This window comes from Rhinopithecus roxellana, chromosome 10, assembly GCF_007565055.1.
Source record: "Rhinopithecus roxellana isolate Shanxi Qingling chromosome 10, ASM756505v1, whole genome shotgun sequence".
NCBI classification, from domain to species: domain Eukaryota; kingdom Metazoa; phylum Chordata; class Mammalia; order Primates; family Cercopithecidae; genus Rhinopithecus; species Rhinopithecus roxellana.
In genome coordinates this window covers 38,644,837-38,907,198 of record NC_044558.1, presented here as the reverse complement: position 1 = coordinate 38,907,198, position 262,362 = coordinate 38,644,837, and the positions used below count along the sequence as shown (strand labels likewise).

Below are 262,362 nucleotides of genomic sequence, written 5' to 3'. Positions count from 1 at the left end.
AAAGTTAATAATTAAGGCAAACTATGCATTATGCCAAATATTAAGAACATTTTGAAAATGGATTGTGATACTGTTTGTTTATTTTATTATATAATTTTTGCAATTTTCTATGTTATAAGTGCTATCAGGATTCTAGGTCGTTGACCTTACATATTCAGATAATACAGTTTACTCTTATATTACCTCTAAAAGTAGTTTGATCTGTGCCTTTAACTTTTAGAAATTATCTTTTGACTTGTTTGCCATTGTAGGGTTTTCAGTTTTCTCTGTAGATTCAATGTGACAAAGAGGGAATACATAATTTGTGACCATTTAAGATGGTGAGATTTTCTGGAAAAGGATATAGATAGTAGTAGTGACCAGCAGGAGCCTCACGATAATGTCTGAAGATATAAAGACTGAGTAGATACCTAAGTACTCTTCTCTAAATTACAAAATGCATTACCTAGGCTTTAATAGTTACAAGCTGGGATTCATTGAACCGCATCTACTTGATTTCATCATATGCATTGATTTTAGTATGTTGCTGTTCTGTTATCTGTAATCAACTATAACAGTAATTTATCTGGTATTCTGGACCAAAATTCGTGCTACACACATGTCTGACTTTGATGGCCTTTATCTTTTCAAGAAAACAGTTGCAATTTTGAGCAAAATTTTCCTAGTTGTAATATTTTAATAGTGTCATGTAATGGAAAAAATTTAGAAATATACTCCTAAGAGAGTTTTCAATTTCAAGCAGAAATGCTTCTCTTCTAAATAAATGCCACTTAATTGATAGACCTTTAGCAGTTCTTGTGCTATCTAGGGTTTATACATTTTTGCTTTTCTGGAAAACTGCTTTTGCGTGTTAACCCTTCTACTGCAACATTTTCTCTTCAGTAGATAACGTGAGTAAATGAGATGCGTTAATGTTACACAGCATACCCAGTTAGGACTCTTCTTCTAACTCTCTTTAGAAGTCTGCACGTATTTTAAAATGCATCACATTAAAGCCACAAGTCAAGAGGAGGTGGGGTTGCCTACTTCAATGGCCTTTATTCTCACTATACTAGATCTCACTCTTGATTTTGATACTTCTTGGCAAATTGTCATCTCTTCACTATTAAGTATTTAAGAAAAAACTAAGGTGATTTCCTTAAATTTGAACATGTGTAGATCAATGAGAGAGGTGAGGGATAGCAAGGATAAAGTATGTTGAAAAGTAGAAAGCAGTGGTATCTGCTGAACTCTAGCTTATAGTAGCAAGCTATTTTAAGGAAATCATCATATGTAGTACTTCCTAGAAATGTAAAAGTTCCTCATTTTGTATTTAATTATGTAAGAAACTGTTCTAGGAAAAGAATAAAAAATATATATCGTCAAAGTGCCCTTTGGTAGTGCTCCCAAATGGTAGTAACTGTTGGTCTTTAGTATATACTCAAGTATCTTTTTGCTATGTATTAATGTATCTATGTGTTTACATATAGAAATACATAGTATTGTGGGTTTTAAGTTTTCACATAAATTGGGTCTTATCCATATGTTTTGCCGTTTGCCTTTTCTCTTGCCAACATGTCTAGGAGCTCTTTGGTAATACAGACTTTTTCGTTTTATTTCCTCCCGCATTTCTATGGATGTGTCTTGGGTTTTTTGTTTTTTTGTTGTTGTTGTTTGTTTGTTTGTTTTGTTTTTTAATAGCCTCTGACTCCATGAAACCTAAAAAGGAATCTGGTCTGTTAGGTGGATTTCATTAGTATCCAAATTTATTTATTTATTTATTTTTTCTTTTTTTGAGACAGTCTTGCTCTGTCACTCAGGCTGGAGTGTGGTGGCTCAATGATAGTTCACTGCATCCTTGAAATGGCCTCAAGTGATCCTCTTGCCTCAGCCTTCTGAGTAGCTGGGACTACATGTGTAAGCCACCATGCCTGGCTAATTTTTATATTTTTAATTTTTGTAGAGATGGGAAGTCTTGCTATGTTGCCCAGGCTGGTCTTGAACTCCTGGCCTCACCAGTCCTCCCACTTCAACCTCCCAAAGTATTGAGATTACAGATGTGAGCCACCATGCCCAGTCAGTATCATAGAATTCAAATGCAAGGCAATGCTTAGACTCAGGGTCTGCTTTAAGCTTGTGAATGAGGAAACTAGAAGGCATCTTATAATTCATTTGAAGTTCATTACTTTTGGCTGACAGTTGACTGCTTAGTATATAAAGTCTAGCAGTTAACTAGCAGATTCTTTTCTCAGAATATGTTTTTATTGGAGGGAAGAAGGCAAAAGAGGAAAGGTATAATTGATGGGGAAAAGTACAAGATAAACAAGTCTTTATACAACTCTGACAGCAACTCCCATAACACAGGGCATGATGCTACCAAAAATTCAAAACTTGTGTTTGATCTGTGCCTTTAATACAGAGTAAAAACAAAAGTCCCTTTTTAGATCTCCCTTCCGTCATCATCCCACATCCCTTTTTAGAGGTAACCAGTGTTAACAGTTTGGTTTGTGTCTTTATTACGCAGTTTTACATTTATATTTGGCCTTTGTAAATTTTCCGTTCCCTGAATGGAACTTCTACCTTATATCAAATTCCACCCTCAACTGACCAATTTACCAAGGCAAGCTAGAATCATACTTATTTTTCTAGAAGTTTTTTTTGAGACAGGATCTTGCTTTGCCACACAGACTAGAATGCAGTAGCATGATCATAGCTCATTGCAGTCTCAAACTCCTGGGCTTAACCAATCCTCTCGCCTCAGACTTCAAAGTAGCTGGGATTACAGGTGCATACCACCACCACCCACACCTGGCCAACTCTTGTTTTTTTATGGAGATGCTCTCGCTTTGTTGCCCAGGCTGGTTTTTGAACTAGTTACAAAGCGATCCTCCTGCCTTGGCCTCTCAAAAGTGCTAGGATTACAGTCATGAACTACCATGCCCACCCTAGAATCATATATTTTTAAAGCAAGTTAAATCAGCAATGATAGTTCTGGAACTAGAAGTTAACTACTTACTGGACTTTTAAGATGTAAGTTTATCATACATCAAGCTTAAAAACTGTAGCGTTCTGGGAAAGTAAGTCAAACTCTTGAATGCTATCCTCTGTGGAAATAGGGTTGGGAAAGAGCAATGTGCAAGTCCAGGCTCCTTAATACACATGTAACTCTGGGTTAGGCTCATCATCTTGGTGTATTTTCCTACTTGGGGAGCATTGCAGTGTCCAACAATTTATAGGATCTTCTCTGCACTGTCAAGACTATAGCATATGTGTGCTATGACACAAGGTAAAACGTGTGCCCCAGAACAAACGCATTTATTCATGTTTGACTTTAAATGAAAATTCAGAAAGCAGGTTAAGCACATATATGAGTTTAATAATTGTTTCTGTATTGTCTTTTTAAAAATTTAAAACATTCAGCTTTTTATGACTTTGGTCAGTTTCACTCATTTGTTGAGTGCCTTCTGTATATGCACAGTGCACAAACTGCTGTGTGCCCAGTGTACGTACATGGGAGAACCAGATAGCCAAAGTGCCTTCCTTTATCGTTGGAACCTAGAGATGAGGAGCTGATACCTGTTGCCCATCGTCCGAGATATAAGTAAGTTATATGGGGATATAAGGTCACCCATGCACACATGTTCACATTCTGTATTTGATCAGATATGTACCTGCCAAACTTGGAGTGAGGTAATTAGAATGACAATCGTTGAAGTTTACAGTGAATTTGAGGTAAAGCTGGAAAGAATGTTTTTGAATTTTGCAAATAATACATTTTTTCAAGCCAGATTAAAATTGAATAACTTACTTTGTAGCTTCAAGGGTGTAAGTAAGTGATCCTCTAACCCAAATTGCTTTTCCAAATTTTGTGGTAGCAGTGAATAAACTGATGCCTTCTGCTTATTTAGACAGCTACCATTTTTGTTTGGTTTGGTTTGGTTTTGTGGTAATTTTTTTTTAACCTAGAAAAAATACAATTTAAAAAGCAGTCATATTGTTTGCTTTGCTTTTGACAGATGTGGCCTTGTCACCACACAGTAAGCCAGAACACAATCCATTCCTGAGTCATAGTAGGATAGTTTGTGTAATTCTAAATGCACTCTCCAGTTTGAGAGTGTGGGTCCCTTTTTTCCTATCTGAAGTTGAAGATATAAGTCAGAAAGATAGTTTAATGAATATGAATTTTGTAAACATCTTTTCAGTGTCTTTTAAGGATGTTTTTGATATTATAATATAAAAAGTTAAATCATCTATTCCTCCTGGCCCTTTCTGAGGAGAAAATAGAGTGAAATTATCTGTTAAAACACACACGCACACACACACACACACACACACACACAAACTATCCCATTAGTTGGTTATAGACAAGTAACTTTGCATTCTTACTAGTTCACAAAAGTTGAGTAAATTTAGTGATTTAATGAGTTCTTCAAAACATAAAAGTCCTGTAAAGGAAAAGCTAGAGGGTTTATCAGGAGTAATTCCTCCCCATCAAAAGATTTTAGCCAATAGTAGTGGCATAAGAAATTTATTTATGTGAAAGACATAATTTTGGGTGAACTTTCTTGATGGTCAGGGCATTGTTAAGGAGATGGTAGATTTTGGGTTCTAGGTTCTAGGCTAATAATTTACTAAATACTTACCTTTGGTATGTTGCCTTGAGGCTGACATTTGACAGTTCCTATTCTTCAACATTTGGTTTGCTGCTCTGCTAAGACTAAAGCTGGCCCTTTCCAATCAAAAATGTTAAAAGCTGGCCAGGAGCCATGGCTCATGCCTGTAATCCCAGCACTTTGGGAGGCTGAGGTGGGTGGATGGATCCCTTAAACCCAGGAATTCAAGACCAATGTGGACAACATGGCAAAACCCCATCTCTATCTGAAAATATACAAAAATTAGCCAGATGTGGTGGTGTGTGCCTCTAGTCTCAACTGCTCAGGAGGCTGAGATGGGAGGATTGCTTTAGCCTGGGAGTTAGAAGATGCAATGAGCTGAGGTCGCACCACTGCACTACAGCCTGGACGACAGAGTGAGGCCCTGTCTCAAAAAAAAAAGAAAAAAAAAGTTAAAAGTTGTGACTGGGCACGGGGTCTCACACCTGTAATTCCAGCACTTTGGGAGGCTGACGCGGTTGGATCACCTGAGGTCAGGAGTTCGAGACCAGCCTGGCCAACACGGTGAAACCCCGTCTACTAAAAAAAAAAAAAAAAAAATCCATATATATATTTAGCTGGGCATGGTGGTGAGCGCCTGTAATCCCAGCTACTTGGAAGGCTGAGGCAGGAGAATTGCTTGAGCCCAGGAGATGGAGGTTGCAGTGAGTGCACATGGTGCCACTGGACTCCACCCTGGGTGACAGAGTGAGACTCCATCTCAAAAAAAAAAAAGTTGTTAACTGGATGTGGAATTATTTGCATAGTAATCACCATGTGTAAGCAATTCTCATCTGTGGAATGTTTGACAGGGATAAGATTATTAAAAATTGGGAATTTTCTTAAATATGTAACTAAGAGCTAAAGCTTAAGAGTTCAGTGTTGATTGAGACCACTAATCTGGCAAGTGACTTTTATTTGTCCTTTTCTATTGATAATGAATTCTAGGAATATGGATGGATTTCATTAGAGAAATAAAAATGGGCAAGATTTGTGATTCAGAATATTAAAAGTTAAGAATCCATAAATAGCCACTTAAAAATATTGTCAAAGCATCATGGTATTTGTAGTGTTGCTTAAAAAAGAAGCAGCAGCAGCTCTTCTAAGCCAAGCGCTGCTTCAAAACAAAACAAAACAAAACCTTATATTTAATAAAATGGAGAAATTTGGGGATGTCCCTAGCGTAATAATGCCTTCTACTGACATTATTTAAAGTCAGCTTAAACATCATTAGGGAAGACTAAGACTGTTTCTTTTTTCTATGACCTGTAGTCACTAATTTAACTAATTTAAGGTTAATACCTCTTTCAGAGTTGGCCAAAAGAAAAAAAAAAGCCTTTATTTGTGATCAGTAAATTATAAATTACACAGACGCTTCCAGCTACCTGGTATTTGCATGAAGAATTCTAAATTTTTTATATGCCATAATTTTTAGTAATGCTGTCCTTGAATTCACTTACATCTCTGCTCTGGTTTTTTGAAGCTCATTAGGATGATGCCTGTTATCTCTTGGAAACACTGGAACTAGAGAACTGAAGCTGTTCACCATTTTTTGCTACACTGTTGGAAACTGAGTAGAATTTCGTGTCCAAAAATCCTTAGTCTGTGATGGAATTTTTATATGTGAAGTTTTTTTACTTCTTCAGTTTTTCAAGATAATTTTGCTGTTTTTGCTTTTTATTTCTTTGCAACTAGAAATTGCATGTGCCAGTTACTTAATTTAATACATCTAATGGGAGATTCAAAGCAAACCATTAAAACTACCATATAAACTCAAATGAAATTTTATGACATTTTAATGTACATACTTACCAAGAAATGCTACAAGGAGCCTCTCTGCAAATGCCTGATGGGGCACTCTGAGAATTAAACAGGAAATGGACAGGAAAAGAGGCAAAGCATAGAATAGCCTCTGTGGTATACACACAGACAATATAAAATCCAAGAAATATAAGGTCCAAGGAAGAATTGGTTATCGAAGTAGAGAAAGAACCTCATCATAAGATTTGAGAATAGCTTTAGAGTTACTCTTGGGATAGTGTCTTATGGCCCTGTGAGGGAACTCTACAAATTTTATCCATTTTGCTGGGCAGTTTTAAGAGCTACTTTTTGTCTGCACTTCCTTAATTATCATCTTATTTCTAGCTTTTACTTCATCTTATGAAAGATTAACTTAGAGGTTAGAATGCTTACATTTGCAAATAGCCTGAGGAATAAACACATGCTCTATCAAAGTGGATTTTCTGTAATATTAAGATGGACGTGTGACTGGCTTATCGTTCCTATCTAGGAAACTGGTGTCATTTGGAAATATGTTCACATAAGATCCTTGACTATAAAGTAAGACTTACTATCTTATATGGTTTGTAGCATTTAGTCTTCTATTTCAGTGGTTGGTTTGGATCTATTTAATTTTAAGCTTTCCCGGTCATTTGTCCCCCTCGTGTTGTACGTAATATGTGTGTAGTTTTTAAGTGAAATCATACATAATTTCAAGGAAACTGCTAGAGACAATGTATGAGTATCACCAAGAACGTTTAAGCAAACCTGTTGACTAAAAACTTAGTTTGGCTTACAATTTCATATGTAAATCCAAGAAGAAAGACTTGTAAGGTAACAGGCCTGTTTTGTTTGGAAAAAAAGTATGTAACATTTTAAAGATTTGTGAGACGAAAAAGGTATTAGATGGGATAGAATCGATTAATCTCTTTTTAGAAGTAAATTAGTTTTGGTTTCATTTGCCGGTGGTGTTGACAAAAGTGGTATAAATAGGGGCGGAGCAAGATGGCCGAATAGGAACAACTCCAGTCTCCAACTCCCAGCGCGAGCGACACAGAAGACCGGTGATTTCTGCATTTTCAACTGAGGTACTGGGGTCATCTCACTAGGGAGTGCCGGACAATCGGTGCTGGTCAGCTGCTGCAGCCTGACCAGCGAGAGCTGAAGCAGGGCGAGGCATCGCCTCACCTGGAAGCGCAAGGGGGAAGGGGGATCCGTTTTCCTAGCCAGGGGAACTGAGACACACAACACCTGGAAAATCGGGTAACTCCCACCCCAATACTGCGCTGTAAGCATACAGGCATTCCAGGAGAATATATCCCACACCTGGCCGGGAGGGTCCCACGCCCACGAAGCCTCCCTCACTGCTAACACAGCAGTCTGCCGCGATCTATCCGCAAGGCAGCAGCGAGGCTGGGGGAGGGGCGCCCGCCATTGCTGAGGCTTAAGTAGGTAAACAAAGCCGCTGGGAAGCTCGAACTGGGTGGAGCTCACAGCAGCTCAAGGAAGCCTGCCTGTCTCTGTAGTCTCCACCTCTGGGGACAGCGCACAGCTGAAGACCAACAGGGGAAGTAGCGGGAGCCGGTGCAGACGCGAACGACTCTGTCTGACAGCTTTGGGGAGAGCCGCGGATCTCCCAACGCGGAGGTTGAGATCTGAGAACGGACAGACTGCCTGCTCAGGTGTGTCCCTGACCCCTGAGTAGCCTAGCTGGGAGAAATCCCCCACTAGGGGCAGTCTGACACCCCACACCTCACAGGGTGGAGTACACCCCTGAGAGGACACTTCCAAAGGAAGAATCAGACAGGTACACTCGCTGTTCAGCAATATTCTATCTTCGGCAACCTCTGCTGCTGATACCCAGGCAAACAGGGTCTGGAGTGGACCTCAAGCAATCTCCAACAGACCAACAGAGAGTCCTTCTGACTGTCAGAAGGAAAACTATCAAACAGGAAGGACACCTATACCAAAACCCCATCAGTTCGTCACCACCATCAAAGACCAGAGACAGATAAAACCACAAAGATGGGGAAGAAGCAGGGCAGAAAAGCTGGAAATTCAAAAAATAAGAGCGCATCTCCCCCTGCAAAGGAGCGCAGCCCATCACCAGCAACGGATCAAAGCTGGTCAGAGAATGACTTGGACGAGAGGAGAGAAGAAGGCTTCAGTCCATCAAACTTATCAGAGCTAAAGGAGGAATTACGTACCCAGCGCAAAGAAACTAAAAATCTTGAAAAAAGAGTGGAAGAATTGACAGCTAGACTCATTAATGCAGAGAAGATCATAAACGAAATGACAGAGATGAAAACCATGACACGAGAAATACGTGACAAATGCACAAGCTTCAGTAACCGACTCGATCAACTGGAAGAAAGAGTATCAGCGATTGAAGATCAAATGAATGAAATGAAGCGAGAAGAGAAACCAAAAGAAAAAAGAAGAAAAAGAAATGAGCAAAGCCTGCAAGAAGTATGGGATTACGTAAAAAGACCAAATCTACGTCTGATTGGGGTGCCTGAAAGTGAGGGGGAAAATGGAACCAAGTTGGAAAACACTCTTCAGGATATCATCCAGGAGAACTTCCCCAACCTAGTAGGGCAGGCCAACATTCAAATTCAGGAAATACAGAGAACGCCACAAAGATACTCCTCCAGAAGAGCAACTCCAAGACACATAATTGCCAGATTCACCAAAGTTGAAATGAAGGAAAAAATCTTAAGGGCAGCCAGAGAGAAAGGTCGGGTCACCCACAAAGGGAAGCCCATCAGACTAACAGCAGATCTCTCGGCAGAAACTCTACAAGCCAGAAGAGAGTGGGGGCCAATATTCAACGTTCTTAAAGAAAAGAATTTTCAACCCAGAATTTCATATCCAGCCAAACTAAGTTTCATAAGTGAAGGAGAAATAAAATCCTTTACAGATAAGCAAATGCTTAGAGATTTTGTCACCACCAGGCCTGCCTTACAAGAGACCCTGAAGGAAGCCCTAAACATGGAAAGGAACAACCGGTACCAGCCATCGCAAAAACTTGGCAAAATGTAAAGACCATCGAGGCTAGGAAGAAACTGCATCAACTAACGAGCAAAATAACCAGTTAATATCATAATGGCAGGATCAAGTTCACACATAACAATATTAACCTTAAATGTTAATGGACTAAATGCTCCAATTAAAAGACACAGACTGGCAAACTGGATAAAGAGTCAAGACCCATCAGTCTGCTGTATTCAGGAGACCCATCTCACATGCAGAGACATACATAGGCTCAAAATAAAGGGATGGAGGAAGATCTACCAAGCAAATGGAGAACAAAAAAAAGCAGGGGTTGCAATCCTAGTCTCTGATAAAACAGACTTTAAACCATCAAAGATCAAAAGAGACAAAGAAGGCCATTACATAATGGTAAAGGGATCAATTCAACAGGAAGAGCTAACTCTCCTAAATATATATGCACCCAATACAGGAGCACCCAGATTCATAAAGCAAGTCCTTAGAGACTTACAAAGAGACTTAGACTCCCATACAATAATAATGGGGGACTTCAACACTCCGCTGTCAACATTAGACAGATCAACGAGACAGAAAGTTAACAAGGATATCCAGGAATTGAACTCATCTCTGCACCAAGCGGACCTAATAGACATCTATAGAACTCTCCACCCCAAATCAACAGAATATACATTCTTCTCAGCACCACATCGCACTTATTCCAAAATTGACCACATAATTGGAAGTAAAGCACTCCTCAGCAAATGTAAAAGAACAGAAATTATAACAAACTGTCTCTCAGACCACAGTGCAATCAAACTAGAACTCAGGACTAAGAAACTCAATCAAAACCGCTCAACTACATGGAAACTGAACAACCTGCTCCTGAATGACTATTGGGTACATAACGAAATGAAAGCGGAAATAAAGATGTTCTTTGATACCAATGAGAACAAAGATACAACATACCAGAATCTCTGGGACACATTTAAAGCAGTGTGTAGAGGGAAATTTATAGCACTAAATGCCCACAAGAGAAAGCAGGAAAGATCTAAAATTGACACTCTAACATCACAATTAAAAGAACTAGAGAGGCAAGAGCAATCACATTCAAAAGCTAGCAGAAGGCAAGAAATAACTAAGATCAGAGCAGAACTGAAGGAGATAGAGACACAAAAAACCCTCCAAAAAATCAATGAATCCAGGAGTTGGTTTTTTGAAAAGATCAACAAAATTGACAGACCGCTAGCAAGGCTAATAAAGAAAAAAAGAGAGAGGAATCAAATAGATGCAACAAAAAATGATAAAGGGGATATCACCACTGACCCCACAGAAATACAAACTACCATCAGAGAATACTATAAACACCTCTACGCAAATCAACTAGAAAATCTAGAAGAAATGGATAATTTCCTGGACACTTACACTCTCCCAAGGCTAAACCAGGAAGAAGTTGAATCCCTGAATAGACCAATAGCAGGCTCTGAAATTGAGGCAACAATTAATAGCCTACCCACCAAAAAAAGTCCAGGACCAGATGGATTCACAGCTGAATTCTACCAGAGGTACAAGGAGGAGCTGGTACCATTCCTTCTGAAACTATTCCAATCAATAGAAAAAGAGGGAATCCTCCCTAACTCATTTTATGAGGCCAACATCATCCTGATACCAAAGCCTGGCAGAGACACAACAAAAAAAGAGAATTTTAGACCAATATCCCTGATGAACATTGATGCAAAAATCCTCAATAAAATACTGGCAAACCGGATTCAGCAGCACATCAAAAAGCTTATCCACCATGATCAAGTGGGCTTCATCCCTGGGATGCAAGGCTGGTTCAACATTCGCAAATCAATAAACGTAATCCAGCATATAAACAGAACCAAAGACAAGAACCACATGATTGTCTCAATAGATGCAGAAAAGGCTTTTGACAAAATTCAACAGCCCTTCATGCTAAAAACGCTCAATAAATTCGGTATTGATGGAACGTACCTCAAAATAATAAGAGCTATTTATGACAAACCCACAGCTAATATCATACTGAATGGGCAAAAACTGGAAAAATTCCCTTTGAAAACTGGCACAAGACAGGGATGCCCTCTCTCACCACTCCTATTCAACATAGTGTTGGAAGTTCTGGCTAGGGCAATCAGGCAAGAGAAAGAAATCAAGGGTATCCAGTTAGGAAAAGAAGAAGTCAAATTGTCCCTGTTTGCAGATGACATGATTGTATATTTAGAAAACCCCATCGTCTCAGCCCAAAATCTCCTTAAGCTGATAAGCAACTTCAGCAAAGTCTCAGGATACAAAATTAATGTGCAAAAATCACAAGCATTCTTATACACCAGCAACAGACAAGCAGAGAGCCAAATCAGGAATGAACTTCCATTCACAATTGCTTCAAAGAGAATAAAATACCTAGGAATCCAGCTTACAAGGGATGTAAAGGACCTCTTCAAGGAGAACTACAAACCACTGCTCAGTGAAATAAAAGAGGACACAAACAAATGGAAGAACATACCATGCTCATGGATAGGAAGAATCAATATCGTGAAAATGGCCATACTCCCCAAGGTTATTTATAGATTCAATGCCATCCCCATCAAGCTACCAATGAGTTTCTTCACAGAATTGGAAAAAACTGCTTTAAAGTTCATATGGAACGAAAAAAGAGCCCGCATTGCCAAGACAATCCTAAGTCAAAAGGACAAAGCTGGAGGCGTCACGCTACCTGACTTCAAACTATACTACAAGGCTACAGTAACCAAAACAGCATGGTACTGGTACCAAAACAGAGATATAGACCAATGGAACAGAACAGAGTCCTCAGAAATAATACCGCACATCTACAGCCATCTGATCTTTGACAAACCTGAGAGAAACAAGAAATGGGGAAAGGATTCCCTATTTAATAAATGGTGCTGGGAAAATTGGCTAGCCATAAGTAGAAAGCTGAAACTGGATCCTTTCCTTACCCCTTATACGAAGATTAATTCAAGATGGATTAGAGACTTAAATGTTAGACCTAATACCATAAAAACCCTAGAAGAAAATCTAGGTAGTACCATTCAGGACATAGGCATGGGCAAGGACTTCATGTCTAAAACACCAAAAGCAACGGCAGCAAAAGCCATAATTGACAAATGGGATCTAATTAAACTAAAGAGCTTTTGCACAGCAAAAGAAACTACCATCAGAGTGAACAGGCAACCTACAGAATGGGAGAAAATTTTTGCAACCTACTCATCTGACAAAGGGCTAATTTCCAGAATCTACAAAGAACTCAAACAAATATACGAGAAAAAAACAAACAACCCCATCAAAAAGTGGGGAAAGGATATGAACAGACATTTCTCAAAAGAAGATATTCATACAGCCAACAGACACATGAAAAAATGCTCATCATCACTGGCCATCAGAGAAATGCAAATCAAAACCACAATGAGATACCATCTCACGCCAGTTAGAATGGCAATCATTAAGAAGTCAGGAAACAACAGGTGTTGGAGAGGATGTGGAGAAATAGGAACACTTTTACACTGTTGGTGGGATTGTAAACTAGTTCAACCATTATGGAAAACAGTATGGCAATTCCTCAAGGATCTAGAACTAGATGTACCATATGACCCAGCCATCCCACTACTGGGTATATACCCAAAGGATTATAAATTAGTCTACTACAAAGACACATGTACACGTATGTTTATTGCGGCACTATTCACAATAGCAAAGACTTGGAATCAACCCAAATGTCCATCTGTGACAGACTGGATTAAGAAAATGTGGCACATATACACCATGGAATACTATGCAGCCATAAAAAAGGATGAGTTTGCGTCCTTTGTAGGGACATGGATGCAGCTGGAAACCATCATTCTTAGCAAACTATCACAAGAAGAGAAAACCAAACACCGCATGTTCTCACTCATAGGTGGGAACTGAACAATGAGATCACTTGGACTCGGGAAGGGGAACATCACACACTGGGGTCTATCATGGGGAGGGGGGAGGGGGGAGGAGGGAGGGATTGCATTGGGGAGTTATACATGATATAAATGATGAATTGATGGGTGCTGACGAGTTGATGGGTGCAGCACACCAACATGGCATAAGTATACATATGTAACAAACCTGCACGTTATGCACATGTACCCTAGAACTTAAAGTATAATAAAAAAAAAAAAAAAAAAAAAGTGGTATAAATAAATTAAACAGATTCAGAATTTAATAGGCACTTCGTGTTTCCATTTTCATAATGGAGGTTAGTCATAAACCATTTCACAGGGGCTCTGAAAGGTATACAAAATGTACTACTATAATTAATGTCCTCAAGGAACTTAAAAACCTAGGGAAGATTTATTTAACAGAGGTGAGAGAATTTAGATCCATTAAAAATGGAGGAAAAGGTAAAGTTAATATTTGTAGATGATAATGCAAAGCTTAAAAGAGTCAACTGAAAGTCTCTTAAAACTAATACAGTCACTGGGTATAAAATTCATCACAGAAATAAAAAGTTTTCATTTATAAAAACAACAGCCAGTTGGAAGATATAATAGAAGAAAAGGCCCCATTTAAAGTAAGACCAAAGGAGAGAAGATACCTAGGCATAAACAAGTTATATGCGAGACCACAAAAACAAAACTTTATTTCACCGGAAAAGAAATTCAAACACATGGAGATGCATATCATATTCTTGGATAGGAAGACAACATACACATTCCAGTTCTCTAAATTGAACGCAATCCCAATAAAGATATAAGGATAAAAAAAAAAAACAAACTAGATCACTGATTCCAAATTTTCTTTGAAAGAAAAAAAAAAAGCAAGGCTACCCAGGAAAACTGAAAATCAATGAGGAAAGACTGGCCTTATGAAATATTTAAACAAGAGAGCTCCAATAATTAAAACAGTTTGGAACTGGCATATGACTAGACAGATCATTTCCTTCAAACAAAAGGAAAATGAACCCAGATATGGGAATTTAGTGGAGGAGAAAGTTGACATTTCAACTCAGTGGGGAAAATTTGGCTTATTCATTAAAGGTAGTAGGACACCTGGGTAGCTATAGCGAACAAAGCTGGATTCATACCTCATACACCAAAATGAATTCCAGTTTAAATACGACAACTGAAATGTTGAAAGTACCCGAAGAGGTTGTCAGAGAATTTTTAAAGATTTTAGTGTGGTAAAGGCTTTCCTGAGTTTGATATAAAATTTGGAATAAAATTTACAATAAGAAATGATAATGTTTTCACTATAAATTTGTAACAATAAATTATTATTATTATTATTATTATTATTGAGATGGAGTGTCACTCTATTGCCCAGGCTGGAGGGCAGCGGCACGATCTCGGCTCACTGCAACCTCTGCCTCCCAGGTTCAAGCAATTATTCCTACCTTAGCCTCCCAAATAGCTGGGACTACAGGTGCACACCACCACACCTGGCTAATTTTTGTATTTTTAGTAGAGACAAGGTTTCACAATGTTGACCAGACTGGTCTCGAACTCCTGACCTCAAGTGATCTGCCCACCTCAGCCTGCCAAAGTGCTGGGATTATAGGTGTGAGGCACCATGCCCAACATACAAAAATAAATTATATCACTATATAAAATAAATTCCTCATGGCAAAAAACCACCATAAGCATAGTCTAAAGAAAAATGACAAATTTGGAAAAAATATTTTCAAATCATATCATACATTGTTTGATTTATAAAGAACACCTAGAAATGAAAAAGTCTGACAATCCAAAAAGAAAAAGGTGCAAAATTGTAAACAGTTTTCACAGAAAAGTATAAAATGATTCAAGCCAGAAAAAAAGTTCAACTTTACTATTAAGATAAGATAAAACTGGCCGGGCGCGGTGGCTCAAGCCTGTAATCCCAGCACTTTGGGAGGCCGAGATGGGCGGATCACGAGGTCAGGAGATCGAGACCATCCTGGCTAACACGGTGAAACCCCGTCTCTACTAAAAATACAAAAACTAGCTGGGCGAGGTGGCGGGCGCCTGTAGTCCCAGCTACTCGGGAGGCTGAGGCGGGAGAATGGCGTAAACCCGGGGAGGCGGAGCTTGCAGTGAGCTGAGATCCGGCCACTGCACTCCAGTCCGGGCGACAGAGCGAGACTCCGCCTCAAAAAAAAAAAAAAAAAAAAAAAAAAAAAAAAAGATAAGATAAAACTATACTGAGATACCAGCTTTTTAACCTATTAAGATTTTTTAGTTTTATAAAACATTGTAATATTCTAGATATTATTGGTAAGAACGGAGGGAACAAGTATTTTTGCTGATAGAGGGGTAAACTGGAACAACCACTAAGGATGACAGTGAATTCTGGATTTTTTCACCCAATGTACTCTTCAAGTTGTAGAGGCTGAGAAATTATTAAACAGTTACCCCGAAGATTTTATGCAGATGGGGACAGTCTGAATGCTAATTAAGTTTTCCCAGCTATATGCTCTCTCCTCATGATTTGAAAGGCGAAAGTGAGGCAGAGGCCAAGTTTTGAAGTTCTTGAATGTTACAGATAGTGAAAAAAGTTTCCACGCAGCAGTGACCAAGTGTCTATTGTTCAGCTTCCTGACTATGGAGAGGCTGTGGTGGTGGCAGCAGCTTCTTCTTTTTTTTTTTTTTTTTTTTGAGACGGAGTCTCGCTCTGTCGCCCGGGCTGGAGTGCAGTGGCCGGATCTCAGCTCACTGCAAGTTCCGCCTCCCAGGTTTCCGCCATTCTTCTGCCTCAGCCTCCCAAGTAGCTGGAACCACAGGGGCCCGCCACCGCGCCAGGCTAGTTTTTTGTATGTTTTTAGTAGAGACGGGGTTTCACCGTGTTAGCCAGGATGGTCTCGATCTCCTGACCTCGTGATCTGCCTGTCTCAGCCTCCCAAAGTGCTGGGATTACAGGCGTGAGCCCCCGCGCCCGGCCTGGCAGCAGCTTCTTAATCTGACATTCTAACCCCTAGATTGTGGTGTTACATCTTCTTTCTCCAGCTTCCCAGGAGTGAGAGGTTGTAGTGGCTGGCCTCTGGCTCCCAGCAGGGCTCCATGGTGACCCCAGAGGTTGTAGTTCCCCCAGTGAATCATGTTTGTGTCACTGTGGGATTCATTCCCATAGGCTCAACTTAGATTCTTAAACCCTGCTCCTTCAACCCTTCCAGTAACTTTATAAGCACCAAATTCCATTTAAAAAGTGCCTTCCTGTTTAAAATATCTATAATGGCCTCTGTTTCCTGCACTGAAAACTGACTAATCTGGAGGGCAATTTGGCAACAGCAATCAAAATTGTCTTTTCTTTTGACCTAGCAGTTTCACTTCTTGGAATATATCCTGTAAATATGCTTATGTATGAAGGAAATGAGTTTGTACAACATTTTTCGGTGCAGTATTGTTTGTAAGTTGACATCAGTAGGGGAATAGTAAAATCAATTATTATGCATGTATATAATAGAATTTTAGGTAGCTATAAAAAAGAGAATGAGAAAGCTTTGTATATTTAAAAGAAATCATCAACAGGAATATCAAGTTTAAAAAAAAAAGCCAGGGCAGAACAGTCTGTATACCGTGTATTTTAAAATGTAATAGGTATAGTAGACAAAAATTAATTGAAGTATAGTAAAGATAAAATTAACTGCACAGGCCGGGCACAGTGGTTCACACCTGTAATCCCCGCACTTTGGGAGGCCAAGATGGGCGAATCATTTGAGGTCAGGAGTTCAAGACCAGCCTGGCAAACATGGTGAAATCCCATCTCTACTAAAAATACAAAAATTAGCCAGGCATGGTGGCAAGCAACTGTAATCCCAACTACTTGGGAGGCTGAGGCAGGAGAATTGTTTGAACCCGGGAGGCAGAGGTTGCAGTGAGCTGAGATCGTGCCCCTGTACTCCAGCCTCAGCAACAGAGTGAGACTCTGTCTCAAAAAAAAAAAAAATTAATTGCACATAAGGTGTACAAGTTTGATCTGTGAAACCACCATCCCAGTGAAGATAATTAACACATCCATCATCCCACAAAATTTCCTTACACTTTCATGTAATCCCTTCTCCCTCCCATTGCTGCTTTCTTTAAACTATAGATTAGTTTGAATTTTCTATAATTTTGTATAAATAAAATCATATGTATACTTTTGAGTCTGACATCTTTCATTCTGCATGACTACATTAAGGTTCACCCATGTTGTTTGTATCGATAGTTCATTCCTTTTCACTGGCAAGTAGTATGCCTTTCTATAGATTAACTACATTTTGTGTGTTTATTCACTTGTTGATAGACATTTGTATTGTTTCCCATTTGGGGCTATTACAAATAAAGCTACTGTAAACTTTTGTGTGCCCACATCTTTATAAGACAGATGCTTTTATTTCTCTTTATTAATCAGGTGAATGGCTGGATTATTTGGTAGGTATGTGTTTAACTTTTTGACAAACAGCCAGACTGTTTTCCAAAGTAGTTGTACCATTTCACATTTCCACCAGCAGTATATGAGTGTTTCAGTTCCTCCACGTTCTCATCAGCACTTAATATGATCAGTATTTTCAATTACAATCATTCTAATAGGTGCGTTCATCATTGTGGTTTTAATTTGCATTTTCCTAATGATATATTACATTAAGCATTTTTTAATGTGCTTCTTTGACTTCTATATATCTTCTCAGTGACATGTCTGTTGAAATATTTGTGCATTTTTTAGGCTTTTTAAAATTTAGTTTGGAGAGTTCTTTGTATATTTTAGGTATAAATCCTTTATCACATATACGATTTGCAAATAGTTCTTTCTTGTCCGACTTGTCTTTTTACTCTCTCTGTGTCTTTCTTTCTTTTTGTGAGACAGAGTTTTGCCCATGGAGTGCAGTGGCCACTATCGCGGCTCACTGGAACTTCCGCCTCCTGGCTTCAAGCGATTCTCCTGCCTCAGCCTCCTGAGTAGCTGGGATTACAGGCACCTGCCACTACGCCCAACTAATTTATGTATTTTTACTAAAGATGGGGTTTCACCATATTGGCCAGGCTGGTCTCGAACTCCCGGGCTCAAATGATCCACCCACCTTGGCCTCCCAAAGTGTTGGGATTACAGGCGTGAGCCACAGCAACTGGCTCTCAAGTGTCTTTTGAAGAACAAAAGTTTTTAATTTAGTTGAAGTCCAACTAAATCTTTTTCTTTCTGAATTGTGTTTTAGTGATGTTTCTAAGAAATTTCTGCTTAGCTCATGGTCACAAAGATTTTCTCCTATGTGTTCTAAAAGTTTTATTGTTTTAGGTTTTAGGTTTAGGTTTATGATTCATTTGGAATTACTTTTTGTATATGGTACAAGGTAAGAATTGCAGTCCGTTTTTTTTGTTCCAGCACTATTTGTTGAAAAGACTATCCTTTCTCCACTGCGTTGCTTTGCACTTGTTTTTTTGTTTTTTTGTTTTTTTGAGACAGAGGCTTGCTCTGTCGCCCAGGTTGGAATGCAGTCATGGGATCTTGGCTCACTGCAGCCTACCTCTGCCTCCTGGGTTCAAGCGATCCTGCCTCCTCAGCCTCCTGAGTAGCTGGGACTACAAGCATGCACCACCAGTCCTGGCTAACTTTTTGAATTTTTTGTAGAGACAAGGTTTCTCTAGGTTGTCCAGACTGGTCTCAAACTCCTGGGTTCAAGTGGTTCACCTGCCTCAACCTCCCAAAGCAGTGGTATTACGGGTGTGAACCACTGTGCCAGGCCTGCTTTTACACCTTTAAAAACAATGATTTGTTTATCTTTGAGTGGTTATATTTTGAACACTATTCTGTTCCACTGATTTGTCCGTTTTGATGCCAATACCACACTGTGCTGATTCTTGTAGCTTTTTATAGTCTTAACATCAAATTGTGTTAACCCTCCACCTTTGTTCTTTTCTAAATTGTTTTTTATTATTATTGTAGGTTCTTTGCATTTTCCTATGAATTTTAGCCTCAGCTTGTTAATTTTTATAAAATAATAAAAATGCCAGGTATCATGGGAAGCAAACTTCTATTAACAACTGGATACCTGTTTGTATTTTTTTCTTTTTTTCTTTTTTGAGATGGAGTCTCACTCTGTTGCCCAGGCTGGAGTGCAGTGATGCAATCTCGGTTCACTGCAACTCACTTGAACTCCCAGATTCAAATGATACTCTTGCCTCAGTCTCCTAAGTAGCTGAGATTACAGGCACCCACCACCATGCATGGCTAATTTTTGTATTTTTAGTAGAGACGGAGTTTCACCATGTTGGTCAGGCTGGTCTCAAACTCCTGACCTCATGATCCGCCTGCCTCGACCTCCCAAAGTGCTGGGATTACAGGCGTGAGCCACCACGCCCAGCCCTGTTTGTATTTTTTTTTTAAGTAGAAGCCATGCCTATTGCCTATTCCACAAAAATAAATAAATAAAAATAAAACTTAAAGAAAGATTAAACAGCGTATACTGAAAAACTGAGTATTTTTGCAAAGAAAACAAGAAAAATGGGACAAAGGAAATAACAAAGTAATAAATTAACAAAGATAAATTTAATCATTTAATAATACTTGGTACTTGCAATGGACTTTGAAAGAAGAGAGACGTGGATCAAGGGTAACATTTTAAGAGGAGTAACATTTTAAGAGGAAGATATATGCAAAGACATAGAAATGGGAAACAGCAAATTTTAACTAGCAAATTAATTTGGCTGGGGCACTGGGCTTGGTAAGGGAAATAAAAAGGAAAGGTGAGTGGGCGCCTTGCAGGAGAATCAAGACTAACCTAAACGGCAATTTCATATGGTTCAACCCAATACCTCAGGCACATATTTACCTTCAACTTTCTTGATTTGGCCAACAGATATTTAATAAGGACGAGTGCTAGGTGCTGCATGTGTTACAGTGGTAAACTAAATGGTCACGATCCCTGTTCTAATAGAGCTTTTAGTCTAGTGGGCATTTCTGGGCCTCAGGAAAATGAGCAACATTTATGTTCCTTTTTGTTCCAAAATTCTGGCTGTATATTCAGCCTGACATTCTCTGAAAATCCCTAACCCTTTGTCTATTCTTACCTTCATCTATGTAAAACTCAATGTGTTCTTTAAACTCTTTGAGCGCCCTCTTCCTCATCTTTCTCTCCTATCAATATACAGTAGGGATTGAGACTGCAGACTTAGAGGCCAGATGCCTGGGTCTGAAATATGGTATTTTTCTGTGTGATGTGGACAATTAACTTGCTGTGTCTGTTTCTTCACTTACAAAATGGGGATAATAATGTACCTCATAAGATTTCTGAGAATAATAAATGAGTTATTACATATAAAGTGCTTAGAATACTGACACATGGTAAATTTTAAAATAAATATTAGCAATTATTTCTATTAGCAGAAGATCTTGCTTATACCATTATGTCCCTCCAGGGCTAACACTCTCCACTACCTGTATCCCACCCCTTTCTACCTGGTGGTCTTTTTATAGATTATCCCATTTTCCCCACAGTATATTGAACAAACAGTCTCTTTACTGGCCCTTTTTATAGAATTATAAACATGATCAAGTTCCTCCCACAAAATTGTGAACCTCTCTTTTTCTTTCCTGCGAATGTTCACACTAGTTTCCATGTTCTCCTGTTCTCTTCTCAACCTACCACAATTTTTGACTTGATCCCATAACTCTACTAAATTGCTTTTACCTAGGTCGATTACAACGTTCTACATAACTCTTGTGTTATCCCATTGAACCCCATAGCTTCCTGTTCACCCTTCTTAAAATGATAATTTCTTCAACACTTCCTATTCCCTGTAACATAGTGTACTTTTTAGTCATTCTTTTATGTCTGTCTTCCCTGGTTGGAAGATAAAATCAGGAAGTGATATGTACAGGAGTCAGGGAGATACTGGGTAGAAGGGGGCAAAGACCCCACCCTCAAGTCTGGAAACCCATGACCCTGAATGTGAACAGGGATTTCTGTTTTCAGGCCCAAATGTTTCCTTTTGGTCTGCCACAACCCCCTCTCCTGTACCCAAATAAACCCTAAACCCCAGGCTCTGTGAGCAGAAGAACAGAGGAGTTAGAAGAATAGTGCAGCAAAGAAGGAGAGATGAGAAGGAGTGTCTGAACATTGAGAGGAGTTCGGCTGGGGATGGTTGGAGAGATTGGTGACGGGATGGCCAAACTCTAGGGGAAGATCATCTTCCCATTCCATTGCCTTTCCAGCTCCCCATTTATCCTGCTGAGAGCCACCTCCATCCAACAATAAAATCCCCTGCATTTACCATCCTTCCATTTGTCTATATGACCTGATTCTTCCTGGATGCTGGACAAGAACCCATGTATCAAGAGGGCACTGAGCTGGTTAACACTTAAGCTGTCTGTGGAGAGCAGAGCTAAAAGAGCACCTTAACATGCCCACTGAGGCTTCGGGAATTGCAGGTACTCACCCCTAGATGCTACCATGGGGCCAAAAGCACTCGCATTGGCTCCTGCACCTGCTCATCTACATGCTCCCCCTTCTTGCAAGGGGTTTGAGCATGACAAGCCACACATCTCTGTCGCACATCCTGTGAAGGGGGCCAGGGAACTCTCCTGTTTCAGAAGGACGGTGATTTTGTCCACGTTGTTCACTGCTGTATCTTAAGCATCTAGAATAATGTCTGGCACGTCCTAGACTGTCACAAAATATTTTCTGAATAAATATTGAATTGTGATGATCTGTTTTCTTGTCTTCTAAATTAGAGCAGGAACTCCTTTGAAGACTGGAACCATTGTTCTTATCTCTTTATTAGTCCTGTTGGCTCAGTGCCTGGCTACAGGTGAATGTGACTGTGATGAGTGCATGGGGAGTCATTATGGTACCAATATTTTTTATTTCAATAGTCTTTGGGGTACAGGTGGTTTTTGGGTACAGGGATAAGTTCTTTAGTGGTGAATTCTGATATTTTAGTGCACCTGTCACCTGAGCAGTGTACACTGTACTCAATATGTAGTCTTTTATCCCTCACCCCTCTTCCAACCTCCCACCTGGAGTCCTCAAAGTCTATCATATCACTCTGTATGTGTTTGCATCCTCATAGTTTAGCTCACACTTATAAATGAGAACATACAGTATTTGGCTTTTCATTCCTGAGTTACTTCACTTGGTACCAGCATTTTTGTAAATGCTTCTGGATGATACTCAAAGGCCTGAGAAAGTCGTTAAATTCTACTCTACTTTGTAGATCTCCAAAGAGGTGATATTAGGATTTTGCAAACAATGGTGATTTAAGTTGCCTAAATAAACTGTTTATCCCTTTAAATTCTATTATTTATTGAGATTTCTTTGAAATAATTCTATGCTAAAGTAAGTTTGAAATTATAGGTTTAAATTAAAGACAGGGGAAGAAAGAAGTACAAAGAAAGAACAGAAGGCATAGTTCTCAACACTGAGTGCATATTAGAATCATTTAGGGGAGTTTCTATACTGATATCAGGACTGCATTCCCCCAGTATTATTTAGGGCTACGGGCTGAGCATGGACATATATATATATACACACAATATATATATATTTAACTCTTTAGATGATTTTAATGCGCAACCAGGGTTGAGAACCACTGGAATAGGTAATCCTTGAGGAATAGGATGGGCTACAAGGGAAAATGAAAGCAAATGCAGTGAGAGGCAGACTGTCCCCAACAATTGCTTAAGGTCCTCTTTAGTAATACAGGACCATAGACAGTCCCTGTTATTGTTATTTTGTAGTCGTGACCAGTAATTGGATCCAGACACTTGAGGGGACATAAGAGCGAGACCAAGTACTTAATGGTTAGTTTATGGGACACTAATAACAACTAAAAAAGTAAAAAAAAAAAAATTCTTCCTTGAAGCTTTCTAAAAGGTTAATTATCAACCAGTTCTTTCAACCCTTAAATTGCTTTCTGAGAGTAAATTGGAAAGAGGGGCATGAATTCTATTAGGAGATTGTGGTACCACTGTAGATTAATTCTTCTTATTAAACGGTATCCTGTTGTTCATTTTCCACCACAAAGAGGCTAACTTAATCCTTATTCTGAGCTTGGATATTGAGCAATTCTGGATAATTGCATGTAGAATGATAACCCTTATAACAGGCACAATTCAATACAAAGAAAAATTTGTTCTTGGAATGCAATTTAAAATTCATAAAGCAAAACTTAATATCTTAGAAAGAGAGTATATGAGTTTCATGGTATAGCATTATTATTCCTAAGGGAAATTTCCAATATTCTGTGATTCAACATAGCCTCAGGATAAGTATATTCTACTGGCACTACCTCAGGCATGTTAACAACTTAGCCACATTTGACCCATTTGAAGATAAGTATGATTAATCAAAGGTTATATAATTTTGGTCACAGGCACCTTGTTTTGTTAATATTCTCTTTATGAAGAATACATTTCAATTGCAAAAACTCCTCATATAAAAAGAACATGTTATAATCCAATTCTTTGTAAAGAGTAAGGCTATTTTCATGGGATATACTGGAAGTATTTTTTTTTTTCCTGCAAATTAACTGGTTTTGGTGAGTAAATATGATGAAATGGTTTATACAAGAATTGTCTTTTAAATTCCAAAACAAAAGCATTAAACACAAGTTGACTTTAACAGAAATGGATGTTGCATTATTTCTTCTGCAAGTGCCTGTACGTTTTATTTTGTAATGATTTATGTTCCCTGATATGCTTTATCTCATGCTTGACTGATTACAAGTGTGAAGGAGGGTTAAATGTATTTGCTGCTGGCAATTTAGCATTAATTGTAATACGCTGTAATCCAAATTACAATCTGTCATTTCCAGTCAAATTGTGAAACACTGTAATTGTATTTTAGAGTTCTACTGCCATTGATTATAGCTACCTCATTTGTGTTTTAATATACCATGACGAATTTGTGAATGGAAATACAATCTTGTAACAAGCCAGGAAACAAGTATTGTTCTGTCTTCCTATTATAACGGCAATAGAATTATTTCTTAACAAATGAAAAGAGAAGGCAATGATAAAACAGTAAAGAGAATTCATTTAAAAATGAAAAAGATACAAAAAGATTTCAATTTTTGAGCAATGCATAAACATAAGCCATGGATTTTCTGAAAACATTTTAAAACAAAATATTACAAAACTATTTTTAAAATTAACTATTTTTGAAATCTATTCATACTCATACAAATTGCTCTAGTTCATTCATTTGACAGCCATGTAATATTCTGCAGCTTATTTAGTTCCATTCTTTGCTTGATGGTCATTCAGATTGTTTATAAGATTTTACTATTACCAATAATGCTTCAGTGTATATTCTTGTACATTACTCTTCATGCATATAGAAGATTCACTAGGGAATATACTTAGAAGTGGTAATTCTGGGTTGTAGAGTATGCACATCCTCTGTTTTACTTGATGTTGCCAATTGGATCCTCAAAATTGTTATACCAATGTATACTTCTGCTATAGATAGGCATGAGCAGAGCAGGAGAGGGCTCGCCCCCCACTCACTAGAAATGCTGGGTGATGGTTTGGCAATTATCATATTGCCTTTCTAAAAATGACAATTCGGCAGCCAGGGAGAGACAATCCTCTGATGGTCCACACCTGTTAACATTAAAATTGTTAATTGAATGCAGGTCCCAGGAAGAAACAGCTTCTTGGGCATGCGAGTTAAGAGACAAAATCGTAAAGTATGACGTTCCAGGGACACCTGCCACCTGAAAAAGGAAAAAAGCCTCAGATGGGCATGCGTATAACTCCCTAAACACATTGCAGCATGCTCAATTCCAAAGGGTAAGGAAAGTACTGCATGTGAGAAGCCCACCGGAGGGGAAGAATTTTGGGGAAGAGGCAAGGCTAGAAAGTCCTAGGATCAAAGTTAAAGGCCCTTTTTTCCTGCGTCTTCTCCTCTCTCTTGAACCTTCAGGCACCCGCGTGGGTCTCTTCCAAGCAAATTTTCCTTTCTTTCCTGTTCTAAAGCCTTTTAAAATAAACTTCCACTCCTGCTCTGAAACTTGCCTGGGTCTCTTTTTCTGCTTTATGTCCTTCAGTTGAATTCTTTCTTCTGAGGAGGGAAGGACCGAAGTTGCTATGGACCGGTAGCACCAGTAACTGGAGGTCTCTCGGATCTCTTCCACGGCTAACACTTCAATCAGAAGTATAATTCACTTCTCTACATCATTGTTTTAGTCGGATTAAAAAATTTGCCTATTTGATGGATGCAAATGACATCTAATTTGTTTTTTTTTTTTTTTTTTGCCTAGTTACTAATGAGTATGAACATATTTTTATACATGTATTGACCATTTGGATCTCCTGTGAATTGCTTATTTATATTTTTTCCATTTTTTCTGTTAAATTGTTTATCTTTTTAATTAGTGAGAGTCTGTTATACATTCTAGGTACAAATTCTTTGTTGGTTATGTGTATTTCAACTGTATATCCATTCATTCAAATCATTTATTGTGCTTACTACTGTCTGCCAGGCACCGATTTAGATGCTGGGGACACAGCAATTACAGAAAACAAACAATCTGTCATTTCCAGTCAAATTGTGAAACACTGTAATTGTATTTTAGAGTTCTACTGCCATTGATTATAGCTACCTCATTTGTGTTTTAATATACCATGACGAAAACCTCTGTCCATATGCAGTCTTTAATTTTATTGAAGTGACAAACTGTAAGCAAATAGAAATACAATATGTCAGATAAATGGTATGAAGAAAAATCAACCAGATTAAAGGCAATTCCAAGTGGTAAAGTTTCCCCTGAATACAGTAAGAGAATTAGCTATTCTATCTGAGGGAAGAAGCTTATAGGCAGAAGGAACAGCAAGTTTCAAGGCAAGAGTTGGGACCATACTTGACATATTTGAGGCACAATGTGGTTCTCAACTAGAAAATGAGAGGAAGAGTGATAGGAGATGAATTTGGAGAGAGAGATCATTTAAGGCCATAGTAAGAATTTAGGGCCTTATTTAAGTGCAATGGGAAGTCTTTGGAGATTTTTGAGCAAAGGAATTACAATATTTGTCAAACATCTTAAAGGACCACTCTGGCCATATGTGGAAAACAGACTTTAGGTAGGCAAACCTGAAAACAAAGCAGCAACAGCTATAGTACAGGTGAGAGATCATGGTGCCTTGGATTAGGATGGTGGTGATAGAAGTGGTGATTCCGAATATATTTGGTAGTAGAGATGAGATTTTCTGATTAGAACATGAGAGAAACAGAAATTTAGGATGACTACAAGGTTTTTGGCCTGAGCAACTGAATGTTAGTTCTGAAAATAAACTTATTTCATCAATTCAAAGACATACTTATGTTCTTAGCAGTTAGGAGGCATCTTACGAATGATGGTGATTTATAATCTAATCATTGAGATAGTAATGTAATTTCATTGACTATTTATAAATTGATCATAGTTGCTATATTGTCATCATTTCAACTGAATTGTGTATATTATTGATATTACACGTGTTGATATTAATTGCCACTAAGTAGCTTTTTAAAAGTACACTATGATTTATCAGTGAAACTAAAATTCATTTGCTATTTAGAAAGGCTCAAACAAATCAATATCATTGAATATTTACTTAGAGGATCAATCATAATTCCATATTTTTCCACAAAGCAACAACTAGGGACTTTACAGAGATCTCAGAGATCAAGATACCCACAAGTGGATGAAGCTGTGCGCTGAAATAGATGCACTGAGATACGTGCACAATTGCCTATCACATGCCAAGTCATACAACTAAAAGTGGGAAAAATTAACAAATTCCCTGGAGTAGATGAGGGAAATGTCAAAATAACGTAAGGGTCATGTAACTGATTTATTCATCATGCATAATTATCATTAAGGCATTAAGTTATTAATTGGCAGCATTTTTTCCTTTCCTAGTTTTAAGTAAAGTAGTGGTGAGGCTTAACAACTAATGACTTCTTACATTTGATAAGATGCAGTGCACTTAGGAAATTTCAGAATGTACAGATAGTCAAGTCATAGGACTAGATGAGATTCTCTTACAAAGGAATGTAGTTAGAAAAGAGCTCTAGAGATTCACTGGGAAACTCCAGCATTTGGACATCAGGAAAAGGAGTGCATCCGGTGAAGATACTAAAGGAATGGGTAGTTGGGTGGGAAGAAAAATGGGAGAGTGGGGTGCTCTGGGAAGCCAAGAGAAGACAGTGTTTCAAGGAGAAAGGAATAATCAGTGGAACCAAATGTTACTGATAGGTTGAGTAACATGAGAATTGAGAACTGGCCACTTAATTTGGCAATATGGAAGTTATTGATGAATTTGACAAAAGTGTAACTAAGGCTGGGTTGGGAGAGAGCATGGCAAATTCAAGGTTTCTGTATCTGAGAAACCAGATCTTCTGTACTTACCACTTTCAAATTTTACTAATCAAGATCTCTCAGGGTCGAAAAAGACCCCAGAGATCATAACCCTTAATAGTCTATCTCTGAATTGTCTGGAATCTTTGATTTGCTCTGCATCTAACCACTCCAGAGTTTTCCTGGGTCCACTGCTGCTCATGTTCTGTTACAACAGCTATTTAGTAGAACTTTTCTGGAAATGGGGCATTCATACTATTAATATGGACATCAGGAAAATATGTCCTGGTTAATTAATTTTAATGTTTAGGGCACATTCAAGGATATTATTAATAAATAAAAGGAAACACCAAGTAAATGAAACACTGTACCTAAAAGAGCCTTGTTCTTCTTTATATTCAGAGTACATAAGCTGTAGGGGTGAAAACAGAGGAGCATGTTGCTCTGCATAAAACTGAGGATCATCTTTCAAAAGCCATGGCAAGTCTTTTCCTCTTCTTAAAAAAGCCAAAAATATAGGTAAAGAGGTTTTAACATTTTGAGGCTTCGTAATCCTGTTATATTATCTTAGTGATTGTCCCAATGAGTCACTTTCATTAAGACAAGTTTATCAAGCTAGATCATGGTGCTAGAATATTATGCCTAGGATCTGGGCAAGGTACAGAAGGAAATGAAAGGATATAATTCTTCAAATAGCATATGAGCTGAATTGCAGAGCTTCCTTTTGGCAGATAAATGATACATAAAAATGATATCACACGAAGGTTACCCTCTAATGTTGTGTGCAAAGGCTCCAGTTTCCTGATTCATAATTATGACTAGAATTATGAAAACATTCAGATCATGTTTTACTTAACCAAGTTTTTAATCAGTCCTATGAAAAATGTGACTATGACTACAGAAACAAGAAAAATTGTTGAAGATTAATAGATTATGTGTTTTAACATTAGTATTATTTATTCAAAACCTAACACAAGACAGATAATGTTTGTGGAAAACCCCTTTTTGTGAGTAACAACAGGTCAGTTAGTAAAATAATAACAGCAACAAAAATTTGTTATTTAGGATTCATTATAAGAAGACAAATTTAGAAAACTTCCTTATGTATTAGAGTTGTAATAAACAAAAATAAATTAATAAAAATATATTCAGTTTACTGAAGGTCCCAGTGGAAGAAGTATTCATAATTTCATGATCAACATTAATTGAATGCTATGTAAACACAATGCTAGGCATTAGTGGTATTAAAAGTTGGCTCACGCCTGTAATCTCAGCACTTTGGGAGGCCGAGGTGGGTGGATTGGGCTAGGAGTTGGAGACCAGCCTGGGCAACATGATGAAACCCCATCTCTACTAAAATTACAAAAATTAGCCTGACATGGTGGGCATGCCTGTAATCCCAGCTACCCGGGAGGATGAGGCAGGAGAATTGCTTGAACCAAGGAGATAAAGTTTGCAGTGAGCCAAGATCTTGACACTGTATTCTAACCTAGGCGACAGAGCAAGACTCTGTCTTAAAAAAAAAAAAAAGAAAAGAAAAAAGAAAAAAAAATTCTACTGTTTGAATGGTTTACAAACTGAATAAAATTTAAAGATTTTAGACATGTATCTCATTTGGCGAGTGCTATAAAACTCGAAGTTTGAAATAGGTGATTCTATCTTTTTCCACTTAGTGATCAAGGTATTTATGAGCTTTGAAACCAACTTATGAGAGGTGATAATTGTTGCTCTCCTTATGATACTGAAACAGCAACCTAACAAGATTGCTCATGTCCACTGACAGGAAAAAAAAAAAGAAAAGATTTCCACCTCAATCTATAAGAATTGATAATACTCAGTAGAATTTCTATGAGAACGATCTTTACCTACTGCTATGGAGTGATCTCCAGGATATATTATTAAGTGAAAAACAAGCAAGTTTCAGAATTGTACATATAGCATGTTTTATTTTCTCACTTTCTCATTTTATTTATTTATTTATTTATTTATTTATTTATTTATTTATTTTTGAGACGGAGTTTCACTCTTGTTGCCCAGGCTGGAGTGCAACGGTGCGACCTCAGCTCACTGCAACCTCCGCCTCCTGGGTTCAGGTGATTCTCCTGCCTCAGTCTCCCAAGTAGCTGGGATTACAGGCACCCACCATCACGCCTGGCTAATTTTTGTATTTTCAGTAGAGACGAGTTTCACCATGTTGACCAGACTGATAATTGAACTCCTGACCTCAAGTGATCTGCCTGCCTCAGCCTCCCAAAGTGCTGGGATTACAGGCATGAGCCACTGTGCCCAGCCTATTTTCTTATTGTTTTTTTAAGACAGAGTGTTGCTCTGTTGCCTGAGCTGGAGTGTAATGGCATGACCTCAACTCACTGCAGCCTCTGCCTTCCAGGTTCAAGTGATTCTCCTGCCTCAGCCTCCCGAGTAGGTGGGATTACAGGCTCGCCCCACCACTCCCTGGCTACTTTTTGTATTTTTAGTGGAGACTGGGTTTCACTATGTTGGCCAGGTTGGTTTCAAACTCCTGACCTCAAGTGATCTGCCTGCCTTGGCCTCCCAAAGTACTGGGATTACAGGCTTGAGTCACTGTGCCCAGCCTATTTTCTCATTTAAAAAAAGGAGCCAAAATCGAACATTTAAAAATGTTTATCTATAAAAGAAAGAAGAGAACAGGAATAGAAGTTAGAATTTTTTTAGTATGTCCTGATTTGTAAATAGTAATTTAAAATTATATCAATCATTTACATAATTATTAAACAAAAATACAGATGAAATAATACCCACATTGAAAGGAAAATGAAATAAATGAAGAGAAGACATAAACATGGTAATTTGACTGTATTTCCCTCGTGGAATAATTCAAAAAAGACTTACTGTTTTTAGAGGTGGTGATGCTATTCTCTGAAACTAGTATATATTTTAGAGGACATATAAGAATATAAGTAATTATGGTAATGATGTTAGGAGCCAAGATTTTTATTAGTAAGTTCAGTAGAAACTTTGCAATCCTAAATTTAAATGGGAAATGTCAGTGTGAACTTATAATGTTCTTTTCAAAAATTAGCCAGGCATGGTGGCGCATGCCTGTATTCCCAGTTACTTGGGAGGCTGAGGTAGAAGAATCGCTTGAACCCGAGAGGTGGAAGTTGCCGTGAGCCAAGATCACACCACTGTACTCCAGACTGGGAGACAGAGACTTTGTCTCAAAAAAAAAAAAAAAAAAAGAAAAGAAAAAAGAATTCCTACCTCTGTCTGTTTAAGAGGCCTGGAAATTATCTTGTCCAACTAAACAGCAGTGCATACTTACAGCACCCAGCTATGATCTTTAAATATTATTCTACTCTGAAATGAACCCAGGGTCCTTGGGGAAAAAAAGCTGATCCCAGGTTTAGGTTAGGGGTGAGCCTCGAACATCTTGACATCCAGAAAGGAAGGAAGCTACCAATAACCAGTTAAGGTTGTGTCAGAAGGTCAACTTGAAGGGAACTCATTAGCCAAGATGGGGCAATCCGAGCTTTGAAAGAATAACTGCAATGGATTTGAACGCACCTAATGTGTTAAAGTTACTGAGTTAATAATAACAGAAAATAGGAAAAAACAAAACAAAACAAAAAAACCTCACTGTCATCTTTTTAAGATAGTAGGGAAATAACTCATTATTCTGAAAATTGGTTAATAGAGTAAAAGAGTCAAGCTTTTCTTCAACAAGCTATACTTCAAAGGATCTAAATAGTTGATGAGGGAAATTTTCTGGCTCACTGCAACCTCTGCCTCCCAGGTTCAAGTGATTCTCCTGCCTTAGCCTCCTGAGTAGCTGGGACTACAGGCACATGAGGAAAAGTGTTTTTATTGAAGAATTTCAGCTATTAAATGATGAAGGAATGACAGAGTAGCACCAATTTGTAACTGTTAATGAAATAATAGCTTTAGACAGTTATCATCAATGGCTGCCAGAGCTGTTAGACGAAAGGTGATGGAGAACGTTATAATAAATAGATAAGGGCAACAACAACTGAACCCAGCAGTCAATCTTAATTTCACACAAAAAGAGACAAATAGACATATATGCGTTTTGATAGCTGTATAGAAAAAATAGGTATGGCGTATCCTCGCCAAAAATTCAAACCTAAATCTGAACAAGCCTCTCTATGTATTCACCAGTTACACAAAGTTTAGGGGATAGATAACACATTATAAGTAGGCAAATAGTAAAATCCAGATGCTGAAGACTCTACTAGGTTAATGTCTTGGTTTTTTTCAACAAATAAACAGTAAGAAAAAAAATAAAGAGAGAGCAGGAACCTACAGATTGAAAGAGATTTAAGAGACATAAACAAATGCAAAATATGGACCAAATGATGATCATGGGGAATTTGAAAGTTGACTGGATATTATTATGAAGGATTGATTATTGTTTAGGTATGATAATGTTTTAGTTACATGAATAACAATAATTCTTAAATGTTTTGCATTGCTCAAAGAACAACAACAACAATAAAAATCTAGTAATTAACGGGTCATAGAAGAAACGGCATCCCATTTGGGTCTGATCAAAGTGGTAGTTATAAATTAAAGCTCTGCAACATGCAGCAGGCAGTACCCGTGCAAATTTCACAAGAATGTAAAATCCGCCATTAGTATTCAAAGTCCAAAATAATAAGTATCACTAATATGTTGGCTACGTTTGCTCACTGTATAGTTATGGCAGAGACAATTTTTTTTTTTTGAGACAGAGTCTTGCTGTTGCCCAAGGCTGGAGTGCAGCGGCACGATCTCCGCTCACTGCAAACTCTGCCTCCCAGATTCAAACAATTCTCATGCCTGAGCCTCCCAAGTAGTTGGGATTACAGGCACCTGCTACCACACTCGGCTAATTTTTGTATTTGCAGTAGAGATGGGGTTTCACCGTGTTAGCCAAGCTGGTCTTGAACTTCTGACCTCAGGTGATCCACCCACCTTGCCTCCCAAAGTGCTGGAATTACAGACATGAGCCACTGTGCCCAGCCCCTGGCAGAGACAATTTTTATAGTTCAACTTTTACAAACAAGAAGAATCTCAGACTGAAGCATCACCTTGGAATAGAATAACATGAATTTTATGTAATGCCTGTCCATCTCAAACTCTTCTCTTTTCCATGATGTATGTTACCCTGGTACATGATCCTTGATCACTGATTTGCTGTAATATTTCTGGTACCATTCTTCCACTCTCATGCTGCAGTGGCAATTCTAGTTTTCAAAATGCAATTATCTTTTGGATTCTCTCTCTGCTTCTCATATTTGTTTCCACGCATCATTTTTTGTTTTGTTTTGTTTTGTTTCTGTCACCCAGGCTGAAGTGCAGTGGCACAATCATAGCTCATTGCAGCCTTGACCTCCTGGGCCCAGCTGATCCTCCCACCTCAGCCTCCCCAGTAGCTGGGAGTACAGGAACAAGCCTCCACGCTGGGCTATTTGTGTGTGAAGAGCCCAGACTGGTCTTCCTCTCCTGGCCTCAAGTGATCCTCCTGCCTCAGCCCCTCAAAGTGCTGGCATTATAGGTGTGAGCCACCATGCCTGACCTATTCATCATTTTTTGTGTGTGATATTTCTAGGTAAATTTAGCTACTTTTATTCATTCAATCATTCTGTAAATATTTACTGAGTGCCTTTATTGGTTTAGACATTGCAGATTCAGTGATGAGAAAGACAAAGTTTTTGCCCTTTGAAAGCATACAATTCTAATGTGGAAAGACAGAAATTAACAAATCAATAAACAAGGTAATCTAAGAGTATGATAAGTGCTAGGAAGTATAGGAAGAAGGTGTTAGCAAGTGCAAAATTTGTGGTGGGGGGCAGTTGTTTTTTAAGTAGAGTGGTCAAGAAAGACTTCTCTGAGGGCATTAGCATTTAAGCTGAAGCTTTAATAATGAGAGAGAGCCTGTCATGAGATGAGCCAAAGAAGGAAAACTCCAGGTAGTACAAACATCAAGTACAAAGACTTCAAGGTGAGAACAAATAACTGAAAGAATAACAGAGCAATGGTAGGAAATTTTAATTTATTCTAAATGCAATACATAGCCACTGGAGGGTTTTAAAGGAAGATAATAATCTTGTTTATATTTTTAAAAGACCAGCTTTGCAGCTGTGTACAGAGTGGATTGGATGGGAGCGAAAATACATTTTGGAGACAGGAAACGATTGCAGGCTTTCAGGCAACAGATGTGAATGACTTCAACTGGGATGGTAGCTTCAACTGGGATGGAGATGGGGAGAAGCGAATAGAAACAAGACATATATTAGGGACATATGTGACTTGATAATGGATTTGATTGGGGAAGGGGAGGGAAATGGGTCCTCTATTTCCTAGAGAACTTCTAGGCTTTATTAAGTTGATGCATGGAAATATCCCTGTAGATGGAATTTTGTAACTTAGGCCTTCGTGGTACTCTAGGTTTGTGTTTACAGAATACGTTGTTGTAAAGGTTATTTCATAAAAAGGAAATTTTATTTTAATGATAAATTTGACTTATCCTAAAGTTGATTTGCCCTACCAACATATAGCAAGTGCTACAAAGAAGTTCTAGGACACTGAAACTCCTTCCAATAAAGGCAAAATGAATTATGAAGAGAAAAAGGAAAGGACCTATCCCGGCTCCTCATCTGCCCTTTTCCTCTTACCACTTCATGTTTGACATTCACTGCAGATGTTTCACAATAATCACTCTCAAAGCTGTTGGCAAAACCTGCAGTATTCCTTCAAGAAACCCAGAACACACTCCTTAGAAGGGAAAGCTTTGCAGTCTTGTGGGGAAAAATCTTTTTCTTTTTCCTTTTATTTAAAAAACCTTGTATTCTATATGGATGAACTTGGAGGAATTATGTTAAGTGTAATAAGCAAGGCACAGAAAAACAGGTTGGGCATGGTGGCTCACGCCTGTAATCCTGGCACTTTGTGAGGCTGAGGTGGTTGCATCACCTGAAGTCAGGAGTTCAAGACTAGCCTGGCCAACATGGCAAAACTTCATCTCTACTAAAAATACAAAAATTTTCTGGGTATCGTCGTGGGCACCTGTTGTCCCAGCTACTGAGGAGGCTGAGGCAGATCACCTGAGCCCGGGAGGCGGAGGTTGCAGTGAGCTGAGATTGTATCCCAGCATTCCAGCCTGAATGAAAGTGACCCTGTCTCAAAAAGAAAAAAGAAAAAGAAAAAGAAAAGGCCCAGCGCAGTGGCTCACACCTGTAATTCCAGCACTTTGGGAGGCTGAGGTAGGCAGATCATGAGGTCAGGAGTTCGAGACCTGCCTGACCAATATGTTGAAACCCCGTCTCTATTAAAAATACAAAAATTAGCCAGGCGTGGTGGCGGGCGCCTATAATCCCAGCTACTTGGAAGGCCGAGGCAGAAGAATTGCCTTAACCCAGGAGGTGGAGGTTGCAGTGAGCTGAGATCGTGCCACTGCACTCCAGCCTGAGTGACAAAAGCAAGACTCTGTCTCAAAAAAAAAAAGGGAAAAACAAAATATTGTGTGATCTCACTCACGTGTAGAATCTAAAAACGTTGAATTCATACAAGTAGAGAGAAGAATGGTAGTTACTAGGGTTGAGGGAAAGGGTACTGTGGAGGTATTGGTCAAAGGGTACAAAATTCCAGTTAGATAGGAGGAATAAGTTCATGTGATCTATTGCACAACATCTTGACTATAATTAATAATGTAAGGTATTTCAAAAATCCCTGAGAGTAGATTTTAAGTGTTCTTATCGCAAAAAAGATAAGTATGTGAGATAATATGTACGTTAATTAACTCAACTGAACCATTCCACAATGTACATGTATTTCAAAACATCATGTTGTACACCATGAATATATACAACTATTTGTTTCTCAATTAAAAATAAACTAATTTCCTAAAGAATTTTTTTAAAAACTTTTATTCTTACTCCCTTAGTTCACCCACGTCCTGTCTTACTTTCCTTTATATCGTCTTGACTTTCAGAGATCAGAGAGAGGGAGTGTTCTAGTTGCCTGCAAGCCTAAGGAGGACAAGAAAACTGATAGAAGGAAGAAGATTGACTACATTTCTCAGCAACTTTTCACATCAGGGAAAGCTAGTAGAGCTCTATTAAACCAGCAAGGCTGTTAAACAGGGACTTGAAAGTTTACAAGGTCCACTGGTGTGTAAAGGATGCACAAACTGCCATAAAGTGGCTAAGGCATACATTACTGTCACTCTGGGCATCTGACAGATCCAAATCTAAGATTGCCGCAATCATTTCTGTTCTGTAAAACTGGCATTTTAGTTCAAATGCCATGCTATAAAGTGAGATTTTGCTATGAATTTTATGAGAAAAGCTTAAAGATACTAAGTGTTCCAAGTAGCAAAACTTTTAGAGCACTTGGCAAGTGAATAACTGTCCCTTTATTTCTGTTCAGTTGTCACCAAACTCTGGACATCAAAAAGATGATCAGGAAAAGAAATCCATGGGCACAGTGGCTCACGCCTGTAATCCCAGCACTTTGGGAAGCCGAGGTGGGTGGATCATGAGGTCAGGAGATCGAGACCTTCCTGGCCAACATGGTGAAACCCGGTCTCTACTAAAAACACAAAAAATTAGCGGGGCGTGGTGGCAGGTGTTTGTAATCCCAGCTACTCGGGAAGCTGAGGCAGGAGAATCACTTGAACCAGGGAGTCAGAGGCTTCAGTGAGCTGAGATCATGCCACTGCACTCCAGCCTGGAGACAGAGCGGGACTCCGTCTAAAAACAAACAAACAAACAAACGAAAAACAACAACAAAAAAATGAATTTATGAAGAAAATCACAGAACAATGTAGTTCAGTGTTCTTATTTTACAAAATAAAAAACAAAGACCTAGAGAAATTAAGCTCTTTGGTCAAGCCTTCTTGGCTTTGATTCTCCATTCAAACTTTTTTGAAGTAGCACGTAAAAACCTGTTAATAGCCACTCTGCTAGGAGGTGGCAGAACAGAACCTGGAACTGAAACAAGGATTCAGGTTTCCTTGTTTCAAGAATAAGACTCTTCATATAACTTCATAGAAAACCACTGTGGCTGTTAAAGCTCCCATGCCCTAAAGGTGAAGAACTACACATCAATAATGAAATCTTCTGTAGACGCTCCTGGTGTATTACACCAACAAATGAGTAGACAAATTCCATGGCCAAGAAATAACACGGCTGAAGCAAATGTAATTTGAGTTGTTTTATAATTTCCTTGCTGTATTACATAGGATTCTTTGGTTCCAGTTGGAAAAAAAATCTCAAACTCACTTAAAACGTATATAATTTGGCTGGGTGCGGTGGCTCACGCCTGTAATCCCACCACTTTGGGAGGCCAAGGTGGGCGGATCACAAGGTCAGGAGATCAAGACCATCCTGTCTAATACAGTGAAACCCTGTCTCTACTAAAAATAGAAAAAAAATTAGCCTGGCGCGGTGGCAGGCGCCAGTAATCCCAACTACTCAGAAGGCTGAGGCAGGAGAATGGAGTGAACCCGGGAGGCGGAGCTTGCAGTGAGACGAGATCGCGCCACTGCACGCCAGCCTGGGCGGCAGAGCCAGACTCCGTCTCAAACAAACAAACAAACAAACTATACATATATATAATATATATATTATATAATTTATAGGTTTATATAACTGAGAAGTCCAATGTCCCCAGGACCTTGCTGTATCTGCCAAGTCTACCCACCATTTTACTTTCTTCTTGAACTCAGTAACGAGTTAGTGGGTAGCGGTTCTGACCCAATATTCCAACAGACTCAAATCCAGCAGAGAAGGTGACGGGTTTTCCCGGTTTCTGTTACATCAAGTCCCAGTTTTGCCTCTGATTGGGCAAAATTGGTTATGACGTGTCATTCCTCTATTCAAAATCCTCCAATAATAGCTCCTTATCTTCCTGAGAATGAAAGCCAAAACCCCTATAGTGGCCTACAAGCTCCTACACAGTCTGGTGCCCAATATTCTCTGAACACACCTCCTTCTGTCCACCCCTTGCTCATTCTATTCAGTCACATTTGACCCCTTGCTATCACTTGGACACACCACACATAACCCCACTTTAGGCCTTTGCATTGACTTCCCTCTGTGTGGCATATTCTTTTTTTTTTTTTAAGTCCAAGGAAACATTTTATTCTGGAAATAAAGAATTTCCACATGCATAAAAGAACAGAAAACATTCACTAGGACAAGGTAGATCTAATGCATTCTTACCAGGTGTTCTGGGAAGGCTTTTAATTTTGCACCTCCCTGCCCACACCAAAGCTTTATTAAGGTGTATCTGACAAATAAAAACAGTATATAATCAAGGTGTGCAAGGTAATGATTTGATACATGTATACATTGAGAAATGATTACCACAATCAAGTGAATTAACATATCCTTCACCTGACATAGTTACTATCTGTGTGTGTGTGTGTGATCTGTGTGTGTGTGTGTGTGTGTGTGTGTGTGTGGTGAGGACACTTCATATCTACTCAGCAAAGTTCAAGAATACAATGGAGTACTATTGACTATAGTCACTATGCTGTACATTAGATCCCTAGAACTTATTCCTCTTATAACTGAAAGTTTGTACCCTTTGGCCAATATCTCTCCAACCCCACCCCCGACCCCTAGCTCCTAAAAGTCACCATTCTACTCTTGGCTTCTATGAGTTTAACTTTTTTAGATTCCACAGGTATGCAAACCATATAGCATTTGTCTCTCTGTGTTTGTCTTATTTCACTTAGCATAATGTCCTGCAGGTCCATTCATGTTGTTGCAAATGGCACGATTTCCTCCTTTTTTTAAGGCTGAATAACATTTCATTGTGGGTGTGTGTGTATGTGCGTGTGTATCTATCTATCTATCTATCTATCTATCTATCTATCTATCTATCTATCTAACATCTGTATAGATGAATAGATATAACATTTTCATTATTCATTCATCTGTTGACAGAACTCTTAGGTTACTTTCATCTCCGGTTATTGTGAATAATATTGTGCTGCAGTGGACATGGGAGAGCAGACATCTCTTTGAGATACCGATTTCATTTTCTTTGATTATATTCCCAGAAGAGGGACTGCAAATTATATGGTAGTTTTATTTTTAATTTTTTGAGGAACCCATACTGTTTTCCATAATGGCTGTGCCAATTTACTTTCCCACCAACAGTTTACGAAGGTTCTTTTCCATTTTGTCATACCCTTGCCAACACTTGTTATCTCTGGGGTCTTTTGTGTCATAGCCATCCTAATAGGTTTCAGGGTATACTCTTCTTCTAAATATTCATGTGACTGTATCTCACCTCCTTCAAGTCACTGCCCTAGGCACTTGGCCATAAAATAGACATCTTTTCTCTTTTCTTTATTGTCTTAGTCTTTCTTCCAGGCTCCTGTGTTCAATCCTCCAGACCCCATGCACGTCAGATAGATTCTTGAATTTTGGTGAGTAGGTCAAGGAGGTTTTTTTTCCTATATGTGTGTGTAATAGGCATGTTCATGAGGCACTGCCTAGCCTAGGGTCTTGAATTTGCTCAGTTCAAGGCCCCCTATACTCCTCATGACCTTGTTAGGTATCTGGGTCATAAGGGAGGTCCTCGTATGGGATGGACTAAGAGCAGGACAAAATCGAATCATCTGACTCGGCAATCAGCCAGTGCTTCTCTATGTGGAGCGTAATTCTCTACAAGGCTTAGACTGAAGACTAACTCCCCTAGGCTCTGGATGCAGCAATGAGAGACTTCTACTCATCCACAGGCCAGGATTTCAACAAAATAGCACACTTTACCTGGCACATTTTAGGCAATGTAAGCCCTTTGTCTTGGGCAATTCTGTAGGATCTGTTTCCACATCTCACTATGTCCACCCATGTGTCCACTCACCCATACATCAGGTTTTCACCTGAGTTCTTGCCACATAACTTCCATATTTCTATCCTACGTCACAAAATTCGTATTTTATTTTATTTTATTTATTTATTTATTTATTTATTTGAGACAGAGTCTCGCTGTCACCCAGGCTGCAGTGCAGTGGCATGATCTCGGCTCACGGCAATCTCCATCTCCCAGGTTCAAGTGATTCTCCTACTTCAGCTTCCCGAGTAGCTGGGATTACAGGCACCTGCCACCACGCCTGGCTAATTTTTTGCGTTTTTAGTAGAGACCGGGTTTCACCATGTTGGCCAGGCTGACTCTCGAACTCCTGACCTCAGGGTGATCCACCTGCCTCAGCCTCCCGAAGTGCTGGGATTATAGGCGTGAGCCACTGTGCCCGGCATGTGCAATATTTTTAAGTGTTTAGTTTTTAATCTGTATTCTACAAATGGAAGGTAACATACCTTGTGAGATTTTTAAGTGTTCTTGGGCCGGGTGCAGTGGCTCATGCCAGCACTTTGGAAGGCCAAGGCAGATGGATCACTTGAGGTCAAGAGTTCGAGACCAGCCCGGCCAACATGGTGAAACGCCATTTCTACTAAAAATACAAAAATTAGCCGGGTGTGGTGGGGCAGCCCTGTAATCCCAGCTATTCAGGAGGCTTAGGCAGGAGAATTGCTTGAACCAGGGAGGTGGAGGTGGAGGTTGTAGTGAGCCAAGATTGGGCTACTGCACTCCAGCCTGGGTGATAGAGTGAGACTCTGTCTAAAAGAAAAAAAAAGAACCAGATGGTTAAAAGATCTTTAGGGTCCTTTAAAGGCAGCACTCTCATTTGTCTTATTAGTGGTATTTACCCCATATAGAAGAGTTGTCAAGAAATATCAACTTCCTTACACATCAGACTGGGAGTAACGCATTTTATCAGCAACATAATATATATTTTTCATTATTCTTTTACACTGGCATTTGCCAAAATGCATTTATGGGACTCCTGTCCTATGGGACACTGAGAGATCTAAAGGCTAGTCCATGAAGGAAAGGTTTTATAGTAGGATTTCTCAGGACAATAATGTGCTAATTTTCATAGTAAATCTCTGGGAGAGTAATAGTATAATAAGAATTTCCCAAATGTGTTTGACTACCAAACACTAGTGTTAGTGAAATACATTATGGGAATATGTGTTTTCTCCAGATAAAGGCTCAATTTTTAGGTAAAGTGCTTTGTACTTAACACTTAATGCTCAATATAATCCTGTTTATACAATAACTGTTTCTGTCACTTGAGCTAATTCAATCTTGGCCATCATTACAAGTATGGATATTGAAGGGAAAAATGAAGGATTCAGAAGGGCTAGAATTAGGCCTGGAATTACCAGGTGCAATAAATGGTCATCCAGATTTAGTTCTAAAAAATAAACTAAGGCTATCAATAGTTTTACTTATCATCAGGTTTTCCTAGACACATAGTTTTCCTAGACAGCACAGTTATGCTCAAGCAACGAATAGCAAGGTACTTTTAGGACACAAAGGAATACTAGAAATTTCATTATACTTACACTTTAAAATAAAATTTGAAATATTTTATAAACGTTTTACAAAAATTATGTATTATTTATTTGGACTTAATCCTATTTCTCTCAAGCTCTTAAAATGGATTAACTTCCAGATTTATTTGTACTTCATTGGTTATTCTTTAGAAATAACTGGGAAATTTCACTCATCATGTCAAGAAAGATTAGGGATCCTTGCACTTCACAACTGGACACTGACTAAACCATACAATTTGAGGCATTGCCAATCACATAGAGGTTACTTGAGTTCTCCAGAAGCATCCACCCTCACAGACTAACAAACACACCTGAGTTGTGTTTACAGTAGCCAAGATAGGCTGGGTCTGGGGAATCAGGACTGCAGAAAAGGAAATGAAGATGCAGCAGCAGCAAGTCTGACCAGCAGGTAATCTACCTAAAAGAGCAAAAAGTTAAGGGCCATGGTTGCTGTGTCCATATACCAACATTGCTGTGGAGTACTGAATTTGGGAATGCTGAATCACAGACTTTAGCACCAGCCCAAAATGTCAAGAACAGCCTGTAGGGGTCCTGACTGGTGCACTCTAACTATAGGAAAAATTAACTTCCTGGAAGGAAGCTTTCTAAAGTTTCTTGTGAGATTACTAGGTATTTACTGTGGTCTAACTCTGCCCTCCAAAATTAATATATTGGAATATATATATATATGTGTGTGTGTATATATATATATACGCACATTTTTTTTTTTTTTTTTCTGAGACAGAGTCTTGCTCTGTTGCCCAGGCTGGAGTGCAAAGGCATGATCTTGGCTGACTGCAACCTCTGCCTCCCAGGTTCAAACAATTCTTCTGCCTCAGCCTCCTGAGTAGCTGGGATTGCAGGTGCGCACCACCATGCCTGGCTAATTTTTTTGTATTTTTAGTAAAGAAGGGGTTTGACCCTGTTGGTCAGGCTGGTCTCAAACTCCTGACTTCATGATCTGCCTGCCTTGGCCTCACAAAGTATTGAGATTATAGGCGTGAGCCACTGTGTCGGTCCCAACATGTTGGAATACTAACCCCCAAGGTGATGGTGTTAGGAGGTGGGGCCTTTGGGAGGTGACCATATCATGAAGGTGGAGCCCTCATGAATTCGGGATTAATGTTTTTATAAAAGAGGTGTGAGGGAACTTGTTTGCACCTTTTGCCATGTGAGATGCAGTGAAAAGGCACCATTTATGAGAAACAGTCCCTCAGTGGACACCGACTCTCCCCGCCACCTTGATACTGGGTTTTCCGGGTCCCAGAGCTGTGAAAAATAAATGTTTTCTGTTTATAATCTCCCAGGTTATGATATTTTTGTTATAGCAGCCAGAACAGACTAAGACAACATTTAAACAAACAATAAGTTCACAGACAGAAGATACAGAATACACTAAAAGTCAATCCATCTTGAGATAGAGAAATAACAGATTTAGACTCATAGATTTTTGATGTTGGAACTGTCAGATACAGATTGTTGATTATTAGTTAACAAATGTTTAAAAAATATAGAATGCAGTGACAATGATGAATGTCCATAAGAAATTATCTTATAAAAATATAAAAAATTTTTAAATTAATATATATACACCATTACAAACAAATGAAATATACATGAAAAATACATAATTGTTGAAATCAAAATCACAATGTATGACTCTTTTTAAAAGTAGGTGAGACACATTGAAGACAAGCTTAGTGAGCCATTAGTAGAGCCACATAGAAGCCAAAAGAAAGAGAGAAATGAAAAATATGGATAAGCGACTGGGAGACATGAAGATTAAAATGAGGTAACATAGACAATGGTCATAAATTTTCCAGAACTGAACAACAATACGAATTCACAAATCCCTGAGGCACAACATATCCCTAATAGGATAAATAAGACACTTACTTCTGGACAAATATTTTTGAATGTTGTTGTTTTATTTTTCTCTTCTCTTTTTTCAAATAACAGCTTTATTGAAGCATAATTTACATACGATACAATTCATTTATTTAAAATGTACAATTCAATGGTTTTAGTATGTGGATTTTTTAAAAATTAGAGTTTGTTTTTTAAGTATTGAAAGAAAACAAACTTTTAATTGAGACTTATGTACTCTACAAAAATACCATGCAAGAATGAAACCAAAATGCCAAATCAAGCCATAAAACTCCCAAATAACAACAAAGAAATTACAAGCAAAATAAAAGAACAGATTAGAAAAATGCTTGCAACTGTTATCACGGACTAAGATTTAATATGTATATGCTATTGTAAAAATTCTAACAACAAAGGCGAGCCCTACTTTAAAAAGTCGACAGAAAGGTTGAATAGGAAGATCACAGAAAAAGAAATACAAATGGCTCTTAAACATATTAAAAGATGTTAAATCTCATTCATCACAGAGGAAGTACAAATTGTGATAAACTGAAGTACTAGTTCTTATATATCTTCTTATATATCAGATTGGCAAAAACCCAAGGTTGACAAGTATATTAGATAAGGTTCCACCAGAAAAACAGACAAGTAGGGTATAAATATAAACAGAAATAGAAACAATACACACATTCCATAGACATACATAGATAGATAGATTTATTGCAAGGAATAGGTTTCTGTGATTGTGGGGACTAGCTGGGTAAATTCAAAATCTATTTTGGTAGGTCATCAGGAAAAGCAAGCTGGAAACTTTGGGGCAGGAGCTGACACTGCAGTTCACAGATAGAATATCTTCTTTCTAGAGAAAACATCAATTCTGGTCTTAAGATCTTTCAAGAGGTAGATCAGACCCACCCAGATTATCCAGGATGATGTTATTTACATAAAGTCAAGTGATTGTAGATATTAATCATATCTACAAAATACCTTGAAAGCAACATCTAGATTGACGTTTGATTGCATAACTGAGTACTATAGCCTCGCCAAATTGACACAAAAAACAAGCCATCACAATACACTCTGTTGGCAAAGTTATGGGAAAATAGACACTCATATATTATTGGTAGAAACACAAAATGCTAATATCCTTATGAAGGGGAATTTGGCTATATCTAGCAAAATTACACAATATTTACCCTTCAATCTAATATTCCCATTTCTAAGGTTATATATCAAAACATGCTGAAGAAAATGTAAAAAGATGTGAGCACAAGCCTATTTATTGCAAAGCTATATTAAATAGCAAAAGACAAATCAACTCAAATATACATCAATAGAAGACTGGCTGAATAAATAATGACAAATAATGGTAACTACAATATAAATTATAAAATGATGATAACGATGTTTTCTTAGGGTTAAAACAATGTCTTATGGATTAAAAAAAGAAACAGAACTGAAATATTGGTGAGAAATATGTAAATTGGGTGTGGGGAGGCTGAAATGAAATTTTTCTGAAATTACTGTAATGTTTCATTGTTCCGTCAAATTAAGTATGCATGGTACCATTTTAAGGATAATCAATAAAAAAGTAAAACATAAATCTCAAACCAGTAGAGACAGAAAAGCAAGAAAGAAAAGCAAGAAAGAAAGGCAAAAAAGAGAGAGAAAAAGAAATGCAGAACAAATAGAATTAAGAAAGTGAAGCAGTAGAAAAACAGACAAACCTTGCCAGTTAAAAGACAAAGACTGCCAAATTAATTTTTTCTTTTCTTTTTTTTTTTTTTTTGAGACGGAGTCTCGCTCTGTCGCCCAGGCTGGAGTGCAGTGGCCGGATCTCAGCTCACTGCAAGCTCCGCCTCCCGGGTTTACGCCATTCTCCTGCCTCAGCCTTCCGAGTAGCTGGGACTACAGGCGCCCGCCACCTCGCCCTGCTAGTTTTTTTGTATTTTTTAGTAGAGACGGGGTTTCACCATGTTAGCCAGGATGGTCTCGATCTCCTGACCTCGTGATCCGCCCGTCTCGGCCTCCCAAAGTGCTGGGATTACAGGCTTGAGCCACCGCGAAAAGCCGTATTTCAATAACAAGATACACATCTAAAGCATAACACAAAAAAAGTCAAAAGTAAAAGAATGGGAAAATACATATTTAGCAAACACTGACCAAAATAAAACTGTTATCAGTATGCTATTATTATAACAAACACATTTTAACATGAAGCACTTTATACAGAAGATCATTACATATTGGTAAAATAGTTAATTAATCAAGAATATATAGGCTGGGCATGGTGGCTCATGCCTGTAATCCCAGCACTATGGGAGGTTGAGGCAGGAGGATCACTGGAGCTCAGGAGTTCGAGACCAGCCTGTGCAACACAGGGAAACCCATCTCTACAAAAAAATTTAAAAATTAGCTGGGTGTGGTAGTGCTTTTAGTCCCTGCTACTCAGAAGGCTGAAGTGGGAGAACCGCTTGAACCCCAGTGGTTGAGGCCACAGTAAGTAAGCCATGGTTGTGCTACTGCACTCCAGCCTGTGCAACAAAGTGAGACTCTGTCTCAAATAATAATAATAATAATAAAGTTAACACTTTTAAACCTGGGTTCATATCTATTAAGATAATCTCAAGATATATAAATAAAAATATTTTTAGAACTATAAAGTTAAATTGACAAACTTACTACCACAAGGTGATACTTAAATTATTGATATGTCAAGCAGACATAAAAATATAAACAAAGATTACACAATTAATATATTAGATCTAATGAAATTCTGCATAATTAGATAATACACATTTACCTCAAACATACAAAGAACATTTACAAAAATTGATTATGTACTAGTTAACCAATTTCAACGAATATATTTCAAGGACACCATATTTTTTACTATAACACAATTCAATTAAATTAGATATTATTAGATATTTAAAAATGTTTCAAAATATGAAAAATTTAAAAACACACAAAATAACTCATGGGTCAAAAAAGAAATCATAATAAACTAAAAAATACTTAGAACTGGATAATAAATGAAAACACTATGATACTAAAACTTGTGAGATGCAGCAAAAGTGGACTTTTTGGGAATTTATAGATTTAAAGTTTGTATTAGAAAAGAAGAAAGGAAGAATATTAATGAGTTTAACTTAAAAAAATTAGAAAAAGAACACCAGAATAAACCCCCAACAAAGTACAAGGAAGCAGATAGTGAAAATAAAAGCAGAAATCAATGAAAGAGAATATCTTAAGAAACAATAGAGAAAAGTAAGTTCAGAGATTGGTCCTATAAAAATACTAGCAAAATAAATTTTAAAAAAATTTCCAAGGGGAAAAAAGCACAAATAAGCAATATAACAAATGAGAAAGAAAACATAACTACAGTTACCTTAGATATGAAAAAGATAATTAAAACAACTTTTCAACAACTATTATGCCCATACAGTTGGAAAAAGATTAAGAACTGAGAATAACTTCAATAAGGCTGTAGATTACCTACATCAACTTGACTTAGCTATTTGTTCAAGAAAATTTTACCTGGAAAGCATTATGTTGTAAACAATAAATTGTTTACACTGCTTCAGAAAATTCCCACAGATCAATTATTTCTGAGACAATAGACTGCTCACTTTGGCAATTGGTTTGCAGGTGTCATCAACAGTTTACTTATCAAGAGTCACTCCAAGACCCTCTCTTCTCTGTGTGCATCAATCCTAAATGATTATATATCAAATTTGCACAATCCTAATCAGTTCCCTGCCTTGACAGACTTTGACTCAAAAACTGTATCAATATTCCACTTCTGACTTCCCCTTCTGAGACAGTGCTGAAATTCTGTCAAGGTAGTGTTCTCTTTTATTGCAGTAAGTTCTAGCAACAGCTTTGCTATGTTTATATATAAACATAAATACATATATATAAAATGGAGTTTTGCTCTTTTTGCACCGGCTGTAGTGCAATGGCTCAATCTCAGCTCACTGCAACCTCTGCTCCCAGGTTCAAGTGATTCTCCTGCTTCAGTCTCCTAAGTAGCTGTTACTACAGGCACCCACCACCATGCCCAGTTAATTTTTGTATTTTTAGTAGAGATTGGGTTTCGCCATGTTGACCAGACTGGTTTTGAACTCCTGACCTCAAGTGATCCGCCTCAACCTCCCAAAGTGCTGGGATTACAGGCGTGAGCCACCATGCCTGGCCCAGCTTTGCTCTTTAGTGACAGGTTTGGTGATGTTTGGGGAGTTCAAAAGGATATATTTCCTCTTTTTGTGAAACTCTTGGTATAAAAAATAAAGACCTTAAAGGCTTTCAAATTTCCCCACATATTTACCTTTTCTAGTGCTCTTCATTCTTTCTGATGCATTCTATATGGCAAAGCAAGTCACAAGGACTGCCTGGTTCAAGGAGTAAGGAAATATTAATAAATGTCACCTCTTGATTCAGGAAGCTGTAAAGTCAGTTTGCAAAGAGTCATGCATGTAGGAAGGCATGAAGAAGTGGTGGTATTTTTGCAATCTACTACAGGGATGAGAAGATCATCTAACTCAATCCCTGGCTTTCAGTGGTGAGGAAACCAACATACCTAGCTTAGAGATTAGTTGATTTGCCAAAGGTTACACAACAGTTAAGTGGTAGCACTTTCCTTGAATCTGTTTCTAGATGTTCCTCTTCAGGGCCTCTCTCAGGTGTTTCTGATTCTCACAGTGTGTAGTGCAGTATATTGATATAGTAGATATTTAGCAAATACAGCATTAATGGATATCTACGTTTTAAAGGGAAGAGCTAAACCAATTTTTTAGAATATTTTACTCTGATATTCCACTCCTCAAGTGAAATATTCAGATTTATTTATATAGAACAAATGGTGTGAGGGTTTGGGGGCTTGAATCCCTTGATTCTCCTCATAAAAGAAGATACAGAAAGAATCACCAAGTATAATGTCTTCAAAATATTCTGATTATTTTATGATTTGAAAGTAATACAGAGGCACTGCCATAGGAGTCTTTCTCCAGATTGTTCTTTGTTTTTCGGGTTTTTTTTTGAGACGGAGTCTCGCTCTGTCACCCAGGCTGGAGTGCAGTGGCGCGATCTCGGCTCACTGCAACCTCCGCCTCCCGGGTTCACGCCATTCTCCTGCCTCAGCCTCCTGAGTAGCTGGGACTATAGTGGCCCGCCACCATGCCCAGCTAATTTTTTGTATTTTTAGTAAGGATGGGGTTTCACCGTGTTAGCCAGGAAGGTCTCGATCTCCTGACCTTGTGATCCGCCTTCCTCAGCCTCCCAAAGTGCTGGGATCACAGGCGTGAGCCACTGCTCCAGCCTCTCCAGATTCTTCTTAACCTCTGACCCTATGGGGGAGCCTCGTGGGTTTCCTAGAGGAAAGCCCAGGGTGGAGCCGGTAGGGCGAGACCTCCCTTTATCGGACCCTCCAGCAGCTTCACACTCTGGAACTGGCCTCTGGTTGGCCTCCAGGAATTCATCAACATTTCTGGTTTGAACTTCCTGGTGGCTGTGCCCCTGTTAAGATGCTGGCCTCCTGACTCCTAAGAATATAAGTTCAGGAGCGTATAAACCATCACATTTGAAGGCGAAGCTTCTGATAGACTGAGGAAACAAATGTCAGAAGATCAAGTTTCTTGCCCAGCATCATATTATCACAGCCCAGTGGGTTCTTGTTGCCTGCTGCCCTGAAAAAAACCGGTAAGAACAGCAGGTGTTGCAGCAAAGAAAGAGTTTGATAATCGCAGGGCCAGCCAAGCGAAGAAAACAAGAGAAACCTCTGAAACTGGTATCTCCAAGAATTCAGAGGCGAGGTTTTTTTTTTTTTTTTTTTTTTTTTTTTTTTAACTACTTTGGTGGGCAGGGGCCTGGGGAACTGAAACAATTGATTGGCTGGGTATGAAATCACAGGGTTGTCTAAAACTGTCTTTGTGTAGCTGAGTCAGTTCCTGGAAGGGGATCTCAGAACCAGGTGGTGTCTCTTGGTCTGCTCAAATGCTAAGTCTGAAAAATATCGCACAGACTGGTTTCTTAGGTTTCACAATAATAATGTTATGTATATGAGTAGTTGGGGAAGTTATAAATCTTGAGACCCCCGATTACGTGACTCTGGGGCAGTAAGCGACTTAGAGAAAAATAAATTAAGCAATGGCAGGTCATTGTTTAGCTATGCCTATTCTTTAGCAAAGTTCCAGCCCCTGCCATAATTCTAACCTTGTCTTATGAATGCAACTTCAGTCTCTGAACAAGGAAAGGGTTAAGTTTTACTTGTCTCAAAGTTTAATTATAAACTAAATTATTCTCATAGTTACCTTGGCCTCTGCTCCAGACTAAGAAAAAAAAGAAATTTAGCCTATAAGTTTAGAAGCAAGATGGAGTCCGTTATGTTAGATTTTTCTCATTACTTAAAATTCTGCAAAGGTGGTTTCAATATTGCTGGTAAGGATTCACACAAGATTGTCTCCAGATACCACCCTCCACTGCCAAGAAGGAATCTGACTTCAGTATAATACAATGAAAAATTGTCTCACAATAGAAAAGCAATATAGACCGATGGTTAAAGTTTCACACAATATAAACTGCCGACAGAGTGGAATTCCTCAGTTCTAGGAGCTTGGTGTTTGGTATAGAATCTACTACACTGCAAATCCTTATGGCTTTTTATTTTTTCTCTTTTATCATATTATGCCCCTAACTTGTAAGGAAATAAAATAGTTTACTTAAGTCATTGCTCCTGTGCATTCTTAAATTCCAATAACAGGCTTAGATGGCGGAATTCTCAAATCTTATCAACTAATTGAATCAGGTTCCTTGTTTACTGTATGTCTTCTCTTAATGTTTAATATTAACTCAACGTTGGGGATGTGGAATAGGGGAAACTACACAAATTATGAACGCATATGCTGTTATGTAGGGAACATTCATACAATGCTTAAATAGCCTTTTTCAGGAAATATAACCCCTTAAACTTTGTATGGAGTAATTGGACTGTAACAGCTATTATTTTCAAGGGTTCAGCTTACGCAAATATTTGAATTCGTTAGTTTTGTCTTCTCTTAGCATTATTGGAGGACAAAATGCTGTAGATTCATGCCAATATAAATTTAAATGATTACATCGATATTCTGTTTTGTCCTAAAATAGCTTTTAATTTTCCCTTTTCCTTTTTTTCTTTCTTCATCATATACAAAGTTTAAAATAAGCTTTTAACGTAAGGCTTCATAACATACTAAAGGAGAGAAAGACGTGAGCAGGTAAGCAATAAAGTTGAAAAGAACAAATTTCATACTGGAGAATATGTGCTTGATAAAGAAAACAAGAATACCTTCTCAGGCTTGAAGAATAACTCCATTTCTCAATAGTTAGCTATGGTATGATTCAGTGATAGTCAAGTGAAACAGTTCATATATAATCAGCAGTTTTGGAAGCTATTTTTTTAAAACTATTTGTCTAATAGGTCTTTAATTTCCAAAACATCATAGCATCAGACAAAAAAACATGGTATGTATAGGCCGTCACTGAGATACAACTGACATTCAAAAATTCACTACTTTTAATCATGCCTTGGGTTTGAAGTTTTTGTTACTTTTTTAATAAGTCTTTATTGCTTCTGTAGCTAACTCCTACCATTCTGTCAGTGGAGATTCTTTTGCTAGTTACTACTGTGATGAAATAATTGTGTAGGATGGAATTTCTTTCTTCTTTTGAAAAGGAGAGTGAAGATAATGGAGGGATTTTTTTTTCCCCCTTAAAAATCACATTTCCAGGTTGGGTACAGTGGCTCACGCCTGTAATCTCAGCACTTTGGGAGGCCAAGGCAGGTGGATCACGAGGTCAGGAGTTCAAGACCATCCTGGCCAAGATGGTGAAACCCCGTCTCCACCAAAAATACAAAAATTAGCCGGGGGCAGTGGCAGGCGCCTGTAATCCCAGCAACTCAAGAGGCTGAGGCAGGAGAATCGCTCGGACCCCAGGCGGCAGAGGTTGCAGTGAGCCAAGATCACGACACTGCACTCCAGCCTGGGTGACAGAGTGAGACTCCATCTCAAAAAAATAATAATAATAATAACAATAATAAATAAAAATAAATAAATAAAAATCACATTTCCTGTTTTTACATCTTATTCCAGTCTTCCACCTATTGTTTAAAATAGCTATTGAATACTTACTGTGTGGTTGATATTAGGATCAGAAATCACCACCCTCAAGGACATCAATGTCTATATAGCAGAGATATAGAGACAGATTTTCAGATTAATTGAAAATATCCAGCCCTAGTTAGAAATGTGGACATTTGCATTTATATATTCAATTCTTCAATAATTGGTATTTATTTTTCAATTTGAAAGTTTTATAACTTAACTTTTAAGGGACAGTGATTTTACTTCAGAGTTTTTTTGGAATGTTGAGAAACTTGAATATTTGCACTCTATGATGTTTGTTTACTGGAGAGACCACAAATATTGGGTGTATTCCCTTCCTTATTGGACACCTGACAACCCTAAAAGAAATAGGTACAGGCACGGTGGTGGTTGTGAGGAGGAGCACCTGATACTTTCTGGGGACTATGTCACCAGAAGCTTTGCAGGAGAAAGATTAATGTCCAGGCTGATTCGTAAAGAATGAGGAACCGTTTCCTAGTTGAAAAGGGTAGGCTTGGGAGTGGAAAGCAAGGGCATGCTAGGCTGAAGGAACCTCATAAGCAAAGAAACAAAGAGCACAGAAATCCAAGAACCATAAACAGTTTAGGGTCATTAGAGTATAAAGTCCTGCAGAGGATGGTGGAAAATAGACTGAAGAGTTAGGCTGAGGGAGCCTGGACTTCATCAGTCAGTGTTGACAGAGAAGTAGAAAATGATATTAAGGGGTTAACAGTCATATTTGTGATTTAGATAATTTTGTTAAAAAGCATAAAAAGACCACTGTGCTTCATTGTGGAGAAAGAATTAGAAAGGAACAATATTTTAGCCAGGAATTACAAGGAAGCTGCTGCCGTCATTCATGGGAGAGATGATAGTGACCTTAGATATGATGGATAACTGTAGAGCTATTATTTTTCAGTTGCATTAAGGGTTAAACAAACTTTTGAATCCCAGCTGTTTATATTGTGTTGAAGACGTATAGATTGTTTACCCAGTAATCACTCTTCACTCTTTTTTTTTTTTCTAAGTATTCCCTGGTATTAAGTGACCATCTGCTTCAGGAGAGACTGGACATTCTTGCCAGCCACAGGGGGGCAGGGGTAAATCTTGATTAGTTGAAGCAAATAATGGTATTTCCATTCCCAGAAGTGTACTAAATTTGAGTATGAGAATGAGATGTAATTCTGGCCAATAAAGATTTGAGGAAAAGACTCCTGAGGTCTTTTCATTAGTCTTAAAAGGGAACTGTCTCTTCTGGATTTTGAACAGTTTTGTAGATGTGATGAATGGGGATGCTGCAACTATTTTGACAACAAGAGTGGACAATTTTAGGACAAAAGCCAGCATTCTGGAAATGAAAGAGTGGAAATATAGTGTGAAGCTGGGTCTTTGATTACTATGTTGAAGTGGTGAATTATTCAACCCTAAAACTGCCCTATCTCTTGAATTGTTATGTGACACAAAAACATCTACTTATTATTTAATTCATTTTATTTGGATTGTCTGCAACCTTTAGCCAGAGGCATTCTAACTGATACAAATGTGAAAAGATGTAGCTGAATTTCAAACATATCCAACATATAAGTAAACATTGGAAAGCTGCAAAAAAAAAAAAAAAAAAAAAAAAAAAAAAAAAAAAAAGTACAGGGAGATCCCATGTAGCTTCAACCAGTTTTTCCCAGTGATAGCATGTTAGATAGTGATAGTACAATATCAAAACCAAGAAATTAACATTGGTACAATCCACAGAATTTAATCAGATTTTAAGTTTTATACGCACTTACTTGTGTGTGTTTGTGTGTGTGTATAGTGTGTAGAGTATGCAATTTTGGCACATATGTAGATTCATGTCACTACAAGGCTCCTTTGTGCTCTCTCTTTATGGCCACACCCACCCTCTTTTCCTTGATCCCCAATCCCTAACTCTTGGAACCACAAATCTGTTTGCTATGTCTATAATTTTGCTATTTTGAGAATATTATACAAATAGAATTATATAGCTTGTAACCTTTGGGATTTTTTTTTTCACTCAGGATCTTTCCCTTGAGATCTGTCCAAGTTGTTGCATGTATCAACAGTTCATTCCTTTTCATTGCTATGTGATATTCTATGGTATGGATATACCACAGATTATATTAAGCACATACCTCTGTTAGAGGATGTTTGGGTTGTTTCAAGTTTTGGCTACAATAAGTAAGGTTTCTGTGAGTATTCATGATTAGTTTTTGTGTGAACATAGTTTTCACTTCTCTGAATAAACGCCCAAGGGTACAATTGCTGGTTCATGTTCATGTTTAGTTCAGCAAGACACTGCAAACTATTTTCCAGAGAGGCTGTACCATGTTTCATTCTCACCACAATGTATTATTGATTCAATTTCTTATGTCCTTGCCAGCTTTTGGGGTTATCATTGCTATTTTTGATTTCAGACATTCTGATAGTGTACAATTCAGTGTCGTTAAGTGCAGTCACATTGTTGTGTAACCATCGACCCCTATTCGTCTCCAGAACTTTTAAATTATCTCTAGAACTGTTATCAATTTCTAGACTTTTTTTATCTCAAACTGAAATGGTAGAGTTAAACAACAACTCTCCATGCACTCAGACCCTGGTAACCACTATTCTTTCTGTCTCTATGAATTTGACTTTCCTATGTACCTCAGATAAGGAGTCATATAATATTTTTACTTTCATGTTTGGCTTCACTTAGCTTTATTTATTTATTTATTTATTTATTTATTTATTTATTTATTTATTTATTTTTGAGACAGAACCTCGCCCTGTCACCCAGGCTAGAGGGCAGTGGCACGATTTTGGCTCACTCCAACCTCCACCTCCTGGGTTCAAGCAATTCTCCTGCCTCAGCCTCCCGAGTAGCTGGGATTACAGGCACCTGCCACCACGCCCAGCTAAAATTTTTTGTATCTTTAGTAGAGACAGGGTTTCACCATGTTGGCCCGGCTGGTCTCCAACTCCTGACCTCGTGACACACCCACCTCAGCCTCCCAAAGTGCTGGGATTACAGGCGTGAGCCACTGCGCCTGGCCAGCATAATGTTTTTAAGGTTCATCCATCTTGTAGATTGTATAAAATTTCATTCCTTTTAAAAGCTAAATAATATTCTGTTGTATGTGCATACTATATTTTGCTTATCCATCTGTCAGTGGTCACTTAGCTTACTTGCACATTTTAGCTATTGGAAATAGTGCTGCTATGAGCATGGGTATACGAATATCCTGCTTTCAGTTATTTTAGGTATATATTTCAGAAGTGGAATTGCTGAATTTTGTGATAATTCTAGTTTTAATTTTTGAGGAATCACCATACTGCTTTCCACAGTGGCCATACCACTATTCTACATTCCCAGCAACACTGCCCAAGTGTTCCCATTTCTTCACATCCTCACCAACACTTGATATTTTCTTTCTTTCTTCTATTTTTTGGTAGTAGCCATTCTAATGGGTGATATCTCTAATGAGATAATCTTTTGTTGAGGTTTTGATTTATATTTCCTTAATGATCAGTAATGCTGACCATCTTTTATATGCTTTTGGCCATTTGTATATTTTCTTTGGAGAAACATATATTCAGATCCTTTGCCCGTTTTTGAATGTTTGCTTGTTGTTGTTGTTGTTGTTGAGTTTTAGGAGTTCTTTATAGATAATTTATAGATATTAATTCCTTATCAAATATATGGTTGCAAATATTTTATCTCATTCTTTAGGGTGGCTTTTAACTCTGTTGATAGTGTCTTTTGATGCACAAAAATTTAAAATTTTTATGATATCCAATTTGTGTATTTTTGCTTTTGTTGTCTGTGCCTTTGGTGTTATATCTAAGAAATCATTGCAAAATTCAGTGTTGTGAAGATTTTGCCCTATGTTTTCTTCTAAGAACTTTATACTTTTAGCTCCTATGTTTAGATTTTTGATCCATTTTGAGTTAATTTTTTTTTTTTTTTTTTATGAAACGGAATCTCACTCTGTCGCCAGGCTGGAGTGCAGTGGTGGGATCTTGGCTCACCACAACCCGCACCTCCCGGGTTCAAGCGATTCTCCTGCCTCAGCCTCCTGAGCAGCTGGGACTACAGGCACGCGCCACCATGCCCGGCTAATTTTTGTATTTTTAGTAGAGATGGGGTTTCACTGTGTTGGCCAGGCTGGTCTCAAACTCATGACCTCGTGATCTGCCCACCTCGGCCTCCCAAAGTGCTGAGATTCCAGGTGTGAGCCACTGTGCCTGGCCCATTTTGAGTTAATTTTTATATTATATAAGTTAAGGGCCCAATTTCATTCTTCGCATGTGGATACCCAGTTTTTCCAGCATCATTTGTTGAAAAGATTGTTCTTTTCCCACTGAATGGTATTGGCACCCTTGTCAAAAATCACTTGATCATATATGCAAAGGTTTATTTCTAGGCTCTCTACTGTATTCCGTTGGTCTATATGTCTGTCTTTATGCCAATACTACGCTGATTTGATTATTGTAGATTTGCACTGTGTTTTGAAATCAGAAAATGTGAGTCTTCCAACTTTGTTCTTCTTTTTCAAGATTGTATTGGTCATCTGGGGTCCGTTGAGATGCCATATGAATTGTAGAATGGGTTTTTCTATTTCTGCCAAAACATCATTGAGATTTTGATATGGAGTTGCATTGCATTAAATCTGTAGCTTGTTTTGGGTGGTATTGACACCTTAACAAATATTAAGTCTTCCAATCCATGAACATAGGATATCTTTCCATTTATTTACATCTTTAATTTCTTTCAGCAACATTTTATAATTTCCAGTGTACAACTCTTTTAAGTCTATTTTTAAGTATTTTATTTTTTGATGCTATTGTAAATTGAATTAGATTGTTCATTGGTAGTGTATAGAAATGCAATTGATTTTTGAATGTTTTATATCCTCAACCTTGCCAAATTTGTTTATTCTTTCTAACAGTTTGTGTGTGTGTGTATATGTGTGTGCAGTTAGGATTTTCTAAATATAAAATCATGTAATGTTAAAACAGAGATAATTTTACTTCTTCCTTTTAAATTTGGATATACTTTATTTCATTTTCTTGACTAATTCCTCTGACTAGAACTCACAATACTATGTTGAATAGAAGTGACAAAAGTGGGCATCCTTGTTTTGTTCTTGATATTGGGGAAAAGCTTTCAGACTTTTACTATCGAGTGTGATATTAGCTATGCGTGTTTTCGGATGTGGTCTTCATCATATTGAGGTAGTTTTCATCTAGTTCTAGTTTGTTCAGTGTTTCTCTAAATCATAAAAGGATGTTTAAATTTGTCAACTGCTTTTCTTTATCAATTAAAATGATAACGTGGTTTATTCATTTATTCTGTTAAAGTGGTGTCTTACACTGATTGATTTTTGTAGGCTGAAACATTTTTGCATTTTTCCAAGAATAAATCCCACTTGGTCATGGTGTATAATCCTTTTAATATGCTGCTGAATTCGGTTTGCTAGCATTTTTTGCAAATACTACGATTTTTGCATCAATATTCATAAGTGATATTGATCCACAATTTTCTTGTAGTGTTTTTGGCTATGTGTATTAGGGTAATGCTGGCTTCATAGAATGAGTTTGGAGGTATTCCTTCCTTTTTTATTATTGGAAGTGTTTGAAAAGAATCGATATTAGTGCTTCTTTAAATGTTTGGTAGCATTCTTCATCTGGTCCTGGGCTTCTATTTGTTGGGAGGGTTTTGATCACTGATTCAATCTCCTTACTAATTATAGGTCTATTCAGATTTTCCAGTTCTTCATGATTCAGTATTAGTAGCTTGTATGTTTCTAGGAATTTGTCCATTTCATCCAGGTTATCCAATTTTTTGGCATACAATTGTTTAAAGTGCTCTCTTACCCTTTTCATTTCTGTAAAATCAGTAGTTTTTATGACATTTATGACATAACATTTTTATGTCTGATTTTAGTAATCTGAGCCTTCTCTATTTTTTTCTTAGTTAAGTTTTGTCAATGTTATTATTTTTAAAGTACTAACCCTTTGTTTCATTGATTTTCTCTATTGTTTTTCTATTTTCTATCTCTCCTCTGATCTTTATTATTCCTTTTCTTCTGCTAGCTTTGGGTTTAGTTTGCTCTTCTTTTTCTAGTTCCTTAAGGTGTAAAATTAAATTGTTGAAATCGCTTATCTTTAAATTGATGTTGATTTTTATCAAGAGTTGTGTATGTTTTGGTGTGTGTATTTCATAGATTCTAAGATACTTTTTCATGTTATAATCTTTGAAGTCTGGATGTATTTTACAATTGAAGTGAAAGAATTTTTATTTCTTAGAATATCATTAAAATGGTAATATAATAAAATAATAATATACCTTTCAACTGTGGCATCTTTGATTTGATAAATACAACAGCTATATGAAGCTTATCATGAAAAATATCAGTCACAAACTTTTCCCTTTCCACTCTGGTTTCTGCTTATCAGGGGCAACCACTTAGAAGTTGTTTTGCTGCTAATTCTACTTATCTCCAGACTTCCAAATGACATCATCATATTGTTATTTCTTGATCTCTCAATTATCCATTGACAGCAGAAGATTATTTAGGTCATTTATTTTCACAACCCTACTATATAGATGCATTATCCCCTTTCAGTATATTTACTATACATTTTTATTAGACCAATATTTGGTGTTTATGTCATTACGACTATGGCAATATTGTTCACAGCTGAGACTTGTTACATACTACAAAAACATTCTTTTCTCTTTTGTTTTCCCTGTAGTTAAAGTTGTCTTGGTTTTGTTTTGCTCAGTTTTTGGTGAGCAAAATCACCAAATTCATCTATAGACTCCACCAAAAGTCTAAGTATCTCAGTATACTCAAATTAAGTAATCTATCTCTATTTTCCCCCTTGGTGACATCCTTCTTGGAACCCCACATTTCTATTCCAATTTGAACTAGCTTCTCTCTATTCCTGCCACACAGCTGTCACCCAGGGATTTCCCTCTGCTATTGTCTTTGGTGCCAAGTCAAGTCAAAATTTAATTCACCAATTTTCTTAACTTTTCTCCCTTATTTCTGTAACTTTGTCTTCTTGCTCTAATTTATGGAAAAATTTCTGTTTATCTTCCAATCCATTTAGGAATTTTTCACATATATTATCTTCTTTGTTTGTTTGTTTTTTGAGGCAGAGTCTTGCTCTGTTGCCCGGACTACAGTGCAGTGGAGCAATCATGGCTCACTGCAATCTCTGTCTCCCGAGTTCAAGTGATTCTCCTGCCTCAGTCACCTGAGGACCTGGGATTACATGTGCGTGCCACCACACCTGGCTAGTTTTTGTAGTTTTAGTAGAGTTGGGGTTTCGCCATGTTGGCCAGGCTGGTGTCAAATTCCTGACCTCAAGTGATCCGCCCACCTTGGCCTCTGAAAGTGCTAGAATTACAGGCATGAACCACTGCACCCGGCCTATTATCATTTTTTTTCAAGAGTCAAAGCAGAAGTTTATTAAAATTCATTTAGGGGTGGAGTAAGATGGCCGAATAGGAACAGCTCCAGTCTCCAACTCCCAGCGCGAGCAACACAGAAGACCGGTGATTTCTGCATTTTCAACTGAGGTACTGGGGTCATCTCACTAGGGAGTGCCAGACAATCGGTGCTGGTCAGCTGCTGCAGCCCGACCAGTGAGAGCTGAAGCAGGGCGAGGCATCGCCTCACCTGGGAAGTGCAAGGGGGAAGGGAATCCCTTTTCCTAGCCAGGGGAACTGAGACACACAACACCTGGAAAATTGGGTAACTCCCACCCCAATACTGTGCTTTAAGCAAACGGGCACACCAGGAGATTATACCCACACCTGGCCGGGAGGGTCCCACGGCCATGGAGCCTCCCTCATTGCTAGCACAGCAGTCTGCGATGTAACCGCAAGGCAGCAGCGAGGCTGGGGGAGGGGCGCCCGCCATTGCTGAGACTTAAGTAGGTAAAAAAAGCCGCTGGGAAGCTCGAACTGGGTGGAGCTCACAGCAGCTCAAGGAAACCTGCCTGTCTCTGTAGAATCCACCTCTGGGGACAGGGCACAGCTAAAAAACAACAACAAAAAAAGCAGCAGAACCCTGTGCAGACGCAAACGACTCTGTCTGACAGCCTTGAAGAGAGCAGTGGATCTCCCCACACGGAGGTTGAGATCTGAGAAGGGACAGACTGCCTGCTCAAGTGGGTCCCTGACCCCTGAGTAGCCAAACTGGGAGACAATCCCCCACTAGGGGCAGTCTGACACCCCACACTTCACAGGGTGGAGTACACCCCTGAGAGGAAGCTTCCAAAGTAAGAATCAGACAGGTACACTCGCTGTTCAGCAATATTCTATCTTCTGCAACCTCTGCTGCTGATACCCAGGCAAACAGGGTCTGGAGTGGACCTCAAGCAATCTCCAACAGACCTACAGCTGAGGGTCCTGACTATTAGAAGGAAAACTATCAAACAGGAAGAACACCTATACCAAAACCCCATCAGTACGTCACCATCATCAAAGACCAGAGACAGATAAAACCACAAAGATGGGGAAAAAGCAGGGCAGAAAAGCTGGAAATTTAAAAAATAAGAGCACATCTCCCCCTGCAAAGGAGCGCAGCTCATCGCCAGCAACGGATCAAAGCTGGTCAGAGAATGACTTTGACGAGATGAGAGAAGAAGGCTTCAGTCCATCAAACTTCTCAGAGCTAAAGGAGGAATTACGTACCCAGCACAAAGAAACTAAAAATCTTGAAAAAAGAGTGGAAGAATTGATAGCTAGACTAATTAATGCAGAGAAGGTCATAAACGAAATGACAGAGATGAATACCATGACACGAGAAATACATGACAAATGCACAAGCTTCAGTAACCGACTCGATCAACTGGAAAAAAGAGTATCAGCGATTGAGGATCAAATGAATGAAATGAAGTGAGAAGAGAAACCAAAAGAAAAAAGAAGAAAAAGAAATGAACAAAGCCTGCAAGAAGTATGGGATGATGTAAAAAGACCAAATCTACATCTGATTGGGGTGCCTGAAAGTGAGGCGGAAAATGGAACCAAGTTGGAAAACACTCTTCAGGATATCATCCAGGAGAACTTCCCCAACCTAGTAGGGCAGGCCAACATTCAAATTCAGGAAATACAGAGAATACCACAAAGATACTCCTCGAGAAGAGCAACTCCAAGACACATAATTGTCAGATTCACCAAAGTTGAAATGAAGGAAAAAATGTTAAGGGCAGCCACAGAGAAAGGTCGGGTTACCCACAAAGGGAAGCCCATCAGACTAACAGGAGACCTCTCAGCAGAAACTCTACAAGCCAGAAGAGAGTGGGGGCCAATATTCAACATTCTTAAAGAAAAGAATTTTAAACCCAGAATTTCATATCCAGCCAAACTAAGTTTCATAAGTGAAGGAGAAATAAAATCCTTTACAGATAAGCAAATGCTTAGAGATTTTGTCACCACCAGGCCTGCCTTACAAGAGGCCCTGTAGGAAGCCCTAAACATGGAAAGGAACAACTGGTACCAGCCATTGCAAAAACATGCCAAAATGTAAAGACCATCGAGGCTAGGAAGAAACTGCATCAACTAACGAGCAAAATAACCAGTTAATATCATAATGGCAGGTTCAAGTTCACACATAACAATATTAACCTTAAATGTAAATGGACAAAATGCTCCAATTAAAAGACACAGACTGGCAAACTGGATAAAGAGTCAAGACCCATCAGTCTGCTGTATTCAGGAGACCCATCTCACATGCAGAGACATACATAGGCTCAAAATAAAGGGATGGAGGAAGATCTACCAAGCAAATGGAGAACAAAAAAAAGCAGGGGTTGCAATCCTTGTCTCTGATAAAATAGACTTTAAACCATCAAAGATCAAAAGAGACAAAGAAGGCCATTACATAATGGTAAAGGGATCAATTCAACAGGAAGAGCTAACTATCCTAAATATATATGCACCCAATACAGGAGCACCCAGATTCATAAAGCAAGTCCTTAGAGACTTACAAAGAGACTTAGACTCCCATACAATAATAATGGGAGACTTCAACACCCCACTGTCAACATTAGACAGATCAACGAGATAGAAATTAACAAAGATATCTAGGAATTGAACTCATCTCTGCAGCAAGCAGACCTAATAGACATCTACAGAACTCTCCACCCCAAATCAACAGAATACACATTCTTCTCAGCACCACATCGCATTTATTCCAAAACTGACCACATAGTTGGAAGTAAAGCACTCCTCAGCAAATGTATAAGAACAGAAATTATAACAAACTGTCTCTCAGACCACAATGCAATCAAACTAGAACTCAGGTCTAAGAAACTCAATCAAAACCGCTCAACTACATGGAAACTGAATAACCTGCTCCTGAATGACTACTGGGTACATAACGAAATGAAGGCAGAAATAAAGATGTTCTTTGAAACCAATGAGAACAAAGATACAACATACCAGAATCTCTGGGACACATTTAAAGCAGTGTGTACAGGGAAATTTATAGCACTAAATGCCCACAAGAGAAAGCTGGAAAGATCTAAAATTGACACTCTAACATCACAATTAAAAGAACTGGAGAAGCAAGAGCAAACACACTCAAAAGCTAGCAGAAGGCAAGAAATAACTAAGATCAGAGCAGAACTGAAGGAGATAGAGACACAAAAAACCCTCCAAAAAATCAATGAATCCAGGAGTTGGTTTTTTGAAAAAATCAACAAAATTGACAGACCGCTAGCAAGCCTAATAAAGAAGAAAAGAGAGAAGAATCAAATAGACACAATAAAAAATGATAAAGGGGATATCACCACCGACCCCACAGAAATACAAACTACCATCAGAGAATACTATAAACACCTCTACGCAAATAAACTAGAAAATCTAGAAGAAATGGATAAATTCCTGGACACTTACACTCTTCCAAGACTAAACCAGGAAGAAGTTGAATCCCTGAATAGACCAATAGCAGGCTCTGAAATTGAGGCAATAATTAATAGCCTACCAACCAAAAAAAAGTTCAGGACCAGATGGATTCACAGCTGAATTCTACCAGAGGTACAAGGAGGAGCTGGTACCATTCCTTCTGAAACTATTCCAATCAATAGAAAAGAGGGAATCCTCCCTAACTCATTTTATGAGGCCAACATCATCCTGATACCAAAGCCTGGCAGAGACACAACAAAAAAAGAAAATTTTAGCCCAATATCCCTGATGAATATCGATGCAGAAATCCTCAATAAAATACTGGCAAACCGAATCCAGCAGCACATCGAAAAGCTTATCCACCATGATCAAGTGGGCTTCATCCCTGGGATGCAAGGCTGGTTCAACATTCACAAATCAATAAACGTAATCCAGCATATAAACAGAACCAAAGACAAGAACCACATGATTATCTCAATAGATGCAGAAAAGGCTTTTGACAAAATTCAACAGTCCTTCATGCTAAAAACGCTCAATAAATTCGGTATTGATGGAACGTACCTCAAAATAATAAGAGCTATTTATGACAAACCCACAGCCAATATCATACTGAATGGGCAAAAACTGGAAAAATTCCCTTTGAAAACTGGCACAAGACAGGGATGCCCTCTCTCACCACTCCTATTCAACATAGTGTTGGAAGTTCTGGCTAGGGCAATCAGGCAAGAGAAAGAAATCAAGGGTATCCAGTTAGGAAAAGAAGAAGTCAAATTGTCCCTGTTTGCAGATGACATGATTGTATATTTAGAAAACCCCATTGTCTCAGCCCAAAATCTCCTTAAGCTGATAAGCAACTTCAGCAAAGTCTCAGGATACAAAATTAATGTGCAAAAATCACAAGCATTCTTATACACCAGTAACAGACAAACAGAGAGCCAAATCATGAATGAACTTCCATTCACAATTGCTTCAAAGAGAATAAAATACCTAGGAATCCAACTTACAAGGGATGTAAAGGACCTCTTCAAGGAGAACTACAAACCACTGCTCAGTGAAATAAAAGAGGACACAAACAAATGGAAGAACATACCATGCTCATGGAGAGGAAGAATCAATATCGTGAAAATGGCCATACTGCCCAAGGCTATTTATAGATTCAATGCCATCCCCATCAAGCTACCAATGAGTTTCTTCACAGAATTGGAAAAAACTGCTTTAAAGTTCATATGGAACCAAAAAAGAGCCCGCATTGCCAAGACAATCCTAAGTCAAAAGAACAAAGCTGGAGGCATCACGCTACCTGACTTCAGACTATACTACAAGGCTACAGTAACCAAAACAGCATGGTACTGGTACCAAAGCAGAGAATAGACCAATGGAACAGAACAGAGTCCTCAGAAATAATACCACACATCTACAGCCATCTGATCTTTGACAAACCTGAGAAGAACAAGAAATGGGGAAAGGATTCCCTATTTAATAAATGGTGCTGGGAAAATTGGCTAGCCATAAGTAGAAAGCTGAAACTGGATCCTTTCCTTTCTCCTTGTACGAAAATTAATTCAAGATGGATTAGAGACTTAAATGTTAGACCTAATACCATAAAAACCCTAGAAGAAAACCTAGGTAATACCATTCAGGACATAGGCATGGGCAAGGACTTCATGTCTAAAACACCAAAAGCAACGGCAGCAAAAGCCAAAATTGACAAATGGGATCTCATTAAACTAAAGAGCTTCTGCACAGCAAAAGAAACTACCATCAGAGTGAACAGGCAACCTACAGAATGGGAGAAAATTTTTGCAATCTACTCATCTAACAAAGGGCTAATATCCAGAACCTACAAAGAACTCAAACAAATTTACAAGAAAAAAACAAACAACCCCATCAAAAAGTGGGCAAAGGATATGAACAGACATTTCTCAAAAGAAGACATTCATACAGTCAACAGACACATGAAAAAATGCTCATCATCACTGGTCATCAGAGAAATGCAAATCAAAACCACAATGAGATACCATCTCACACCAGTTAGAATGGCAATCATTAAAAAGTCAGGAAACAACAGGTGCTGGAGAGGATGTGGAGAAATAGGAACACTTTTACACTGTTGGTGGGATTGTAAACTAGTTCAACCATTATGGAAAACAGTATGGCAATTCCTCAAGGATCTAGAACTAGATGTACCATACGACCCAGCCATCCCACTACTGGGTATATACCCAAAGGATTATAAATCATGCTGCTATAAAGACACATGCACACGTGTGTTTACTGCAGCACTATTCACAATAGCAAAGACTTGGAATCAACCCAAATGTCCATCTGTGACAGACTGGATTAAGAAAATGTGGCACATATACACCATGGAATATTATGCAGCCATAAAAAAGGATGAGTTTGCGTCCTTTGTAGGGACATGGATGCAGCTGGAAACCATCATTCTTAGCAAACTATCACAAGAACAGAAAACCAAACACCACATGTTCTCACTCATAGGTGGGAACTGAACAATGAGATCACTTGGACTCGGGAAGGGGAACATCACACATCGGGGCCTCTCATGGGGACGGGGGAGAGGGGAGGGATTGCATTGGGAGTTATACCTGATATAAATGACGAATTGATGGGTGCTGACGAGTTGATGGGTGCAGCACACCAACATGGCACAAGTATACATATGTAACAAACCTGCACGTTATGCACATGTACCCTAGAACTTAAAGTATAATAATAAAAAAAAAATTCATTATACAGTGTTTTACAGAAAAAAGTTGTCTTCAACATTCAGGCAATGACCTGTATTTTCAGAAGCACTTCATGAGAAGATGAATTTCTCTGCCTTCCCCACAGTAAGAGATTTCTGTTTATACTCCTAAAAATGATGCATTTAATTACACCACCTGCATAAGAAAAATCCCTTTGTGATCCCAAAATCTTTTCAGAGAGTGAAAAGAGACAAACAGAACCTTTTCTAAAATGCAAGTCCTTGTGACAGAGATGTAATGCAAGAGATTTATAAAACGGCAGCTCTTCAGGGGAGTGTGTGGGCACCCAGCAGGTAGGTCACTGGGCAACCCTTAGCTGCAGAGTGTGGCCAGCCAGGACTGCATGGCCTCCAGAGCCTCTTCTTCCTCCTTGTCCTCTGAGGTGGCCATCGCTCTTGAAGATTCTGGCTCCAGAATGACATCAGTCGCTTTGCTTTGCCCAAGGCTCCTGCTGTAATTTCAGACGAAATCAGGTGCATTCAGGGTGGTATGGCCGTAGACCCCTGTAATTTCAAACAGCATTTTGTCAATTTCTATTTCTGTTTCTTCCTCTATTTCTTCCTGATTGTCCATGCTTTCAAAAGTGCCTTCTAACATCTCCTCTATGATCCCAGCCTTCACCATTTCTTTGGACAGCTCCTGCATGGTGCCTGGACTTCTTTAATCTTCACAAGACTTAGCATCATATTTTTAAGTTTCTAAAAGCTTACTTTTGTTCTCTGAATATTCTTGTTTCATGGAAGCAAAATCTCCTCTTATGTCTCTAAAGACATTTATTCTAATTAAAAAGCTTTCTTCTCTTCTCTGCATTGTTTGCTTTGAATCACTTTTTTTGTTTGTTTTGGTCCCTGATTTTCAAATTAAGATTTTCTTAAATGTGGAATGATCTATGGTTAGATGTTCATGTTTAATAGTTGGGTATCTCAACTTCTTCTGGTCTGAAAAAAAAAGTTGGGTACTGGAAGCTGATTGGAAGTTTTGGATATAAAGGTGGGAACTTTGATCTTCACTGTAGCATGATGTGGTTGTGTCATTTCTGTCTCTCTCTTTTTTTTTTTTTTCTTTTTTTTTGAGACCGAATCTTGCTCTGTCACCCAGGTTGGAGCGCAGTGGTGTGATCTTGGCTCACTGCAACCTCTGCCTCCCAGGTTCAAGCAATTCTCCTGCCTCAGCCTCCTGAGTAGCTGGGATTACAGGCACATGCCACCACGCCTGGATAATTTTTTTATTTTTAGTAGAGAGGGGTTTCATCAGGTTGGTCAGGTGGGTCTCGAACTCCTGACCTCATGATTCGCCCATCTCAGCCTCCCAAAGTGCTGGGATTAGAGGTGTCTGCTACCACGGCTGGCTGGTTGTGTCATTTCAATGAGGACCCCCAACTGTAACTAAAGGTCTGATTTCCTACTGGGGGAACCAGCTCCCAATATTTCAACATAGGTCCTTTCTATTTTCCCTAAGTGTCGGCCGGTCTGAGAAATAAAGAGAAAAAGTACAAAGAGAGAAATTTTACAGCTGGGCCTCTGGGGGTGTCATCACATATTGGTAGGAACATGAACGTGATGGTGATGCTGAGCCGTAAAACCAGCAAGTTTTTATTAGGGATTTTAGAAGGGGAGGGGTGTACGAACAGGGAGTAAGTCACAAAAATCAGATGCTTCAAAGGGCAATAAAGATCACAAGGCAAGGCAAAATTAGAATTACTGATGACGGTCTATGTCCTGCTATGCATGCATTGTCTTGATTAACATCTTAACAATCTTAACAGGAAACAGGGTTTGAGAGCAGACAACTGGTCTGACTAGAATTTACCAGGCAGGAATTTCCCAATCCTAGTAAGCCTGAGGGTACTGCAGGAGACCAGGGCGTATTTCAGTCCTTATCTCAACCGCATAAGACAGACACTTCCAGAGCTGCCATCTATAGACCTACCCCAGGAATGCATTCCTTTCCCAGGGTCTCAATTATTAATATTCCTTGCTGGGAAAAGAATGCAGCAATGTTTCTCCTGCTTGCACGTCCGTTTATAGGCTCCCTGTAAGAAGAAAAATATGGCTCTATTTTGCCTGATCCCGCAGGGAGTCAGACCTTATGGTTATCTTCCCTCGTTCCCTGAAAATCGCTGTTATTCTGTTCTTTTTCAAGGTGCATTGATTTCATATTTTTCAAACACACATATTTTACAATCAATTTGTACAATAGTGGTCCTGAGGTGATGTACATTCTCAGCTCATGAAGATAACACGATTAAAAGATTAAAGACAAGCAGAAGAAATTATAAGAGTATTGATTGGGGAAGTGATAAATGTCTATGAAATCTTCACAATTTATGTTCTTCTGCCTCGGCTCCAGCTGGTCCCTCCATCTGGGGTCCCTGACCTCCAGCAACAATTTCCTCAGCTAATCAACTTCTCCAGAAACGAATCTTGTAATCTCTTGGCTGTCACTGAAATCCATGCTCTCTCCATGGTACTATCTTGATAAATTAAAGCACTAAAAGTCTGTAGTCTAACTGCTTTAAGAATTCAAGAGTGGTAGAGATCAATTAGTGGAAACGCTGGGGAAAACTTAATAGATGAAGTGGGACATGGGATAAGCTCAAAAGACAAATAGGCCAGCCAGAAACTGAGGTGAGAGAGAATCAAAGAGAACAGTAATTAAATGCTGTAGTTCAGAAATAGGAATGATCACATTTAGCTGATAATGTAGCATAGCTAAATAAGACATGTATATGGAATGAAGTCTCTATTCAGCCTTCAAGCAGCTTGTGACTTCAGCAAGGTATTATTCTAAGACACTCAATTTCTTCACTTGAAAAACTTGGGAAGATTATCTTCAGAGTCCTTTCTAGGCCTAAGGTTTCTTTATGGCATTTACTATTAAGATTCTTTTGCATTATATGACTTTTCCAGTAATAAATTATAATTAGTGAGTGACTATAGTTTATGGGAGTGAATCTAGGAGCTTTGAAATTACTGTCATGATAACATTAATTTATAGGGAACTTAAGGACTTTATTTACATTAAATCTCTTATGCTTTAAATCTCATATCTCATACTGCTTTAAAACAATCTGTCCACTTGCTATATGTAAGTGTACTCTGATTATTCCCTCTAATAAAGTAAAAAATTAAAACCTGAAACTAACCCTTCTGAAATCCTGACCTTGTTTCTTCCCTTTGCATGTAGACAGAGGATATCATTGAAGAAGGAAAATAGGTCTCTTTCCTCTATTAATGTATAACTGTTCCATTCCTAAATGGGAGAATTGATTCAAATTAATTTGTAACAAATGATAGCTCACACTTCTTTGACAAATTGAGTTCTAGCTACATCTCTTGTTCAGCAAAGTGTACTAATTTTCAGAGAACAAAAGCAAAACAAAATTTCACTTAAGACTATGTATCTCAAAGTTTAATATAACACAAATCAGGGATCTTGTTAAAATGCAGATTTTTCTGTAGTTCTGGGGTGGGATCTGAGATTCTGAATTTTTTTTTTTTTTTTTTTTTTTTTTTTTTTTAGACAGAGTCTAGGCTCTGTTGCCCAGGCTGGAGTGCAGTGTCATGACCTTGGCTCACTGCAACCTCCACCTCTGTCTCCTGGGTTCAAGCGATTCTCCTGGCTCAGCCTCCTGAGTAGCTGGGACTACAGGCATGCACCAACACTCCAGGCTAATTTTTGTATTTTTAGAAGAGACAGGGTTTTACAATGTTGGCCAGGCTGGTCTTGAACTCCTGGCCTCAAGTAATCTGCCTGCCTTGGCCTCCCAAAGTGCTGGGATTACAGACATGAGCCACTGCACCCAGCCAGATTCTGCATTTCTAACAAGCTTCCAACTGATGCTGGTGCTGCTAGTCAGTACACGTACACTTTGAGTAGTAAAGGCTTATACTTTTTTGATGCATGATTAGGTCATTCAAGTCAGGAGTCCAGTGGCAGTGGACACAGGGACTAGAGTTTAGGAAGGAGAGACTTGGGCTGGGAATACTTGGGAGTCATCAGCACATAGGAGATTTTGATGCCAGAATATGAAGATAATGGCCCAGGAATAGTTTTTGGAGAAAAAGGAAGAGAGGCCCAAGGCTAGCCCATGGGTAGTGCGATTATTTAGGCGCACTTGGAGGATGAAGCGTAAGAAGGTAAAGAAGTAGCAGATGAACCTGAGAGGCCAATGAGGCTTAATATATTAAAATATAAGTAATAACTACCACTTACTGAGCATTTTATTCCTGGCATTGTGCTAAGGGCTTCAACTTTTCTCTAAAACACAGGGTGTAAGAAATGTGACGTCACACTTAAAATTTTTCTCTAACCACATCCCAATGCTCTCATCTGGTGGAAAATGTAATTTGGGTCATTAGTAGAATTTTCTCCTCCATACCCAAGATTATATGAAGATTCTAGGGGTTTTAGTCTCAGTCCAGTACATGTGGAAAAGACCCTCTAGTCTTCACTCAGTGCTGATTACTGCTAATATTCTCATTTTCTCACCTCATTCATCCCTTGTAGGTAAGCTGCTTTCTTGATTCAATGCCAAGCTTGGGCATAAGGGTCTCAGTCATGGTTGGAATCTCAGATACCTAGGACGCAATCTCCCTAATATGCTACACATTCATTCCCACCTAAGGTTCCACCACTTCCCTCACCTACTAGGTTCCTGACATTCACATAGCCAGCAACTCTCCTTTTCTGTCGTTCAGCTTGTTGCCACCTACCTCAACCAAACTCAAAAGCCTCTAACCTCTCCCTACTGTGTCAAAACGTAAGTACCTCAATGGGCACAAGTATTTTCGGTGAAAGGGACTTTTTATTCTGCCCTGGAGCCAGGGAAATCCCAGATCTGTGCCAGAGTTATCAAGGGGGTAGTATACAATCATTCTCTGCATTCTTTTACAGCACTGAGAACAAGTAAAATTCTTACCTTATTATCTTTACAAATCATTTTACCACACATGTATTGTCCTATGAAATCCCTACAACCACTTCAGGCAGGAATAATTCCCAGTTTACATCCTGAAGCTTTGATAAATTTAGAAACCTGCTTTAAGTCACAGAGCCATGAAGTAATGTGTAGGTGCTATAAACTATGTGCCTTGGACTCTGCAGCTATGAGGGCATGGTATTATCACACTTCCCATTGAAATACCTTGCTGGAGGTCATGTGTGAGTGGCAGTGACCAGACAAACAGAGAAACCTCATATACAGAGGGGAAAAGTCTCCATGTTAGTTCCTGGAATATCTCCTTGTTAGTGCTGGGCTTTCTTGGATCTTCACCGCAATGCTACTATCTTGATTTTACTATAAGAAACTGAGGTTTCGAGCGTGTTGGTCATTTGCCTACTGCCACAAAACCAGGCCAATGGGTCGGGCGCGATGACTCAAGCCTGTAATCCCAGCACTTTGGGAGGCTGAGGCGGGCGAATAACTTTAAGTCAGGGGTTCGAGACCAGCCTGGGCAACACTGGTGAAACCCCCTAATAAAAATTTAAAATTAATTAGCTGGGCGTGGTGACGCGAGACTGTAATCCCAGCTACTAGGGAGGCTGAGGATCGAGAATCGTTTGACTAGGGAGGCGGAGGCTGCAGTAAGGCGAGATCGCGCCACTGCACTCCAGCCTGAGCGACAGAGCAAGACTCCGTTTCTACAACAAAAAAACCAGGACAACGCTTGCGCACTTCCAGTATGGTATTCTTTTCATCTCACCAAACTGACGTGGCCTGCGCTAGCTTCAGAGTCTCGACAAACTCCAATACAAATAAGGTACACATTATTTTAGGAACCTTCCTTGGGAGGACGTGGGGCAAGCATGAGCGTAGCGTTGCGCCTGAGACTCGACCCTACCCGCTTCTGAGCCCAGCTCAGCACGCCTGCGACAGGCGGCTTTTTCCGCCCGGCCCCGTTCCTCCACTCCCTTCCCGCCACTACCCGCCCCTTTCCGCCCGGATGTTATTCTAGTTTTGCCGGATGTTGTTGTAAGTCCGAGAGACACGTGAGGTTCTGCTACGTCATTACCAGGCACGCGCAGGAAACATGGCGGCGGCGGGTGTTGTGAGCGGGAAGGTAGGTAACGGCCTCCAGGAAGTCCTCGGCTTTTCTTTGGGACGGGGATGCTTTTGCTTTTTGGCAGTTGGCTGGGGGAGGGACACGAGGGAATTTCTATGTCCGGACAACCCGTGGCGTCTGTAGGAGAAGATTGGGTGGTACCAGCTGGTTTCCCGAGAATGCCAGTTCAGCCGCGGAGTTACAGAGCCGGCTCCTGCTCCAAGGCCAGCTAGGCCTCGGCGCTCTTCTGCCCCAGAGCAGAGAGGCTTTTATTCGTATTACCTGTACTAACGGACAGGTGGCTCTCTAGTTCCTTTTTTTCCCCCCCGATTCACTTTTTCTTGACTCTAGTTCTTTATGTCTACTCTTCTGACTCCAGTGTCTTTTCAGTCTTTGAAGCGTTAACCCGACTTGCCTCTGTCTTCCTTGCTACACTCTGTTGAAGATGTTTATGCTTCCTTCGGGAGGACCTGAATAGGTGCTAGGCAGCTAGCAGTGCTTTTAGAAGAAACGAGTGTATTGGGTCTGTTTTTACCAAGCCGCTGAGTTGGTTGGTGGTGTGAGCAGGACTGTTTCCTGAGAGAAATGGAGATTAACACCGTCCTGTGCTTGTCTAGGAAGGCGTCTATTCAAATATTTCCTAGGCATTTCAGTGGGAGTATTGGTCATGCTGGTTTACGGAGGTGGTCAGTGACACTCCTAATTTCGTTGGAAACTAGGATTATATGCGGAGATTTCGTCGAATAGTGCCTTTTCGCGTTCTGAGGGCACATCTTATGCATAGTTAGGGCTATCAGCTTTATGATACGCCACCGGTAGTATTTCCCAGTGCAGGAGTATTTCATCAACAGCTGGAATCAACTGAAGTGACTCATCGAACACTAAGGGTTGTTTACTCATTGCAGATAGCGTCCTCTGTTCCTTGAGTTTCACTCATGTCTCCCTGTTGCCTTCCCTACCCCATTTTTAATTGTTTGACAGCGTTTGTGATTTGGTGTTTGGAGTATTAGACTAGGCAGCTGAATAACAAATATGGGATTGGTTTTGCTGTTAATCTGAAGTATGACCTTGGAAAATTGGGCAGGTGTGACTTCTTTGTCTTTCACATTCTTTATCTGCAGAATTGAGGAGATGGCAATCATTATTTCTTGTGTTGGAGTTGTTAGGGTTATATGACATTTTTTTTTAAAACATAAAATTACATACTTGTACGTGCTGGCTCTTTTAAAGGATAGGTGGGCATCCTTTTTTGGATTATTTGTGCTCTTGGTTGTCTTGTCACTTTTTTACTTTTTATATTCAGGGTGGATGCTGATATTCTGCTTGATTTACTGCATATTTGAAGGTTATCCGGTTATCCTGTTTGATTTTCCATATAAACTGATCCAGGCTGGGACTTTTCAAGAGGGGATCCCTTCCATGTAAACATCTCCCTCTTTCAGGTTTGGATTGATTTTGAAAGAATCCTTGTGGCAATGAAGCAGAGTTGTGAAATGAAAAACATTTTTCACTCTTTGCAGCCACTACCTTTCATAGTCTGACTTCTTAAAACGAGACTTATATTTAATAATTCGACTTCATAACCTCATTTATTCTCATTCACTGCAAATTCACACCTATTGCCATCACTCCACTGAAAGTAGTTTTCCATGTGAAAAGCTACTCCTCTCCCAAGTAATACTATCATGACCAACAAAACCCACGGTTCTTCTCTCAGTATGTTCAGATCTGGTTTAATGGCGTCATCTTTCACCTGGTTTATGTTAAACATACTTGGAGACATTCATTCCTGTAACACTCTCTAATCAATAACCATGTCCTACCAGTTTTACCTTAAGAGGTTTCTTAAATTTGCTGCATCTTCTTTACTATCAGTGCATAGGTCAGGCCTTTAGTCTGCTTCTATTCTTGATTTCTTGGCTGATTTTACTCCTTTTCTGCAGTCTCTGCGCTTAATCTTCTCTACACCACCACTGGAGTTATTTTTCTAATGCGCAAACCTGATAATCACTTGATTTAAAAAGCAAATGAAAACTCTATACTTTTTTTTACCGTCGGCATTATAATAATAATAATGAAAGCTGGTTAATGTAACATAAAAAGACATGTTACCTTTATGCTTCCCTACTTCCTAATCTTTTTTCTTTAGGAAAGGGGGTGGGGAGAAAATGTGTGTGTGTGTTTATTCATCTCCCCTCTCCCTTTACCAAGTTTTAGCTAAGAGTTCTAGTTTAGAAATACAGGGGAGTGAATGCTAACCAAGGCGCACAAAAATCACTTGTGATACTTTTTAATAAAAGTACAGATGCTGGGCTACCAGCTCTGTTGAATTAGAATCTCTCAGTGTCTCCACCTAGGATGTAACTTTTCTTACAACTCTACTTGCTTTGAACTTGGAGTTTCAGAAAGTGATGGAGGAAGTTAATTTCCGTCTTGTAGGGAAGCAGCAAAAGGTAATGGTTAAGAGCTTGGTCTTTGAAGCCAAACTAGTTTCAGAAATTATTTTCACACATTTACAAGCAACTTCAGTAAAATTACTTAACCTCTCTGTGCTTCAGTCATCTGTGATATAACAGTACCTACTTTATGCTTGGTATGAGGATTAATGAGTAAATATATTAGAAACTGTAGACTGAACTAATCATCATAAGGTCAGATCCTGAAATGTTTCATCTGCACCTAACATAGATTCTGGCACATAATAGCTATTCAGTGAAGAGGAAGAAGCGAGAAGGTACGAGAAAATGAGGAACCAGGTGCAGTGGCTCACGCCTGTAATCTCAGTGCTTTGGGAGACTGAGGCGGGAGGATCACTTGAGCTCAGGAGTTCAAAACCAGCTTGGGCAACATAACTAGACCCCGTCTCTATGAAAAAAAAAATTAGCTGGTTGTGGTGACATGTGCCTGTTGTCCCAGCTACTTGGGAGGCTGAGGTGGGAGGATTGCTTGAGCCTGGGACTTGGAGGCTGCAGTGAGCTATGATGGTGCTACTGCATTCCAGCTTGGGTGACAGACCAAGACCCTGTCTCAAAAAAAAAAAAAAAAAAAAAAAAGAAAAGAAAGAGAAAATGAGGAGGGATTAGAGTGGGAGAAATGGGTCCATTAATAGCTCTTTTGTTTCAGAGTTGTAAAATCCTATTGTAGTACACTTCCATTCACTCTAGGTTTTTCTATTAATGTATTAGAATTTTTTTTCTATTGAAAATTACTGGCCGGGCACGGTGGCTCACACCTGTAATCCTATCACTTTGGGTGGATTACTTGAGGTCAGGAGTTTGAGACCATCCTGGCCAGCGTGGTGAAACCCTATCTTTACTAAAAATATAAAAGCCAGGCATGGTGGTACACGCCCGTAGTCGCAGCTATTCAGGAGGCTAAGACGGGAGAATTGCTTGAACCCAATGCAGCGAGCTGAGATTGTATCACTTGTTCAGACTGGGCCACAGGCAGACTCTGTCTCAAAAAATAAAAATGAAAATTACTTGAAACAATAGGGAAATCAGCTGTTTTTTTCTTAATTAGAATTTGTGATGTCATTTTTAATAATAATTTATTTTGTAGCTTAACATTGGCCCTAACCAATTCTTTTTAAATATGCTCATAGTCCTGTGAAGTTTTTGTGCTTTGGAAAGATGAGTATTCTTATTATCTACATCTTCCTGGAGACTTGTTTTCCTAGACTAGATTTTTTAACGTAGTAGTTACCCATGGTATAGTGGGAGTATGTCTTATTTTTTAATTTTTCTGCCATTCTTTAGTTCAACAAACGTTTTAATACCTGCTATGTGCTGAGTTCTTTGGACACAAGGGTGGTTAAACACAGACTTGTATTGTTATTATTAGTGTTAATTTATTTTGGAGACAGTCTTGCTCTGTCACCCAGGCTGGAGCGCAGTGGTGTGGTCATGGTTCATTGCAGCCCTGACTGTGTATCTCCTCCAGCACCTAAATTATTCCTGTCTCCTATTTGACTTCGCTTGGCACACCAATATCGTTGAGAAGCAATAATAGTTATGCCAGTTGCCCTTCTTGAGAGTTGTACCATTCTCTAGATCTCAAAGGCTCACTCTTCACTTCAGACTATCCATGATGTATTGCCCTTACAGCCACCTGTATTCTGCGTTTTTTTTTTAGTTCAACAGTCATTACTCATTAACACATCCCAAATAAAACTCAGTTTGCTTTCTTCTTTCTGTTCTCCCTATCTCAGTAAAAAACCTCATCTACACAGTTTTGTCCTTGACTGTTCTTCCCTTCACCTCTCACATCTAATCAGTCATGAAGGCTTGTCATTTTTATCTTCTAAATATCTTTCTAAGCTACCTGCCTTTCCTCATCCTCACTACCATTGCCTTAGTTCAAGCAACCGTGAGTTTCTCCCTCTCTGGATTACTGCAGCTGTTCGTTCTTGGCTCTGCAGCCACTTTATTGGCTTAGAAAAGGCAAGTTTCTAGTTGCTTTTGTCGGTCTTCAGGATAAATTTCAAACTCCTAAATTCTTTAGCATGGCTTATGCAGCCCTTTATGATCTGATCTGGTCTCTGTTTTTGCTTCTAAACTATTTAGACTCTACTCTCTGGTATTTGGGTTTCAGTCGTGCACTGAACTGCTGCTTTGTATAGAACATACCCTCTGCTAAGAACATACATCCTCTGCTTCCCTATGTTCTCTACTACTTAAAATTGCCTTTATTCAGATCTGAGTTTATATGTTGCTCCAAGTAAGTTTTCCTGATTCTCACTCTACCTGAGCCTCCTAAATCTAGGTAAGATAGCCTTTATTAGGGCTTGCTGTGGCGGCCTGTTAGTACTTACATGTTGTAATTGTCTGTTTTCTTGTCATCCCCAGTTAGATTGTAACTGCTGTGGAGGCAGTGACTGAATCTTACTTATTTACACCTAGTAACTTGCTCTGTACCTGGCACATGGTAGGCATTTACTGTGTATTTATTGAAGAAGTAACTGAAAATGGTATCTCATTCAGGATTCTCTGCATTCCTCTATCACACTCTACTATATACATTGATTTACTGGTTTACATGATACTGCTAGTTTAGTCAGACACTTTTCATTCTGTGTGTTTTTTCCACTGACACCTTTTATTTCCAGCATCTGGTTGGGGCTCATAAATGTGCTGAGTGTATGAGTAAAGAAACTTCTAAATCAGATTAAGTGGAATGGGAAGTAGTTCAAAGAGTTTGGGCAGGCTATTGCTATGTTCTTTTTTGAAGGGTTTAGTAGAAGTTATTTGCAGAGAGAAAGGACAAAAGGGTGTTCCAGGTAGATGGAACAGAATACACCTGAAAAAGGCACAAAGCTTTTGGGTAACAAGAGTTCACAATGGCCCAAGGCAGAAATGTTTTATGTGTTAGGAGTATCAGGAAGTATAGCCTCACTATAGAGGTAAAGGGTGAAGTCAGAAGATTTTTAAGCCCCTGTGTGGTGTAACCAGATGGACATTTTGTAAAGGTTAGTTTGGGCAGTGGTTATATGCACCTTAGATTATTGGAAGGTAAATAGATCGGGAGAAGAGAGATCAGAATGTGATTTTAGTGACTTAGGCTAGAAATGATGAGGGGCCAGTGTCAGAGGAAAAGGTTTGAGGGACTTAGGATATAGGATCTGGATGATGAAAGAAGCATTTAGGATAACTGGGTGGATGAGATATCTTTGACAGAATTGGGAATATCGAAGAAGAGCCGCTTTAGATAGAACACATTGAGTTCAAGATGCCTTATTGAAATAGAGATATCAAGTAGGTGCATAGATATTTGAATGTGGAACCTGTTAGGATGCTCAGTCTCACATTTCCTGGAGATGCTTTCTGAAACCATACGCTCAAATTATCATCTGTATGCCAAATAGTTTTTAAAGAAACTGAACTTTTGAAACTTTTTTGGTTGTTTTATTAGCCTATAAGTTCACATAATTGCTAAAGTTAAGAATGTATGTTGTGTATGGTAGGTAAAAGGTTTCCAAGTTTGGAGAACGATTTAGGGCAATAATTTTACCCTAAAGTTACGGGTACATTTAAAATATTTGGGTTGAATTTTTCCTTTATCTTCCATTTTTGGAAATAAAGATTATAATAATCATAATGTAAGTAAAAATTCAGTCTTAAGTGAAGGCACAGTATAAAAGTTACTATTGTGAAACTTCCTTAGTTTTTCCAGCTCTTTGTGTCAGGAAGGATGTTCTTGAGTTGGATTGTGCGAAAGTTCATTCTGTCTAAAAGTTGAATTTATCTGTTTTTCTGCCTTAGTTTTGCTTTTTAATTAAATTGCTAAATTAGAGGTGAGAAAATTTATTCTAAAATGTTTGCTGTGGTCACCAGAACTCTTTTAATAAGTTATATCTGATACAGCTCCTTTGCTGGAGGAGAAAAACAAAATGCAGTTTCTGTTTCTTTTAGCAGGCCATCATTGGAAGTTTTATAAATGTACTTACCTGCTTGGACATCTTAGCAAATATTTAAGAATAGATAAGAGCCTGGAGGGCATGAGACATTTTTATCCCAAAAGGAAAACTTTCCTCCTTTTTTTGTAGTACTTTTACACTTAGCATATTCCCTCTTGTGTAAATATTTTACCTTTTTAATAATTTTGCCAGGTACAGACAAGCAAGGAACTGTAATACCTTTTAATCTCTTTGTTCTTTATGATGTCTGGCACATAATTGCTTCATAAAAGTTTGTTGAATTGAGTTTTATACATTCAGTTTAGCACCACCAAGTGGCAAGTCTTTGAATGCTCTTGATATATTTTGCTTCCTATGGACATCTGATTCCCAATTGAGTGGGGGTGTGATTGTTAGTTTTTTTTTGAGGCAGGACTAATTTCTATTTTAGTTCTTTATTTTCTTTTTAGTGAGAATGTCCTCATATATGTATGTAATTATTTTTAGTTAGGTTTTTACTGTTTACAACAAGAGACTTTCCATGTAAATTATTTTTTATACAACTTGTTTCCCTCCCCCGCCAGACATGGCCTTGGTGTGCGGCCCAGGCTGGAGTGCAGTGTGTGATCTTGGCTTACTGCAGCCTCCACCTCCTGGGCTCCAGTGATCCTCCCACTCCAGCCTCCTGAGTAGCTGGGACTAAAGGCATGCACGGTCACACCCAGCTACTTTTTGTATTTTTTGTAGAGATGGGGGTTGCCATGTTGCTCCATCTGGTTTGAACTCTTGGCCTTAAGTGATCCGCTCACCTAGGCCTCCTAAAGTGCTGGGATTATAGGTGAACCACAGTACCTGGCCTATACAGCTATTTTTGAGATACAATTGATGTGATAGGCCACATGTATTTAGAGTACACAACTTTTGACTTTTATGTATACCATGAACCCATGAACACAGTTAAGATAATGATGTTTTCACCACCTCTGTTAGTTTTCGCATGACTCACTGTACTCCATCACTCCATGTGTCCTCAGGCAACCACTGAGCATTTTTTTTGGTCACTATAAATTAGTTTTAATTTTCTAGAACTTTATATAAATTCAGTTATATAGTATATACTCTGTTTTTGTGTGGCTTTCTTTAGGATAATTATTTTGAAATTCGTTCATGTTGTTGTATGTATCATTAGTTTTTTTTTTTTATTTCCAAATAATATCCAAATATGGGCTGGGCGTGGTGGCTCACGCCTGTAATCCCAGCACTTTGAGAGGCTAATGCGGGTGCATCACGAGGTAAGGAGTTCGAGACTAGCCTGACCAACATGGTGAAACCTTGTCTCTACTAAAAATACAAACATTAGCTGGGCGTGGTGGTATGTGCCTGTAATCCCAGCTGCTCGGGAGGCTGAGGCAGGAGAATTGCTTGAATATGGGAGGCAGAGGTTGCAGTGAGCCGAGATCGTGCCATTGCACTCCAGCCTGGGTGACAGAGCAAGACTGTCTCGAAAAAAACCCCACAGATAATATTCATTGTATGAGTATATCACATTTTGTTTATCTGGTCTTGTGTTTGATAGACATTTGGGTTATTTCCACTTTAACTGTTACAAATTAAGCTGCTCTTAGGCCAGGTGCGGTGGCTCACACCTGTAATCCCAGCACTTTGGAAGGCCGAGGTGGGTGGATCACCTGAGGCCAGGAGTTCAAGACCAGCCTGACCAACATGGAGAAACCCTGTCTCTACTAAAAATACAAAAGTAACTGAGTATGGTGGTACATGCCTGTAATCCCAGCTACTTAGGAGGCTGAGGCAGGAGAATCGCTTGAATCCGGGAGGTGGAGGTTGCGGTGAGCCGATATCTTGCCACTGCACACCAGCCTGAGCAACAAGAAAGAAACTCTTGTCTCAAAAAATAAATAAATAAATAATAAATAAAATAAAGCTGCTCTGAGCATTGGTGTATGTCTTTTATGAAAATATACTTTAATTTTTCTTGATTGGATACCTGGGAATGGAGTGGCTGGATCATATATATTAGTTGTATGTGTAGCATTCTAACACAGTGCCCAATTATTTTCCAAAGTAGATACAGTGTTTTATGTTTCCACTGGCAGTGTATGAAAGTTCCAGTTGCTTCATATTTTTGCCCATATTTAATGTCAGTCATTTTAATTATAGCCATTCTAATAGGTGTGTAATAGTGTTTCATTATGGTTTCAGTTTACATTTCTGTAATGACTAATGGTGTTGAGTGTTTTCCATGTGCTTATTTGCTGTCCTTGTATCTTCTTCTCTGTTTAAATCTTCTGCTTATTTTTTTCAAACTGTTTTTTTTTTGTTGTTGTTGTTACTGAGCTTTTAGTGTTCTTTTTATGTCCTGCATTTTATGTTCTGGATACAAATCCTTTTAATACAAGTTCAGTTGGGTCTTTTTAAAAAAATTATTTCTTTTTATTCATCTTATATAAAAGGGGGGGCAAATATAAGAAAATAATGTTATGTCAAAGTTTGATTTTTAAAGCACAAACTTCCAGAATTTGTTTTAAGGTTAATACATAGAATGGTAGCTTTTAGTCACCTGAGAATCAGAAATTCACATTAACGTAATTCCTTGTAGTGACAAAGAACTATGGCTTCCTATGGTTTTGTCAAGCTCCTAGGCTTCATTCAGCCTGAAATTGTACTTGTTATGTATAAATTAAATAAAACTTATACAACTCTCTGTTCTTGTGTTGCCTCACATCATGTCTAAAAACAGCATTTAAAGTTTGCAGGAAATAGAATTTTAGCCTGTTACAAAGCAAACACTTTGTTTCTTTAACTCAGAATTCTGGAAATGCAATCAAGTTCTAGTATTGTGACTTCCAAAATATTTTGTCATCAGATATTAATTTTTTTCAAGTGTCTGACTCCATACAAGAAAATAATGAAAGTATCAGAAGTTACCTGTGACTATAAAAAAAAAAAAAAAAAACTTCAGTGTCCACAGGGTTGTTCCTCATTGTTAGGATACTCCTGCCTGATCCAAGTCCATCGGGTCTGAGGCTGTTTTTTGTTCCACGCTTCTATCTGCTAGAAGAGTCTTTTTAGGTAAGGAGGCCATCATGCGAGGCAGTGGAGCTTCTAGCTGTTGTCCAAGGAATGAAAGCAGGTGCCTCCAGATGAGGCCACTTCCCATGAACATAATTCCTGTAATCAGCCAAAACACTCATTGGGCCTCTTTAAGGGAAGATTCCAAACTCATTCCAAAAACAACTCCCATTACTCCAAAGAGCAAAAGAGAGAAGGTTCTTATGGTCAGCTGTAGGTTCAACTTCATTATCAAGTTATGGTAACTTGATAATGTTACCATATTATGGTGGCTGTCAGGATTGATGAAAATAATACTTTGTGAATCATCAATCAGTACCCTAGGCTCCTAAGCTGCATTGGAGAGATCGTCAGCCAGTTGGTAGTAGTTTTCCATCAGCAACTCCATCTCCTCTGCATGGTCAGTCCCAGTACTGCTCTTTTCAAAGAGTTGTGGGTCACTCCATTTTGATAGAACTCTTCTAGCAACTCTTCCTCATCCAAGATCTCCAAGATTGACTCTTTGAAAATTTTAGTATCTGTTTCTAACTCTAGTAAATTTTAGTATCTGTTTCTAACTCTAGTAGGCTTTTGCCGTTCTGTAGTAAAATGTGGAGTTTGCTTCTGTCTACAGAAGAATGTTTGGGGTCCACCAAAGCTTCCAGCGTCTCGAGGATCAGTGGCTGGAAAATGCTAAGTTTCACCTGAAGGGTGTTGATCAAGTATTGCAGGAACACTTCTATAGCTCTAAACTCAAAAAGTTAAAGGGTTTGTAACAAGTTGACCCTCTCCAGACAATTGTGAAGAGAGAGTTCTTGGAACAGCCATTGCTGTGAGTTTAAATTATGATAATCTAAAATCAGAAGACACTCTCGAGTTATCCCAGCTTTCAGATACTCCATTCTCATGATAATCCTATTATTTCTGGCTGTGATACTCATTACATGGTGAAATCTCAAATCTCTAGCTTGAAGATCTAACTCTTAGTATAACTCAGTTTTCTTCCCTTCAAAAGAAGTAACATTTCTCTGTCAAATTTTGTCATGGTAAATACTGGGGCTACACTGGCTAGAGTGGTTTGAAAGACATCAGAAGTTCTAAACCAGTGCATTTCACCTGCCATGTGGAGCCGGCGGGTTTTGCACAGTGGCGCGACCCAGCTCCTTCTAAGCAGGTTGGCTGCACAGCCACAGGCAGCAACGGGAGAAGCCACAGAGTTTTTGTGCTGTGCCCGGGCTGAAGTGCAGTGATATGATCATGACTCACTATAACCTTTAATTCCTGGGCTCAAGTGATTCTTTCACCTCAGCCTCCCAAGTAGCTAGGACTACAGGCATGTGCCACCATGCCTGGCTAATTTTTTTGTTTTGTAGAAATGGGGTCTAGCTGTGTTGCCCAGACTGGTCTTGAACTCCTGCCCTCAAGGCGATCCTCCTACTTGGGCCTCTGTATTAATCAGTTTTCACACTGCTATAAAGAAATACCTGAGGCTGGGTGCAGTGGCTCATGCCTGTAATCCTAGCACTTTGGGAGAGCAAGGTGCAGTGGATCATGAGGTCAGGAGATCAGGACCATCCTGGCCAGCATGGTGAAATCCTGTCTCTACTAAAAATACAAAAATTAGCCAGGTGTTGTGGCACGTGCCTGTAGTCCCAGCTACTTGGGAAGCTAAGGCAGGAGAATCGCTTGAACCTGGGAGGCAGAGCTTGCAGCGAGCCGAGATTGTGCTGCTGCACTCTAGCCTGGCGACAGAGTAACGCTCCATCTCAAAAAAAAAAAAAAAAAAAAAAAAAGGAAATACCTGAGACTCAGTAATTTATAGAGAAAAGAGGTTTAATTGACTCATGGTTCTACAGACTGTACAGGAAGCATGGTGCTGGCATCTGCTCAGCTTCTGGGAGGCCTCAGGAAACTTAGAGTCATGGTGGAAGACAACAAGCTAACAGGTCACATAGAGCAGGAGGAAGGGGGAGGGGGAGATGCCACACACGTTTAAACCAGATCTCATGAAAACTCACTGTTGTGATGACAGCATCAAGAGTGGATGGTGTGAAACCATGAGAAACCACCACCACCATTACCTCCCTCCAGGCCCCCCCACCAACAATGGGTATTGCAGTTCAACATGAGATTTGGGCGGGGACACAGATCCAAACCGTATCATTTCTCTTCTGGCCCCTCCCAAATCTCCATGTCCTTATCACATTTTAAAATATAATCATACTTTCCAGTAGTCCCTCAAAGTCTTAACTCATTTCTAGTATTAACTCAGAAGTCCAGAGTCTCATCTGAGACAAGGTTAGTCCTTTCTACCTATGAGGCTGTAAAATGAAAAACAAGTGAGTTACTCCCAAGATCCTAGTTACAGGCATTGGGTAAATACTCCCATTCCAAAAGGGAAAAATCTGCCCAAAGAAAGGGGCTACAGGCCCATGCAAGCCTGAAACCCAGTAGGGCACTCATTAAATCTTAAAGCTCCAAAATAATCTCTTTTGACTTAATGTCCCACAGTTAGGGCACACTGATACAAGGGGTGGGCACCCAAGGCCTTGGACAGCTCTGCCCTGTGGCGTTGCAGGGCTCAGCCCCCATGGCTGCTCTCAAGGGCTGGCATTGTGTGCCTGTGGCTTTTCCAGGGTGAGAGTGCAATCTCTTGGTGGATTTATCATTCTGGGATCTGAAGGACAGTGGCCCTCTTCTCACAGCTCCACTAGGCAGTGCCTTTGTGGAGGCACCAATCCTACATTTCTCCTCCTCGCTGCCCTAGTAGAGGTTCTTCATGAGGACTCTGCCCCTGCATCAGGGTTCTGCTTAGCTTCTCCATACATCCTCTGAATTCTAGGCAGAGACTCTCAAGCTTCAGCTGTTGCGTTCTGTGCACCTGCAGGCTTAACATAGTGTGGAAACTGCTAGGGCTTATAGCTTGCGCCTTGTGAAGCAGCAGCCTGAGCTTTACCTGGACCCTTTTGAGTCACAGCTGGAGCTGGAGCATCTGGGATGCAGGGGGCAGTGTCCTGAGGTTGTGCAGGGCAGCAGGATCCTCGGCCTGGCCAAGAAAATCATTTCTCTCTTATGCCTTGGTCCTGTGATGGGAATGGCTGCTGCAAAGGTCTCTGAAATGCCTTCAAGGCCTTTTCCCCATTGTCTTGGCTATCAGCACTTGCCTTTCTGGTAGTTATGCAAATTTCTGCTGTGGGCTTGAATTGCTCTCCTGAAAATGTGCTTTTCTTTATTGCCACATGGCAAGGCTGCAAATTTTCTAAACTTCTATGTCCTGCTTACCTTTTAAATATAAGTTCCAGTTTTAGGTCATTTCTTTGCATATGCATATGAGCATAGGTTGTTAGAAGCAGCCAGGCCACATCTTGAATGCTTTGCTGCTTAGAAATTTCTTCCATTAGATACCCTAAGTCATCCCTCTCAAGTTCAAAGTTCCACAGATCCCTAGAGCAGGGGCATAGTACAGCCAGGTTGTTTGCTAAGACATAGCAAAAGTGACTTTTACTCCAGTTCCCAGTAGTTCCTCATTTCCATCTGAGACCTCGTCAGCCTGGCCTTCACTCTCATATCACTACCAGTATTTTGGTCACAACCGTTCAACCAGTCTCTAGGAAATTCCAAACTTTCCCTCATCTTCCTATCTTTGAGCCCTCCACACTCTTCTAACCTCTTTGTCTGTTACCCAGATCCAAAGCTGCGCCCACATTTTAAGATGTCTTTATAGCAGTGCCCATTCCTGGTACCAATTTTCTGTATCAGTCAATTCTCACTCACTGCTATAAAGAAATACCTGAGACTGGGCAAGTTATAAAGAAAAGAGGTTTAATTGGCTCATGGTTCTTCAGGCTGTACAGGAAGGGTGATGCTGGCATCTGCTCAGCTTCTAGGGAGGCCTCAGGAAACTTACAATCATGGCGGAAGGCAAAGAGTGAGCCAACACTTCACATAGAGCAGGAGGAATAGAGAGAGGATATGTGCCACATACTTTTAAACAACCATCTCATGAGAACTCACTACTGCCAAGACAGCACCAAGGGGAATGGTGCTAAACCATGAGAAACTGTCCCCATAATCCCATTACCTCCCACCAGGCCCTACCTCCAACATTGGAAATTACAATTTAACATGAAATTTGGGCAGGGACACAGATCCAAACCATACCACCCTCCCAGAGTGCTGGGATTACAGGCATGAGCCACTGCACCTGGCCGAGTTGTGACTTTAGTGTCTTGAACATATGGGATAGACTTAAAATAATACTTTAATATTCTTCACTACTGATTATTTGTTTTGTTTTGTGGTCAGTGGTAATGGATTACTTTTTCTTGTTATAGGTCATATTTTCCTGGCTCTTAGCATTCCTTAGTGGTAAATTTTTTAGTGGAAAATGTCAGATATGTTGAATTCTCTTTTTGGATGCTAGATATTTTTGTGTTCTGTAAAATATTGAGCTTTGTGTTAGAAGGCACTTAAGTTGCTTGGAGTCAGTTTGGTGCTTTTGGGTCTTGCCTTTAAACTTTGCTAACTGGTATCAGCACAGTGTTTAGTATAGAACTAATTTTGCCTCACTGATGAGGCAAGGGAGTGCTTTGTGAATTATGAAATTTTCTACTCTGACTGGTGCAAACAGCTATGTGAGTCTGCAGATAGTTTCTTCTAATAGTTTCCCTCTTGCCTTAAGGAGTTTACTGACAAACATGCACTGTTCCATACTCTGCTGAATACTCGAGGAAGACTGCAGATTTCTTGAGTTCCCTGTATGTTCTTCTCTTTTCTCTGGTATTTTCTCCTGTGAACTCTAGCTGTATTGGCATCCCCTATTTCCCAATCCCTCTCCTCACTGGACGCCTTCTGAGTTTTCTCTCCCTTTCCCATAGCTGGGAACTCACAATACTAAGCTAGACAATTGTATTGCTAACTTCATTTGGTTCCTTTCTCTCAGTAGTCACTATCCTTCATTGTTTGATGGGAGTATTGTGAAAACCATTGTTTTGTAGGTTGGTCAGTATTTTTGGTTTATTATTATTATTGTTATTTTCCTGGTGGGAGGTTAAATCCAGCCTGTCATTCCATCTTGGCCAGAAGTGGAAGTTTTTATATAGGATTTCTTTTTCCTTTCTGTTTTTGGTGGAATTAATACTGATCTCTTCTGTACATCTTTTTTCCCCTTCAATCGTAGGCTGAATGTTTGTTTTCCAAATTTGTTCTCTTTGTTGTTACGAACTCTTAAGATGGCTTTTTTTCTCCCAAGATATTACCATTTCCTTCTTGTTGGTCTGCATTAATTCTCTTTTCTGTTCTGTACCTTCTGACAGGCAACATTATCAGCAAGATATTCAAGAATTTTAACAGATGGTATGTGTTTAGAGAATGTGCCAGTAGATGTTTGAGTAGCTGAAGGTCATCATCATATACATAGAGTGGTTTTATACCAGTTTGTAATTTGTATTAAAGTGTCTTTTTTTCTCCCATCTCATTGATAGTCTGTATGATTTTCCAAAACAATAGCATTCTTCTCCCCCTAACCTTTTCTTTTGCAGATTAACTTGGTGACAGGTGGTGCTACTTCCTCAAATCTCTGCTTGATCTGTTCTTCCCTTTCTTTTTCTCAAGGTATATTTTTTCATTGTTGAATTTTTGTCATGTTTTCCATCAGACAAAATTCCTTCAGTACCCTTGAGGTTGATTTAGATCCTATTTAAGACTTTACATTTTGTGTATTAGTTTGTTTTCACACTGCTATAAAGAAATACCTGAGACTAGGTAATTTATAAAGGAAAGAGGTTTTAATTAACTCACAGTTTCGAATGGCTGGGGAGGACTCAGGAAACTTCATGGCAGAAGGGGAAGCAAGGCATGTCTTACATGGCGGCAGGAGAAAGAAAGTGCTCAGGGGAAACTGTCACTTTTAAACCATAAGATCTTGTGAGAACTCCCTCACTATCATGAGAACAGCATGGGGGAAACTGTCCTTATGATCCAATCACCTCCCACTGGATTCCTCCCTCGATATGTGGGACTTACAATTTGAGATGAGATTTGGGTAGGGATGCAGTCAAACCATATCATTTTGTGTTTATCATCAGTAATTTTTAGCATTTTTGTTGTAAAACAAAATTCAGATACTGAAAATCACACTTACCGTATAGCTGAACAAGTCATAAGGCAAACCTTCTTGTAATCACCACTTAGATTGAAAAATAGACCTTTGCCAGGAGATTGAGACTATCCTGGCTAACATGGTGAAACTCCGTCTCTACTAAAAATACAAAAAAATTAGCCAGGCGTGGTGGCGGGGGCCTGTAGTCCCAGCTACTCAGGAGGCTGAGGCAGGAGAATGGCGTGAACCCTGGAGGCGGAGCTTGCAGTGAGCCAAGATCACGACACTACACTCCAGTGTGGGCGACACAGCAAGACTCTGTCTCAAAAAAAAAAAAAAAAAAAATAGACCTTTGCCAGTAACTCCAGATGACCTTCCATGTACCACCCCTTGTCTCCTAAGAAACTGTTATCCTAACTTTTATCATAATCACTTTCTTGCATTTCTTTATTAGTAGTAGTATTAAAACATAGCTATTGTGTCTTTTTTTAAAAAAAGATCTTCCATATCTTTTACTTAGTGTTACCAGGTGCTTAAGAGTTTTATTTTTCTTCGCCGGGTGCGATAGCTCATGTCTGTAATCCCATCACTTTGGGAGGCGGAGGCGGGTGGATCACGAGGTCAGGAGTTTGAGACCATCCTGGCTAACATGGTGAAACCCCGTCCCTACTAAAAATACAAAAAAATTAGCCAGTCGTGGTGGCGGGTGCCTGTGGTCCCAGCTGCTTGGGAGGCTGAGGCAGGAGAATGGCATGAACCCAGGAGGCAGAGCTTGCAGTGAGCCAAGATCACGCCACTGCACTCCAGCCTGGGCGATAGAGCGAGACTCGTCTCAAAAAAAAAAAGTTTTGGTTTTCTTAATCAGCAGCACCTTTTGCCTTTTTATTGTATGTGATTTTTTGAGGGGTTATCTTGTTATTCTCTTCAAATTTCAATTTAAATTCATTTACCCACATACATTATTTCTTGATTTTAAAAGATTGGACCATGTAGAAATTATGTTTCACCCCACCCCCATACTGCCAAACCAACCAAATCTTGATTTTGACACTATGTATCCTTCGAGCAGTTTTCATATTCAGTATTCTTTGCCAGGTGAACTGGAAGATGAAATAAAAACATCATTTATATCCCCATTAGAGATGTATTTTAGATAAGTTTTTGCCATATAATTTGTTCCCTTGTAAAATATCTCAAATTAGTAAGTTGTTAGGTTTGGGGAGTAATATCTCAGATATGGTCTGGGAAACTGATTAGGCTGTTCTGTTTTTACATATTGATGCCTCTGTATCCCTAAGGTAACAGTCATGAGAATGTATTGCCTATACATTCTTTTGCTATTTGAGATGCATGGTGCTGATTCTTTGTAGAATTTGGCTTCTTATGGAAGGAGTCTCAAACATGTTGCACATCTCTGGTAGTGTAGACTTTTGTTTTGGTCTTTTTCTTCTTTTAGGCTTCAGTTTGCCAGATTCCTGATTGTAGTTTCCATTGACCTTTACCTTCTTGGGATATATATTTTTTCTTTTTTTTCCTGACTTGTTTTTTTCTACTGTTCCTATGAGCTCTTCATTTTCTCTCAAATCTTAGGTAGTAGAAAGGAAGAAAGGGACTGCTGATGTTCTTTCTTTGCTTCCTGTAGTACAGAGGACCTACTCATGTTCACAGCACTGGTAGTTGGTGAATACTATAGATTGGGATGCAAACAGCACGTAGGATATTGGAACAGTTTTGTCAGTGTCCATATATGCTGAGCCTTAAGTTGATAGCCTTTTTCATTATGTACTCTTTGGACAAATAAAACTTGTAGAGTAGACCTTTCAGTCTCAGCCCCAGAGTAGTGGAAGAACCTTGAGCAAATCACTTGATTTTCTTGCAGTTTTTTCAGTTACAAGATGGGAATGATAATATCTATCTAACTGAATTTTGAGGGTCAGATTTGATAATGTAGAAATGTTTTCGTAAAGTAATGCGTAATAAAAATGTTACATAGCAGATAAAAGCATTTGAAGCTTTCTTTAAAAATTTAATTTAATTTTTTTTTCTTAAAAGATGGGGGTCGGGGGGCATCTTGCTTTACTGCCCAGGATGGTCTTGAACTGCTGGCCTCAAGCAGTCCTCCTGCGTTGGCCTCCCAGTGTCCTGGGACTACAGGTGTGAGACACTGCGTCTGCCCAGAACCTTTTAATTTTGCATTAGAGATCATGAATAAAACCAGAGTGAAGAAATTGAAAGCTTATTCTACTAACAAATGTTATCTGAGGTGAAATTATTCACATCATAATTGTTCCCTGTAGCAAAATAATTTTTTGTAACAAATAATGCCTGGAGATAGCTTTTCAAATGTCAGTTATTACAGTTGATAAACATAAGAAGCAGAATGTTCTATGGCAGGATACTACTCAAGAATCAATTCATGATAGAGTCTAAGAAATATCTTCATTATTATATGTTATTGAAGTTTTAATTGGACTTTAAAAAATCTAGATTTTGCTTTTATTTTTTAATTGGCACATAATAATTGTATATATTTATGTGGTACAGTGTGATAATTTGATATATGTATATAATGTGTAATCAAATCTTAGCCTATCTATTGCTTAGAACATTTATTATTTCTTTGTGTTAGAAGCATTCACAATCTCTTCTATTTGAAAATATACAATAAAATGTTAATTATATCATGTAATAATGCTGTAGAACATTAGAATTTATTCTTCCTGTCTAGCTGTACTTTAGTATTCATTAACCAACCTTTGTCTCCTTCCCTTCCCCCAACCCTTCCCTGCCTGTAGTAATTGCTGTTCTGCTTTCTACTTCGATGAAGCCAACTGTTTTAGCTTCTACATATGAGTTAGAACATGTGGTATTTATCTTTCTGTGGCTGGCTTATTTTACTTAACATATATCCTTGATGCTCATCCATGTTACTGTAAATGACAGGATTTTTTTCATTTTTATGGCTTAATAGTATACCCTTGTGCATATATACCATATTTTCTTTCTTTTTTTGTTTTTTGAGACAGAGTTTCACTCTTCTTGCCCAGGCTGGAGTGCAATGGTGTGACCTCGGCTCACCGCAGCCTCTGCCTCCTGGGTTCAAGTGATTCTCCTGTCTCAGCCTCCTGAGTAGCTGGAATTACAGGCATGTGCCACCACGCCCGGCTACTTTTGTATTTTTAGTAGAGACAGGGTTTCTCCCTGTTGGTCAGGCTGGTCTCGAACTCCCGACCTCAGGTGATGTGCCCACTTCGGCCTCCCAAAGTGGTGGGATTACAGGTGTGAGCCACTGTGCCTGGCCACCACATTTTCTTTATCACAGTCATCTGTTGATGGACTCTTAGATTGACTCCGTATCTTGGCTATTGTGAATAGTGCTGCAGTAAACTTGGGAGTGCTTCTTTGACATACTGATTTTCTTTTTTTGGGATATATAGTCAAAAGTGGGATTACTGGATCATACGGTAATTTTTTTTTTTTTTTTCATTTTTTTTGAGATAGAGTCTCACTTTGTTGCTCAGGCTGGAGTGCAGTGATGTAATCTTGCCTCACTGCAACCTCCCAATTTCTGGGTTCAGGCAATCCTCTCACCTCAGCCTCCTGAACAGCTGGGACTACAAGCATGTGCCACCATGTCCGGCTAATTATTTTTATATTTTTGTAGAGATAACGTTTCACCATGTTGCCCAGGCTGGTCTTGAACTCCTGAGTTCAAGCCATCTGCCCGCTTTGGCCTCCCAAAGTGTTGGGATTACAAGCATGAGCCATCACACCTGGCCACTGTTTTTAGTTTTTTGAAGAACCTTCGTACTGTTTTCTGTAGTGGTTGTACCAATTTACATTCCTACCAGCAGTATATAGAGTTATCTTTTCTCCATATCCTCACCAGCATTTTTTTTGTTGCTGTTGTTGTTTTGATGACAAAAAATTAGTCATCAGTTAATTAGCCTTTCTGGGATGAGATGGTATCTCTTTGAGGTTTTGATTTGCATTTTCTTGCTAATTAGTGATGTTGAACATTTTTTTCATATACTTGTTAGCCATTTGTATGTTTTTTTGTCATTGTCATTTTTAAATGTAGATACAGAGTTTTATCGGGGGAACCAGCCCCCAGTATTTCAACGTAGGTTCTTTTCTATTTTCGCTAAGTGTTGGCTGGTCTGAGAAATAAAGAGAAAGAGTACAAAAGAAAGAAATTTTACAGCTCGGTGTCTGGGGGTGACATCACATGTCGGCAGGTTCCGTGATGCACCTTGAGCTGCAAAACCAAGTTTTTATTAGGGGTTTCAAAAGGGGAGGGGTGTACGAATAGGGAATGGGTCACAGAGATCACATGCTTCAAAGGCAATAAAATATCACAAGGGCAGAGAGGCAGAGTGAGATCACAAGGTCAGGGCAAAACAAGAATTACTGGTGAAGGTCCATGTCTGTTGGGCACACATTGTCATTGATAAACATCTTAACAGGAACAGGGTTCGAGAGCAGGCAACCGGTCTGACTAGAATTTGCCAGGCTGGAATTTCCTAATCCTAGCAAGCCTGAGGGCACTGCAGGAGACCAGGGCATATTTCAACCTTTATCTACAACTGCATAAGACAGACACTCCCAGAGCGGCCATGTTAGAGACCTCCCCCGTGGGAATGCATTCGTTTTCCCAGGGTTATTCCTTGAAGATAAAAGAATTCAGCGGTATTTCTCCTATTTGCTTTCTGAAAGAAGAGAAATATGACTGTTCTGCCTGGCCCTGCAGGCAGTCAGACTTTATGGTTATCTCCCTTGTTCCCTAAAAATCGTTGTTATCCTGTTCTTTTCAAGGTGCCCAGATTTCATATTGTTCAAACACACATGCTTTACAAACAATTTGTGCAGATAACGCAATCATCACAGGGTCCTGAGGTGACATACATCCTTAGCTTACAAAGATGATGGGATTAGGAGATTAAAGACAGGAATAGGAAATTTATTATAAGATTATTGATTGGGGAAGTAATAGATGTCCATGAAATCTTCCCAATTTATGTTCAGAGACTGCAGTAAAGACAGGTGTAAGAAATTATAAAAAGTATTAATTTGGGGAATAACAAATGTCCATGAAATCTTCACAATTTATGTTCTTCTGCCATGGCTTCAGCTGGTTCCTCCATTCAGGTTCCCTGACTTCCTGCACCGGAGTTTATTTGTGCCAAGATGGAGGATTGCAGTCCGGGAGCATAGATTCAAGTTGCCCTGAATATAAACTTCTTGTATGTCTTCTTTTGAGAGATACCTATTTAGCTTATTTGCCCTTTTTAAAATTGGAGTTTTTTTTTTTTTCTTTTCTGTTGAGGCTTTTGACTTTCTTGTATCTTCTGGATATTAAACCCTTGTTGGATGTATACTTTGCAGGTATTTTTTCCCCATTCTACAGGTTGTATCTTCATTCTGTTGTTTCCTATGGTATGCAGAAGTTGTTATTTTGATGTAATCCTGTTTGTCTGTTTTTGCTCTTGTTGCCAGTGCTTTTGCAATCTTCTCTATAAAATCTTTGTCCTGACCAGTGCCCTGAATAATTTCCTCTAGTAGTTTTTGAAGCATTTTCTTACAGTACTTTCATAGTTTTGGATCTTACATTTAAGTCTTCAATCCATTTTTTTTTTTTAAATGGAGTCTCGCTATGTTGCCCAGGCTGGAGTGCAGTGGTGCGATCTCACTGCACCCTCTGTTTCCCAGGTTCAAGCGATTCTTCTGCCTCACTCTCCCAAGTAGCTGGGATTACAGGCACCTGCCACCATGCCCTGCTGATTTTTGTTTTTGTATTTTTAGTAGAAACGGGGTTTCACCATATTGGCAGGATGGTCTTGAACTCCCAACCTCAGGTGATCTGCCTGACTCGGCCTCCCAAAGTGCTGGGATTACAAGCATGAGCCACCACGCGTAGCCCTTCAATCCATTTTGAGTTGATTTTTGTATATGGTGAGAGATAGGGTTCTAGTTTCATTTTTTCTGCATATACATATTTAGTTTTCCCAGCACCATTTATAGAAGAGGCTGTTTCTTCCTCAGTGAATGTTCTTGGTTGACTTTGTCAAAAATCAGTTGGCTCTAAATTTATTTCTGGGTTCCTTATTCTCTTTAATTGGTCTGTGTATGTTTTTATGTCAGCACCACACTGTTTTGGTTACTATAGGTTTGTAGTATATTTTGAAGTCTGGTAGTGTGAGGCATCCAGCTTTGTTCTTTTTGTTCAGGATTGCTTTGGCTATTTGGGATCTTTTGTGGTTCCATATCAATTTTAGGATTGTTTTTCAATTTCTGGGAAGATTGTCATTGGTATTTTGATAGAGATTGCATTGAATGTGTAGATTGCTTTTGGTATTGTGGTCATTTTCACAATATTAATTCTTCCAGTCAATGAACATGGATGCCTTTCCATTATTTTATGTCCTCAAGTTTTCATCAGTGTTTGTAGTTACTCTTGTAGAGATCTTTCACCTTGGTTAAATTGATTCCTACATTATTTCGTTTTTGTTTGTTTGTAGCTATTGTGAATGGAATTGCTTTCTTGGCTTCTTTTTCTGCTAGTTCATTAGTGGTGTATAGAAATGCTACTGATTTTTGTACATTGATTTTGCGTCCTGTAACTTTATGTAATTTATCAGTGTTAGGAGTTTTTCGGTAGAGCTTTTAGGGTTTTCTGTAAGATTATATCTGCAAACAAGGATTCCTTACAGTTTGGATATCCTTTCTTTTTTTCTCTTGTCTAATTGCTCTGGCTGGGACTTCTAGTACTGTGTTGACTAAAAGTGATGAAAGTGGCCATCCTTGTCTTGTACCAGATCTTAGAGAAAAACTTTGAACTTTTCCCTGTTAAGTATAATGTTGGCCGTAAAGTTCATTGTGTTCAAGTATGTTTCTTCTACCAACTTGCTGAGAGTTTTTATCATGAGGGATGTTTAATATTATAAAATGCTTTTTTTTTCCGGTCTATTGAGATGATCATATGATTTTTATCCTTCATTCTAATGATGTGATATATCACATTTATTGATTTGCATATGTTGAACCATCCGTGCATCCTGGGATAAATTGCATTTGATCATGGTCAGTGATCTTTTTAATGTGCTGCTGGATTCTGCTTATTAGTATTTTGTTGAGAATTTTTGCAACTATGTTCATCAGGGATATTGGCCTATGGTGTTCTTTTTTTGTTGTGTCTTTGTCTAGTTTTGGCATCAGAGTAATGCTGGCCTTATACAATGAGTTTGGAAAAATTCTTTCCTCTTCAGTTTTCTGGAACAGTTTGGGAAGAATTGACATTTGTTCTTCTCCAAATGTTTGGTAGAATTCCACAGTGAAGCCATTGGGTTTTGGGCTTTTCTTTAATGGGAGACTTTTCATTACTGATTCAAACTTACTGTAATTGTTTTGTTCAGGTTTTTGCTCTCTTCTTGATTCAGTCTTGATAAGTGTGTCCAGGACTTTATCCATACTCCAGTGTATTGGAGTATGGTTGGTTGTCCTAGTCTCTCTAGTGATCCTTTGTATTTCTGTGGTATATTTTAATGTATAGTTTTTAAATTTCTGATTTTATTTGGGTCTTCTCACTTTTTTCTTGCTTTGTCTAACTAATGGTTTGTCAGTTTTGTCTGCCTTTACAAATAAATTAACTTTGTTCTGTTTTTTCTTTTTTGGTCTCAATTTTATTTCTATTCTGATCTTTATTGTTTCTTTTCTTCTATTCATTTGTGTTTGGTTTGTTACTGTTGTGTTTCTATTTTTGTTTATTTCAAGAAGCTTAAGAAATTTACTTACTAATTTCTTCTTTGACCCATTGGTCATTCAGAAACATGTTTAATTTTCATGTATTTGTACAAATTTGCAAGTTCTTGTTTCTCATTTCTAGTTTTATTCCGTTAGAGTCAGAAAAGATACTTCATATGATTTCCGTTCTTTTAAACTTGTTTAGATTTGTTTGCTGCCTAACATGTTCTCTCCTAGGGTATTGGTCATGTATTGATGAAAAGAATGTATATTATGTTGGATACATTTTTTTTTGTCGCCCAGGCTGGAGTGCAGTGACCGGATCTTGGCTCACTGCAAGCTCCGCCTCCCGGGTTTACGCCATTCTCCTGCCTCAGCCTCCCCAGTAGCTGGGACTACAGGCGCCCGCCACCTCACCCGGCTAGTTTTTTTTGTATTTTTTAGTAGAGACGGGGTTTCACCGTGTTAGCCAGGATGGTCTCGATCTCCTGACCTCGTGATCTGCCCGTCTCGGCCTCCCAAAGTGCTGGGATTACAGGCTTGAGCCACCGCGCCCAGCGGATAAAATGTTTTTAAATGTCTGTTAGGTTCATTTGGTCTAAAGTGCAGCTTAAATCCATTTTTTTCTTGTTGATTTTCTGTCTAGATGATCTGTCCGTTGCTGAGAGTGGGGTGTTGGGTCCCCAACTGTTACGTATTGGAGTATAGCTCTCCCTTTAGAGCTAGTATTTTGCTTTATGTATCTGGGTGCTTTGGTGTTGAGTGCATATATATTTGTAGTTGTTATATCTTCTTGCTGAATTGATCCCTTTTTCATTATATAATAACCTTGTCTCTTTTTACAGTTTTTGATTTTTAAGTCTCTTTCATCTGATACACATAAAGCTACACCTGCTCTCTTTTGGTTTCAGTCTGTATGTGTCTTTACAGATGAAGTGAGTTTGCTGTTGGCAGCATATAGTTGAGTCATTTAAAAAATTCCATTTATCCAGTCTATATCTTTTATGTGGGCAATTTGTTTACATTCAAGTTTGTTATTGATAGGTGAGTATTTATTCCTCTCATTTTGTTAATTGTTTCTGGTGGTTTTGTATATCCTTTGTTCCTTTTTTGCTCTCATAGTTTATCATTGAAGTTTGGTGGTTTTCTGTAATGGTAAGGTTTGATTCTGTTTGCTTTATCCTTTGTGTATCTGCTCTAGCAATGAGTTTTATACTTTTGTATGATTTCATTATAGTAATTTTCATCTTTTTTTCCTTCCAGATATAGGACTCCTTTGGGCAGTTCTTGTAAGGCCAGTCTAGTAGTGATAAATTCCCTCAGTTTTCACTTGTCTGGAGAAGACTTTTATTTCTCCCTGATTTCTGAAAGACAGCTTTACTGGATACAGTATTCTTAGCTAGAAGTATTTTTCTTCCATCACATTGAGTATATCATCCCATACTGTCCTGGCCTGTAAGGTTTCTAAGGAAAAATCTACTTTTAGGCTGGGTGCGGTGGCTCATGCCTATAATCCCAGCACTTTGGGAGGCCAAGGCGGGTGGATCATGAGGTCAGGAGATCGAGACCATCCTGGCTAACATGGTGAAACCCCGTTTCTACTAAAAATACAAAAAATTAGCCGGGTGTAGTGGCAGGCGCCTGTAGTCCCAGCTACTCGGGAGGCTGAGGCAGGAGAATGGTGTGAAATTGAGAGGCTGAGCTTACAGTGAGCCAAGATCATGCCACTGCACTCCAGCCTGGGTGAGAGAGTGAGACTCCTCCATCTCAAAAAAAAAAAAAAAAAGAAAAGAAAAGAAAAGAAAAGAAAGAAATCTGCTTTTAATCTAACAGGGCCTTCCTTGTATGTGACTTGACTTTTTTTCCTGCTGTTCTTAGAATTCTCTTTTGACAGTTGGACTATAAGGTACCTTAGGGAAGACCTTTTTAGGTTGAATCTATTTGGGGACTTGTGAGGTTTTTGAATCTGGATGATTTTTATATCTCTCTCCAGACTTGGGAAGTTTTCGGTTATTTTATTAAATAGGCTTTCTACACCTTTTCTTGTCTCTTATCCCTTTGAAAGTGCCATAATAGGAATATTTGCTTGCTTAATGGTGTCCCATAAGCTTATAGGCTTTTGTCAGTCTTTTTTTTTTCCCCACTGAATGGGTAATGTTAGACTACTTACTTTTAAATTCAGAGATTCTTTTGCTTGATCAAGTCTGCTATTGAAGCTCTCCATTGTATTTTTTTATTTTATCATTGAATTCCTCAGCTGCAGAATTTCTGTTTGTTTTTTTTTTATTATTTCTATTTCTTTATGGAATTTCTCATTCATGTCATGAATTATTTTTCTGGTTTTATTGAATTATCTGTATTTTTTTTTTGTATTTCATTGTGTTTCCTTAAGGTTATTATTTTGAATTCCTTTTGTTGATTTCTTTTTCACTGGGGTCTGCTACTAGAGAATTGTAGTGTTCCCTTGGTAGTTTCCTATTTCCTTGCCTTTTTTTTTTTTTGAGATGGAATTTCACTCTTGTTGCCCAGGCTGAAGTGCAATGACACCATCTCGACTCACTGCAACCTCTACCTCCTGGGTTCAAGCTATTTTCTTGCCTCAGCCTCCCGAGTAGCTGGGACTACAGGCGTGCGCCACCATGCCCAGCTAATTTTTGTATTTTTAGTAGAGATGGGGTTTCACCATGTTGACCAGGATGGTCTTGATCTCTTGATCTCATGATCTGCCTGCCTCAGCCTCCCAAAGTGCTGGGGTTACAGGTGTGAGCTACTGCACCTGGCCGCTTTTTGTTTTCGTTTCATGCGTGCCTCTGTTGATGTCCATGCATCTAGTGGAACAATTCCCTTTTCTAAACTCTGTAGAGTGGCTTTTATAGAGAATAACTTTCACCTGCAGTTGAGTGTTTTCTTGTTTTTTTGTTTTGTTTTGTTTTGTTTGAGACGGAGTCGCACTCTATTGCCCAGGCTGGAGTGCAAGTGGCGTGATCTCGGCTGACTGCAATCTCTGCCTCCTGGGTTCAAGCAGTCCTCTGCCTCAGCCTCCTGAGTAGCTGGGATTACAGGCGCTCACCACCATGCCTGCCTAATTTTTGTATTTTTAGTAGAGACAGGGTTTCACCATCTTGGCCAGGCTGGTCTTGAACTCCTGACCTTGTGATCCACCTGCCTTGGCCTCCCAAACTGCTGGGATTACAGGCATGAGCCACCGTGCCTGGCCCACTTGCAGTTGAGTTTTAATTTATTGGTTGAGAAGGGTGTAGTGATTGTTTCCAAATAGGTGCAGTGGTATAGTATCCATGTAACTTCTTTAGCTGCTTTCAGTATCAGCAATAATTGTGGCACCTCAGTGGCATAGGTTGTAGAAGTTTGTGGCAGCAGTGGTAATGTTCTTGCTGTCGAGGGCTTTTGGGGTCCTCCTCGTCTTGTTTTCCTCACAACAGGAGACTTAGCTGAGGGTGTCTAAGTCATTTTTGGTGTCAGATTTGTTATGGCCCATAAGCAGCTGCAGTGGCACTGTATTCTATGTAGGTGCTTGGAGCAGCTGTGGGTTTCAATGTCTAGGCTCCGCATCTCATAAACCTATTTTGTCACCTGGTTCTTGGGGTGCAGGTTTGCTTGCTCTGGCTGTGTTGGATATAGGTTGCCCACAGAGCCAGGATCTATGACACTGAGGCACCCTCTAGCAGCCCGGGCCCAGGGGAATGGGTTGTAGCTATGATTCTCTTCCTGGAGGGCAGGGCACAACACTGGCCTGACTCCTGGGAAGAGGGGGTACTTTGAAGGTTTTGACCTGGGGAGCAGGGTGTGGCTACAATTCAGGAATTTAAGCCAATAGGGTTCTCATTTGGATCTCACTTGAGATCTCACTTGGATCTCAGGGGATGAGGTCCTGGGTAGTAGTGACTCTAGACCTTGGGATGGTGGGGCTTGGCAGTATTCAGACTCTGTGAATCCAGGTGCAATAGCAGCAAGTACCCCAGAATGGCAGAACACAGCTGTGATTTGGGCCCCAGGAGAGGGGGTAGGGAATAGCACAGTGATGACTTTATTCCCCAGGGAGAGGAGTATCTCAACAGCTTAGACGCTGGAGGGCTAATCCAGTTCCAGAGAAGCAAGGTACTAGAGTTGTTTGTCCTGTAGGGTGAGCTATCTAGGTCAGCCACAGGTGTTTGTCTCGGATATGGGGTACCTCAGCCTGGGGATGTGTAGCTGCTCAGCTCAGGCAGGGCATCGATTTCCCAGGGAGTGATATGCGCTTCCAGCTTTGGCCTGGTGGGGCGTGACTGTTCTGTGCAGCTCAGGCACATTTCCCCGCGATGGAGGGTGCCACTTCAGCTTGGGTACTGGGGTGTGTGACTGCTCTGGGTGGCCAAGGCACTGTTTCAACTTGGGAACTGGGGATATGGGACTGCTCTGAGTGGCCAAAGTCCTATTTTCCCAGAAGGCAAGATGCCACTTTTAGCTCTGGCCTGAGGGTGTGAGGACAAGTGTAGGTGGACTGACTCTGTTTCCACTTGGCCCCACAGGGAAGGGTGTACCAACTGTTCACAGCTGGCTTGGGGATGGGCCAGTGGACTGGGGTGGTTCGGTGGTGGCTTAGTCTCAGTGATGAAGGGAATCTGTGGCTACTTTCCCCCAGAGCAATACACATTCTGCCACAGTTCCAGTTCCAAGGTGGCATAGTGCAGTAGTCTTTTGGGCCACAAGGGTGGACATAGTATCTTCTTTCTTGGGGGAGCACAGCTATTTGGACTCCAGGTAGCTCCCTCAGCTGGTGTTAGTGCCTGTGAGGACTGCAGGGACCCCACTGGTGAGGTCTGTAGGTGTCCAAGTTGTTGGTGGAGGCTGCTGGTATTCTCTCGTTCACATCCTTGCTTTAGGAAGAAGTTCCTCCTGGTTCCCAGATGATCTCAACTCTGGGATGGAGTGATGAGATCCCAATATTTCCTTCTTTCTCTGTGGCCATCCTGAGTTTCTGTGTGCTTACAAGGGTTTCTGTTATTCCTCTGATGTACTCTAGTGCTCTCCCTCAGTTATTACTTATTATTTTTAGAGACAGAGTCTTGCTGTGTTGCCCAGGCTAGTTTTGAACTCCTAGGCTCAACGAATCCTCCTGCCTCGACCTCTCAAAGTGCTGGGATTACAGGCGTGAGCCACTTCGCCTGGCCTGCCTCCTCAGTTTTTTTGTTAAAATATAGTTGTTGGTTCATTGTTTTGGTTGCTTGTTGGGGGTTGGGGAGAGATGAGTACTAGGGCCTTCTAGACGACCATCTTGTTGACATCAGTCTCTGGACTTCTGTTTTTGTATTTTGGGCTGTTTAAAATAGTTGGTATTTGAGAGTTGTGATTTTTGTATTTTAATAAACACATGTGCTTAGAGATTGGGGTGATGAACAGGTATGTCATATGAATATAAAATAAGATCACACCCTTAAAAAATAGATTGAAGGACTACAATATTAAACCAAGATGATATTGAAAAGGGTTAAGCTTCTTGTGTAGAATATTTAGGAGTTCAGATGAGAGTAAGGGTTTTTGTTTAAAGGCCAAATGCTCCTGCATTGGTTTATAAATTTAGACATTTAAAAATTGGTTTTCAGTTCTGAAGCAGCATTGTTTTCTGCATTTAAGCCATTTCAGGAACTGTTGTCCTCTAGGGAAGCCATGTGGAAATTTTCTGGTAGTTTTTTTAGTCAATAACAGTTATGATTTAATGGATGAATGTTTCAGCAAATCTGTGATTGGTGACTATACTAAAGACCACATATTCATCCAAGGAAAGACTGGATTACAGATTTCCTGACAACTCTTTCCTCAATTCATTCTTTTCATAAAATAGAGATGTGGATAACAATATCGGTTTTGACTCATTCGGGGTGGCTGTGAGGATTTATGTGAGAGCAGGGTACTTTGGAAACAGGGTGCTACAGGTTGATTATCCCTTATTCAAAATACTGGGGACCCAAAAGTGTTTTGGATTTTGGATTGTTTTGGATTTTGGAATATTTGCAGTATACTGGTTGAGCATCCCCACTGTAAATACCTGAAATCCACAAAGTGTTCATTTAAAAAAAAAATTATTTATTTATTTTTTAGAGACAGGATCTTACTTTGTTGTCCAGGCTGGTCTCGAACTCCTGGGTTCAAGCAGTCCTCTCATTTTGGCCTTTCAAAGTGCTGGGATTACAGGCCTGAGCCACCGTACTCAGCCAAGGAAGCGTTACAAGGTCCATTTCATTTGAGCTTGAAGCTGGTGCACAAATTTTGGAGCATTTCAGATTTAATATTTTTGAATTAGGGTTGCTCAAACTATGTTTAAGTTAAAACAGTTATTACTAAGTGATTTTATATTTGAAGTAAATTATGTACCAATGCAACTATTTTTTTCCTGTGCCCTTAAGTCTTGTAAAATATAATACTTTGTAAGATTTAGTAGCTATTACAAATTAATAAATTTATTAATTTTATTAATCTGCCATTTCTGGCAGAACTATTACTTTGTATCAGTTAACATCATACCCTTGAAAATTAGAAAGCTAAACATGACTGCTTTCTGAAGACAGTATAAATGTGGTTTGAAATTTGGAGTTTTGGGGTGTATAATTTGTTCCTCAAAAGGGGCTGAAGAGTTGAGGAACACAGAATACAGAATGAGTGCAGCTTTGACTTTTTTTTTTTTTTTGAGACGGAGTTTTGCTCTGTTGCCCACGCTGGAGTGCAGTGGCACGATCTCAGCTCACTGCAAACTCCGTCTCCCGGGTTCACGCTGTTCTCCTGCCTCAGCCTCCTGAATAGCTGGGACTACAGGCGCCCACCACCACACCCGGCTAATTTTTTCTATTTTTCAGTAGAGACGGGGTTTCACCCGTGTTACCCAACATGTTCTCAATCTCCTGACCTCATGATCCACCCACCTTGGCCTCCCAAAGTGCTAGGATTACAGTTGTGAGCCACCGCGCCCGGCCAGCTTTGACTTTTTTGTAAGGTGTCTGTCACTTTAATTATTTTCCCAGCTGAACTACTTAGGAAACTCTTTCAACTTTTCCTTAAGTGAAAAAAATTAGGCAACACTTACCCAACAAATGTAAGAGAAAGAGTTGCTTAATGTGCCTAAATAAGGTAAAATGTTTTATTTGGTTGTATAGGGTTCACCTCATTAAGGTTCCAGAATCTCTTTAGTGTTAATGGTATCATAGAACTTCAGATTGCATTGTTAATGATAGCAAGCTTTTCTTGCCAAATGAGTGTCTCTTTTTCCAAGTGTCCGACTATTCTACTAGCTGAGTCTTATGTGAAAATATGCTAAAGTATTATTTCTGAGTCTCTGATCCATGTGTCACAAAGGCTTGAGAATATTTTTCTCAATATCTTTTTTAAAATAAATTTTATTATGTACATTTAAGGTTTACAACATATTATGGGATACATATAGATAGTAAAATGGTTACTGTAGTGAATTAGATTAACATATTTGTCATCTCACATAGTTACTTTTTTGTGACAACAGCAGCTAAAATCTTATTTAACTGGAGGATAGCATTATGCCACGTGAAATAAGCAGATACGGAAAGAAAAATAATTGTGGGATTTCACTTATATGTGGAATATGCTTAATTAAAAAAACAACTCAGGGCTGGGTGCAGCGGCTCACACCTGTAATCCGAGCACTTTGGGAGGCCAAGGCGGGCAGATTACCTGAGGTCAGGAGTTCGAGACCAGCCTGGCTAACATGGTGAAACCCACAAAAATTAGTCGGGCATGGTGGTACGTGCTTGTAATCCCAGCTACTCAGGAGGCTGAGGCAGAAGAATCACTTGAACCTGGGAGGCAGAGGTTGCAGTGAGCTGAGATCGTGTCACTGCACTCCAGCCTGGGCGACGGAGCAAAACTGTCTCAAAAAAAAAAAAAAAAAAAACCTCAAATACAGAGAATTAAACAGTGGTTACCACTAGTCAGGGTTGCTAGGAAATGGAGAGATATAGGTGAAAGGTTAGAAGATAGATACATATGATGAACAAGTCTAGAGATCTAATGTACAGCATGCAGACTAAATAAAATTACATTTCAAAATTGGAGATTTTAAGGGATTTCTTTTCCATAACCTTTTCATATTTTTTTTTGTTCCTAGGTAGGATTATCTGGTTCGCCCTCCTGTTTTATAAATGGATAGACTGAAGTCTAGAAAATTTAGTTTATACTTCGGGACTTTCCTTTTTTCATGTTACTCTTTAAAATTATTTTTAAATATATGACTATATTTTCACTTTGAAATATTCAAATAAGTCAGAGTCATTAACATAGAAAGTTAACAGTTCCTCCTTCAACCTTTCCTCATCCTATTCTCCCGAAGTAATCTTTGTTAAACAGCTTAAAGTATCCTCCCAGAATTTGTTCTGTATATTTCACACAGATAGAAACTTTATAAAAGTGTAAATGTCAGCATACTGTATATACACGATGATTTTTCTGTGTGCATTGTCTGTTTGCTCATCCATTTAATCTGCCTCATCCTAACTCCTGAATAGTATCCCCCATAGAATAGATATCCCAAGATATATTTGATAATTTTCCTATTCGTGGATGTTTAGATGCATACCCTTTCTTTCCTCCTCCTCTTCTCCTTCTCCTTCTCCTTACTCTAAAATTATAAATAATACTCCTGTGAATATTCTTATGCATATTTTTGTGCATATATCTATAGGCTTTAAAATTTCTCATCTCCACAAACAATATAGAATTGTTTCCCACCCTTTCTCAGCTCATCCTATCCCCATGTAAGCTTCTGTTTACATGCTGGTCTGATGCTTAACAACTATTTCAGTAAAGGCCATGTTACTTAGGTTTTTGAAATCAAAACTTCCTTAGTGATCTTAATTATAAAAGACTCTTTCCTGACACAAGTCCATATCACAGTTGATTAACGTTAACAAACCCGAGAGAGAGGCAGTAAAAGTAATGTGGAACCTTTATATTGTGGTGGCTAAGAGCACAGTTTTCTGCTGTCAGACTACCTGGGTTTCAGTTTCATCACCACCTGTTATTATTTGCCTCATTTACCTTGGGCAGTTATTTAACCACTTTCAGTTTTCTTATTCACACAAATGGGCTCCTTATCCCCATGGTGTAGTAGAATATAGTTATATAATCTGTGGTTTAGGGTGGTTGTAAGGATTGAGTTACAACATATGAAGTTCCTAGTGTATAAGTGTTCTGTAAATGTTAGCTAAAAACAGGAGGATACATGCCCATTTACATTTATGAATGAAGGAGTGATAGACTGATGGTGCTCGTCTTGCATTGCTGGCCCATGATATTCTGAAGACTAATATTAATAAAAGGTCTACAGAAATAGAATAATAAACTCTATTGACCAGACTTACATATGTCAAAAGTACGTAGGTCTAGAAGTGACTGTTTTTCTTTTACTTATTTTCATAATTAAAAAAAATTTTTAATGGTTTTGAATGGGTCTCAAGAATGGAATCTTAATTTATAACATTATGTCTATGAAAAATGAGGCTTCACTTTAAATGTTTAAACTTACTTGGGAGTTAACTTAAGTCTCCCCTATATTCCCATAGGAATTTATTCAAGGATTATGTCTTTATCATCTTCATGTACTTTGTCTTTTATGTGCTTTTTACATATAAAAGCACTCAGTTAATATTGTGAAATTGAATTAGTTTAGTCATTTCTAGGAGTCCCCATCACTACTCTCTTTAGTTTTGTTCTCATTACTACTCTTTAAAATTCTTGTATTATTTCCCGAATTTCTATGCCATGGTGTTTCAAAAACACACCAAAATGATCTTACAGTAAAAATGTGCTATTATGGGAATAGTTAGAAAGGATTGATTCCTCATTGTGTTTCATTTGTTCTTATTCTTAGATATTTTCAAGTGCATTTTCAATTCTAGCTCAGTATTTTCCTTAATGCTCATGAAAAAAAATTTTTTTTGTTTTTTTAGAGAGATGAGTTATTGCAGTATTGTCCAGTGTGGAGTGCAGTGGCCATTCACAGGTGCATAGCACCCTACAACCTTGAACTCTTGGGCTTAAGCCCAGCCTCTCAAGTAGCTAGGACTACTGGCATGTGCCACTGCATCTGGCGAAAAATATAAATTTTAGGTGGATTTTAAATATTGAGACTTGTTGCAATTAGTCTGACATCTTGAAGTGGAAGATCAAGATTGTGATTATCACGAATCTGATAAACTTCATGCATTAACAAAGCAGAATTCATTCCAGTTTATGTTTGCTTGATTGAAGTGCTCTTAAGTCTGAGAGGTATTTTTTTAAATAATACATTTATATATGAAATAATCAGAAACTTGGCCAAGTATAAGAAAATATATCTTAATATTTTTAACAAATGTTAAAATAGTACTCAATAGACATAACATGATTAACTTTATTTTTCCTGTTATAGATTATATATGAACAGGAAGGGGTATATATTCACTCATCTTGTGGAAAGACCAATGACCAAGACAGCTTGATTTCAGGAATATTACGTGTTTTAGAAAAGGTAAGTTTCTAGTAAATGATTTTATTTAATAATAGTTTATAGTGGTGATTCATCTTTGGAGAATTATCAGAAAGTTTGAATTTCATATGTAAGATACAATTATGTAATTGAACAGTAATTGTAAATTTAACATGGATATGATGTAGTAAACACATGCTCCTTGACTTATGATGGGGTTATGTCTTGATAAACCCATCAAAATTGCAAATATTATTTATCAAAAATGCATTTAATACACCTAACTTACTGGACATCATAGTTTAATTTCCTTAAATGTGCTCAGAATACTTACATTAGCCTACATTTGGGCAAAATTATCTAACATAAAGCCTGTTTTATAATCAATTGTTGATTTTCTCATGTAATATATTGAATACTGTGCTGAAAGTGAAAAACAATGTTTCTTTGGTTACTTGAAGTATGATTTCTACTGCATGTGCATTACTTTTACACCATCCTATTACAAAAAAATCCTGAGTCAAACCATCATGAGTCAGAGACCGTCTGTACTTTAGATAAAATGACATGGAATATTCTAAAACTTATGTAGAAGTTGCAGTAATATAAATTTTTCATAATGAAAAATAGGCAGAATTTGAAAAATGTATGTAACATTTTTGGTTTACATATGATATTAGCATATTTGAAATGTAAATACTTAAGAGGCTGAAATTTTATTTGGGTTCAGGGAATAGAATAATTAAGAATAACATATTGTTGAATATTAAATATAGTTCATAATTTCTTTCTCTAGGATGCTGAAGTAATAGTGGACTGGAGACCATTGGATGATGCATTAGATTCCTCTAGTATTCTCTATGCTAGAAAGGTATTTAAGAAAAAAATGTGTGACTAAGGGAATACCATTTAAAAAATAACAGTATTATCGATATATAATTCACATACCATAAAATGCATCCTTTTAAAGCATACAATTCAGTGGTTTTTAGTATATTTACAAAGTTGTGCAACCATCTACCAGTATCTAATTTTAGAACATTTTCATCACCCTCCAGAACTCTATCAGCAGTTACCCCTCATTTCACCTACTTTCAGTCACTGGCAATCAGTAATCTACTTTCTGTCTCTAAGGATTTGCCTATGCTAGACATTTCATATAAATGGAGTCATGTAATATGTGATTTTTTTTTGACTGGCTTCTTTCACTTTGCATAAGGTTTTCAAGATTCATTCATGTTATATAGCATGTATGGTCCTTTTGTTTTTGATGAATAAAATTGTGTATACAGTTGTATTGTGTAATAGTGTATATATCACAATTTTATTCATTAATTGATGAACATTTGGGTTGTTTTCACTTTGGGGCTAATATATATAATGCTGCTGTGAGCATTCATGTGCAGGTTTTTGTGTGAACATGTTTTTATTTCTCTTGAGTATATACCTAGGAGTAGAATTACTGGGTTCCATAATTCTGTGTTTAACATTTGGGGGAAGTGCCAGACTTTTTCAGAGCGGCTGCATCATTTTCTAATCCAGCCATATATGAGGATTCCAATTTCTCTATATCCTCATCAACGCTTGTTATTATCCTTTTAATTTTAGTAAACCTAGTGGATATGAATTTCTCTTTGTTTCCTAGGGCTACTGTAAACAAGTCACCACAAACTGGGTGACTTAGAACAGTCTTAATTTATTGTCTCTCAGTTCTGGAGACTAGAAGTCAGCAATCAGGGTATTAGCAGGATTGGTTTCTTCTGAGGGCTGTTAGGGAGACTCTGTTTGTTGCCTGTCTGCTAATTTATAGTAGCATCAGACATTCCTTGGTTTGTAGATTGTATCCTCTGTGTGTTTTCACATCATCTTCCATCTGTTCATGTCTATCTCTGTGTTTATCCCCTTTTTATAAGGACATTAGTGATATTGGATTAGGGCCCATCCTGATAATCTCATTTTAACTTGATTACTTGTATTAAGACCCTATTTCCATTAGGTTGGTGCAAAGGTAATTGAGGTCTTTGACATTGCTTTAATAGCTTGTCTTTTGACAAATGACATTGCTTTTGCACCAACCTAATAAGTAGAGTCACATTCTGAGGTAATGGGAGTTAGGACGTTAATTTATCTTTTTGGGAGGGGGCAGCACAATTCAAACCATAACTGAAGTTGTATGTCGTTGTGGTTTTAATTTATATTTTCCTAATGACTAATGATGTAGAACATCTTTTCATGGGATTTTTGGCCACGTGGTGTATACAGCTCTCCTCTGGTATCTGTGGGGTATTGGTTCCATTCGATGTAGCATAGTACTTGGTGCACAGCAAATTCGAGTGTTACCTTTTGGAACTTTGTGGAATTTTTTTTTCCTGAGTATTTTAGATTCCATTTGTTGAATCCACAGATACAGAACCCAACCCATGGATATGGAGGGTCAACTGTATCTTCTTTGGAGAAATGCCTGTTCTAAATCTTTTGCCTATTTATTTATTTGTTTATGTATATTTACTATTATTTTTTTGAGACGGAATCTCGCTCTGTCGTCCAGGCTGGACTGCAGTGGTACGATCGCAGCTCACTGCAACCTCTACCTTCCAGGTTCAAGCAGTTCTCATGCCTCAGCCTCCCAAGTAGCTGGGATTACAGGTTCCTGCCACCATGCCCAGCTAAGTTTTGTATTTTTAGTAGAGGCAAGGTTTTACCATGTTGGCCAGGCTGATCTCGAATCCCTGACCTCAAGTGATCCGCCCACCTCAGCATCCCAAAGTGCTGGGATTACAGACGTAAGCCACTGCGCCTGGCTGATTTTGAAGTTTTGTCCCAGGTTTTCTACTTTCCTTCATTGATGTTAAGTCTAATGCATTCTAATTCCTGATCCCATGTTATGTGTTTTTTGTTTTTGTTTTTAAATCTCTCTAGAAGCTTTTAATTACTGTCTTTTTGTTTCTAGTTTTATGTTCTGGTTATGTGCCTTTGTGGATTTGTTATTTTAATACATTGTGCTGGGTACTTGATGAGCTCTTTTAATATGGAAACTTCTTTTTTTTTATTTCTGGGAAATATTTTTGATTTATTTTAGTGATGATTTCTTCTCCATTTTCTGTTTTCTTTCTTTCTGGAACTCTACACTTTCTGGACTGGTCCTGTAATTTTAAAATCCCAACCCCTCCCCTTTCTTTCTTTCCTTCCTTCGTTCCTTCGTTCTTTCCTTCCTTCCGTCCGTCCGTCCGTCCGTCCGTCCGTCCGTCCGTCCGTCCATCCATCCATCCATCCATTTATTGGTCTGTACTATTTTCTAGGAAATTCACCCTTCATTTTTGCTATAATTTCATTACTAACATCTTTCTTGTTCTGAGTGTCCTCGTGTCCCCTTTTAAAGGAATAGCATTAGCATTCTGTTCTTTGTGGTTGTAATATATTTTCTTATTACTTGAGGAGTTTAAGGATAGCTTCTTAGATGTTTTTCATCTCCCTATGTAGTCCATTTCCCTCTAGTGACCTTTTGCCCCACCCCCACCTGATTTCATTTGAACTCTGTTTTCTATAGATAACTTGCCTTTGATGTTTGTTGGTTATGTAGTGTGGTGCACATATTTAACAAATTTAAGAGCAGATGCACAGAAGTGATTATATTTTCTGTAGGTATGGATAGGCCTGGTAATAGTGAGACTCTCCTGGGGTGCATGGCTAAGCCATTTCCTTGGGGAATCCCTAATGTCAAAATCCATGTCTTTTTGGGCTAGTAGATTTGAGAAGAATCTGCCGATTCCTGGCTGGAGAGGGTAAGCTTGGATGGCAGTATTCTGCAAATGAGTGGAGAAAAAGGGCTGGGAGTCTTACCAACTTCTTTGTATAAGTTGACTTTCAATTAATTCTCCTGGCTTAAAGAAGTTATTCCTTTGCTCATTGTGCTTGATTTCTCCTAATTTAGAGATAAATGATGTTTTCCAAAACTCCAGTCTTTGGAACTTAGTTGTCCTGTCTTCAGGTGACCTTTAATCCTCATTTCCCTGATTATTGGCATGACCTACCAATTTGAACCTTTTTGTATGCAGAGTTGGTAGAGGGAGGTAGAAGTCAGAGAGGTGGGGAACAGAGTGCTTTTGTAGATGCTTCTTAGCTTTCCTCACTACTGACGATAGGGTTAATAGGGATGGTGGTGAGGTTTTTTTTTGTTTGTTTTTTTTGTTTTGTTTTGTTTTGTTTTGTTTTGTTTTTGGAGAAGGAGTCTCTTTCTTTCATCCAGGCTGGAGTGCAGTGGTGTGATCTCAGCTCGCTGCAATCTCCGCCTCCTGAGGTCAAGCGATTCTCGTGCCCCAGCCTCCCGAGTAGCTGGGATTACAGGTACCCGCCACCACTCCCGGCTAATTTTTGTATTTTTGGTAGAGACGGGGTTTTGCCATGTTGTCCAGGCTTGCCTTGAACTCCTGACCTCAAGTGATCCACCTGCCTTGGTCTCCCAAAGTTCTGGGATTACAGGCACGAGCCACTGCACCGGGCCTGAGGGTTGATTTTTAAAAAAACTAGTCAAACAAGGAGGGCTCCCTGAGAAATGACATTTGAGGAAGGAACTGGAAGAAAAAACAATCTATTGTATAATTTCATTTGTTCAGTTTCCCTACTGTTTTTGTCTGTTTCCATTTCTTATATCTTAATTTTTCTTGTGCCTTTATAGTTTCTTTTTATTCTAATTTTCCTTTTTCCCTTTTAAAAAAGAATTATACTATCTACATATGAATACAATCCTGTTGCAAAAGTTCAATAGAAAGTTGAAGCCCTGCTTGACTGGAACCTTTTCCCTTACCTCTCTCTCTCTCTCTCTTTTTTTTTTCCTTTTTTTGAGTTGCAGTTTCGCTCTTGTCACCCAGGCTGGAGTGCAATGGCGTTGTCTTGGCTCACTGCAACCTCCGCCTCCTGGGTTCAAGCGATTCTCCTGCCTCAGCCTCTCGAGTAGCTGGTATTACAGGAATGTACCACCATGCCTGGCTAACTTTTTTGTATTTTTTGTAGAGATGGAGTTTTACCATGTTGGCCAGGCTAGTCTGAAACTCCTGACCTCGGGTGATCTGCCCACTTTGGTCTCCCAAAGTGTTGGGATTACAGGTGTGAGCCACCTCGCCTGGCCTCCCTTACCTGTCTCTGTTTAATGTATATCTTTCCAGATTTTTACCTGTACGCATTTTATTTTTATGTATGTATGTGTTTAGAAAGACCTAGTTTGTCCTCCTGTGTCAGTAGTAATGAGCCACTGTCATCAGCAGTGTGAGACAGTCCATTTCCTCACGTTGTCTTCCATATTCAGTATTATCTTTTTTAATTGAATGGGGCAGAAAATAGAAATCTGTCAGCTCGCTTTTCGTTGTTACTGAAGTTGGACGTATCTATGTTTGTTAGATTATTTCTTCTTTGACTTACCTATTCATACTATTTGCCTGTTTTTCTGTTTTGATAATTTGTCTATTTCTAAATAAATTGATAAGAGTTTTGTAATTTGAATGTTTTTCTTGTCATATATTTTAGAAAAATGTTCTAGTTGTGCTATCTTTAACTTATATATAGTGTCTTTTGTTGTATATAAATTAATTTTTGATTTACTCAAACTATATTGCATTTTAGACTTTTGGTTCTATTCTCTTTAAAAATGGAAAGTTCTGATACATGTAAATATGTTGCTTTTAGCTAATTTCTATTGCCCATAAGAAATTATACAACCATTGATGGCTTAAATAGCCACCATTGGGGCTCTTTTCCTTAAATAACTAAAAGTTTAGAGGTTGGGAGCTTTTTGCAGTGGTTCTCTTGCTTTTTCCCTGTAGTCAGAGGATGACTGTTTTTAGGCAGCATGGTTACATTCAAAGCAGGAAAAAGGAAAAAAGGGATGAGGCTTTTATTATGAAAGCAAAACCATTTTCAGAGTTGACTTCTGTTTGTATTTCATTGGCAACTCTGACTGTATGGGATTCTAGTCAAGCTTCTTTTGCTTTTTTTTTTTGATAAAGATGACTGAGAGAAAAGGATAGGAAATGGTGTTCAGATTTCTCACCAGTGATGTCATCTGCAGCCAACCTACAAACATTGAAGCTGAGATGATGTTATGGATTGAAATTAAATTTGTTTTAGACTTTAAATATTTTATATGTTGTAATTATTTTAGGACTCCAGTTCAGTTGTAGAATGGACTCAGGCCCCAAAAGAAAGAGGTCATCGAGGATCAGAACATCTGAACAGTTATGAAGCAGAATGGGACATGGTTAATACAGTTTCATTTAAAAGGAAACCACATACCAATGGAGGTATGAGTTAAATCTTTTGAAATCTTAAACTGATTTGCTACAATATAATATACTAATAAAAGTGCAAAGAAGATTCTTGAATGCTCCTCAGTGAGAAGGATGATTAATTTCTTTGGTTAATATGTATAAATATCATATTTTAGTGATATTCCCTTTTCATCTCTTTTTTTGTTTTATTGGTTGTGGCTTCAAAAAAGGATTTTAAAATACTTGCTCCATTTTATAGTTATTAATGGCAGAAAATAGAACCACTTTAAAAAATTGCTTTGGCTTTCCTTCATGCACATTTTTCTTAATCTAGTAGAATTTTAATAATCATATTATTTTATCCCAAAGTAACAGGGAGTGGTGGAATATACTACTAAACCATACCATTCTAATTTCAGCATTTTGCTGGACTCTTCATGGCTTATTGCAGTTTCCTCTTAATATATGTTCAGTGACTATTCTCCTTTCTACATATATACAATCATGTGCCACATAACAGCATTTCAGTGACTGATCACCTGTATGTCAGTGGTCCCATAAGATTATAATGGAGCTGAAAATTTCCTGTCACCTAGTGACATCATAGCCTTTGTATGGTCACAGCACAGTGCATCACCTTTTCTGTGTTTAGACATGTTTAGATACACAAATACTTAGCATTGTGTTACAGTTGCCTATGGTATTCAGTATAGTAATATTGCTATACAAGTTTGTAGCCCAGAATTTCATAAAAGAAAGAAACAATACATGGATGAGAAAAGCATAATCTGACAATAAAGATCACTTTGTTAGTAGTTTTCAGCCTTGGCTGCACATTGAAATCACCTGGGTAGGTTAGATTTAAAAAAAATACTACCAAAAATCAAACTCTAGAGATACAGCCTGGGTATCTGTGCTTTTTAAAAGGTCTTCAGATGACTTTCATGTGTGATCAGAGTTGAGAACTTCTGTGTAGTAGCTGTATAGCTTAGCAAAAAATGACAGAGGTAAATCCTGCTTATGGCTTGACCACAGAGTGGTCTTATAAAGTGAACAGACTTTATTTTGTAGTTATTAAAAGTTAAAGGCCGGGCGCAGTGACTCACTCCTGTAATCCCAACACTTTGGGAGGCCAAGGCAGGTGGATCATGAGGTCAGGAGATCAAGACCACCCTGGCCAAAATGATGAAACCCTGTCTCTACTAAAATACAAAAAAATTACCCTGGGCATGGTGGCGCATGCCTGTAAGTCCCAGGCAGAGGAATCGCTTGAACCTGGGAGGTGGAGGTTGCAGTGAGCCGAGATCATGCCACTGCACTGCAGCCTGGTGACACAGCAAGACTCCGTCTCAAAAAAAAAAGGCATTTTCTAAGCCCGTGGGTTCATTTCTAAGCTTGAGGGTTTATTTTGAACCCTCAGGCTTAGAAATTCCAGAGGTTTTAAATGTATGTCATTATGAAACTTTTTTATTTTCTAAAAGTTTTTTCCCCCCCAAAGAAAAAGCCTTTGTTTTTCTTATCTTTCACCCTTCTCATTTTTAACTTTGTACTTTTTTCTTTTTTGTGTGAGGCACAAAGTCAATTTGGGACAAACCTTTAAAAAATTGACTATCAGACTTATTTAATTTTATATTTCTTAAGAGCATTTTTGCTTTATATTTCATAAGAGTTTCTACTGCTACATCCTTTGTTGTTATATACCAGACAGGTTAAATGTTTTGGAAATATTCCTTCCAAGAACATCAAACTGTCTCATGTTCGTTCTAGAGATCCATCCAAATAAAATTTGTCCTTGATGTTAATTCTATTCAAGGCATATAGAGACTTAACTGAACTGTTCTACTTACAAGAAGAGTAGAGCTGTTTGTTCAGTTCTTCTGGTATTTAGTATTCTCATGTTAGTGTGTTGGAGATAGTTTTTACATATATTTGGTGACATAGTAAATTCATTAGAACTAAATAATTTTCTTTACATTTACTTTGAGTAGAAAAATAGTTTGAGTTCACTCTTGATTTCTGTTTTCCTTTGTAACTATTTCTATTTCTGGCCAGCTATTTGCAGCAGACTAATTTGCAGATTACTTTTATGTTGACTTGATACTAGGTTGTTAATTCACTTATTCAACAGAACTTTCGTCTTTGACTACTTACTGTATGCTAGCCACTCTTCTAGCACTGAGGATATAGCTGTGAATAAGATAAAGTTCCTATTCTCATGAAGCTTTTATTCTGGTAGAAGGCTTAGAATGTTTGTTAGGGCTTTAAATTTAAATATTTCTTTGTCAGAGCTTTAAATGTGGAAATGTGTGAGACATTTTCTTTTGTATGTAATATATGTCTCTTCTGTTAATGAGGGAAAAGTCTATGTAAAACCTTTATTCTTGAATATACACAAACTCCTAATAATTCATATAGCATACATATAGTGTTTAATATACTTCATATGATTTTCTTGCAATAATTTAGATAAAATACTCTGTGCCGTTGAGTAATTTAATTTAAAAAATTGTCTATATGTAGTTTTTTGGGTTTCTTTTTTTTCTTCTTTTTCCCATTGCTGTTTTTCTGTGAAATATTTTTGGTCTTTGCAGATAAGCTAGCAGTATGTATCTGTTCTCGGTAGTCTAAGTACATTCACATTTAAATGATTCATGAATAAGTTGAAATTCTAGAACTGTTCTCACCTAGTTATCAGCTTGAGGTGGTCTTATGAGCTCTGTAACATAAACACCAGTGAAATATTATGTAAAGTAGTCAAGTGGATACATGGCACTTAATCTAGTGTATCTTACATGTGAGTTCACTGTCCAGACTGGTGTGAAAGCTGCTGGTCATTGTATATAGATAAGTCACTTTAGCTTCCTTCAAATGATACTTGTTTAAGTGTCCATGAAATAATGATGACATGTGGTTTCCTTGCAGATAGAGGTTCTGTAAGCTGTAGATTTCTTTTTATGAGTTCAAGAGATCTTATTGGAGATGATTGCAGATAGGAAGGTGATAGATACATGCAGGTCAACACTGATTAATATGTCTTCTGATCTAGTCTAGTAAGCAGCTTCGTTCTAAGTTGTTTATCTTTGTGGGATTGGTAGTGTGGGACAGAATTAATAAAGGTCTTAAATAGCAGGATAGTATGATACTTCTTAAGAAGTAACATTTTAGGAAAGAAATTTCAGAGACACGACTTACTTATGTTGGAGTTAAATTGTTAAAATGGTGTTTTGCATTAGTGAATTGTAAGTAATAGTATCATTAGTGAGAAGAAATTTTTTTTCTCTTTCAGTTTTTTTAAAAATAGTTGATGTTTAAGTTGCTTGTTATCAATTATGATAATGTTCGCAAACCTGGAATTTTAGCTTCTATAACAAGGCCACAAACTCAGAACATGCTGTATTTTACATAACTATAATTTGGTTTGAACTGAGGTCTTGATTTAGTAGAAAGTTAATTTAGCAATTGAATGTATTCATTATTTTTGAAGCATTCACAACTTTTTATCTTTTCATCCTCAATTTCTTGCCGTACTTTGTTTTTCTGCAAATAGAATGTTGTATATTCACTCCAGTGTTATTTTTTATATCAGTATGCTTACTTCACTACTAAGTGTAGTGTCCTAAAAATAATTACAAAAGGAAATGAAGGAATAAAGGTTTTCTTTTGTTTTGTTTGACTCTTCAAGAGAATTAAGCTATTCTTATTTTGGGGGGAGTGGAAAAGATGAACATTTACTGAGAATTTTCTGTATACTTGGCTTGTACTAGTTAGTTGAAAAGTATTATCTCCTAATTCTTATTAATAGAATTACAATGGGAGGTAAGTATAATTATCTCCATTTTACAAACAAAGTAACTGAGGCTTAGAGACATTCAATGATTTGCCCCATGTCATTCAGTTAGTAAGATGGTAGTACTGCAATATGAATCCAGTCCACCTGCTTACAAAGCCAAGATCAGTTTTTTTGGGCAAAGCTTATATTTTACATAGGAATAACATTTAAAAATTTTATGTGTGGTAGGATAACTATTTTAAAAATCATTTTTTAGAGGAACATATAAGTTGCCATATCTAATACAGGTGGAAGCCATAATAATATGAGTGCTGTACTGATTCCCTGGGTTCAACTAATTTATGTTATGCAGTCATGGAGAGCACTGTCAGTACCTTTTAAAAAGGTGAACAAAAATATTTTGCCCCACTCTCTTGTTTTTAAGATGCTCCAAGTCATAGAAATGGGAAAAGCAAATGGTCATTCCTGTTCAGTTTGACAGACCTGAAATCAATCAAGCAAAACAAAGAGGGTATGGGCTGGTCGTATTTGGTATTCTGTCTAAAGGATGACGTCGTTCTCCCTGCTCTACACTTTCATCAAGGAGATAGCAAACTACTGATTGAATCTCTTGAAAAATATGTGGTATTGTGTGAGTAAGTATCATATTATTTTCTACTTATTGAAACTGGATCATTGTATTAATCCCAAAGCAAACTAGTTTTACTTGACCTTGGGCATCAGTGACCTATGTGCATATGAGGACATGAATAGCTTTGTTTTTTCTGGAATATTGATTTATTTGGAATAACGACTGAATAATATTGTGTTATTTTAGTAATTTGAATCTGAGACTTACCACCTAATTACTGTTACAAAGAAAAGAGTAGTTTAATATTTTTTCTACATTTAAATAAATGATGATGTGTTAGTAATTTATGGCCTATATATTTACCTAATTTACCCTTATTATGTATTTTCTACTAAATATACAGTTATACTTGTGATGTTGCAGCATTAAGTCAGGCAAGTCCTAAGTCCTTTGTAAAATTATTTCTCAGTTGGACGACAGGGCCTTACCACTTTCCAAAAATCTTGTCTCTCATTTAGTTACCTGTATGCCTCTGTACACACACATGCTTCTTCCTCACTCTTACTCTTCAGCAAATATTTTTTGGGAATCTATTACATCCCAACACTGTGGTAGTTGCTTCATATTTAGTAGTAAAACAGGGGTGTTCCTGGGTCTCAGAGAATTCATAGTCTGGCAATTAAAGCTGAGGAACTAAGATGAAAGAAATGTCAGCTGCTTTGGGAGTTCCTGGGAAGGAATGAGGGGCACTTAATTCAAACTGGGAGTAAGGATCAAGGAAGACTTCCTGGAGGAAGAAGCATCTAAGTAGAGACCTGAAAAATGAGTGACCATTATAAGGAAAGAGAAGGAGATATTTAGAGGGAAGCATGTTTTACAAGGGAAGAGTACAAACATGATGTAACCACACAGCAAATTAATTCAGTATTACAAGTCTGCAAAGTATGAGGAGGGGAGGGTAATACAGTTAAAGATGAGGCCAAAGAGCTGAGTGAAGTCCAAAGCACAAAGCATCTTTTGGGTCATGTTAGCAGGTTCTTCCAGTTATCCAGGGAGATTAAAGTGGCCTGAACTGGGATAGTGACAGGAAAGATGGAAGTACTGGAGTATTTAGGATTAGATTTTGTGATGGATTGGATATATGGAGGTGAGAAGGGAGAAGGTGAAGTTTTGGGCTTGGGAGAACTGCAGGGAGTGATTGCTAACTTTGTTTGTTTGTTTGTTTATGATGGAGTCTCTGTCACCCAGGCTGGAGTGCAGTGGTGCGATTTTGGCTCACTGCAACCTGCGTCTCCTGGGTTCAGACAATTCTCCCACCTCAGCCTCCTGAGCAGCTGGGATTACAGGCATGTGCCACCAGGCTCAGCTAATTTTTGTATCTTTTAGTAGAGATAGGGTTTAACCATATTGGCCAGGCTGGTCTCAAACCCCTGGCCTCAGGTGATCTGCCTGCCTCGGCCTCCCAAAGTGCTAGGATTACAGGCGTGAGTCACTGGGCCCAGCCACTAACTTCATTCATAATGTCCTCACTTTATAGTAGAATTTAACACCTTGCCTAAATTTAGATTCCATAAGGCTAGAAGTGATAAAAAAAAACTGGAAGAGTCTCGACTGTGTATTTTCTGGCATGAGATTCTCCCCTACTTTGTTAATCACCTCTGGCTGGCAATAGGCAAGCTGTTCAGTGCCAGTAAGTGTAAGAAAGTCAGACCTGGTTGGTGGTATGTGGATCTTGGATCGCGAAGTGAGAACCTGTAAATAAGTTACCATTGAGAGGATGAGTAGATTTCAGGAGAGACAGTGTCATGATTGGAATAGAAGGTTATGGTTATTGAGTAGGGAGTTTTAGCACCATAGTCAGCTCAGTATCAGTGTTGTGACATAACTCACAAATGAGATCATTTGGTCTGAGACTGTTGATTAAAGCTTAATATCTAGGATGAGGGAGGTGGTAGCCCCTCTCTACTTTTTACTGATTATATTTTGGAGAAGTAGGCTTGAACTGCAAGTAATAAACACTGCATTTTGAATGTGCTAGACTACCTATTCTGTATTAAAGAGATAATCGGGGTAAGGAAGGGATCAAAATGGTCCTATGAAAAATATTTCATTGAAGGATGTGGTTTAACTTGAAGAAGAGAAGTTTCAATGCAACATTAAATAAAATCCAAACTTCTTCACTGTCATCAACAAGGGCCTGCCCTGTCTTAGCTCTATTTATCTCTTAAAACTCATCTCATGCCATTGTCTTTTCCGTTCTGCTCATGCGGATTTCTTTCAGTTCCTAAAACCCCCTAAATTCTTTTGTGTCTTAAGGTCCTTTATGCATACTGTTTCTACTTGGAATATTTTCCTCTCTTTCTGATCCCTGAGGTCTCCATTTAATGTCACTTCCTCAGAGGGGCTTTCCATGATGCCCTCTTTCCCCATCTAATGTAGTTTTCCTGTCTCTGCTCCTCGCTATCTAATTTTCTCGTTTGCTTCCTTCATAGCACCTAACAGTATACAATGATTTTGTCTATTCTTTTGTGTTTTACTCTAGAATGTAAACTTCTGAAGGATAGGGATTGTATCTATCTTGTTTCCATATTATTCTTAGTTCCTAGCTACAGTGTCTTGTATATAACAAATGTGCAATAAATATTAGTTGAATGAATAAATGGCATGATAATTATCAATTTGACAAATACTTTTTGAAAGTTTTTTGTGAGAAACAGATTGGAGATTTGCTTTATATGACTCCAAAAAGAAATTAGGAGACAGGGTTTTTCTCAGGATGTAGAGTTTTCTATCCTGGATGGGTTCAAGGATAGTCTTGATAACCACAAGCAGTTATAGGGGTATATATACCTTGAATGTGTGTTGTTCGTGTTTTCATGAGAGTAGCAAGTGAAAGCTTGTTTCCTTTTCTGAATTTGTAAACAAATGAGAAGTATGAGAATCAGAGATGGGGATGGGCACACTGGCCCATGCCTGTAATCCCAGCAATTTGGGAGGCCAAGGTGGGTGGATCACTTGAAGTCAGGAGTTTGAGACCAGCCTGGCCAGCATGGTGAAACCCCATCTCTACTACAAATACAAAAATGAGCCAGGTGTGGTGGCGGGCACCTGTAATCCCAGCTACTCGGGAGGCTGAGGCAGGAAAATTGCTTGAACCTGGGAAGCAGAGGTTGCAGTCAGCAGAGATTGTGTCATTGCACTCCAGTCTAGGTGACAGAGCGAGACTTCGCCTCAAAAAAAAAAAAAAAAAAAAAAATCAGAGATGGTGATGAAAATAATGTTATTAGAGGGGTTTAGATATATGGCATTATAATAATTCATCCCAGATTAGTTTTGAACTAAACCGATTGTTGTTACTTCTTGATACCCACAGGCTTTCCTAATGAGGACAGACCACTGAGGATGTGAATGAGAGCAGAATGAAAGCACCTTCTCTGTTGATAGGCAGATGTAAGAGAGAGGGAGAGAGAGAGAGCCTGGAAGGAATTATGCTACCCTACTCTTTCCCAAGTCCCTGGGAAGGAGAGTTTCTTTAGGAGAAGTGCTTATTTCCATTTGGAAATGTGAAGCTATGGAATGGTGTTCCTTGTACATGTTTTTTTTTTTTTTTTTTTTTTTTTCATTTAATTCAAGTAATTTTTTGAATGCCTACTGTGTCTTAGTTGCAGCAGTGCTGTTTTCTGGAAAGAAAGCAGTAATCAAAAAAGATATGGCCCCTGCCTTAAATTGCAGCTGTAATAAGTGCTGTGAATAAGACATATGGCACTGTAAGAGTATATTAGGATAACATGTAAGTTTTCCATGTGTGGGAGTGATTGAAACTCTGAGAGGGAATGAAATCAACTAAGAGGAGGATCGAGTTGGAGGAGACTGTGAGCCTCAGTGATTAATTGCACCCTTTAATGATTTGGTAAAAGAGAAAAAGCTTTGTATACTTTGTTTCTCTTCTCATTAGGCTTAATCATTAAGTTTTTAGTGAACCAGGATGTGGCTGCTCTTCTTGGGGAAGGAGATAGTATGAAGTAGCTACTTCAAAAGCTATTCTTCTAATATCAGCCACTGCTTTGTGTATTCTCCTGTGACACTGGGAGGGCAATTTACTTTTTGACCCATGAATGGTCTGAAACATGTAAAAACAGTACATCAAATATTTTATCTCCAAGGCCCCTCCATGCTCTAGGCTGAAAATAAGTGCTCCCTCCCTAGTCTCCTTCCTGTCACAAATTATGCCCAATTGTATTATGCCATGTAGCTCACCATAGATTTTGTAGAGTCCAAGTAGTAGAATAAAGCTGTTCCAAGTAGATATTCACCAGTATTTAAAAAGTCCCAAATTTATATAAGCCATCCCCCACTATCAGATTCTTTTTTGTTTTAACTTTTATTTTAGGTTCAGGGGTATATGTGCAGGTTTGTTAAGTAGGTAAACTGCATGTCATGGGGTTTTGGTGTACAAATAATTTTGTCACACGTAATAAGTATAGTATCTGATAGGTAGTTTTTCTGATTCTCTCCCTCTTCGCACTTTCCACCCTCAAGTAGTCTCTGGTGTCTGTTTTTCCTCTCTTTGTGTCCATGTGGTGTTGTTTAGCTCCCACTTGTAAGTGAGAACACGTAGTATTTGACTTTCTGTTCCTACATTAGTTTGCTTTAGGAAAATAGCCTCCAGCTCCATCCATGTTGCTGCCAAGGACATGATCTCATTCTTTTTATGGCTGTGTACTATTCCATGGTGTATATATACTACATTGTCTTTATCCAGCCTACCATTGATGGACGTTTAGGTTTATTTCACACCTTTGCTATTGTGAATTACAAAATTCTTAAGGAGAAATTTAAAGGCCCTTGTTCTTGTTAGTTAAGATTCAAATAAGTGGAATTCCCAAAATTTTAAGTTAAAGTTCACATAAATGAAAATATCTAAATATTATACCCAATTTTTATTCTACTAGGTGTCAGCCAGGGGGGGGTTCTCATTTCCTGTCCCTGGAACAGTTATCCTCAGCAAAACGATGTTTCCTGAGTCTTATTTCTATGGTCAAAGATTGTGTTAGAGACCACACAGAAGAGTAGTCAAGGAAATCTTGGTTTCAGCCTCATTGGGATGCCAGCGGTCACCCTTCCTATCTTCTTTTGAGTTCAAAACGAAGAGAATTAGACCAGATAACTTTTTAAATTTTTGATTAAGATAAATTGAGGAATGTGGCTTGCTTTTGTGGCCTTGTTGTCTTCCCAATCCACTTCATAGTGAGTTAAGTTTATCTTCCTAAAGAGCTAAACTTCCTCTTACAGGAGCAGGGCCTTACCATATGGACCAGCAGAGATTGCCAGTAATCTAGGAATGGGCAACCTAGATGACTCATAAGCGCTAGGAAGAGGCCCTGCTAGGCTAGTCATATGTAGTTCCTTCTTTCAATCTCAACAACCTGATCTAGTCAGTGCAACATAGGCCATCTTCTTAACGCTTAATATTTTTCAGATACTTTTCTTATTTACCAGGAAAACTGTCATATTTGTTCAGTGTTTGTAAGTGTTCTTTGATTTATCATTTAAAATATGATATTCACTTGCATAAAAGAATGAGCTAGGAATATATTTTTCTTACCTTTCTGGACCAAGTTGGTTGCTAAGATATGAATGAGACCTGTTGATTCCATTAAGTTATTTTGTATATTGGGCCATTTTTACATTGATATGCAAATATCCAAGCAGTAAAATATTCCCTTAAAAAGCCAAATTGGTTGTATCATCAAACAGCACCAACCATTTAAAAGAGTAGGTTCTAGATGTAAAGTTTTGTTACTGTACCTTTCTATTTTTTATTCCCAGTTTTGATTGATAATCTCTGCAATGCTGTTTATTTCTTTAGCCTTACATATTGGTCATTCTCAATAGAAATATAAAATAGTTACTGCTACATTTGGGTATATAAGCATTGTTCAGTTTATAATTTCTGAGTTTATTATGAGGTCTTTGGGAGAGGCTCACTCCAAAGCCTGGGATATACTTCAGAATTTTCAGGAGATATGTTTCTATAGTTGTGATATTAGACTATAGTTTTCTTCAAATTGTTTAGCAGGCTGTAATAGAATTGCTGGATTAGCATCATTAAACATTCATCTTACTGCTGCAATGAGTTTGAAAGTCTTGAATAATGTTAACATGAGAGATCAACTTCCCAGAATACGTATTTATAGATTAAATCAGTGTGGTGACCTGGCAGGTGGAAACATTCTGGTAGTATTTTGGAATACCAGTCTTCCTTATGATGAGCTCTGTAATTGCCTAGCAGTGTAATAGTATACTACTTGTCCATTGACTGGTGTACTTTTTAAATGTTGTGTTGATTACCTTTGGGGCAGTCAGGTCTTTACTTTCTTCATATCTTCCCTGCTTCTTAGAGTTTCCTCCACCCCCCATCACAGAGTAGTAGTTACGAAAAAAGAAAAGAAGGAATTTATTTTTAAAACATATTTGTGGTTGCTTGTTGGTAAGCCAGTCATTTCATCTTCTGATCTCCAGTTTAGTGGCCACTGTTTAAGATATGAAGCCATAGAGTTATCTGAGCCCAGAGAGCTGAAAGTTGCCTATTAGTTCCTCTTTTATATGTATAGGCAGTGGTTTGACTTTCATGAGCATTTTTTATTTGGGTTTTAAAGAAATAATTTGACTTAATTTATTGTTAGAAACAAAATGACAGTGCTAGCAGCACTGTGCTATGAATAAAATTTTGTTTTTTAGCTACTTTTCTTTTCTGATGCTACATTTCAAGGTCTATCATTTAAAAAACGCCTTGTGAGAGAATCTGTAAATCTGCCTATTAATTGTGACCCCTCAAAATATTCAGAAAAGTGAATGTTTTAAAATGTATGGTTTTTTCCTCCTATATCAAATGACTCAACCTCAGCCCCTTTTAAAAAGCCAAGGGGCTTATTAGCTACTATTGTTGTATATGCAGATCGAGTGCTGTTTCTGACTATGTAAGAATATAAGGATCCTGTTTTAGATTTCATATTCCCTCTAGCATTACTGTTGCATTCTGTTATGTTAGAATTGAGAAGAGATAACTGTTATTAAAGATCTTATCTCAAACATAATAAACAGGAGGTGTATAGCAGCAAAATAACACATTTAATTTTTATTTTAAACATAGAAAAGTTCTCGATTTATTAGAACTAAGTCATAAAGCTCTCTAAATAGAAAAAAAGACTGGATAATTTGTCAGATGACTAGAAATTAGATGTCTGTTTTGAAAACATTTTGTTAAATTCTGTCATTACTAAGAAATGTGAAGAGACTTGCTTCTATAGTTTAATAAGCAAGAACTAAAAACATAGTATTACCCAAACCATACATAATAATCTTTTTAAAATATGTTCATGTGTGTGCATTTGTAATTATGGTTAGCGTGATTAATGATCTTTATCAAATAACTAATATATCTTACATTTTTAACATCTTATATTACAATATTACTAAGATGTGAATGAAGGTGGAAACCATTTCAAAATAAGACATATTTTCTATATGTAAATATTACATACTGATGACTCCTAATGTCTGTTTTGGCTTTCTTTAATTTTTATGGTAATAAAGCCAGATATCTTGTAATGGTTTTCTACTATAATTCTAGAGAAGAATTTAGGTACATTCCAGTTTAATCCTTTTGGCTTTACCTGGAATAAAAATATACTTTATGTTTGTTTTATTTATGTTATATGCAGAGTATTAATTTAGTATTTGTTAATTTTGTATTTTATGTTTCATGTAGTTTTGAAGCTCCTTTAAAATAGTTACTAAATATTTGCTAATGTATTAATGGAAAACTGTTCTAGAACTGGACATTAAAATGTTTTGGTTTTTTCTTTTTTGTAAGGAACAATTTGTGTCAGTAATTGTTCATGTAGTAATTGATACAGTGTGTTAGTATTTTCTGCAAATCCTCTTTTTTATTATAGATCTCCACAGGATAAAAGAACACTTCTTGTGAATTGTCAAAATAAGAGTCTTTCACAGTCTTTTGAAAATCTTCTGGATGAGCCAGCATATGGTTTAATACAAGTATGTTTCTTAAATCTATCATGTATTATTCTGACTGCATTATTTTATGTGCCCCGTACTTCTCATCTTCTCAGAGAGTATGCAGAATGAGACAGGTATATGTGTGTGTGTGTGTGTGTGTGTGTGTGTGTGTGTGTCTGTCTGTCTGTGTATGTAATCTTTTTGGAACTATTCTCTGTAATTTTACAGAAACAATACATTTTCATGTTATTTGCAAGACTCAGAGGCTTCCTTGGTTCTTACTCATAAGGCAGTTTGTCCGTTTATTATAATACTAACATTAGACATCAGTAGAGTTGTATCATAGCTTTTATTGATTAGGTCAGGGGTGACAGAGTAAGCCAGTTTCAATTCATTAATGATCAATTTAGGCAAAAATCTGGTTTGAATTTAAGTAGGTTGTTTTGATGTCATGACAATCTTATTCCCCTAAGAATATTTGAGTATTGTTCTTGCGTTAGGCTAAAAATGTACACTTAGTAATAGGCAGAAGTAAATTTAATTATCACTCAGATGACTATGTAAAGTAATGAGATGAGTTATTCATTTATTTATTTATTCACTTATTCATTTAACAAATACGTGAGAGCTTGCTGTGTCCCAGCTGTTCTTTTCCTGGTTTTGAAGATGTAGAGATTAATAAGATATAGAGGGAACTTTTTAGGAAAGAGGATGAGAGAGAGAACTAGACACTGTTTGAAATAGGAAATAAGAGGATAATTTTACTTATTGTGAAACTAATTATTTAATAAATAACTATTTTTGCTAAATATGAATGAGCAAATAGTTTGGGCTTCAGAAGTTACCCTAGCACTTAACAGTAGAAAAACCTTTTGCCGTTTTCCAGAGTAGCACTGTCCCAGAATAAATTATTCTTGTTGGCATGATTTACTATTCACATAATTAGATTAAAATGTCAGCTGATATTTAAATATGAGCTTTTAAATTTAGCAGTCAAATATTTTGTGTCAGAATAGCATGGTAGTACACACTTCAAGAAATATTTTTTTTGTGTGAAGGCAGGACTGCTAGACAGAAGAAAGCTGTTGTGGGCCATTCACCACTGGAAAGTAAGCACTGCGTATGTTTTCTGATGTATGCAGATTGAGTGAAGCCTGCAAATCATTTGTTTATCTGCAATTCAATCAGTAGCATTAACTTATTTATTATGCTATTTTAACCAAATGAAATGATTGGCTTAGAAAATTTAAATTTTTCTTCCAAGAAAGAAAATACAAATTTAAGATAATCTTAGAACACTCTGTTTTAGTCCTGATTTCTTTTCTTTTAAAAAGCTTTGCTTTTTTTGCCCATGTTGGAGTATTCATTTTTCTTTATTTGAATTAATAATGCTAATGTTTTTCTTCCTACTGCATAGAAAATTAAAAAGGACCCTTACACAGCAACTATGATAGGATTTTCCAAAGTCACAAACTACATTTTTGACAGTTTGAGAGGCAGCGATCCCTCTACACATCAACGACCACCTTCAGAAATGGCAGATTTTCTTAGTGATGCTATTTCAGGTCTAAAGATAAATCAACAAGAAGAACCAGGGTTTGAAGTCATCACAAGAGTGAGTAAAGATTAGTATTAATATAGCTCTTATGTTTTAACAGGAGAACGTGTACTATAGAAATAGAAACTTAATTTTGGTGATATCTGTCTCTTTCCATAATCTGTTCTTACAACTTTTTGCTGGTGTATCTGACAATGAGTGCTTGTCCTGCCACTAAATTCTTCATTTGTTCTCTATCTTATACTGTTTCTTGATTAATGTTGGATCTCTCTTCTTTGATTACATTTTGATAATAAAGAAGTTTGTTTCATTGAGTGCATAGCAGAGTAAAGAGCGAACCTTTCCTATAGCCTCTTAGTTCTGTTCCTTACTTGCATGTTTTCTCATAGGCATCAGAGACAGCTAGTCAGGATACTACTTTTAGGGCTTTTTTTCTCATGTAATGCTTCCTTTTTTAAGTAAGATGGGTTTTGGCCTGAATTATGGCAGATCTTTATATGTGCTCAGCAAGACTTAAATTTGCTACAATTCTAGGCTTGTACATAGTTAGAAAACTATAAATATCTAAATGTTAGTGCTTAATTAAAGGGTTTATCTTGCAAATAGTATTTTAAAATTACCAACATCTATTAATTGAATAAGACACTATAGAAAATGCCAAGTGAAGCAGTGGGTCATGAATCAATTCTGAGAAATACAAACTTTAGAAGGAAAGCTAATTTTAGAATATGATTAATGGAATAGTTATATATTCTTTCTTTTTAAGTAATATAGCATATCATTTGGTTTGAAGGTTTCTTATAGAATTTACATGTCGAATGTTCTATATGTATGTAATTGAACCCAAAATAGTAAAGAACTTTTTTTAATAACAAATATTTTTAGTCTGTGAGGTTTCCTGTTTCTGAATTTATAACCCAGCTTGTTGTGTGTTCAGTAGAAGGGAAACATATGTAATGCTAACTATTATAGTTAAACTAAACATGGGAAAATAAGGGATGATCTTAGAAGTATTAGAAGTCATGTCTGAAAAATAGTATTATAAATTTGGTTTCTGTATGCCTTTATTTCATTTCACAGGTTAAATATGTACTTGTTATTGCTTATCTTATTTTTAGATTGATTTGGGGGAACGGCCTGTTGTTCAAAGGAAAGAGCCTGTATCACTGGAAGAATGGACTAAGAACATTGATTCTGAAGGAAGAATTTTAAATGTAGATAGTATGAAGCAGATGATATTTAGAGGGGTAATTTAAACACTCTAATATGGCTTGTCTTACAAACTCCTAGTATTCAGTATTATAAACTCCTGGTTATTATTACTGTTTTGGTGTTTTTGTTTGTTGTTGTTGTTGTTGTTGTGGTTGTGTTTTTTGGCAGGGGAAGTGGGGACTCCCCTATTTAAGAATGAACTCTGTTACTCTTGATGAATGATGTCGTAAAATTCCTGGATTGAGTGGGACAGAGTGAGGTGCTCATGATGTTCCTAGGGGTTGGGTAGAGGGATACCCTTAACTCTGGAGGAGGATATTCTTCCATATTTGAAGTTCTGTAGGTTTTGTGAAGGAGGCCTGCATTCCAGTGGCGTTTGCCTTATTCTTTAAGATTGAGCTTAGACTCACCCGTCCCGCTGTCTGTCTGCTGTAGGCTGCTGTATTCTGTGTACTGCTTAAACTTTCTGGCAGCTACTTACATCTTTTGGATCTAGAAGTAAAAAACAAGATGGTATTCACTGAATTGAACTATTTACATATATAAAACTACCTCTTAAAGATTAGTTTTTGTTTTTATATGCAAGTTTTGTGAACTTACAGTATTACATTCTTTTTCATTCATGTGTTTAATATGTATGCTTTCTTCAGGGACTTAGTCATGCATTGAGAAAGCAAGCTTGGAAATTTCTTCTGGGTTATTTTCCCTGGGACAGTACCAAGGAGGAAAGAACCCAATTACAAAAGCAAAAAACGTAAGTAATGGTCTTTTGTACATTCATTCAGAGAGATTCAAGTAACCCACCCATACAAATTAGTATAGGGTTTCTAGATGAGGATTTGGAATAGACTAGGGAATGGGAAAACAACTTCATTTTTATTGTTTTAACTTAAAAATTATGAGCATTCTAATTATTTTAAATCAGAAACACTTATTAGAAGCATCTCGTTGCATTTATTTTTGTGAATATGTGAAAAGAAGATAAACATTTTCCATTTCCCTTATATAAGCCTCGTACAAGCATTTTGCATACCTGAAAGATGACTATGTAGACATACACTTAAAAACATCTCTCATTCATCTTGATTCATTTTTACAATTCATTACGAAATTATAAAATTGGCTCATAAGAAATATATTTGCTATTTAGATTAATTACCTTTAAGTTACTTTTCTGATACTCTTATAATGGATCCTTCATTCTTTTTGGAAGAGTATTTCTATTTTAAGTTATTTCTCAGACTTGAAAGGAAACACAGACCAACTTTCCAGGTGCAACTTCTTGTTCTCAGTTGTCACTCTAGGCTTTGAGTTAAAGCTATTGTCAATCATTATGTTCATATTTAAGTTATCTGACAGTCTTCTCTTTTCAGCATGTTTACCAGTTCTTCTAAAACATTTTTACATTAACTAGTTTCTGCAATAAACTGCTTGGAAATGGAACTATAATGTCACTTAAAAAAAAATCACTTAGATTTGTATTTACAATTATTTAGAAACTTCATTATTAGAATACTTTAGAGATGATTTTAAGGATTAGATAAATGTTTTTGTAAAAGAATACCTAAAGGTTTTCTAGTAGTTGAACAAAGTTTATCACATAAACTTTGTGATACGTATAGGATTTTTTTTCTTTTGTTTTCACTTATTTGTCTAAACGTTTCGCTGTTGTTTTTATGAACTTACATTCCATTAGCATCATAAACGCTTTGATAAACTGTTTATAGAAAAACCCAGTTAAACAGTGTTAAAAATAAAGTTTTCAAATAGCTTTCTTTGGTGTCAAATTGTTTTCTATAGTGATGAATACTTCAGAATGAAACTGCAGTGGAAATCTGTCAGCCAGGAACAAGAGAAAAGAAATTCAAGGTTAAGAGATTATAGAAGTCTTATCGGTAATTTTTTTCTTAACAACTTTGTTAATGCAAGAGGGGATTACATTGAAATCTTGATGAGATTAAAGAAGTGAAGATACACGCTAACAGTGCTAGGGTTCAAAAGAGAAATCAGAATAGAGCCGGGCGCGGTGGCTCATGCCTGTAATCCCAGCTCTCTGGGAGGCAGAGGCGGGAGGATAGCTTGAGCCCAGGAGTTCGAGACCTGCCTGGGTAATATAGCGAGACCCCGTTCTCCACAAAAAGCGGGGGGAGGGGGAAAGACAGAATAGAAAAGTACATTGCAGTGTGTGTTTAATGTTCTTTGTTGTTCCTCTTCCAATAGGCATATTAATTCAGTAAGTGTATTTATAGGTGTTGATATATTTAATTTTCAGTTCCAAAGTATGAATTTCTAAAAAAGATTGTTTACCTGTATTTGCTTGTTGAATTAATTTCATTTTTTAAACCTTTATTTTCTTTTTTATTATGAAAATGTTTATTGTAGAAAATTTAGTCACTGTAGATGAGCAAAAAGAGGTAAATATAAATTATTTTTGTTTCTGTCACCCAGAGATAATTATGGTTAATAGGCATTGGTTTATATCCCTTCAGAACTTCTTTAAATATATATATTTTTCATTTTTAAAATTAAATGACTCCAGATATAAAATTTAGTTAGTATTTGAAAATAGAATATTTACCTGGGGATAACTATTCTCTAAAACATAGAGATGCTTGGTAGAATTTTATCATAAAAGCATTAGCTGCAATTCATAATCTCCATTTACAAATGAGAAACTGAAGCATGGAGAACATAAATGACTTGTCCAAGGTCACATGGTTTAAATAAGTGCAGAGCCCAGTTTAAGGTTCTTATTACATTGTCTGTGTAATTTTAGGATAGCATTGGATAGTACTGGAACTTAGTTTTGAAATTCCTTTATTGTATCTGGATTTGTGTATCTGTGGTTTCATAAAGAACGATAGAGGGATTTGTTACTGTTGTTAACGCCCTCTCATGAAAGAAATAATTTTTAAAATTTTATTTAGAAAGCCCAGCATAACAAACTGATTTGGTACCGTTTGTGCACATAAAAACAACATCTTTTTGGCAGTGATACTTTTGATCCAAAAAGAATTTATTTTTCTGAAATGTAAATTATACCAGAATAAACTTTGTCCTTTCTCTGATTAAGGCAAAAGGTTGGGAGTCCTGAGTTTTGGAGTTATCTAAAGTTTCTAACTGAAGCTTCTTGCTGTTTTCAGTTTCAGTAGGAAAAACAATAATAGATTCTGGTGTTTTACTCCTGCTTGAGCATAAAGTATTTGAACTGGAAGGGAAGTTAGAGGTCAGCTAAACCTGTATTTTAAGCCTCTTCTTTCTGCATGCCATATCCTCTTCCCTTTATATCAAGCATCAGTGTTGATGTCTCTGATATTCTCAACGTTTCATGTCCTGTTCTCATCCTTTCCAGGAGACTGGTAGAAAAATTTAGATATTTAAAGTCCCCATAATGTAATTTGAATTGAGACATACTTTAGCCTACTTTGTTCATTTTTAGCAGATAAAATTGAAGCCCAGAAAGGTTAGTCAGTTGTCTTAAGCCATCTATCTGGTTAGTTTTATAGCTCAGACTCATTCATACTCAGATCTAATTTTTAAGTGGCCTTTCAGCTATACCATGCTTTCTGCCAGTAGAAGTGTATAAATAAGTTAGTTTTAAAGCATTCTTTTTCTATAATGCTTTTTCCCAAAAGTGTTTTGAGAATGATTATCAAAAGCTTTTTAGGTAGTATAAATTTACTTTTATTAAAAACAAAACTACGCAGTAAGCTTTAGGTCTTGCATACATGCCAATAAGCTGGATTTTACTTTAAGTGTGATGAGAATCTATTGGAACATTTTAAGGAAGAGTATTTTATTTATATTTTACAATCATTTTTACTGCTTTGTGGAAATTCAATCAAAGTAAGAGTAGGAGTAGGGAGACCAGTTAGTAGAAAGTAGAAGTCCAGGCAAGAAAATAGTAGTAGAGAAGGTAAAAAGAAGTAGGTGAGACTGGCCATGGTGGCTCACACCTGTAATCCCAGTATTTGGGAGGCTGAGGAGGGAGGATCACTTGAGCCTGGGGGGTTGAGGCCACAGTGAGTTGTGATTGTGCCACTACACTCCAGCCTGGGTGACAGAGACCCCTTCTCAAAAAAAAAAAAAAAAAAAGTAGGTAGATTCAAGTTATATTTTGGTGGTAGAGTTGGTAAGACTTTCTGATGTATTAAACATGGGGTGTGAAGGGGAAAGAGAAATAAAAAATAGGACTCAGTTTCTGACTAGAAAACAGGCAGTTAGTGATACCCCTTACGGAGATGAGGAGAAATGGGGTGTGGTGAAATTGAATTAAGTGTTAAGGTATATATACCTTAATGTGAAAAATACAAATGGAATGTCAAATAATTAGTTGAATAGTCTGGACTAGTCTGGCAGGAGATAGAAATTTGGGTATTATCAGTATAAATATCCATGGAAACAGATGTGCCACCTAGTGGAAAAAGAGACAGTTAAGAAGGCTCAGGAATCCCAGTTTTTAAAGCAGTGGTTTCTAACCTTGGCAACACATTAACTCATTTGTGTCTGGTGTTCCATTATTGGAACACTGAGCTTGTGGGAGTTATTTCTATCCTACTGCTCAAGGTCATCTCCAAGGTCTGATTTTTCACACACAGAAATTCGCAACCTCGCATAAGTGGGTTAAAATCACCAAGGGATCTTTCTGAAAACCAACCAAATAGACAAATAAGGCAAGGAAGAGGGTTAGGATGTTTGTGTGCAATGTTGCCATTTTAACATGGGCAAGCAGAGACAGCTTTTAGTGGGAAAGTGATATTTGAATAGAAATTTGAAAAATAGAGGGGGTTCTCTCACGACTCCTGTTCAGTATAGTATTGGAAGCCCTAGCCAGAGCAGTCAGGCAAGAGATAGAAATAATGGACATCCAGAAGGGAAGAGAGGAAGAGCAACTGCTTGATGTAAAGGGAAGAGGATATGACATATGGATATTGCTAGGGTTTTTGTCTTTCAAGAGACAGATTCTTGCTTGTCACCCAGCCTGGAGTGCAGTGGCACAATCATAATTCACTGCAGCTTGGGCTCAAAGGATACTCCAGCCTCAGCCTCCCAAGTACCTGGGGCTATATGCATGCACCACCACACCTGGCTAATTTTTAAAGTTTTTTGTACACACAGGGTCTCACTATGTTTCCCAGGCTGGTCTCTAACTCCTGGCCTCAAGCAATTCTCCCATCTCAGTGTTACAAAGCATTGGGATTATAGACGTGAGCCACTGTGCCCAGCCAATATTGCTGTTTTTTTGTTTTTGTTTTTGTCTAAGATGGGAAAAACTGAGAGAAGAAAGTTTGGAAGGGAATATTTAGAATTCAGTTTTAGATTTTAATTTTGAGATGCCTATTGAATGTCCGTAAGTTAATATGTTGAGTTGAATGTGGATATATAGGGCAGGAATTCATGGGACTGGAGATAAATTTAGGGGTCATCAACATAGATAGTACGAGATTACATAAAGCTATGAATTATGAAACTAGATTACTTCAACAAACTAGGCGTCAGAGGTACAAACCTCAAAATAATAAGAGCCATCTATCACAGACCCACAGCCAACATCATACTGAACAGGCAAAAGCTGGAAGCGTTCCCCTTGAGAACCAGAACAAGACAAGGATACCCACTCTGACACTTCTATTCAGCATGGTATAGAATCAGGCAAGAGAAAGAAATAAAAGGCATCCAGATAGGAAGAGAGGAAGTCACCCTGTCTTCACAGGCAATATGACACTATACCTAGAAAACCCCATAGTCTCTGCCCAAAGGCTCCTAGATCTGATAAACAACTTCAGCAAAGTTTCAGTATACAAAATCGATGTACAAAAATCAGTAGCATTGGTATACACCAACAACGTCCAAGCCGAGAGCCAAATGAAGGATATGATCCCATTCACAGTAGGCACAGAAAGAATGAAATACCTAGAAATACAGCTAACCAGGGAGGTGAAAGAACTTGCAATGAGAATTACAAAACACTGCTGAAAGGAATCAGAGATAACACAAACAAATAGAAAAACATTTCATACCATGGATTGAAAGAATACTGTTTAAAATGGCGGTACTGCTCAAAGCTATTTATAGATTCAGTGCTATTCCTATCAAACTACCAATGACATTTTTCACAGAATTAGAAAAAAAATTTATATGCAACCAAAAAAGAGCCGAAATAGCCAAAGCAATCTTAATGCAAAATGAAGAAAGTTGGAGGCCATACTACCTGACTTCAAAGTATACTGCAAGGCTATAGTAACTAAAACAGCATAGTCCTGGGACAAAAAACAAGACACATAAAGCAACAAAACATGTTAGAGAACCCAGAAATAAAGCCATATACCTACAGCCATCTGATCTTTGATAAAGCTGACAAAAACAAGCCACAGGGAAATGACTCCCTATTCAATAAATGTTGCTGGGATAACTGGCTAGCTATATGCAGAGGAATTAAACTGGACCACTACCTTTCGCCATATACAAAAATCAGTCAAGATGGATTAAATACTTAAATGTAAAACCTGAAACTATAAAGACCCTAGAAGAAAATCTAGGCAATACCATTGAGGATATCGACCCAGGCAGACTTGAGGAAGACTGCGAAAGCAATTACAACCAAAACAGAAATTGACAAGTGGGACCTAATTAAACTAAAGAGCTTCTGTACAGCAAAAGAAACTATCAATCAACAGAGTAAATAGCCTACAGAATGGGAGAAAACATTTGCAAAGTATGCATCTTTCAAAGGTCTAATACCCAGAATCTGTAAGGAACTCAAATCAACAAGCAGAAACAACTCCATTAAAAAATGGGCAGAGGACATGAGCAGACTTTTTTTTTTTTTTTGAGACAAAGAGTCTCCCTCTGTCGCTCAGGCTGGAGTGCAGCAGTGCAGTCTCTGCTCACTGCAACCTCTGCCTCCCGGGTTCAAGCAGTTCTCTGCCTCAGCCTCCCCAGTAGCTGGGATTACAGGCGGCCGCCACAATGGCGGGCTAATTTTAGAATTTTTTTTTAGTAGAGACAGGGTTTTACCATCTTGGCCAGGCTGATCTTGAACTCCTGGCCTCAGTGATCCACCCGCTTTGGCCTCCCAACGTGCTGGGATTACAGGCGTGAGCCACCGTGCCTGGCTGCAGACTACGTCTTGAAAGAAGACGTACACACAGCCAACCAGCATATGGAAAAATGCTCAATATTACTAGTCATTGCAGCATGCAATTCAAAACCACAATGAGATACCATCTCCTACTAGTCATAATGGTTGTCACTAAAAAGTCAAAAAATAACAGATGCTGGCAAGGTTGTAGAGAAAAGGGAATGCTAATACACTGCTGGTGGGAATGTAAATTAGTTCAGCCACTGTGGAAAGCAGTCTAGACATTTCCCAAAGAACTTAAAATAGAACTACCATTCGACCTAGCAATCCTATTACTGGTTATATGTCCAGAGGGATGTAAATCATTACATCACAAAGGTAAATGCACATGTATGTTCATAGCGGCACTATTTGACAATAGCGAAGACATGAAATCAGCCTAGATGCCCATCAGTGGTGGACTGGGTAAAGAAAATGTACATAATGTACATATACAGCATAGAACGCTATGCAGCCATAATAAAGAGATCCTAGCCTTTGCAGCAATATACGTGGAACTGGAGGCCATAATCCTAAGTGAATTAATGCAGAAAACCAAATACCACATGTTCTCAGTACAAGTAGGAGGGAAACATTAAGTACACGTGGACACAAAAAAGGAAACAGTAGACACTGGGGCTGTTTGAGAGTGAAGGGTGGTAGGAGGGTGAGGATTGAAAAACTACCTGTTGGGTGTTATGCTCATTACCTGGGTGGCAAAGCTATCTGTCCACCAAACCCCCATGACACACCGGTTACCTATGTAACAAACTTGCACATGTACCCCTTGAACCTAAAATAAAACTTGGAAGGAAAAAAAAATAGATTAAATTGCCAAGGGAGTAGTACAGTTATAAAAATAAAATCCCAAGAACTGAGCCCTGGGGCACTTCAGTTTATAAGTAGGAAAAATTAGAAGATAGCAGAAGAGACTAAGTAAAGAGCCACAGAGAAAGATAGAAAACATGAAAGTTTGATGTCCTAAAAGACAAGTGAAGAAAGTATTTCAAGAAAGGGTAATTGGGATGCCAAGTAAGATTATTTAAATTGACAGTTGCGTAAAGGAATAAGGAGGTCACTGGAGATTTTGATTAAAGAAGAATTTTGATGGATTGGTGCATGTGATAACCTGATTAGTGTGAATTGAAGAGAAATGGAAGAAGACAACTTGGAGACAATACATACAGCTCTTTCAAGGAGTTTTGCTGTAAACAGATGTAGTTTCAGAAAGTGAGCTAGCAGTTAGAGGGAAAAGTAGGATTAAGAAAGGTTTTAATGATGTTGAAAGAAATAATATAAAGTTGAATACTATGGGAATGGTCCAGTAGAAAGGAAAAACTGGTAAAGCTGAAAAGGGAGGTAATTACTAGAGTAACTAGATAAGAATTACTAGAGTAACTAGATAAGAATTACTAGAGTCCTTGGGTAGTCAATAGGGGATGGTTCTCATGCACAAGAAGAGGGATTGGTCTTTGCCACAGAGTTATGGAAACTCATTTATAGTGTTAGGAGAGCAGGGAGACGGTATCAGTTCAAACACAGTTGTGTGGTTAGAATAGTGGGAACCTGTGGAAGTTCTCTAAATAGTGTCATTTTCTCAGAAATAGGAAGCAGGGTCCTTATCTGAGTTAGGATGTGGGAGAAGATGAAGGCTTGAAGAGAAAGGAAGTATAAAATAATTGTATGAATAGAGAGTGAATGGACAAGGGAAATAGAGCAGGATTGCCAGACAGCATTCAGGATCCACTTGATGTTAGTGATGGTGAATATAAAATGGGGTCAGTCAGCGTGGTTGTGTTTTTCTTCAGCCTTTTTTTGGCTACATCACATTAGATGGAGAGTTAGATTTAATAAGAGCTTTTTGTTTTTAACTGAAGTACTCCCTAGAAATAATTATAAAATAGCATTTTTATATATTACTTTTTATCCCTTTTCTGTTTTTCACCTGGCTTGTCACTATTAAATATTTATACAAGAAGAAATACTGGTAGTTCATGAGAATACAAACAACTTTTTTTAACTATGTTTAAAAAACATATTAAGGCAGCTCCTCTGTACTGGCATTATGGTAATATAAATTATGCTTGAGTTAATAAAAATTATGAACTTTATCAACTGTGAAATGAGACAGAAGCAGTTTCACTTTTTTTTTTTTTTTTTTTTTTTGAGGCAGGGTCTCACTGTGTCGCCCAGGCTGGAGTACAGTGGTGCCATCTCGGCTCCCTGCAGCCTCAACTTCCTGGGCTCAGGTGATTCTCCCACCTCAGCCTCCTGAGTAGCTGGTACCACAGGCAAGCATCACCATGCCTGGGTAATTTTTGTATTTTTTGTAGAGACAGGGTTTTACCATGTTGCCCAGGCTATTCTTGAATTCCTGGGCTTAAGCAGTCCTCCTGTTTTGGCCTCCCAAAGTGCTGGGATTATAGGCATGAGCCACTGTACCTGGCCCATTTTGACATTTTTAATTGTAATTTTATATAAATAGCATGAATTTTTTTGGTATTACTTTTGCTTATTTGTTTGAGAACTGTATCCACAATTCTGTGTGTATTTGCTTGCTTTTTAAAAATCAAATGTACGTTTTAACAGAAAGCTAAAATATTTGAATAATTTTTTAAATGCCCTTACAGAATCTAATTAAGCTCACATCATATCCTGGTGTTAGATTCTCTCTATTGTATCTCCTTATCTTTATTACTAGTTTTGAGACAGTATCACTCTGTGGCCTATGCTGGAGTGCAGTGGCGCGATCCTGGCTCACTGCAGCCTCCGCCTCCTGGGTTCAAGCCATTCTCGTGCCTCAGCCTTCTGAGTAGCTGAGATTACAGGTGCACGCCAGCATACCCGGCTAATTTTTGTATTTTTGGTAGAGACAGGGTTTCGCCATGTTGGCCAGGCTGATCTTGAACTCTTCACCTCAGGTGATCCACCTGTCTCGGCATCCCAAAGTGCTGGGATTACAGGCATGAGCCACCACACCTGACCTCCTCATCTCTTTGTAAAGAGTTTTGAGAAAGTTTTCAGGTTACTCAGTTTAATTGGGGGGAGGCAGTTATCACTTTTAAACAATTCTACAGCAGTTTGTTTAAGTTACTTCTTCCTAATTTACTGAGATTCAAGTTTGGAGAATTCCTTGTAAAGTCTCTCACATCATGATGCACTTAGGCATCAGTGTTTGTGAATTGAATTGTCAATACAACTTTGGACACACTCATGATGATGTTTCCAAATCTGTTTCTCATGAAGTCATTTCCAACTTTAATGATATCTAAATTGTGTAGATATGAAAATAAGGAAATAATTTGTCCTAAAGATGATTGAGACATGACAAAGAATTTGATGATACTTATAATAAATGCAGTAATTGTGAATGAAACAAATCTCTTTGATTATGCTTGATTAGGTGGTAGCTTTTTAAAATTAGTTTTCAAGTACTAGTATCTGTGACATGCATTAATGACTGACATTTTTGTTGCTAATGCAGATTATTACTTAGTGTTGCTTTTAATTCATTGAAAATGTTTTCCACTATGCAGTTGAAAGGTTTCTATGTTTAGATAAAAACTGAAAAATATTTTCAGTCCTCTGCTTATGAGGAGGACTGATTCTTGAAAAAATTCTGAAATGTTACTTTATTGCATATTTGAAATAGAATTTGATGAATTTTTTCTTCATTAAGTAAAGCTTGGTGAGTGAAATTAATAGCAAGAAAAATGACTCTGTATTTGTAAGATGTGAGCTTTATAAGAGTCTGTTTTTTGGAAGCTTTTCAAATATGTGATGATTTTCCTCTTCAGAAAAAGATGTTAACAGAACAGATCGAACAAACAAGTTTTATGAAGGCCAAGATAATCCAGGGTTGATTTTGCTTCATGACATTTTGATGACCTACTGTATGTATGATTTTGATTTAGGTAAGTTCTCCTCTAAAGTCCTAATTTTAAAAGATGTAAATATATTTACTTTAGAATTTACATTTTTAATCCAGTTAGATATGGCTAATAGCTTCATAGGCCTAGTTTTAAGACAATTTGTTCTCCAGGGGACTGGAAACTTAGAAGGCTATGGTTCTTAACCAAGGAGCCCTGGGTTGCTGCAGCAGACTACTGGAGCACCATGGGATATTTAAAAATTTTAAGGGAATTATAGAGACATCTATAGGACACCACTCTAACTACTAGCTGAAATAGCTAAAGGTTTTAACATTAGATCATTACATTCTTTTTGATGAAGTTATGTCTTTGCAAAGCTGGGTGTTTGGCCTTGCTGTGATAAGTAACTACTATGTAAAAATAAATGATGAAAATAAATGAGGATGGTGATAGCCAGTTGAATTTCAAGGTTTGAGAAGTATTGTAGTGCTCAGTAGGTGGTAAGCTCATAGGACATGAATACTTACTCAATTGTTTTGACCTAACAGCTTAGTAAATGGAGTTGTTACTTCTTTGAGACTTAGGAGTGCCTTGGGAAAAATTGCCGAGATACTAAGGATGATAACCATGAACTGAGAAAGTTTGCAAACCATTGTTTGATATGCTTTTCCCATTGCAAAGAAAAATACTGATAGGATATCTTAGATAAGCAGTGCAAAAATTTTGTAGGGCATATAGAACTTACTCTTTTTTTGGTAAATCTCTTTACCAGAAATTTGTTGTAAGAACTGATGCTGGGGCCGGGTGCGGAGGCTCATGCCTATAATCCCAGCACTTTGGGAGGTCAAGGCAGATGGATCACCTGAGGTCAGGAGTTCAAGACCAGCCTGGCCAACATGGTGAAACCCCATCTCTACTAAAAATAAAAAGTTAACTGGGCTGGGTGGCACACGCCTGTAATTCTAGCTACTCGGGAGGCTGCGTCAGGAGAATTGCTTGAACCTGGGAGGTGGAGGTTGCAGTGAGACGAGATCATGCTGCATTACACTCCAGCCTGGGTGACAGAGCGAGACTCTGTTTCATGAAAAAAAAAAAAAAAAAGAGGACTGATGGTGGAAGTAGAAGTGTGAAATTACCTGGGGAAGGGATGCTAAGGGGTGGAAAACTGAAGGATTATTTTAAGGGGCAGGAGAACTTAAGATGTTTATTTAAAGGACCAACAGCTTATCTAACCATCAACCTTTGAATAAGTATAAATACTAGAAATGTTTGAGATACCTGCTATGTGAGTGACTTCTAGCTAAAGGATAGTGGAAATAGATGTTTTCTAGATTAGTAATGTTTGAGACATCCTTTAGAGAAGGTGGTTGGATACTTAGCACATTAAAACCAGAGAACCTTGAATTACGAGCACGTTTTCTTCACTGTTATATCTGTGTAAATTTCTCTTGGTTTCCTATATGTAAGTTAGGGGAAGATATAATCTCTGTTTTGATCTTGAGGTATCAGCCTCTTTGGTGACAGTAAGTCAAAAGTTGCAGTTTTCTTGAAAATGTAAAATGTAGTCAGTCCTGTCTATGACACCTATAATGAACTTCAAGTTGAATTGTTGCAAGAATATTAGTAGAGTGCTTTTCAGGTTACAGAGTGCTTTCATACTTGATTTGATTTTTCATTCTCATAGCAGCCTTTTGAAAAAGTGGGGAAATAATTCTCACTTTATGAGTAAGGTTATTTTGATTTAGAGTGTGACTTATGGTCATACAAGTAAATAATTGGTCTGGGAGTAGAGACCCAGGTCTTTACTGCAGGCTGGGATTCTTACCTCTACACCCTCAGCACTTCAACCCCTTGCCGTTTATTTTAGTTTCAGTTACCACTGTAGGGAGTAGGACCATTCTCCTTCGGAACCGAAGGCATTGCTCCATTCTCTCAGATGGTAATTTTGAGATAGGAACTCCTACGTATTCTGTAGCAGGAGTTCCTGAATGCTTGATTTTCTCAGGGCATTGTCCCAAACCAGCTAACTGGATAACTTACCCTCTCGATTTGTTTATACTCATGTCACATTCTTTCTATATAGACATTTCAGTTACCTGAAACATAGTCAAGCTTCCTGCAGATAACTGGCCTTATGTGAAGCCAAGATACTTTTTATAAAAGCAATAGACAACATTTCTTACTCTTTACTCATAGCAGAGCAACCTGGACTGTAAATTTACTCTGTCTTGTAGGTGATTTCATTATATGGAGTTTGGCTTCTTAACCCATAGGTGAGGTATAGGTGTATTTGCATTGAATACAGTCTCAGTAGGGAGGAATGAGACAAAAATTACCAAAAGCAGACAAAAGAACTTAAGGAAGGGTGACTTTGAGTTAGTGAGTGCAGATACTACAGAATGTTTCTGTGGGTGGTATCATCACTGGGTATGTAATGATGATACTGAATAATCAATGAAAGGTTAGAGTGTGTAATGTTTTTTAAGAATGATTTCTGATCCTCAAGATTTTTGTTTTTTAATTTGATGCTCTAAAGGATAAGCTTCAGTAACCTGGAAATTTGAACTATATGTAGTTTAAATTTTCCTTTTTGGTGTAAGCAAGTGTACACTAGGATGATAAGGTGTTCATTTCTCACCTCTCTCCCACCCCCTTCCTGCACTGAAACAAATTTGCTATGGAAGTGATTTTAGGGAAGTACTTTAGAAATTGTACTGGTGCTGATTAAGATGTGCATCATTCAGCAGTAGTGAGGAATCTGAGTATCACTAAATGCCAATTTAAACATCTTTAATCTTTCTTTAATTAAAAGGAATTTGTACATTAATTCTACCCCCCATAACCCATGAGATACCCCAAAGAACATCATGTATAAAATAAAATAGATTAAAGGCAACCAGAACATGAAGATTAATTTGACAACTTGCTTCAGCTAAGACTTAAGACATATGGTAGTGATTCCATATGGAAACTGAAGACTTAAAGGATTAAATTGGCTTCTTAGGAATTTTTATTCATTATAACTTAATAATAAAGCACTTTTTTAAGAGAGGAAAGGTGCTTTGTTAATCTTTTGAATAGCACACTTTGAAATATTTCTGATGTAGATCGTACACAGTCAGACTCAGTACTCTTGCACTTTGTTGAATTCAGATTAGATTTCCTTCATGCTTTAATTGGTTTAACCTTTATTATTTGTCATTGATTTCACTATGTCAGGTAGGAAAGTTCTGATGATAACAATTTAGTCTTCCATCTCTCTTATTCTTTTTTTAAAAGTGTACACTATTTTAGAAACCATCTGTATAAATTTGTAGAAATGATTACATGTAGTTATCTTGTCGTATGTCACTTTTGTCTAGTTTTTTTCTCTAAATATCTTGGTAACTTCATTGTCTGGTACTGTAATAATTGGATGCCCTTCATGAGAACCCAGGTGCCCTTTTATCCTAAAGTGAGTAGAGCTGTATTTTCCCATAGGGTACAGTGTGGACAGAGTGAGGTTAATAGGACTGTGGAAAGATGTGACGGTAGATGATTGGACAGAGGCTCACAGCAAATTGAGCTGGAACTTCATTTGTAAGGAGATTCTGAGGTGATCTGAGTGCCTCTGTCTATTGTATGTTTGACCTGAGTTTTCTCAAGAGATTTAGTTTACCTGCCTTCTGAGATCATTTTTTAAAGTTTTCCTCCAAAACAGAGTAATGTATAATTATGTATCATTTATATGATAGCAGAACTATCCCCTCCCTCTTTTATTAAATATTTACTTTTACATGGCTTCAGTGCAGATAGATTTTGTTGAATATAAATGTAAGCTATTGATCTGCAAATGAAAGACTATTTTCCAGACTTCCCAAGCTACCAATAAAGACATTTCTACGTGATTTTAATAAATACACAGAAGTTACCAAAGTTGAATGATAATGTTTAAGTAAAAAGGCTTAGTATAAGCTCATGTCCCTTTGTTGGTTCAAGAACCTCTTAAGTCTGAAAATTTTTCAAGTCTTGAAAATTGTAAAGCAAGGATAATTGAGGGTTTTATAAGAGGAAGTAAAAAAACAAGAAGTTTGACATGTTCAGGTGAAAAAGTAAAACTAACACTTTTTCTTATTTTTAAGTGAGGGATCTGATTCCTTAATTTCCTAGTTTTTCTTTTAATCAAGGGCTCTATTACTGTCACCGTTGAGATATTATAATAACATCAAGAGATATGTAGGTAAGTGGTCACTTTAGGTACAAAATATTGATTGGATTAAGCCCAGTTGCTGGCACTGGTTGGGTGTAGAGAGTAACAAAAAAAGAAAGAAGGACATAGATATGACTATTTAAAAGAGGCTCTTAATTTTGTAACTCCTGTTGTGTGAATCTAAAGGTCTGATTGTTAAAGCAGTTGAACCCAAAGCTCTTATTTTATGTGGCTTGCTCATCATAGTTTGGTATTGCTAACCACTCTGGGCTTGGAACTTTCTTCTTGATTTTTGCAACATTCTTCTCCCTTCATTTTTTTCTTTACTTCTCTGACTGGTCTTTCTTAAACCTGTCTTTGAGTGTATACTCTTACATTTGACGTTCCTCTCAATTATCTCTTCACTCCTCTTTCTGTCTCATGATGCTCTTGCACATTATTTCTAAAATATTACCCACTCTTGGTAGTTTATCTGCACTGAGACACATACTAGAAGCTACATATTGCTTGACATCTCAATCTAAAACAACTCATCTTTCTTACTCATGACTAGAGTTCCTCCTCCCCATTTATATTCTTTTCTTGGTGAATATCAATGTCTACCAATTTCTGAATGCAAATGAGAAAGATACAATTTTAAGTGAAGTGGTGGTGATATGCACAACTTTCAGAAGGATACATAAAACTTGGGTTTTCAGAGACTATTTTTTCTTTTCTTTTTAGGATATGTTCAGGGAATGAGTGACTTACTTTCCCCTCTTTTGTATGTGATGGAAAATGAAGTAGATGCCTTTTGGTGCTTTGCCTCTTACATGGACCAAATGGTAAGAACAGGGATTCCTTCCATTAAACTGATTTTGAAAATTTTAGTTGTATAATTTTATAGTGTAAGGTTGATTTTTATGTTTCGCCAACTGTGATGGAACTTAAAATAATTACCTCATGCCTTCTGTTACTTTTTCTTTTTAGTAGCCTTTCAAAGTCTTAGAAATACTGGTGGTGTTTTTAATACAGGAAATAGTTTGTCCCTGTAGTATAGGAATAATCAAGATTTAATATCAGTAAATGCTTATGTTCTACTAAAGAGCCATGCGTCATTATAGAATATTGATAAAATAGATGAATTCAATTTTGTGGAATAGTTGAACTTTAATATTATCTGTTTCAGAGATAAAGCTTAGTCATGCCAAGTAATATCCTTACCTTTTGTGAAGATTTTGAATTTTGTCATTATAGCAACTGATTTTTCTCCAGATGTGTTTGAACTATTTGTAACTCTGACACTTTCTTAGGAATTCATTGTTATTTTCCCAGAAGTATATGATTATTAGAATTGAACTGTCTCTATATACATGTTAGTACAAAGAACATTTTATCTATTATCATTGTTAAATCTTTGAGACAGAGTTCTAGGATAATAGTGCAGAGAATATTGATAGGGAAATAAAATAGAAAAGTCTCTCAAGCAATCTATTAGAAAAAAAAAAAAAAACAGAAGGGGTGAGACTAAGTAAAGGCATATGAAGTTCAAAGACCTGACTACATAGGTTGCTGCGTTTTTTCAAAATAAGACTAACATACTGGATGCCGAGCCTTTATGTTGGACATTGAAATGGCTTGCTTGCAAGGAGATAAACATTTTGAATCTAACCATCTGAAATATTGTCCTGTAATACAGGGTTTAACTCAAGAGTTTTTGGGATACGAATGTGAAATTTGGAAGTGGTACCCTTCTCTTTTTTTCTTTACTTGTATTCTTCCCTTTTGCTTGCCTGTTTTTCTTTCTCCTTCAGATTTTCCCTGCTTGTGCCCATTTCCTCAAGTCTCTTGTCCATAGATTCAACTTGTTCTCACTTCTTTCAGTTTTTTTCTAAGCGTATACTTGGGAAGATTTGATAGTTTTAAAATGTTCTTTTACTATTAAATTCATAAATATTCAAATTGTTTTTTTTGCCATAAATTTTTATTTTTTGATTATTTGGAAGGATTATCAGTGCAGTAATTTGGTAATGTCATTGTTTGTCTTGCTTCCTGTTTTGACTGATTGATTTGTGTACCTTCTTAGTTCCATTTACTCCCAAGTGCTCTAGAAACCTGAGGCATTTATTATAAAGGTCTGTATAGCTGATACCAATTACATAAAAACTGTTGTCTGCCTTCCTTGTGTTTTTGTTGTTTATCCTCTTTTCACCAGAGTTAGTATGTTCCTTGATAAAAGGGATTATATCTTTGTTTCACTGGTAGCATACCAGAATTTTCCTAATGCCTGACATGAGGTTGTTCAACAGATTTTTGTAGAACAAACACATGAATCTTTCCCCAGTGATTAGTTTAAATTGCTATAGTAGATATTCTAAAAAATATAAAAATAAAACTAAGATGAACATACTGTAATTAGGATTGTGCAATAAGTTTTCAATAAAACTAAGCCAATATTGACATGTAAATATATATTGACATATAATGCCACATACATACATGCATACACATGTGTGTATATAGATCTCATATGTGAAGACTGCCTTCTGAACATGTGTAATAAACACTTTATAGTCTGTCATTTTTTGTGTATGAAGGTTCAGTTTCTTTGTTCTATCATTTTCACAGTAAATGCTCTCGTGTTTGCCTTTTCCATTAAGGATGTTCTGGGGATTTTTCTAGTCTTTATTCTAAAAGGTTATCTTCTTAGTATATTGTCTGCTAACATCTTTTCTTTCATAATGTTTGAATAATGAGAGGGCAATACGTGGCAATAAAAATAACCTGTATGATTTTTTTTCACTGCATTGCCTTTGTTTGATGTCCCTAAATCTGTGCTGCTGTTTCTTGATTCTTTGTTTTTGTTTTATAGCTTTACTTCATGTAAGTTTGTACTACTTTTGTGGTGGCTGAACCTACTGTCCATAAATTTACTTTTATTGATGTTTACTTACATCCAATGTAGGTCTAGGCATAGACATTGTCTATTATTATGGAAATACAAAGTACAAGTGATCTGATGAACTTTGTTATACCCATCATCCATTTTGCCATATAGTTTTAGTTTCTTTCTCCTCTCCATCTCGCCCTCCCATGCCCCATACAGAGACATTTATTTGCAGACACATTTGAAGCCCTTTGTATATCCATTGTTGATCCCACTCTCCCTTCTCCAGGAGTAACCACTTTTTCAAATATGGTGTCTGTCATTATGGGCATGCTTCTTTTTTACAGCAGAGTGGGTAGCAAATGGCTATGCCATGTTGGTATTCCCAAATCAGCTCTAGGCTTTGGCTGTGTCACAGTAAGAATGATCCTGTTAATCAGAGTTGATTCTGTCCCTTCTTTATAGATCTCTCCGGTAAATGTGGAGGAACTATATCCTAAAGCCTTGAGTTAGTCTGTTAATAAACGGTTTTCAAAATTATTAAAGAGAAACAGCTTTTTGAGAATTAATAGACCTAATTTTTTTAAACTAAAGAATGAATTGTTTCTAATGTGATAGTTGTATTAAAGCACTATTGCACTGTAAAAGTGAAAAAGTAAGTGTGAAGGAGGAAATGTTTTTCTAAGGCTTTCACTAGGTTAGGGTTAGGTTACCACAGAGGGATTGGAACATACGAGTTAAAGAGATCCAAATCATTTAAGAAGCCTTTCAGAGCATCTGTTTTGGTGCCTTCTGGCCCCTTGACTCAGGTGTTGGTAGGGAGTCTACTCAACTGTGAAGATTGCTTAAAGCATATGAACCCCAGCAGTTCTCAAACTTTGTGACCTCAGGGCCCCTTCACACTCTCCCATATTATTGAAGAACTGAAAGAGTTTTTGTTTATGTGGATTATATCTGTTGATGTTTATGTGAAAAATTAATACTGAGAAACTTGTATTCATTTATTAATTCATTAACAACACATTCTACCTTAACATAGATTATATTTTTTGATGAAAAGTAACTTTTCCTAATGAAAAATTTACTGATACAGGGATTGTTTTAAATTTTTCATTTTTAAAAATGTCTGATTTAATAGAAGACAGCTGAATTTTCATATTTGCTTCTGTGTTCAGTCTGTATCACACATCATACAGCCTTTGCACTTGTGAAAAAATTTAAGTACAAAATCCAGATAATGTTTTAGTGTTGTTGGTTTTGACTTTACGGATTCTCCAGTGTCAGCAAACCTAAGAAGTAATTCTTTAAAATGAAATACATATTAACCCTAAAATTAATTCTATTATATGTAATTTGAAGGAATATTTAACAATGGAAAGAATTTGTGTGTTTCTTTCACCAAGTCTTTTATGCTGTGTAAGAAATAAATATCTCAGTCAGTCAGCAGTTGCTGTGTCTGCATTTTTCTTTATCTAAGTCAGATGAATAGAGGAAAAAAGGATTCCTTAGTTTTGAGAGCAAGGATTCTTTCTCTTTACTTTCCCTTTTAGTGTTGCATTAGTTTTTTGGTTAGTTACACACTTTTTAAGATAACCAGTGTGGTATAAGTTCAACATTTGTCCTTGGACATCATGTTTTAGTTATCAGTCATTATGTACTATAAAATATTTATGAAATATTACTTGTATAATAACAATTATTTCCTTTTAAAGCATCAGAATTTTGAAGAACAAATGCAAGGCATGAAGACCCAGCTAATTCAGCTGAGTACCTTACTTCGATTGTTAGACAGTGGATTTTGCAGTTACTTAGGTAAGTTTAGTGAATCAGAACTATACCCAGCAAATTGTAGAGTAATGCATAGAAAAAATTGTAAAGAACTCTTTAAAGAAGCCAGGTGCAGTGGCTCATGCCTATAATCCCAGCACTTAGAAAGTCAAGGAGGAAGGATTACTTGCACCCAGGAGTTTGAGACTAGCCTGACTAGCACAGTGAGACCCCGTCTCTATAAGGAAAAAAAAAAATGCTGGCTGTGGTGATGCATACCTGTAGTCCCAGCCACTCAGGAGGCTGAGGTGGGAGGATTACTTGAGCCCAGGAGATTGAGGCTACAGTGAACTGGGATCACTCCATGCACTCCAAGCTGGGTGACATAGCAAGACCCTGTCTCAATAAAAAAGAACTTAAAGATATATATAGTCTACTGCACTTTCTTCGGTTCCATAAAAGTGTGGGACCAAACTCTCATTGTATAATTCTGCCTTAAACTTGATTCATAAAATGTATTATTTGTTAGTTTTTAAAAACAAGTCAGCCTTCAAGTTTGAAATGATTCCTTAACGTAGAAGACAAATGTATAGGGCTTGAATTGCCTAAGATGCATAGGAAAATTAGAGAAAAGTCTGTATTCTGACGTTATTAGCATGAGAATAAGTCGTATATGTGTATGTGTTTTTTTCTTCTGCATAGAATCTCAGGACTCCGGATACCTTTATTTTTGCTTCAGATGGCTTTTAATCAGATTCAAAAGGGAATTTAGTTTTCTAGATATTCTTCGATTATGGGAGGTAAGTCCTTAAATTATTATGCAAGTGTGACATTTATTATGAAAAGAAACAATTTATTCTGTAGTATATAAATGGATTATGATAGCCTTACTGAAATATCTAAGGCAAGTATGTTCCAAAATTCTGATGAACTGGTAGCCTCTTCTTAAAAATTAGTCTCATACTGAATATTTGGTCTTTTGGAGCTTCATTCTTCAAATTACAGTCTCTGTGAGATTTGGGGCCAAGAGGTATCCCAGAACAAGTTCTCTAGACCATTTATTTGCTGCCTTTGTTCTTCCTTTGAGACACTTGACTTTATGTGAGGCTTTGCCACATCTGTTAGAGGATTTTCTCATGTTTTTGGTGTACTCCTTTTATTCCATTTTTTACCCAAAGCAACTCTTTATTTTTTCAACTTTTAGATTCAGGGAGTAGATGTGCAGGTTTGTTACATAGGTAAATTGCATGTTGCTGTGGTTTGGTGTGTGAATGATTCCATCACCCAGCTAGTGAGCATAGTACCCAATAGGTAATTTTACATCCCATGTTTCCCTTATACCATCCCCCCATATGTAATCGCCATTGTTTATTTTTCCAGGGCAACCTTTAATGAAAAACCAAATCATTTCACATTTTCTTAAGTATTTGTTAATAATAAATCAGTGTGCTTTTTTTTTTTTTTTTTTTTTTTTTTTTTAAGAGAAGGGGTCTTGCTGTGACTGATCTTGAACTCCTGGACTCAAATAATCCCCTTGCCTTCAGCCTTATAAGTAGCTGGGACTACAGGTGTATGCCACTGTGTCCAGCCTGGTGTGCTTTTTAATAGAATGCTGGTATAATGATTGATCATACCTTAGGATAACAGAAATTCTTCCAAGGAAAGAATCAGGAGATAATCCATTTTGATAGTAAATACAACTTTATACAGTGGAACTCTAGTGGTCTCTCAGGTTTTTACAGCTGTAAATGGATTCCTATACTATTGATGGCTGTACTACCATTAGACAAGCTGATTACAAGTTAAAAGTGGATTGCTTTGTGCTCACTTCCTCTGTTCTGAAATTAGGAGTAAAACCCACATGCTCTGTATCTGGAATCATACTTAAATGTTTATCAGTTTTGTTAAATTAGTATCTTAATTTGGGGGTTAAAAATGGGTTAATTCATTTATGCCTAGTGTTCCATTATTGGAACGATAAGCATGTGGGAGTTGTTTATATCCTGCTGCTCAAGATCATCACCAAGTTCTGATTGAAAAATTGAAAAAATTGCAACTTCAGGCATAAATGGGTTTTAAAGGATGAATTAAGAATATTATTACCACATAGCTAGAATAACTCCTCAATCTGTGTTTACTAAATAAATTCAAACTTTTAATGAAACTTTGAGGTTAATTGCATTGTAATTAAGCTTTCAACAATTGGATTTAGTTTGAAAATTATTCAACTTGATTTACTCCTTTTGAAAGAAGTAAACACATTTCAGGTATGCTCTAATGGTATGGTTTGTGTGGGTGTTTTTATGTTTCCAGAAAAGATGTTATTGGGTACATGAAGCAGGGGGAAATTAAGACCCTAAATTTGAGGATATTATCTATATTTAGGAACAGCTGAGCTATTGATGAAGCATTTTATATGTTTGGTTATACATTTGGGGCAGTTAATTCAGTTATTGTCACAATCAGGGATAAAATGTGATAACAAGGGTTTTAGGTATTTAGAATGGAGAGCTCCCTTTGGGTGTTTCTGATTCCATGTACTATGTAACTGAACCTTTTTTATTTCCAGGACTTAGCTTTAGTCTTTTTTTTCAGATCAAAGTGATAAACTGATACTTTGGAAAAATATTGAAAATATTTCTAACCCTTACACGTTAACCTTGTGGCTGTAGGTCCTGCATTAATAACATTTATCATACTGGTTAAGCTCAGTAATTTACTTAATATAGTTATCTTAAAGAACCGCATTTAGAGTATATCATATTCATATGATGTTAAACTTGATGGTAGTTACTTTGTAGGTGAAGGTAAGACTCTCGTTCCCCTCATTTCCTAGCTAGAAAAACCTTGGGCTACCCTAAACAGGCAACATCTACTTTGCATAGAAGTCATTCAGTGTTCAGAATTGTATCTGTGAGGAAAATGTTTTAGAATTGATACAGTTTGCAAAATAGTTCTTCTGCCTTCTATAGGTAATGTGGACCGAACTACCATGTAAAAATTTCCATCTTCTTCTCTGTTGTGCTATTCTGGAATCAGAAAAGCAGCAAATAATGGAAAAGCATTATGGCTTCAATGAAATACTTAAGGTAGTTATTCCTTTAATTCAGATTTTAGTGTTCTGGCTCTTCTATTTGGTGGTCCTGATATACAGAACATTTCCTTGGAACATTATTAAATCTCTTGAATAACTTAAATTGTGTCAATAACAGTGCTAGGAATGACTATCTGAGAATGACAGTTCAAATACACATTGGCTAGTTATTTTTACCTGGCTAATTAGGAAGAAAAGGAAATTCAACAAGTGCACTTGTAGTTTAGTTTTTCAAAAATTAATTGTCTTTTGATTATAACTTTGAGATATCAGACTTGGGAGAGCTGCTGGATTTAATGTTCCTTATATAAGATTATTAGCTAGTCTTTAGCTTTAAAACTTGAAATAATCTAAAGAAAGATACATTGAATTTCCTATGTATTTGTAGTATATGAATGTTTTTATTTTAAGGATTTTATCTGCAGTGAAATATAACTGGTAATCAGTTGTTTGTATAATAGAATATAATAGTGTATTCAGTTTTGATTATCATTTTATTTTGTTGATACTTTTTAGCATATCAATGAATTGTCCATGAAAATTGATGTGGAAGATATACTATGCAAGGCAGAAGCAATTTCTCTACAGATGGTAAAATGCAAGGTATACAGTGTTTCAAGTAATTGCAAGATTTGTTTGTTTTTGGTGGGTTGAGATCAAGAAAGATTTTTCTTCTTGGAAATAAAATAGCAGTTTTAGTAAGTTGAGGGCAGACAAGGTATTGACTGGCTTATTGTTTGCTGTTCTAGATTTACAGCACTTAATTGAAAACAGTTGACTAATTATGGCAGATAGGAAACAGCTAATAATAAGGCAAAATGATAAAAGTAATGAAAATATTTCTATAACAATTTAAGAGGCTGTAAAATTTCAGCAATGATATATTACCCCGTTGAGCTCATGAATACAGAATAGGGTCTCATATTAAATATGCAGAATCTCTAAATAAAAAGGAATGCTAATCAAAAATAATTGAAACAGTATTATTTAGCCTGTGTCACTCACTTATATTAGTCAAGTTATTAATTATTTAAAAACAAGGCAAATTTGATATATTATCTGAATTTGAACCAAAGCAGTATACTTTTGGTGTGTTTTGGCTTTTTCTTTCTGTTAAGAGAAAGGGCCTTGCTAAGTTGCCCAAGCTGGCCTTAAACTCCTGGGCTCAAGTGATCCTCCTGCCTTAGTTTCCTGAGTAGCTGGGATTACCAGTGCATGCACACCACTGTGCCCACCTCATGACTTTGTTTTTTTTTTGAGACGGAGTCTCATTCTGTTGCCCAGGCTGGAATGCAGTGGCATGACCTCGGCTCACTGCAGCCTTCTCCTCCTGAGTTCAATCAATTCTCCTGCCTCAACTTCCTGAGTAGCTAGGATTACAGGCGCCCTACTACCATGCCTGGCTAATTTTTGTATTTTTAGTAGAGACGAGGTTTCACCATGTTGGCCAGGTTGGTCCCAAATTCCTGACTTCAGGTGATCCACCCACCTCGACCTCACAAAGTTCTGGGATTACAGGCGATGCCTGACCATGACTTTGCATTTTTTTTTTTTTTTTAAATACTTCAAGACCTAGGGTACATGTGTACAATGTGCAGGTTTGTTACGTAGGTATACATGTGCCACGTTGGTTTGCTGCACCCATTATGACTTTGCATTTTTATGAAAATTCTTGCTTGGTCCTTGTATCATTTGTTCATGGATCCAAACTGTTACTTGGTTCAGTTCTACAAACATTTATGTGATACCTGTTCTCTTCCAAAGCATGTCAATGAGATGCTTCTTGCCTTTGAAGAACTTTGTTTACTGAAAGAGACAGATGGTCTAAGTAAGATATTATTACAAAAAGTAGAAAGAGATAAATGCCAAATATTAGGACATGCTATGTTTGTGGGAATGTGGAGGTGGGATGGAGAGTGACTAATCTGGAAGATACCCAAGAACCACTTAGGGAAAGAAAGGTGGTTAGCATTTCATTTGGAGCTGAGAAAAAAGTTGTGAGAAGGGTACATGACATTCACATTGTTAGGACAAATGCTCAGATTCTGGAATCAATGTAGTCTTAAACAGAAGTGTTACTTTGTGGTTATTTTTCCTCTGTAGTGAAATATGGTTTTGAGTTTGATTTTTCATATCCAGGAATTGCCACAAGCAGTCTGTGAGATTCTTGGGCTTCAAGATAGTGAAGTTACAACACCAGATTCGGACGTTGGTGAAGACGAAAATGTTGTCATGACTCCTTGTCCTACATCTGCGTTTCAAAGTAATGCCTTGCCTACACTCTCTGCCAGTGGATCCAGAGATGACAGTCCAACACAGATACCAGTGTCCTCAGATGTCTGCAGATTAACACCTGCATGATCACTCTTCTTGCTTTTTTGGGAAGAGACACTTTGTTGCAACTCTTTTTCAAGTACTTGAAAGTTGAAAATTTAAAATCTTGGTATTGATCATGCTTTAAGGTTTATGTAAAGAAAGTGTACTGATGTTCTTACATTAAAGCTTTACAAAGATTTAAACTAATTATTTTTGTAGTTACTTCTACCAAATAGCCTTTTCTTTTCGATAACATTCCTGAGTATTTTTATAGCCAAGTACATTTTATTTTCTTGCTGATGAACTGGAATTGGATAAATATCGCAAGTGGATGAGTTGGAAATTATGCACTTTGAAAAACATTCACTTTGTTTACTCTAAGTTTATTGGGTTTGGGATTTGATTAAATTAAATATGGAAGCTTTCTATAGCATTCTAAGCTGAGAAGTAGATTGTTACCCAGTAATGAAATAAAAAATAAAATAAAAGGATTTTTTTCTCTGTTTACAACAATACTCAGCTTAAATATTTATGCTGGTCGAATGTGATTTAAATTGGACATTTTCATCAATGCAGTCTAATGTGTAGACAAATAATTATTTCAACCATAATAAGTGGATTGGCAGTGTATTTTTTACATTGAACTTTTCTTCACTTGTATATAAAGATTATATATAAGTACTTATTTATGAGTATAAGAAAGGTTAGGCATATTTTCATTAACTGAATAAACTTGATTTATATAACCTGGTTTATCAAAATTTAACATGGCTTCAATATGAGATCTTTTTCAAAACTATTTTCTTAAACATTTATTTCATGAGATTATGTTCAACCCTGTACCTGGTATAATTTTAAAATTAATTGCTTGTAACCTCACTTTACTAATAATGTTTATTATCTTTCCTAATAATGCATTAACTGATTAATCAGGTGTTTAAATTTTTATAAAGTACTCTTTGCAAAAAGCTTATTTGAAAAATTTCTAGATGCTCTCATGAGTCTCAAAATAATAATTGTATGTGCACAAAGCTGTTGTTTTTACCATGCAGTATTGCATGATTTTAAGTTATGTGGAATTAACATAACTTATTTTGGTTTAATTGTAAGTTGTTAACTCCTGTATATATCATTAAAATAAATTTGAAGTTGAAGTAGTGTTTTTAGTTAAATTATACTTAGAAATAGTCTGCTTTTTTTTTTTTTTTTTTTTTGAGACTATCTTGCTCTGTTGCCCAGGCTGGAGTGCATTGGCACAATCCCGGCTCTCTGCAGCCTCCGCCTTCTGGGTTCAAGCGATTCTCGTGCCTCAGCCTCCCGAGGAGCTGGGACTACAGGCTTGTGCCATCGCACCCAACTAATTTCTGTATTTTGAATAGAGACAGGGTTTCGCCATGTTGGCCAGCCTAGTCTCGAACTCCTGACCTCAAGTGATCCACTTGTTTCAGCCTCCCAAAGTGCTGAGATTACAGGTGTGAGCCACTGTGCCCGGCTAATTCTTTAATAGAAGAAAAAACATCCAAGATGGACCTCAATTCATCTCATTTTTATGTGATTAAAATGATCATCTGAATAAGTTACTGGAAATGAAAAACATCCCTTTTAAAACTGAAAAAAAATTTTCATTAGCATGGAAATGGGCACAGTGTTGCCTTGAAGGATATAGTTATTTGACTCTGTAAAGCAGCTTACTACAAGTGATGCTAATAGTGTAAAGAAAAAAGTTGTGCAGTTCTAAAATGGTCCTAGAGATAGACTTTTTTCCCCCAAGAAAGTTAGGGAACAAAATGAACTTTTTTCCTGGTTGAGCATTAACTGACACAACAGTAGAACCGTTAGATTTTAGTTTTTAATATTATGTGTATTATCTTTCATCAGTTAATAATGAGTAAGCCTATTCAGAAAAAGAACATAAACTGATCAAAAACCCAGCATCTCCAGCCTTTCATTTCCTGCTATTCAGGAAATTGCTTAGAACATCTTGATGTCCTCCTTGTTCTTCCTGGACAGTGACTTTTTGGGAGTTTTCCTACTGCGTAATGTGATACCCACTTCAGATTTTTTAAAAAATCTTAATACATTTAGTAAGTTGAACTTCTGTCAAGTTTTATTACAAAACTACTTGTTAAAACAATTTTTACTAAACTGCATTTCTATCTAGCGTATTTTTTATATGGAAGTGATAGTATAGTATAGTTCCAGAAAAAGTCTTCATCAGTCCACAGAGTCCAGTTAGCAAATACTATGTGCTATTAATATTGCTAAAATATATAGTTCAGGTAAATTTACTAGTTTTTTTTTAAGGTTTGTTTTGTTTTCACAAGATGCTCTGTCCCCACCCTTATAACATGTAAAATATGTGCTGTCTTATGTGGTAAAGTTGTTAAAATTCAGTTTCTAACATTAACTGTTAAAAGTACAGACAATCTAACTTATGATGATTTGACTTACAAACATTCACCTAAATTTATGATGGTTTTAAAGCAGTGCATTGAATAGAAACCATACTTTGAGTACCCATACAGCCGTTTTTCACTTTTACTACAATATTCTATAAATTACATGAGATATTTAACACTTTGTTATAACATAGGCTTTATGTGTTAGATGATTTTGCCCAAATGTAAACTAATGTAGTGTTCTGAGCATGTTTAAGGTAGGGTAGGCTAAGCTATGTTTGGTAGGTTAGATGTATTAAAAGCGTTTTTGATTAATGATGTCTTCAATTTATGATGTGTTTATCGGAACATAACTTCAATAGAAGTTGAAATGCATATGTATTTTCAATTCTGGCATGAATCTATGGGAACCTTTTGCATTTAAGAACCTCCCCATTTTAATAATTTCATGGGTCTTAAGATTCTTCATCTGTTTATAAGGAACTTTAGTCTTAGTGATTAGATTCTAAATTTTTTTTTTGAGCAGTAAAAAAGTCTTTTGGGACAGATAATGAGTGATTGTTATGAACTTGGCATTGCCAAGAAATTTTATAGAGGGAGGCCGATGAATTCTTATGTGAAATTCACATATAAGCATGCCCATTATTAAAGACAGTTTGTATAAAGTAACCCTAAATGTTTATTGAAGAACCTACAGCTTCAACTGACTTATGTGCAGATATGTGCCAGGAGAACATCATTTTAGCTTGGGCATCTTTACTTGGGGTTTTCAGAAGATCCAGGAACCTCATTGTATGCAAAGTCTTGTGGGTGTACCTCCATGTTTTTGGAGGCAGGTCACATAGTTTCTGAAAGTGTTCTCTCATTTTCCTCAAATGTTGGTAACCATTGTTACAAGTTATTTAGCAGAATAGTAACAATGTATAACTTATGCTAATGATTTTGTGTGCTGAGCTCCCATTAATTAAAATATCTTCAGAGTGTTTGTTTCCAGATCCTTGGTCTGTATTACTAAGATACATGTCCAGGTGCTGCTTCAGGCTTACAGAGTCAGAGTCTTTGGAAGTCAGATCAGGAATCTGCATTTTTAACAAGCATCTAGGTGATTTCCTGAGCCCCTCTGAAGCTAGAGCACTACCATTATATATTGTATTTCATATGGTAATCTTTTGATTTATGACCAAGTGGACAATTCCCTTAGTTTTTAAAAAGCTTGTTCCTTGATTTTCTAAAATGGATTTGCTCTAGTTCTGGTCGCCATTTTTAGTAAAAAGTGATGACAGCTCAGCCTGTTATATGTAGATTTCTCCTCATTTCTTACTTTCTGAAGAAAGTTAAGCTTTTTGTGTCACTTCTGAGCACGAAGCAAGATTAAATTATTGGAATCTGAAAGGCTTCCATCAGTACCTAATGTCATTACCTGATACTAAGTATCTGTACTTGGACATATGTATATACACTGCCATTTGAATGATGCAACCATATTTGGCCTGTTCTTCCCTTGGGATCTTATGAGGAATTTAAGTTGTGTATTTTTGAGCAGTTTTCTAATTACAAATGCTTTCCCCATTGTTGTAAGCAGGCTTCTATTTTTCAGGCCATCCATCTTGACACAGGGAAAAACGTGTGTTACCCTTAGATAGAAAGGTTGGGGGAGTGTCTACAGTTGTACTGGACATCCACACTCTTTTTTGATATTCACAGCACTTCTTTCAGCCACCTGGGAAATTACACTGTTTATGAAATCAATGTTTAAAAGAAGTGATTATAAACAAAAGTCTTCAGGAATCAGGAATATCATTTTTGCCTAATGTGATTCAATCCCTATTAATGAAATCAGGATGTTAGAATAATAGGAAGTGAGCTATTAAATATGCCTCTCACTCTCAAGTGATCTGGATAGTGTATTGCTCCTCACATACCTCTGTCTCTGCAAAAGGTGACAGAATGAAAAGAAATTCCAGTAAGCTTTGCTGCGATCAGTGAGCAGCAGTCTAGTTTAGTTTAGCTTTTTTAATTAAAAAGACCTATTAACTTCTGAGAGGGACTTTTGCTGTGACAGTCAATAATGTTTCCAACATCACACTAGTCTTATTGGAAGCACAGAACCCAGTGGGTTGGTGGACTGCTTTAAAAATACAAATAGGGCTGTTTTTCTATGGCTTTGAGTGTTTTCGCTGATTGTGTAGGTACTGGAATCTCTTCCATTTGGTGTCACTGACTCGCTTTGCAAAGCAAGTTGCTCTCCAGTAGGACAGCCATCATGGTTCTTCTGAATGTCAGCATTAACACTGCATGCTACAAGTCACTGTCACGGGCATGGATATGGAGTATGTACCCAACGATTTTGGCCACATGCTTTTTTTGTTAACTAAGTCAAGTCTTAAATGAGCCAAATGTAGTGTTTGCTGACTAGGAAGTAAGTCATTGGAAATTAACAGTATTTAGGCTGTGCATCGTGGCTCATGCCTGTGATTCTAGTACTTTGGGAGGCTGAGATGGGAGTATTGCTTGAACCCAGAAGTTCAATGTTACATTGAGCTATGATGGTGCCACTGCACTCCAATCTGGGAGACAGAGCAAGACCCTATCTCTTAAAAAGAAAAAAAAAAAAAGTTAACAGCATCTAACCCTAATAGATTATATAGAAATTAAATTGTTAGGTTTTTGGAGTGAAATTTAAGTTCCTTTAGTTTTTGTACTTTTACAAGTAATGCTATTATAAACACATCGATGCCCCTTTAGACACTTCTTCCCCCAAATGGACAACATCCACTCTTCTTTTGCACATCAAGGTGTAAAGTGAAGTCTAAAAGCTGAATTTTTTAAACTTGCTCGAATATTTGTCCCAAAGCTATCCAGAAGTTGAGTAACTTTGGGGCAAATATTCTTTGATTAACAGAGCTTTTAAGCATTCTGTATAAAAGCTAAAGACTTCTTAAAGGAGGAGAAACTATCATGGTTCTCACTAGCTTCCTCCACATCCTACTAACTAATAATGTTTTTCTAAACTAACCTTTGGACTTTCTGTGGAGGATGACTTTTGCCAAAGTTTTATTGACAAGTGAAGACGGAGGAGAAAAGAATCCTTTTCATTGACATTTCATACCTGAAAAGCGCTTCATAAGCTACAGCTTACATAATGGATGGGTTGTCTTGGCAAAGGCACATCTTAGGCATGGAATTTAAGGAATAAGAATGTGGTCAGTTCAGATGACAGAATCCTGAAGCCATCAGTCAGACACAGTAGAATCCTTCCCCGATTAAAATTGCTTTTATCAAAAGACAGGCAATAACTGATATTGGTGAGGATGTGGAAAAAGGGGAACGCTCATACACTTCGTGGGAATTTAAGTTAGTACAACCACTATGGAGAACAATATGGAAGTTAGTGAAAAAAAAAAAAAACTAAAAGAACTACCTTATGATCCAGCAATCCCACTGCTGAGTGTATATCCAAAAGAAAGGGAATAAGCTTATCCAAGAGATATGTGTACTCCCATGTTTATTGCAGCATGATTTATAAGAGTCAAGATATGGACTCAACCTAAGCATCCATCAACAGATGAATAAAGAAAATGTGGTACATATACACAATGGAATATTATTCAGCCATAAAAATAAAATTCTGACTTTTGTGACAACACAGATGGAACTGGAGGACATGTTAATTGAAATAAGCTGGCACTGAAAGATAAATATTTCATGTTCTCATTCATATCCACGTGGAGACTAAGAAAGAAAAATTGCATTTATGTAGATAGTAGAATGATGATTACCAGAGCCTGGGAAGGGCAGTGGGGAGGTGGGACAAAGAAGGGGTGGTTAATGGGCATAAAAATACAATTAGAAGGAATAAGATCTAGTGTTTGGTAGCGCAATAGGGTGACGGTAGTTAATAATAATTTATTGTGTATTTCAAAATAAAGAGTAGAATTGGAATGTTGCTAATGCAAAGAAATGATAAGTGCTTGAGGTGATAACTATCTGCCCTCCCACCAAAAAAAACATCCTTTCTCCAAATATATTCCCCTTGATCCTAACAGGATAACTGAATCATTCTGAACATGAGAATACACCTTCCTTTTAAAAACAACACACACACACAACACTTGTAGCAAAGGAGATTCTTTACCACAGAAATTCTCATTTTTATGGGTCACTGAATTTGATTTTGTGACACTTTTTCCCATGTCTGGGTTGCTGAGGTTTCCACATCCTTCTTCAGCTCTACCCCTCAGAATTAGACATAAATAAGTTTAGAAGAGAGTTTATTCTGTAAGAAGGCTTGAATTATAAATATTGTATTTGATAGCTTCACAATATGGAGTAGATCCATAAGAGGCCTACCCTTGGTCCAGGGTTCACTCATATTTTAATCTCCTAAGTTTCCTAAGTTTTCCTTAAAGACTCACATTGTCTAAGAGCATCACCACAGATTTCAAAAAATACAGTCTTTGTTGTTAAGCTTGCTTTAAAAAGCTGTGGCCGGGCACGGTGGCTCATGCCTGTAATCCCAACATTTTGGGAGGCTGAGGTGGGTGGATCACCTAAGGTCAGACGTTCAAGACCAGCCTGACCAACATGGCGAAACCCTGTCTCTACTAAAAATACAAAAATTAGCTGGGTGTGGTGGTGGACACCTGTAATCCAGGCTTCTAGGGAGACTGAAGCTCAAGAATCACTTGAACCCAGGAGGTGGAGGTTGCAATGAGCCGAGATCATGCCACTGCACTCCAGCCTGGGCAACAGCAAGTCTCTATCTCAAAAAAAGGAGAAGAAAAAAAACTTAAAAGTTTTATATGCGGCCGGGCGCGGTGGCTCAAGCCTGTAATCCCAGCACTTTGGGAGGCCGAGACGGGCGGATCACGAGGTCAGGAGTTCGAGACCATCCTGGCTAACACGGTGAAACCCCGTCTCTACTAAAAAATACAAAAAAAGCTAGCCGGGCGAGGTGGCTGGCGCCTGTAGTCCCAGCTACTCGGGAGGCTGAGGCAGGAGAATGGCGTAAACCGGGGAGGCGGAGCTTGCCATGAGCTGAGATCCGCCACTGCACTCCAGCCTGGGCGACAGAGGGAGACTCCGTCTCAAAAACAAAAACAAAACAAAACAAAAAAAGTTTTATATGCCTTATTTTTATTCTTGTTCTCTTATAATTTATATGCTATCGCTGACCCAAAGTTTCTTGGCCACAATTTAGAATTTTATACCCATGTAAACACAAATAATGTGAACCGTGTTGATAGGTCTTCTTATCAGATAGTACAACTTGCTTTAGGGGCTTGTTTTCTCAAATTCAAGGTGAAATCAGGGTGTAGTCTGGATGCCTGGGTCACTTTTATAAGGTGCTTTATTCTTGCAAAGGATATAAAGTTTATTCTATAAGCTTTGGAAGTCAAATGTCAGAAAATAATTTAGTCAAACTGAATTGTTCATATTAGAAAATGTCTACTTATGAAGTAAAACAAAAATTTTAAGAGCACAGATTTGAGTCAGTCATGGATTTGAGACTTGGTTCAGTTGCTTCTTAGTTTTGTGACCAGGCCTCTCAGCCCTCAGTTTCTCATCTGTAGATGAGGATATTACCTACCTCAGTTGTGAGGAGTAAATGGAGTACATATAAAATGTCTAATATGGGCCAGGCGCCGTGGCTCAAGCCTGTAATCCCAGCACTTTAGGAGGCCGAGACGGGCGGATCACTAGGTCAGGAGATCGAGACCATCCTGGCTAACACGGTGAAACCCTGTCTCTACTAAAAATACAAAAAACTAGCCGGGTGAAGTGGCGGGCGCCTGTAGTCCCAGCTACTCGGGAGGCTGAGGCAGGAGAATGGCATAAACCCGGGAGGCGGAGCTTGCACTGAGCTGAGATCCGGCCACTGCACTCCAGCCTGGGAGACAGAGCGAGACTCCGTCTCAACAACAACAACAAAAAAATGTCTAATATGGTACTGGGCGTGATAAAGCACTTATAAATGATATCATTATTATTTCATGGCAACCAAATACTGCCACAAACCATCTTTTTGAATCTTACAGCTAAGTGGTTCGCTTTTCCTCCCCATACATACTACCCTGCAGATAGAGCCTTGAGGCACCCATCGGTTTGTTTTCTATTGACTGAGGTCATTTTGACTTCAAATCTGAACTGTGTATTCCGGTGTCTTCCGAGCCACAGCCTTACTGACCCCACCATAAATCACTATTCTTTTTGTGCTTCAGTTTTCTTCATATTTGGCTTAGATATGCTTGCCTTTTGTCCATTCTCCCTTTATAAAAATTATTTAAAATGATGATGAGCAAAGAGTGCAAGATATAGGTCATGTTTTGCTTATTTATGAGGTCTGATCACCCTCAATCAATAAATAATCACAAAATTAAAAATGACATGTCTGCGTTAAACATTTTAAGTAGTATGGGAAATTACAGTGTCTGTTTGGCAGTCAGTGAACATTTTATTAGGAAACAACGCTTAATATTGTGAACAGCTGTTTTTGGTTATGCTTCAACATTAGGTCAATTCGGTCAGACTCCGATATCAAATTGTCCTGCTTGATTTCAGGTCAGATTGTATTGTCTGCATGTCTAGATGGTTGACAAAACCTTCATGCAAAGTTTCAGTGCAATTTTTCTTTGTTTATCCTTTTTCCCTCTCAAATGATAGTTTATGTAGTATTTGAGAGTAATCAGCAGGAACAAATACTTTTGTGTTATAAACACCTTCATCTGTTACAGTATGAGTTGAAGTGCTAATTTTTTGAAATTAATTTTTGGAAATTTTCATCTGAGCACAGTGCATCACTCATATTGACTATTGAGACTAATAATCAAGACTTCACTCAAAGTCAGAAGAGATGTTGGTTTGTGAATATCTTGAAAATAAAATGGTGTTATGTAGGAGTCTGCTTGAGTTTCCTAAAAGTAAATCATTGTAGGCTTATTTTGTTTCCTTTTATTGATAAGTTACAATACTGGTAAACCAAGGAAGCATGTTAGATGGGCAACAAACTTATTTTGGTATGATATTCATGCAGTTAGTTTGACAAAATTAGGAGTGGTTGGTAGTAATAGAGAACAATTCCTTCCAAGAAGACTAAAGTATACCCTATAATCTCTAGAAGACAAATGTCAATGGGAAAAAAAATCCAGCCAAACTGATTGTTAGCTTGGTTGTGTGCTATAAATATAGAAGTCAGCCCTTTCTCTTGTCTTGTTCAATATGAATTTAAGCACAGTAAGCACATGCGTCAAATTTGCTTGTGACACATACTTGATAGACTGGAATCACGGCTTAAAACCTAGAGGACAAGTTATTAAAGGAAAAGGAATCAGACTTTTTGTTGAATTCCAATCTTGAAACTCCCACTGTTGCTTTGAATGTCTCCAAACACATTCAATATCTATCCATTAATAACTTTACACCTGCTTTCTCCATTCACACTGAGGTGTTGCCAGGCAAATTCTCCCTTATTTTAAGTATACTCATGTCCTTTCATTCTTTCTCCTACACACATTTCTTTGCACTACTGAAGCCTAGCTTTCTCTTCATGACATTGCCTTTCCAGCTGGCTTCTAACTTGGACAGCATGATGGGTGTGAGTGGTAAGGGAAGGAGAAGAAATAAGGAGTCCTCAGGCCTCTCACCTTCTGTCTACAACATGGAAATTGGTAGGCATGGATAGGTTGGTCTCTTCCAATTGTGAGCCACAGACGCTTCAGCATCCCCTTGGTTGTTTTAGTTTATTTATATTGCCTTTTTCATTTCTTTGTTCATAGGGGCTACAGCCTCTCAGAAGCCATTTCCATTTATCCAGGTGTTTAAAGGACTGGTTTATAGTATTTCTCTCATTTCGCTACTTTCCTCAATGACAACAAATACCTATGTTGAGGACTCATTGATATTCTTAACATAAAACTTCCCTAATTTTGTGGACCCCTACTTCATATCTCAGCTGTTTGTCATCATGGCCATTCATGGTCACATGGCCTTCTTCCTCCTGTAAGATATTATATTGGAGGTCTCCTTATCTGACAATATCTCTCTTTGTATTTTCTACTCAATTTTCCACTTCCTGACTTCTAGCCCCGTAGCTGCTTGATCCAAACCAATTCTGTTGGCTCACCTTATGACTATTGACTTCTTACTTAACACGAATTATGAGGGCAACCACCTCATTAAAACCTAGGTATCCATGTCTCTTAAATTTCTGTCAAATATTGCAAACCAATGCTCAATTTTATATTACTCTGGCTTCAGAATCAATGAGGTATAGGAAGATAATTAACACTTTGAGTGTCGAATATCTGCCAGCCACCATGTTAATCACTTTATACATATCCAATACAATCAGCATAACAGCCCTATAAGGTTTAGATATTATTGCCCTTCTATTACAGAAATGGAGGCTGAGAAATGTGAAGTAATGTGTCCTGCTTAAGCACAAGTAGGAAATAGCAAAGCGAAGATTTAAATTTCATTTTACTTAAAAAAATGCCTTATTTCCATGCAGCATTTATTCATTTATATATTTACTTTAGAGATGGAGTTTTGCTCTGTCACTCAGGCTAGGGTGCAGTGTCATGACTATAGCTCACTGCAGCCTTGAACTCCTTGGCTCAAGCTAGCCTTCTGCTTCAGCCTCCTGAGTAGCTGGGAATACTACAACATACCATTACACTAGTAATTTTTATTTTTGTCTTTTGTAGAGATGGGGTCTCATTATATTTCCCAGGCTGGTCTCAAACTCCTGGACTCAGCAGTCATCCTGCCTTGGCCTCCCAAAGTGCTGATATTATAGGCCTGAGCCATTATGCCCAGCATAATTTATTTTCAAAGTTTATATTTTTGTAATCAATGTCACACATGTACATGGTTTCCACAAGATTTGTTATTATGAGAAACTGTTCCTTCCCTTCTCCCCACCATCCATATCCTCCTACCCTCCTCATCCCCTACCAGTGGCAAGACTTTCAACTGTCAGGTCATGCTTGTGGTATTTGCTTCCATACGTCTCAATGCTGTAGTATGTGTATGTTGCAACTACTTTGATTTTCAGCTCTAGGCATTAACCATTGATTTTTCATCTTGGAAGACGAGGATTTAGTTGTTTACTCTCTCCCCACAGCCCCTATTATTCACATGCACACTTTCTTATCTGTCTGTCTTCCAATATAATTCATATAATATTGGTTAGGTAAATATTTAGTGCTTATGTTATGACTTTGTAAATGTAATCCTCCAACGAGACATGCTCCCCTTCGGCCCTAATTTTCATTTTTCTTGGGGAGTTAATTATTATCAAGGTTTTTTACTTGCTGATTTTATATATAGTTGTCACTAATCTAACCCCACACTCTCCAACAAATATTTAAATTGGGGCTTGTCAAATGTGAGCTTACTTACAGGGTAATCTGATTGCATTATTTTGTCCAGAGCATTCAATATTATCTTAGCTCTCACTGTGTTTTAAGATCTTGCCTTTGCCAGATTCTCCAAGGAATTTTTTTTGTCTTTATTTGACTGGAGACTAAATGCCTGGCTGTCAGCCTTCTGAGGTTTGGGAGTCTCCATGTCATGATATGAGTCTCAATACCTCAATATATTCATTTAATCAGAATGGTACCCCCTATTCTCAACTACGCTTGATGCTCCTAAGCACAGAGGCCTTTTGTTTTACCCTTTCCAGAGAGTAACCTTCCCAAGAGGAGGTGGCATGGCTATTCAGAATAGTCAAGGGGAATATGGAATTTTAACTGCTTTTTAAAAGCAAGATAACAGCTTTATTGAGATATGATGTATATGCCAAAAGTTTCCCTCCCTTAAAGTGTACAATTTTGTGGTTTTTAGTATATTCACAAAGTTGTGTAAATATCACTAATATTTAATTTTATGACATTTTCATACAGAAACCTTGTACCTTTTAGCAGTTATTCCCCACCTCCTCTTTTTTTCCAGCCCCTGGCAGCCACTAATCTACTTTCTGTTTGTGTCTCTCTCTCTTTTTAAAATGATCTCTTTTAACATCTTCTAGACATTTCATATAAACAAAATCTTACAATACATGCATGGTCTTTGTGACTGGCTTCTTTCACTTAGCATAATGTTTTCAAGGTTCACCCATATTGTAACATGTATCAGTACCTCATTTCTTCATATTGTGAAATAATATTTTATTTATGATATATCTTTTTTTTTTCATTACGTGATAGTATTTGAGTTGTTTCTACTTTTGGCTACTATGAATAATACTGCTTTGAACATTCATGTACAGTTTTTGTGTGGATATATGTTTTCATTTTTCTTGGGTGTACACCTAAGAGTGGAATTGCTGAATCATGTAGTAACTCTAGTTTTACCTTTGTAAGGAACCACCAAACGTTTTTCTAAAGTAACTACACCATTTTACACATACCTAGCAGTGAAATTGTTGAGTCATACCGTAACTTTATGTTTTGCATTTTGAGAAACCACCAAACTGTTTCCCAAAGTGACTGTACCATTTTATAATACCACCAGGTGTGAGTGTTTCACATTTCCCGCTTCCTTACCAATATTTGTTATTGTCTGTCTTTTTTATTTTAGCCATCCTTGTGGGTCAGAAGTCATACTGTTTTTCAATTTGCATTTCCCTAACAACTAATGATGTGGAGCACCTTTTCCTGTTTGCATTGGCCATATCTTCTTTGGAGAAATGTCTATTAACGTTTTTTGCCCAGCCTCAGCATAATAGGAAGACCCTGCCTTTACAACAGCAACAAAAAATTAGCTGGGTGTGGTGGCCTGTTCTTGTAGTCCCAGATGCTTGGGAGGCCAAGGCAGGAGGATCGCTTGAGCCCAGGAGGTGGAGGCTGCCAAGAACTATGACTGTGTCACTGCACTCCAGTCTGGGTAACAGAGCAAGCTGTCTCAAATAAACTTTGTTTCCCAATTAAAAATTGGTCTATTTTTTTTTTCATTGCTGAGTTGTAAGAATTTTTTATTCTGGATACTGTCTCCTATGAGATAAATGGTTTACCAATATTTCCTCCCATATTGTGGGTTGTCTTTTCACTTTTCTGAGTGTGTCCTCTGAAGCACAGAAGTTTTTAATTTTGATGAAATCTTATTATTTTCTTTGGGTACTTATGCTTTCGGTATCGTATCTAAGAAACAATGGCTTAATCCAAAGCCAAAAACATTTACTCCTATCCTTTCTTCTAAGAGTTTTAATTTTAGATCTTACATGTGTGTTTATGATTCATTTTGAGTTAATTTTTGTGTGCAATGTGAAATAGAAATCCAGCTTCATTGTTTTGCATGTGGATATCCAAAGTTGTTCCGGGACAGTTTTTTCAAAAGATCATTCTTTCCCCATTGAATTGTCTTGGCACTTTTGTTGAAAATCAGTTCCCTCTACATGAAAGGATTTATTTCTGGATACTCAATTCTATTTCATTTACCTATATATCTGTCCTTAGTACCACACTGTCTTGATTATTGTAACTTTGTTATAAGTTTTGATTTGTCTAACTGCTTCTCACACTTCGAACCACTCTTCCTCAGTTTCATCTACCTTCAATTCCAGAGATATTTGAGCCTTTAGGATATTCTGTTATGTAAATTGCATTGCTTCTCAGTCTTCTTCACTGATAGCTTAAAGTTCAGCTTTCCCATGACTGCAAAACCTTTGATCATTTTTTCTTCTTTCAAGCTGCTAATTTTTTGTTGCTGTTGTTTTCCAATTTATGCATTTCTTGTGTACCTTGAAAACGAATTTTTATGTTGTTTTAATAGGGTTTCTAGGGTGAGAAAAAGTAGTTAAATCTTTAATATTCTAAATACATATTTTAAATAAATTACTTTTAATATCTTTTTTTCCCCTCGCTTTCACATCCAAGCAGGAACACTGTCTAGTGGATTTTATCCCTTCACATCTCTGGTTCTTTCATTACATCTCAGTAACATTAGCTATTATTGTCATTACTTCATTCATCTTATTTAAACTTGCTTCTCCTATTAGCTGATTAGAGCTGACCTTTACAGAATATATAAACCAAATAATATTTTCAGAATTAGATCAATTATTAATTATGTCCATTCAAGACTCCAGAAACAATTAAACTTCAGTCAATATTAGTTCATTCCAACTTGTTTGAAAAACTTTTTTTTTATATAGGCGAGCAGTGCCAGCACCAGATTTTGTTTAGATTTTTAGTGAAACAAGCACATTTGGCCAAGAGTTTTTCATTCTTCAGGAGATTGGTAACATTTTCCTGTGGCCTTGTGAATTTTATGACTTTCTAAGGTTTGAATAGTAAGAATATTGATTAATCTATGCATGTCAAGTTGCTGGATTTGATCTAGTTGACACTGATGTTTGACAGTATATGTAGTCATTAAAAGTTTAAATGTCTTAGTACTCTTAACCTCTGCCTCCTCCTCACCACATAACACACAGATCTCATATATTTAAGTAGCAGTTTTTACATGAAAGGGTTATGTCAATGATTAAATTTCCATGATTTTCAGCGGAGAGAAAAAATTCAGTAACCACAAGAGTGTTAAAATGAATGGCTGATATATGGGAATCTAGTTTCCTTTTATTTCTCATTTAGTAAGGAAGATTCCAAGGTTAATATCTGAGCTATACGTAAACTCCCTGTGGCTAAATCAAACCCTTACATTTCCTTTACAATACATTTTCCTCCATATAACTCTACATAGAGGCATCACAGGATTAAGAAGAAGTCCTTCTATGAAAGCCATTACACATATGTACACTCGCATGTTCGCATGCACAAAATTACAATATGTCAGGTCAGAAAAAGCTTATTAACATAAAATGGAGTTGATCAATGAGTAAAAAATAGGCTGATAGAAGGAATAAGATCTAGTATTCTGGGGCACAATAATTTATTTTCTTGTGTATGTTAAAATAACTGGAAGAGTGGAATTGGAATGTTTCTATCACAAAGAAATGATAAATGAGGCAATGGATATTTTGATTACCTTATTTGATCATTACATATTGCACACTTGTGTCAAAATATCACATGTTCCTTATAAGTATGCACAACTATTCGTTATCCATAAAAATTAAAAATTTAAAAATCCATAAAATGGTTTAAGGATTCAGCAGTGCTGATCCTTCGTAAATTATTTTTCTAATTTTGGAAAGAAACACAAAATCTTTGAATTCACAGTTGCTTAAAGACTGAGGTTAACTTGCCAGCGGCAGGCTTGAGAGATGAGAGAGCTAACGTCAGGGGATAGATGGTTTCTTGTACAAATAACACCCCCTTATGTATTGTTCTCCACCATCCCCGCCCAAAAAGCTACTCGACCTATGAAACGAATCACACCATGAGCACAGATAACCCCAGGCTTCAGGTCTGTAATCTGACTGTGGCCATCGGCAACCAGAAATGAGTTTCTTTCTAATCAGCCTTCCATCAGTCTCCAGTCATTCATATAAAGGAGCCCGGAGATGGGAGGATTCTCATTGCTCTTCAGCACCAGGGTTCTGGACAGCGCCCCAAGCAGGCAGCTGATCGCACGCCCCCTCCTCTCAATCTCCGCCAGCGCTGCTACTGCCCCTCTAGTCCCCCCTGCTGCAGAGAAAGAATATTACACTGGGATCCATGCAGCCAGCAATGATGATGTTTTCCAGTAAATACTGGGCAAGGAGAGGGTTTTCCCTGGATTCAGCAGTGCCCGAAGAGCATCAGCTACTCGGCAACTTAACAGTGAGTACTACGTACCTGGCACTACGGAGAAGTACTTTCTAGGGTAGTGACCATCTTCTCCTCATCATATGAATCCCTCTTGTAGTGTAAGTAAGCACGCACACCTCAACTTTCTCCTTCTTTATAAACTCTCTAACCTGCTTTCCTCCTATCTGCCTTCAGTCTTCCTCTTCTCTCCATAAGTAAAGCGAGTGTGCCAATTACTGCGTGCTAAACTTTTTTTCCGCAAAGTTTATAAGTACAGAGTTAAGAAGTTCCTGAACATTAAGAATGAGAGATTGTATGAATCAATGTCTTAAATCTACAACCAAAAAAAAAAGAGTGAAGAATTTTGAAAAGCCATTTATTATTAGGAGGAGGAGTAAGGAAAACAAATTAAATAAATTTCCACGGTTTTCAGAAGATCATTGTGTCTCCTACACCCCCTTCAGTTTACAAAGCCTGGTCTTTAAACAGAACTATTATTTTCTGTTCTTAGTTATGGGTGCAGGTTATTGGAATAAAAGAAAGATTGGATTCCTTTCAAAAGTTTTTCTGTGTTCCACATTGCTCAATCTTTTCAGTTTACTTGATGGAATAATACAAGCAATACATCACTTGCTATAGTATTTAAGGGAGTTTTATGTTTATAATACCTACAGAATAAAAAAAGCAGTATTTGCAGGATTTTAGATCCTGCTTTGAGGTAATAGTCGTGGGATTTAATAAAAACCATGAAATAAAAATGTGTCCAGGTCCTAGTCATTAAAAATATTAAATGGTATTTTATTACTCTACTACCAGAGTTTATCAACCAAATCCAATTCAGTCTGTATCATAGAATGATCTGTTTTAATATCGTAGTTCCAAATATGTGCCAGAGGGCTGCATTGTACTGACATATTATTACTGATAAAAATGTTGAAAAGTAAACGTGGCAACTTCTGTAGAATTATTTAAATCAATTTGCAAAAATAAGGCTAAAATGTAAATAGATTTTCTAACATTTAAATATAATGAATATTTGGATGAGATATTACAATGAAGAATTTTGAAGTCATAATTAACTGCTAGAAGGAAAACAAAGAAAGCTCAGGGTAATGCTAATGTATGACCCTTTTATATAAAAAATGCTACTTATATATGCGAGATCTGTGTGTTATGTGGTGAGGAGGAGGCAGATGTTGAGAACACTGAGACATTTGAGCTTTTAATGACTAAACATACTGTCAAATGTCAATGTCTGCATAAACTTCTTCCCTCCCTCAAGTCATGCATAATAAAATCTCCATCTCTATTATATATAATCTAGTGAGTAAGGCAATACTGATGTGTGAAAATAAAGCCAGCAGAGAAATCAGAAGAAGACAATGGCAGATAACTATTCACTGGGTCCCAACGCAAACCTACATTTCTCAGCTTCATGAGGATGTAGCAGATCGGTATGATTGTATTAAATCACCATTTGCCAGGAGTTACTTCTATGTCTGCCCAATGCTGTATTTGCATATAAAGAATATAAAACAGACCATCCTAATTTTGCATTGTCTGTCAAATGAAAGTTCCCAGCTTGTTGTTTTGGTTTTGTTTCCTCCTATTCTATTCCTAAATAAAGTTTCCAGATTTTTATTCTGCATTTCTGGCAATGTGACCTGAGTTACTGTAATCTGTCATTTTTTTCTTTAGCCAGCAGGACTAATAGACATTACTTCCTCAGGCAATATAAAATCTTAAGTGACTAATGAAGTGTTAATCTTTTTCAGTTTCTCAGATTTTACTGTTTGCTCCTAATAATTAGCTTGCCAGTTTTCTTCTTTACTTTCTTCTTTTTTCATTTTATTTGTGGCTGAATTTTAATAGTCACTTTTCAAGCATTGTCTTCTGACACAGATGGCCTTAGAGTTATACACTTGTCTGTGCTAAACTTTTGCAGGCAGATTCACATTGACACTGTGGATCTAACTGAAGAAAGCAATATTACTCATTAATTTCTGGGCATGCGCTGACATATTTCAGAATGAAATAAATATTTTGTTTTTAAAATTTAATTAAAACTAAAATTATTGTCAAAAATATGTTTGATCTTATTTTTATTATGGTTAGTAATTAATATAGTTTCCATATGATTCAACGAGGCTAAGAGATCAAACTTTGTGCTGTAAAATAATTCTAGAAAGGCAGGAATTGTTCATATATGATACTTCAGGCTTTATGACAGTCAGGTTTTTGTTGCTATTAAAGCAAAGCAAATCTGATCCCCTTTTAATTTCAACCACTAGATCATGTCTTAGACCACTGGAAAATAGTCTCTCAGCGTAAATTAGACCAATATTTATGATTGAAAGTGATGAGTGACATGGCAACTTCACCTTAAGTTTGTATGATTGGTGGAGCTTCCAGCTTATGAATGAAATGTGTGGGAAAAATCTAATTACACAGGATTCTGGAACCCTAACTAACATTTCGTTTTATTATGCTTCGACATTCCTGAAGCTAAATAAAGCTAACTCTGGCAAAAATGACGACAAAGGCAACAAGGGAAGCAGCAAAAGTGAAACTGCTACCGAAAGTGGCAAGACAGCAGTTGTTTTCTCCTTGAAAAATGAAGTCGGTGGATTGGTAAAAGCACTGAGGCTCTTTCAGGTGAATGTAAAATATCATTACATCATTTTAAAAGTGACTGTGTGCCTGGTTACAAACCTGTTATCTGCTCTGAAACGTTTCTGAATCAATTTCTGCATAATGTGGTGAAAGTTTCGAAGGAACCAAACTGCAAGAGACTTTAAAAGGGAGGTTTGTCTGTCAAGCAATGAAATAAGCAGAATTGTATAAGCTGTGGCTTATTAACGCAGTTAGCTTGTTAGGAACTCTGAAGACTATTGCCAGGTTAGGAGGTCAGTACTTCAAAAATGTGAGCTTTCCACCTGAAAATGAAAACACAAGAGGAGCCAAACAGGGTATCTTAAGTAGCAAGAGCCTGCAGCTTAATTTGATTTGTTCACATTTGAACTTACACATGTCCTAGGAGCACGTTTATTACGAAAAAAGTGAGATACATGAGTATAGGCACTCGGTATTCCCCTAAGCCTCATTGTTTATGTGTTTTAATGTATCTTTTTGTGAAGATGAGTCACTCTCCTTATATTATACATTGTGGGGCTAGCTCTTCCCTTATCTTATAGAAATGTTGTAGCATCTTCTCAGGCCCAAATCTGTAGTTTGAACCCTCAAGAAAGATCCTGGTTAGGGGTGAGGCTGGAAGAGCCCAGAAAAGTTGTTGTGTTCTTGCCAGCATGTACCTAATGGTTTCTCTACCCTTCAGCAAGCACCCTCCCTTACAAAATGCATTTTGTTTGGGGGCAGTGGCTGTTGATGAGAGCTGTAAGATAAGGAGCCTGGCTCTGCATGATGCCTTGGGCTGCTAGTGCACTGGAAAGATAGCTGGAATTGCAGTCAGGGGATTCAGACCTGTGTTCTCCTGGTTTGGCTAAACACTAGCTGCTTCCTAGGTTCAATTTCTTTATTTGTAAAATTGCAATAATAATTCCTACCTAACAGGATTGCTGGGACGACATAATATGAGTGAAAGTGCTTTGTAAAGTGTATAACTATGAGGCATTATTATGATGCCTCTATGATGATCATAGCAGGGGAATTAGCAGCCTGATTTGGCAAATCATTTCTTGTTCTCTTTTGACCTTGAAGAAAGATCAGGCACCATAAACAGTGGTAATGGAAATCTGAGGAAATATTTTACAGATAATTATGTCATCCAAGGCTGTGTCCATACAGTGCCAAAGGCAGGCCAATTCAATTAGATAGCTGGGTGCAGTGGATAAATTCCTGGAGAAGGAGTTAGCAGCCCTGAGTTTTCACTCTGCCATCAGCTAGTCACTGGACCTTAGCTAAACCATTTAACCCATCTGGACCTCAGTTCCCCTAAAAATATCTACTCTGCTTCAACCAAAGGTCATTAAAAGCCCAAAGTGACACAATGTATGTGAAGTCTCTTGGACCTTGAACTTAATGTTATTATCAGCCAGTTGAGAAAATATGACATTATTGTAAAGGTTAATAAAAACAGAAATAGAACGTTTAGTTTCGTAGTCACAAGACTAGTTTCTTTATATAGGAGAGGGTGCTGTTTGATTTGATACTATTCTGGCACTGGAAACTACCTATCCTGCTCTTATGCTGAAAATTCTGAGATCATCTAGGATCGTATCAGGAATTGTGCGGGTAATCACAGTGTATCATCTGGAGTGAGAAAATGTCTGCTTATTTGGAGGTGGGTTGTGATGGAGAGAACAGAGTCTTCAATTAACCTAGAGGAAATGAAGAACACATCACTGGGGGAAATTCTAACCTGATTTTTAAATATTAAATCACTGCCCTTATCTCTGAGATCCATCATAGATTGATAGTTGCAGCAACACATCCTTGGTTGAAGCTAGTTTGAAGATTGCCAAAAGAGAACAATTATTAAGTGATCCCATTTAGGGGTTATTATCATTATTTTTTACCTTTTCTTCACCCTCCTCACAATTGCCTAAGTTGTTTGTTTTCCTTTTGCCTTCAGAGATCCTCTCTTGACTACTTATCTTGCTCCTATTTCTTTTTCTACCACATGGATTACAGTTTGGCTAGTGTTTCCCAAGCCTCAGTCATTTTCATGCCACCTCCCAAATTTCTGCTTGCCATTTGTACTATTTACTTATAAAAAGATTATAAACGGTTATTTCTAAAAGGCTATTTTAAAACTCTGTTTATTTTAAAAGAAAACTTTATATTAGGGGTTTCAGTTTTAGTTATGTTTTTCAGAAACATATAAATATGGATTATTACATGATAATGCAATAAATACGTTTTTCCCCAAATAATCACGTGCCACCTATGGGATGTGTACCAGTCTCTGGGAAACGATGATGTTCATTTTATAGGGCCAGTTTATATTTTAAATGCCCCTTCTGTTTTTTATGAGGCAGGACAATCTATACACAGAAGTATGAATATATAGATTTTTTTATTAACAGAAATAATGGTTGGAAACATTTCCAAGTTTTATTCAAAGAACAAAGAGATTGTCTCTTCCTCTTGCATGGGTACTTGGCACCTTGCTTAAGATGTGAACAAGAAAAGCTGATGGCATTCCTTTTATTGTTCCCTGAAGGTGATTTTGAGATGGTCATGTTTCCACAGGAAAAACGTGTCCACATGGTTCATATTGAATCCAGGAAATCTCGGCGAAGAAGTTCTGAGGTTGAAATCTTTGTGGACTGTGAGTGTGGGAAAACAGAATTCAATGAGCTCATTCAGTTGCTGAAATTTCAAACCACTATTGTGACGCTGAATCCTCCAGAGAATATCTGGACAGAGGAAGAAGGCAAGGGTGGTCTTAGCTTGTTGGGTAATTTTGAAATCTGACAAATATTGCAAATGGGAAAACACAGTCTGTGAACTAATATTTTTGAACCTGCACTGTTTTCAACAGAGCTAGAGGATGTGCCCTGGTTCCCTCGGAAGATCTCTGAGTTAGACAAATGTTCTCACAGAGTTCTCATGTATGGTTCTGAGCTTGATGCCGACCACCCAGTAAGTGTCCAGTAAAATCTATTTCTCACATGCTCTCTCAGCTCCACCCACGTGACAGGCAGTGTGCCATGTTCTATGCTGCAATACTTTATTATAGAACAATTTATTATTTATTCCCCATAACTGAGAGCAGACTTCCAAATGATAAAGCTTCCCTGTACGCATGTTGACTGGAAGCAGGTTAGAAGGATGGTATTTTCACATAGCATTTATTTTTAAAAGGGTTGGATAGAGGAGGAGATTCTAAAACTTGGAGAATATTTCTGTGGAATTAGACAGCCTGAAATATACTTGCAGATGGTGACCCTTGGAAAAACGATGAGCTGAAATTGATCACGCCTCTGGGAAACTAGGGAGGACTAGGTATTAAGGGGCTCAGTGAGAGAATAAAATTCTTCCTGCTATTTTCCTTGACTGGAGGTAGTTAGGAGTAGAGTAATGTAGTTGACTTCAGTCTCAATGGAAAGGCAGAGGGTTTTAGAATAAAGGCTATGATGGAAGACATATCTCTTCCCACATCTACCCTGAATCTATCTACCATCATTCTTTCCTCTACTCCAATAAAAATGACCATCTTTAAAGAAATATGATACTTGGGTAAGCATTTCCCATTATTCTCCCCTTCCCACCTTTACATCAGTTTTTATTTAACACAAGAGACCTGGAACTTCTTTATGGCCAGAGTGAAGTACAGTTAATAGTCTGGGAGAAGTAAGCAATGCACCTATTCATTACAGGCATTTTTCCCTCCCTCGGTGCCCCTTGTCTAAAAATGGACAGACAAAAGAGTAAAACCCAAGCAGATCACTAATGCTTACGGGACGTCTCTGTGGTCTGCAGGTAATAGTTTACAGACATTCCTTGCTGTTTAAACAGAGGAAATACGGGGATTTGACAGTGTGGCTCTACTCTGCACAGTGGCTCTCTAAGTGTGACCCCAACATCAGCAGTGTCAGTATCATGTGGGAATTTGTTTTAATAAGTCCACCCTTAAGTTTGAGAACCTCTGTTTTAAAGGAAACTGTGACAGCTTTAACACTAGAGAAGTTTTCAATTAAACCAGTCATTTGACATAATATACCCACTCAGACCAATTCAAATATACCATTCAAACAAATGGTCAAACAGACCTAATTCAACTGCATTATTTTCAAAAATTCTCTCAAAGAAACAATGTGTTATATTTGCTAACATAGCCTAAAATTTCAGAATATTTTCTAGTAATTCACATGTAAGGCCTCTGAACATTAGAAAAACATTAAAAATGGCTTTAATAATCACCCATTGTTATCTTCCCCCTCTCTCAACTTCCAGAAGGCATCAGAATTAGCACAGGAACCTGACTTAGCAGTTAAGCAGTACCCAGGCTGCACAGACACCAGCTGTTAACTTGCAGAATGACCTTGGCCAAGTCCCTTTACCTCTGCACCTCAAGTTCTTCATGTAAAAAGTGGAAATAAAATTGTTATTGACCTCGAAGGGGTGTTTGAAAAGCCTAGTTAATAAAACAACTGGAAAGCATTTGGCAAGAGTAAATGCTTAATTCCAGAAATAGAAATGCTGTATTAAATCATCCAGATCAATGCCTGGACGGTAAAGGATTTTTGATAACCTCCTATTTCCAAATACTCCCCTTAGTCTAGTTTGAAAATTACTCAACCTGGAGAAAGGAGTTCAGCCATTTTAATGGAACAACCATAGGAACCACTGACCTTGCTGAGAAAAAATTTATTTCAATACCCAGCATAAATTTTCCTGTGCTTAATTTTATTCCATTACTCCTAATTATACCCACCTTATGATACCTTCTCTTATTTTCTGTGCAGCCACTAGAAATAATTGCAAGTACTTAGCAATCCCCTCTCTTGTCATTTTTTAAACCACATATATTTCTTTTATGAGCACACCAAATGTTCATTATACAGAATGTAATATTGGCAAATTGGTGTTTTCGTAAGTTGTTTGATGAGGATGGAAAAATTGTCTAAGCACTTTTTATGCCTGGGAATAATCCCAGTCCTGAGACAAACACAGGGACCCTTGTGATAGGGTACTTCAGAAGAGGCTTGGAATATAAGAGTAAGGTTGCTGAGGCTCCCTAGAAAGGGTTAAATATGTAGGTCAGTGTCTTTCAAACTTCAAGGGGCAAACAAATCACCTTTGAGATCATTTTTTTAAATTATTATTATTATACTTTAAGTTCTAGGGTACATGTGCACAACATGGAGGTTTGTTACATATGTATACCTGTGCCATGTTGGTGTGCTGCACCCATCAACTCGTCAGCACCCATCAACTTGTCATTTACATCAGGTATAACTCCCAATACCATCCCTCTCCCCTCCCCCCTCCCCATAATAGACCCTGGTGTGTGATGTTCCCCTTCCCGAGTCCAAGTGATCTCATTGTTCGATTCCCACCTATGAGTGAGAACATGTGGTGTTTGGTTTTCTGTTCTTGCGATAGTTTGCTGAGAATGATGGTTTCCAGCTGCATCCATGTCCCTACAAAGGACACAAACTCATCCTTTTTTATGGCTGCATAGTATTCCATGGTGTATATGTGCCACATTTTCTTAATCCAGTCTGTCACTGATGGACATTTGGGTTGATTCCAAGTCTTTGCTATTGTGAATAGTGCTGTAATAAACATCTGTGTGCATGTGTCTTTATAGCAGCATGATTTATAATCCTTTGGGTATATCCCCAGTAGTGGGATGGCTGGGTCATATGGTATTTCTAGTTCTAGATCCTTGAGGAATCGCTATACTGTTTTCCACAATGGTTGAACTAGTTTACAATCCCACCAACAGTGTAAAAGTGTTCCTATTTCTCCACATCCTCTCCAGCACCTGTTGTTTCCTGACTTTTTAATGATTGCCATTCTAACTGGTGTGAGATGGTATCTCATTGTGGTTTTGATTCCCATTTCTCTGATGGCCAGTGATGATGAGCATTTTTTCATGTGTCTGTTGGCTGTATGCATGTCTTCTTTTGGGAAATGTCTGTTCATATCCTTTGCCCACTTTTTGATGGGGTTGTTTGTTTTTTTTCTTGTAAATTTGTTTGAGTTCTTTATAGGTTCTGGATATTAGCCCTTTGTCAGATGAGTAGATTGCAAAAATTTTTTCCCGAGATCATTTTTAAATCAGACAATGATTCAGTAGGGCCTGGGATTCTGTATTTCTGGTGATCTCCCAAATAAGGCTTGCACCAGAGAGTCTGGGGACCACATTTTGAGGAGCCAGCATCTAGACTGGGAAGGTCTTTCAAAGTGGGGTTCAAGGTTCACTCATAAGGTGTTAAAAGTACAATATCTTGATGCTCATCTGAAGCCTACTGAGTCAGAACTTTCAGGGATGGCCCAGGGATCTGCATTTAAAAGTATCTGCAGGAGACCCTGATGAGATCTAAAGTTTGAGAACTAATGTCTTAATTAATGTTCTAGCTCAGTGATTCTCATCCTTAGCTTTCCATTCAAATCACGTGTGGAGAATTAAAAAGTACTGATGCCAGGGCCTCTGGGAATGTGGCCAGGTTTGATGTATTTTTTAAAGCTCCCAGGTGATTCTAATATTCTAATACAGTTGACCTATTTGGGATAGCTACTTGAGTGTCAACAGAAATTTAGCTGAGCACTTTGGAGTTCAGGCTGGGTCTTCAATTTCCTTTGATTTAAATTGAGAGAGGGAGGGTGGGTTCTCTCTGGGTGCTAGGGTTGCCAGATTGAGCAAATAAATATCTAGCATGCCCAGTTAAATTTGAGTTTCAGATAAATAAGGAATAGTTTTGGGGTATAAGTATGTCCCATGCAATATTTGGAACATATTTATACTAAAAAGATTATTTGTTGTTTATCTGAAATTCAAATTTAACTGAGTGCCCTGTATTTTATCCAGTAACCTTATCCCTGGCTTCAGTTCAGAATGGATGGCCAAGGAATGCTGTTTCTCTGTCACTACTAGTGCAGCTAGCGTCCCTGTTTTACTTTGCCAGTACATGGTTCAATCCAGGAAGTTCTGGATCGCCCACAACATTTGCGTAATCACTGCCACACTAAGCTAATGAGGCATGATGAGTAAATCACTCTCTTGCGTGCTTGGAAAAGGTGCAGGTGTTTGCAGAAGAGAGGCAGTTGAGATTCTTCAGGAGGCCCAGCAGATTATGATGCTGTTACCATGGTGTCCAGTCTGGCAGGAGCCAGGGAACAGATGTTATGCTTTTCACAGGACGCTTTTCCTTCTGTCATGGCCTGTTTTCTTTTTGAATAATAAAGGTGCTTGGAATTCTTTGGTTTTACCATCTCAAGTAGTTTTACTAGTGAGTGTTGAAACAAGTACTTTCTAGCATGACTGCATCTACCCTCTATAGCCGGAGACTCCTTTTTTAAAGGGCACAGATCTATTTGTGAACGTGGTAACTATTTATTTTATTATTATTATTATTATTTTTACCAAATACCCAAACTTCAAGGACAGTGGTAACTATTTTGTAAATTTTTTTATATAGACATTTTAGGACTTCACAAGCCTGTCTATGAACCCCAGTTTAAAAACTCCCAATTCACAGTAAAAGAAAGTGCTAGTTTCTTGGACAGAGGATACTTCATTTCTACATGGTGTTAAGGCGGTCTCAGGGCATCTTCTGTCTCCTCCTCTTAGTAATTCTCTTGTCATTCCTGAAAGAAAGGTTGTTGACAATGGAAGTTCTTCACTTCTGTCCAGCAGATAGCCCTGTGAAGATTTCTAGCCTCGAGGCCAGTTCTCTTCAGCCAGGCAAGCGAGGGGCAATTTGCTAATGAGTTTGAGGCTCTCTTGGGCAGCCCATCTTGCAGAACTGTCTTAGGTTCAGCAGAGGTAGTCTAGGCCTTTGTGGGCCTCACCCTGTTCTTTCACTCTCGAATGCCATGATCCCAGTGGCTTGTCTCCTTGCCTGGCCTCCATTCTTAGTAAGCCCTTGCTTCCTGGTTATCCTTCCAGTTTGCAGGGCTGTAGAGGTAGGAGTCAAATTGCAACAATTCCTTCCGAGCTTCCAACAGCTGGAAGAAACAACCCTGGAAAGAATTGATTGTCTGAAAGTTCTTCAAGGAAAGGAAAATGGAAAGTCTGTTGACAAGAGGAGAGATTTTTGAGTAAACCAGGAAGTCCTCTCTGAAGGATTTCACTTGACTGAAAAATGACAGACATAATGTTTAATTTCCCAAGTGGATGATGATGGATAAAAATCTTGAAGTTGGCTAAGACTAACTAGAATTGTAGGAAGTCAGAGTGGAATGGTGCTAGGCTGCTATCCTGTGCATGAATTCCCTAAAATCGATTTTGCATTATGTGGCCGTAGTCATAAAATACAGCAAAACCTCCTTAATTCATACTGATTTGGGAATGTGTTGATTATTCTAAATGATAGAATTTATAATAAATGTCACATTTATTAGTTATTTATACAAAGCAATTAAAATTAGGTTAAGTCACTGAATAATCATGTTAAAGGGATCTGTTTTAAGGAATAGAATAGGATTAATTTGTGATTAAGATCAATTACATGCAAATGATATTTGAAAACCTAAAGGTATTGTTCACAATATCAACTTGCTCAACTAAGTCATTCTGCTTACTTAGTGGAAAGGAAGGTAAACTTTAGCCTGAATTGCCACACATCCTAAATTAGTACAGCCCCAATTTAATGAGGTTTTACTGTAAGCCCAATTTGTTTCTGAGTGTGTCATCAAGATGGCCATCCTAGGATAAGATTTACATATGAATTGAACACTGAATAAACACCACAGTGATTTTCTTTTAGGTCTTCTGCAGCTAATTTTCAGCACTTTGTTAAATAACTTAATCTCTTTTGTGTTTAAGGGATTTAAGGACAATGTCTATCGACAGAGAAGAAAGTATTTTGTGGATGTGGCCATGGGTTATAAATAGTAAGTACCTGTATAACTCTTGCTTGTCACTGGCTAGTTAGGAAAAACACATGCTGGGTTAAACAAACCTGTCATCTCTTCACTTTAACTTTTGCAGAAGGCAGGCGTGAACCATTTTAAACACTCACCAACTCTGTAGGCTCTAAATGCCAACATTGATGTTTGACATCTGGGTATAATTGTAAAATAATGAGACCTGCGGGCCACATGCCAAGAGCTACATTTACACCATTGTGTTCCCAGCTCCATCAAGACAAAGACCATTTCTGTGCACTCTGCAGGTCTCAGAAACTGTGTTTTCATTTTAATTTTACTTTAGCCTTGACTTTTCAGTAACCCCCTTCAATCTCCTGCTTTCCCAATGAAAGTAGAGGATTCAGCAAGAATGGTGAAAGGGCTCATTTAAGGAGTCATAATAGAAAAGACATGTGCTTGCTTTACATGGAGAGGAAAATTTCCTGTAAAATGCAGGGGTTATGAAGGAGTTTCACACTCATTCCCAGACCAGGGTTGGGATGGAAGAGGAGGACCTCACTTTTCAGGGTGAGAACTGTGCATAGTACATGATGCTATGTGGCAGTGACAGGATGTGTTTGTGATGTTGTATGTTGACTGTAGGCCACGTTTAGAAAAATGCAGTGGTGGTTAGGCCTGTGTTTGTTCTACTCAAGCTAGTATAACTCACAGATCATCACAATGCTCTCTTTCCTCTGTCTGGTATGTGATCAGCTACAGGAAACTTGTCATCAGAACAAAATGTAAATCCATACCTCGTAAGGGAAAGATTCATCCTACCCCAATTGAGAATAGGTGTGAAACTTACTGTCCTGAGAGGAAAATTTGTCATTGGTGAAAGTTTAGGACATTATGTACATTATAGAGGGTCTCAGTATGGGCTTTATTTATAAAAAGGAATTTGACACACAGGTGCTTAAGACAGATGAGAAGATTCTTCATCCCACCTCTCACTGGGCATCCCTAGCTTCCTTTGATGCTTAGGTGCTCTTCCCTTCATCCTCCCAAGTCCCAGGCATCCTTCATCCTTTCTCCACCACATTTAGGAAAACCATATTCTTAAAAACCAGGACCACATGGCACATGCCATTTCACATGTGCCTATTCTTATCTCCTCTGTTCTAAGCACCTTCCTTCCCCTCTCTACTGTGACTTTCCATACCTTGCAATATCAGCATGCACTTGCCCTAGCCCAAGCCCAACCTCAGGCTCCCTTCTTACCCTCAGTACCACCACCCCTCTAGCCCCATCTCCCAGTGTTTTCTGATTAAATTGCCAAGAGAGGACTCTGAGCAGCTGAGCTCACGTTTTCACCTCAGGCCCTGATAATGGCTGTGAGCCTTGTGATTGGCTCCCCCTGGTCCACAGACTTCTTCTGGGGAATCAGGTCATGACTGTATAGGTAGATCCTTAGAGGGGGTGTGGGCAGGGCAGTTTCTTTGTAGCATGACCTGCCAGCACATGGTAGAAGCTCAATGCCTGGCAGAGCCTTTTCCCTTAGATAAAGTAGATTGCTTTGTCACTCAGTCTGCCTCCTGAGTAGCTGGGACTACAGGTGTGTGCCACCATGCCCAACTAATTTTTTAAATTTACTTTTTTTATTTTTGACAGGGTTTTGCTGTGTTGCCCTGACTGTTCTCAAACTCCTGGGCTCAAGTGAAACTCCTGCCTTGGCCTCCCAAACTATTGGGATTATAGGTGTGAGTCACTGTGTTTGGCCAGAAAATGTATTTCATATGTGGATGCTATATGTTTTATATATGTGTGCGTGTACATGTGTGTGTGTGTATAAAATGACATGATTTCAGCTGGGTGCGGTGACTCATGCCTGTAATCCCAGTACTTTGGGAGGCTGAGGCAGGCAGATCACCTGAGGTCAGGAGTTCCACACCAGCCTGACCAACATGGAGAAAACCTGTCTCTACTGAAAATACAAAATTAACCAGGCGTGGTGGCAATTGCATGTAATCCCAGCTACTCGGGAGGCTGAGGCAGGAGAATCGCTTGAACCTGGGAGGCGGAGGTTGCAGTGAGCCAAGACTAAGGGACTAGCTCAAGTGTTACTTATTTCTTCTTGATAGAATTCAAAAGCTGAACAAAGGCAAGCTGATGTTGTGGTGATACAAGTAGAATATATGAGTCAACTAGTTTCATGGAACTTTGATAATGAGGAGTGATTTGGTTTTAAAGAAAACGTATTTATATGGAGAGGACAGAAAATGAGCATATAGTCAAAATGATGTAGAGCGAGGTTCTCAAAGGGTTAACAAGATTTTGCATTTGCCACCTTTGCATAGCTAAAGAGTAAAATGAAGGTGTGATATCTGTAGGAAAAAAATAGAAATTGGAGAAATTGATGGACATTTATATAAAAGAGGGCTGGATGGAGCTGGGGCATTCCAGGATCTGGACCCAGTTTGGAGGGCTGGGGAGTGCTAAGGTTCAAGGGGCTTGACTCTTGGTAACTGAATGTTCAGGAGGCCAAGAGAGCCAGGAAATGGCCAATTCATCATTTTATAGTGAGAAACAACCCTCAAAGGACTCACAAAACCATCCTTATAGTCATGATAGCAGAGGAGGGCAGATTATAACCTTAGGCTACTTGGTGGATGCAGAGTCAAAGCAAAGGATATTTACCTAAGAGAGTTTAGAATCCAGGACATTATACCCCTCTCCCCTGGATGGTGCTGAGCCCAGACTGACTAGACAGGATAACAGCAGGCTTAAAAACTGGGGCATTGGCCTCCAACAGTCTGGGCTTGTATGCACTCCACTGCTCCGAGCTGGGTGTGCAACCTCATTGTGCCATGGCTGCTTCATCTGGGAAGTGTGCCCAACAATAGGACCCATTTCAAAGGGTTGTAGTAAGGACTAAAACAGAGAATGCATGTGCTGTGCCTCACACAGAGTCCAACACATGACCAATGATTATAAATGTCACTTACATTATTAAGTTTAACACACCTCCCCCAACCTTTTCCACAGGCTGTCTTCCATTTCCAGTGGACCTACTGTTTTCTTCTTTAGTGATGTTGATACCATTGTTTATGTGCCATTTTATCAAATAACGTAGCTCAAAACATTCTTGGAAGAAACTGTTTAGTTTCCCATTGAAGGGCTGTTGCATATACAGAAGCATTTTGTGTTGACCTACATTCCTCTTTACAGAGAGATTTCATAAAAAGCGGTCATATTCCTCCCCACCCCCTTTTCCCTGCTTTTTTTTTTTTTTTTTTCCTGCACATGGGAAGCTGCCAAAATACTAATAACAGATTGCCAGTACTTCTTGCGAGTGGATGGACCAAGGAAGGTGCCTACCAAAGGTAGTTAAATCAGGAAAGCACGAACCCAGGACTTGTGGGAAGTAGAACCAAGGATCATTCCTTAATGCCCTGTATGCCGTCATTGCTAAGGTTTCTCTGAGTATGAGTTTGAGGATGGATAAGAGAGAGACAGTCCTGTGTGTCACTTGTGGGCTCATGTGCCTGCTGTGGTGCTGGCGGGGGTGGGGCACAGACACTAACAAATTCCAAGTGGGCCTTCGCAGTTGTCTCCAGGCTGCCGTGTAGCAGGTAAGGTTTCCCTTCAGTTTACAGGAAACAGGGATGCAGTTTCTAATTGAAATAGGTCTTTTTCTAGTGCTGATGGTTTTCTGAGTGCATGAAGGAGAATGATGTGAATACCATAATTACTTCAAATAATCTCATTTAAGTGTGCAACAACCTGATTTTCCAAACTGACATTTAGAACCACTTTGTCCAAGAAATAGATCATTTGAGGTTGGGGTCGTTTTGAAAAATCCGGCATATGTGGTCCTCACAAATATAGTTTGGTGATAAAATTAGGGACCATGCTGACAGGGAGAACAATTTGATTCCCTTCCCTGCTGATAATTAGTTAAGACTTTCTGGACAATGAGAAGAAGTCGAACATGTGGTCAGAAATGCAGAGAAAGATGGAGTATGGATATTTTGGGGTTGTAATAGGGGTTGACAGGGTGTAGTTTGAGGTGTCTAAAGGTAAGGAGAAGGGAAAGAAATGAAATACAGAATAATATATATTGAAACCACAGCCAAGAAGCCCTCTGGGGGATTCGTGTGAATACTATATTTTCTGTGATATTCTTGAAAGGATAAAGCAGGGGGGAAGAATAAACACAAGCAGAGAAAAATGAAAAAATTCCACTCTATGATGAAGAAACAGCAGGCTCAAAGTCTGTATTACCATGAGCCCGAAAGAGGAGAGGGAACGGGAAAGCACCAGCATGCTGAGAACTGTCAATAGATGCCACTCAGGCGAGCTTCTGATTGACAGTGCTGCTGAGAAACATGATTGATTACCCAGAGGCCCACAGCCGCCTGCAGACATGAGTGTGGGAAGGCCTAATTGCCTCACCAATAATAGCACAGGAAACATTCATTAGTGCAAATATCATTCTTCATAGAAGATCTGAGAATGAACGCCCTGGATCGAGAGGACACTGTTTCTAAAATCATCTGTGAGAGAATGTCTAACACGCAGATCACGCCTCTCCTCCCCCGCCCAAATAAAATAAATTCTAGTATAAACAGGAAAAAAGTACTCCATGATTAGATAATGTGATGTGCATATAGACTTGCAGTTCAGAGGATATGAAAGTGCGTGGGGGGCAGATGGCATGTGAAGGAAGAGGAAATTGTGACTGCGATGTTGTAGCTGTTAGGTTTGTCTGAAACTATCCAGTTTTCTGTCTTTGGTGCCTTCATATTTGAACCTCAGCATTAACTTTGCTGCATTTCTGTGGACTTCACAATTACTATATTGTTGGGGGAACAATCAGTGATACATTTTTTTCAATTGACTGGAAATAAACATATTTTTCTTTTGGGGACTGTTACAATGATTATTCCTCAACTGATACACATGCATATTTAATTTAATTATATTTTTCGTGGGGATGGTGGTAGTTATTTCAATCCATCTTATTCTTTTGGAAAGAGGCCCTGAGCTCTAACTTTAATTATGCCACTCTTGTTTGCTTAAATTGATTTTGAATATTATTGTGATTGTGTTTTATTATGAATGTACTTACTCCTGGTTGAAAGTAAGGTAGCACATGAACCTCATGTTCTTCTCACGGGGCTACTTCCTCTTTGATTTATTTATTTTTATCCATGGAACCTGAAATGTAAACAGGCAACTACAACTGTCAATAGGTACGGTAAACAAGAGAGTTTCAGCATGTCAGAATTTCCAACTCTAACCTAAATTACAGCTGGAAAATTCCTTAATTTGCCAAGAAAACTCATTTGATTTCAAATTCAGGGATTCAAATCATCCCTTAACATTACTCAGCCTCAGTTTTTCTCCTCTGTAAAGTGGAGATTAAAATGTCTCTTCTGCCTCTCCTGGGAGTTTTTTTAAAGGATTAAGTGAAGTAAGTGAGGCATTGCTATACAATGTACTTTATTATCCTTATTAAAACAAGAATCAAACACTATAGACCAAAGGCATGGGGTTTTACTCAGACCCCTGACAACATAAAGGTCTTGGCTGCGTTTCCTATTTTTTTTTTAGATCTGAGAGGCAGCGTGTGAAGTTGTTATGTGTCAGAAGTTGGAGCTGCACTGCTGGGGTGAATCCCAGCTTGACCATTTACTAACTGAGTGACCTGGGCAAATTGTTTAAATCTTCTGTACCTCAGTTTCCTTATCTGTAAAATGGGGATAATCTAGTACTACTTTATAGGATTGTTACGTGGATTACATGAGTGAATATAGTAACAAAACTTAGAACACTACACGTGCTATATAAGTATTTGATAATATTGTTATTTTCTCACTTCAAATGATCTCTTCTTTTTGTCTGTCCTCATGCTCCAAATCATGTTATTACCCTTTGGTTGCCAGCCGTCTCCCCTCCCCTTGGCCAAGTCTTTTGTACAATCCTGACTTCTGTCTGATTTTTACACTATATTAGTTATTGCTACATAAAAAATAATCCCCAAATTTAGCACCTTAAAACAACAAACATTTATTATCTCACATAATTTCTGAGTGTCAAGAATTTGTGAACAGCCTAGCTGGAGGGTTCTAGATTAGGGTCTCTCATAAAGCAAACTGTTGACCAGGGAAGCAATCATCCAAAGGCTTGACTGGGGCCAGAGGACCTGCTTCCAATATGGTTACTCACAGGGCTGTTTGCAGGAGGCCTCAGTTTTTAGCAACATGGCCTCTCTACCAGGCAGTCTGAATATCTTCAAGATATTGTAGCTGGCTTCTCCCAAATCACGTGATCTAAGAGAGAGCAAGGCAAAATCTATAATGCCTTTTATAACCTAGCATTGGAAGTGACACACCATCACTCTCGCTGTATCTGTTAATTTCACAGATCAACTGTGCCACATTGTGGGAAGGGATTACACATGGGCATGAATATCAGGAGTCAGGGTTCACTGAAGACCATCTTGGAGGATGGGTACCACATTCATTTAACTTGCTCCATTTCCCTCCCTTTCTCCCTCCCTTCCTTCTTTCCTTCATTCCCTCCTTCCGTCCTTTATTTGAAACAGGGTCTCACTCTGCACTCTGTTGCTTGAGCTGGAGTGCAGTGGTGTGATTTTAGCTCACTGCAACCTTGACCTACCGGGCTCAGCTGATCCTCCTGCCTCAACCTCCTGAGTAGCTGGCACCACAGGTGCACACCGTGCATGCCTGGCAAATTTTTGTATCTTTTGTAGATATGGGGTTTCCCCATGTTGCCCAGGCTGGTCTCAGACTCTTGGGCTCAAGCAATCTGTCTGCCTTGGCCTCCCAAAGTGCTAGGATTACAGGTGTGAACCACTGTGGCTGACCCCATTTCATTTCTTTATGACATTTTTAACTGCTCTCCCACAGTGGGTGCTAATGTGCTCTCTGCACAACTAATCCCTATGAAAGAGGAGGTAGCACGGTATAGCAGAAGATGTGGCAGAATGTATAGGCTTTGGAGCTAGACAGAATTAGGTTTGAATTCCCACTCTACCACTTAAAAGCTCTATGGTCATGGGCGGTGACCTAGTCGCTCTAATTCTCATGCCCTCATCTTAAAATGGGCACAACCTCTACTTTGCATGATTGGGAGGGTTAGCAATGATTACAGGACCCAGAGTGCTGACTGGCACAAGTAGATGTTAAATCTATGATAGATATGATTATTAGTATCATGTGGTTAATAGCTAATTGTTCCTCAATTTCATATAATCAATTGTTAGGCTCATTTAAAATGAGTAAAGGATTGTGTGTGTGTGTGTGTGTGTGTGTGAGACAGGGTCTCGCTCTGGTCACCCAGGCTGGAGCACAGTGTCATGATCATGGGTCACTGCAGCCTCCACCTCCCAGGCTCAAGTGATCCTCCCACCTCAGCCTCTTGAGTTGCTGGGACTACAGGTGTGTTCTACCATATCTAGCTAATTTTTCATATTTTGTAGAGACAATGGTCTCACTATGTTGTCCAGGCTGGTCTTGAACTCTGGCCTCAAGCAATCCTCCTGCCTCAGCCTCCCAAAGTGCTGGGATTATAGTTGTAAGCCACTGCACCAGACTCTAAAGGATCTTAAGGAGTAATTGAATTAAGGAATTTCAGGCCCCACGATGGGCTGGGTTAAAGGAACTTTTAAAAAATAGTTGTGTTTGTGTGAGAGCGGACCTTCCAGCTTCACATAAATCATGCATATAGTTTGCTTCTTTAATCTGAAAAATTGCCCCCTCAAAGGCCTTCCCAGGTCAATGTGTCTCAGCCAGAATAAGGCTGGAGGATAAGCTCGCAACAGGGCTATGTTGGACTCATCCCTGAATGGCTCATGGTGGTAAAAATGTTCATTATGTTGACCTCTCAGCTAACATTTTCAGATCGTATTAGGTTCCTGTTCTTAGATCCTGCACTGTGTTAAATGTGTCACTTGATTTTCTGTCATTTAACCTCACAATGAGCCCTTAAGGTAGGTGCCATCATTGTAGACACTCTGAAGATGAGGAAACTGAGCTTCGGAGACGTTAAGAAACTTACTAAAGGTTACACAGCTGATGGTGCCACTTGCATAAAACATCAGGTATAGATGCTTCAAATTCCTCGGAAATAGAGCAGTAAATTGAAGAGTAGAACTGAAGCAAATATTTATAGTACTAGGGTCATTTCCCGGATGGCCAGAATAGTTTCTGAGTAAGGTCACTTTTAGAGGTTTCAAGAATGCCGCTGGTAGAATCTAAATGTCTGCTCAAAATTCCACACCCTTTTCTTTTTTGTTTTCTGAACAACAACAAAAAAAGTGGCTTCAGTGACTTTCACTTGACACAGGTGGTTTCATACACAAGCTGGAAATAACAGTGACATAACTAAGTGACTTGCCATTTGTAAAAGTTATTCTCCTTACAGAATTCTCAGCATATTTGAAATGCACAATCCTTGTAAGTATTCAGTACACTTAGAACTTTATGGACTCAGAACTCAAACCAGCCCTGTGACACTGCAAAGCCATGCTGTTTCTCGCAGGTTGTTGGGGACATCTGCCAGGGTCTGGCATGGCAGAAGCACGTTTCCATTCTGTGTGGTGATTTTTCCCTCTCTCCCAGGCCCCATGCTCTTCTCCTCCTACCCAAAGCCTGACCCTCGTGAGACATAGAATGAATGGAAATAAACACAGCTGGGCTGGGCTTGAAAATTAATTGCCAGGAATGTGTCACTCTGGTTTTCACTAGTTGCTAGCCTATTTATTTCTTGATTTTTTTTAATTTATAAAATTGCACCCTTTGTGATTCATTTGCTCTGAGTGTAAGTACACAGCTAAACAGAGACCCTAAAACAAACAGCTCCAAAAGAGAACTAGCATATTTGAAAAGTGCAATCACCAGCTCAGCAGGCACCTTCAATTTGGGTGAGCTTGTGAATATTCTCTCAGCTCCATTAGAGAGACAGAGAATTTTCTCCTTTTACATGCAGTGGTGGTTATGCTAACCTATTCTCATCAAAGCACAGAAGGGCATTTTCTTTTTTTACCCCTCCTCTTCCTGCTTATACCGCCAAGTACTACATGATGTCAAAACAAAACCCTTTGGGACTGAGATTCGGTAACATGCAGTGCATTTTAAGGTATTTGAGTAGATACATAAATATGGAATGGATGTGCCTTGGAATGAACATATTGGATTTCCAAGCCAGTATCTCACTTCTTAGGAGGTCTTCTCAGTTTCCTCTTTCACTAGATGACTCAGCCATAGGTCTGCAAAGAAAAAGAAAGAGATGGATGATCAGAAACCAATAAGAGTAGACTGCAGACTTGGAGTAGAGCTGTTTTGCTGCCCTGCCTCTCACACCCTAGTGCTCAGTACTGAGCGTACTGGGGTTTCTTCTGCTTGCAGGGAGCTGTGACAGTTAAGCTTTGTGTCTGAGCTAGGGGATTACTGATGCTGAGTTTTTCCTAAGAGGCATTTGCAATTATTGCAACTTGCAGAAAAATAACTGGGGTGGCTCTACCTCTCCACCTTTCCAGAAATTTCAGTTGACCTTAGCATTTCTCATTTCATGAGAGAAGAGGCATGATTTATGGATCCTGCTTGGTTTCAGAATGTAGCTTAAAGGAATACATTACTAACAGGAGTTGTGAGTGCCACATTACCTATTTTTAGATAGGCGAATCTTAATTGGAAACATAACAAGTAGAAGGTAGAGGAAGAATGGAAGTGAAGGTTATGCTTTCTTAACAGGGAAAAACTTAACTGGGGGGGTTGCAAGTTTTTCTTTTTCATGATGTTTTCCTCATCAATTTCATTGGCAGGTAGTCACCTTGATGAATTGTAGGCTCTACTGTGATGTGAAACCAAGCTTTAATTTTTTTCCTTTCTCTGCCCTTTTGAGAAGAGGCACCTTAGAAGGCAAATATGTTTTCTCCCTGACTGAGCTAATTTTATCCCATTCCATTATCTTCCATTGATTTGCTTTCCCAGGTTTTGAATGAAACTGAAATATATGTGGCTGTTTGGGTACTTTGTGACTCCTGCATAAACACCAGTTGTTGATGCTTTAATTTCTCTGAAATGAAGCGGTAAATTGAAAAGTAGAACAAAACCAAATATTTGTAGTACTGGGGTCATTTCCCAGATGAGTAGGATAGTTTCTGAGGAAGGTCATATTAGGGACTTTTAGAGTGCTTGTCTTGTAGAATTCAAATATCTTTCTCTGCCCAAGATGCCATGTCTTTTCTTTTTAAAAAAAATCTGCTTAGCAACTTCCATTTGACATAGGTGGTATCACACACAGGTCGAAAACAAGACCAATCGAATTAAGTGACTTGGGTTTTCATAAAGTTATCCTTCTCTTTACAGAAGTCTTAGCAGATTTGAAATGCACTGTTCTTATAAGGATTTAAAAGACTTCAAGCTTTACGGGATAATCATTTTCATGCCAAATGTTTCTCTCTACCTGAAGCGCAGCTCAATGGCTGAAAGGAAGGGAGCCTGAGAGTTGCAAAGAAAGACAAAAGGGAAAATTGATTTGGAAAAGGTTTCTCCTTTTTGCTTTTTGGGCTTGGTGGGTTTTTTAGATGTGTGTGAATGCCTCAGTAGGATGCTGTCTGATTACAGTGTGACTCCCACAGCTGTGGAAAACGTTAACGCAGTATGGTCCTGTATCACTTACTGACAAGGACAACAGTTGCACCAAATTCTAATGTGTTTCACAGGGAAAGAGGTATGAGTATTTTTACTTTAAAATGATTTTCATGAACATGAAGGATTAGAATTACTTCTACAAGTCCTTCTTGAGAGGTGAATGGATTTACGTGGAACAGTGCTGTTTTGTCATCTCCAGACCTGTTCCCAACCCTGCAGGGAAGTGATGAAATTTTATTCATTTTTATACACCTGGAGGAAGAGAACCAACCATATGGAGTACCTGTTAGGCACTAGGCACTGGCCAGGATGTTTCACAGATGACCTCTCATTTGATCCTCACGATGTGAGAAGCCTTACTTCCCTTAGTTTTGAATGAGGAAACGGAGGCCAAACCTTGATGCTGGGTCCATCTTGGGTACTCAGTACATTGTACTGATAGGTACTGGTCAAGAGTAGGGTCTCTAGAGCTAGCCTTCCTACATCTGAGTCCCCACTATTCTACTTACTAGCTGTTTGATCTTGGACAGATTATTACATTTGTAAGCCTCAGTTTCTTCAACAGTTAAGTGAGGAGATGAATAGTCATTTAGTGACTCTGTAAGATAAGCATTATATGACATAATCCCTGATGAACTATTACAGTGTTGTTATTGTTACAGTGAAATGGGTGGGTGAATAAATGAATGCCATTATTAATTTGCACAGGGCCATGAGCTGTAGGATAATCACGCTTCTTCATCTATCACTCTGAAAAAGATCAGGGCCTAGTAGTTAACTGTGTTCTGTCCCTTTCAAACGAGGTGCAAGATGTATCTGATTCAATCTGTGGCTCTTAGAGACTCTACCTCTGTGACTCTTCATTCTAGTGGCCCAAGACTGTTAGCTGCTATTGGCAACTGGGAATTTTAGCTCTTTTCTGTATCAAGTTCTTTGAGCTCAAGCTCCTTGTGTATGTTGAGCATGCACATATTGATGGATGTTAGATACATTGTTGTGGCTGTTGATATTTAATGTCATGATAGTTTTTGCAGATGAAAATCACTTCTCTAGAATATGAAGAGGGCTTTCTGCCAGGTGAGAAAATGGTGGGAAGCCTTATCCTGTGGTGCTCAGGACAAATAAAAACAAATAATTTCTAGGAGTTAAATCTTTGTTCTCCCTGAGGCTCCCTAGGTGCAGTAGTTTATTTTCATTATGTCTCTTGTAAAGGCAGCACCAATATTAACAATGTGAACAAAACAAACTAACGTTTTTGTTTGCTCCCATCTGAAAGTTCCTTAGGGCCCATAGACTCATTTACGAAAATTCATGTGCGCAAAACTCATTTGCAAAAGCAAATAAAATATGTGATCGCAAATGCTCTTTACCTGACTGGCCTAGGGGACTAGCTGAAAATGCGTTTATGCCTTTATATTTACTCTATGGCATGGCTTAGCAGTCATGGGGCTCCTAACCTCCTCTACAGATGAGTGCCCGTCAAGCCATGTATGTCAGCTGACTTGAATGTGTTTTGAAATTTAGGCATAATTTAGATGGTTGTTAAGTTGCTGTACTGATTTGTGAGTTTTTGTTTGTAAAAAAATATTAAATCATTGTGCCCTGTAGCCTTGAAAATGCTTTTGAAGTTCATTCATTACAATGTCCAGCCAAGGAAACATCTCTGTATTTAGTTGAGTTTGGACTTTTCTCTCCCTTTGGGTTTACATATGCTGCTTTCTTTCCTGGTGAAAATTTTGGTTACAAGTGTGACTGAGTAATGATGTCTAGACAAGGGTCAGGAAAACTGAATTGAGAAAATTAGAAAAAAGAAACCCTTGTATGTAAATTGTGCATAGGAATAATTGGAAGTTACCAGAAAGTTTGTTAAAATCCTGAATCTTTGCTTTTTTCATAGTAATTGAAATATATGAGGCAAGACAAATACATATCTGCCAGACTCTAATGCATAATTACTTTTTCCCCAACATTTAAATTTGTGTTTTGCTTTAGGCTGATTGATTTTCTCACTCAACAAATATTATTTTTTTGTTTTGTTTTGTTTTGAGATAGAGTCTCTGTCATCCAGGCTGAGCTGCAGTGGCATGATCTCAGCTCACTGCAACTTCTGCCTCCTGAGTTCAAGCGATTCTCCTGCCTCAGCTTCTCTAGTAACTGGAATTACAGGCACACGCCACCATGCCCAGTTAATTTTTGTATTTTTAGTAGAGACGGGGTTTCACCATGTTGGCCAGGCTGGTCTTGAACCCCCGACCTCAAGTGATCCACCTGCCTTGGCCTCCTAGAGTGTCGGGATTACAGATGTGAGCCACCTGTGCCTGGCCTGAAGAGCTCTGCATTCCAGGCTCCACCCTGGGTAGCAGGGATACAAAAATGAACAAAGCAACAAAAATCTCTGCCTTCAAAAAGTGTGTATCCTAATAGGGAGACACATTTAGCAGAATAATTTTTTGAATATTTTACTTTTTGCTTTTTTACCTCTGGGCATTACTGATAATATTTTATCATAAATTTATTGAGTGTCCTTTATGGTCTGAATTCTGAAGTCTAATTTTATCAAATGCAGGACTCCCAGACTTTTCTTATGAATTCTTGGAAGTCAGTAAATAAAAATTACATTTGCTTTCTGGTTAAACCTTAATTAGAATTCATCATTAACTCCATTTAGTGTGTGTGTGTGTGTGTGTATAAAATATATATGATTATTTTATATATTATATATAATATATAACCATATATGTTATATATTATACATATAATATATATAACCATATATATTATATATATACTAATACTGTATATTAGTGTATGTGTATATATATGTACTGCCCAAGAGGCCACATGTTTTCTTTTTTAAAAAATCTGCTTAGTGGCCAGGTACGATGGCTCACACCTGTAATCCCAGCTCTTTGGGAAGCTGAGGTGGGTGGATCATGAGGTCAGGAGTTCAAGACCAGCCTGGCTGATATGGTGAAACCCTGTCTCTACTAAAAATACAAAAATTAGCCAGGAATGGTGGCATGTGCCTATAGTCCCAGCTACTTGGGAGGCTGAGGCAGAGGAATTGCTTGAACCTGAGAGGTGGAAGTTGCAGTGAGCCGAGATCATGCCACTGGGTGACAGAATGAGACTCTATCTCAACAAAAAAGAAAAGAAAAGAAAAAAAATCTGCTTAGCAACTTGCATTTGACATAGGTGGTACCATACACAGGTTGAAAACAAGACCAATCAAATTAAGTGACTTGGGTTTTTAAAAAATTATTCTTCTGTTTACAGAAATCTCAGCATATTTGAAATGTTGAGACTTCTTGTTGAAACCCACCAAGCCCAAAAAGCAAAAAGGAGAAACCATTTCAGAGAAATTAAAGCATCAACAACTGGTGTTTATGCAGGAGTCACAAAGTACCCAAACAGCCACATATATATTAGTTTCATTCAAAACCTGGGAAAGCAAATCAATGGAAGATAATGGAATGGGATTTATATATATATGTATATATATATGTGTGTGTGTATATATATACACACACACATACATGCACATACATACTGGCAATATTCTGGGCATATATATACACATATATATTAGTACATATGCTTATTATATATTATATATTAGTATATACAGTATTCTGGCAATATTCAGAATATATATGTGTGTGTGTGTGTGTGTGTGTGTGTGTGTGTGTGTGTATGTAGTCGTTTTGCTTTGAGACGGAGTCTCTGTCGTCCAGGCTGAGGTGCAGCAGTGTGATCTCAGCTCACTACAACCTCCACCTCCTGGGTTCAAGCGATTCTCCTGCCTTGGCCTCTCTAGTAGCTGGAATTACAGGCACACGCCACCATGCCCGGTTAATTTTAGTATTTTTAGTATTTTTGTATTTTCAGTTGATGCAGAATATATATATATTCTGGCAACATTTTTCCAGTCTCAGAGGCATAAGTGATCTTCTTGAATACTCATTCAGTATTTGGCTGTACTCTGTAGACACCTGGATGCAGGTGATACTATTTCATGAAGGTGGTACCAACTAATGTAGTACTAGGTAACACTATGGTCACTGGCTAAAAATGAGAGTCATCAATTACTGAATGAAATTTCTACACACCTGGTGTGACATCTCAGTTGTGAGATGTGCAACAAATGCTTGATAACAATTAATTATAAATTTTGTGATGATGAATTCTTTTTTTTTTTTTTTACTTTTAGTTTAGATTTAGGGGTACATGTTTGTTACATAGGCAAACACGTGTCATGGGGTTTTGTTGTACATATTATTTCATCACCCAGGTGTGAAGCCTAGTACCCAATAGTTTCCTTTTCTGCTCCTCCCCCTCCTCTCACCCTCCACCCTCCAGGAGACCCCAGTGTCTGTGGTTTCCTTCTTTGTGTTCATAAGTTCTTATCATTTAGCTCCCACTTACAAGTGAGAACATGCAGTATTTTGTTTTCTGTTCCTGTGTTAGTTTGCTAAGGATAATAGCCTCCAGCTCCATCCATGTTCCTGCAAAAGACATTATCTCATTTTTTATGGCTGCATAGTATTCCATTGTGTATATGTGCCACATCTTCCTCATCCAATCTGTCACTGATGGACATATAGGTTGATTCTGTGTCTTTGCTACTGTAAATAGTGCTGCAATGAACTTTCGCATGCATGGGTCTTGATGGTAGAATGATTTATATTCCTCTGGGTATATACTCAGTAATGGGATTGCTAGGTTGAATGGTAATTCTGCTTTTAGCTCTTTGAGGAATGGCCATATTGCTTTCCACAGTGGTTGAACTAATTTACACTCCCACCAACAGTGTATAAGTGTTTCCTTTTCTCTGCAACCTTGCCAGCATCTGTTATTTTTTTGACTTTTAAATAATAAACATTCTGACTAGTGTGAGATGGTATCTCAGTGTGGTTTTAATTTGCATTTTTCTAATGATCAGTGGTGTTGAGCTTTTTTTCAAATGATTATTGGCCGCATGTATGCCTTCTTTTGAGAAATGTTCATGTCCTTTGCTCACTTTTTAATAAGGTTGTTTTTCTCTTGTGTTAGAAACTGCAATTACTTTTGCACCAATTTAATAAATTGATTCAATTTCCTTATAGATGCTGGATATTAGACCTTTGTCAGATGCATAGTTTGCAAATATTTTCTCCTATTCTGTAGGTTGTCCATTTACTCTGTTGGTAGTTCCTTTTGCTGCACAGAAGCACTTAAGTTTAATTAGATCCCGCTTGCCAATTTTTGCTTTTGTTGCAATTACTTTTGGTGTCTTTGTCATGAAATCTTTGCCTGTTCTCATATCCAAGATGGTACTGCTTTGGTTTTCTTCTAGGGTTTTTATAGTGTTGGGTTTTACATTTAGGTCTTTAATGCATCTTGTGTGATGAATTCCTTTAAAAAGTTACATTAGATTAAAAATAAGGTTATTCTTATAATAATATTAGAATATTATCAACCTCAGTCTTCTAAATTCTTAGGTGCTTTCTTGAATAGGAAGGAAAGGGGATAAATTACAAATAACTCTCTGGAAATTATGCCAAATTCAGGGTATATTTACTGAGGAGTGCAACAAAGGCATCTCATAAATCAAGAAGGAACAAGAGACCACTAGCCTTGATGTTCCCATATCTTTCTTCAAAGGCCCTGTCTAAATCTTTTTTTTTTTTTGAAGGATTCTGTGGTTGTATTGATTCAACACCATAAATTACATTTTAGAAATTAAGGTATAGTTTACACACAGTAAAATTATATATATATTTTATTATACTTTAAGTTCTGGGATACATGTGCAGAACGTGCCGAGGAGCTGCTAATTGCTAATGAGTTCCAAAGTTGATGCATTTAATCTCTTCTTATTTGTTTTCTGCAACCCTCAGGTAGAAATGTCAATCAAGACAGAAACACCAAAGGTGGGGAAAGAAAGAAAAGATGAGAGCAACAGTCTATTCCAGGCAGATAAACATCTCTTGAATAAGTGAGGCATTTCCTGCCCTAAGGAACATGTAATGAAATAAAATAGTAAATGAGTTCATTCTTAACTGTTTCTATCAGATTTTCCCATTCCCTTACTCAATTCTCTGTTATCTTCTGCTCTGTTTGGTCCTTGCCACTGAGAAAATCCGGCTGTTTTCAAATAACACAATTGGTGCTGTGTTTCAGACAGTCTTGCCATCTTGATGTAAATACTATCAATTGCAGCCTGTCACATCTTCCTCCAATGAATAAGTGAATTGCTTCCTCACACTGAAGTTCCTCTAAAGATAACACAAGCTGAGAAACTGCATCTCATATTAGGAATTCTAGCAGCAAGGACTCTAGGAGGCAGCCATGATATAGCATCACAATTGAGTATTTTCCAATTCCCCTAATTTAAAGAAATGTGTAAGAAACATAGCTTGCTGTTGGACCTAATGGAGGAGAAGATCAAACAATAGTTAAATAAAATGAAAGCATTGTTGCTTATTCATCTGGCTGTAGAAAGAACTTCCACAATTTCAGTCTCAGTGGGGTATATGTCCCTGGATTTCTAAGTGTTTGTTAAACAACTTTGGTCTAACAAGCTCAGGACTCACACAGAATAACTACATCTATACCTGCCCTCAACTAGATTTGTCTATGCATTTTCCACTCCCTCTTCTCTGTAGGCACAAAGCTGGTTTTTCAGAATTACCTCCCTGTCTCTAGGAAGAGTGGGGTTTAACCATACAGGGAGACAGATGCCTCCCACAGCCTTCAATATTTTCAAAGAAAGTTCTTAGTCATCTCTGAGTAACATAATCCACCAGGGAGTTTTCCCTATTTTCAAGTTGACATCCCCATGGTGACCATTTTAGCTTCTTTCTAGTACTGTTGTTACTGAACACTGGTTCCCTATCAATGCTTGTACAATCTTTGTTTGCCATTCTTTGACAATAGGGCACAATCTGCAGTGAATGGAAACTATTGAAAGTCCCATTTGTTTTTCTGCAGTAAATTAAGAACCTGTAAATTATAATTTTGGTGGTTGTTGAGAATGCTGTAATCCCAACTAACTCCATATAAATGCAGGAGACTCTCTAGATATCCAATTATAATATTTACATATAATTAGTCTGTTGAGGAGTATCATCTTGTAGCAACACAAAATGGTTTTATTTTTCCCACTCTTTACTTTCAACTGTATTGGGTTGAATTCTATTTTCCTGCTGGGAAGCAAGTTCCTTAGCAACATCTAATTTCCTGTCATTTTCAATTATTAGTATAGTCTCGTTTGGGTATTTAAGACCTGGTCTTGTTCATTTAAAACATATTAATCTCAAACTTGATTCAAAGTGTATCCTCCCTCTCCCGCAGTTTTTTGGAGTGAATGTGTGGATGTGCATGTGTGTTTTGGGGATTCTCTGGTTCTGAGACACTTTTCCTTCCCTTCTCTAGGACCTATTTCTTCTAGAGTTGGGGGCTACGAGGAGGGAGGGAGGAGGCTGTGGCCCTTTTACATGCTTGCTGGAATGTCAGTGGTGAGTAGGTCTCAGGCCACACTCACCCTGGTTCTGACAAATCCTTTTTGATAGAGTGTTCTCTGCTGAAATGGTGTTATTCATAGTTTTCTTGGGTGAGACCATTCCCCCACCTCCGCAGCTGCAGAAGTGTGCTCTGCCTCCCTTGGCCTTGTCAGTGACATACCATAGCTGGGGCAGCCCTCAGAGCTTCTTCATGACGGTGATGGGACCACTGTGGTGTCTTCTGCCTCCTGAGAACTGAGCAGAACTGGATGGTGTGGGACTTTACCGTCTTTCTCGCAGGCACACCGCATTGGGTCTCACATGAATGTCTAGATTTTGCTGGGCATTAGACTTAACGTTCACGTGAACCTTAAATTTCAGAGGACATATGTTTAGGCTCCCCATGGTACACCATCCTCCCAGGCCTCTAGACACTCTCCTAGGGACTGTCAGTCCCCTGCTCTGCAGTGGTGGCAGTACCTGGGGGCCTGGATCCTGCTGCCCAGTAAGGGTCCAGTTGGGAAAGAAAGTGCCCTACTCCACTTCTCACAGGTGCGCTCTCAGGGAGCAGCCTGCTGTCTTGACTTTGGGAGGAGGAAAGAAACTGCCCTTTCCCTCAAACTCTGACCTCCTCACAATGCTGAGCATTTCTGATTCCCTAGTACACTGGTGGATGAGGTCTGGGGAGAGTGTGGCACAGGTGGTACAGGAGGAGTTTGTTGGTGGTAGGACAATTTGTGCTGCCTCTCACCAAGCCCTGTAAGGAGATGGTTGGCTTCAGCTGCTGGGGAATTTCTGTAGGATGTGGAGTCCTTACGTAACTTTAGTTTTCGACCAGAGCAGAGTTGTAGGATGCTGGAATATGACTTCTGTTATATACACATTACAACACGTGCCCATAGAAAGATGCATGATGATATATAAGTATATATCGAAGGCCCTGAAAAGACCAGGGTACCCCTCTCATACATGATTTAGAAAAAACCCACTTACCCATAACAAATTCAAAGAAATACAACACATTCTCATTTTCCCCACGACCTTGATGTTTTTCCCAAATGTCAAATTTCAAAGTCCTAAAAAAATGTGGGTGCCCTGCATTCCTGGTGCCCCAAACACATGTTTATTTTGTTGAGGAGCCAGATAAAACCTCACAGTCTTACTGAGAAGTTTAAATGAGTGAATAAAGATGAAAGTACTCTTTGTGATCCACAAATATATCCTAGTACCATGATGACATATGATTGTATATGAAATTTTCTACATAGGAATATATACACCAAAAGCCTTATTTTAGTTTGGTATGTGAAAAATAAGTTGGGATGTGAAAAAATCAGTTTTACTCCATCAGTCTGGAGTACAATTTTTCATTTAATTTGTGTATACTAATCCATTAAGATTACAGCCAGTCTTCAGCTAGACTGACTAGGTTTTAAGCCTGAATCCATGATTTTAGACAAGCAGCTTAATTTCTCTGAGTCCTCACTTTCCTCATCCATAAAATGGAGATAATAACAGTATCTACCTCATGGAATTGTGAGAATCAAATGGGTTAATTCATATAAAAACACTTAACTCCTTAAACATATGCCTGGCACATAGTAAGCTCTCAAATATCAGCAGGTTACTGTATGCTTATATTAACTACACAGAAAAATGGAAAATTTCTTATTTTTTCTGTATTTTGGATATTTTCAATAGAAATGAAGTAGATAAAACTAGTATTTACTTTGTGATCAAATTGATTTTTAAATATTTACCTTAAAGAGTTACCTGGGGTGTGGGGTTAGAGTAGTACGAGAAATCTGTTGATATGACCAGAGGCAGACTTACTTCTTACTTGGGTTTAGGGTAGCAGCAGTACATTGCACCGACTTTTAACTCAAAGAGCAGGACAAGTTATCCAGGACAGACAGACAGAACAGTTGACCACGCACACGACCACTCATATTTCCAAGACTGCGAGGCTGGAGGTTCATTATTAAGTAACAGACCTGTGCAACTCTTTCTTCCTATCCTAATTTACACGTGACCTCTTTCTGCCTCTTGAATATTCAGCTCCCCTCTGAAATGCTGCATGTTTGCAGATTGATACTGAAGGGAAAAGTTTGACCTAACGATTCTTCTCAAATGGCTTTTCGGTATTTCCTTTATTATCCCAGCCTCATTGCTTTCCTACCTTCTGATCATACATACACAGCCCTTTTTAGGTTTACTGGCTTACCCAACTCAAATAGAGCTAGCTGAATTTTCTGGAACCAGACGCAGACCATTTATTACTTATTTCCTTACATCTTTTCTATTTTTGTCTTTCATTTCAAGCTTTCATTCTATATTTGTCACAGGTGCGAGGTCTTAGAAGCCTTGATCTTCCCAGCAAATATTTGCCAGGTTGTAATTTTTTATTTGTTATCAACAGCCAAATTTAAATAAGGATAATCTTGTTCTAATTTGGTTTGTGGAAGACCTAGTCTTGGTATTTAGAGAAAGCAAATGTGAATTTCTGTTTTTTTCTTCAGTATGTGTTATTCACTCATCCCTCATGTACTACAATTAATTTTTTTTAAACAAAAATAATTTGGGGGCAGGAGAAACTCCATTTGGACCTGAACTTTAAACAGAAAGTATTTTGCTGAGAACAGTGAAGTAGGTAGAGGGTTGGGGAGCAGGAAGGCAGCTAGGGATCTGTTTGATAGCCTATTCCTGTTATCATCCTCTATCTCATTTTTCTCTACCTCAGGGGTGCTCCTGAACGATTCCAGCTCATTGAAGATGCCCCCCTCACTGCAGCAACCCTGAGTGACAGTTGCTGTCTGTGCATGGGTTCCTGTGGTGACCTGCCTGCTATAGGCTGGATTTGTAGATTGCAGGGGCACAAATCCTAGTTTTATGTGTATATGTTTGGGCTTCCATATGTTGTACGTGTATATTTGCTAATTGCAGAGGCAGAATTTCTGATGCATGGCCAGGGTGGGAAGTGAGGGTGTGCTGCAGGTGGCTGTTGAGTATGTCAAGAGAGGTTTTCTCAAATCCTAATTGAGTTTCAGAATAGGCATCTTAATCAGAGGCTAAATTCAGATTCAAGTCCCTCAAGCAATAGCTTACAAAAGCACACGTTTGTATTCTCCTCATCCCTGATTGCATCACAAGGTATGTTCCTTGCCTGTGGCTGCTGGCTGCTATTATATTAGAGCACCAGTTTCTCCTGACTTTCTTTTTACCAGAACCTGCAGGTCCTACCTGGCCAAAAAGTGTCAGCTCAAGTTGTGCCTCCTCCAGGAAGCTCTCTCTGGACCACTTCAGTCCAGCACAATGTCTTGATATTCTAAACCAGTCATCAGCACACTACAGTTTATGGGCCAAATAAAGAAAAGTTTTGTTAAAATACACCTACGTCCATTTGTTATTGTGCATGGTTGCTTTTGAGACATAGTGGCAGAATCGAACAGTTGTGACAGAGACCATATGACCCACAAGCCTAAAATATTTACTTTTTGGCTCTTTATAGAAAAAGTTTGCTGACCTCATTCTAAATCGAGGGGCTTAATGTGTGTATCCTTCAGCATGACCTACAGTGAATGCTCCTTATGTTTTGGTTTGCAAAACTTTCATTTTTAAATTCAGCATAGTCTTTCAGTATCTCCCAGACATTTTGGACATTGAACAAATTATCTCAAAATTACACTTGAAGATTGGGGTGAGTCTGGGCAAGAGACAAAGAGAACCCATAAAGCAATTTTATTTTTAAGAGACAAAACATTTATTTATTACTGTTGTCAGGTGTTTGCAGAAAATGCTCTCAGAGAATAGTTTTGTACCTAAACCAGTTCCTTCCAACCCAGAACTATTACTTGTTACTGACCTCAGTTTAAGAATGTAAATCTTATCATATTTTTCTAAGGATGTGTGAAGATATAACTTAATTAAAAAATAATTTATATGGAAATTCAAATACACATGCACAACATTAGAAGGTTAGCATTTGCTTTAAAAAATAATAGCTAATGGGATCCTTTCAGACGCTCACGTGCTCCACTTTTCAGGGTCTGACTTGCGATAGGTATTGAGGTGAGAAAATACTCAACTCAGTGATTCAAAGCTAGATTCATTTAGTTTTCTTCTCTCCTGCCTAGTGGTCAGCCCATTCCCAGGGTGGAGTATACTGAAGAAGAAACTAAAACTTGGGGCGTTGTATTCCGGGAGCTCTCCAAACTCTATCCCACTCATGCTTGCCGAGAGTATTTGAAAAACTTCCCTCTGCTGACTAAATACTGTGGCTACAGAGAGGACAATGTGCCTCAACTCGAAGATGTCTCCATGTTTCTGAAAGGTAAGATTTCACACAGGCTGTCTCTTATTAGTCAATATCCTCAATTGCCTTCCAAGGACACAGGTTGCAGCAATGGCTCTTTTTCCAAAAAAGGAAAAATAGTGATTTAAAAAAATAGTTGGCTTTGAGCCAACAATTAGCTGTGGCCACCTGTGGGAAGCAGAGCAGGGACTCAGCTGCTTTTGCAGCTCGCGGGCTTGCTGAAGCCTCTTTGTGGCTGGCTGCTGTAAATGTTAAGGCCCAAAGGATATTTGCAAGTTCAGCTCTGAGCTTTTTCTGATCCAGGAGCTGATATGCTGGGCTATATGAGTATGAAATGACCTCCAAAGGTGCCTTTTTTTTGCATTGTTAAAAATTATGTACTGAATGATGAAATCTTATGGATAATGTTGAATATTAGTGACTTTCCTCTGGGGGAAATCAGGCAACTGTCAGAGGCATTTGGACCAGAGCAACTCCATCTTGAATACGGGCTGGGTAAAATAAGGCTGAGACCTACTGGGCTGCATTCTCAGGAGGTTAAGGCATTCTAAGTCACAGGATGAGAAAGGAGGTCAGCACAAGATACAGGTCATAAAGACCTTGCTGATAAAACAGGTTGCAGTGAAGAAGCCAGCCAAAACCCACCAAAACCAAGATGACGATGAGAGAGACCTGTGGTGATTCTCACTACTCGTTAAACACTAATCACAAGGCATTGGCGTGCTAAAAGACACTCCCACCAGTGCCATGACAGTTTACAGATGCCATGGCAATGTCGAGAAATTACCCTATATAACCTAAAAAGGGGAGGAACCCTCCGTTCTAGGAATTGCCCACCCCTTTCCCGGAAAACTCATGAATAATCCACTCCTTGTTTAGCATATAATCAAGAAATAACCATAAAAATGGGCAACCAGTGATCCATTCCACAGCTCTGCCTATGGAGTAGTCATTCTTTTATTCCTTTACTTTCTTAATAAACTTGCTTTCACTTTACTCTATGGACTCACTTTGAATTCTTTGCATGAGATCCAAGAATCCTCTCTTGGGGTTTGGAATGGGACCCCTTTCTGGTAACAAAACTAGTCAATCAATTAACCAACTGATCAATACTTTACGTTATAATTTGTGTGTCAGGGATTGTACTTGTTGCGGATGTTACACTAGTGAACCCAGTGAGTCATACAGTGACATCATTTCACACTCTACGTGGATCCCTTCACTGACAACACCTCCTTGGAAAAACAGCTAGGAAATAGGCTTGTGAGGGGTTGGGGGAAGAGGCAAAGTTTCATGGTGGTCCCGCTTCCTCCTCTGTTTTTCCTTGTGCTTAAGTCCTTGGATTCTCTGCCCTTTTCTCTCTCTTCTTTCAAGTGCTACAGTTCCAAAAGCAAAAACTTCATTGCCTGCTCTCTTTCCTGGAACTTGCTTTCTTGCTTGTCTTCCCAGTTTCTATCAGTACTGTTTTCTCTGCACTCTTCAGACTTGCCTATAAGGACTCCTCTGAATTTCTACCCACCTGATCCCCCAATCCCATACTCAGTCCTTCTTTGTGTTAGTGTCCAATTATAGCTGTAACACATTACCACAAACTTCGTGACTTAAAACAACACAAGTTATCTCACAGTTCTGGAGCTCGGAAGTCTAAAATCAGGGTGCTGACAGGGCTCATTCCTTCTGGTGGCTTCCGTGCCCTGGCCTTTCCCAGCTTCTAGAGTCCTCCTGCATTCCTTGGCTCATGGACTCACCTTTCCATCACTCCAACCTCTTGCTTCCATTGTCACATCTCCTTCTCTGACTCTGACCCTCCTGCCTCCCTCTTATAAGGACTCTTATGATTATATGGGCCCCACTCAAATAATCTAGGACAGTCTCTCCATCTCAAGATCCTTAAGTTAGTAACATCTGCAAAGTCTCTTTTGCCATGTAAGGTCACATACTCACAGATTCAGGGGATTAAGATGTAGGCATCCTTGGGGGGCCATTATTTAGCCTACCACAATCTCCCCCTGTTGCCACTTACGGCTTCATGACATGTGGTAAATCTGTCCTTTTCTTTCCATTCTACTGCTACCGCCCAAATTGAGGTCCTCATCATTTTATAACCTTGATGCGTATATTTTCTACCCTTAACTCTCCACTGCCCATAAACATTACTTTCCAAAACATTACTTTTTTTCTGACATCTCTGCTCAGAAACTATCATTGGCTCCCTCTTGTTTTCACTGGGACTGGCAAACTTGTTTTGTAAAAGGCCAGATGGTAAATATTTTAGGCTTTTTGGGCCAAGAGGCAAAATCAAGGCTATTATATAGGTACTTTTATAGCCATTTAAATGTGTCTATTAAAAAATATAAAAACTGGCTGGGTGTGGTGGCTCATGCCTGTAATCCCAGCACTTTGGGAGGCCAAGGCAGGTGAATCACTTGAGGTCAGGAGTTCGAGACCAGCCTGGCCAACATGGCGAAACCCTGTCTCTGCTGAAAATATAAAAATTTTTGTATTTTCTGCAGTCGCAGCTACTGGGACTGCAGGACGCCTGCAGTCCCAGCTACTTGTGGGGCTGAGGCACGAGAATCGTTTGAACTTGGGAGGCAGAAGTTGTAGTGAGCCAAGATCGTGCCACTGCACTCCAGTCTGGGTGACAGAGTGAGACTCTGTCTCAAAACTAACAAACAAAACTATTCTCACTTACGGGGTGTGCAAAAACAGGCAGGGGGCTGGATTTGGCCTGCATGTGATAGTTTGCTGATCTCTGTTTTACACGCTCAAGTTTGAACAGCTCAGCCTCAATCCGAGGCCCTGACCCAGGTTTCCAAGTTAGTTTCCTGCTGCAACTGCCCTGTACAAACCTTCTGCCCTTGCTGTGGGCTCTCTTTACCTTTGCTGAAACTCTGTTCCTTACTAGAAAATTTCATCTCTTCTCCACCTACTCAAATTTTACCTGTTCTTCAGGACTCATAGCAAATCCTGCCTCCTTCATGAATCTTGATCATAGCAGCCACCATGATCTCTCCCACTCTGATTTCATTCTGTGTTATGTGTGAATATCATCTACTATGTTTGTTATTGAGGAAAAGAGATTGAGGACTACGGATCAGAATCACTTAATTAGCACCTAATTACATCATGCCTTACGTTGTTGTTTAACTAGACTGTATTCTCCTGTCTTGTTCTTCTTTGTTTCCCACAGAGCAATATGCATGTTACCTCTTTACCAAGAGCTCCTTATATAGAGATGGTTTTTTACTGCATTGTTCCCCAAACCCCAATAGTTAGAATATCACCTCATAAATATTGTCATATTTGCTCCCCAAATTAATATTCTTATGAGAGGCAGTATGGTCTAGTGGCTTGGACCATAGACCCTGGATGTAGAATGTCAGGGCTTGAGTCCCCACTCTGCCCCTTCCTAGCTATGTGACCTTAGAAGAGTCACCTTAACCTTTCTGTGTCTCTGTTTCCTCCTCTGTCAATGGAGATAGTAATTTTATCTACCTCACAAGGTGGTTGGGAGGAGAAATTAATTGATATACCTTAAAGGCCTAATATGCCTAACACACATTAAGCATAGCAGAGTCTTAGCTATTTCTTTCATTATTGTTTTCCACAACCCTTGGTGAACTGGATATGTCGCCTAGTTTGTATCACACACTAGCATGTGGATAGTATGATTTAAGTATAAGTGTCCTTATATAATTTCATTGACTCACTTTTAAAATACCTAATTTATTTAAAACAGACTTTTAAAGCAATGGTATCTACAGATTCAAAGTTCTTGATGTCATGGTTTTATGTATTTTTTAATTCACATAAAAATAAAATACGTAACTATTAAAATAAAAAATGTTCCTCTGAGTACTGTTATATATGTCCCACATGTGGGATATACTGGCTTAATTGATGTAATATGGAAAAAGAAGAAAATACACTTATCTTTTTGATATTCACCAGGGAATAATCCAAAGTGAAGGCTTTTGGAATGAGCATAGTGCTGTTCAAATTATGGGTCTGAGGATGCCTGAGAACAGGTTATTTCCAGCAGGTACCAGAAATCCCAGGATGGGCCTGTTTTATAAGCTTAGTTGGTTCTTGCCTCTTAAGATCATTTTCAACCATTGTGTGGTACTCTTCTAATGAGTTCAAGTTTTCAGAATGGGAACCTTTACAATGCTAGAATCAGGGATAAGAATAGCCTTCCAGAACATTATGCCAAGTGAAACAAGCCAGACACAGAAAGAAAAATACTGCATTATCTCATATGTGGAATTTGGAAAAGTTAAATACACAGAAGCAAAGAATAGAACAGTGGTTACAAGGGGCAGGAGATGGGGTAAGTGGGGAGATACTGGTCAAAGAGTACAAAGTTGCAGTTAGATAGGATGAATAAGTCTAGAGATCTTTTTTTTATTTTTTATAATTATTATTTTTTAGACAGAGTCTTGTTCTGCTGCCCAGGCTGGGGTGCAGTGGCGCAAGCTCGGCTCACTGCAACCTCCACCTCCTATACTCAAGCAATTCTTGTGTCTCACCTATGTTCCCTGAGTAGCTGGGACTACAGGTGCGTGCTGCTTATGCCAGCTAATTTTTTTATTTTTAGTAGAGACGAAGTTTTGCCATGTTGCCCAGGTTAGTCTTGAACTCCTGGCTTCAAACCATACCATCCACCCACCTTGGCCTCCTAAAGTGCTGGGATTACAGGTGTGAGCCACAGTGCCCAGTAATCCAGAGATTTAATGAACAGCATGAGGACTATAGTTAATAATACCATATTACGTAAGGGAAATTTGTTACTAAATTTTATGTGCTCTTACCACACACACACACATAGACACAGACACACATACACACACGTGCACATATAACTATATGAGAAGAAAGATATATTAATGAACTTGAATGTGGTAATCATTTCGTTATTGCAGTAAGTCCTCACTTGACTGTCATTGATAGGTTCTTGAAAACTGTGGCTTAAAGTGAAACGATGTATAACAAAACCAATTTTTCCCCTCATCAACATTATGACAGTACAACGTTGAAGGAAATGATGTTATTCTGGGCACTGCTTTATGTCATTTCACTTAAAGACGCAATTTCCAAGAATCTTTCGACGACGTTGAGGACTTACTGTATGCGTGTATCAAAACATAAAGTTATACATCTTAAATATATACAATTTATATTAAAAAATAGAACTGCTCTTGTGAGAAGAGAACAGAGCATACAACAGCTATTTAAAAATAGTCATGTGCCACATATAGACTTTTCAGTCAACAATAGACCATATGCATAGTGGTGATCTTATCAGATTATAATACTGTATTTTCACCGTACCTTTTCTATGTTTAGATATGTTTAGAGACACAAATACTTACTAATGTGTTACAATTGCCTACAGTATTCAGTATAGCAATGTGTTGAACAGATTTGTAGCCTAGAAGTAGGCTGTACCATCTAGGTTTCTGTAAGTACACTCTATGAGATTTACACAACAACAAAATCACCTAACAATGCATTTCCTAGAATGTATCCCCATTGTTAAGCAATGCACGACTTTCTACAACAATTTAATAAAATGTGTATTTGGAAAAAAAAAAAAAAAAAAAGAATAGCCCTTCTATTGTAAGTTTTCTGGGCCTTCCTGAGAAGAAAACATTACGTAGCCCTTAGACTGAGAACACTCACAACTAATTGAATTAGTGATATAGGGCAGTTTTATAGACTTTATTGTATTCTTACTTTGTTTCCTCTTACCATAAACCAATAGAGCATGTAGGGCTTTGGTGTACCTCTTTAAATCATGATAATTAATATAACATCACAGAAAACAATATAGAATGAAGGAGTTAGTGAGTATTGGCAATAGAAAGCCTCAGTGTGAACTGACTTGAAGATGCTAGTGAAGGGGGTGCTTAGCTGTGTGTCACTGAACAGAAGAGATCCCTAGGAAGGTCTCTTAGAAAGATACCAGGTAATGTGTGGTAAGCATCACTTTAGATTGTAATCAATTTATCTGAGATTTCTTATCCTAATTGGGCTTCTGAATTTAAATCTCTAAATACTTTTTTCACCCTTCTTTTCATTTTTTTTGAATGTCTTGTTCTCCTAGAAACCATCATTTGAGAGTGATTTTAGTCATCAGAAGCACCAAACATGACAGCTGTTAACAGTATATGTCATTCAGTTGTCAAGAGGTTTATGACCTTGATTACTTTGTTTCTGGATCTTCCTTATAAATCGTAGAAGCTTCTGCTTGGGCCCTCAAGTCTTGCTGGGTTAATATTTAGTAGGCTCTTTCTGTTGCCTTTTTAGAAAGGTCTGGCTTCACCGTGAGGCCGGTGGCTGGATACCTGAGCCCACGAGACTTTCTGGCGGGACTGGCGTACAGAGTGTTCCACTGTACCCAGTACATCCGGCATGGCTCAGATCCCCTCTACACCCCGGAACCGTGAGTACCTACATTAAAGCCCAGGCGGGACAGAGACCACCACACCACAAAGTGGTCAATGATCACTTTACTTGAAAATGACTTAGGCCCTGTTTTACTTCCAAACTAATTTCTTTAAGTCAGTGAGAGTCACATCACTCACCTAAAGAAAAAAGGGCTCACTGAAGGTTCAGACTCCTCAGCTGGGTCCGTGGGGTTCCTGATATTCCAGCTCTGGCTCGCTGCTCTAGCTTTACCCCAACACTGAGCCATCTGCTTGGCCAGATCTCCATTTCTGATGGGGAAGAGAAGGCACAGAAGTGTAAAGTAGACACTAACACATGGTCAGAACATGTGAGGCTCTCTCATTAGGAGGCCTCTTTCATGTGAAGGAGGTTCATGTCCACACACCATAGCAACTCATTACTAATCCCGTCTCATCTCTTTCATCACCTCCAAACTCAGAACTCTGTGCTTTGCTCTGCCTGCCATTTTAGTTTCTTGAACACTTCTCTAGTCCTGCCCATCACCTCCAGATATAGATGAGGTTTGTGATTTTTCTCTGGTTCTGTCAGTTTTCCTTTGGGGCTTTTATCCATTCTCTCCTGGACAATGGGTAAGCTGGAAGTGGGGAGAGAAGCTAAGAGGTGGTGCTATACTGCTCTGACATGGGTAGGAAGCAGGAGTAAGCTGGGAACACCCACATGTTAATCATTTGGCCTAATCACACATGGGATTGCACAGTCTCCAAGTGTGAAATGCCCTATATCGTATTTCTTTGAGTGCTTTAAAATATGTAACAGGTATTTACTGGGAGACAAGTACATGCTTGGATTGTCTGGGAATGAGACAGCATTCCTGCCCTTCCAGGTGAATGGTGAAGACAATGGTTAGCGTACAGACAGACAGATAGGTAATATGGTGTCAGGTGTAAGTGCTTCCATAAAGTGCTAATAAGTGCTGTGAAGACAAAGAGAGCATGGGGAGGAGACAGAGAGTCCTGGGTGCTGTTTTTTTGGATTGGGTCAGTACAGTTTCTTGGTAAACAACATCTGAGCAAAGACTTGAATGTGTATATGATGGGGTGGAGAATTTCAGGCTGAGAGAACAGCAAAAGCAGAGACCCTGAGGCTGGGAGCTCTGGGGTTCTTTTGCCTTCCTGGGCTCCATTAAAATGAGTGCCTTGCTTTAATCCTTACCCCACTGTTCTTCAGGCCACTCAGGGTATCACTTCGCTTATGATGCTGCTTTACTTGAATGCACTTGTGGTTAATGGGTTGCCATGGTCTTCACTGGGGAGCAGAGAAGCTTTTGAGGTTCAAGCTTAAGTAGCTGATGGTAGTGGAAGTGAGCAAGGATAAGTCAAGTCTCTGAAGCACCCCTCCTCTTCCTAGGCTGGCATAAGGCTCACTGTCCAGGTAGGTCCCTGTCGGGTCACTACTTTTTTTTTTTTTAAAGCTTTTTTCAGCTTCCCTGAAAGTGTTTTCAGGGTAAACAAAGGTTACTTATAGGACCCTAGACATTTGGAAAAGAAATGCTTCTTTCAGTGGAGTGAGTGCTCAAAGAAGCATTGTCAGAGTTAGAAAGGCAATCTCTAAATCTAGCCCAGAGGGTTTACAAATGGCCCTGTTTACAAATAGAAGGCACTTTGTTAGTTCCCATTGAATAACTGGCCCTCCTGAGACCTGTGATAGCGTGCCAAAAGGTATGCAGAGAGAGAGAGAGGCAAAGAAATGAGATGTTAGCCACAGAGGATAATGTGTTGCATTTTTACCAAAGTACTTTCGGCCAATTCATTCAGCAAACATTTATGTGCAATGCTAGCAGGGCGGTGCAGTGGATTCAGAGATAAATAAAATATAGTAGCTTTTTTTTTTTTTTTTTTAAAGCAGCTCACATTCTGGCAGCAGAGATAGAAACATAAATAACTAGAAAATAGTGTGGTTAGGGTTATAATTAGTGTGTGTACAAAGTGCTGGAGAGCACAGAGGAAGGCACAGTCCTGAAAGACTTTTCAGAGAACGTATAACCTGTGTGGGGGTCTGGAAGGATGAGCAGAAATTTCATTTTTGTACAAGGCTGAGTGGGGGGGGAAGGGGAAGCTTTCCAAGTCAGAAGAAACAGCAAGTGCAAAGTTGTGGAGACACACAAGAGGCATACATGTGCAAGGCTTGTTAGACCAGAATAGCCAGGGTACAGTTTGTGTATGAGGGATGAAATGTATCTTCAGGCCATGTTATAAATGACCATTTGTCAAACTAGGACATTTGGACTTTATTCTGTAGGCAGTAAGGAGCTATCCAAGGTTCTTAGGCATAATCAGGTATGTGTATTGGAGAAAAATGACTGGGGGTTAGGACTGGGGAATTGTTGAGAATGAACAACGTGGAAAACCAGCTGGGGAGCTCACATTCTATGAAGGAATATAGTTCATAAGGTGTGGAGCTAGATGAGGTCAGAGGTATAGTACAAGAGGGCACCTATTTGATGCCCTTGAAAGAGATCAAATGAAAAAAACTAAAAGGCAGAAATGAAGTCCACAGGCAAACAGCCCGGGCGGCGCCCTGAGCCTAGTTAAAGATCGACCCCGGACCTAACCTGATTAGGTTATCTATAGACTCCAGACACTGTAAGGACAAACGTTGTGAAAGTCTCTGTCCTGCTCTAATTACCGGTGTCTGCCACATATCTTAGTCCTGGGCCCAGTACAAACACAATCCTCTATTTTGTCCCAACTTCCTGAGCCCAACACAAACACATCCCCCCCCTCACACATCTCAGAAACACCACCTAGAGAGCCCCTGATAAGGTCACAACCGTTTGTAGTTTTACTAAATGCACGGGAACAAATAGAAAACTGTTAATTGTATTAACCAATTACCAGTTGTAATGCTGCAACCAAAAGAATTCCTTTGTACCTCTGTAACCTTACATATCCTGTATGCATTGGGCTATAAAAAGCGGGCACATGCATCATTCGGGGCCCTCTTGTATGTTGTAGAACGGAGGGACCAAGTTCGAACTTGCATTAAAGATCCTTGCCGCTTGGCTTTGACTCTGGACTCTGGTGGTCTTCTTCGGGGAATAAACGGTCTGGGCATAACACCCTCTTAGCACCATAGAGATGGAAGTAACAATATCCAGTGACTACAATAGGGTTGAGATGAGGGGAGCCTAAGGTAAGGCTAAGGTTTTTGTTTGGGATGCTGAGTGGAAAGTCATTTCTAATAATGACTGAGAATATTGGAGGAGGATCAAGCTTGGAGGGAAGAGAAAAGGAAAGAGGGAGGGCAAGAGGAGAATGGGTTTAGGGTATGGTGTCTGTGAGGTGCCTATGGCTGGAACCTCCAGATGGAGAAGTTTCTCGTAGTTACAAATAAAGATTATAAGCTCAGAAGTGAATACAAAGCACCCACAATAGATTTGAGTAATCATTTTTCTCCCAAGTCTCCTATGACTACACAGATAAGAGGAGACTAAGTCAGAGGGTGGAAACTTGGGATTCACTAACTTGGGGTTGTTTTTATAAGCCCTTTATTTTTTGTGGGTTTCATATCATTTGTATTTTTTTTTTTGACAGAATCTCACTCTGGCATGCGCAGTGATACAATCTTGGCTCACTGCAACCTCTGCCTCCCGGGTTCAAGCAATTCTCCTGCCTTAGCCTCCTTAGTAGCTGGGATTACAGGCATGCACCACCACACCCAGCTAATTTTTTGTATTTTTAGTAGAGATGGGGTTTTGCTATGTTGGCCATGCTGGTCTTGAACTCCTGACCTCGGGTGATCCACCTGCCTCGACCTCCCAAAGTGCTGGAATTACAGGCCATTCATTTGGTTTTTTAAATTATTACTTTATGAATAGGTAATACATATGCATAATTCAGAATTTAAAGTGCACTAAAAGGTATATACTGTGAACAGTGAGTTTCTTTCCATCCTCTGTCCCCTTGATACCCACTGCATCCTCTCCAGAGGCAACCACTGCTACTAGTTTCCATTTCATCTTTCCAGAAATATACTATGCAGACAAAATTCTCTGTAAAGATCTTTTTAATCCTTGTCTATTGCAAAGTCCTAAGTCCCTTCTCAGCCACATAGTTTGAATCTATGGGTACTATACTGGGAGGGATATTTCCTGCCCAAGCACTTTCACAGGCATTGTCTTTGTAATGAAATCCCATTTCCTCAGTTGAAAACCAACTAGAGGGCAGATTCTCCAATTTATGAAGTTCAGCTTGGCTACTGTGTTTGGTGCTTGTACTGTGCTTCCAAATAGCTGCTTGCAATTGCTGAACTGTTGTAGTGGAGGCTGCACTAATGAGACAAAGGTGAGCCCTGAAGACCCAGGTAGAAAGGAGCATGAAGCAACAAAAAAGACATTATCTGAAAAGAGAATTTTATTTTCGCTTTCAGTCTGGTAGAATGGATTTTGCCATCACAGTTTTCAACACACATTGGATTTTAAACATATCTTCAACTTCTTTTTACATTTTACAATTTTAAAGGCTCTGACTTCTCTAAACCTGGTACACTGGAAACCAAACCTCACCATTACACAATATATTCCTGTAACAAATCTTCACATGGACCCCCTGAATCTATCAAAAGAAAAAAACAGTGATGGCAGATTAGACTGATTTCCTGGGGGAACGTTTTCTGGCCTGAAGAACAATAGAGAACCCCTGGTGAATTAGTGACTTCTGGTTTTCCTGGTGGGAGGAGCTGTTTTCTATGCATTAATGCCTGGTTTGAAAGGTCAGAGATCTGCTAGAAGAGGAAATGGACTCTTGCCTTTTCTCCCTTGGAGCAGTGCCTGAGGCAATGAATCTGCATTTCAGTATTGCCTGGCTGCATGCTTTGATCAGCTGTGATTGCAATGTTCTCACTAATCGGGTAAGGAAGTTTGCAAATAATTTCCTTTAAAAAAAATCAATTGGGCCAAATTCAAAGTTATTCCAATAATACCTAATACCTTCCCTCTCACTCACTGGAATGAGAGGGAAAGATGCAGAGTTTCAAGTTATGTAGGTATGTGAGCATCGCCCGGCATGTGTACAGTGGCAGAACAAAATCTTGAGAAGTTCTAAATCTCCCTGATCTCATTTTTGTCTCTCTGGGAAGTCCATTGTGTGCTCTCTCATGCTATGCCCTCCTGCCACCTCATCTTCTTTTAGAACAGGGTTACTTGCAGATCCGAGGCAGAGAGGGTGCAGTGTATCAGGAAAGCAGTCCTCCTTCAACCCTGGGTCCTGTGGATCAGGAATGGAGAGTCAGGCAGAGAGAGGAAAGAGAGAGAGAGAGAGAGAGAGAGAGAGAGAGATAGCGAAAGAGATGGCACAAACCCTGGCAACTAGCAGAGTGTGAGCCCCTAAGGTTCATGGTCAGATGCCTCAGTGGCCTGTTTAAAAGGCAAAGTGGGGGCGCAGTCTGCTAGGTAGGAACGATAACTCACAGTTCTTTTCACTGGCTGCCAGCTTAGCATATATGGGTGCGGTGTTCTATTTCTAATGCCAAGGCAGCACCCTTTGCTGTGTTGTTCCTATTCCACACATCTCTTCTTTTCTGCTGGCATCGCTTTTCAAATTAAAGAGCAAACTTTCAGCATTGAGGAATAATTCAGAGCACCAGTGACTAATACTGCAACTTATATTGCCATAATACAATGAAATACATTTGTGTTAAGGAACATCTTTTTTGTTGCAGTCGACCAGTTTAGAGGCAATTAATGTTATTTTTAAATATAACTTTAAAGGCTTTGCAGTCAGGTGATTTTTCTTATAATTGCTGCTGTTTAATTTTATAAGAAAAATAAAAGTGCATTATTTCTGACACTATTTTTCATCCGTTTCTAAGTAAAGTAAATGAATGTTTTGCTTAACCCTTGCTTATTAGGAAAGCTTGGTTGCTCCTCTCTTGATTGAACAGACGCCTCTCACTAGGTCCATAATGAGAGGAAAAATATGAAGTTTTCTTTCCCAACTTTTCCTCCTTGTTCCCACCTGAGAGGTTCTGGGACTTGGGCCCTGGCTGTTGTTGGTGTTTTTAATATCGGGCCTTGCTGAAGCCATCTCAGCATGGTCTTCCTGCAGAGCTGGGAGGATAAACCAGAGCTTTACGGAGTTTAACCTGCATGCCCACGAGCTGTGTTTAGCTTAAACTTGTTCTTTCCCATAGGACATGCGAGCCTGGTGCCAAGCTTCCTGCTCATCCACCTGGCTTCTTCCATAGCACTATTACCATTTTTGCTGCTCAGGATTGCAGAGCAGCAGTATTACTGGTGATTCTTGGAAAATGGCATGTTCCCAGAAAGCCGGTCCCATCTGGCCTCCCTTTCCTGCTTTGTAACTGGTGCACATACCCTCAGTTTGGTAGCCATCCTCTAACTTAAGGGAAGTCTGGTTTGGGCTATACCGAGGGCCAGTTAAGATGTTAGTGGCCTCAAGACCTGAAAATACTTGAATTCCTTCCATCCTCCAGCATAGATAATCTTGACAGCAACCACAACAGCAGTAGCAACAATACTTTTACTATGAATAGCAAACAAACATGTCTACTATATATCAACCGGACACAGGTTTCCTGTTAATAGCACCAGACACTATTTTAAGTGTTATGTATGGATGAACTCACCTAATACTACAACACTTCGAGTTGTTATTATTATTATTCTGAGCTTATAGATGAGGGAATGAGGCACAGAAAGGTTAAATACATTGCCCAAGGTAACATAGCTGGTAAGCACATGAGTCAGGGTTTGAAATTCGGGAGTAACGCCAGCGCCTGTGGGCTTAGCCACTATTTTGTTAATCAGTAACATTAAACGGAAATACTCACAACTTATTTCTATGCTGAAGGTGAATAGCATTTTTGTTGTTGTTGTTGTTTTCCAATGGCACATTTTGTAGAACGGATTTGAAAAGACTCCTTTTTTTTTTTTTTTTTTTTTTTTCAGACAGAGTCTCACTCTGTTGCCTGGACTGGAGCGCAGTGGTGCGACCTTGGCTCACTGTAACCTCCATCTCCTGGATTCAAGTGATTCTCCTGCCTCAGCCTCCTGAGTAGCTGGGATTATAGGGGGCCACCACTACGACTGGCTAATTTTTGTATTCTTAGTATAAATGAGGTTTTATCATGTTGGTCAGGCTTGTCTCGAACTCCTGTCCTTGTGATCCGCCCACCTTGGCCTCTCAAAGTGCTGGGATTACAGGCGTGAGCCACTGTGCCTGGCCTTGAAAGGGATACTTCCTTACTTTTATTTGGTGACCCTGATTTGCGAGAACCATAAGACTGTTTATGGCTATTATGTAGTTTATTGCTGTGCTGCTCCATCCAGTCCTTAGCCCAACTTCCCGGCTCCTTGGAGGCCCACCCTCTCTTTTGATCTTCACAAGGTCACAGTTGGTCTGCCCCATTTATCAAGAGGAGGAGGCATCTGCTGTCTCACTGGGAAAAAGAAGGGGACAGCACCTCTCTACAGTATTGAGCATATCTTATATGCTAGGCTTTTCTAAGCACTGCAGACCCAAATATGAACATGGCCTCACCTCTGTCCCGGAGAAATTTACTCCTTCTTAAGTGCTAAAGTACCTTCTGAAAGGGCAGTAATACAGATAGGAGACTGCTGTGTCCTCAAGCAGAAGGACCTGCTTGCCCAGAAATGTAGGCCCCACTCTCAGCTCCCAGTGTGACTGTCAGTAAGCCATTTAACCTCCCTGTGTGAGCGATGATGAAATAACACTTTGATCTTTGGAGAGAAAAAAGCTTTATAAAAATACCAAATAAGTCCACCCTTACTCGGCACCTCTTAAATTCATGTGGAGGGCTAATGTGCATCATAAAATTCCAGTGCGTCCTTAGTTACAAGGCCACATTCCTAGACCTGGACTCCCAAGTTTTCAGTCATAATATTGTGTCTAGTTTTGTGAAGTGCCTAAAAGCAAAAATAACCCCTGAGGCTTCTTATAGAGTCTTTTGTCTCAAGAGCTTAAGCATTCTAACAATATACATTCTACTTTTTAGAAATCCTATACATTATTTAAAATGTGCAGTGTGAAACCAAAATTGCATCTAAGTGTCTGCTGGAACCCTGTTTTTGTTCTTTTAGGCTGTTTTCTGTAGTGATTTGGGATAAGGCTTCAATGCTTCAGCCACCCTTCTTTTTTTTTTTTTTTTGCCGATTCAAAGCAGGATTCCTTATGTCACTCTCCCCTACCCCTGCACCCAGTTCTGTTTTCCTTGTGTAGAGCCCATAATCCAAAATTAGCACTCAGAAGTACCTGGCCCAAATCAAAATTCATATTCCTTCAGCACTCTGTAGTCAGGGAGAAGTTCATTATGTATTTTCAGGTGTTGAAGACTGAGATGACCAGGGAGAAATTTTTCCAGGAGTATTTGCATTTTTAAATTGCAAGTTCAGAAGAAAAAATCCAAAATGATTGAATTTTATGCAAGAAAGAAGTAATCACTGTTCATACCTCTTTACTACCGTGTAGAGAATTACATCTATGGATGGGCACAGAAGCCACCACAAGAGAGAAGGAAAGAGGGAACAGACATTTCCCAAACACATTCTGTTTGTCTGGCATCATCCTACTCATCTCTATTAAGTCAACAGGATTTTCACCATTTTACAGATGGCAATTCCAAGGTTCAAAGAAGTCAGGTAATTTCCCTAAGGTACAACTAGAAAATAGCAAAACCAAGTTCTGGTCCAAAGCCTTTATGTGACACTGGAAATTAGGAAAACCATACTTGAGTTTCACTTGGATTCACTTCTCTTTGGAGCAACAGAGCCCCATCATCACCTGGTCTATTCAGGTGAGTTAAAAAAGCAGTTATTGAGCATATCTTATGTGCTAGGCTTTTCTAAGCACTGCAGACCCAAGTATGAGCATGGCCTAATCTCTGTCCTAGAGAAACTTACTCCTTCTTAAGTGATAAAGTACCTTCTCAAAGTTGATAAAGTACCTATCAACTTATTCAAGTATGATAGGCTTAGATATAAATACAATTTAATGTAGTGAATAATAATACCTAACTGATGGGAACTAAGATTTTCCATGCATTCTCTTACTACATCGTTTAATAATGTAAGAGATGGCTGGGTGCGGTGGTTCACGCCTGTAATCCCAGCACTTTGGGAGGCCGAGATGGGCAGATCACCTGAGGTCAGGAGTTTGAGACCAGCCTGGCCAACTTGGTAAAACCCCGTCTCTACTAAAAATACAAAAAAATTAGCTGGGTGTGGTGGCGGGTGCCTGTAATCCCAGTTACTTGGCAGGCTGAGGCAGGAGAATCACTTGAACCCGGGAGGCGGAGCTTGCAGTGAGCCAAGATGGGGCTACTGCACTCCAACCTGGGTGATATGAGGGAAACTCCATCTCAATAAGAGAAAAAATAATGTAAGAGAGAAGAAATCTTACAATCTCCATTTTATAGATGAGAAAACACTATGTCTGTGCTGTCCAATATGGTAAGATGTGGTTACCTACATTTATTAATTAAAATTAAATAAAAGTACACATTTAGTTCTTCAGTAGCACTAGCAACATTTCAAGTGTTCAGTAGACACCTGTGTCAAGTGGCTATTATATTGGATGGTACAGCTACAGAACATTTTTATTGTTGCAGACAGTCCCATTGGACAGTGCTGCTCTAAGTAATTTGCCTACAAAATAATATGAGAGATGAACTTAAGTCTGACACTAGGGTATATGCTTTTGACTATTGTGTTATATTGCTTTCTTAATTACACTGAACTTGGAGAGGTGGAGAGAAAGTTAAATATCTCTTATTTCTTCAAGAAATAAGAAATACTTCAGAAATGGTGGGTTTATTAGGTCATGCTTGCATTGCTATAAAAAATACTCGAGACTAGGTAATTTATAAAGAAAAGGGGTTGAATTGGCTCATGGTTCTGCAGGCTGCACAGGAAGCATAGTGGCGTCTGTTTCTGGGGAGACCTCAGGAAACTTCCAGTCATGATGAAAGGCAGAAAGGGAACAGGCACTTCACATGGCGAAAGCAGGAATGAGAGAGAAAGAGTTAGAGGGGGTGTGCCACACACTTTTAAATGACCAGATCTCGGGAGAACGAACTCACTATCCTGAGGACAGCACCAAGAGGATGGTGCTAAATCATTAATGAGAAATCCACTCCCGTGATCCAGTCACCTCCCACCAGGCCCCACCTTCAACATTGGGGATTACATTTTAACATGAGATTTTGGTTGGGTACAAATATCTAAGCTATATCAGTAGGGAGCTAGTGACATACCAAACAGAGTTTCCATTGCAGTCTTTCTGTGGTCCCTCTAAGAACTGGAAATCGTTTCTTTTGATGTATCAGGAAAGTTTGTACTTGCTATTTGATTGCCTTTTTCTGAAACCAGATGGTGACTTTTGCTAGGAGTTATTCTAAGATTATGCCTTGTTTACTTTTAAGCCTCTGTTCCTAATATAGCACCTAGTACAAATAGGCACACAATGAACTAAGTTTTAAGAAAGACAACTATAATATCTGTCAGTCTTAAAAGAATTGTAGTAAAGAAGAGAAACATCAGTGCACGTCCATGTGATTCCTAAGGGAAAAAGCAAAGAAGATTTTCTCCAGGGCAACATCCAGGTGCCCAACTTAAAAAAAAAAAAAAAAAAAAAAAGGTGACTTTGTAGCTATACTATGATAGGAATATAAGAAGGAGTGATCATAAGAATTGCCTAAAATCTTATCTGGGTCAGATTTTACAGTATGCTCTTTTAAATCTAAACTAAAGAAACTCTGTATATGGCTCCAAAACAAGCCCTGAGAGAAAGTTGCCTCACTACCAAGTTAATTCCCCTTATCATCTTATGCAATGAAAGCAAACTAAGTCACCTGTCTGCAATGCATCCCAGTGTGTTATCCCACATTACTTGCATTTACCCACCAAATGTTGTGTGAAAGCCGAAAAACGCACCCTATTTTCTTTCCAGCTCATCCTCCTGCTTCCTTTTATTAATGCAAAGTTTCCACTTCTCCCACTCATCTGCCTTTCCTTCTCTTCATGATTTAGCTAAAGTGTTGGCTTCTGTGTCGTTTAGAGCAAACAAAACCTATAGAAATACGTTTTAAAAGACAGATGTGCAGATTTGGGATGGGAAGCAAACATTGGACGCTTACTCAATGCCTCGTAAAGGCTTTAATTTACAGCAAAAATAAAAAGGAGTTGTTCAAAACGTAGTGCAAGGAGTCAGCTTTGAAAACTGATAAGAGGAGAAAAATGCCAGACTCATTTTGAATTTGAACTTAACAACCAGAACCCTTGTTTCTTCATAGCAAAATGATGGCTACTTTCTTGGACTGAGTTAAGAATTTCCCAGAGACATTTCACTGAGGCTCCTTTGTGGACCTATTTCTGCAGGCTTTAGAATCCCCCTAGCAGGGCTTATCAGAGAAGATTCCAATTTAGAGCAGCAAAAGTTTAGTGTCTGATATCAGCTCTTGCTTTTTTTTTTTTTTTTAGTAAAAAGGAGACATGATGTTTTACAGTGTTAACACCTTTGAAAGGTCTTGCATTTCCAGTGAACAGAGCACGTTTGTGAAAAGGACTCTAAAAAGCATTATTCAGGCAAAAATGTATCAAAGGGATAGGAGTTAAAAAGAGAAAAGTTTGCTGATGTAGAGATTGGAGGCAGCATGTGCTGACAGGTGCAATTATGGCCAAATAATTGAATCTTTTTGGAGAGATCTGGTGAGATAAGGCAATAGTTGTGAACTCACATCAGAAACCTGTTCATAATTAGATACTCAGGGGTTCGGCTGTGGATGATACAACCAAAGTAGGGATCTCAAACTACTTTATATGCAGGACCCAGTGCAGTGGCATTTGCACTTTGTAAAATAGACTTTAATAGCATAATTTCAGCCCAGCGGACCTTAATTGGTACAGAGGTTAGAGAGAAGGTTTTGCGGTCTGCAGTCTCCTTCAGACTCCCCATAGCCTGGAACCCCTTTCTGCCCCAAAGAGTGGAGGTCACTTCAGCTTCTAAGTCCTCTGGTCTCAGAGAATCTAAAAAATGTAAACTTTTCAAAGTTAATGAATTACTTTTATTAGTAATGTTAAAAATCTTTCCTCTCTGGTTGAAGAGTTTCCAGGCACTTCAATTTCCTTTGTCTACATGTACCTTAGCCAAAGACAGTGGGATAGAGAACAATATGGTGTTTATTTCTGAGAATGTTTCACCAAAGACATAAAATATAATAACCTTGTTCCTGGTCTTGAAATACAGGTGCTTAAAGCCTTGGCCCCATGACATGCTGTGTCCACACTTTGTTCAGGAATCTGAAGGGAAGGTCTTTCTCAGGGTCTCTGCATGGAAATGGAGCTGAGAAGAGGGCACAAGCTAGCAAAATACAGCATGATCATTTCTACTTGTAATAGAGCAAAGGGTATCTCTGAGCTTCCATTAATAATTCTGCTAGACATCTCGCTTCAGGCTTTCATTCTTAATGAAACAATATAACTTACTCTGCTGTATTGTATGATTCTTTTCTTCCAAATTTATAACTTCTTTTATCCTCTTCTTTGTGTAGTTAGATTACTTTGTCATTGTGATGGTATTAAAGGTTCTTAAGTTGGCTAGTGAGTTATAGGTTTCTGATAATGACATCTTTTTTTTTTTTTTGAGATGGAGTCTCGCTCTGTCGCCCAGGCTGGAGTGCAGTGGCCGGATCTCAGCTCACTGCAAGCTCCGCCTCCCGGGTTCACGCCATTCTCCTGCCTCAGCCTCCCGAGTAGCTGGGACTACAGGCGCCGGCCACCTCGCCCGGCGAGTTTTTTTTTTTTTTTTATAGTAGAGACGGGGTTTCACCGTGTTAGGCAGGATGATCTCGATCTCCTGACCTCGTGATCCGCCCGTCTTGGCCTCCCAAAGTGCTGGGATTACAGGCTTGAGCCACCGCGCCCGGCCTGATAATGACATCTTAACACTCAGGTGATAGCTCCTTTTTCTACCATGGATAACTGACTCCTGAATGTCTTTGGATCTCTAGTATTTTCCTAGGTAAGGTAACTTTTCACCTTACCTTCTACCAGTAAGCTTTCGGACTCTATTAGTATCTAAGTAGACAGAAGACTGTCTTTTGGATTGGCCTTCTTCAAGTATTTAACAAGTTCAAAGGTAAATTCCATATTGCACCAAGCATCTAACACCACTGTAGCTTTGACCTACCCTATTCTCTTTTTACGTTATGAAGCATTTAGCACAGTGCCTGGCTCATAGTAAGCATTCACTATAATTGTTACTTTAGTTTCTGCTCACCTTGTTTATGCAATGAGAGAATACTCATCATCTTCAGTATTTTCTTGGAGTTGACGTAGTGCTAATTTAAAATTATTGTTGCCACATCTTCTGCCTGGATCAGTGGGAGCTCTTTAGCATTTACATCATGAGCCACAATGGAGGTTTTCAGATTTTTCCATGGTGGGTTACTTGATCTTAATTCCAATATTGACGCAGGCGGCATGACCTTTTAAAAAAATTGATCAGAAGAATGAGTCCATAGGGTCCACTCCCGGCTTAGAAGTATTGGACTTCTAACTGAATCAAATGCACATGGAGAAGGAATTAGTTACCCATCTACCTCTCAGTCACCACCTTTCATTATTCTTCAGTATCATGATATAATTTTAGTGGGATTAAACTTGAGCAGCTCTCAATTACATAATCACATTCAGTTGTAGTTTTAAGTACTGGTTGCTTGAAGCTTGCTAGGAGAGCTCCTAGAGTCATCAGTTATGACAGTGAATCTCAGCCCTGGCTGTGTCTTATTATCACCTGGTGAGAGTTTTAAAAAAACGCTCAGGTTTATATCAGGGAGCCTGACTGAATTAGTCTAAGGCAGGGCCTAGTCATTCGGTAGTTTTAAAACGCTCCTCAAGTGATTTGGAAAGTTGAGAAGCACTGAGTTGGAGGAAAAGAGACTTAGGAAATACTGACTACATTTCTTACTTGTGCTAGCTAGCTTGGCTAAACTCTCTTCCTACGGCCTAAGCTATGTACGCCCCAGCCCTTTTCTTGCTTACACCATATCTACAAATTGAAACAACAGAGAGCAGAAAGAGTGTAGGTTTGGAGTTCAAAAAATTTGATTTCGAACCTTGTCTCTGGGCTGGGTGCAGTGGCTCATGCCTATAATTCCAGCACTTTGGGAGGCCAAGGTGGGAGGATCGCTTGAGGTCAGAAGTCCAAGACCAGCCTGGGCAACATCGTGAGGAACCCCCCACCTCCACCCCTGACATTTCTACAAAAAATTAACCAGATGTGGTGGCATGTGCCTGTAGTCCCAACTACTTGAGGGGCTGAGGTGGGAGGATCGCTTGAGCCCATGAGGTCCAGGCTGCAATGAGCTGTGATTGCACTACTGCACTCTAGCCTGGGCAACAAAGGGAGACCCTGATTAAACAAAAAAGAATTGTCTCTGTCTTTGCTAAAAGTGTGGAAGCTTAGGAAAAGATTCTTAGATTTACTAAATTTTAGCTTCCTCATTTGTTAAATTGGAATAATAAAGCTTCTCTTATTTGTATTTGTTATTCCTTTATAAAACATGTAAGGAAAGATTCAGTTACCAATGTGACTTGAAAACATTTAGCACATTACCTAGTACATGGTAGGAGCTCAGTATATTCTCTCTCTCTTCTTTGTTTTTCATTTCTTCATATGTAAAATGAAGGGCTTGGATTACATTTAAATGCCCCATACCCTGAAATCCAGTGCATCTGCTTCTTTGCCATAAGCAATGCGATTGAAGAATAACCACCTCATATTCCTTTTTTTTTAAAAAAACAAATTCAGTTCAGTTCATGTACAAAAAAGGAAGTTATTGACACAGTTGACAAGGGATGAATTTGGAGTTTGTTTCAGTATCCTGTCCACTATTCTCAATTGGCTGCCCTTTCAACCTGCTCTCTATGAAGTAACTGGCCAAGGTTGGGGATATGGTTTGGGTTGTGGGAATAAGATTTTTTGATTGAGTGATTGAGTGATGCTATCTATTTTATGTGGGCATCAATCTTGGTCCTTGACCATTATTCATTTGCTTCAACTGTGTGACCATCCAACATACTTTATAATTGTAATAATGGTAGCACCTGGTATTTGTATTCTAGCACCTATTTGAAGTGATAGATTTCAGAGGGGTACAAGTGAAATCAAAAATATCTTTTAATTACTACCTAGGTAATTGGTGTTTTTTTTCGGTCAGTAATTTAAAATGTTCCTGCATCTCAATCCATTCCCAGACAACCACAGGGGAATTCATTCCATTACAGCTTGGTATCATGGAACAGTTCATTATTCCTGGCAATGACTCAGGAAGGCATCTGCCTTGTATTGTTGTGAAAGATACCTGTCTTTTGCCCACTTATCTGGCTCCAAATGAAAGCTCAGACAAATGAGAGGGGTTCCAGGCTTCTATTATTACCTAGTTCAGGCTAACCAAAGCAGAGAACTGGGAGATTCTTATAGTGTGTTATCACAAGAAAGTTGCTTATATTAGAGGTATAAATCATCTACTGGAAAAGCTACTTTGATGATGATGACAATAGAATCCTCTGTCGTTACCCATTGCCTGGCAAAGTGTTACAGAGTTGCAGTGCAACTTAAGGGTTAACAGCAAAAGTTTAAAAATCATGACAAATTGGATTCCAATTTTGCCTTCCTCACTATCTATAGCAAGAAACAGCAATTTCTTTTTTCTGTAAAGGGTCAGCTAGTTAATTATTTTGGCCCTATGATCTCAGTCACAACTACTCAACTCTGCAGTGTGGTCAAAAGCAGCCACAGGTAATACACAAGTGAATGGGCATGGCTATATTCAAGTAAAACTTTTTTTACAAAAACAGGCAATGGAACAGGTTTGGACCATGGCTGTTGTTTTCCTATCCCTGATCTACAGGATCCTGTGCTAACAAGTTGCTTCAATTCTCTAAGGTTATTTTGAGAATAAAGATAGAATGCATACAACAAAACACTTACCACGTACTTGGCATATAGTAAGAGCTTGAAAATGGTAGTTGCTTTTATGTTATTAAAATATTGTATATCATATGTTTTAAGTGCTGTTGATTATGAGATGCACTGGGATTTCAGACATATTAAAATGATTAAAAAGTCCAAGCATTGATAAACTATAGTAACTAATTAATTATAGTGGCAAAGTCTTATTTAGGATTTTAAGTCTTGTTCTACCAGTGGTAATTTAAAGCTTCTTATACAGCATATCTTTGTGATGTCTTTTTTTGTCAGAGACACATGCCATGAACTCTTGGGACATGTTCCACTGCTTGCGGATCCTAAGTTTGCTCAGTTTTCACAAGAAATAGGTCTGGCGTCTCTGGGAGCATCAGATGAAGATGTTCAGAAACTAGCCACGGTGAGTTCATTTTCAACTTAAAACCAGTTCTATTTATGTCCATTTGTAAGATAAAGAAAGCTTCAGGGTTATTGACTGTGAATTTTAGGTAAATTTTCTGGAGAAAGCATGGTGAACTTACCTTTTCCTGTGTTGTATTCTTTTGAAGCACAATGAGTTCTCAGCTTATTGACCACCAAAACATTTGTATTTTATCATTCTTGTTCAGGAGTCAGCTAGAGATAAAGGGCTAGATAGTAAACATATTAGGTTTGTGGGTCGTAAAGTCTCTGTCAGAATTACTCAGCTCAGCCACTGTAGTATGAAAGCAGCCACAGACAACAAAAAAGTAAATAAATGAGTGTGACTGTGTCCCAATAAAACTTTATTTATAAAAGCTGGTGGTGGGCCAGATTTATCCTGTGTGCTGTGGTTTGCTGACCCTCACAGAAATATTAGTAACAGTAAAAGGCATACATTTATAATAAAGTAGGGGTTGCACCTGAAACTATCTCTGACTATTCTAGATGGTTGTAGTCAGACATAATTTGAGTCAACAACCAGTAAGACATCCAGGCTCAACAATTATTCTAAGTACAAAGCCAGAAAAAGATTTAATGGATGTTATAGTATCTTTCTAAAACTGAAGTTCTTCTGAAAACAAGCAATATGAGAGGAAAGGTCTAATGTTGGCTGCTACCTTTAAGATGCTGAAGGACCAGATCTAGCATGCTCATATGCCTTACCCCAGCTCCATTTCTAAGGGCCCAGGAAGAGAAAAAGCAGTTTTAGCCAACCCATTACCTACAGGGACCAGTCAGTTAGCTTAGTGAGCAAAACCACCAGGGGATGAAAAATGCATTCTTAAATTGTATGTAGTCAGCACAGGTACACAACAGTGGCATATTTGATATGCAGGAATATTCTTCATTTCCGCTCAGAAATAAGTTTTCTCCTAGATTTCTTAAAAACACACAGACCTTTCAGTACATCTTTTGTTTCCTACTTTTGATAAAGATATAGGAACTGGGAAATATTTCTCAACTAAAAGTTAAATAGCAATGCAGAAGCCATGGCAAGGACCTCTGGGGTCAGTATGGAGATGAATAAGCTCTGGTGGTGGCTGTGGTGGACGAGGGACAGCGTATCTCTTGTATAGTAGGTTCTCAGCTTCCACCGCTTGTTGCCAGAGGTGGGATGCAGGACTTTGTGTTGCTAGAAATCTCCTAAATTTTTTTAGAGACTGGCAATCTAGATTTCTAAATGAAATGTAATGATTTTTAAATGTTGGATTATTTAAAAAATCCCACTATTATGAGCTGAAGAAAATATATTTGTAGACTGAATCTAGATCTTGACTTCCAATGTGTAATTTCTGGTATAAGGATTGTATCTCATGTATATTGGCTATCCATCATGATATAATAAATTATCTCAAAGCTTAGTGGCTTAAAACAACAAACATCTGTTATATCATAATTTCTATGGTTGGAAATTTGAAAGCAGCTTAGCTGAGTGGTTCTGACTCAGGGACTTTCAGGAGGTTGTAGTCAAGATGCTGGCTGGGCCTGTAATTGTCTGAAGGTTTGGGAATTGGCTTCCAAAATGGCTCACTCATGTGGCTATTGGCAGGAGGCCTCAGTTCCTCACTGTGTGGGCCTCTCCTTAGGCTACTTATGACATGGCCACTGGCATCCTCCATAAGTGATGAGAGAGAGTGAGAGCAAGGAGAAAACTGTGATGTCTTTTGTGGCTTGATCAGATGCTGTTCACATTGACCATATTCTGTTCATTAGAAGGGACTCATTTCCGCCCACACTCAACTGGAGTGGAATTAGTTTTCACCATTTGGAAAAAGGATTGGCAAAGTATTTGTGGATATATTTTAAAACCACCATAGTCATGAGTTGTTTAGTTCTGAAACCTTGGTTCTGGTTTTAAATGCCTTGTTTTGGAACCTTTTCTGTGCCTTTCAGACTTGCCTTGACATTTTCTGGTTTTATTCTTTGACTCCCTTGCACCTATACCCTTGATCACGGAGCAAGATATATTGCTCACTTGTCTGACTTTGAATAGCCATAAACTGATACTCGATGGCCAGGCTGTGTGGAGCTGACTTGTGTGCGTGTGTGTGTGTGCATGTGTGCATATGAACATGTGCATCCAAATAGAGGAGAAGAAGAAAGGCAGGAGTTTATGGATGTAAATGTAGGTGAATCCTCGTGAGTGCTGTTAATCCTTTTTTTTGTTTTATTTTTATTATTATTATTATTTTTGAGACAGAGTCTCCCTCTTTTGCCCAGGCTGGAGTGCAGTGGTGTAATCTCGACTCACTGCAAGCTCCACCCTCCAGGTTCATGCCACTCTCCTGTCTCAGCCTCCTGAGTAGCTGGGACTACAGGTGCCCGCTACCATGCCTGACTAATTTTTTTTTTGTATTTTTAGTAGAGATAGGGTTTCACCATGTTAGCCAGGATGGTCTCGATCTCCTGACCTCGTGATCGACCTGCCTCGGCCTCCCAAAGTGCTGGGATTACAGGCGTGAGCCACCGCGCCCAGCCTGTTAATCTTTTTTTTTTTTTTAAAAAGCAGTAACATGAATACTGTTTTATTGTCCTTTATTTTTACAGTCCATCAAATTATGATTAATTAATTCCATCATTCAAATTATATTTATAAGGAATATGACATTGTCCTCCCCACTTTTTGGAAAATTATAGCTTATATTGACAAAACAGATTTTTTAGAGGAAGTTTGTACTGAATCTTTAAAGATGAGAAAAGATAGTCAAGTGGGGAAGAGTGAAAGAGGGAATAGAGGAATAGTTTCAGTCAGAACAATCTCTCTGGTTTGGCAGGGCTGTGCTCCTTTATGGGGGCTCTGGGGGATGATCCGTTTGGTTGCTTTTTCCACCTTCTTGAGGCGGTCTTCGTTCTTTGGCTCATGGCTTTCTTCATTCCTCTTTAAAGCCAGCAACGCTGCATCTCTTCGATCTTGTTTCTGTCGTCTCTCTCTCTCACTGACCAAGACTGAGAAAGGTCCTGTGCTTCTAAGGGCTTCTATGATTAGATTGGGCCTACCTGGATAATTTATGATAATCTTCCCATCTCTCTATGTGTGGCCATCATCAACATCTGCAAAGGTAACAAATTCACAGGTTCTGGGGATTAGGGCATCAAAATCTTTATAGGATCATTATTCTTTGTTTCTACTTTTACACTTTCTGGAAAAAACGAATACTCATACCTTGAAATCTATTTTAGTAGGCCAGCAAATTTGTAGGATGAGTAAGTTTTCTTTAGGAGCTTACATTCCTTAGGATAATTCCAATACTCTTGGCCTTGGGTTGCTTGAGCTCTAACAGCTAAAAACACTTCCATCTGGTAGAGAACATTAGGCCATTAATCATGTTTCACCATCTCTCTTTCTCTCCCTCTCTCTTTTGTTGTCCTGTCCTTTCCCTGAAATGTACCTGCTTTTTTACAAAAGCCAATTTAAGCTACCAGGTATTCTTTAAATGGCTAAAGGATCCTAGGTACCATGAGGTAGGGACAGGGAAAAAAAAAGAGCTGGTAGTTTCTTCAAGAAACTCACAGTCTAGTACTCCAAAATACAAAAAGCCCAGAGTCAGTATTCTTTTTTATTTAAATACATGAGTAGTTATGTAGAAGAAATGGATTTAGCTGAATATTCATCGTGTGTGAGTGGGTTCTGAGTTCAGTGTTGGAGGCTGGGCTTCAGGATAGGGGGCAGGAGCCGGAAGAGATGGTCTTCTCTGTATAGGTCATGGGTAGGAAGGATCAAGTGTCCACCAAGGAGGCCAACCTACCTGCAGTCTTATGATGATTTCGAAAGCTTAAAAAAAAGTGTAAACTTGCAAAGGACTTAACATAAACACTTTAAATGCAGTGAAGAATTTGGGATGGAATAGGGTTGGGTGTTTGCCTCACCATGGTTTTGCCTGATTCACTCATTTCTCTTTTCTTGATATTGCTTGAGCTCCCACCCCAACTCACTCTGACTTTCTCTCTCTCATGAACCTTTCAGTTCCAAATTTTCCCAATTCTATAGACTGCCCATTTACTTCAAATAGTGTTTTGGAGACCAAAGAGAAATTTGGAAGGCTTTTTCTGTATTATGTGGAGAGTATGGAGGAGGCTAAGGGAGATTGTTCCTGAGATGATACTAAAACTGCTGTTGACTTCAAGAGTCGCATACCATCCATCAGTTAAAAACAAAGTGAATAGAAAATTGCCAGAAGATAGTCTTGGGGAAACACACACACACACACACACACACACACACACACACACACACACACAGATTCCAACCAGGCAATTTCAAAGTAAGCCCTGGCATAAATAACCTGTTGGATACCATGCATATTAATGAACCTCAAGCCATATACTGAAACTACAAGGCAAATTTAATGACCCACTTACAGAAACAAAAAGTTTAAGAGCTCAGGTCTTACTGGCAGGGATAAAAAGTCCATGGCAGGGGGCTAGTGGTAGCTAGCAAGGCCAGAGGAGAAATAGAGGTATTATTAGCTGATTTTCTCAAAGTTGTTGACATTAAGTCTTCTGAAGAAGTAGAGGAAAATGAGCAATGAGATGTACCAAAGGAGAAAAATCTATAGAGAGGACAAATGGAAAGCCATGGAAATCACTATTTATGCAGAACAATGAGACAGGCCATATTACTCTTTGACTCTAGGTGAGATTTATATTATTAATGACTCTGTTTCTATAGTGCTTGTTTTTCCTTGTTTAGTGAATTTAAGCACTTAGGAAAAAGAGAGTCATGCCTAGTGAAAGCAGACACATAATAACTTTCTGTGATGTACTATCAACAAATCCGTCTAAAGAAGAAAACAACCTCCACTAGGATTAATCGGCAACGCCAAACTCTTTGTCCAAAGCAGGTTTTGAACTTCTTGGTCTGGTTTTCCAAGGTACTAGACTATATTGCCTCTAGGTACTCTATCTCCTTGCTATATTTCTATAGAATATTTATTTTGACATTTTAATAGTGCTCAGTTTTGAGAATAAAGCTATCTCTGCTGTTTAATAGGGGCAATGGTTTCTATGCCCCGAGAACCATTTAAATTAACTCTTTTGTATCTGAAGAAATTGATGACAATACTTAGAAAATATATTTCAAGTGCATTGTTATACATGTAAATAAATTGCCCTCTGATGGATAATAAATAAGACCACTGGTTGTGGCAGCATTACTCTTTTCATATTCATCATAGCTGTCCAAGTATGTGTGTGATAGATATGCAAAAATGCAAAAATATTCCCAATAAAGGCTGCTTAGAGTGTGTGATACTTTTGAGACCAGCTATTTACCACTGTAGCACTAGTGGAAGTGAATTTAATAGATTAGTGTGTATGTTAGGAGTGGTAAACTTCAATGTTACTTCAGTGGCCAGCTAGGTGGCACACACGTGTGAAATAGCCTGATATAAGAAAATAAGGAGTATTAGAGCATGTGGACAACTGGAGAATATATATTATGCTAAAGGGCTTCAAATTCAAAAACTGAAACAAGACAAAATGTTCTTTGGCTGCAAGTGGTGTCTGCAAAAAGCTGAAACAGAACTACAGGCTGTCAATTCTCTGTCCTTATATCTACAGTTAAATTCTAACTTAGACTATACCATCCTTGAGGGACAAGCCCATACTAGATTCTTCTTTATATCACATTGTACATTCTCAATTACTGTTTTCTGGACAGCACAATATTTTTCCTAAGACAGCTATTACAGTGTTCAGTAGAGGTAAGTATCTTATTGCAGTTGAGAGGTGACTGCTTTTGAGTTATAACTTTAAACCTGTTACAAACAACGACTTTCATACATATGCACTGAACATGTGTCAAATATTTATTTAAAACCCATTAATGAGGGAAAAGCAGGATGGTAAATCTAGTTCAAAGAAGAATTTGAGGAACTAAGAATATATTGTCACTGAAGGAAAGAATCTTGAAATAAGATGCAAAATGGTTAATGTTCTGCAGGGCAATAAAACTATAACCTTGAGATTATCTTTTCTACTGAGCAGAAATTATTTGCATGTCTAGTGGATAAAATAATTTGCAATTTATCGATCTTCACAAATTAACGTTGAACTTTACAGTTTGTGGACCCTAATAAATAGGAAGTCAGACAAAGATTATATCCCTTGGATCAGTGCTTCTCAAACTGTGGTGTATATGAAGTAACCTGAGGATCGTGTTAAAATGCAGATTCTGATAGAGTGGGTCTGGAGTGAGGCCTGAGACTTGGCACATGACAGATCTCACAATGATGCTGATGCTGCAGGTTCAAGGACCACACTTTGGTAGCAGGAAATGTGAGTGACATTTTAAACATGTGGATCCATTAGACAATAGGAGAGTATGTCTTTCAAAAGGCACATAGTAATCTTTCATCCTTATTTCCATATTTTGCCTGATTTTCTAACAACTGGATGAACAGGATATCACCAGATAAATATCATGAAGTATGAAATGAATGTATTTATGACTTATTCAAGCCCTGTAAACAGACCTTTGCATCTATGAGAGCCACGTCATTGCTTCTGTTTTGTGTCTCTGCTCTCATCCTCTTCTGTCTGCTGTTTTTCCATATGACTTACATTATTTGTTTTTATACAAATACACAAACAGAAATTTACTGATCAGATGAATTTAGGAACTAGTCCCTGAAATATATTGATTTCCCTTCCCCCAAATGTTAGAAAATGTAAAGGGGCATCTTTTGTCAAACAGTACAACCCATCCTATGATGCAGATGGCTTCAATTCAGTCTATTCATTTCTCATATCATAAAGGCATTTGAAACAGACAAAGCTGTGAATCATCTGTAGGGGAAAGCAATCAGTATGAATACACCACAGATGTTTCCAAAGCAGAATAAATCGGCCTCTGGCCCAGTTGGAAGTTTTCCTCCACAAAAGTTTTAGGTGATCCATTCAGTTCTGTCAACCCTGAAACATGTTTACCTTCACTTTCTGATTGAAGGATTTCTGTTACTGGGTCTTGGTAATGCTGATGAGAGGAGTCTTGGCTAAGGGTAACGAGGGAATAAGGAGTCTTTCCCAGAACCGGTTCCTGCAATATTAGCCTTATGGCCTTATGAAATGGTATTATGAGTTCTGTAAAAGGAGGGACCCATGGGCAAATGTATTTGGACAGCACTAGCTTAAATAAACAGCTTTGTGTTTTTTTTTTTTTTTTTTTTGAGACAGAGTTCTCTCTTCTTGCCCAGGCCAAAGTGCAATGGGGCAACCTCAGCTCACTGTAACCTCCACCCCCGGGTTCAAGCGATTTTCCTGCCTCAACCCCCCAAGTAGATGGGATTGCAGGCATGTGCCACTGCGCCTGGCTAATTTTTATATTTGTAGTAGAGATGGAGTTTCGCCATGTTGGCCAGGCTGGTCTCGAACTCCTAACCTCAGGTGATCCATCCACCTTGGCCTCCCAAAGTGCTGGGATTACAAACTTCTTAGAACCTTTAATAACATAATATGTGGAGTGAATCTCCCAAAGTGATAAAAACTTATTTTTCTAAACTTACCGTATCTCCTCCATTCGAAGGTGCCATTGGTTGTAAAACATAGTGTTAATTTAATAGTGGCTTTTTTTTTTAGAAGGAAAAAGATTCAGCTAGCAAAATTTTTGATATTGTAAGATGAAGCTCCATTTTGGAAATGTTAAAGTATAAAAAAAGTAAACTTGAGAATCGTTGGTCAAAGGGTACAAAGTTTTAGATAGATAGAAGGAATAGGTTTTGAGGTCTATTGCACAGAAGGGTGACTATAGTCAATAATAATGTATATTTCAAAATAACTAAGAGAGTAACTTTCAAATGTTTCACCATAAAAATAATAGGTAGGTAAGTGAGATAAATGGACATGTTAATTAACTTGATTTAATCATGCCACGTCACATACAAATATCAAAACATCACATTGCATCCCATAAATATATACAACCATGATTTGTCAATCAAAAATAATATTAGAAAAAGATAAATGCCATGCAAAGAGAGTCTGGCTGTTTTTACTCCCAGCTGACAAAGAAAGGGTGGCCAGTGCTTACAGTTATAAGCAAAACCACAGATGTCACTAGATGAGCGATGGGGAGAGAGACAGAGACAGAGAAAGAGAGAAGGGGAAGAGAAAGAGACAGCGAGAGACAGACAGAGAAAATGAGAATACACTGTAATCGTAAATTAGAATTTGGTTCTTTATCTGACCAGGAAAAGGGTGGAAGAACCGTGGTACATCTGAGCTCTGATAATGGCAAGGGTAGAACCCTAAACATTTAGATACTGATTGCTATGGAGTGCACTTGACAAGTAATACAAATCTTAGAAACAAAACAAAACAAAAAAGAAAGAAAATACATTATGTAGTCACAGTGGTCTCTTTTTATGAAATGCATATTAGCATCCCAAGCTTTTAGTATTCCAATAAACACATTTTAGGAGGTATGAATCTAGAATGTATTTTAAAAGGGTGAAATTCATTGTGAACCTGACCAGACCGTCAGCTATTTTATTTTATTTTATTTTTTGCAGGAAAGAAGTGTCAAGAAATTAATAATACAGGGTTCTGTTTCTACTTTCCTTGATTAAAACAAATAATTTGTTTGTTCCAGGTAAAAGAATTTGCATTGATTGGGGCTTTTGGTCATCATGAATCAGGTGTATTTGAATTTTCAGGATAACCGGTACTTTCTCATGCTGAGAGTTGTAATGAAATGTACCGTCAGTCAGTCTTAAACTGATAATCAACTATAATTTATATTAGGAGTGTAATTATAAAGGTAACCTTAGTTTATAAATTGCTAATTAATATTTTCCTGCCTGCTGAGGATATTAACTTGTTTCCTGGTCCCTCTTGTCTTTGCCTACCTGGCTGGGGATGGGGAATCTTTGGATGCTAAAAGACTTATGCACAGCTGTAGTTCTTTCTGAACATGGATGACATTAAAAATGACCACTTTAGTATCTCTACAGAAAGCTTGAAATAAGCCTCAGGCTTATTTATTCCATGTAGAGTCTTTGAACTAGTTCAGCTGTTTGGATCATTTGATACAAAGCTGACAAAGGGCTGGGAGGAATGCACTTTTATACATTCTTAATTGAGATGTTTGTGTGGATGATCAGTTTGTGTGTTATTTCTAAGAGTAACTTAATTAAAAGTTAATAATATCTATTCCAAGTCATTACTTTCACTTTTATGTCTGCTGTGCATATAGAAGGGTAGTAGCATCTTGCAAGAAGCACTCGAATTCTTTAACTAGTCACATAGACTTTGACTTCTGTCCTTTTTCATTATTTTCACCACTACCTTTTCTTGGTCTTTTTCTACCTGGGTGCTCTACCACACTTCCTGCTGACTAATTCTCTCCTGAGAACTTTGATATTGTAGCCCAGGCTGTTTTGTTCTACTCATATGTGCATGTTTCCCTTATTATATTTGTTGTTGCCATTAGGAGGTGTTTGCAATCTATTTATATTGTGATGAGAACACCACAGTCATCTGGAATTGGAAAAACAAACAGGAGCTCTGCATTGCCCACTATGTTCAGAAACAAATGCATTTGCAATCTGGAATAGTTATATATTTTTGCAACTCAAGTCTTTCTTTGTTATTTAGAACTGTGTGCTAGGGCTCTCAGAGAGCCATCATATAACTGCAGATGAGAAACAAAGCAACACAATCCTATTTTAGATATTTGAAAACTCATAAAGATAGGACTACCTTGGTAACTCTTTATTCTCTGTTCATGTGCTGAGTTGGGTGCTGAACCCACCATTCTCTGCACACACTTCATTTTGTCCGTGTAGAAACACTATGGTCAACAGCTGGGATCTCTCAGCACTCATCTGAGCTCGATGAAGATGCTATTCGGGATGTTTGCTGTGCAGTATGTCGTGTGGTGCAATGTGGTGAAAAGAATCTGAACTTGAAGTTAGCCCAGCTGGGTTTAAGTGTTAGATTTGTTACTTCCTAACCTTGTGCTCAGCTTAGGCACAAAGCAACAAATTATATGTCATCTTTCAGATGAAGATATTCTTCTACCGCCCAGTGTTGAATAAGGAGTAAAGGAGATGGCATACTTTAGTGATGTACATATGACATTATCTACATCATACCCAGGTCTGGAAATACTTCTTCTCACCATTACCTAAAAAATTCTAACTGCATCGAAGGAGTGTGTTATTGGATATATAATTTTAAAGTCATTTTAAGTCCTCCAATTCTCTAGTTCTTCCCATAATTCGAAAGTCCTGACATTGAGGCCTTCTTACTTTTTCTTCTCAAAGTAAGCTAGAATACATTCATCAAGCACAGAAGATTTCTGCAGTCATTTCAGTTTCCATAAAGATGTACAAAAGAAAGAGTTTTCTAGTTTAACTACAATGGAGTAGGCTCTCAAAATCTTAGACTTGTATTAACAGAAATATCTGTGGTGTAATTCCATTTCTAGCAAAAGCAGAAAGAAGATGGTTGGGATTTTTTTATGAGCTAGAATAGCAGAGGTAATGTTATATCAAACTATAGGGATTTAATTACCCCATTCCACAAATGTAGTTTTCAAATAAAGGAGTCAAAAGGATTTCTAAAGCTATTCTTCTGAACTGTGATATAAAAACCCAGAATACATTTAGTAGATGTAAAATGTATTACTGTACATTATGAGCCACCACCATGAATGGTATCACAATAAGAAACACGACATGAGATTGAACACACAGTGATTAGAAATCTCTTTGCTCTCTTCTTAGAAATATTGCAATTTGCTTAGAGTTTTATAGGCTTGTCACTTTAGTAAGGATGGGCATTTCTGGACTATTTCTGATGGGTGAATTTCACACTGGGGAAATGTCTCCTAGAAAAAGGAAATGCTGTCATTTGAGGGCTTAAATCCAGACTAGGGGTAAGTAAGAAATGCTGTTAGGTTTGGGAGGAATGAATCACCTTGTGAGGGGGGTGCTCATCATTTTTTTCAGGATCTGAAAGTCTGTCCTTTAGAATGTCCATAAAAAATCATCTCTTCAGCAACGAAGAGGAGGCTGATGCAAGGTGACTCAGGGACTTCTTTACTGAGGGGGCTTTAAAGTCTTTACAAAAATCTTTTTTCCTCTTTCTTATTAAAAAGGTAATATATATTTATTGTAGAAAATTTTAAAACATAGATAAGGAGGGAAAATAAAGATCACTTACACTATCACAGCAGCAATAAACACTCTTAACATTTTGGCATATAGTCTTCTAGTTTTTCTGAAGTCATTTTGCCAAGTCAAATAAGAACTTAGTAAATGGAAGTTCTGTCATTGGAAAAAGGAGCATGGAGGTGTGCATCCATTTATCAAACACTTGTGCTGTCAGGAGAGTCTTTATCTTTTATATCTACAGAGGAAAGAATAAATTGGGTATATTCTAGAAATATGGGGTTTGTGACTTCCACTCAACTAAGTTGCGAAGTGTTTTAGTGAACATTATCTGTGACTAATGAGTTTTGTTTGCTTTTCCTTCTTTGTTTTGAGAAAAAGTTGAGCAGATACCACTTTTTAATTAAATAATTGTTTTCCACACATATTTCCTCAATCTTCAAATTTTCCTTTAGTTCTGTCCCCATTAGTGAGAGCCATTTTCATCCAGTCTAATCAATACTTGTCCCTTTCATTGTTCTAATTTTGAGTTTAGATCATAAATATACACCTGCCAGTAGCAAAAGTATTCTACAGCTCTCCCACTGCACTTGGTCCCAGACACTCAAACTAGTAGGGCGTAAAAGGGAAACTGGAATCCACAAAATAGAGTGAACTCTACTGTATATGACACTATGCAGTTTTCCAGAGCTGTGCACTGTAGGGACCTGCTCCTGAGGCAGTATAGTATAGTGGGTAATTCAGAGTGCAAGTTTTGGGGTTAACTTACCTGGGTTTATACCCAGGTTCTGTCACTTACTGGCTGGATGAGGTTAAAGAGAAGATTATTCATAACACTTGTTAAAGAATGGTAAGGAAGACTTTATGCAGGACTATCAGGATAGGTGCAGAAACCATTGCAATCGAGTTTTGCAGTAAGGGAGGGAGATTAGGCTCAAATCCTGATACAACCAAGAAAAGTGAGACTTTATAGCCAAGAAACAGGGTTGTGGAGGTGGTGGTCAGTGCATGGAGAGTTACTAAGAGGAAACCTCAGGGGCAAGGGAGAATTCTGGCTAAACCGACCTAACTGGACTCTTGTGGAAGACAGGCCAGGATGATTCAGACATCATCTGGGGAAAGGTAGGGGATGAGGAATCTGATCAGATTCTGAGGATGATCAAATATCAAGGGTGATTCCAATCAGATATTGAGGGCAATCAGATGTCAAGGGTAAGGGATTCTGGCTAAATTAAACAATTTAGCAGGATTCTTGCTAACATTGGACAATGTAGACATGAGTACAGAAGCACCAAAGTCAAGGTGTCACTGGAAAAATGGCTCAGAGGAACCTGATTAGAGTTTAGTTAAGATGAAGATCTTTGTCAGTAACCTTGGACAAGTTACTTAACCTCTCTGTGCCCCAGTTTTGTCATCTTTAAAATGAGGCTAATGGTACTATCCAATCTTGTAGAGCTGTTGTGAAAATTGACGAGATCATGCATTGCGAAGCTGCTTAGCACAGTGCTAAGTGTTCAAAAAATGCCAGCTAGCATGTTTCACATGAGTGTACTCTCAGACTTCTAGGTGGCCATATCAGAAAGCACTCATGTCCAGGAAAGGCCCCTGGAGAGTTTCTTACTTTCTTCTGTGACCTTGGGTAATCCTCTACCATTCAGCAACTCACATTTTCCCTTCTGAAGTGTAGACTGTGCAGTTTATATTACAGAATGGTTTTAGATGGAGATAGCATGCTACTTTGCAATGTAAAGTGTTTTAACCGTAAATAGTAGAGGTAAGGCCTCCCCTAAGAGATGTCGAGCTTCTCCTTGGAGATGGAGGAGGCTTCCCCTGAGTTAATAGCACACCTCCCCCAAGCCTAGAGAAAGGCAAGTCACAGGAAGCAGCTTGGGGAAAACAAATGAGAAAATATTGTTTGTGCCAGTGAGGGCCTGTGAAAGATGAATTCCTGACTAAACTTCTTAAGCAGATTAGGAGTGATGCTGTTCATAAATACATGCAGCCCTCCCTGAATAACTAAATAAAGCAATAAATTTGGGGTTTCAAATCTTGGCTGCTCCTCCTTATGAGTTCAAGCTGCTGAGAACTCCAGCCAGGTGTTTGCAGTTTGGCTGTAAGATGGCTTCATTAACATACAAGTATGCAAAGAAGCCATTGGAAGAGTTCCAAAAGATGTTGTTTGCTCTAGTTTTGATGCGTTTTGGATATGTCTTCATGTTTGTACACAGGGGTCCTATGTTGGTGTCTAACTAGCAAGGTTTAAAAGTTCTCTGTAATAAAACAAGGGGATGTACCTTAAAATGACATGCTTTAGAAACATATAATTGTTTAGCTCTCACAAAAACTTTTTTTTGGCTGTTCACTTTTTCCTCTTTCAAATCTAATTAAGGAGTCTTAGTTCTTCCAAGAAAAAAGCCAAGGCTATAATAGGCAAGGTAAGGGCATTGGATTTTGCTTCTTTGCAAAGGTGTTCTAGCAAAGGCATACTCTTATTGTATTCCTATTAAATGTATTTTCCACAGCACTGATAGAATCAGTTATGGCCCATTCATTTATTCATTAAGTAATATTTACTGAGCAACTACTATGTGCCAGGACTGAGGAATTCAACTGTTAAACAGCTAGTCCTACTTTTTGGGAGCTTATAGTCTACCGAGGGATATAGATAAGTGAACAGGGACTTTATAGCTTGTGAAGGCAAAGATAGAAGAAGAAGGGCACTCACATCAGGTTCAGGGAGCAAGATGGCTGATCAAAGGTGGCTTCCTGAGGGGAGGCTTCTCTCAGCAGTCAAACTGGTAAAGTTTAATTTGCTGTTACATATGCTTACTGATAGAATAGATGTTAATACTTCAGGAAACGTTTGCATCTAATGGGTTATCTCTACATTGGAAAACTCCTTAGATTGAGATTCAGAAACTGTTGACCTATAATTAAGCCCATGCTTGTCTAATCAGAATGTAATTTCTTTGCAGAATCAGAACCCTGAGATGGGATGAGTTAGCCACACAGATAACGTTGTTCCTTATTGTCCCAGAGCAGGGAATCTTCAACTGGGTTATAGTTCTTACATTTATTTAGCATCTGACATGTGTTCATTCATGTGAGTCTCACAATTGCACTTCAAGGGAGGCAGGACTCATATTATCCCTTAACACAGTCCTGGTATTCATTCACATGATGCTGCACACACAATTGGTGCTTAATACAATTTTGGTGAGGAAAGGAATCCCCACTTTATAGGTGAATAAAGGGAAGTTCAGACAAGTTAAATGTTGTGTGTAAGACCATAATGCAGAATAATGGCAGGGGCTGAGACATGTTTTCTGAGTCGTGGTACAGTCTAGCAAACCACTTCTCAGGAGTTTAGGGTGTTAGGGTAAGTTGTGACCAGACGAGGCAGCAGAGGCCCTTGTTCATTGTCCTGGAGAGGCAATTTATTGCTACAAAGTGGATTTCAGGGTGTTTAAATCATGCAATCCTCTAAAAAAGAGATTACAAAGCAGCATCTTCTGGTCTGGTTAATATCTGAGGAGTGTGTGTGTGTGTGTGTGTGTGTGTGTGTGTATGCCTGCATCTTGCTTACGGTGTAAAAAATTGCTCATATTTACACATCAGAGGATATCACATGACATCCAGATTCTTAGCTTCTCTCAAAAACAAAAACAAAAGAAAACCAGCTTCTCTGGCAGTCAGATTGCTTTATACCAGTGACTAATTGGTCAGAGTTGAGTTGCTGTTGTCCCCTTAAATTGGGTTCATGATCCTCCACTGGGAAGTGGAACTTTGTCTTCAATCACCTGCCTGTCCTGCCTCTACTGATTGATTAGGGGAAGGGAAAGAGAAGAGAGGGATTGTCATTCTAAGCTTGGGATTGTCATTCTGGCTACCAGCTCTCTTCTTGGTAGCCAGAGCCAGAGAGTAAGTTGGCAAAATAACTTGTCATGAGACACCAGAAATATTTCAAGTCATCATCCTTTATTGTCTCATGAATTTTCACTATCCTTTACCAAACTAATTTTGTGTCCATCAAATAATGCAAACATAAGTAGAATGCTGTAAAGTAATATTACATAGTATTTTGTTTTGTGCTTTGTAATATGGCTTTTTAATAGAGACACAACTTATTATATTTCTAAACTAGCCTCATTGATTGTAATCTCAGCTCTCATGAACAGTGCTAATTGGAGTGCCATTTCCAAATGGTGAGACTAAGAGGACTAGTCTTCCTTTTGTGACTGACTTATTTATAGTGTGTGTTCCTCATTGACTTTCAATAGGCCTGTGTTGTGTTTCTTAGGCGATCTAGGAGTCACAAAGGAAATGAAGGCACCTACCCCAGGGCAGGACATGGCAGAATGGCTGCAGGAAAGCTAGACAGACCCCTGTCTTTTCTGGCATACACCAAGCTCAGCTATCAAGAACACGATGTAAACATCAATTCTGGGGGTCTGTAATGTTCAGTCACTCCGGGGACAGAAGGAGGATAGTGTGGTATGGTAAAAAACAGCATAGTCTTTGGGGGTTAGGCACACTTAATTCCAATCTACTTCTGTTGCCCTTAAATTTGCAGAAGTTACTCAAGCTACATCTCAGTTTCCCCATCTGTGAAATGGAGGATTTAGCACTGGCAAATAATATAACTTCAATAAGTAGTAGTTATTTTATTTTATCCATTTTACACACAGGGAACCTAAAACTCAGAATGGTTAGATAACGTCTCCAAGGTCAAGTAAATGACAAAGCATGCCCTTGAACCTTGGTCTCTCAATCCAAAGTCAATGCTCAAACTACCACATTACATTACTTTCATAGTGTCTGCCTCTCAGGGTTGTTGTGAATATGATGCAAAGTGCTTAACACTGTGTCTGGTGGAGTGCAGGCTTCAGTAACTGGCAGTGATTATTATTAGAGAGAGGTGAGCTCAACTGAGCTTAAATGCCTTCTAGAGGTTCAATTACCAAAAGACCCTCAGTGTGACAGGGACCCCAGTTCACAGGTGTATCTTCTCAGTCCCATTTACACATATAGATGCTTGGTGTCAGCTCTGAGTATGAGAGATGATGATGCTAGTGGTGATGGTTAGTGACTAGAAAAGAAACATGACTTCATTAATAAAAACTTAAAATAGAAGACTGCTCAGTGCAATGGAGTGGCAAGAATGACTCTCCCTGCCAAACATACATTTCTCGTCAGCTTTCAGACATAAAATCATCTTCCAGGATTCTCTGTCTTGTGTGGAAAGAAATAGGGGAGAAAGTGCAAGCTCCTTAGACCTAATGTCTAGGAGGGTGTTGCTTTTAGTAATGCAGGAATAAAAATAAAATGACCCTCTAAAAGGCAGTGGTGACTACCCACAGCTCACGTGGGAGTCAGTAAAAACCTCATTTTTCATAGTAGCATTCGAGAGCTGACCTTTAAAATCACCACATCTGGGGAGAATGTGTGATTTGATGCAGAACATTTTAGGACATGCCAAAGGATGAATGGCTGAGAATGCGCTCATCAGTTTTCTTTTTCAAGGAGCTCAGAATTGCTTAGATTATAAAAGTCAGTTCCTGGGCACTGCCAAAGCTATAGAATTTGCTTAAGCAGGTCTTCTGTGCAAAGTAGATGAAGCACATATATAAATGGAATGCTGATCCATGAACCTGATATGAAAATGATATGTACCTGTGTGTGTGTGTGTGTCCGTGTCCTCACAGTGAAGTTTAGCTATTTCAAGGTAGCTAGTTATGTAAGTTCAACAAAGCGTCATTTGGGAAAAGATGGATTTGCTTTAAAAGAAGAGCCAAATTCTGTCAATTGCTTTGTTATGGAGATGTTACACTGAGGCTCATGTACTATTTCTAAGGTTCGATGAGTGAGACTGCTGAATATAAAACTAGCTTTTGATTCGTGAAACTCAAAATACCTGCAGGTCCAGAAGGAATAAAAGAAGCCTGTTTGTATTCGTAAAACCCATTTTTAAAGAGACATTGAATTTTGTAAAAAACAGAATTGGATGGATGGACATCTCACAGATTCATCTCCAAGAAAAAATAGCATCTGTCTGATCTTGTGTTTCATCATCTGCTAAATGAAGGTCTGGGCAGTGATGCTGATAGAAATTCCTCATAGGTGCTAATTCTAAGCAGGTTGGGCTGTGAGGCGCTTTGGAGCTTGGATCTATTACAAACTCCTCCATTCCCTAGCATTTTCCCTGGCTAGTCTCCAGTTGGCTACAACCTTCAAAAGCAGCAAACTGAAAAACTTTCCCCCTGGCATTTTTGGATGAGAATCCAGATGTCAGAATCAATGGGTCTTCAGAGTTGCTGCTTGTAATGCAGGAGACCAGAAACCGCTTAACCACAAAACTGCTGCCTATCTTCTGTAGGAGCTACCTGCCAACCAACATTCATCCATGCTCCAAAAGGCCTGTGGTGTCTTAGGGCCTGACTGTGGCAAGGAGGCTGGTTCCACCCTTCCTCACTGACTTGGGGACCACTGGCTATTGTTTAAAGGGACTAGAGAGAGAGGTCAAAGAGCAGATATATTTCTAAACCTATAAGTGAAAACCACTTTGATGGCTACTGTAGACTTTTACAGTCTGTAATACTGGAAAATTGACTGAGGTTAGTAATGACTCACTTAGAAGGCTGGCATTGGCTCTGTTGGCATGCCCTGCAGGGCAACTCTTCTTGCTTATCTATTCCCTCCCTCCCTCTCTTTCTCTCTTCCTACCTTGGCTATTTGCTGAGTACCTTCTGCATGTCAGGCAGGATGATAGAGAGCAGGAATTCAACAACAAGAACAACAAGAACAACAACAAGAACAACGACAACAACAAAAGTCAGACCCTGTTCCTGATTCCAGGAAGCTCAGGGTCTGGTGGAGAGGACAGGCAGGAAGACTGGCAGTTTCTTTGTGGATTCATATGGGCTACCTTGGGAATAGGAAGAGGGCCACCTAATCAGCCAGATGGACACGAATAAGACAAAGGGGCTGGGCAATGACAAGAGCATTCCAAGCAGAGAGAACACAGTGTGCCCAGGTGGAATCTGCAGAGAGCAGGATCAGTCTGTGCAATTGCCACTAGTTCCCCATGGGGTGGACAATCGGGAGGAAGAGGGTTGAGCAATGAAGGTGGAGAGAAAGCAATGGCTAGACCATGGAGGGTCTTTTCTGCCACCTAAAGAAGTTTGGACTTTTACTCTAGAGCAGTGAGACAATGAAAGGTTGTCACTGGGCTACCAGATGGTTGTCATGACCTACCATTGAGTCTTGGAGATGGGAGTATCTTAGATGGGTCTTGCCAGAGTTTTAAGTGTGGGCCAACTGCTTGGGTGGCACCAATGTCAAATGAATGCATGACATTCCTGTTAGTCCTTAAGTGAAAGGAAGAGATTGGGGTATATTTCTTTCTTCTTTTTTTTTATTTTAGAAAATACCATTAAAGGCTGGTATAGGAACCAGTGTTAAATAATAAGTCAGGTGGCCTTCTTTGCAGTTGAAAATGCTCCCGGATAAGCTGAGGAAGGGGCAGTAAAACTGAAATGGCCAGAGAACACTTAAACACAATCATCCATTTATTCTTGAAAGCAACCCAAAAGATATAGGAAGTAATAGTTAAGAAACACACAGAAACATTCAGACTAAAACAGCGCTGCTGAAAATTGCCTATGTCGACGTATTCTTCAATAAAAGTTGTTTTCTGCTGACGCTTTTTTTTTTCTTCCTACGGATATCCCTCTTATATTTGATGATCAATTTTCCACAAGGTTTGCCATAATGTTTCCTCAGAGCTTAGGTTTTTACATTTTAATTCATTCGATGACTGTTCTTAACCTAAGACAATGTATGCTGTTTTCACAATTCAGGGTCATCTTTTTCTAGCTGACAAGATGTTTCTCAAATTCCAACTCTTCTCTTTTCTCCACTTGTTTTTCCCTCTCTTGCTTTGAGGAGAATCACTGGTAAAAGAGGCCATCTCTGCTGGTCTCAGGGGAGCCTGTGATCTGGTACATTCTGTAATTTGACTGACCTCCACCTTCCTATGACGCGCCTTTTGGGTTCCCTGAAATCACCCCCACCCCTCCCAATACCTCAGGCCAGTGTCCTAGACCATTTACTTTTTCCAATAACTTCTCTACTTGCAATCCTTCTAAGATCCCATTTCTCCTTCAAAATTCGGCACAAGCTTCATATTCTTCACATCCTGAGACAGATAAGCGACGATGATTTCAAGACAGAATGAAATGTTTGTGGTAGGAGAAAAAACAGGAGAGATTTATTATTATCATTAGTCCCTCTGTATCCATAGTGTGCTTTCTTGAGCAGAGAGAACATCTCTTTAGCTACTTTTGTCATCTCAACTAGAGCGTAGCACAGCGGAATTTAGTACATTTAATTTAAAAAACTGTGGTTTGATGAAGTTGTGACCTACTGATTGCTATGGACCAGCCCTAATGTCTTCCAGCTCTAAGTTTCGAACATTTTTTACACTCTAGCTGGGGTAGGTGGTAAAGGGGTGAGAGTGGGAGGGGACCCTGAGGGGTCTTCACCTTTTCAACAGCAGTGAAATGGTGGGTTTCATTGAGAGGCTCAAACAGAGTATATGGTAAAGTATGAGAATAGAAATCTAGGTGTAGCTGTAGTCACAAAAGACATTTGGACCAGTGGTACTTGGAATCTATATAATGACCACATCCCAAATCTGTGAATGCTTGATTAGTGGCTTCCTATTGCCAAAGGGAGACTTCAAGATGTGACATGGGTGGCTTGTGATTATAGAGCAGCTGCAGCCCCAGGATTGCACAGAACCATGTTAGTGAGGACTAGAACTCTGGACCAGCCCTAACATCTTCCATCTCGAAGTTTCTAGCATTTTACAGTCTTAATTTACATAGGACTAGCCAAGGGCAAAATAATAAAGCATGCAAAAACCTGTTTTCTGCTATCTCTTGGAAGCCTAGTCCCAGAATTTTTTTTTTTTTTTTTTTTTTTTGAGGAGTCCCACTCCCTCACCCAGGCTGGAGTGCAGTGGAGTGATCTCGGCTCACTGCAACCTCTGCCTCCCTGTTTCAAGTGATTCTCTTGCCTCAGCCTCCCGAGTAGCTGGGATTACAGGCACCCATCCCCATGTCTAGCTAATTTTTATATTTTCAGTAGAGATGGGGTTTCGCCATGTTGGCCAGGCTGGTTTCAAACTCCTGACCTCAGGCGATCCACCCGCCTTGGCCTCCCAAAGTGCTGGGATTATAGGCGTGAGCCACCATGCCCAGCACAGAAAAATTTTTAACTCAAGAATCCTTGCTCTGCAAAACAAAGCATTGGTGTAGTCGTTGATGCCTTAGTGTGATTTGGCTTTATGTGTGACTCTTAGGAGTATTTGGAGTTTAAATGATTGAAGAAACAACAAAAATTGATGTCTGGTGGGAGGTTTGAATGAATGATGTTGGGATAGATATTTCAGAGGCAGTGGGACCTCCATAGTTTAAGCAATGCAGACTCTGTTTTCACTTCTGATTTCCGATGTTGATTTTTGTCACCTTAAAACTTCTATTCCAAAGCTTCCTGTTTAGCTATCAGGCCTCATTCTTATTTCAGTACTATTGTCATTTGCAATTTAATCAAGATTAAGGAATCTTGGTTAAAGGTGGGAAAACACTTGCTGCTTGTAAACTGACATTTTGATATAGCAAAATTCCAACTCTAGTAGCTGGGGTAGGTAGTAAAGGGGTAAGTGCGAGCGGACCTTGAGGGGCCTTTAGCTTTCAACAACTTTGTAAGTGTATACATTGACATGCTAGTTGTCTCAAAAACTAGATGGAAAAATGTTAGCAAAAACACTGTGAAAGGAAGGCTGTCAGCCACAGAGCCCTTTTATGTGTTTTTATATGCACTTACCAAAGCTACAGCCGCTGATGTTAGAACATCTTTGAGTGATATTCTTCTTTTCTGAGATTTATCTTTTTGTTATGACGTGGGCCCCTAATAGCACAGATGCTTGCTAGACTAGCATCCGATCAGGATCCTGGAATTCCCAGCTTTATAGACATTGAGCCTTTATTTGCTAGATCATGAAGAAGTGACAGTGGTGGGGAGGGTGCGGGGGATGAAATCTAGAAAGGGATGGGGCAGTGTCAGTGGCTGGGGTCATGGGGAGCATAAAGTGGTAGCTATTTACACTCATCCTGGAAATATTTCAGTATTTCAACAACAGGAATGGCTGTGCCAGTGTGACTAGCTGACAGTGGCCCTGTATCCATAAGTGCAGTTACTGATAAGAAAAGAATGCTGGATTTGTAGTCGGGAAACTTGTGTGTGATTCCTAGCTTTGGCAACCACTAGTTTTGGAACTGGGCAAACCACTTGAACTTTGAGTCTCAGTATTCTCATCTGTAAAATGGAAATAATAAGTGCTCTATCTACTTCACAATGGGCAGTAGGGTAACATATGTGAGAACACTTTATTAAATGAGGAAGTCTTCTTCTGGCTAAGTTTTCCTATTATTTTGTTATTTCTGTATAATTGATGAATTCTGTTCTTTAGTGATAATATCAATATGGAGCATTTATTTACTCAAACACCAAATATTGTATTGCTGATCTTTTTGGGTTGGGCTGCTTTTTACACATATTTTTCTTGTTCCCCTCCTAAGTGATGGTGTGGGTTTGGAAGCTACGTAACTAAGCTTTGTTAGAACTGTGTACAAGATAAGGTTAACTAGGGTCTGAGGACCTGAGGGATTATCTTATAAGTGAAGTGCACCAAATTTAGCGTATAACTTTTTGTTATGTTTGGTATATCTCAAACCAATCTCAAATCCATCTTAAAAGGGTCCTTTTAAGTTCTCTTTGATAACTTCTTGCTTCCTGCCTATGTGCTAGATATATAGATAATGGAATTCTAGATGTGGAATGATGTATGTGATTATTTTAAAATATATGCTACCAATATGCAAGATCAAATTTTTAGGGAAGGCGATAGAGAAAATATATCACTCAGTCACTTCCTTGCTTACTCAGGAATTTATTTCTTAAATGACGTGTGTAAGCCAATTTCCTGGAGAAAGTGAAAGAAGTAGGCAACTCGGGCTTCCTCCTAGAAGTTTATATGTATCAATTTTTTTTTTTTTTTTTTTTTTTTGAGACGGAGTCTCGCTCTGCCGCCCAGGCTAGAGTGCAGTGGCCGGCTCTCAGCTCACTGCAAGCTCCGCCTCCCGGGTTCACGCCATTCTCCTGCCTCAGCCTTCCGAGTAGCTGGGACTACAGGCGCCCGCCTCGTCGCCCGGCTAGTTTTTTGTATTTTTTAGTAGAGACGGGGTTTCACCGTATTAGCCAGGATGGTCTCGATCTCCTGACCTCGTGATCCGCCCGTCTCGGCCTCCCAAAGTGCTGGGATTACAGGCTTGAGCCACCGCGCCCGGCCCCTATATGTATCATTTTAATCTAATATGTGAATATTCAAAGACCCTTAGGAAGAGGCTGTGTAATTATTTCAAGGAGGGATGCAGAGGCAGTGAGAGGAGGGAGGCAAAAGGGCCCTTCAGTAGGGAAATGGGAACAGTAAATTTCTTTCCCATCAAGTGTTCCTTGACAAAGTCATACATCTCTTTAATTGTGACCTTAGCAAGAACTTCAGGTGCCTAATGCCAAACATAACAAGGGTTTTGCATAGAGTGCTTCTATAAATCACCAGGTGACACCATTACATATTTTATTGGTGTGATTCTGTGTCTGCGGACTTGGTCCCTTCAAGCTTTTGCCACTGCCCGTTTGGCTAGGCCGGAACTGCTGCGAGAATGGTATACTACCAGTAGTGATCTGAAGATGGCAGCATTGGGCGACCTATCTCATTTTCCTAAGCACACTCACTGCAGCTCGGGTCCACAGTGTGTTTGGATTTCAGATTGTCACTCAGACTTTCTTCTGCTTAATGACTGTATGTATGTAAATGCCTCTGCCATTATTCCATAAAAGAGGTCTGAGCTATCATTTCTGTTTTGTTTTTTAGTTAATGATTATATGTAATTATATCCAAATAAAATATTTATAAATAATTACATGTCATTAATGGCATGTAAAATTTGGAATTCATGAGCACCAGCTTTGATGAAAGGTACCCTTCAATTTGGGAGGTGTTAGTCTTAGTGTTATTATTTGTTTCTGTTTAAAAGACATTAGTCGCCAAGAATCTGCAATTTTCTTTTACAGATATTCTTACAAGTCTCAGCGTATTTTTATTTTTTTTCTTGATAATAGGTAGGATTATTCATTTGATAAATCTCTAAGGAATATATTATAGAGCCACATCTGGAGAATTCTCTGAGGAAACCAAATTATATTTTCTTAAACTTTCATGAAGCAATTCGTTATCCTCAACTTCTGAAGGGTCTTCAGGGGTCTTTGAGTGCAACTCTAAGTAGGCTTTGCATTTAAAACTGTAGCAATGTGTGGTTGTCCCCTCCTCCTGATTAGTGATCATGCCCTATGCATTCTGAGGTCTTCACCAGTATTGAAAACAGAAAGAGAAAAAGAAAGAGAAAAATTATCCTAAGCAAGTTTGTGATTCAAATTTTGCTAATAACCTAATTTCAGATGCAACTTACCATTTCTCTTTATCTGTTAGCCACACATGGAGCTGCAAATAGAAAACTGTCTCAAACCAAAAGGATTAATTCTCTAAACAGAATGGGCTGCAGAAACAGCATTTAGGGGCCTTCCTTGGTTGAGGACAGCAGGAAACCAAAGGGAAAGGTAAATAGGGAATGAGCAGATGGCAGTATGTAAGGCCAGAGTTTCTGGAAGGACTCCCAGATGAGGTCTGGGGCCAGAGAGCATTCTGAGCAACGGGAAGGAAGAGCATAGGGGCTCTTTCCTCTGAGATTGCTCTGATTCTAGAAGCACATTAACCAAAGACACACTGGGTGAGAGATTTAGCTTTGAATCTTTAGTTGAATTGGTGCAGACCTACCTTTTAATTCCTACCTTAAACTAGAATGGTTTGCTAAATCTATGTGAAGACGGTGTCTATGGCACACCAGATTTTTTCAGAGGCTCTCTTAGTGTGTTTTGGTTTAGATCATAAATGTGACCATGAATTATGTATGCATTGATTTAGCATAAAAAAATTAAACATGTGCTTAATAGGCTGACCCAAATGCTCCTGTAGCTGGCTCTGAATGTGTATTTTGGATGCTTTTGAATTTGACAGCACATTTTTTCCACAAGCTCTTCTATATTCAATGTTAAGGCTCCAAGGATTTCATGTCAGGTGTTGTAAGTGCAATATAAATTAGGAAAATCAGCCAAAGGCACACTAAGAAGATACTGTGACATTCTAGATTTCCTCCATTTTAGACTTTCATTTCTCCATTATTTGGTTGTGAAGGAAAATTATGCATCTATTAATTTGTTTATCTAGAAACTTTAAAATGTGACAGATGTTGATGTCAAGCTCCTTAAAATCCTGAGCTCTAGATCTCGTAAATGTCACCGTCTAGACTGCTCCTGGGTAAATCACTTCATCTTCCTCAACTTGAATTTTCCTTTTGGTAAAATAGGAGAGCTGAACGTCCAGGATACTTCCAAGCCTTTGTTCTGTATTCTATGACTGTATGATTACTTCCCTTAATTGCATCCAGAATTATGCAAATTTTTTGGAGGATATACTTGAAGACTGTATTTTAGCTTTTCAACATGTATTTACATTTTTTATCTTGGTTCTTCTCCTAAGGGCTCTGTGATATTTACTTCTCCCAACTCCCTGCCATCCTTGGCCCAAGTCATACTCCTGTTCACTCACCACTCTTGTGTGCCACTGCCTTCTAGCTGGTCTGTTTCCACTCACTGTTGCTCCCCTACAATCTATTTTCCATGCAGTACCTCCATGACCTTTTGAAAGCTAAGTTAGTACATATCTTTCACCTGCCTAGAACCCTCCAGTAACTTCCCATTGCTCTTGGAAATAAAAACCTATTCCTGCCTCAGGGTCTTTACACTTGCTGTCCTCTCTTCTAGGAACATCATTTTCTCTATATCCTTGCACAACTGCCTTTTTAATTTCTTAATGAAAAGCTGCTTTTAAAGCTGTTTGCAGCTTAAACATTACCCCTTCACAGAAACTATCTCTGACCCTTTTTCTAAAATAGTCACATTCCCTGCTTAATATTTGACATATTATATGGTTTTGTTATATATATAAAATGTATTCCACCTGACATTATCTGGCTATTGATTTTTGGTTTTGTTATTGCCTGTCTCATCCCAGTAGCATATATGCTTCATGGGATCACAGAATTTGTTGCCTTGTTCATTGCATATCCTTAGCATCTAGGGCAGAGTCTGGCATGTAATAGTTGCTCAAGAAGTATTTGTAGAGTAGGTGAATGAATGGGGGGATGGATGTCACAGAATAGATGAACGAATGGATGGATTGATGTCACAGGCAGGAAAACTACAACCCTGGGATCAGAGTCACATAGCTAATTAGAAGCAGAACTCAGACTAGAACTCGGATCCCTTTGTGTGTTTCTTTCTTCCAGGTCATTCTGCCACATGCCAGTTTAACTTAGAGATCATTAATTCATTCACCATTTATTTATTAACCCAGTGCTTATTGAGCTCTTGTTATCTTTCACACACTAGTCTAGATCAGTTGTTCTCAACCAAGGATGATGTTGCTCTCCTGGGAACATTTGCCAATGTCTGCAGACATTTTTGGTTATTACAAAGGGGGTGGGGATGATACTGACACCTAGTTAGTAGAGGCCAGAGATGCTGCTAAACATCCTACAATGTACAGGACAGACTCCCACAACAATTAGGTAGCCTAAAATGTCAATAGTGCTGACTTTGGAAAACCTGGTCCTAAATGAACAGAGATACCTGCTTTTGTGGAGTCTATAGTCTAGTGTGGGGGGATAGATGATAAGCAGCACATATCATGCATACAGAAATTGCAGTCTGTGTCAAAAAGTGGTTCATAGAAAGAATGAAAAGGTGGAACAGAGTGAGGAGGAGTGCTGGTAGGTGCTGTAGGTTGTGATAGAGGGTAGGAAGGGCTGTTATTTTATCTTATTTTTGAGATGCAGTTTCGCTCTTGTTGCCCAGGCTGGAGTGCAATGGCATGAACTCAGCTCACTGCAACTTCTGCCTCTCGGGTTCAAGTGATTCTCCTGCCTCAGTCTCCTGAGAAGCTATGACTGTATGATTACTTCCCTTAATTGCATCCAGAATTATGCAAAAATTTTGGAGGATATGCTTGAAGGCTTTTTACAGGCACACCACCATGCCCAGCTAATTTTTGTATTTTTAGTAGAGACGGGGTTTCACCATATTGGCCAGGCTGGTCTTGAACTCCTGACCTCAGGTGATCTGATTGCTTCGGCCTCCCAAAGTGCTGGGATTACAGGAGTGAGCCACCACGCCCGGCCTAGGGCTGTAATTTTAGCCTCTTTGGAAGGTAAATCAGGAAAAAAAAATTTACTTCTGGAGGTTAAGCTCCATGACCTGGAAATGATCAGTCCTTTGGGTCCAGCCCAGTGCTGCAGAGCTTTGGATAATTCAACCTCAGAGATCACCCTCACATCAAAAAAATATATAACCTTCCTGAACCAAGGGACATCTTAGCCTCCAAATAAAAATAGAGAAAACTGCCATGTGCTGGAAATAATAATTATTTTCTGCCCCTTTTCAGGAGTGTTTAAATTCTCTTTCTTAACACCTTCAGTGCTCTATCATCACTAATGCAGGACAGTGTTAATTTGATGGAATTTTTATTGCTTGTTGTCAGCATCGCACTTTTCTTTCAGAGCAAAAATAGTGTGAGTTCAGCCTCTCTCAACAGCACTGCGATATTTTTTTTTTCTCATTGTGCAGAGATTCCTCTGTCTGTTTAGGTTGATTTCCTAAACCCAACAGAAACAATTTAAGATATTAATGTCCTGGGGAAGTTGTAGTAGTTGTTGATGCTGATAAAACTTGGGCTAAGAAAGTGTGTGTGTGTGTATGTGTGTGTAACAACCGCCCCACTGCTTTCCAATTTATATTAGATCAACTTACAGTTTTTTTTGACTTCATGATGGTGTGACAGTGACATGCATTCAGTAGAAACCATACTTCAAATTTGGAATTTTGATGTTTTCAACACTTTATTATGAAATAGGCTTTGTGTTGGATGATTTTGCTCAACTGTAGACTAATGTAAGTGTTCTGAGCACTGTTAAGGTAGGCTAGGCTAAGCTAGTCTGTTCAGCAGGTTAGATGTATTAAATGCATTTTCAACTTAGGATATTATTTTCAACTTACTGGGTTTATTGAAATATAAACCTATTGTAAGTCGAGGAGCATGTACCTACACAAATACATATATAAAGCTACACATGCATACACACATGCAAACATAGATATACATTTAAGATTTTACTAAAAAATTATACTAAAATTGTGGTTTTGGTAATTTGGTGTCATATAGAGGTACTTGCTTTCTTGGTTGCTCTCTTGTTTCTTTACCAAGCACTGGCACCAACAAATGTTTGTTGAATTGATAAACAAACTGCCAAAAGCAGTTAGCGATTACTGGATTCCAACTTATTTTTCCACATTTGCATAAACTGATTTATGTCACTGAAACACAATTTGGTAAATATTGGTAAATATATAGCATATTGTTATGGAGGTATCATTGTGATATATTTATTCATTTCTGTATTTGTGTTTTTTGTTTTTAAAATGATTGCAGGGGATATAATTTGACTCAGGACTTCTGAATTCAGGGAGCATAAGACTCTTAGTAGTTAATACTTTTTTCCTATACATTCAACCTAGGGAGAGAATATTAAGCAAGAGAATAGATTTCAATAAGTGTTCTCAATTTAAATGTATTTAAATTGATAATATTGAAGAAATTATGCACAGCACAGCATTTAGTTTTGGGTGCCATTTTATCCTATCAAATAACTCATTGACCAGTTCACTGGATGTGTGTTCATTTTTTTCAGTGCTATTTCTTCACAATTGAGTTTGGTCTTTGCAAGCAAGAAGGGCAACTGCGGGCATATGGAGCAGGACTCCTTTCCTCCATTGGAGAATTAAAGGTATGAAGCTGTGAAAGAAAATACCCTTCCCATGCAAACTGGTTCAAAGTCACAGGAAATATTGATTTGTTTGTCTGAGCATTCCTACTCACAGATACTCCATAAATATTTAACATAGAGGATTTGGCACCTCGGATGTGGGTGCCGACCTCACTTTTTGCACTTCTGAAAATGGGTCATGCCTTTTTGGGTTTGTGGTGTGACTCAAATGGATGAGCAGCCATGTATATACATCAACAGCCATGACAAATGTATGCCCAAATCTTGGGTAACAAATGGCTGGGCTAAATTTAGTGCTGAAAAGTGGGCCGTGAGCTAGCAGTGATCCTACCGATTGAAGTTCACTCGTGAGCGTGGCTTGGCTCCTCTGATTTCCAATACCTCCCTGGCTCCTTTGGACTCCCCAGCATCTACTTCCTAAAGGGGAGTTTGATGTTATTTCAGCTTCTTCAAAGTTAATGTGCATTAAAACCTGTGTGGACATAAACAATTTGGAGAAATAAACCAAATAAGTATATTATCAGAGAGGTATCTATTATGTGTAATGATGCCTAAAGAATGTGATTTTTTTTGGTTTTAAAATACAATAAAATGGTCATTTTTTTCAGACATGTTGAGACCTGGAATATTCTGATAATTTAAATATTCTTGCCATTTAAGAATTGCCATTTATACCATGGGGGGATAGCAAGTTTTGGTGAATTTTAAATGCAGTATGATATACAATCTAGAATAGTACTGAAAACAATTGAACCTTTCTTTGACTATTCAGACTAAGGTCAGGATTATGGATCATTCTTGAGTTTTTATTTTGAGCATGATTATCCTTATGTAATATAAATGGGAAGTATATAGTTATTGATACTTTTTGGCCATTTGCATTATTGAGAGATGCAAAGTAATTATAGTTTTATTGAGTCTGGTTATTTGATGACTTCATTCATTCCTCAAACATTTGGTTGAACACCTAGTGCATGTACTATGGCAGTCACTGGGGATAAAAAGACAAGTAATAATGATGAAGAATAAGAAGAAAGGCCAGGTGCATTGGCTCATGTTGTAATCTCAGCACTTTGGGAGGCTGAGGTGGGCCGATTACCTGAGGTCAGGAGTTCAAGATCACCCTGTCCAACACGGTGAAACTACACCTCTACAAAAATGCAACAATTAGCCAGGCATGATGGCGGGTACCTATAATCCCAGCTACTCAGGAGGCTGAGGCAAGAGAATCACTTGAACCCAGGAGGCGGAGGTTGCAGTGAGCCGAGTTCATGCCACTGCACTCCAGCCTGGGAACAGGGGAGACTCTGTCTCAAAAAAAAAAAAAAAAAAAAAAAAAAGAAAATAATGATAACAGCCAGAACAAGCATTTAAGTAGACAATATTTCTGGTGCTTTAGACATATTAACCCATGTAATGCTCATAAGAACCCAGTGAGATAAGGGATATTTTTATCACAGATGAGAAAACGGAGGCATAAAGACATTAGAGAACTTGCCTAAGATCACACAGTTAATAAGTGTTGAGCTGGGCTCAAATCCCAGCCATCTAGGCTCTAGGATCTGAGCTCCTAACCACTAGGCTGCACTCCCTAGGATCCCTGCCATCGGAGAGTTTACAGTACACTTTAGTGCAAGAGATAAGCAACCAACCACATAATACAAAAAGTGTGACAATGCAAGAAATGTGCCTGGCTCATATTAGGCCATTCCTGAGAAGCCTTCCTGTCAAGGGCCCTGCTGTCCATGGTGATTCTTGAGGGATGGAAAGGGTAAACAAGGAAAGGATGGGGTACACAGATGTGTCAGTGGAGGGCCACGTGTGGACCCTCAAGATTCTAGTTGAAATCTGGTCCATTGGAAGAACTGTCTGGGGTTCACTGGAATACAGGATAGTAATATTCAACCTAACAAAAACTTGATGACCTGATGTAATGTGGTAATTTTTTTAAAAACTAAATTCTCAACAAAGAATCTATTTGGTGTTAATCTTAGTGCAGTGGGCAAAGCCCACAGCAACAGCGTGATGTCATATCCCCATAAGACCATGCACTCTATAGAGTGTTTCTTGATTTCCCTGAATAATAGAGTCAGAAAATGATGTAGCTCTTGAGCTGTGTCTGTTTACATCCTCCTCAGACGGTTTATAAGTTGCACCAGAAACGAAGGAAACAGATCTCTCTCATGGCCCTGACTTTCCACAGGGCCTTCTGGTCGGGTTAATGAGGCATGTGTGGGCAGCATTAGGATGAATCTGTTGTTTTTGTTCCTACCAGTGTGGACAGAATCATCTGGAAATGGAAATCAGCCAGAAATACGTACCAAGAAGGGCATTGTTCATAGAGTACCTTCTTGCTCTGGTCCATTACTTCCAATCATTATCGTTCTTCCATTCTCAAATTCCAATACCTCAACATCCCTACGATTGTTATGATTGGACCATTTTTACAGTTCAGAAATACTTTCTATGTGAAATATCTTCTGATTTTTCACAGAGAATATGTAACACAAGATGCTTTCCCTAGCACCTCTTCCCCCACATTCTCCTTGCCCTGCTTGTGAAGGTACCCAGAGCCCTCTCAAAGCACTTCTGAGAACTTTTAATCTTTATTTGAATGAAAAAATGGTAGTCCTGGACCCATGTAGGGATAACTTTATTAATAACATTATCATTATTCCTGTGTAAACAAGCTTACAGTTTTGAGTGCAGTTACCTTTTGCAGTAAAATATTTTATGCTGTTCCAACTGCAGCCCAAATGTAAGTCCCAGCTACCAGAGGGTTTTGGTGTCATCTTTATAACTTTTTAGATGGAGTTGCTGGAGGTTTTGGTGTCATCTTTATAACTTTTACATAAGTATCCACAATCACCTTCTCTTCTTAAACAGAACATATTCTACACTTTGTGCTATAAGGGGCTAAATTTTCCTGAGGCATAGATGTTGCTCTTTAGAGCTGGCCAAGTACTTCCAAGTGGTATATGTGTAGTTCAGATAACTTTCATTTTTTCCTCTTTTTTTTTTGACAATGGAAACTTATTCTTTTTGAAGATAGAAACAAAATAAATATGGAAAAGCTTGTAAAAGGTAGCATAAATCTTATAACCATAAACACCACCTTTTCCCCCACAGCAATGGTTGCCCCTCTTTTATTCTAATGATCTGTTCTGTGGTGTACTTACAGGAATACCAAAAAGTGCATTTGGGTGGGGCTTTTCCATACCTTTCATCACTGTGGAGAACAATTAACAATGAGCTGAGTCACCTGGAACACTGACTTTAAAGAAAAGTTTGAAAGTAGGATAATTGCTTTACCCACAGTCTAACTTGTGTCTTTCACACTTTTTCTCTTTATCCTGAGTTGATCTAACTATATGTCTATCATTTTTGATTTATTATTTGCTTGCTTATTCATTTATTTTGTTCAACAAACACAAAATTGGTGGTCCAAGATTTCAAGAACTTGGAATGTAGTAGGGAAATTCTAAGAAAGTGATGATATGGATCTTTGTTGAGTCCAATTCTCTTAGAGAAGTGACAGTAAAGTTTTTTCACTTTAGGTGGTGAGGAAATGATTGCTAGTCAATGAATTGGCTGAGTCTTATATCAAAAAGTTAACCTATCTCAAAAGCAAAAGGCAATTTCTACTTTTTCATGAGTAAGGGTAAGGTCTAGATATTTATATCTTTCAGGCCAGAGATTAGATTTTTTTTTTTTTTTTTTTTTGCAAGTAGCCTTAACATCCACCCCATAGTAGTTGCTGACATATTACATATAAATACATCTATTTTGCTCTTTGGGTTTTGAAAAAGCTGATGGTTTAAACAGAGTTACTTACGATTTTTTGGCTTTAGTTTTAGGATATCTTGCATGGCAAATTTATTGTGTTGCCTTGATATAGCTATTAATCAGCATTCTCAGAATAGCTTTATATTTAATATAAGCAATTTGTATTTATTACCACTTGCAGCAACTCTGGGAGGTGGTCAGAATTACTGCTAGTCTGTATAGAAGAGGCCCAAGGGCTTTGCGGGTTCTCTGGTGTCATCTGTTTGGTCAGTGGTGTGACTAGAGTAAGGACTCACTGCTCCTGAGTTCTCACACATTTACCTTGTTCAGATGGCTTTCGAGTCCCTTCCTCCTGCTCTTTCTTCTCATGAAGTTGGTAGTGCTGTTGGTAATGACAGAGTAAATGCTGGATGTTGGGAGCTGGAAACCGTGTTTTTGGTTTTTGTGGAACGATTGCTTGAAGATGGAGGTTGTTCCCTTGGCCCTGCAGCTTATTCAAATTGGTGTAGCCTAATTGCCAATTTAAAAAAGTGTAATGCATCATTGCCTAATTTGGTAATGGGGATATAGATGTCACATTGTGCTGTTTAGCAGGATAAGGCTTTGAGGGAGGCTCAAAAATATTATATAGACACATAATGCATTTATACATATATGTATGTATTTGTTGTTCTTTTGATGTGGGAAAAGATGATTGTGGTGTGAGTGTAGGGTGTTTGCAAATTCTTATTCAGAATCTAGGGCCCAAACTATTCACAAACCTGACTTCACACTTGAGGTTTTTTTTTTTTTTTTTTTCCAACTTTAACCAGTCCTAATATAGATAGTGAGGATCACAGGGTTTGCATCTAGAATAGTTGAGATAATAACTGTCATTGCAAAAGCAGGTGTCTGGGAAGAAGGAAGATTTTAAACTGATGAACCCAGGGCAGGCACTATCATAGTTTAGGACCTGAAAGCCTCAGATCTGGGGCCATTTCATTCTCTATGGGTTTCAGACCCCTGAGGGAGGAGGGCTGCACAAATGGTGGAAGGTTTGGCTGAACACATTTGTACACAAAGCATCATCGCTGGACTGAATTAGTGATGATAACTAAATATACTGAGCACTTCCCATGCCAGGCACTTTGCATCCATTACCTCTTTTAATTTTGACCACAACCCCAGGTTATAGATGTGATTATTAGTATTTCCATTTTCCAGATGAATACTCAAATAGGCTTACAGAGGTAAAGTAATTTGCCCAAGGACACGTAGTTAGGTAGAGATGGAGTCAGATTTACACCTCAATTCTTAACTATAAAGACCTGTATTCTTAACCATAAAGACCTGTATTTTTAACTACCTTATAGTATTGTCTACTAATAGTTGGATTCTGGGAAATTTTTTATATTGAAAAGAAATTTTTATATTAAAAAAACTGGAATGGCAAATAAGTCTTAACTTGTGCACCACAGTCAATTAATTGGTAGTAACCGCCACTGTGGTGAAGGGTGGGAAGTCCATCCCCAGGCCCAGTGGGAAGGGCTGCTATGGTCAATTTATTGTGGCTGGTATGGAGGGAGGTAAAGGTGGTATGAGTGCTGTATACTTACAGTCTGTTAAAATTATATTTCAAGAAGAGTCTTAGAATTCATCTAGGTCAATCTTTTCAGTTTATCAAAGATAAAGCTGCCGCCCAACATGGGGTAGTTTCACTCATTTGATATTATACGTCTAGCCTCTGGAGACAGCTACATTTAGAACCCAGGTCCCCTGGTTCCCAGCCCTGTGCCCTTGTCTCTAGCACCATGGATAAATCCAAAATAGTTCTTTTAGAGAGTGTTCTGAGGAGAGAAGGTGACTCTCAAGCATTCCTGTACTTTAAAAATGGCTTCAAAGTAAAAGATTGTCAACCAGATTCTGTCAGCATTATAAAGCTTCTCTCTGCAGGAAGTTGGATTAATTCTTACAAACTTCAGGATATCAGACTGCTAACATTACAAGATGGAATCACTGCAGAGTTCCCTGGGGACATCAAGTAGTTTGGTTCAATGTTTACAGAGAATCCACTCTGGACATAGAGAAGAGGGTACAATAGCTGCTCCCCAAAATGAGGGGCTTAGAGTGAGACCTGGATAGAAACTGAGAAGCAAACTCAGTTGGACTTCTCCATTGGGCAATAGAAGGTGGAATCAAAGACATGGATGCTATTTTATACCTGTTGGGACACACTGTAGTATTCAGAGATGGGAGACTTCGTGGCCTGCATGGATGTTCCTGGAACTCAGCACACAGTCAGCTCATGGTCAGGTAAATGAGGCCATTTATATGGGTGATCATCACTTCATTTGTTGGCTTCATTCACTGGCTGCTCCCCCAACTCCAGGTTCTTGTCATCTCCAGGCTAACCCATGGGTACCATTATTACCCCCGTATTCATTAACAGCCAAACAGCAGCACTGGTCCCATACTCCCTGGGTGGAAAGGTCTCCAGCAGGTAACCAGCATATCACATGCATAGCAGGCTCCTGAGGATAGTCTGCATTTTTGAGAACTTAAGACAATTAACTTCCAGTTTTTCCTTTAAATATTACATTGGCCAAGTGTGATCTATATTGCCTAATGGTCTGTCTCAAATTACACGTGTGTGAACCCACTGTTTTTTCTTGAAATCGGGGGCAGTGTGTCCTATGCTCTGGGCCTTTTCTTGTTCTACTTTAATCCTTTTTAGCTGTTAAAATGACTAAATAAGTATCTGGATATCCAGTGGAATTGTCACAAAATGATTTTTTTTTCCAAAACCACACTGATTTCAGTCTCTGTCGTTGCATACACACCTCTGGAGGCATCCTCTATATATAGTGACTGCTAAGGTTGCTAATGTCTTATAGAAGCAATGGAGACACAAACAGATGAGTTTCACTTCTTTCTTGTGCTTGTCCTTGACCCAGTGAAATGTCTTTAGCTTAGCAAGGATGTCCCAAGGGAGCCATGGCTTTAATGTTCTTACAGCCTGTTCTGCTACCATTCTGGCCATGCCCCTGAATGCAGGGATGAGAGAGTAGAAAGATTGAACACATTGAGCCAGCCACTGTCCTTCTTTCCATATGTACTGATGGATGAACGGACTATTAGAACAACATAGTACATTAATTGTAACTAGAGTGTATGGATGCAAAGAAAGCTAATTTGAATTCTGAAAATCACGGCAAGCCAATAGGAAGCCAATTTTTGCAGAGAAGCAACAGCTTTCATAAAGGGACATTTTGTTTCTTGAAACTGCGAATTTGTTTCTAAAATTGTGGACAGAATTATTGGTCATGTGGAACCAAAATCCCTTGATGTTCACTGCCCTGCGTTGAATCTAGCACAAATGCATTTGCAAGTGTAGTGACCTTCTGCTTATAATGAAGTTGTTCTGTGGGCCAAAAAAAATGAGTTCACGCTGAGAGGCCCTCTGCATTCTGTGATTCATATGTGCATTTATCTGGACAACGGAACTTTGCAGGAAAGCAAATCACATGCAGGGTGCCCTTTCTCTTACATGTCAGTCTTTTGGTTCTCAATTGCATTTTCAAACTTAGGGAACCACAGACTTCTTCATGGAGGGCTATAAATCATTCCATGCATTTTGAAATTGTTGGAGGAAGGCACAAAGAATATTGAACAGGAAAGGGTTTTCAGAACTTCTCCAGGGAACTTTAATTGTTAGACACTGAGAAGGTAGAAAAGCACAATGGGTAGAATCCAGAGGCTGGGATAGAGATTGTCTTCAAAATCTTCCAGGCCTGGACTAAAGTTACTCAGAGCTGGACTAAAGCCCCAGTTTTCCAACTCTCAGTTCACGGCAGTTTCTGCTACTCCATTTTTTTCTCTCTGCCTCTCTCTCCCAACTAATTTCCCCCTTAAATTAAGAAAAAGAATCAAGAGGAGTGTTTCTCAAAATATAGTTCACAACCACTTATGTCAGAGTCACCTTGGATTCCTTTAAAATGAAGATTTCTGGGTTTCATCCAGACCTGCCAAATGAAATTGAGACCCTGGATATCTGCATTTTCATAAGCTCCTTAGTGATTCTTATGCACATTGCGTTTTAGAACCATCAATCTAGGGTCTATAAATAGCCAGGCTGGCACATGGCAGGAAATGACCACTAACTTTTAACATCACTGAATTTATCTTGAGAATATAGTCATTCATTGTTCCCTGCTGTTCTTAGTGCCAGTCATGTAGTGAGCTGAACGGAGCTAATGATGGTTCCAAGAGTAATTACACCAGCTCTCCTGTTTTTCTAATACCTGCTCTTGGCGTAACTCTAACTATTAGTATGAGCTCCTTTTCTCCTCAACTGGCAATATGTATCTGCTGTATATTGCTCTGCTGTAGTTGGTGGAAGGTAAATGAATGCTTCGTAAGTATCCTCAAATATACAGGCCCACTCCAGACTCTGTTGATACACAGTACCTGGCCTCAAAATATCCTGCAATGAGTCAACAAATAGTTTAGTCAGAGCCCCAATTATCTCTCCACGCAGATAATTATTACTTCTGCCATTTAAGTGAAATTTTAGTACATTTCTTATAGCAATACATTTAGGAGCATATTTATGCTGTCCCTGCTTCTATTCATAGCATAGATTTAAAATCCCATTTCTGTGGGGGTATAACTCTGAACCGCCCTTCAGTATGAATTTGGCTGGTAATAAATTAAATAATACCATAATCTCATTTTCTCCCACAGTACCTAGTAAACTTAAAAAAACAAAGCAAACAGACAAACAAACAAAATCCTAGTGTCCCATTTACCCTGCACACAGGAGAGTTCTATATTTCATGACAGACTAGTAACTGAGCAGCTCTGTAGGATTACCTAGCTATCAAATGTGTTGTAAAAATGTGATGTCATGGCACTTTGGAAGTCTCATTACAGAGTTTAACGGGTTTTGTGGTATATTTTGCAGCATGCCCTTTCTGACAAGGCATGTGTGAAAGCCTTTGACCCAAAGACAACTTGCTTACAGGAATGCCTTATCACCACCTTCCAGGAAGCCTACTTTGTTTCAGAAAGTTTTGAAGAAGCCAAAGAAAAGATGAGGTAAACTTTTTTTTTTCTCCTACCTAGAGAAAATAACTCTTTATTTTTCTGTCTCTATTCCTTCCTTTTGTCTATCTCTTGTACCAATGAGGGTTGATCACATCTCTTTCTATTTCTGTTTATTCTGCAGGGACTTTGCAAAGTCAATTACCCGTCCCTTCTCAGTATACTTCAATCCCTACACACAGAGTATTGAAATTCTGAAAGACACTAGAAGTATTGAAAATGTGGTGCAGGACCTTCGCAGCGACTTGAACACAGTGTGTGATGCCTTAAACAAAATGAACCAATATCTGGGGATTTGATGCCTGGAACCAATGTTGTTGCCAGCATGATCTTTTTGCGGCTTAGCAGCAATTCCGTCAGTGTCATATAGCACAAATAACCTTCTGTGTCATGGCTTGGCTAATAAGCATGCAATTCTGTACATCTATACCATCTTGTAACTCACTGTGTTAATATCTAAAACACCATAAGAAACCCAATGGCAGATAACCACTCATTGTATGAAAGAATGTAATATGTTTAAATGTCTTGAAAAGATTTGACATTCCTGCTTAGTGTCCTTAACCAAACTGCATCTGCTTAAAATTTGTAAACAAATAGCCCTCTTACGAGTCTAACTTAAGCCCTTTTCTTTTTCAGATCTAAGCCTTTCCTCTGTGTTCATTAGCTAAAATGAAAAAAGCAGTGAAGCTATTTCCATTTTCAACAGTATCAGTGTTTTCACAGCGTTATTTGATATAAACCCAGAATTGTAGGAAACTTCTCATCACAATAACAAAAGATTCAATATTCTGTTTCAAAAATTGTTGAGGTAATACAGCGTTGGAATGATTTTTAGGTTGAGTATTTACACAATGCAAGAAAAGACCTTTTTACAAATGGAATATGTAGGTTGCATTGACCCTGTAGAACCTGAGTTAGGAAAAGCTTCCTGAAGCATTTTGGAAGATAGTACTTCCAGAAAGGACAGTCTTGGGACTATGAATTTTTTGCTGAAATAAAGTAAATTATCATGCTTAGGAGTTTAAACAATTTTTTTTCTGGGCAGAGGAGAATAAAATCACAGAGCTATAAAGATCATCTCTGATTTCA

At 38.5% G+C, this 262,362-nt stretch overlaps 2 protein-coding genes and 1 pseudogene across 3 annotated transcripts; 2 read left to right on the top strand and 1 right to left on the bottom strand.

The window, feature by feature from the left end:
* Nucleotides 1-70,755: 70,755 nt before the first annotated feature.
* Nucleotides 70,756-152,414, top strand: TBC1D15 (TBC1 domain family member 15). Of its 2 annotated transcripts, XM_010370736.2 has the most exons (18): nucleotides 70,756-70,849; nucleotides 104,564-104,662; nucleotides 105,417-105,491; nucleotides 110,775-110,913; nucleotides 115,095-115,305; nucleotides 123,200-123,302; nucleotides 124,322-124,372; nucleotides 124,681-124,878; nucleotides 125,940-126,068; nucleotides 126,684-126,787; nucleotides 127,834-127,928; nucleotides 136,951-137,067; nucleotides 141,938-142,038; nucleotides 145,793-145,892; nucleotides 146,550-146,647; nucleotides 148,820-148,936; nucleotides 149,458-149,544; nucleotides 151,081-152,414. In XM_010370736.2, exons 1-18 carry the CDS (start codon nucleotides 70,820-70,822, stop codon nucleotides 151,300-151,302), a joined length of 2,076 nt encoding a protein of 691 aa, XP_010369038.1. In that variant the 5' UTR covers nucleotides 70,756-70,819; the 3' UTR covers nucleotides 151,303-152,414. The 2 variants fall into 2 exon arrangements, with proteins under 2 accessions (XP_010369038.1, XP_010369039.1); XM_010370737.2 differs by lacking the exon at nucleotides 124,322-124,372 and having other exon boundaries at nucleotides 151,081-152,411.
* LOC104668096 lies at nucleotides 80,168-87,354 on the bottom strand (annotated as a pseudogene).
* A 14,783-nt stretch (nucleotides 152,415-167,197) lies between the features above and the next one.
* Nucleotides 167,198-261,670, top strand: TPH2 (tryptophan hydroxylase 2). Its single transcript, XM_010370738.1, has 11 exons — nucleotides 167,198-167,380; nucleotides 169,853-170,002; nucleotides 172,559-172,742; nucleotides 172,851-172,951; nucleotides 178,809-178,876; nucleotides 201,131-201,327; nucleotides 207,622-207,757; nucleotides 224,022-224,148; nucleotides 252,307-252,402; nucleotides 261,131-261,264; nucleotides 261,395-261,670. The coding sequence occupies exons 1-11, from the start codon at nucleotides 167,276-167,278 to the stop codon at nucleotides 261,567-261,569; spliced, it is 1,473 nt and encodes a 490-aa protein (XP_010369040.1). The 5' UTR covers nucleotides 167,198-167,275; the 3' UTR covers nucleotides 261,570-261,670.
* The last annotated feature ends 692 nt before the right edge of the window (nucleotides 261,671-262,362 follow it).

Bases quoted from the DNA above. Each gene is read 5' to 3' on its own strand.
- TPH2 (XM_010370738.1), top strand. From the start codon at position 167,276: ATGCAGCCAGCAATGATGATGTTTTCCAGTAAATACTGGGCAAGGAGA. The intron at 167,381-169,852 runs GTGAGTACTACG...ACATTCCTGAAG, and splicing joins AGCTACTCGGCAACTTAACA to CTAAATAAAGCTAACTCTGG. The intron at 252,403-261,130 runs GTATGAAGCTGT...TATATTTTGCAG, and splicing joins CCTCCATTGGAGAATTAAAG to CATGCCCTTTCTGACAAGGC.
- TBC1D15 (XM_010370736.2), top strand. From the start codon at position 70,820: ATGGCGGCGGCGGGTGTTGTGAGCGGGAAG. The intron at 123,303-124,321 runs GTATGTTTCTTA...TTTTGTGTGAAG, and splicing joins CAGCATATGGTTTAATACAA to GCAGGACTGCTAGACAGAAG. The intron at 127,929-136,950 runs GTAATTTTTTTC...TTTCCTCTTCAG, and splicing joins AGATTATAGAAGTCTTATCG to AAAAAGATGTTAACAGAACA.